At 35.8% G+C, this 272,196-nt stretch overlaps 4 protein-coding genes and 2 long non-coding RNA genes across 13 annotated transcripts; 4 read left to right on the top strand and 2 right to left on the bottom strand.

Annotated features, from left to right (window-relative positions):
• The first annotated feature begins 10,004 nt into the window (after positions 1-10,004).
• LOC136990857 (L-fucose kinase-like) lies at positions 10,005-12,386 on the top strand. Its single transcript, XM_067289311.1, has 5 exons — positions 10,005-10,166; positions 11,442-11,593; positions 11,659-11,709; positions 11,877-12,011; positions 12,126-12,386. The coding sequence occupies exons 1-5, from the start codon at positions 10,106-10,108 to the stop codon at positions 12,384-12,386; spliced, it is 660 nt and encodes a 219-aa protein (XP_067145412.1). The 5' UTR covers positions 10,005-10,105.
• Positions 12,135-70,547, top strand: LOC136990826 (L-fucose kinase-like). Of its 8 annotated transcripts, none has more exons than XM_067289260.1 (22): positions 13,561-13,795; positions 14,509-14,589; positions 14,960-15,079; positions 15,148-15,331; positions 18,036-18,148; positions 21,960-22,127; positions 22,195-22,311; positions 23,781-23,882; positions 24,001-24,116; positions 26,077-26,154; positions 31,059-31,195; positions 33,774-33,925; positions 43,050-43,196; positions 50,132-50,293; positions 50,404-50,438; positions 56,011-56,111; positions 56,241-56,378; positions 63,184-63,278; positions 63,356-63,574; positions 65,729-65,828; positions 67,626-67,849; positions 70,081-70,547. In XM_067289260.1, the coding sequence occupies exons 1-22, from the start codon at positions 13,784-13,786 to the stop codon at positions 70,159-70,161; spliced, it is 2,682 nt and encodes an 893-aa protein (XP_067145361.1). In that variant the 5' UTR covers positions 13,561-13,783; the 3' UTR covers positions 70,162-70,547. The 8 variants fall into 8 exon arrangements, with proteins under 8 accessions (XP_067145364.1, XP_067145367.1, XP_067145361.1 ...); XM_067289259.1 differs by having other exon boundaries at positions 21,957-22,127; XM_067289263.1 differs by lacking the exons at positions 13,561-13,795; positions 14,509-14,589 and adding an exon at positions 12,135-12,249 and having other exon boundaries at positions 21,957-22,127.
• LOC136990828 (uncharacterized) lies at positions 50,772-51,748 on the bottom strand. The gene is made up of 2 exons (XR_010883119.1): positions 51,474-51,748; positions 50,772-51,079 (listed from the first exon to the last, which is right to left on the bottom strand). It is a non-coding gene; the product is annotated as an uncharacterized lncRNA (long non-coding RNA).
• Positions 70,548-80,118: 9,571 nt separating the features above from the next.
• Positions 80,119-89,189, top strand: LOC136990825 (low-density lipoprotein receptor-related protein 12-like). The gene is given in 8 exon segments (XM_067289258.1): positions 80,119-80,608; positions 83,658-83,883; positions 83,886-83,887; positions 84,415-84,542; positions 85,247-85,439; positions 88,066-88,217; positions 88,291-88,410; positions 88,630-89,189. Coding segments are annotated over 8 exon segments (1,593 nt in total). The 5' UTR covers positions 80,119-80,330; the 3' UTR covers positions 89,124-89,189.
• Positions 89,190-100,158: 10,969 nt separating this feature from the next.
• Glg1 (golgi glycoprotein 1) lies at positions 100,159-271,567 on the top strand. Its single transcript, XM_067289283.1, has 23 exons — positions 100,159-100,475; positions 102,859-102,897; positions 114,128-114,214; positions 114,856-115,068; positions 123,423-123,668; positions 139,484-139,664; positions 160,832-161,061; positions 165,352-165,473; positions 178,252-178,353; positions 181,574-181,736; positions 182,993-183,130; positions 189,762-189,911; positions 194,571-194,690; positions 194,760-194,848; positions 199,913-200,027; positions 210,555-210,647; positions 220,997-221,164; positions 228,677-228,883; positions 232,286-232,423; positions 234,771-234,863; positions 242,818-242,938; positions 256,312-256,424; positions 271,086-271,567. Exons 1-23 carry the CDS (start codon positions 100,185-100,187, stop codon positions 271,251-271,253), a joined length of 3,387 nt encoding a protein of 1,128 aa, XP_067145384.1. The 5' UTR covers positions 100,159-100,184; the 3' UTR covers positions 271,254-271,567.
• Positions 263,643-263,995, bottom strand: LOC136990848 (uncharacterized). The gene is made up of 2 exons (XR_010883120.1): positions 263,856-263,995; positions 263,643-263,806 (listed from the first exon to the last, which is right to left on the bottom strand). It is a non-coding gene; the product is annotated as an uncharacterized lncRNA (long non-coding RNA).
• Positions 271,568-272,196: the final 629 nt, after the last annotated feature.

The following is a 272,196-nucleotide window of genomic DNA, read 5'->3' as shown; positions in this document are numbered from 1 at the left end:
GATTTGTCGGTCCCGTCGACTCTTTTGCAAATCTAAACGTTTCCACCCCTCCCCCACCCAAAACGACAAAAAAAAAAAATCGGCCAAAAACTCGCCTCGTTTGATATCCGGGGACGGGGTAAAGATTAAGAAAGGAATATTGGCGGGTAGTTCGGGTGTCGGGACAACGGTGCCATTAAGTTTTGACGGTGGAAGGTCGGATAGGGGCGGTGGCGCCGACTTAATAACCAGTTTACGGTTTATTATAAAACGCGCCTCTTGCCCAAAACTAACCGTTTTGCCATTTTGTAGTAGTTAAAAATATAAAACCGTTTTTACCGCAGAATATCGTAACGGATGCGCCGGACTCCGGGTTATTTATTTATTATCGTTAATAGCGTAAAAGTTATTTTTCCGATAAAACCCGGTAACGCCGTCGGTTGTTAGATTTTTAAAACCCTTTCGTTGTCCAACGTAGTGGGAAGATCCGGCTTTCGTGTAAATCCGCGATAATTGTGGGACTTCTACCGAAATTAGTAGGACGCGTGGCCGTTCTCCTAGCCCGTCCGGTCTAACTGGAGCCGGGGCTCGAACCGCTCCCTCGTCGGGGAAGAAAGTTTTTCTATCGAACTGGACTTTGGAAAAGAGAAGGTAAAGAATAACACGAAAACCGTAAAGAAAACGATGGATTAGGTTTGTTTATCGTAGGCATTTCCTTTAAAATGTTTCGTCCGTATATCCGTCGCTTCTGGTAAAACTTTCCTCTGGTTTTTCTCCATTTCTACTCGGCCGGTCTTCGCGAAATTTTTTTTATTTCGGGCGGAACGCGATTATAATAAAAATATATTTGTCCTGTATTCTAGTCGGGCCTCTACTATTAGTAGTTTTTCACGCTCTGTTCGACTTTCTCGCCCGAAAGTTTCCGCCGTGCCGTGTCGAGTTACGCCTTATTAAAAATATCGAAATCGTTTGATCCCGCGTGGTTCGGTCCGATTATATCGTTTTGAAATTATTCTTTCCCTCCCGATATTTGTAGTCTACGTAACGGGAAATAGCGGAATCCTGTCAAATTCTAACTCTCAGTTTTTGCAAATCTGGCGCGCGTGTCTATTGGCTTCTGTTTCGTTTAATAACGATTAACCCGTTCATTGCCGCCGTTGTCAGAATAAAAATCACGTGTCTACTTTGACGTCACAAAAAAGACTTCTCTTTTTTCATAACTGAAAAAAGAGTAGACACGCCCTACTCTTTTTTCAGTTATGTTTCGGCCAAAATTTCAGAAAAATTTTTACGCTTTCTCTTTTATGCTAGATTTTACGCGTGTGTTCCTGGCCTAAGGGGGATGGGTGTTATTAAATTTTGATGGTTAAAGGCGAGAGAAATCGACGGGAAGTCCGTAAATTACCTCCGCATTTTTCTCGAAATTTTTACCCCCCCCCCTTCCCCTTCGGTCCCAGTTCGTCCGAGTTCCCATCTCCCCTCTTCGGACGTTTAACAAAATCCGATCCCCTTAAAACCTTTCACTTTATGAATATACCGGGGGTCGGCAACCTATGTTAGTATTATTCCGGGTGCCGATATGATTGTACCAGTTTTGTTACATATATTATCAAAATTGGTCCGGTTATAAAGGAATTCAAAAATTAATAATTAAAATTTAATTTTTACTACGTTTCTGTTCGATCAGAGTGGCACTGAAAATCGTCCCGCGTTGTACAGTGCGTATTTACCTTCTAATAAAAAAAATATATATATATTTTCTACTCAATAAAAAAACCTATTTTTTTATTTCTGAGTATAACATTCTAATTTTAAAATGTCCGGGTCAGTAATTTTGAAAAGGTGGCAACATGCTTCCCTTTCGTCGATTTGCGAAGCAATAAGCCATGCCCGTTTATGTAACCTATGTCAATAATTAATTTAATAATTAATCACACTAAGTTTACCACAAACAATCTAGACGAGCACTGATCTGAGAACCATGTTTTAATGTTGTAATTTAAACAGGGTTTTTTTTTTCTAACTCTTTCCGCCCTGTGGGCACTAAGAGGGCCTCTTGTAGCAAGCCCATTATGGGTTCGGCCAGGCCCACAATGGGGCGGCCGGGTGGTGAGGGGCGGGGACCGACATATCCGGACGGACCACCCCCCGAAAAATTCGTGGGGATTTTTCGACCCGTCCGGATTCGATCCCGGGTCCCCCAGGGCGGCAGGCTGCTAACCTTGACCGCTCGGCCATCCGGCCGCTTAAACAGGGTTAATCGAAACCTGTAAGTTTGTTTTGTTAATTATGGCAACGCAACGCTTGGGCCATCTGCCTAGGAGGGTGCCTTCCGGGAGGTCTTTTCAGGAAAACTGGCCCCTATTTAGGCGTTACAGACGTGGATAAAACCCGGAAAACTCCACGTGGCCAGCCCGTCCGAGCCAGGCGCCAACCCACGGCCGAACTCCCGGTGTTCGGGGCACGAAGACCGCTTGGCCACTGGTGGGCAAAACCTCTAAGGATGACAGTTCGGGATAAGTGTTAAATATTAAAGCAGTTTATATACTGGATTTTTGTTTTCATCTAACAGCACAGATTTTTTAAAATGATATTTCATTAGTAGAGTTGTGCGGCCCGGCATTCGTAGCCACGACATACTCTATTTCTCCACGTGTTGTTTTAGAAAATGCGACACGTTCACATTAAAAGACAGTATATGCAGTAAACGGCATTATTAGTATCGAAATACGAAGTTATAAAAGCAAACAAGTAAAACGGCAAGGCGGTATTTGGGGCAAGACTATGTCTCGGAGACTAACTACTAAGCGGGATCACTTCGACGCTCACGGCGGGTCTCGTTCACATTCTCCGATCGTCTTCGGTTTCGCTAGAGTACCTAGATATCGGAGTAGCGACACTCGAGTCATCGCCGCCATGTTCTGTCGACTGTCATCACGTGGTCTATGGGTTTACGTTAAGAAATGACGATTTTTTTAGTTTAATAAAGCATTTTTAAGAATAAAATTTTTTATTAAACTAAAAAAATCGTCATTTCTTAACGTAAACCCATAGACCACGTGATGACAGTCGACAGAACATGGCGGCGATGACTCGTGTGTCGCTACTCCGATATCTAGGTATCGCTGGTTCTGAGCGCGATCGTTCAAACTTCGCCGGCCGCGACCACGAGGTCTTCCACCACGCATTTTCATTGAAATTAACCTATCAAAGGTTGAAATTTCTCTCCGTTGCGTGACGACACAGATTGAATTTTTGTCAATTTAAAAATTTCCCGTTTTTGAAAAAAATAATGGTGACTATTGTATCGTTCGCAATTACTTTTTTATTTTGCACATACGAAATATATATATATATATATATATATATATATTAATAAATGTAAAAAGAAAAAATAATTCTATTTCGGAAGTTAGTTTTCATATAAAATTATAACGACGCGCCATCTAGTTTCAAAAAGTTCCGATGACGAAACGAGATATCTCCGGTCAATCGGTCCGGGTTAGCGCGTGGCGACCAGAAATATGTGGGGAATAACACGGGACAGATAAATGGGTTTTTCTCAAAGATTCGTTTGTCAAAATTCGATTAGCGACATTCGCTTTTCGAACTTTCCAATGCACGTGTTGGTCAAAATTTGATTTCACAATATTCGTATTCCCAACTTACCAACCAGCAACGCGTGCGCAAATCTCGCGCTACTGCCTGTTCGTAGAGAGTGTCGCCATTCTGTATTGTGTTTCGGTTCTCTGTCCCCCGACTACCTACGAGTCTGGTTTTTTTTATGCGCGCATGATTTCGGCATCTAATACGCTGTGCCAAATTTCAACTTCTGGCACGTACTCCTTCGTACCTCTAAGCCGATAAGACAGCAGGACGTACGATTTTATAAACAAGACATAGTCTTGTCAATAAGAATTATAAACTTGTAAAGTAATTTAGCCTGGGCGAGCAGTAATACGTCAGAAATCAAAGACTATAAGTGATTTATTGTTCAGAAAAGAAAATATATATATATATATGTATATATGACGAAAAGTACACATACAAAAGAGTAACACAAAAAATTAAACTAAAGTAAATAAATAAAAAATAACGGAGATACTATAGATTACCACCTATGGAATTTCGGGTCTTTGAGTATATATCTGAACTCGGGAGATCGAGACGAGTTCAACGATACCCTACCTCTGGACCGGAGACGAAAAATAATAAAGTTATACTTTATTCCAGCGATCGCGCGACGATCGGAAGTCGCGTCGCTCTCTCCGCTCTCGTGTCGCGTGTTTAACCCTACTGGAGACGACCGTAGTCCGACGTCACGGTTTGCAGACTTTACCGCAAGATGGCGGTACTAGCGACTACGGTGCCGTCTTCGCGAGAGCATTAAAAAAGTATGGTAACTTTTTTTATTTTTCGTCTCCGGTCCAAAAATAGGATACTCTCGAACTCGTCTCGGTTCCCCGAGTTCAAATATATAATCAAAGTCCCGAAATTCCATCTATAGTATACCCAAAATGACAAAATAAAATAAAATTATTTCGCATTTAATTGAAGTCGCCGGTTAAAAACAGTCGCGTTTAAGATTTTGTCCAGTCTGGACCGAGGGAACTGCGACTCCATCGATCTTCCGCGATCCTGGACAGGCGCAATCTTTCGTTCCACTTCCAGAATGACGTCATTACCAGAAACTGCTAGCGAGGTATTCCAGAAAGTTTCAGAAAATTTTCATTGGAGAAAACTGGAAAATTCCCCAACCCCCTTATTAGAGTTGGCGAAAGATGCCATCTAGCGGGGACGAGACCGGTACTAAAGCCGCCGTAACAGCGAGAACGAGTGCCGGAGGTGGGGGCCTCCACCTAAGACGTAAACCCGGTTTCTTTTTTCTTCGAACTCGGAAAACTTTTTCATAGTTAGACCTCGATTCACGGCAAAAATACGTCTCGGCTTTATACTCCAAAAATGTCGAAATACTTTTTTGTTATTAAGCGCGAAAGTCGACATTTTCGTTTTCTGATTATATCTTATCTCGGAGTAAATTATATTTTCCAGAAATTATTTTGCGCACGTGCCAGGATTCCACCGAGCATTTCGACGCCAAAATCATCAAAATCTAACGCGGGAATTTTTTCGGAACTCCGAAACAAAACCGCAAAAGTCATCCGGGAAGTGCGGGCCGGCTTATCGCCCGACCGGGCAAATACGCACGAAATTTCGGTCGAATTTTTCTGGAATAAATTCGAGCGGTCTCGTTCCCGATAAAGGAAAACGGCGACTAGAAGAGGAAAATCATTTTCTGTACCCCGACCAATTAATCGTTATTTATTATTATATTGCAAATCTCGTACGGCAGAAATCTTCGCAACAGTTAACGAAATTATTATTAGTAAGATGCAGTGGCGTAGCGCGGTGGGGGCGGCCCGCCCCGGGCGGCACTTTAAGGATGCGGCAAAATTTCGCAATAAATAATAATAATACCTAAATAAGGGGCGGCGAAATTTTTCTCCGCCCCGGGCGGCCGACACCCACGCTACGCCACCGGTAAGATGTTTTCGAAAAATAATTGATAGTGAATATTTCTTACGATAATATAATGCGGATTGTGTGTCGAATGTTCTTTTAAATCCGAAAAAGCAACGTTTAACGTCTTTAAAACGCGTGTTAAAAAAGCTGGTAAAATGTGAACGGAACGAGTTTTTCCTTAATGTACAGTACCTGTACATTCGGAAAGTCGAGTATGTTATCGAAGAATAAAATAAACGTCGCCCGGAAAGAAAATCTTTAAGGCAACGTTATTCTTGGATAATTTACCACGTAAATTTATTATCGTAAGATTCTAACAAATCTGGTTCCTCCGTACGTAATCATTATTAAACCACTATATATATATATTAACTGTAAAATCATCACTCCCGGACCGGTGGGCGGAAAAAACGGAACAATCCTATTACGCCTTTGGTCGACGGTGCAAAACGATTAACGAGAAATCGAATAACGAAGGTGGTAACGAATAACCGAATTGGCCGTAGAAACGCCGTACGCACCGATACGGCCGTCGCCGCAACGCGCCACGGTATGGCGTCGGAGTGCCGACGTAAATACGTCACGCGATTAAAAATGATTTCTAGCCGAGTCCGAGAAGATAAGCGCGGTGCTACCCGGTACTTGGAATTCGGTTCCCGTAAGAAATAAGGGAAAGCCGATTAACCGATTAATCGAATAACACGTCGGACACGACGTCGTTTCCGGCGAATCGCTTCGAAATTCGGAACCGTCCAACTTTTTGGCTAGCGAATAAATTTCGCCACCGATCGGATTCTTTCTAGTTGTCACGCGGTTCTCGTTGTTTTCGAGATGGCGACACGAGCTTCTTCTCGGTGTAAATATAAAACAACTTTTAGAAGAAACGGAGACCGCTCCATTTTTACGAATAAAAATAGATCGGAGATACAAAGACGTCGATTCGAAAGAAAATCGGTGCGAGTCGATTGCGGAGCGCCTTAATTTGACGGGTGAGTAAAGTTTGTTGGTACTCGTAGTTAAGCCTACCGTAAACTATTCGGTATACAACGAACAGTCAAATTTGAAGCACGTGCTTCTGTATATTATTTCTTATATAAATAAATAATTTAGGTTTAAATACCAAAACATTCTAAAAATATTTAACAAATGATATTTACTAATAACAATTATTGCGAAACATCGAGAGGTGGATTTTTGTAATAATTAAATGTAAATTAAATTAATCGGTTCCGGTTCCCCGAGAATAACTTATAACGACCTTTTAAGTAGAATTTAAGACAAATTTAACGAGAAGTTTACAAACCTAGCGTGCATAAACCCTTAAAAACAAAAAGATGCGCATACAAAGTATAGAATGGCGACGGCAAGTACGCTCGCCGGCTCGTCGATATAAAATCACAAATTCTGTTTTATTTCGATCGATAAATAGTAAAGATCGCTTATCGAACTCGAACCTCCTTATTTTAATGCGACTTCTAAACGTTCTCTCCGAGATAAGGCTTTACGAAAATTCGTATCCTTTTTGCGTATTAACGGCCCTACTCTACGGAGCGATTCGTGGAATAATTCTGTTTACTAAAGAGAATAAAAATTAGTATAAACGGTCCTCCCTAAAACGGCTCTCTTCGTCATTCGGTCTCGTTTCTCGCACCAAATTAGCGCGGTAACCGTGTAATTCGCGGTTTTTTAAAATATCTTTCACCCGACGTCGCTTTCTTTTTTTAGTGTGTTTTTCTCTCGATGAGTAAACAAACGCGGTTAACGACAGAATATCGGAAGCGGCCATTTTTGTTTTTCGAGACGACGTTTTCGCTCGCTCGCCAACGATTGGCTCCTTAAAATTCGCAATCGCTTTTGGTGGTACGGTCAATTTCTCTAGGCGAATAAAAATCGCTCTTCGCTCGGTGTGAAGTACGCTTTTACGTCTGGCCCACGGTAAAGAAGAAATACAGAAAAGAATGGCAGTTCCTTTGAAAAATTTTCGAGTAAAGCCGTTCCGTTTCCCCGCCGGCAATTGGGTGGATTTTTCCGGCGTCCCGACTCTCGGCCGGTGATTTCGTACGGTCGAGCAAAAGGCTTCGGAGGACGAGCGATAACCTCCGTATTAACCTCGATACGACGGAGATATTTCCCAGTAAAGAAGGCGAAAAAAATTGGAGACGAAACTGTTAAAAATCGACGCCGGCGCTCCTTAAATAAAGTCAAATCGGCCGACGGATGGTCTTTCTTCCGGGCGAGTTTGGGGCGGCGGCCGAACGACGTATTCCGATTCGTACGGAATTAACCGGACGAAATCCCGGGCCAACCGTTATTTGCGGGAAAGCGACGGCCGAGTCTTTATCGCCGGGGTTTTCGTCCCGACTGTTGGCCGCCCGTTATATACGATGCCGGAAGACTTTTTTCTTCGCCCGGCGGTCGAACGATTAACCGCGCGGGACGAAACGCCGTAACCCAAAAAATATTTAAAAGTAAGTTTTAAAAATGCATTCGTTTTCCGGGCCGATAGATTATCCTCGGAGAAGAGTGGATTTGTATTTATTTCCGTGCCGCCAAATTGACTCGTTTACGGAGAATTCCCTGCCCTTTAGTAAAGATTTCGCCACTCCGACCACCGGCTTACGTACGCTTTCTACCGTAGGGCCGCCTCTTTATTTTCACTCGCCCCGCACCTAACCGAGAAATATCGGACGGTGTCGAATTTCACCCTCTTTTGTCAATTTACGCGTTTTCGGAGCCGGAGCCCAAAAAAGTAAAAGGAAAGATCGAAAAATTCCGCGGATGTCTTCTCTCGGCGTCCGTTTCCTTTATATCTCCGGAAGGGGTGAAAATTAAATTACATTTCCACGCGCCTGCGGAAAGATGGCGTTTCCGTTAAACGGTACGAACTCGTGTCGAAATTAAATCGAATCTTATAATCGAGACGAGTCGACGATGATGACAATAATAAGCGCAGACCCCAAACGGTTAGGGATTGAAAGTTGAAATTTAGTACGCGGGGTACGTCGCGAGAACGTACACCGAGAAGGGATTTTCGAAATCTCCCCGCGGGAGAGAGGAAGAGGGTTTTAAGGATTTTACTGTACAATTTTAGACGAAAGTTTTTGCGAGAAATCGAACATATTTTTAGACCGTGTAAAAATTTTCTAGTCTGGGAAGAGGGACGAAATTCTCGCTGCTGGTGAAAACGGGCAAGATAGGCTATAATCTAATCGTCTTAATCTCGACCGTCGTTACTTCTTGCCCGAGCAACGCCGGCTCGTCCGCTACTTGATTAATAACAACGGCGTTTTTTTTTTTTTTTAAACTCTTTCCGCCCAGTGGGCACTAAGAGGGCCTCTTTTTTAGTAGGCCCATTATGGGTTCGGCCAGGCCCACAATGGGGCGGCCGGGTGGTGAGGGACGGGGACCGACATATCCGAACGGACCACCCCCCGAAAAATTCCTGGGGATTATTCGACCCGTTCGGACTCGATCCCGGGTCCCCCAGAGCGGTAGGCTGCCACCTTGACCGCTCGGCCATCCGGCCGTCATAACAACGGCGTTAAGCGACGTTGGCAGAATATAAGCAATATTGGAGAATTCGTGTTTAAATATACCTAAGGTAAATTAAATGACAAATATTTATTAATATAATATTAATACTTATTAATACTAGGTAGCCATACACTGAAATTGAAATCGAACGAATAGAAAGAGAATATTTCGGAAAGTGTGGATAAGAACTCGTCCGTCTCCGTAAATTTGTTTATATTTTGTGAATACAGTCTCTATAATAGCGTTTCGGTTTCGGCTGGCGGTGACTGAACATTTTGCTTTTAATGTATATATAGAACAAATATCGGTATATATATATATATAGATAAAGAAGCATCGTATCGTCTTTATCGGCATTTTGTGCACGAAATACGGCTAGAAAGATTTTTAAAAGGCCGAGCTTTGACTATTAAAACACGAGAAAAGTAAAGGTTTTCGGAAATACTATATAAGAGGGTCGGGACACGCGCACTGGAGCCGCCATTTTGGGACTTTTCGAGTCGCGTGTTTAAAACAAACTCGTACCAGCAGTCAGTTTTATACGACATTAATTTAACTAAATTGAATAAATTAGTTTAATTAATGTCGTATAAAGGTGACTGCTCGTACGAGTTTGTTTTAAACACGCGACTCGAAAAGTCCCAAAATGGCGGCTCTAGTACGCGCGTCCCGACCTTATATAGACTCTGCGGAAATAGGCTTACCGGTAGCGCCATCCGGCGACGAAAATAAATGCTAATTGCTCGGCGCTCCGACAGACTAAAAATAATCGGAATTAGTTTCGTCGGAAATATTCTCGGTCCGGGCGCCGACTGGCGCGGTTAAGACAGTTTGGCCGGCCGGTGTCCGGAAGACGTTCGAGTGTAGCGTTTTCCGCGAACCGCGGAAAATCGCTCGTGGGATTCGTCGGACAAGGTTTTAACTCGGCGACGAAATTTTTTCCGGTTAATTTTTTAAAACGATCTTTCTTCCTTTCCGACTTCCCGTTCGTCGTTTTCTCTCCCGCCCGTTGGCCGATGGTGGCCGACAGGAGGCGCGCGTTAGCCGACGAATAACGTAGCGGGGGAAGATGTGGGACTGTCTGGTGGTCACGTGTCCTCCCGACGGAAGGGCCCTGGCCCTGCAGAAAGGTTGGTTCCGGACCGTTCTTTCTTCTCCGCCTCTCCGGTCCGGGTGGAAAGTGGGGCGCGGTCGACCGGGTTCCCCTAAGGGTACAGTTGTTTTTCGTCGGCGGTCGACGACGGAAGAAGGAATACCCGTGGAATATCTCGGCCTGGCGCCAAGATATTATACGAGTTTGACACGACTGTTTTAGACGATATCCAAACGGTCAACCGACGACGCGATATACTTTCGAAAGGCGGGCTTTCGACTCGTTCTCCTTTCCATCCGCGTGTCGATGCGCGCAGCGCGCCGCTGCTCAGCGTGCGCATCCACGTGTGCGAACGGGAGTTTCCTTTCGTCCCCGTAGGAATATGCCAGACTTACGATATCGTGGTATCCAAAGTTTGCCGGTGAAGACGACTCGATTACGATTATTATTATTATCATTGGACTGTTATTGTATAATGGGGATGGTGGCTGCCAGGCGTCGACGAGCGACGCGCGCGCTTGGGTGGGTAATGGCGGCCGCCCGCGGTGGAATTCGGCGGGCCGTTTCTCCGGTCGTAACGTCGACCGCCGAGGGAAAACGACGGATCCGTGCCGGGCTGGACTAGACAAATCTATCGGTAGGCATTAGAAGAAAATCCCAGTGGGTGGGGAAGTATTAAACAATTACCGAGTACCGTAGCCCACTCGACTGTGGGCGGAGTACTAGCGGACTAGAGGGCTAAAGAAACGCCGGGCTGTCGGAGAGACGGCGAGTTAGGGGTTTAACTTTGTTAATTGATAATGGCAGACGGCAACAAAGTCCACGTTGTTTCGAGACGACAATAAAAGAATAAGGGAGACCGCGTACATTTCGAGTCTACTGCCGACAGTTAAGGTGGGAGGAGGGCGAATAATAAAGCCGGGTCCGGCAGCGAAACCCGTCGACTAACCGAGTGGGCGGCGAAGTAACCATTTGCCTAACACCGAAATATTAGCGTTTCGGTCGGCCCGAGCGGTCTACTTCTAACCCGCATACGCCGACGGTGGCGCGTAAATTAATTTGGGCCGACGGAAACTTTACTGGCCTCACCGCGGGAAAGGAATAGGGCCTCCTCCTGCCTCTCGCGCTTAAATTAATAATTATTTATTCCACGGGTTTTCCTTACGTAACCCCCGGCCCCGGCGAATATTCCGTCCTCCTCGTGCCTAAGGATTCTCTCGTTATCCGACCGGAAGACCCCGGCGAAAGCCGAATTGCGGAAATTTACCGACCGCCGTTTCTTAAAATACAGAGAAGGGGTGTTTCTTTTCAGAGACGGAACTGCTTCGCTCTCGAGGATGGCTGGACCCGGACCTTCCCGTTCTGACGGCCGAGGATCCCGCTCCCGCCGCCGGCAGCGGCACCGCCACCCTCAACGCCCTGCTGGTGGCCGCCGAATTTCTCAGTCTGCGCCGGGGATATTCGGTGAGTCTCCCGTCGCTCCGCTCTCCGGGCGCCGGTGGCTAATCCGCTTTCCTTTCCTCCCTCAGGTGGTGACCGCCGACGTCTTCGGCCGAAGCCGCGTCCTGGTTCTGCATCACGTGGGTGGCTCTCTTTCTCTCTGGTCCCTCCCCTCCCCGGGCCTCTCCTTCCTTCCGCTCTTCTTTCCCTCCTCCCGTTGGGGAAGGGGGGAAGAGTCCGGCAGCCGGAAGAGGGGCGGAGGCGGAGAAGGTGGTGCGACCCGTAACTCGTCCGTTTGCCTCCGCAGGGAAGGACGTATCTGTGGGAGTGTCGAGGAAAGGCCTTCGTCGATCTGTCCCGCACGCCTCCGGAAGAGGAGGAGTCTGGGCGGGTGCACGCCCCGGACAACTGTTTGCGACGCCTGTTGCGGCTGGTGGAAAAGGCGAGTGGTCTTTATCTTCGGTCGGAGTCCCCGGAAGTCTTCTTTTCCGCCCGTTTTTTAAACGTATCGTTTGAGAAACGGACGCGGTAACGCTTTTACCTTTCCCATTTTCAGGTGTCGAGAGACGAAGAATCCGGCGTCTGGGTGTGCAGCACGGACGCGTTGCTGCTGTCTTCTTCTCCGGGCCCGTCTCCTTCCGGTTCCTCTTCCGCCTCCCCCGACGCCGAGTTTTTAACAGGTCTTTTGAATTTTTGTAGGGGATTCTTTCTTTCGGTTCTTTCGATAAAGGATTTCTGGGTTTTATTATTTGACGGCTCCGGAAGCGGGCAGCCAACGGAGACAAATTCTTCTTTCGCCGTACGACGCCGAGTTTAATTTAACGCCGTGGCATACGGAAAGGCTTTCTCCGTCGCCCCCGGCGGACCGGGCGGAGCCACGACGCCAATCGTCTACTGTGGCCGAGTGGGAAATGGGCCCCCACTCGGCCACCCCACGCCCCGCTCTAAGCCTAGTACTCGCGTGGGGAAACGCGGACGGAATACCGAGTGGAAAATGAGCTTAGTTCACACCGAGCGCGATTCGCTCCTTCTTATCTTCTACCCGGAACCTGACGATTGGAGTTTATCGCTTTTGGCTTTTACTCCGAGAGACGGCGGTCGATCGCTAAGCGACCGAAGACGGCCGAACGGAGCGCGGGGAAAGATAGAATGCCTTCCGGCTGGTTTTTTACGGGGAGCCGGCCCCTATTTAGGCGTCATCCGCAAGGAGAAAACCCGGAAAACTCCGAGCTGTCGGCCCGTCCGACCGGGGCGCGTACCCACGACTTCCCAGTGTTTAGGGTCCGGTTACCGCCACTACGAGCGGCAACGGAGTCCACTCGGCCACCGGTGGGCGCGCGACTTTAGACTTTTGTCGCGGCGGGCAAAAATTAGACGGATAGGAAGGCGATTAGCCACGCGGGACGATGGCGGTGGGCCAGGCTAGAAAGCTCCATTACACACTAACACGCTAATATATTTGGTTCGTACCCCACGTTATTATCCGATGGAAATATTAACGTCACGTAGACGTATTGGGAATGGCGTGGCGGTAATTCGGATATTCCTCGCTTCCCACCGTTTCCTATCCAAATTCTTGCGCTTTTTGTATCTGCCATTAGCAAACTTACAAAGTTTAATCGATAACCCGGCCGTTTTCCACTGCCGGCACGTGGCCTACCTACTGCGCTAGCTATTTATATCTACCGGCCGCGAGTACGCCAAAGGCGGAAAGAAGACGACCGACTAGGAAACGGTTTCGACTCGCGGCAAATCCCATTGAATACCCGCCGCGGTGGACCAACGTGCCCAACGCGGTGTTTTCTGTAGGTAGAGTCTTTTGTCCGCTTCTACAACTCTGTTTGAACTGCCAGAGGAAACGGCAATTTTTAGCTCGCCGTCTCCGCCCGCGAGTATCGGGCTTTATACTTCCGTATCCTGTATCGGCCGCGGACCCGCCGACCGTCTCCCGCGCTGCCGATTATTCCCGGTCGACTGGATTTATTTCTTACCCCTTCCTTTCGAGTTTCGCTCGAAATCCATCTTTTCGTCTGTTCGCGGCCGGGCGTCTTTTCCGTAAGAGGTTGTCCGGGCCCGTCCGAGACGAAAGCGTGGCCGCTGAACTGCCCGGGCCTTTTTTCAGAGTGGGAGGAGGAAGAGACGAAGAAGGCCGACATCAAACTGTTCTACGTCTCGGCCGGGGCGGAGTACGCCGCCGGACACGGAGTGGTCCGAATGGATTCCCGGGTGAGTACCGCTTCTCTTTTATCTTTCCCGGTCTCGCCCTTCCCTCCGATTCCCGGAATCGGTGGCGGGTCCCCGCTCCGGAAACCGGACCCGTTGGGATCTTACTTCCGCCGACGACCGGCCGGTCGTTTCTTCCCCACCCGGCGCCCGCGTGAAAATTTTCGGGCGTTTCCTCCCTCCGGCCCGAACGGTTTCGTAAACATTTTCCGCAGCCGCGAGAATTTAACCTCTTTAACCGGACCGGAGGGAAGATGCTCTCCGAGCAATTCCGCCCGTGCCCGGGCATGATTTTCCTATTATAATTTACGGTAACGGCCGTCGAGCCTTCTTCCGGTGTCCGGGTGTCTAACGAAGGACGGATATTAAGGTTAGCGCCACCGTCAGAGGGAAGAGGCAAATCGTCCGCGCGAGGGCGGAAGACTAGAGAACCCCACGCCTCTCTACGTCCGCGGCTTCGGCTATCCACGGTCGGGGTTTTCCTATCCACGGCCGATCCCCCGCCTTTCGGAGCTACCGTAAATATCTGCGTGGATCCGTCGGTTTCTCCTAAGAATTTATTCCCGTCTCCGTTTTTTCTTTCGTCCCCGCGACGATATTCCCGCGCCTCTATTTGTTTGCCGCTTCCCTTTGCTTCCGCGCCCCGACCGTACGAAAGGGGCTTTTTCCATCCCGGGCCGGGCCAGTCGCAATAACCGACTGTTTTCTCTTTCCAGGGAACGGTGCGGGACGTGCTGTACCGCGGAAGACCGGAAGACGTGGATCGTTGCCATCTGGACGACGGTACCGTCCCACTGGTGGGAGCCTTTCTCCTTCCTCTTTGCCCGTAAAATCGCTCTCCCTCGCTCCCCGCACCGGAAACGGAATCGACTTCTCCCGTTCCGCGGCCTAAAGTCGACGGGTTCGACCCACCCCAATCCGGACTCGAGCCCCTTTCCGTTCGCCTTTCCCGTCCGCCGGCTCCGGCCGGGGAATCGGCTCGGGCGGCGGAGGGTGCGGACCGGCCTTTTTCCATCCCGGGCCAATTCCTCGGAGACCGTCGGACCCGTCGACCGGTGGCACGGTACGTTCGTTTACCGTTAAACCCACACCGCGGGCGGAAGGGGCCGGATGCGAGGGACGGCGAGCGGTCAATTTCCCTTTTCGAGACGACGTCTTTTTCGGCAGGTATCGGGACTGGTGTATCTGTCGTCGTCGGCGGCCGAGAGTCTGTCGGCCCTCCATTCCGTCTCCCCCCTGGACTCCTGCAACTACATGGGACTGGACAGCGGAGCCCGACCCCTGCAGGTGCGCCTTTCGCCTCGTTCTCGGCTAGGGTTACGGTTAACTTAACTTAAAGACGACGACCCTTTCAGGTTTCCCTCTTCTTCGACATTTTGGTGGCCGCCGCCGCCGACGTGGGCAGAGACGACTTTCTGTCGGGAAGATGCGGCAGGACCTACGACGACCGGTTCGGCCTGGAGCGGCAGAACCGGCGGGTGGTGGCCGGAGCCAGGAGCCTGGTGTGGGACGGCCTCTCCCCCTACCGAATGGCGGCAGGTACCGTACCGTTCCTCTTAATTCGTTTAAACGGCGCGGGACACCGCGGACCGGGCCGCGACCGAAGAACGAACCAACAACGGCGGGATGCAAAATTTTTCATCGTTTTCTTTATTAAAATCGCCGCTCTTTTCTACCGATCCACTTTCCGGTGAATCGAAATAGCATTTTTTAAGAGACGCGTGAAAGGACGATTTTGTAATAAACAAACGTATTTACCGGAATTTATTTTTAGCGGTAAATAGAAAAGTGCGGAAGGTCGATACCTACCCCAAAATTAACAAATGTACCGGTACGTAAAAAGGTAGAAAGGTTACGTAAAATTAAAAATACCTTACGACCAGAAAGTACAAACTCGGTGGGAAAGAATGTCGTTCCTGCGCCCGGTTAATTAGTTTGAATGGGGGATCCATTCTAATTCGAGTCTCGAGAGTCGAGGAAAACACCAGGTCTTTTCTTTCAGTTTCTTTTCTCGTTAAACACAGCTATATCGTCATATTGCGATTGCAATTACTTCATTTTCGTCTCGTTATATTTTAACCCTACGCGTTTCTCGCGAGCAGTTCGAATAAAAGAAAACAAAAACAACATCAGATGCGAAGAAAACATTTATTTTCGTGCACTTTTTGTGTATTAAATTTTATTTTTGGATTTTGTAATAGTGTTCTTCGCTGTTCCGTACGATCTCACGGTAACAAAACGCCGTATTATTTTTTTCCTCACCTCGCAACACGAAGGAAATGTCGTCTCGCGGTATTTCGGGACAATATTTAGATTCGTCGTCTGGACGATATTTTTCCTCGGAGTAATTCAATTTGAATTTCTGCAAAGGCAGCGTTTGCCTCCTTCGCAATATGTACTTTCGTGCCGGGATATATTAACCCCCCATACGACGTATATTCCAAGAGAAAACTATCTTGTCCCGCTTTAGTTAGATCATTTCCGTTCGGCAGTCGCTACAAACAGATTTTGTCAAAGAATGGACGCAACTACCTGCGATATAAAAAAGTGAATTCTCGCGAAGTACATTTGTGTTACCATTCGTTTCGACGACACTTTTTAGCTCTTTGTCACATTGTCGTCAAAATGTGTGTGTCGCGGTTGGGCTCGTCTTTCTCTCGGATCCAAAACGTTCGATAAACTGCGATCGTTATCTCGCGCATATCGCGACTTCGAGTTTGGTTCTTTTTCGAGAAACTGTGCGACAGACACCGTACTCGATTTTGATTGCTATTTCCGAATAGCGTCGGGCCGGCATCGGGTCTTCGCATCCACTCTATTATTTTCAAATCGCTCCCGGTAAAATGGATCTACATTAAATTGATAATAAAATAAGGAATTAAAATGTCTTAACTAAAATATCGTTCTTCTCGAAACATTAAAATATCGAAGTTTTCGTAGATAAAAATTCTCCGGCTTTACGGAACGTCTTTAGAGTAAACGCGGACTGACAAATCTTTGGTTACAAATTAATACTGCGGATACTAGTAAGTGTGTATTAACAAATAAACGGCTTATTTTCGCAAGTCGAGAAAAATATTCTTAACTTGGAATTTCATCTATATCCGTTTTAATATCGTCCGCAAAACTGGGGTCCGATTAGAAAGACCAAATCTCTTAAAAAGTTACATTTAAGCGCTTACCTCACACGAACGAGAAGACGACGTCGGTTGCCACTTATCCGCCTCGTTTTAACGACCCAAACCTTTCTTCTGTTTTGATCGGCAGGGAATCGACACATTCGGTAACCTTTTCCGTCACTGTTCGCACAATTTGGAGCCGAACAATGCGGCATTTTCTTAATTTTTTATGCTGTGCCGAGCACGTGATGCTACGCTAGCGAGCTGCCGTCTCGGATTACGACGTCGAAAGGACCGATATGGCTGCACACGTGGCGGAAGCGTACGAACATTCCTGGGTAATCTAGCGCCTTACCTCTGCCCTCTTCCCTCCCGTTACTCCCACAACGTCGATAGTGTGTGTATTAAGTCTTTTGTACGGGTAAAGGCCTTTGCGCCGCGTGGTACGGTGGCGGCGGAAAGTGAAAGTACCCACCGGTACGGCAATAGAATCCGGGTGGATCGAGCTTATTCGGGTCCACCGATGCTCGCGGAGTTTTAATTCTTCGTTCTATCGAACGGAAGAGAAAAGAGCGCGGGCCTGGCGCCATATAAGCCGTCGATTGCCAGTATTGTATTTGTATTTTTGCGTATAAAATGACGATTGTTTTTAGTTTAGAAACGACAATAATATTTTAAATATAACTGAAGAATTAAGTAGAAAGTAGCGCCGTTGGCATTAAAGATAAAAATATAGTGGTTTATTATAAGGTCGCGGCTGCCGGACCATCGAACGACGCGGCCGAAAACCTTTAGCTCTGACCGGCGGTTGGAGGAAACCGGCGTCTAGACCCCGACCGGCGTTATTTCTAAAACGTCCTTTATGCTCTGGCTCGGCCTTTTAAACTTCGTCTACGGTTATATTTTAATCCACCCCGGCTACATTCCGTTTTATTTAACGTATAACCGGTTTTTCCACGTCGCTAGTTTTACTCTTAGGATGGAGCGAAAACGCCGTCGTAGCCTATGCCCCGCGGTGCGAGAAATTGACGTTAATGCCGGCTCGGGATCGAGACGTGGGCGCTTCCGGCGCCAAAAACTTACCTTCGACGCTTCCCCGTTAACGCCTTTGGTTTCTTTGGCAGTGGCTCTGAAGAATTACGCTCATTTCTATTGGTCGGACGAGGAGACCGGAACGCGTCACCTGGAGCTGCTGAGAGGCGTGGCCACCGAAAAGGTGGTCCATTCCCATCTGGAGGTAAGAAGCCAAACCGCATTCGCGTTATTACTTTCGGATATCGTCGGTGTAATCGAAGGCCCCTTCCGCTGTTAGGCGTGGGATGGCATCGCCGCGTAGATTAGCGGGCCGTCCACTTTTGTGCCAACTTTTCTTTTGAATATTTCTTTTATTCCTTCCGTTTTTGATAGAATTTTTAATTAAAATGGTTAGCTTAATTTATGGTTTAAACGGTAAATTATTAATTTTATTTTATTTGCGATATAAAAATTATGATATTTCGTTTAATACATTTAGTCGAGCCTTACTGAATTATTGTTCGCATATTTCGGCAAGTTATAACGAAGTTTCGTATAATAAAACGTGTTAAATTTAACAATATACGCTTTAAAAATGACATTGCAATAACTTATAACAGAATTAAACAACGTTACGGTTTATAATCTAGATACGGTCGAGTCCGCGTAAGTCGTCACCCGGATAACTCGACACCGTAGATTACGTAGTCAGTTTTGTGTGGTCCCGGCCGACTTACGTAGGCATTAATGTTTAACGCTCCGGGAGATGACCGTAGTCCGACGTCACGGTTTGCAGACTTTACCGCGAGATGGCAATACTAGCAACTACGGTGCCGTCTGCACGAGAGCATTAAAAAAGTATGGTAACTTAAAAAGTGTGATAACTTTTTTATTTTTCGTCTCCGGTCCAAAAATAGGGTACCGTTGAACTCGTCTCGGTCCCCCGAGTTCAAATATATAATCAAAGTCCCGAAATTCCATAGGGAGTAATCTATAGCACACCCCAAAATTTGCATTTTCTGAACTAATTCTCATTCTTGTGTCAATATCTAAACACCAGTGTAATGTCCTAGTAATGAGTAATGTCCGTGTAGGCAGTTAAAAATAACTTTAGAAATAAGGACTGTAAGGCAATTATAAGTAATTCGTGTTAGGTTGTGTTAGGCACGTTATCGAAGTTGCTAACTTAACGTCCGAGACCGGATATAAAACTTGTTTAAATAAAAATGTGTCGTAAAAATGCGAGAATAATTGCTTTTATTTCATCCCGTGAAATCGGGTTGAAAAAGTATAGCTCGGCGAAAACACGCAAGTAAAGGAAACTTTTGAAAGTTGTGGCTTAAGAATAACGGAAGCAGATTTGGCAGTAAGACTCAACGTGCGAGTAAAGTGCGCATTACACAGACTATAACTACGGGAAATTTTGGCCGAAGCAACGTCGCCGTGGTAATAAACAGGAAAAATAAACACGGGCAGAGAAACCGTATAAAGTAGAATGCATAAAAATTTAATAAAATATAGTTAATTTCTAACAACGGCCATCTATTAAAGGCGGCTATTTTTAAGGTACTTTTTTAAAAATGATTACAAAGTATTCTTCAAACAGCGATTTCCTGCATAAAACGGCCATATTTTCTGTTCTCGTCACTGTCCGTCGCGACCGTATTTTAAAATTTATGTTAATTATTAGCCAGGTCGAGGCCGAAGTTTTAAACGCGAAAACGCGTACGTCGGACGTCGAGCGCCGCTTTCCCGTAAGCCTAGAAGTTTGACAATGGCGTTTGGAGCGTCGAGCGTGATTCCACCGACTTTCCAAAGGCCATTGTCAAACGTCTAGGCTTACGGGAAAGCGGCGTTCGACGTACACGTTTTCGCGTTGAAAACTTCGGCCTCAAACTGGCTATTCTGTAAATAGAATCTACATTAAGTACCGTACATATACGCGTCGCTTCCAAGGTTTAGTTGTTACACGAAATTCTATAACTTTTAATGACGAAAAGTTATAGAATTTTATTATTACTTTCACGCGCGAAAGTAATAATAGTAGGTAGAAATTTCTATTTTTCGGACAATTATTCTCATAATACGTAAATTAGAGGATAGTCGAATGACCTAACTTTTGTATTTGTTTTTGTGAAATAATTTCCTCGACGTTTCTCGACTGGCATAATCGGCTGTAAGAAAGCGAGACCGAAATGACCGGAAAACGGAATACCGAGACTATTATTATAACAATCGACATCGAATAAGTCGAATTGGTACTTGTAAATTTTCATTATTATTAACTGTATTTTTGAATCTATTTTTGCAGGGTAAGAAAATTAAGGAATTTTCTTTAGTAGCTGTATTTTATGTTTATCGAGCGGTAGTCTCTTTAATCCGATTAACGGTAGACTGTCTCACAGCTAAACAGGTTTAATAACTCCTTTATTGGCTTTTTTACATACGCATTTCGGATCGGCGTTATCACTCCCGATCCCTCCTCGGTGCTTTAAGTTCTTCGTATACTCCCCAACACCCATACAGCACTCTCCGAGTTCCGTTTACATATCCGTTTGACAATATTGCTTATTTCCCTTTCACCGGGACCAAAAATAAAAAAATTAAGGAAATCGAATGTAGATAGAAATTGATCGATTTACAGAAATTCAACCGATATTTTTGGTGGGATGTCAAAAGTATCTAAGCCTAATTGCCGAGTTTCGTGGCCGTCGGTCGAACGGCCCGAGTGTGGAGCGGACAAACAAACATCCTCATTTATATATATAGATAAATAATAGAAGGATTAGAAGTACGAAGTAATCTCGATGTTTTTTGTCATTTTTTCCCGGATAACGCCGTTTTATATCCGCACCAGTTAAAACGAATCGTAAAGATTTTTAAACTTATTCCCGGAGATTCTCTGCTATCGGAGGCAGACGATAAATACGACCAGCAATTGGGAACAATCTAGTCACCCGGCCCGGGCCACTTCGACCACGCCGTTAACGTTTTCCCCGTTTTTCGATCGGAAAGTACGGTACTTCCGATGTCGAAAAGTCGAGTTGGCCGACCCGCGAGCCGTTAAAAAAATAAAATATTCGAAAAGAAATACTGGTCAGAATAATAACATTTTCGAGTAACGAGAAAATAATTATATTTAAAAACGTTCGTTCCAAATTTGCAATTCATTGTTTAAATAAGAAATTTGTACGGTACGTTGCTACATACAGTATATGGAAAAATCGTAGTAAGGCAGTCCGCGTTTCCGCGGCCACGTAAATCTCTACTAATTACAGTTTATTACCAGAATTTCGTAGTAGTTATTACCAAATACTTGGACGATTTTTCCTACGTGTGTAGTTATTAACGGGAATTAAGTGCCCGTTAATAATCGCTCGCCGACGTTGGTGGAAGTGGCCCAGTTTTGACTTAATTCTGTAATACGTGCAGTTTTAGTAGTTAAAACTGTATCGTATTTAAAATAACAGTTAAAATACTTATATTTTCCCGTTCGAAGTGTGCGACAGTTCAATTTTAGTCACTCGTAAGTTTCGATTATATCGAACCTAACATTAATTATTTTATTTTATACGACTCTCGTAATTCTTAATTATCTCAAACATCAAACGTAAAGAACTAGTCTTAACACGGTAGACCTACTGTAGAAATTGTAGGTTAGGCTTAACATTATAAAAAATACAAAATCTCCACCCGCCGAGCGGTCCGTTATCGCGGTTTTCTATCGCCGACGTAGAGCGGTGGTATTTTGTTAGGTATTCGAAGGTAGAGAAACGGTTTAGAAATTTAAATTTAAACTACGTACTGTACTGTACCTGGACGCAAAGGTTCCGGGGTAATAGCGACGCGAAACGTTTTATTTTGCCGGCCGCGGTGGCCCCCCACGCTTTCGAGCCCGTCCGACGGGCTCGGTCTTTAAAGGTTCCCAGTGGATATTTAGTGCGTTATTTTTTACGGTTTTCGTCCCGCTACGGACGCAAAATCTTAGGCGGCGGCGAGGGTCGGGTAAAGCCCGCTGGTCTTTTTTTCAGGAGGAGGGGACGGCGGCCGAAGACTGCCTGGTACTTAACTCGTGGCTGAGCGCCGGACCGGAGGCCCGAATCGGAGCCGGATCGGCCGTGTACAACTGTCGAATTCGGGTCCGGGACCTGAAGGTGGGATGCGGTTGCTTCCTCAACGGATCGACGCTGGACCGGCCCCGGGTGAGCCCGCCCTTCCGGTCGCGGGTCTAGCCCCGCGGTCTTGACCACACCTTTCTTTCTATTTCAGGCGCGGATCGTCGTTCCGGACGGAATGTCCGTCCTGGGTTTGGCCGTCCGCCCGCCGGACCGGCCCGCTTCCTCCGTCCGCCTCCACGTGCTCTTGGGATGCGACGACGTCCTCACGGTCAGTTCCCGCCAATTTTTACCTTCCACGTGATTATCCGATTTGAATTTAGCTTTCGTCTTTCGGTCGATTTTAGTTATTTTAACGGTCGGGTAACGGCAATTTCTCCACCCGGCTTTAAAAGGACCGGAGACGGAAGTGATCGTGGTCGTTCCTCGCCGATTTTTGCGCTTTTATATATTACTCCGGCCTCGGGGGCGTCGGTAGTTGGTTTTATTTCCGACGCGGATCGGGTAGATTGCCACGCAGAAATACTACATTTAAAAACGAGAGAGGACGTAGGCCAACTTTTCCGCGGTAACCGGCCTTTCTCTCATTTCCGTCGTCGTTAGGCCAGGAACACACATGCGTAAAATTGTGTGGCAGAAAACTGAATCAGAAATCAGCTTTCGGTTCAGTTTCTGTTTTACGCTTTTATGCCAGAACACACGTACGTAAAAATTCTGGCCGAATAGGAAACACTACTGCCATCAACAGTGCTAATTTTATTAACTTTTTCCTCTCGTATAGGCTATCTATCCCTTTGTACCTTCCATTTTTTCTCCACTTCCTCTGCTATAATATAGAAAATTTAAATTAATAGACTTATATTCCGAATTCAAATAAAGAACGTGAGATCTAAATACTAGGCCTATATATCGATTTTACAAGACCTACCCGTTGTTTGAAATTTTGCACTTACAGCCATCCATAAACGTTGTTTAAATACAGTGTCTTCATGCATGACACTGATGTGGTCGAACGGATTCGATAAACCCCTGTATTTCATTTATTTTTTGTTTTTTCGAGACCATCACAATTGTACGGTTAACCCTCGTTGCCGCCATTGTTAGAATAAGAAGCATGTGTCTGCTTTGACGTCACAGAAAAGACTTCTCTTTATTGGAGGAATTTTAGCGTAAAAATTTTACGGCGTAAAAAGTAGAGACACGCTCTACTCTATTTTCAGTTCTGTTTCAGCCAAAATTTCAGAAAAATTTTTACGTTTTCTGTTTTATACTAGATTTTACGCTGAATTTTACGCATGTGTGTTCCTGGCCTTACTCTCCCTCGCGGCCTCCGACTAATTTGTACGCTGGCTTTACTCGTATCCGTGCGTATTTCTTTAAAATACGCGGGTGCCGTACGTAGGCTCGCGGCTTATCTCTCCGTCTCCGTCTCCGTCGTGTGATTTTGCCGTCCGGCCAGGCCCGACGTCGGCCTCCGAGACCGGGCCGCGAGTGAGAAACCGACGTCTTCCGCCCGAAGTAGTCGAAATAAAAACCCGAGAGAATTTTCGTCGGCGGCTTCTATTAATTGCCTTATCTTAATTATTTTCCCCCGTTTTTAAGGTCCGGAAGGCCCGGACCCGGTACCGACGGAATCCGGCGCAAAATTTATCCGCCGATCCGGTAACCGGAAATTTTAATTAAACGCCGACGGAAAACCGGGAGGGAAATAAAAATGTCTACCTTATTATCTGCCGACAGGTTCCCTTCTCGGACGGGCGCGGTACCTTTTGTAATCGGCCGTGGAATCGATTTTTCCAAAGGACCGGAATTGGCCCCGACGACCTGTGGGACCCGCATCTGGTAACCGACTTTTATTTTGTGTTATAAAATTCCTTTCGGCTATTTTCCTTACGCGAAATATGTTGTCGGGTTATTGCGTGCTATTTATAAGTTACCTTCTTCCGGCGTGTTATTCCAGGGAGACGACCGGAAGACCCTGCTCCGGGCAAAACTGTATTGGACGGCCGACGATTTTTCGGAACATTTACTACTTTTTACGGGAGAAGAAACTTGGAACCGGGATCGTTACCTGGGGTGACTCTTTACCCGTTCTTTGTCGATTTCTAGATTAATAATAAAGTTATTTCCGTTTAGTTTTTTCGCCGGGTGGAATTCGGACCGGGAAAAATAATTTTAAAACTTTCCAAACCGTTTCTTTTTTCCTTCCCGGTTAATTTCCTCCCGTCCAAAACTTGCCCCCAAAAGCCGCCTTTTGGCCAGCCTCCTAGGTTTAATCGAAATTAAATGTTCTTCGATTTGTGATCGGGAAACGCGTCGGAGACGAGTAGTTACGCGACCGAATAGCGCCCACAAATGTCACGTGACACGCTCGGTACGCGTTCGCCGTCCGATGTGCCGCTCCGCGACGAAAACGAGCTTAAGCGACGGCGTCTTCGAACGAGACGCACTCGATAAGTATTCGGACAATTTTTGTTTATAGCGTATTTTATATCGATCGTTTCCGACAAATTATACGTGTTTTTGGAAATATTCGAGCGAAATTAATCTAGAATCGATTAATTTTATGGAAGAAAACCTCTCAAACAGTGCCGAAGAAAAAAATGTCGACAATATTCATTGGATTATTTAAAGTTTGGATTTATTCCTTCTCCAACAAACGAAACGATACCCGCGTATCCTCTTTGCGCGAAAACTTTTATAAATGATGCGACGAAACCGGCTAAAAGGAAAGACCGTCTCGAGGGAGTTTATTCCGATCGAGTGGATAAAGATTTTGGTTTTTTAAAACATTTAAAAGAAAATTTGCCACGCGTCTAAATATAAAAAGTTTTACGAAGTCGTCCGCTTCTTCTATAAACGATATCGCTTCCTACCAGATGTCGCTCGATATAGCAAAAAAGGAAAAACTGCGGAAGATACGGTCGTACCCGCAATTAAAGATGTCGTCGACGACGTAACAAAAAAGACTCGGTCGATGTTTTAAAGCGCTTACCGTTAAGTGCGAATTTAGTAAAACGATAGTAGTTTCGGAAGTGAAAAATTGCATATTTTCTATTCGACTCGACGAGTCTGTTTTTTCTCTTACGGCTTACGCCGGGAAGACGAAATGTCAAAACACGGAGGAATTTTTATTTGCTAAATATCTCGAATGTGATGGAAAAGGTCCGACGACATTTTCGGAATTCGGAAGAATATTTGAATAAATACGACATTCCGATTAACAATATAATAGCGGTAGCCACGGTAGGCCATTACCCGGGTTTCGAAACTTTTCTTAAAGAAAAAGTCCTAGTTCGCCGGGTGTTGCGTACAAATTACCCGGTAGCAAAACGTGCCGGTACGGATTTGCGTAAGGCTTTGCAGTTTTGTATTAAATCTGTTAATCGAATTAGAGCCCGGATTGTTCGTTTTACTTTTTGTGTCTTATATTGCTATTTCTATCGTCGTTCTTTTTGGAAGACGTTACGTACTGCGAAGCGTTGCCCGATTACGAATTAAATAAACACCAAATTAAGCCCAAACCGGAGAATTTGTCCAAAGTCGACGGTCGCCGTCTTATAACATTACTAATAATTAAAACGCGAATTTTAATTAAATACTCGAGAAGATTGCGGGAAACTATTCTAAATACGTCGATATTTTTGAACGGTGCTTGTGCGGTAGAGAGTTACGGAGAAATGTAATAAGAATTTTTGTCGAACCGTATTTTTCACTCGTCACGTTTGACACCGAAGTTTTATTCCGTAATTCTGTACCGAAACTATTTGTTGCCGAGGTACAATTTTTGTACTCCTAGTTTTAAATTTAAAATTACTAAACATTTGATATCGTTAATAGCGTTACGATTTTAATTATTAAATGAGTGGGAAGGCCGTAGTAACTAAAGTAAATATAAAAGAAACATTATTTTTCGACGAGTGAAAAGATAGGTAGATATTTCGATATTTACGTATCGAAATAAAGATTGTTTCAGCGCGTTTTCTTTTAATATTACTTATTGAATTTTAACGAAATTTTCGTTTTTATTAAACAGGTGGAAAAACAGAACGAGATTTTCCATAAACGATATATTAAAATTTAACGACTACGAAGAAGCATTTCGGACTCGAAGGTAGGAATTTTACTAGTTACTTGCCAAATAAATGTCATCGGCAGCTGTATGGAAATAATATTTTAGTCTATAGTCAGATATTAATTAACTAATATATTGTAGAATTGCCGTAACGATGGATAATTTTCAGTTTTCCGAATACCGCCGGGCGATTTTCTAAATTTTTTTCCGAAATGAGAGTATCGCTTATTACCGAATTGACTTTGTATCGTCTCGTGATTTTTAATACTTTACGGCAAAACCCGCGAAAGCTCGAATTACGCCAGAGTCTAGAAACTTTTCGTCGTAGGCGGGCCGGAACCGGGTAATGGTCGCCGTCGATATACTTTTAGTACCGAGTTTCCAGCTAGACGTTACGCTATATTTATTGGAAACGGCAAGAAATAAAAATGTACGTTTATATATAGTCTATACCTCTATAGAGCCTATATATACGGGGTGCATCTTTTTCGTTCGAAATGTACTAAAAGTACCGTATATTAACTTTGTTAATGTAGTTACGTAGGAAGTCGTGTATGGAGATCGTTTTTGGTCCCGTCCACTTCCCGTTCTCGACTTCCTACGCACTGTACCTATATTAACAAAATTAATATAGCTTCGGTAATTGTGGAATGAAAAAGGTGCGCGGGGCTCTCGACTCGTCCCGTGTACATATGCGCATTTATATTTTCTCGAGGGGAATGAGAGAACGTATGCTAAGCGCGCGTGTTTTAAATGAAACTTTTGCGCTTTCTCGCTGGAAACGTAGACTTTTGTGTGTCGTTTTGAGTGCTCGACCGAATTAAATCGGAGCTCGATACTTTTAAGCTCTTTCTCCACTTGTCTTAATCGTAATTAACGGCAAATTATCGAACGTTTTTGGTTTTGCGTTCTTTTAACGATGTGTCGATGCGTTGGAAAAATGCAGTTTCCCGCCGTTTTAAAATAGAGATGGACTCGGGTCGAGAAGGTGCGGCTAAAATATGGCAAAAATGTGGATGGAAACAGAAATTAATTTTAAAATATTTTTCTGAAGTTGCCGTCCGAGTCACACACAAAAGTTGAAGAGTGAATTTTTTCTATCGAAGCTTAAGGGAACATTCTAAACCACATACCTCGATTGGAGGGGGATAGGCAAAAAGTCGGTGGCTACGGTGAATCGCTACAGTCGGGGACGGGATCCTTCTACGGTCGCGTAGCGCTCTTCTCTTAAAAAATTGTTTCGAGTTTCGATATAGTCTATTATCTTTTATAAGTGTGTTCTATATAGACACCGCATTGTGTTTGGAGGATCGCGGTATCGAGGAAACTGTTAGCGGAAGTAACAATGAGCGCGAGGGACTTTTAAAAGTTAAAAAAGCCGACGGCATTTAAACGGAAAAGGCCATTTGGGAAGAAAGTTAGCCACCAAACTTTGAACCGTTACGATTGTTATTTGTAATCGATTTATGTGTCTGTTTTATCGTGTTTCTGTTTGTTCGAGAGGAGTTGCAGAAAATTTTTCATTATTCTCCCATCTAAAGTTTAAATTTAAAAATAAAATAAATTTGATCGGCTTTCTTAGATTATACCCTATTCGCACCGTACAATTTAAGCGGATTAAGATTTAAAGCAGAATTAAGTTAAGTCGCATTGTCGAAAACAAGATTAACTACTCGTTCGCACTAGGTAATTAAAGCGAATTATTCGCTTAACCCTCGAGTGGAGACGGCCGGATGGCCGAGCGGTCAAGGTGGCAGCCTACCGCTCTGGGGGACCCGGGATCGAGTCCGAACGGGTCGAATAATCCCCAGGAATTTTTCGGGGGGTGGTCCGTTCGGATATGTCGGGCCCCGTCCCTCACCACCCGGTCACCCCATTGTGGGCCTGGCCGAACCCATAATGGGCCTACTGAAAGAGGCCCTCTTAGTGCCCACAGGGCGGAAAGAGTTATAAAAAAAAAAAAAACCCTCGAGTGGGTGTACAAACTTTTGCTTGTTTTTCGTAAATCGTCGTAAATTAATTTATATTTAGTAATTTAAATTATAAATAACTTATTTAAAGAGCGTAAGACGTTAGTTAGGAATTATTAACATTTATTATCGGCGATGTCGTCGTCGTTGGCAGCACGGTTCGCTCGATGTTTATATCACTTTAGCGATAGAACTGCGATAAGAATGGATTTTTGACAGAAATTTATATTATCATTTAAACTTCTTGTACCGAAGCGGCATATACGTGCGAACAGAGAAGAGTATCCAATAAAAAGTAAAAAACATTACAGATGGATACTAGTCCAATCTTCACTGCTTGCCATGTCCAATCACCAGGAACAACTATTTCCACAAAAGTAAAAAAACTAGAACAGTTGTTCTAGTGTTTTTACTTTTTTTTACTTTTTATTAAATTGTAATTCTGCCAGCCCTTTTTACAAAGAGAAGAGTATCGTTTGTTCGAACATCTGTACCTGTACATCTGCTTCCGCCATTATTTTTGAACTTGTGGAGGACCTCGTGGGAAGTCGAAGCGAATTAAGCTTCTTTGAGAAAGCGACTTGAGCCGAGCCGGTCGTTGGTAGTTAAACCGGTTCCTTTCGTATTTCGTACCTTAAGCTGGCTTAAAATGTACAGTGTGAATAGGGTATTACACGGTTTTAAGGATAAGAGTGGCTCGTCTGACTACAAAAAGTCATCGGGACGGAGAGGGGTCAAAATTTGCAAAACATTATTCGAAGGCTTTGGATATTTAGTAACTAATAGAAGTCTCCCGCAAAGACATTTACACCAGTCGCGTGGTCCTATTTGTACTTGGAAAATTTCCCCGAAGGAACCGAAAGATATTTCATTCTAAATTTGTAAAATTTAATGTACGGTACGTATTGTAGATTATTTATTGGACTTTGCCAATTTTTAACATATTTCACTTGGCCTCAAAATTAACTCGACACTTATTAATTATGTAATGAAGTCTCATCTAATCCGAATAAATCAGAAACCACGACAGATAAAACTGCCGTTTATTGAAAACTATGCTTTTTAAAATGGGAATCCTAATAGGCTATTAGAAAAATGGAATAGAGATTATATTATTCATGATTTTTTACATTAAATCTATTAAGATAGTGTATATGTTCTATTCCCAATGTTTTCGAAAAATATACCGTAGTAAACTTTGTAAGGAATTTTCAAACGAGCTAATTTTAAAAGTAAATTAAAAAATAACCTTATTAAAAAGAAAAAATCATTTAATGTTTTAAAATGTAAAGGAGTCGTGTGGACTAAATTGTACTGGCGATAATGTAAAAAAGATTTATACGGGAGAAAGAAAACGGATGTCGAACGACAAATTGAAAGAATACCAAGTGGCAGTTTGATTTCGACACGTGCACTTTCCACGGATCGAACGTTTCTATAAAATACTACGAGCAGTGCAATAAAATAACAACACCGACTTAAAATCGGGGTGGAGAGTTTTCGTCGACGGGGCAATAAAACAATTAACGACTAATCGACAGTAGCAGTAGTACGGTAGAGAGTCGATAATCCGAACGCCGGTAATCGGCACGATTTTCGGTCGGACTGTGTCGTGCCGAATCGAACGTTTTTGATACTAGATTTACTTCTAAAGTATAATTTTTACGTTTTTATATTCTTCAATATATTTATTTTGTTTGTACAAAATGAAGAAATGATTTTTAACGATACGATAGCCTCGATTATTATTATAAAAATTTTCGTTAGGCTTAAAATCGACGAAAATTCGACACGAAGCGACACGCGACGGAGAAAAATTTCAACATCGCGCAGGTTAATATATTTTTTCGTACATAATCCGTAATCGGAACCACCCCAGTCCCCAATTGATTCCGGTTAACGACTCTCTACTGTAGTTAGACAGTTAGACACCGACCATCTACCCCGTCTTAAAAATAACGCCTTCCTTTCAAATTTCGCGTAGAGCCTACGTTAATCGAGACGCGATAATTTACAGCGCGTTTCTTAAATTTAATATGTTTATTTTTGCGTTTTTGAATCAAATAACAATAAAATACACATAAAAATGCACCTTCGGAATTCCACGAGTATTTTACGTGGTTAGATAAAAGACGAAACGAAGACATCAAAAACGTGTAATCGTAGTTTTTGATGTAACGCTGACAGTCTCGGTTTTAGAATAAAAACTCGTTCGTTTTTTTAATGCTCCCTCCAGAGAGGGATGTATACGTATTTGTTTGTTTAGTTATGGCGAGGCAACGCCTGGGCGATCTGCCTAGAAGAGATGCCTTGCGGGAGGACTCTTTAAGGGAAACTGGCTGACGGCCGGATGGCCGAGCGGTAAAGGTGGCAGCCTACCGCTCTGGGGGACCCGGGATCGAATCCGAACGGGTCGAATAATCCCCAGGAATTTTTCGGGGGGTGGTCCGTTCGGATATGTCGGGCCCCGTCCCTCACCACCCGGTCGCACCATTGTGGGCCTGGCCGAACCCATAATGGGCCTACTAAAAGAGGCCCTCTTAGTGCCCACAGGGCGGAAAGAGTTAAAAAAAAAAAAAAAAAAAAAAAGGGAAACTGGCTTCTGTTCGGGCGTTACGGACGTGGAGAAAATCCGGAAAACTCCACCCTGCTAGCCCGTCCGAGCCAGGCGCGAACCCACGACCCAACTCCCGGTGTCCGGGGAAGGAACCGCCCGGCCACCGGTGGACGAGGGACGTATAGCCTCGCTTAAACCGGCATGCCAGTCATTCCGCGAAAATACGCTATTTTATGGAATTTATCTAGTTTACACGTATGATCTAAATCCCAAATCGAGCTTACGTAATATATTATTTTAGTAGTTGAGTGCTAAAGCTAAAGTGTAAAGGTTACGCGATGTATATTATTAGAATTTAGTTATTAAGCGATATTAATAAAATATGATTATTGTTATATTTGTAATTCATTTTTCAGAGAATTATATGCATCGATAGCTTTGAAAGAAATTAGTAAAATCCTTTCGAACAACGGCGATAGTCCGGTTCTTCCGTATTTTCGAACGGCGCACCTGGAGGGATGGGATAAAAGAGTCGTCGACGTTCTGGACGAAGGTAAATAATTTTTTAGTTTATAAAACTAAATAAATTAATATTCTAAATGATTTTCGAATGAAAGAAAACGAGAAGAAGGTATTCGTCGTTTAAGTATGGCGCGGTATATCGGAAAGGCTAAACAAAAAAGTTAAGAGAAATCGGTGATTTTTTCTGTCGAAGATTGTTTGAAAAAGCAAAAATACTTTTTGGTGCCGAAAGAGTAAAAAAGTAGCCAAACTTGGCACTCCCCAACACGCAAACTAGCTCGTTTTGGCGCGGGACCGCATCCGTTTAAACAGGTGGACGTCCTTAAACTTTAACCTGTATTTTCTGAGTGCGGTAGAATATTCCGCTAAAACCAACGCTTAAATTGCTCTACAATCGGAGGTCAAAGCTGCCTTTGCTTAACGAGAGAAGAAAATTTGTTCTACCCAAAATGACAGTACCACTTTGAAAAGTGTCGAAAAGTGAAAAAGCAACCGTTGTTGGAAATGGATTATTTCTCGGGGGTTGTGAAGGTAATTTACACGTCGATCTAACAAGAACCGAAAAATATTTATTTGCTTTATCGCCCGAAAATTAATGTTGTCGATTGGGCAATGGCAAAATTTTTTAACACCAGAATTTGCATTATCGATGTTCGTTTTAAGGCAAGTTGACTGTATATTTATTCGAAGATTTATACTTTAAAAGAATTGAATTTCACTCTTTAGATAAACTAATCCGAACTATTTGAATCAAATAATTAAATAAATTGCCGAAGCTTAGAAATTTGTTTTAGATATATGTATATAATACGACAAGCAATTTATTGTGACGTGGTCACGATGCCGGGCTGAAATTTTTAATCGTATTTTTAATTTATTTAATTTTAAAATATACGCTTTCAATTTTAGTAGTGTTCGGCCCCCGTAAATCGTACTTTTCCTGTTTAGAATAGTCGCGCCGGTCGTCTAAATTCCATTCTGGAGAAAATTTTTCGATCGAAATAAAGTGGAGCGGGAGGCCCCAATTATGTATATATACGAACTTCCAGTTTAAACTGGAAGTTCATATATAGTTAATCGCAGCTTCCTGCTCCTAAGCTTTCCACATCTAATATTGACTTTTATCTACGTAACTTTGTTCTCGAGAATTAAGGAAGGACCGACTGTTAGGTGTGCAGTTTGAAAATTGCAGCTCGATAATTTGTTCTAAAGATAGGCAATTAGACGTATCTTGTACTAATATTAAATTTTATTAATATATTATATTTTTATAATATAATATGATTAATAATTTATTTAATAACGATTAATTTGAACAGCTTTTTCTACGACTAAAGTCGACGATTTTAAACGAAGAAAAAGATATTTGACGAGCTCGTCGCGTTACCCGTAACCGCTTTCGAGTCGACTTTCGAACGGATAATCCGCGGGCCGTCTGCACGAAACTACGGCGAGTGTTATATTCTTAACGAGACTGCTTTAGGATTGGGATCTAAAAGACCGCTTTAGTTTTAGTAAAAGTCGTTAATAAAAGTTTTAAAAAATTTTACGATACACCGTCGGCAGTTTGAGATTCACAAAAATTGAGGGTTCGCATTTTAAGTTACGTAATTAAAAATATAATCAGATTTTTAAATTAGTAAAGAAATTTTGTGTAAATAAATAAAATAGAATAAAATTTCGTAAGTATTTTCTTTATTTAAATTTTTAGTAAAAATAAATATAATGCTGCTAATAAGCAAATTTTTAGTGCGCCACATTTTTGAATTATTTCATTTTGAGAAAAAATATTTATAAAAATAAAGTCTAATAAAAAAACTTATAGAGGAATTAAACATTGTTATATCTACAAAAACTTTTGAAATTTTCTATTTGTAGATTTTATTTTGTTTCTTTAATAATATTTGGTGTTGCCACCTCTCCAAAATTGCCGACCCGGACAATTTTAAAGTTGGGATGTTATACTTAGAAATAAAAAATTACGTTTTTTTTTTATTGCGAGTAGAATTTGTTTTGTGTCGGCCCATCTTTATTAAATTTAGAAGTTCGCTTTTTCTTTTTTGGGTTTTCGACTTCTTGAGTTGTCATATTAAATAATTAAAATAGAAATTATAAACCGAAACTGTCGCGTTTGCTTTACGATAGGTTTGTTCCGACACGAGTCCCCGACTGGTTTGAACGTAAAACTGCACGAGTGTGCGCAATGTCGTTTTACGGCCGAGAACCCGACGATGCGCGGGCCAATTTTAACCGGTTAGGGACTTGTGTTGGAACAAATCTAATATTTGCCAGAGATATTTTCGAGTTAGAATTTTAAAAGTACATTTTCTGTCACTCTTAGCCTAGGGATAAGTTTGAGTGGGGTGTGAAGTTAGGCTTTAACCGTTAAAATAAAATACTCGCAAATATTTTTATAAATGTATTTTGTTTTGCAATTTCGCAATTTATGTGAAAACCGGACGGATTAATAATCGGTCCGAATCGTGAATTTAAAAACCGGTTTGCCCCGGTGAAGACTGGGCCGGTGGCAACACTAATGGTATTGGTTGTTTTTATATTATTTGTTTGTTTAAAAACGAGTAAATTACTACTTGTCTAAAATTTTTCAGTGTGTCTGAAATCGGCATCCGAAACCGAAATACTCTCCAGAACTCTGTCCTGTATTGCCGATCTTCTTGGCGTGATGGCGGGGAAGTCGGGCGGAGTGAGAAGCGGTCCGGGGAATAACAGACTCTGGATTTCGGCATTTAATTTTTTACAGGTAAACGAAGTACGGGTGTCCCTCCCGCGACGCCGCGGTTACGTTCCGAAAAAGTGCCGCGTCGTGCGAATCCGTGCCGTACGAAACGAAGGACTAATGCGAAGCGTAGGGTTACGTTCCAGAAGTTGACGAAAGTATACTATTTTTTCTTTTTTTGTTACTAAGAGAAATACGTTTATTAAAGCAATCGATACTTCGTTTCCAACCAATAATTAATTAACAGTCACGATCAAAAGTGCCATATTACGTGTTAATATTTATAATTTTAGTTAAACCGGAGCAATTTCTTTTTACAAAGTATCGTCTTCGTCTCAAAAAAAATATGAAAATAATTTTTATTTTTATGAAAAATAGAAGAAAAGCAGAACACTAATTCTATGTCATGTAACTACTTCAAATAATTTAAGCAAATTAAGCCAGAAATCATAATCTTTTGAAGATGTGATGGTACAAGTAAGTTAATCTGTAGTGTTCTGCTTTTCTTCTATTTCTATCCATAAATATTTTTATCGTAAAAAATTTTTTATGGATGACGAAATAAAAATACGTTACGAATCGAAAATTACTCTAGTGGGTCGCGTTTGTTTGGTCAAATATTGAACGACTTTTTCCGGAATTTGAACACAAATTTTGGAAAAAGTCTGAATACGGAATCGTTTGAGTATTGAGAAACCACTGTATTTTGTTCGTCGTATTACAAATTATTGCTTACCTACAGTTTAAATAAAGTTAAATAACACGTATTTAAAAATACAATGATTAATCTCTAAACGCGGCGACGATGTTAAGGGCTAAAGTCCGAAAGTTGTGACAATGACGTCTGGTCTATAGGAAAGCTAGGACAAGTAAGAAACAAATTGCACTATCAGTTTTCATTAAAGTAAACCTGACAAAAGGCACTGTGAGATTAAGATTCTTGATTAAAAACCACAAAGAGTACTCAAACAAAGAAAACATTTTATTTTTTCTAATGCGATGATTTACAGATTCTTGAATTAGATGCCAGGCAGTCTCGACGGGGCCGGATTTACGTAAGGGCATTTGGGGCCTGTGCCCGGGGCCCCCACAAAACTAAAAAAATTATGTTTAAACATAATTTTTTTTCTATTACCGCGACAGCCTAGTGTGGCCTAATCGTGAGGGCAACGGGCAGAGAAAACCAAACCCGGGAAAAAAACCTATGAAACGTCGGAAAATTTTGGCAAAAAATTTCACGTAGGTATTTTTCGGTTAAATTAAAATAATTAGTTTTACACAATAAAACATATGTATGTTTACAATAATCTTATTTTTAAATGAAATTTACAACTTCCTAGTTCAAATCTAATTGAAAGTACAGTATTTTGTGTAAATTTTTTAAATCGTCAAATTTATCAACTCTTAAAGGGGGGACCCCCACCGAATTTGTGCCCAGGGCCCCTGGATTGATAAATCCGGCCCCGAGTCTCAATTCCACCACTCAACACTAGAGACACTTTTCTGTTATCTTTACGGTCCACAAATTCGTAACCGGATTACGAAACGTGACAAAGTATGTGTCTGATGGTGAAACGAACAACCTAATCTCGAAGTACACCACTTACAGCTAAAAATTGAACTAAAACTAATTTCTAAAGCTAAATCTACAACTAAGAGGAAAGATAGAAAATAGGACAGGTAACAAGAATAGGAGAATGGGTACCCAAAGTTTTCTGTGTCCAAAAAAAATGGGATGGTCGCAAGCACGTGTATCGATCCCGTTAATTCGACGTATCCGGGCCTCTCGCCTCGTTTCTTCTCAAAGTAAATCACTGCGTTCAAACTGTTACATTTTAACTGTCTCTGTTCAACTTATCGTTTCATAAATCATCAACACTTCCTTCTTCGGTCGTATACCTCTAGTCCAATCTGCACGGGGCTAAGGCATGCTGGAATAGCTAAATTCACATCTTCTTTCTCCGAGGTTCAAACCAAAAAGTGACCTCTCTCCCTCACAATTGCCCTCGGGCTATTGATCCCTATTGTTTCACTTTGACCATATAAGGAAAGATATTCCGAGTAAGAAAATTCTAGGAAAGACAAACAATAGAACAAAGAGGAGAAGATATGCAGGAGATATAGAAATAGAAGGAAAAATAAGAATATAAAAATACACATATGTAATTACAAAATTTATATGGCATACAGCCACAGCACAAAACAAATTATCTGGAAAATGAATGCCAATTATTTTACTTCAGAAAGAGTTAAATCATGGTCCAGGATTATGCAGATTAGTGGGATTTTAGTTTATGTGACCTTCACATAATTCATGGTGCTTTCCAAAGAGATCACAAAAAAGTAAAATGGTGTGGCCGTACGCCATATTTTGTATATTGTAGTATATATTATTCTTAGTATTTATTCCATTTTCTTCCTCTTCGTTAGTTCTTTTGTCTATTTTTTCCTAGAAACTTCTGTCTTCCCTAACCCTTCCCTGTTCAAATGGTGGTGACCTAATTAAAAGACAAAGAAAAGGTGGTAGCCTGAGGGCTAAGTGTAGGACAAGAGGTCACTTTTCGACTGGGACGTTGAAGAGATAGGACGTGTTGTGAAGACCTCCAGGTCGTTCTGGCATCGACTGGAGGACAAAGGAGACGATAAGCCTAAGCTAGCGTTCGAGATAAATCCGAAATATATCCCGATATAGGAACCTCGAGAAGCTTATTGAGAGGATCGGAGAGACGTCCACAATCAAAAACACAGAAAGTTAATAATCTAGCATTTGCCACCGTCATCCCAAGATCGTCGACACTTTGGGTACCCATTCTTTTCTATCATCATATATCCAACTATTCTATTGTCTATCTTTTCTTCTCTCTTTTTTTTTTATTTGCATAAGTAGTTTTAAGTATTTAGTCATAGTTCCTTATGTTTGTAATGTGGTGAATATTCCTTTGTCGCGAGGTTGCTTGACAATTCTACCCGAGTATCTGCAGGAATTATATGTAGAAAAGGTTAATAGCGAAAGAACGAGGAGTGTCGGAATTGTAAAAGAATTCTGTAAAGTGAATAAACACGGGTGACGAGAACATTTATGTGTTATATTCTCTTGTTGAATCACTCACCACGTGCATATCCTACAATGGAAAGTAAACAATTTTTTCTATGGGCATTGGTTTAAATTGGTTTAATGGTAGTCTTGCTAGATGAATAGGTTATCAATGAATTACAAGTAACACAGATATTCCAATATAGTTCTATTTTGTTAGATGGGTTGAGTTCAAAGTTGCACAGAAAGCTTTAGATATGCTTCCTAAATTAAAACTGCATATTAAAGATGCAAAAGCCGAATAATTTAACTTTACAAGCAATTACTCTATGCCTAAGTCAGTGCTGGAAAATAAAAGTGAAATGATAAAATATAAAGGATTTTTTGTCTGTAACCTCTGACATTGAGTCACTCTTGTTGAAGTTCCAAAAACAAATCATTGACACCATTTCCACTTTTATTATTTAGATTGGTCACCAGGGCCGGATTATCGAATAGACAAATGAGACAAATGTCTAGGGCCCAGTTTGTAGAAGGGCCCGGTCAAACTGTCTATTTTGAAAAGATTTGTAAATAAGATAGTTTACTTTTCTGTTGGATAACTGTATATAATAAACAAATAAACAAAAATATATTGCTTTTTATATGGATATTGTGAATTGTAAAATCTAAAGAAAATGAGTTCTTATGTTTATTCTTATTGAGAGTAATTCTTCCGATAATTTAGAATTTTTTTTTATAGCGATAAGAATAATATTTTTTATTAATAAAAATTTAAGATTTGTTTTAGTTTTTCACATTATTTAATTTCGTTTTATTTATTGTTAAATATATATATTGTGCTCTATTTCTTGTGGGAGACGGAGGGGGCCCAGTAAGAAGAAAATGTCTAGGGCCCCAAAGTGTGTTAATCTGGCCCTGTTGGTCACTATAAATCAGTAAAACTTCTTACACATTTAGGTAGTAAACTTAACTTTGGTTCGGTTTAACATTCGAGATAGAGATAATTAACTTTAAATGTTTAGTTAGATTATAATTATAATGTAATCTTTAAGTTAAATAATAGCAAAGGTAATACTACTAATTAATTTATATTAATATATTCATAATAATGTAAGGACGGATAATCAGTGGCTAAGTGGCTATCAGTCTTATTAGTTTTCTTATATAGGCTCTACATATCAGTCTGTAGTTATTTATAAGTAATTTAATTATTAGTGTTAGTGAAGTAGTGAGTAAGTAATTAGTAGTAGTCTAGTAGTTAGTTATTATTATCACAATCATGAATCGCATACATTCATATCATAATATATCTAAGATACTGATAATCATTAATTAAATTAACTATTTAACTAACTAGGTAGCCTTGGTTTCTCATTAATTTTCACAATAAAATTGTCTGTCGTAGCTCACTAACCCCTTATAGAATAAAAGTTAAAAACTCATACTTAATAGAATTAGAGTAGAAGTTATAAAATATTAGTCTTGTCTTGAATAAAGTATTTTAAAGGATTAAATAAAATTAAATCAATCACTTCTGTTATTTTTTTGACATTTCTGGAAGTAGGATTTCAAGAAACAAATGGTACTGATGGTGTTGTCTCTAAACCTACTTCTTAATGAATTGCATATATATCCCGCTGCGGAGAAGGCCCTTTCTGCCTCTATGCTAGTTGGTTTCTTTCTTTCTTTCTTGTTTATATGGAGACCCTAGCCTGCCAGAAAGGTTTCAGTGTCATCAAATAATCATAAATTATTCCGTCACATGATTCATTGACGTCACAACCGACCATAAATTAGAATTATGCACCGTGACTAGGAGAGGAGTTACTTATTTCATTTAGCACAAAGACACTTTATTTAGCAAGAGCGGAAAGTCAACTAGCAATTAGATCGGCAGAGGTAAAAGGGTGGGCGGTGCGGTATAGAGAGGGGGTGTAGCACGTCCCGCACTGAACGGCAATGTCACTTTCGCCACCAAGCGATAGCGCACGTAGCAAAGCGGAAACTTCGACAACGTAGACTTTTGTGCCATTATTTAGAAAGTTAATTGAGTATTTGCGGATCCAGCAGGCCGAAGAATGTGCTGGATCCAGCTGGATTGCTGGATGAAGGATCCAGCAATTGCAATCCCTATTCATCACATGTCAAAAATGCAATAAAAGTCATTTAAGTCAGAAGATAGACGTGATGTACTGTATTGCAGTTTATTGAACAAGTAGTTGTCAATCTGTTCACTTTCATAAAGAATATTTTTACTATTATGTTTCTAGACTCAGATGGGATATTTTTTCTTCCTTTCTCCCTCTAAACGTCCGTCTACAGAAAACTGACGGCAACACCAATATACATACCAAAGGGATCCTGCGACCCGTTCTCGTATAAAGCGGCCGCTTTCAAAACCTTAGTAAGAAGAGCAACCTCTTACTCCTCCACTAAGAAAGCGCTAGACAAAGAACTGGCATATCTTAAAAAGGTCGCAACGGACCACGGATACCCTTCCCTAATACAGCGTATAACCAGGCAACATCACCAAGGAAACGCATCCGCTGGACAAGCAAACGGTAGCGCTAACAAAAAAGATTTAGCAAGGCTTCCTATCACATACAACCCATACGTTTATAAAGTATATGGAGAAATAGCCAAAAAACAGCAGATGCAGATAGCATATCGAAGAGGCCCCACAATAGCCGAAATCCTAAAAAATTGCAAAGACCCTCCGGATCCCAACAGAATGTACGGAGTGTACTCTATCCCCCTAAGGGACAACAGATGGCAAAGGGAGCTTGTTTACATCGGTTCCACTAAGCGCTCGTTAAAGACCAGATTAAAAGAACACCAAGCTGACCTACAACACCGGAAACTCAACACGGCGCTAAGTATATACGCATCCGATCAAGATATCAACGCAGAACTAGATAAGGCTAAAATCATCGTAACGACGCCCCACCCGGAACATATAAAATGGTTAGAAGCGGTCGCTATATATAAAACAAGCTGTAATAATATCTGCATCAACCAAAAAAGAAGAGATCGACATTTCGTCGGCCTGGCAAATCCTTTTAGACACGCATAGACGATAACCAACACCCGGACACTACAGCGCATGTCAGCCATGATGGAATTAGACGAAGCGGTTCGATTTGAAACATTCTATTCTATCTTTCAAATTCTTCCGTCTTCACCTGAAGAAGAACTGTTTTAAGTTCGAAAACGTTAGTGAGAAGCTCGTAAGACGATTTTCACAAGATTTACACTGGTAACAGGTTCGTTTTGAAGTTATACTGATATATATTGACTAATAAAAAGTTTTGTTATTACATGATGAAATTATTGGTGAGATTTGTAAGTTTAGGTTGTGGATTCAGATTTCATCCGGATACCAAGGCAACAGATATTTGTGTATTATCTGTTTTAATGAGTAATGTTGTCAAGCTCCTGCCAATTGCCAGGTTACAATACATCATTATAAATGAAAGTCATAAAAAGAAATACATTTTTGTATACAACAGGAAACATTAAAAAAAGAAGGAAATTAAATCTTCTCCCATAAGCTGGAATTTTTATAAATTATATATAAAAAAAAAAACACCTTTTTGTACATTTCCAACACTTATAGTTCTAATGAACATTTTTGGCTTGATTTATAGGCCTTCTTCAGGTTAGAAGTTGTTCCATTTTGAAACACAGCATAACTCCTAATTGGAACAGCTTCTAACCCGAAGGAGGTTGTTACGGAGCTGGCACCGCCAGAGGGCGTGCAGGAACAGATGTCCATGATTCGTGTGTAAGAGCGGAGATCGCATGGGCCAAGAAAATCCGAAATAAAATACTTAAAGTAAGTGTGCCTATGCTTCTGTGTCTCTCAAGATTTTAAGTACTTCATAAATAATTTATAAACATAAACAAACCACTTAAAACATGGTGGCAATGGATAATTAAGCCAGTGAAGGAAACGAGGCTTAACGAACATGCGCTGGGTCTGTAAATCAAGCCAAAAATATTTGTTAGAACTATAAAAAAGTGCTGGAAACATATGATAAGTCATGTTTTTTATTTAAAAGAAAGAAATAAATAAAGGCACAAGACAATAATAATATAATTTAATAATACATCATAGGTTGTTATTGACGACACACTGTCTTGTCTAAAAAATCGCACTGCTGTCAATGGCTGGACACCTTAGAGGTATGAAGGAGTACATGTCAGGAATTGCAAGTTGGCACAGAGTATTTGGTGCCCAAGTCACGTGCACATAAAAATAACCAGACTTGTAGTTAGTCAGGGGACCGAGAACCGAGTCAAAATAAAATACAAAATGGCAACGCTGTTTCTACAAACAGGTGCTAGTGAGAGATTTGTGCATGCATTGCTCATTGGAAATTTTGAAATGGAATTTTGAAATGGAATGTTGCAAAATGGAATTTTGACAAACATGTGACACACGTTACGCATGTATTGTCTTGCTCTCGTCGTTTTGCCATCCTGCGAAACGACAAGAGCAACATCGGGACAATTTGGGTACAGATATCTTCCCACTTACCGTAGCCAAGAACTGGCCCACGACGTGACCCGTCGTAACCACGGTGGCAACGAAGCCCGTCATAATCTACGCCAGGACCCCGAGTACCGGTGTCGGCTTTTCCTCGTCGGTTAGTGTGTATTTTTCTCTTTCCGTAGAAAAAGGTGCGCAGTCGAGCCCCGAGTCTCCGAGACATAGTCTCGTCCCGAAAATGGCAAGGCCATTTTACTCATTTTTATCTATAAGCAAAAGAATTAATTTAATATTAGTTTAAATACATTAAGCCACATTACTATAGAATACAGTAATAAGTATGCTATGCAAATAATTAACAGATTTTTAATATTATTAATGGCTGTCAGAGGGCATCTGCAATAAGAAAAAATTAAAATATTTTATTTATGTGAATGAGTTTTAATGAAAATGGCCAAAAATTGTATGAGATATATCCTTTATAAAATTCTGCTGGACTTGCCAAATGTATGAAAATATTCCAATCTTTAAATACTAATACATACTATACATATAAAAATAGATATAAAATATATTTCAGTAAGAAAATGTGTTTTTATTATATTATTTATTTTAAATTTTTGTTTAATGACATTAAACTAGAATTCAATGACATAATCATAGAATTTGTAATTGTAATTGTGGCATTTATTTTAATTATGTTTTATCTTTTCATTACAAAACTTTGTTGTAGGTAATTTTGGTTTTATACTTTAACGCTGCTCTTGATGTGTAGATTTTAAAAAGAAATCTTTCAAGAAGTATTTGTGCCAGTGCCCCGTATACTCTGATCCAGCATTGATCGTTTTTGATAAGTTTCACAGTTAATAAAAATATTATTAATTTAGGGATTTGTAAGATTCATTGATAGAAAGAAGGGATCAGCTTATAGAAAAAGGTGGAAACATTTTTGGTAAGAAAACTGCAAAATCTATACATAAAAAGGTTTTATTTCCATTCGGCCATTATTACTCTCAGCCAAATTTGGAGATTCTCTCGGATACAAGAGAGTCTCATTTCACTTGTCAGTGTCATTTGAGATAACGAATCAAACAAATATTAGAATGGAAGAATCGGTTTGGATTTACAAGAGAGCTTTTAAATGTATAATAATGAATTTTGGACTCTTGTGCAAACCACTTCCAGCTTTAAAGGTGATTCTGTGCAAAAGAATGTTTTGCTAATTGAATTTGGACTGTAGAAACATTAATGTTTCTATAATCCTTTAAACATAAGAAACACAGAAAATTTAGTTTCTGCATGGGAATGGGTTGCACAGAAAATAAGTTAATTTTCTAAAATTAACTTCTTAAAATTTTTGAAAGTATTAAAAAATTTAGTTGAATATTTGATGATACACAAAAAAAACCCACTTGAATTATGTTGTAGTAGCAACTGTTGTTTGTTGGTTTAAATTAATGTATTCCATCTAAAAATTTCTCTAGAAGACAAACTGCATTTCTTTAATGGAGTTTCAGTAAAAAAGCAATTTCTGTTACTATTTTTATCTTGAGAATCTAATTACTAATATATTTTCTTTTGAATAATAAATTAAATTTTTTAATATCTATATTTTAAAGGAGGGAAAGATCGAAGCCGGTTTGCAAGCTCTGAAAGACATCCGCGACCGATGGTTGGACCATCCTCATCGCATCATTAGAGCCGCTCGTCACTACGAATCTGCGCTACAGATATTAATACGTAAAGCCGTAACCACGGCCAATCAGGTAGAACATTTTTGAGTGAGAAATACTTTGAACGCAATATTTACGATTTATTCTGTACAAATTTATAAGTTTTAAAATTGTAAGCTAAATTTTATAATTAATTATAGGAAATTTGAGATAGAAAAATTTAATTATAGATCTCTTCTATCAAACAATACTATTATATTAATAAATTTTAACTAAGTTAATTTTTACTTCAATTTTCAAATAATAATACTAATTAGAGTTTCTCATTTCCAAGTCTTTTGCTTGTCCCGGGATTTCCAGAAAAAAGTCATCCGTTTGCTGGGATATAATTAGTTATTTTTAAGATATAAAATAAATCTTAAAATTGAACGATATAATTATTTTTCATTTCTAAGTAACTTAATACGTCCTGCCACCTCCAAAATAATATTAGTAATGCCAGTAGTGTGCCGTCATTGGAAGTGATGGAAGCGCCGATTTCACCTTCCAATGACCTTCCCTTGTATTTTATAAAATATAAATTTTCATATTTTAACGTACAGCATTAATTAAAATTAATTTTTTATTATAACTGCATTATGTATCTTTTACAAATTTCTATACTACGTGTGAAAAAAACGATAAGATTGCTATTGTATATTCGAATAATTCGATGGCGGAAGGAATGTCGAAACCGGGTCAGTTTCCAATCAGCCAGATTATATAGGCATTGGCACGTGCGGTTTACGGAGCACCAACCTCACCCGGTTTAGCTGGTAGAAGCGACACACGCATAAAGCGTCTAATTTTATATCCCGGACCGGTTCTGAGCTGTTAGCCGCCTGCCTGTCAACTTCCAAGCAGCCACATTATAGGCATTGGCGCATCTGCTTTACAGAGCACCAACGTCACGGTTTAGCTGGTAGAAGCAACACACGCGTAAAGCGTCCAATTTTATATCCCAGACCAGTTGTGGGCTGTTAGCCGCCTGCCTGCTAGATATTCGGCCGCCCTCATCCGATTATGTGAATCACGAGGAGACTAGATCAACGGCGGGAAACCCCCGGCCCGCAGGCTAGCTGCGGCTGGCGAAAAGTTTCTATCCGGCCCGCGAGATCTTTAATAGATTATTAAATTGGAAAAATAACTAATTAATAGTTATTTTTCCAATTCTTTGTAATTTTCGAAAACGATAAGAGAAATAAATGTAGTAATTAACTTTTTATTTATTTATTTCGTATTTGCAGACTAAAAAAATTACGAGTCACAAGAAGGCGTCAATTAACTACTACGGCCCGCGGAAATAACGTAAAATTTATTCTGGCCCACGTTATGAAAAAGGTTGCCCACCCTAGACTAGATTTATAACTCAACCCAACCGATAGGAATTTACTGGCATGTTTTTATGATAGTTCTGTATAGTTGACAGAAGTTTTAAAAAAATCCATTAAAATATTTAATATATTTATTCCGCATTTATTCCGCTCTCCCATCTTATATTACTTACGGATTTCGATGTTAAAGCGGTGATATTACGATTTAGTATGTCCCATCTGTAAGGGGATGCAGAAAAAACATGTACAATTCTAGTACAGTGTTAAAAAATTAACTGTTACTTTGGCAGCATCGTTTACAACCAAATTTAATGAACGAGACATACAATGGTACAAAAAAAGCTCTAGAATTTATTTTCCTTAAATTTACGATTTATATATCCGTTGTCATAAAAATTTGTCTTTCCAATGGTTTCCCAAGACTACAGATATTCAAGTACAAAGTAACCGGTTTCGACTTATTTCTACTAAGTAGTAGTTAAATAATTAAGAGATTAGGGAATGGAGAAATAAATATAACCCTGCTGAAAGAGCCAGAATTTTACTTAAACAAAAGCTTAACCGAACCAATCACTAACTCAGTACAGTGGGGTCTGATCTCATCATAATATTAGATGTAATAAAGACAGAAATTTTTCCAGTTCAATGAAAGTGACCGAAAAGTTGTCAATTTTGGAAATTTCCGCGGACACTCGGTCCTAAAACGAATTAGTTAGAAAACGAACGACGGACAATCTGTTAAGTTTAACGTATTTAGATTTTTACAGCTATGGTGAGAAACGTTTAAAATCTACAACAACCCCGTCGCGTCCTTTGAGATATACTAGTGACGCGACAAAAGAGGCATTTGACATCGACCGGTATCGGCACCCTCGGGATTTGGCATGTACACACCTACCTGGACCGTCTCCAATTCCATTCATTAGCCACTCGTAGGGAGCTATTTTACTAAGTGGGTTGTTTTAAGATTTAAAAAGTAAAGACTATTTTGTTATTTTTATGTACGTTTCTTCACAAAGTTATATTTAATTATAAGTTTCTTTAAAAGTATATTCGTACAATTGAAGAATTTTTTGTACTAGGCATGTATATTCATTACACATTTTGTTTTACTAAGTAAGTTTTTTTTATAATTTTAATTTTAGCCCTTATATCGTGGCTAGTGATTCAAAAATTTATTTTAAAAAAGTTTTGGTTCGAGACCGTATAATGAAAAAGAAAAGATTATTAAAAGAGAAAGACCAATGCCTAAATTAAATATAAATACGTGAACAAAAAAAAATTTCGACATTCTGACCATAAAATTTATGACGAATGACGATTCTTTCGTAAAATGGAAGCAATTTGGAAATCAAAGCGGAATAGAATTTAACATTGGTAGACAATATAAAATAAATATTGAAAATTATAACGAGATAATTACGACTAATAGATATAACATCTATTAATTTAGATATATGTTTTTTCTCAAAGCAAGAATTTGCATTTAGGGGCCATAGGGAATTTATTGAATCTAATAACGGAGGTAATTATATTGAACTTTCTTATTTATTAAGTACGTCGGATAATCTATTAAAAATACATTTAAAGAAGTATACGGTTTTTACTGGCTTATCAAACAAACTAATACAAACGGGCCCTGATGCACAATGTGGCTAGATGCCATTTGTGTAATGTATAGTTATATTTTATTTTATCTTAGAATATATTTTTCCTTCTCTTTCCTATTCCTATTATCTTTACTTCCTGGAACCCTTCCCTGACTGGTGCTTAATGGCTTAACAATAGGCGACCCCATTACGGACAATAGGACTGTACGCAGCCCTCGGGGGTAGAACTAAGACAAAGGAGTCACTTTTGAGTAAGAGCTGAAGGAGGAAAGACGAGAAAAGGAGAGCTCCCATATGCGTCTTTGAGACCACGTGGGTGAAGACAAAGAGGACTTTATGTTTAGTGAATATATTGACTGTTTTTTTGTCATTAAGAAGAGATCCGCCATATACACCGTTATATGTACCGTTATATGCACCTCATCGTATTAGCGCCAAAATAGTTGGGTACCCATTTCTTTTTTTTCTTCTCCTATCCGTTATTTTATTGTCCTAAATTCTTCTATCGTTCTGCATTAGTTATAATTAATTATAAGTTTAGATGTAAGGTCTATATATATTTGTAATCACCCTTTGTAAGATAGTTATTTATGTATCGGAATAGTCGTCACGAGACCTGAAGCTTATGTTATTAATTTTTTTGTCGGGTTCCGTACTAATATATACCTGTGTCGGGGATAGAGATATTATAGCTGGCATCCCACAATCCTTCCTGTATCTATATACGCGAATAAAAGATCCTGTTGTAGAAAATTATTCCAGTTTCTTTGTGTACTACATTCGCGAAATTTACAGCAATTAATTGATTGCCCCTGTAAGTCGAACACAGGGGCAATCAATTAACACAGCTTTCCTATCATCAAATGTCACGGCACGCCACTGAGTAATGCTGTGTAAAATATGTATAAAAAATTACTTTTGAATTACATAGAAATTTTTCACAAGTAAAAAACATTTATTAAAGTTTGTTGGAAACTGCTTAAAACAAACATGCCTTTGAATTCAGTCAAAAACTTAAAGAAAAAAATGAGCTCGGATCAAGCTTCTAACTTAGAAGGTAATTTTCGGTTTTTAAATAAAACATAATACAAAATATTATTGTAAATTTTTATAAGAAGATTTTAAAAAGCAAAAGTTGGTCGAATCAATACACAGGCACTCAATCCCGTTCTTATTTTGGTAACGAAAAGTCCCGCTATCCAGAATGCCTTTTCCGATTCCACTACGTCGATAGAATCGGAAAAGGCATTTAAGATAAGACAGATGTTATGCGTTTTCTCACTCGTAGCCCAGAAGACTTCTAGTTCGTTTTCGAGATGCGTGGCAGTACTTCTTTTGCCGTCTGGTATTCTCGATTAGTCTACTTTGGCCGCTTTAATAGCGGCTTTGAGCTTATTGCCCGATAATTTGGCCATTTATTTGGCTTTAATAATCGGGTTTACGAAGAGAAACTTCTTACTTGCAGACTTCGTACTCATTTGTATCCTCGCCCAATTTGCACAACCTGGCATAATGCAGTTATCGAAGCTACTGGGCAGGGTTAAAAAGTAAGACAGCCTAAGCACAATTATTGCAGATACTACAGGTTTCAACAAGTAAAGGATTTTCAGAGTTTTTGCCACAAATAGACTACATACTGATTATTAACAATCTGTGACTTGCCATAATAAGCAACAATTTAAAAAAATGATAAGCAGGCTTAAAATTAATAAAAACAAATATATTCTGACAGTTTATGGGTTAATTATACTTTATGTTTGCAAAATTTTTTCAACTTTAACACGAAATAAGAAAAAAGTGAATTTTTAAGGAGTTTGCGGGATTTCCCGGAACGAGAAGAATTTCCCAGTTTTTTTCATAGATTTTCCGGGATCCCATCGGAGTAATCCTACTACTAATAAAGGATTTGATTATGAAAAAAGACGAATTTTGGATAGTGTAAAATGAATAAGTAGAATCACTATATGAAAGAATTCGTAGGAAAGGAGATTTTCGAATGAAGTGATGCATATTAATTTTTATAAATAAGTTACCTAAAAGAAAACATGTAGCATGTACATTTTACATGATGATATGGATAAAATATCGAAGATTTTATTTTATAATTTCTTTCAAGTTCAAATTGTCAGATTAAAATTTGATGTAAGAAAGTAAACTGTAGAAATAACTACATGAATTTAAAAAAAAAATGTTTAAAGTATATTTGTCTTGTAAATAAATTAGTTTAAAATCAGAATTTAGAAGTATAAAAATATGAATAATACATTTTTATGACTAATTAAATAAAAGCATACATGATATCATGAACAACCCAGGATATTTTCATTTAAAATTGAATTATAACTATTTACAAAAATATAAAATTTTCAAGTCTATCTTACATCCTTTTTTACTCCACCACAGAAGTAACAGTGTATTGGCTTGAATAAACTTCATTAGAACAAATGGTAAATTATAAAAAATCTTCAAAGTTAAAATTGATCGAAACGCCGACTTTTTATTTGAGGATTCGGCGTCCTTTAAAACTAAAAACAATGGTTACAATTTTTGATCACAACTACCTTGTCCTTAAGGCACAATATATTACTGGTTCAGCTCCTCTGGTGGCTTGTTTGTTAGTCTTTAGTTGTTTAATTGTTTTTAGTTTTAAAGGACGTCGAATCCTCAAATAAAAGGTCGGCGTTTCGATCAATTTTAACTTTGTGTGAAGATTTTTTATAATTTACCATTTGTTCTAATGAAGTTTATTCAAGCCAATACACTGTTACTTCTGTGGTGGAGTAAAAAAGGATGTAAGATAGACTCGAAAATTTTATATTTTTGTAAATAGTTATAATTCAATTTTAACTAATTAAATAATAATGTAAATTTATAAGAACTTATACAAGAAAGTTCTTAGATTATAGGAACTGATTTTTTAAAACAAGACTGATTTGTGTGACTGTTAAAAGAGAAGATGGTAGAAAAAGCAAAAAGAAACTAAAATGTACCCAATGCAATTTAAATGTATTAATTTTACTTTAATGATGTATATATTTTATTTTTTTAAAACATTTATTAGCACAACAATATTACTAACCGAACAGGGAACTTGAATCTCAAAATGCATTTTAGTTAATATTGTAGTGAGTAATGTACCGGTAAAGATCGGTCTCACAATTGGTGAGGAAAAGTAAGGGCCGTACAAGAAATGACACGTAAATACTAAGAAGGAAATACTAAATTTTATAAATATAAACAAAAAAACGTATAACATTCAAAACCACTAGTATATTAATTACAAAATAAACAAAAACCCGCTTATTCTAACAGTATATATACAATATGTAACAATGATGCTTACATGCTGGACTGACTAAATACGTTGAATATCATTCGTACAGAACAAAGATCTCACAACAGATCGGCGTAATACACACACTAATAGGTTGTCCTCCTTATCGTAATTCTCACAGTCACCTTGATTACGCTATTGGTAGGCTCGCCTTGTGGATGCACACAGATTATCTCACGACCTCAGTCCAGCCACTATCCGTCCTTCCCCGCTTACCTTCTATGTCCGAGCTTCTCCCTCCTATATTTGTCTGCTGGCGTGTTTCCTCTTACCTTGGCCAAGTCCCAGGAAGCAAAAAGGTGCTCCTGCACGTTAGACACACCTTTTTATAACACTTCGCCATCCGGGGCTTTTGGTCAGTCACGTGAGGTTGCCATAAACGGGGATACGCAACAATGGAAAATTTTACAAAAATAACGCGACAGTGTATTTTACAAAAAAAAAAAAAAAAACCGCGACAATGTATGGCTCCCAAGCAGGGCCGATCCCGATACGTGAGAAAAACAAGGAAAAAAATGTACATATAAAAAATAGTGACGGAGCACTACAATATTTATGATAATAATGGAAATTTTCAATGATAGAATTTTATTGGAATCAAATTTAAATAAATGGTTTAAATGTTTGGTTGCTTAATATATTGTTTATAACTGTTTTGTTTATGTAAAAATGAATGTGATAAATAATAATCTCATTTCTTGTCGGTTCTAGTTTGTTCAATTGTCAAACGTTCCACTTTTACCGTTCGATCGATACGTGGTGGTAGAATGTCCGGCCAGAGTGGATCTCCAGGGCGGTTGGTCCGACACTCCTCCTATTTGTTACGAATTGGGCGGATCTGTGGTCAACGTGGCGGTGCTGATTGACGGAAAAGTACGTTTTTAGAGTCGAAAGAAAAATTCGAGACATTTTGTAAAAATTATCATTTGAAGAGTAACTTCTTAATTTAAATACAATTTATTATTTAACAAATTCATTTTCAGAAACCAATTGGTGCTAAAGCTTGCAGAATACCAGAGTAAGTTAATTTCTTATACAGTAAATATTTTAGCATTTTAATTCATTTAACATTAAGCATTAAGTCATTTTAACTTTTAAACTGAATTATTTAAATATAGTTTTTCTGTACGGTAAGAAATTAATCTATTGCTAACGTAAATTACATATGATAATTACACACCACAAATATAGTACACCCATACCTCGCTTTACGGCCTAGATACGTTCCACGAAACTTGGCCGCAAAGCGAAAAGCCGTATAAGGAATCAATTATTCTAATACAAATTCATACAAATTCAATGGGATCGGTTCCAAATTTGTTAAATATATAACATGGTTTATCATTCAAAATGCATTTTATCTTTTTATTTCATTTAAATCAAAAATACATACATAACAAGTACATACATTTGTACATAAAATAATAACAGACTCCAAAAACCAACAATAATCTATAAACAAAAATGAAACAACTTCATGTTACATAAAATATGTGTATGTTTACATACATATTTTTTTTAAAAATGGCTTTAATCTGAAGACGATGAAGAAATGGTAACCTGCAGATCACTGTCGTCATCATTTTTCGCTGGTAAGGATGGGCCTGGCTTACAAAAATTGTCCAACGTTGTTTGTCTTGCCTTCTTGTCTATTTCGTTCTTCAGTGATTTATAACAGCTAATGGCTGAATTAATTCCTCGAGAAACTTTAGCGCTACGTTCGACGTCAGGATCGTTTTCAAGGAGGATGTTTATTCCTTGTTCGAAACTGGAAAAAGCTTTCGACAAATTTTTTGATGTTAGCTGTTTGGATACAACAGGCTCTGTCTCTTCATCAAATGCCGGTTCTGCTTGCAACTGAATGAGTTCCTCATATGAAAGGGGTTCCCTATCAGCTTCAAGTAGATCAAGCACATCACGTTCGTTCAAACCTTCAAAGCCGAGATCATGTGCTAGATTAAAAATTTTTAATTTGTACTTACATACATATGTACAGTACTTACGTACCAAAAATGTCCCTAATTGTTTCCAATTTTTCCAGTTAATGTGTAACAATCAGTAATAAATATGTATATAAAACACTCACAGACAAGTCTAAACCAGCCGCTTTATGAGCACACACTGAATAAGGCTCGTAAACAAGAGGAAATAGCAAAGAGTGTGCATCGAGATTGCGCTTGCGCAAGATTGGCAACATGTAGATATATCGACATCGAAAAAAAGTTTTTTTGCCGTTATAGCGAAACATTTTAGGCCGTAAATCGAAAACGTGCCTTAATTGAAGAGGGCCGTTATAGCGAAATGCCGTATAAAGAGCGGCCGTATAGCGAGGTATGGGTGTATTTGACAAAAACTGTCTTACGAGCAGTGCCGGCTCTACAGATTTTGAGAGTGCATGAAACTTTTATGTTGGCGCCTTTTTTGAAAATTCAATGATAATGTATAAGGATATATTTTTAAAATTAATTTTTGTTAAGTTAATTTTTAATTCAAATTTAGTACAAAAAAACCAGGAAATAATTATATTGAAAATGTAACTTTTCAAGCTTTCACTGTTGCAAATTTCAATTGCAAATCTTCAATGTTTAAATTGGTAGCAATGGCACTTTCAATCGAAATCGTCACCAAGTTGTTAAGTCTTTCTTCACTCACCGTCGATCTTAAATAGTTTTTAATTTCAATAATGTTGAAAAATAGTACGCTTTGGAGTGAACTGTGCACTGAATCAACCACCACTAAATTTAAAAGTGTGATTGAGGCATGGAATGTACATTGCTCGTGGATTTTTTTTTCAGAATGTGGACCTAAATGCCATTTCAAATACCTTTCATGTTGGCATCATTGTCATAACTTTAACCCCTGATGTTTTCTACTGATAAATTATATTTTTCCAGTGAATCAATGATGGCGTGTGTCAGTTCAATTCCTGTTGAACCTTCGATCAAATGAAATCCAAGAAAACTTTCATTGATTTGAATATTATTATTGGGACCACTTCGACATATCGAACCATTCGTGGCGAGGTAATATGTTCCGCGAACGGACCGATACAAAATAAACAAATCAGATTATACTTTTAACAAGATATGATTTTTTATTTTCACCAGAAAAGAACAAAACAGGTTCTTTGTGGATCCCAACTTCTCAAAGTAAAATGTCGTATAGGCGTTCTGTCCCTCGGTATACAACAAAGGACGCGTTCGAAACGGAACCCGACAAAGTCTGACGCGTGAAGACCTTAAAACTAAGCTTATCCTACTTATAACTAGAAGAGAAGAAAAGTGAAATTAGGTGGAGGTAGAAATAGAAGAAGAAAGAAATACCCGGGATTTTCTTTTCTTAGTGTCTCTACTTTGGTGGGACACCGCTCTTGAGTCCTGCTTGATAATTGTGAACTTTCTGTTCTCTCGGTGAACTTCTCATTCTTCCGTAGTTCGCTTTAGCTCTCTCTACGATAGCCTTGGAAATTCCCTTCCCTTCTCGGGCTTGACCTTTTCGGCTCGTAGCTTTCGTTACTTTTTCTTCTGCTGCTAACCTATGCACAGCGTTTGAGCTCAATCCTTTTCTCTGCCCTCTCTCTCTGCCGTCCAGTCCAAAAGTTACTCCCTTGCTCTCTCCGAAGCCCTTGAGGTCTTGCTTTTCTATTGTTTCCGTTGTTTACTTCTTCGAAACGGTAATCCCACCCAGAGGATACAAGAAGTGGAAAGGAAAGTTTTAGAGCAGTGGTTCCCAACCACTGGTCCTTGGACCACCAGTGGTCCGCAAGAGCTAAAATATGGTCCACGAAAGATTTAAAACTTTTATTAATTTTGAGTTATTATTCCCACATTGATACAAATTGAATTTAATTTTTACTAAAAATGATATGTTTTCTATTATAATAGTACTGTTAAAGCATGTTACTCTTGAGTTTAACAATTACTTATGTTAAGTTTTGATTAAAGTTTATTTTTAGATTGACACAGTTTATTTTTCTTAAACCTTGTGGTTCCTGCTAGCAACAATGAAATCAAAGTGGTCCCTGGTCCAAAAAAGGTTGGGAACTGCTGTTTTAGAGGATAGACAAGACAAAGAGACAAAAGAATTACTAAAACTAACTTATATTACATATAAAAATATAAATACGCGAATAATATGGCCGACGGCCACACCATAACCGACATTTGTTCCCGATGGCTTGTGTCTGTTGTACAGTCAACGATCAATGCATAATAATTAGAATCCTTCACTTTTTTCAAAATTTTACTTATGATGCTTTGTCCGATCAGTTCCAAAATTTCATTTGAATGGTTTTTTTGTAAATAGTGAACAGAATTCGGTTTTTCCTTAGCTCTCATTAAATGTTTTTCCATAACTGTATCAAATTCAGCTACGAATTCCAAAATTTTCAAAAAATTTTCATTATTTTCTTTATAAACTTTATCTGATGAACCTCTAAATGGGATATTTTGTTGCCGTTGTCGTCAATGCAATCAATCTTCTTAAAACCTTATCCCAATGTTCCACTTTCTCTTGCAAACTTTTATTCATCAAACTGTCCACTGATATTCCTTTTTGAAATTGATTTTTCAGTTTCATTCACTTACTAAAGCTATCAAAATGTTTAACACTTTGCTCATTTCTTTTTAAAATTTGAGAAATGTGTTGCCAATTAATGATACCATTTTGAGCCAATATGATTGTAATCGAACTGAATATTTTACAGCAACAACAAAAGACTGTATCAGCCATTTTAGAATAAACCAACTACGATTTTTGCATTCACCGTTTTCCATGATTTGGTAAAAATAGTGATTAGAAAAACATAAATTTTCAGAGTTTTTAGGATATTGATTTAAATTATTAGTGAAACTGACTGGTTTCTTTATGACGGTTAGTTGAATAAAACTTTGGTCGTAAGTTTCTGACCAGGTTACTATTTGTAACCGTAGTGTTTGTCTCTGTGCCAAATGCTCCCACTCACGCTTTGGAGTGACTTGGACATTCTGATGTCACACACGGTTCGGCAACCTCACAAATACTGGTTAATATTAATCAAAGATCTACTGCTTCACGAAACCAATGAACCAGCGATAAAAAAAAGAACTACTTACTCTGAGAAGTGAACATTTTCATCCATTTATCAAAGGACGTCCTTGGGCTGGTGTTCTAAAGTTCGAATCGCACTTTTTGGAATGTATCGTAAACTTTATGTAGTCGATGATTAGAGGATAGTTGATAGATGCTGATTGGTGGAATGTTTGTACACAGTAAACTTCATGGAATGTGTTTCTGTTGAATTTATATATATTTTCCACCTGTTCAGGATTTCATTATCCTCTATATCAGGGGTGGCCAACAAGTCGATCGCGATCGACCGGTCAATCGCCAAGCCAATTTTGGTCGATCGCTAGCGATGTCTTGACTTAATGTATTATATTTGTAACCGAACGCAACTGTATGCATGCAGTTATGACTCGACTCATAAGCAATGAGTGCACTTCGTACTGAAACAGTGTATAAACATAATATGTATTTCACACTTCCCCCTCCCCACTTAGACTATGCCTATGACAACAAGTCGATCGCGACACATTTTTACGATAAAAAGTAGATCTTATGTGCCCAAAAGTTGGCCACCCCTGCTCTATATAGTTGATGGCTTTTGACTTTTGGGCTACTCTGTAGATCTTTATTAACTCCAGATATCTGATACCTGATCTATCCAACGTTCTTTGTATGATTTTGGCCCGGTTGAAATGGACCATCACATCAGGGTTCCTGGCATATGTGGACAGGGCGGTGTTAATAGGTCTTTTGATATGTCGGGTTGGTGCTCCTTCAAACGGGTGGTAATTGCTGTGTTCGTCTTTTGAAAGAACTTACAACTTGGTCAGTAAGAAAGGCAGCTTTAATCCACCATTATTATGATACATTTTTTATAGCCCCCTCTAATGGTCAGAATACAATTATATTATTATACATTAAAATTATTATTCTTTTTTCATACCTGTAGGGTACATAACAATACTCCCCCCTTTTTGGCTGAAATGTAAATGTACAATGAGTTTTTTAAGAGTTATTGTAATTTAATCAGATCCCAGTCTTGTGGGTGCTTTTACTATTCTACGACTTCTTGTGATATACGGGTATCCTTTGAGGTGGACTGTGCTATTTTTTCACCTAGTGGTAAGAATTCAAACTAAATATTTTTTTGCATTTTCCTTTTCCCCATGGTCCATATAACATATATACCAAGTTTCATCAAAATACGTCCACGAGAAGGGGCTCTAGACAGGTCTGAATAGGGCAACTTTAATTATAACCACCCTGTATATTGAAGAAAAACGATGGGGAAGACGAAAGTCAGTATGTAAATGAAAAGATAAATATGTACACAAATAATGATATGTTAACTAGAAAAAATGTATAGTGTGGCATTAATATGTCTAAACCTTAAGACTGGAAAGTTGAAGAAGAATATATATTTAAATTTCTGTGTTAATAACTATTTTGGGGCACCCAGACAGTCTGATTCTAAATAAGACTTGTTTCATTTATTTTAAATTAATATTGGACACAGCTTTATTTACAGAGAGAATTTTTTATAGTTTAGAAATAATAATGAATTTGGGAGAAAATGAATCTGCACCCACCCTCACCATCAACCATGTAGATCAGCTATTAGATTATAACCAACCAAATGCCGAAGGTAAATATATACTATTTGTTTATATTAAGCTTATAGTGCAAAATCGAATGACGTAGCTGTTATTAATTGCCTATTTTTGATCTGTTTAATTATAGAACAGTAAAATAATTGTCGATAATTTGATTTTAGCGGCATTATTGAAAGCTGCCGTCGTGTATGTCGGATTGGTGGAAGTGGAAAGTGAAGTCCCTCTGTCCCAACAACTGAGAAGCAAATATGAAGGAGGATTTCGAATTGCAGCTTGGTCTTTGCTTCCTCGAGGATCAGGTAAATGATACCTTTCTACAAAATTATTCTCTCTCTCTCTCTCGCTCTCTTATTTGGGTTATTGTGTGACTTTCTTATTTTACAAAATTGTTTTTTTAAAGAATCATATTTTTGCTCCTTACTTAAGAGCTCTTTGCTATTTTTGAGATATTAAAATAATTGTGTAATATTTCCAAACTTCTTTTAAGAAAAAGGTATTGTGTAATTTTCTGTAGTTAAAATTAAACCTCAAATTACCTGTTTTTAAAAGTCGGTTTGAAAGTCATTATTAAGAATTATGCAATTATGTGAATTATCTACCAATTTCTGACAATAACAAATTCAGCAAATAACTTTTCATTTGTCTGAACTTATTGGGAACATTTAAACAAAACATAAAAAATTCTTCTGTACACCACAAATAGATTTATCTGTCCTGATTTTTCTGGAAACCACAAATGCTTGGCCTTTACTTCTTCTTTTCATGTATATATATAAAAACGAATGTATGTCTGTCTGTCTGTTTGTCCTTCATGCATTACCACACCATTTATCCAATTGCCATGAAACTTTGGGAAGTTGTTTAATACACTCCTGCGAAGGTTTGTGGCATATGTGAAGACCACCATTTCCCCTTCCAAAAATATCTTTTTATATGGATTAAGGCTTTTATATCCAACAGATGGTGCTAACTCTGACGACATAAGTTTGCTTTTCTGTGAGGCACTATGCTTTTCTGTGAGAATGGACTAAAGCAGATCATTTTCTATCTATCTATATAAATAAAATATAACGTTCGTTTGTTCCTACCGATTCCTTTGAAATTTTGACACAACGTTGCATTCGAATACGCACGTGTTTTTATATAATATACATGTCGAAATTCTACCCACTGGGGGAGATGGACAGGATTAAGGCTTACCGTGAAGAACTTGGCTTCTATTATGGTATTTTAGATGCGGTTTTTTGCGTTTTAATAGGTTACATCAACAGAATATACACTAAAAAGGGATTTTTCGATATTCCCCAGCGGAGAAAGGGACAGGATTAAGGCTTACTGTGAAGAACTCAGTTTTTATTATACTATTTTAGATGCGATTTTGGTTGCGTTTATAAGGTACGTCAAGAGAATGTACATTTTTTCATTCATTCATTCATTAAGTTTATTTAGCGTAACATTTGTTTGTTACATGCCCCGATATCGCATGGCATAATCAGGGTTACATACAGAAAACAATGGATACAATATACATGAAATTCTACATAAGATTGAAATGTATTTAAATATAAAATATAACAATATAATATTAAATAGAGTATTAACAATAATACATTCAAAGATGATGCATAGTACGTAGTGTAGCATATAATTATCATGAGATTAAGATAATATAATATTTACAAAAGATACTAACTATATACAATTATATACATATCTTGGTAAGTTGCATACATCAACTAAGAGAAAGTAAGTGTTAACATATTGATGAAACATGCACTCAGTAAACAGATTCTTAAGACTCATTAGTATGCAGAGTAATTAACAGCTTACCAATAAGAGGATAACATTACAAAATAATGTATCCAAAATATTATAGTCCTGTAAACAAGGCAGATTTCCTCTCTATTGCAATGGCATAGTCAGTCTTTAGTTGTAATTTGGTTTTTTCCTTAAGAAATACTGGGCAAGTTTGGTCCATTGTATTGTGACAAGTATCAGTGTTATTTTCACATGAACAATTGGTACACTTTGGTGGACAAAGTATGTTGGGACAGTTTTTGTATAGATGAAGCTCACCACAGTGACTACACACATTATCTGTAGAAGTACAGTTTTTTGCAAAGTGTCCAAAAGGTAAACAGCGATAACACTGAATAATGGGGAAAAAGTCAAAAACTTGGCAGGTAGTCCAAAGGAGGTGGATCTTTCCCGCTTTTACCATTTTTTCTCTAGCCATAGGAGTTACCTCAAGAATCCAGGAGATGTGATTTTGATTCTTTTCATTAAGTGAAAACCTGATATGAGCATTTTCAGGGAAAGTGCATTCTGTGAAATTGGATCCTAAAAGGTGCCCATTTTGTTCAAAAATATCTTCAATGAGGTCCTCTTTATTGATATCTTTGGGGACTGAAGCAATTTTGATTAGTGGGAGTCTCTTTTTCGGTAGTTTTGAAATTAAGCCCGGTATCTGTTCAACATTATCCTTAAAATAGTTAGCATCACTCTTATGATTCAAATCAATTGCAAGTCCTCCATTTCTTATTTTTCTTATACGGCATATACCTATTCCCAATTTATCTGGTTCCACATTATTAGTTAAATGAGATTTAGTTTCCTCACTTGTAGCTCCTTGTTTGTCACCAAATACCAATACTGTATACTCTGGTGCAGGTGGGTCATTTGTAACTGAGGTTGATTTTATTCCCTTTAAAAGGGTATCTCTATAGCTTGGAGTGCAAGAAACTTTTACGCTAGCTGGATCATTGGAAGAGGTTTCCTTATGATTATGTACTGTGTGTTGTATATCCAATAAGATTTCTTTAGATTCGTTAATTTGAGTAACTTTAAATTCATTTAAATTCTCTTTAGTAACAAATTTTGAAAGTGCTCGTTCAATTAAATTATTTTTCTTTAGTGTAGTTTCGGCTAATTCAATAACTCTTGTAAACTGTGTCAATATGTACGTGAGATGACAATCAACTCCAAATTTAGCATTTCGATTATGCTGGAAATATTTCTTAATTTCATCAACAATGCCTTAGGCAGTATCATGAAAAATTTGTATTTCTGCATCCATATTAAACTATAAAAATTAATTTTGTCTAAAATATTAAATTTACTATCTTAAAATTATCAGCAATGTCTTCTTCTACTTGAGACAAATCTAAAAATATATGATATGCCCAGGAAATTATTAATACAAACGGAAAAAAAAATGAAACTTCCGGTAAAAGTTCTAGAAGTTTCCAGAAGAGGTCAATGACCGTTACTGTGGAGACTGTGAATGTTGAAGAATGTTAATTTAGTAGAATGTGAATAATTTAAAAACTATTGAAGATAATTGGATGAAATTTTCAGAAAAAATCATATTTATTATCTTCTAAGAACCGCCCGAATATTTTTTAAAAATATCCCACCGGAAGAGAGTTATGTCTTGTCAAAAATTAACCGGAAGTGATTCATATCTTGTAAACTACTGGGCCAATAACCCCAAAATTTCTGAAGTTGTACTCACTTATTATGTGCGAGTCAGATTCCGTTATCACTTCCGGTTGACCCGTTCCACGAATCCGGATAATCGAATTAGAATATCCCAAATTTTTAAACTTGCACAGATTCTCACAAAATGATCTGATTTTTATAAATTGACATTTTCATGATCCGGAAATGAAACGGAATCCAAAAATGTATAACACTATAGGCAAACAATCAAAAAATCCGCAAAAAAACATTGTAAAATGAAGAGCACAAAATTCCACCACTAAATCACATTAGTACAGTGCCGCCTCCCAAGAGAATGTACACTAAGAAAGGATTTTTTTAATTTAATATTTGAATAAGTAAAATAAAAATGAAGTGAAACAATAACAGATGTCATTCAGTGGTCAATTTGTATTTTTGACACTTAATGGAATTTTAGTGGTTCCTGCTTAAAAGAATGTCCTCTAAACTGCATACTATACTCATTGCCGTGAAAATTAGCACCACCAAGAACGATTTGTCGGAATTAAATGAAATTGTACATGTGTGAGTGTAACAGTGATAAAGTAAGCGATTACAAAATGAAGGCAAAAGGATAATTTATTGCAGAAAAAAACTACAAATGAAAAGAGGTTCTGATACCATGTTGGGCCACCTACGGCATGAATACACAATGTGATACAGGAGGGCATGGAGGCATAAGGGTTTGCTATGATGTCCTGTGGCATCTCTGTCCAGAGTTGCTGCAAGCAGTCCTCTAGTTTGGCCAAACTCCTAGGCTGTCCAGCTTGGCATCCAGCTAGGTGTTCCCAGGCATGTTTGATTGCTGACAAATCAGGGAACCAGGCAGGCTGTGGCAATGTGCTGGAGAAAGTTTTGTGACACACTTGCTGTGTGTGCATTGTCCTATTGGAAATGGTTCTTGGGAGTTCTGTCATGAGAGGCAACACACATGGCTGCAAGATGTCATTAACATACTGCTGGGCTATCATGGTCCCTTGGATCTCTACTAGAGGTGACTGGCAGTTATATGTGATGGCACCCCAGACCATCACACCAGATGTGGGGCAGTGTGACACTCCAAAATGTAGGCAGGATTGAGATGTTTACCACGGAGCCTCCAGACACAAACACAGCTGTCATCGGTACCCAAACCAAATCTGGATTTGTCATTGTAGATGACCTGGTTCTATTCTATTGTGGTCCAATCCCACTGGGAACGACATCACTCCAAACAAGAGGTGACTGTGGGTGGTGTCTATGACAACGCACGTGATGGCTGCTGTTATACGAAATGTTTCTCACCCAGGAACCTTTGAAATTGTCCGGACAGACACGGGGCCGTAATGATGGCACCACCTGTATCTAGATGGCGGACAACAATATGGTTGGCTGTGTGTGTGTGCTTGTTGGAGGACCAAGCAATCCTCTCGGCTAGTGGTCTACCAAGGGTGTCCCTTAGCCTGGGCATCATGTGTGCATACTGTCTCTCATCCACTGGTCCCAACACCACCTCACAGTGTTGTCAGAATGGCCTAGATTACAATCTGATTTGGCTGATGACCATCCAGCTTCTCTTAATTTGATGAACTTTCCCCTTTCAAACTCAGTTAGTTGTTCATATAATTTTTAATTGTGATGTAAAGGCATCTTTAGTGATACAGCATCCTCTGTATCAGGTAAACTACAGACAGGATGCCTTTGTAAGCATTTTTTATCAGGAAACTGACTTTGATGACTTCTGCTGTCATAAATAAACAACAACTAACCCATTATACGTAAAGTAAGACACCAACCAATGCCAAATTATCGGGCTAGAAAACGGCTATAGCAATATTAATAATTTAAGATAATTTGATACTAGAGTTAGGCGTTAGGCACCATCTCTTGCTAAATTTAATAATTAGAATATTAATTAAATAATTTAAATAAATTTAGGCCTAACTGGAAGAAAAGAATTGGCCCAAAGTGGGACTCGAACCCGCAACTTCTGCTCGCCGTGCAGATGCATTGCCAATTACACTCCTTGGACCTCCAGTCCGATCTCCCCTTACAGTATACATAAGCTTACATTACAACCACCGACAGCCATTACAATGCCGGCTGGGGACGCATTAAGTGCCCACGTCCTCCCAAGACACTCAACCAGCCATCGCAACCCTGGCAAGGCATGTGTATATAATATATATATAATAATAATTATAATGATCCATGATGGTCGTAACTAAGCTTATGTATACCAGAATGGGAGATCGGACTGGAGGTCCGGGTAGCGTAATTGGCAACGCATCTGCACGGCGAGCAGAAGTTGCGGGTTCGAGTCCCACTTTGGGCCAATTCTTTTTTTCCAGTTAGGCCTAAATTTATTTAAATTATTTAATTAATATTCTAATTATTAAATTTAGCAAGAGATGGTGCCTAACGCCTAACTCTAGTATCAAATTATCTTAAATTATTAATATTGCTATAGCCGTTTTCTAGCCCGATAATTTGGCATTGGTTGGTGTTCTGCTGGCATTACACAATGAGCCATCACACTATAACTCTAATCGTTTCTGTATCTGCTTGAGACTTATTCAATTCCTACTATTAGTTCACACTCTCCCTATATATATGTATATATCTTGTTCAAATTTTCAATCGTTAATAAAATAAAATACTTTTTATTCATCCACTCAAGTTCAAATACATTTTTTTAAACTTGTAGTGGATGACACTTGATGTTAATACAGTTTTTTCAAATATTAATTCATTAATTAATTTTAATTAATTTTAGTTTTATATGGGAGAAAAAAATTTCTCTTATATAAGATATTTAGCGGAGTGTGAATTATATTTAGTGTGTGTGAACTAAAATAAAATTTTTCTTTGTTGACCTAAGTAGGAATTGACTTAAAAAAGTGTTTTTTTATATTACTTGTTTACTTGTTAAGTTTCACAGTGATAAGATAACTCCTTCTCGGTGCACTAATTTTTATCATAATGAGTGTAGTTAAGTAACATGTTTTCAAAAACCAATACAAATGTGTGGAGTACACTTGAGAAATTACAATATAAATATTGCTAAATGAGTTGCAAAGAACACTGGCTTTTATTATTTTTCAGTTTAAAAATTTTACAAAAGATTTTTTTTGGTAGTTGAAGAATCACTTTCTACAGATTTTCCATCTGAAGATTTTATGAAATATTCTATTATGAGAAATTCTTTCCTGTATTTTTATTACTGATCATTGTCAAGATATTTATAAAATTTTTTAAAATGATTTTTGAAAATTCACATTACAAACATTGAATATGAGAGAAACATGAGCTGGTACTCAATGTCTAGTAATATTCTGAGATCCTTTTGACTAATATTTACATTGGTTTGCCATTGAAAAATGAACATAAGTAACTTACAAATATTTTTACTTCTTGTCTGTGATTAATATATCTTGATGTGGCCTAAGTATTTTTTGGATCTGATCTCTGACTCAGTTTTCAACACTTAACATACAAGGTGTGATAAATCTGGAGAAATTAGCCAAATTTAGGCCACATCAAGATAAGTAACTTATTTGTGATGAAGAAAGCAAGAAATATCTAAAAGATTCAAAAGTATTTACAAATAATAATTGTATTTAGGTATGGGAACCAGCAGTATCATGGCTTCGGCCGTCCTGGCCGCTCTGTGGACCGTCGTCGGACGCTCTTACTGCCGCGAGTCTCTGATACATGCGGTATCTTCCTTTATTTAAGTTGCCTTTTTAATGTGGCATTACCCTTTGTTACCGAAATGCATTTATCTCCTTTTCAGGTGCTTCAGTTGGAGCAGTTGCTGACTACGGGTGGAGGATGGCAGGACCAGGTGGGTGGAATAGTAGGAGGAATCAAGAGGGGACTATCCAAACCGGGTCTCCCTCTGCGAGTTCTGGTGGAAGAGGCCCAGATTAGTGAAGAATTTCTAAAGAGATTTGAGGACCACTTCCTTCTAATCTACACGGGAAAAGTTCGACTGGCCAAAAATCTCTTGCAGGTGAATGGTGTATTTAGTCATTTATTTTTTTTATTTGAATGGAAAGATAGCCAGTGGCCTCCCACAATTCTATGTTTTTCTTACTTTTGAAAGATGACAGCAATCTTGTGTGTGAAAAGTTTTAAAATGTCTAAAATCTGGTATGTCCTATTTATAATAAAATTGGGCAGATCAAGTTCCAACTCCCCATATTAATACTTCTGAGTAAGGAAAAGAATATTCCAAGAGGTTCTGTGTTTCCTAACCAAGAAGAAATTTGCACAATAAATATAATCTGAGCAATAAATGTATTTTTATTTAAGTATATTTTTAAAATTTAATTTAATAATTTTCAAAACAGTTTAAAACTTTCTAATAAAGTCCTATGAAAAACTATGTTAAAATAACATCCAGGGTTGTCATCTTTAAATTAACCCTTTCCATGCTGGCGATCTACAGCAAATAATTGAATGGAATTTGTCGTGTGGCGCATTTTTTGCAGTTTTTGGATAATTTTTAAATCGCGATATTTCGCTTCAAAATCGCGCTATGTTTAATCTGTTTTTTGTGTTTGATTAAGAACATATCACAGTTTACGATTGTTTAATTTTTAGTTTAATAGAAATTTAAAATAATATTAAAATTTGAAGCTTACGAACAAAAGAAAAAATAATTAATTTACAGAAAATCGCTAAACTTTGTACATTTGTTAGTTAGATACATCTGTCTTCTTTTAAATAAAAGAAACCGCAGCTCTCTGGCTAGAGCGGGGGAGAAGTTATTGCCATTATTTACACTATGTCTCTAATTACTTACACTAAAATAAGCGATTAGTTAATTTTTTCCTGCAATTATGCAATATCTGGAAGTAATGAGTTTTTCGGTAAATTTTTCAGATAGAAGCTTTTGATAAGAAATCTTCTTGTCTAAATAAAGTCAAATAACATGAAAACTAGTAGAATTACGGCTCTAAAATGATGAATATAGCTATCTTTTAACTTTTGTTTACATTCTGACTTTAATCACGTGGATTGGTTCTTCGCGGGAAAATCCCAACCAAATGGTTTTAAAAAAACTCTCATTTGTTGAAGTTGATTCAGTCATAATATAAATTACCAATTAGAGCGTAATAGGCGTAGAAACAAAATTTTTAAAGTCAGTTAACAGCAAGAAGATCTTCCATAGATTTACTACAGGGAGGTCGAGTTTCCCGGAAATATTTATTGCTAGATAGTTTTAAAAACATATTTACTAGCCGAAATATTGTAGAATTAGCTAGTTTAATGTCTAAGTACATTAAATTAGTTAATTAATGCTAAAAAATGATTTAAAAAGTGGATTTATTGCGATTGTTTACATTTTACTTGGAAGGTTGAAGACGGGACTTTTCGCGGCAAATTTTCCTTTCACAAGTCTGTGATTAGTTAAAGTAATGTCAACAAAGACAGAAGATACCCAATAAAACTGTAGGAGTTTCCCTTTGATTGTTTTCAGTCAACTGTGTAGTTAACTGGGAAGATTTGCTGTAGAATGGTAGGGGGTCTATTTTAACGAAATATTTATGGCCCAGGGGTGGTCACAAAACACTTTTTGGCTTAAACAAAGTCAATCGACCTACAGAAGAGCGAATCAAAGCTAAGATCGCTGGAAAATCGAATATAACGCAAATTAATCAACTTTTTTGATTAATTACGCCTAAAGGCGTATGCCGCATCACAAATTAACGGCAAGTCACGTGACATACGCCTAAAGGCGTATAACCGCATGGAAAGGGTTAAGGAACAGTCCCTATTTTATTCTTCAGGCATTTATATAAGAGACAGAGGAAATTCGTATTCCACTATCGTTCCACTTATATAATTTTAGGCCATCATGATCATTGGTGACAGAGGGTCCATTTACCTATGATGAAATCATCATAGGTAAATGGACCCTCTGTCACCAATTTTATCAGAGAGGAAGGAAAAGTGTTTAGTTTTCTTAATTATCCAAATGCATTTTCAAATGTTGACAGTTTTATTAATTTTAAAGTCAACAAAGCTCTAGTTGACTAAGGCATTGTCAAATGCTCTAGTCAATTAGCAGTTGGCACAATTTGAGGGTGATCAAAATATTTTAATTATGGAAATATATTTATAATTATTTTGTGGAGAATTTCCTTTTTTTTTCTTTAAGAATGTGATAAGGAACTGGTATGCCCGAGAACAGAAGGTGGTCCAGTGTTTCCGTTCTCTTCTTCAAAACTCTTCTCTCATGTTCGAAGCCTTTCATTCTGGTAAGTTTTACTTTTGCCTTTTTTTTCGACCTCAATAAATTAACAAAGGTAGATGTGTGATCCTCTTCCATTTCTTCACTTTAACAGAAGTTGCAATGGTTGGAGGACCCAAAAATATACAAAACAAACAATTCAATCAGTTTTTAAATCTAAGATGTTATCTTGGGCAAATTTAATTTAGACCATGGGAGTTTTTTGTATAAAATTATGCTGAAGAAATGATGCTTTCTATGTTAAGATGCAGATAATTTCTTTTTGTTTTAATATTTTTAGAGAATATAAATGAACAAAAGTGAAAACAAAAAGATTAAGAATATAATTGAGAGAAAACACAGTTATGCCTGTAGTTCCAGATTTGTCAGTCCCTTATGAAATTACAGAATTATAGTCACTGGAATATGGAATTTGTACATAAGAGATCACCAGAAGTATTTTCTGTCCATAGTCAATTATCATGGTGATGGTGATTCAAAAGTCTCCAGACACTGACAACACTGCTGTGAATTCAAACGAGTTGGTATCTGCATCATCATCAAAGCACATACTATCATTTTACAGAGCTGTTGAGTTCATTCATTTGGAAAACGTTGTTTTCTATAAGAAAGAATGACTGACAAAAAGTCATCATTTCACGCATCTTGCATCATTATTGGAAACAAAGGTTCAGTGCTAGGATGACAACAGAGAAAATTTGCAAAATTGAAGGCCCAGGCCTAATTTGCAAGACAGCTGCAGCTGAATGGTTCCACTACTTCAACTCTGGGAACACCAGCCTTATAGACTAGCCTTGGTCTGGATGATCATTGATGACCAAGTACTGTTTGAAACTGTTCAGTAGCAGCCAGGCAGCAGCACTCACCGTCTGCCAAACTTAGTTTTACAATCAACCATTGTTCAGCATTTGAAACACTTTGGCTTTAGTAGCAGATGACCTCAAGAGCTACCCTATGAACTGACAGAGCAGTAGGTACATAAGGATACAAGTTTGCAATCATATGTTGCAAAACTCAAAAAATGACAGTATCACAACAGGAGATAAAAAATGAATTTTTTTTTAGAAATCCTAACAAAGGAAACCAGTGGCTCTGACCAGATGAAGTGCCAGCATAAGTGATTCAACAATGATAGTTCAAACAAAAAGTCATGCTGGCATTTGGTGGATTTTGGATGGTCTAGTGCATTGGGAGCTGGTTCCTAGTGGCCAGACTGTAGACAGCAACGTCTATGCTGAGCAACTGGATTGGATGTTTGAAGTCCTGCTTCATAGCTATCTAGCATTGCTTAATTAAAAGTGTACACTGTTGCAGCATGATAATGCTCTGGCACAGAGTTCCAGAGTGGTCCAAGAAAAGTTCGATCCCTTCCAGCTTATCTAAGATTTGCCTCACTCCATCAAATTTTCACTCTTCTCGTTGTTGGCACATTTTCTGCAAGGATGTACCTTCAATACAGTGCATGATGTTAAAAACGGGTTCCGTGAGTTTTTGGCATCAAAATCAGTTGAGCGGAATTACCGAGGAATTCGCCAACTTGCAGAAATATATGTCAGGACCATAGCTAACAATGGCCTTTATTTCAGGGAACGATCATGTTTTTGAATTTTAGTAGGAATAGTTTTGTATCTTGTGTCTGTATTTTTTTGAAATTTTTGAGTCAACCTGATATTTCCAGGATGCTACTAGTCCGTTTTCTCAGAATAGATGACACAGTTGAAAAAATCTATTTTGGTTTAAAATTTATTAAAGGCTACATACAAGGCAAAAGAGATTATTTCATTTGTTGAATGTTTCTTTCCAGGGGACTTGGAGAAGATTGGTCATCTGATGAATGCCTACTGGGAGCAAAAGCAGTGGCTGGCCCCGGGCAGTCGACCCGACTTGGTGGGAGACATGACGGATAAACTGCAATCTCTGACTTACGGCCAATGTCTGGTGGGAGCGGGAGGAGGAGGCTTCTTGTGTCTGCTGACCAAACGGCCCCATCAGGCCGATGCCATCAAAGAAATCATCTCGCAAATAAAGGTAATTGTCATTTGGGCTCTTTCTAATAACAGAAACATTTAGGACACTGTATTTACTTTTAACCAAACATGGATGGTTGTAGCAATTAGTATCTCATGTAGAGACTTTTTCATTATTATTTATCTACAGAATTTCGGCATTTGTTGGTGTTTAGCTTTATCTACAGAATAATCCTTGGACATTTTTGCCTCAATCATTCCATTTCTTTAATATTTAGTTATAATCCCAATAAAAGCACAATGTTATATTCTTGATGCTTCTTATAGAAGTGATCTTTTATCATCTTTTTTTTAATCTCTTTTTTATCATCTTTTGTGATTTAATGTGAATGAACTGCATACACTAATACTTAGTGAGCAAGGCAGTAAAATTAACATGACAGCCAATCATTTCTTGGTCTAGATCAGTTTATTTCAAAATTTCTGTGTATTCACAAATTATTTTTTTTTCATTTCAATTCTTCACAGACCTTTTGTCACTCATGTATCTGCCTCAAATGATAAAAGACAAAAAATAATTTGTATTTACGACAGAAAACATCATCATTTTTTATATGAAAAGGAAGGAGAAATGGTCTAGAAAAAGAAATTAGATTGAAGGTCTCTTTTTTATCTCTCTAAACTGTTTCTTTAATCATTGTTTTAATAAATTTTCAGAAAAATACAAAATTAGTTTTAATTGGCTTGCTGCTATTTTTCATTTATTTTGTTGGTTAGAAAGGCAGTTCCTTCTGTTCTAAGAAGCTAATGGCATTCCCCTGTCTGTTGACTATCCAACTGTACTTTTTAGATAAAGGGCAAGGTTCTCTCCTTATCTTTCATCCATGGTGGAGGAACCAGGAAGTGGAACCACCTACAGGAAATCAAATAAAGTCAAACCTGTCTATAACGGAATCCCAAGGGACCGAACAACTCTTTTGTCGTAGACAGGTTTCCGCTATATGCGGGTTACCTACTATAGGTATCCCCGGATTAATGCGATTAATAAATTTCTCGACGTTACTCGTATATGAAAATCACATTAATCAAATACGGTGGTACCCGGGTACTCGATCAAACAATTACCACCCACTACAACAAATTTTTGGTTTATGAAAAGTATTTTTATTTTAACTTCAATTTTGTTCATTCGTCTGTAAAAAAGTTCATTAAGGTAAAAAATAAGTAATCAATTTAAAAATGAAATAACACCTTACAGCTGCCTACCTTCGTCCCACAAAATTATACTCAATTTGGTTCATTTTTTTCACTTATAAAAAACGAACCGAATTGAAGTGTTTGTCTGTGACACACCAAGATTTGTTGCAAATTCACGAGCTGTTATTTGTCCATCTTTAACAATTTCTTCCTGCAATTTCTCTTCGACGGTTTTTGGGGACCAATACATTTTGTGTCCTTTAGTTCATAATTTCCCAAACGAAACTTTCAAAAGCACATTTGACACATTTGGAGTTTAGAAACACCTTCTCCATATGCGGTACAAGTATTCTTTTACTGTCTATGTAAGATGATATTTGTTTCCAAACTTTAAAAGCAAGCATAATATGCCCGATGTGCATTTTATCTGCAGACATTTCGACTCGATTTTATTCAAACAAAATGTGATGTGATAAAGTTCAAAATAAGCTTGGAAACAAAGAATGCAGTTGCACATGGGGAATAATGTGTCAAATTTCACAACTTATAATTACGTCAAGTATTTATGTTAAGTAAAAACAGCTGTTAATAAAAGTATGCAAAAACTTTCCATTCAAATCCCAATAAAATTACTTTAATACAGTAGTTGTATTTTGCTCTTCTGTATTGGGTGTGTGTATAGTTTTTTTTACTTTTTTATGATTTATACATGGTAGGCTCATAAACTTATTGTTAAATTTGTTTTAAATTGGATAAAGATGCCAATTTTTCCATTATATGGCCTGCTTTCCTATCTGTTTCCACCTTGGACGGGTTCTATTATATACGGGTTAATTTACATTAATTTTTGCAAAACATTCAAGGGACAGAAGAAATTTTTTGTTAATGACAGGTTTTTGCTATATACAGGTTCTGTTATAGACAAGTTTGACTGTATGTACTATGTGTGTGTATTTAAATAGGAGGCTTGACTCTTAACAATCAGGTGGAGTTAATTATCATCCTACTCTCTATACTGTGCTTTTTTCTTTTTCTTATGTGGGCAGGAAAGATTGCCAGTGTGGTCAAAAGTACAAGACAGATCTTTTTTTGCAGGGCACCGAGAAAGTCGAAATCTGGAGAGCCTCGGTCTGTCGATCGGGGATGGACGCTCGGCTCGAACCTGCCCGGGTCTAAACTCCTCGTTAATCGTATTTCCATTTCTGGGTGACGGGTACTAAATTGAGTGGACGACACCAAAGAAGATACAACCGAAAAGGACAGTGCAGAAGGAGATGGGAAAACAGTTTACTCTTTATGCGGGCTTTGGACGAAAAGACTGGGAGAATGTCGGCATCAGAAAATAACTAAGCAGCAGAGACCGAGTAGTCAGACTTCGTTAGGCCACCCAGATGCCAGTATCCAGATGGCTGGAAGAAGATACTGCACGATGTTCTATTTCCTCTTTCTCTCCAATACCTTTTATCGCATGCCTGTTGAAAATAACAATCCACCATCTACAGGGACCTTTTTGTATTAAAAGGAAAAAGTTTTTTAAATAAAAGAGGATATTTTTTAATTAACGAGAGGTAGTATTTACCAAAAATCAAGTGTATTTGGTTGTTCTGGTATGTCGAGAGACAAAAAGCTTGCCAAAACTAGATGGGAAACAAGGCTAAAAGGGCCGGCATCCAGTCGACCGTTTGAGATCAACTGGCTCTTTGAAAGTCACGGGTAAAGGTAAAAGTGATAATTTTGGTGTGAAGTCATGTAGTATTTGTAGGTTTGGAAGAATTAAAAACAAAATATAATATACTCCATAGTTCTTCACTCCACGAGAAAGCCTTTAAAATCCAGTGACGCGTGTTTCTACAACAGCTAACGTTTTCAACCCCTTCGGGGTCTTCCTCAGGCACAGTTCATAAGAGATTTCAACTATCAGTGGAACGGAACAAATAACCAAAGCGAATTCTATTCAATTTTTGAAATCATAGAATTGGAATATAAGATGGAACATTATGCTCGTGCTGAGATGTTGTTTACGCATCGGTTATTTGTTTACGCTCGTGTCGAAATGTCACTTCGGTTATTTGTTCCGTTCCATCGATAGTTGAAATCTCTTACGAACTGTGCCCGAGGAAGACCCCGAAAGGGTTGAAAACGTTAGCTGTTGTAGAAACACGCGTCACTGGATTTTAAAGGTTTTCTCACGGAGTGGAGAATTATAATTCATCCAGTATATATTAAGAAGTATATTTGTTATACTCCATAGCCCATCAATGCTCGACGGAACTCTGGTTTGGAAAATACGATCCATCCAAACCATTTCCTAGCCACCATAAGGTGGCCCAACCACTCGTGAGCATGTCATTTCCATTCTTAGAAAAGTGGCTTTCTTTTCCAGTGATATAGACTCAGCATGACAGAATAACAACTTTAGACAGAATTAAATGGTCAGTAGTGACGATTCCTATATTTAGTTCTTTCCAGATAACACTGTATTCATTAACCATCCTTGTGACTTAAGAAGAAAAATTTGATTTTTTGGTGATAATACCATGCCTTAAGTAGACAAGGAACCGTTTCTTGGATCATTAGTATAGACAGTTTAATGGAAAACGTTCGAACCAATTCTTACAAATTCATTATCTGAGACAAAGATTCTCACCTGTTTTGCAAATACCTATTAAATATGCCTCCTTTAAAAAAACAAAAAATAAAACAAAACGCGTGTTTTCTTAAACATAAATATTTACCAAATACTCATTAGTAAAATATTTCACAAAACTTGTTTATTCAAAATACTTATCATCTACCTACGTCACAGAAAGAAGCTTCATACATTGAATTTAAATCGTTAATTTTACCTTCCAAACAAAACTTTACATCGCAAAACTGAATTACTTTTAAAATGTTTCGAATTAAATAATTTGCAAAACATTCAAACAGCTGCACCCAGATCCGCTATGTTGGTCTTGCATTGTCGCTTCGCACGCATTAAATACATTTGGCAACTATTGCAGCGCCAAATTTAACAACAAGCCATTTGTTAGCACTCGTCCTCATTCCGGTGGGTACTTTCACTTTCCGCCGCCACCGTACCACGCGGCGCAAAGGCCTTTACCCGTACAAAAGACTTAATACACACACTATCGACGTTGTGGGAGTAACGGGAGGGAAGAGGGCAGAGGTAAGGCGCTAGATTACCCAGGAATGTTCGTACGCTTCCGCCACGTGTGCAGCCATATCGGTCCTTTCGACGTCGTAATCCGAGACGGCAGCTCGCTAGCGTAGCATCACGTGCTCGGCACAGCATAAAAAATTAAGAAAATGCCGCATTGTTCGGCTCCAAATTGTGCGAACAGTGACGGAAAAGGTTACCGAATGTGTCGATTCCCTGCCGATCAAAACAGAAGAAAGGTTTGGGTCGTTAAAACGAGGCGGATAAGTGGCAACCGACGTCGTCTTCTCGTTCGTGTGAGGTAAGCGCTTAAATGTAACTTTTTAAGAGATTTGGTCTTTCTAATCGGACCCCAGTTTTGCGGACGATATTAAAACGGATATAGATGAAATTCCAAGTTAAGAATATTTTTCTCGACTTGCGAAAATAAGCCGTTTATTTGTTAATACACACTTACTAGTATCCGCAGTATTAATTTGTAACCAAAGATTTGTCAGTCCGCGTTTACTCTAAAGACGTTCCGTAAAGCCGGAGAATTTTTATCTACGAAAACTTCGATATTTTAATGTTTCGAGAAGAACGATATTTTAGTTAAGACATTTTAATTCCTTATTTTATTATCAATTTAATGTAGATCCATTTTACCGGGAGCGATTTGAAAATAATAGAGTGGATGCGAAGACCCGATGCCGGCCCGACGCTATTCGGAAATAGCAATCAAAATCGAGTACGGTGTCTGTCGCACAGTTTCTCGAAAAAGAACCAAACTCGAAGTCGCGATATGCGCGAGATAACGATCGCAGTTTATCGAACGTTTTGGATCCGAGAGAAAGACGAGCCCAACCGCGACACACACATTTTGACGACAATGTGACAAAGAGCTAAAAAGTGTCGTCGAAACGAATGGTAACACAAATGTACTTCGCGAGAATTCACTTTTTTATATCGCAGGTAGTTGCGTCCATTCTTTGACAAAATCTGTTTGTAGCGACTGCCGAACGGAAATGATCTAACTAAAGCGGGACAAGATAGTTTTCTCTTGGAATATACGTCGTATGGGGGGTTAATATATCCCGGCACGAAAGTACATATTGCGAAGGAGGCAAACGCTGCCTTTGCAGAAATTCAAATTGAATTACTCCGAGGAAAAATATCGTCCAGACGACGAATCTAAATATTGTCCCGAAATACCGCGAGACGACATTTCCTTCGTGTTGCGAGGTGAGGAAAAAAATAATACGGCGTTTTGTTACCGTGAGATCGTACGGAACAGCGAAGAACACTATTACAAAATCCAAAAATAAAATTTAATACACAAAAAGTGCACGAAAATAAATGTTTTCTTCGCATCTGATGTTGTTTTTGTTTTCTTTTATTCGAACTGCTCGCGAGAAACGCGTAGGGTTAAAATATAACGAGACGAAAATGAAGTAATTGCAATCGCAATATGACGATATAGCTGTGTTTAACGAGAAAAGAAACTGAAAGAAAAGACCTGGTGTTTTCCTCGACTCTCGAGACTCGAATTAGAATGGATCCCCCATTCAAATAATTAATTTATATTTATTATTATTATTAATAAAATTATTTGTCACAAATTAATACATTTTACATACGCCAGATTTGCCAAGTTACTGTTGCTCTTGGTTTTTCCAATTGATCTGGCATTATTTTTTTCCGCCTGTAAATTTTTTCGATCTAAATTATACTTGTTTTTAAATTTAGCTGTATTTTATAACTGTAATTGCATTAATTTTTGGCAGAGTTTATCATTTCGACCTTGCAAAATCTTAAAATACAGTTGAATTTATGATTATTTTCTTCTCCCTTCTATTGAACTTCTACGAGTCTTCTGCTTTCTAAGGACCAACACGGATGAGCGTGCCTGGGTAATCTACGCCTTAGTTACGTGTGTCGTTAAGCGCAATGGGGTTATTTACAATGCATCTGGGTTTGGCGACTGTAATGATTCGCCCAATCAACTTAACTGTAACGAGTTGTAAATAGGGATTGCAATTGCTGGATCCCTCATCCAGCAATCCAGCTGGATCCAGCGCTGCGGTCCGCAAATACTCAATTAACTTGTTAAATAATTGCGAAAAAGTCTACGTCGTCGCGTTGCCGCTTTGCTAACTACTAGACTGCTACTAATTACTTACTCACTACTTTACTAACACTAATAATTAAATTACTCATAAATAAACTATACCTTAATCAATCCAGCAAAATTTAATAAAATAATAACGTATTCAATCGCTTTTAACGATCTTCCTCCGTTACAAAAAAATATATTAACTATAGAACATAAAATGTGTTTCGAATAAATATAAAAAGAATAGTGCTTAATTACATCCCATTTTTTTTAAACAAGATACATAGATGTACTGCAAGGTCTGATAATTTTCGTATTGTATACCGACGTAATCCCACTGTTTTCAAACTTTTAAGAAACGATAAAAAGAAAGAGGATCGGAATTCGACAACGGGTATATACTCGGTGCCTTTACACGACCAACGTTTCAATTCCAAGTTCGTTTATGTGGGTGCAACGATGCGCAGTTTAAAACAAAGGCTCGAGAGCACAAATATACAATCGGTAAGAACCTTGACAACACCGCGCTGGCATCATACGCAAGACAGAAGGATGTTAACGTCTAATGGGATCGAGCGGCAATTATAAAAACGACGACGAATAGGCAAACCGTCAAACATCTCGAGAGATTGGAAATCTGCAAGGCGCACGTGACAACTGGTTGTATAAACCATAGAGATGCGGACTCGTTGTCTACCGTGTGGAGTTCCTTTTACATTAATTAATGTTATTAACGGACAATGCTGGTTTCATTGGATCTTATATAGGTTACAGAGTGTTTTTTTTTAAACTGACGGTACTCAGAGACATCTGTAGAGCAATCTAACAGCCGAACTGTCGCCAAATTTGGGAGAGTGACTAAGGACGACATGGGAAAGAGATTCCGCGAAGAAAAAAGTAGTACCCAAATTTGCCGGTAGGGGTGGATTTGGCGCTGTTGTAGCGAAACAGCTAAGAATCTGCATAAAATTCAGCTGCAATTAACAAACACACGAATGAATAATCAGACAGAGGTTTCAGTGTAATAACGAAAGTTTAATTACTCAGCAAATAACCTTCTCTCTTCTTCAATGTGATCACCGTCCTGCTGGAAAAGGTATTGCATCCCGAACACCGTGTTCTCTATGGCCGAACGAAACATGTCCGCAGGAATGTTCATCACGGTTCGAGAAACGTTGTCCTTCAAAGTCATCAAGTTTGGGACACTACCAAGATAGACCTTGGACTTTAAGTAACCCCACAGGAAAAAGTAACACGGGGTTAGATCCGGGGAGCGAGGCGGCCATGCAAGTGGAAAAAAGCGACCGATGACCCTTTCTTCGGTGAAGTGCTGGTAGCTTTTTCGCTACAACAGCGCCAAATCCTCCTCTACCGGCGAATTTATGTATTACTTTTTTCTTCGCGGAATCTCTTTTCCATGTCGTCCTTAGTCACTCTCCCAAATTTGGCGACAGTCCGGCTGCTAGATTGCTCTACAGGTGTTTCCGAGTACCGTCAGTTTAAAAAAAACACCCTGTATATACTTTTCCCGCTATTTATTTTGTTTATTTATCTATATTTTGTCCGTTTGGGCGTTTTCCGTTAATTTTCATATTTATTCCGAACACATTTTATGTTCTATATTTAATGTTCTATTTTTTTGTAACCGAGGAAGATCGTTAAAAACGATCGAAAACGTTATTATTTTATTAAATTTTGCTGGATTGATAAAGGTGTAGTTTATTTAACTTATTCTACTTCCAGTACATAGTTTTACATACCTATAAATAACTACAGACTAATATGTAGAGTCTATATATATGTTATAATCTAACTAAACATTTAAAGTTAATTATCTCTATCTCAAATGTTAAACCGAACCAAAGTTAAGTTTACTACCTAAATGTGTAAGAAGTTTTACTGATTTATAGCGACCAGTCTAAATAATAAAAGCTTTTAAAGTATTTTTTAAAAATGTTTTATTTCATTAAAAAAACATAAATTGCAGGATAGATAGATAGACAGATAACACTTTATTGCGCCAAAAATACATCCACGGTGGATCCGCGCTGGATCCAGCTGGAATGATTTCAATCCAGCAAAAATCCAGCTGGATTCAAAACACTGCTGAATTGCAATCCCTAATTGTAAACAAATCAACGTGAATTAGTTTACACGTGTTACAGTTAAAAGTTTTGTCTTATAGCAGTAAAGTAGGCAGAAACAAAATGGAAACTGCAATGTTTTGTTTCAAAAAATAAGCGAAGAACAAAAGAAATATACAGAAAGTAATAAGAGAACGAACAGTGGAAAATTCGACAACGAATTTACTAGAAAAAACATTTCGATACGTGGAGAGAATTAGTCGAAAAGTTAATTGCGTGTGTTGGAGCTAAAAAATCCCTTGCGTAATAGAAAACGTATTTTAATTTAATCCTTCCTTCGTATCGTTTTTTCCCCTCGATCTATTTCTTAAATTGTTTTGTCCATTAAGATTATTTATTAATCAGAACTTAACACTTCCGATTAATAAATGATCTTAATATAGTGTCTACGCTCTTAGTAAATTATATGTATAAATTATTATCGTTTTAATTACTTTTTTCGACGAATTAGATACTTTTTATTTTTGGAAAAGTTTGCTGTATATTTTTTTCAATTACGAATTAATATATTTTTATTAGTGTTGACTCGACACGAAAAGAAATGGCATCTACTCGTGGTCGAAAAATTCGTTGCCCTCTTAAACGAGTCTTTCGGCTCTTTCTAATGCTTCGATTGCCATCAAATAGCACATCCGTCGGCCATTTTCACTTTCGTGTAGAGATCTCTCACGCTCGACTCAAAGCGAAGTAGGAACTCGCGCGGTGAGATGGGAAAGCGCGTGAGTTATAACTCGAGACTATCGATTTGACGTCGGAGTGCGAGACGGTACTAGGTGACACCTTCGACACGACGGGAGTCGTAACACGAAAAACCGAGGGTACTGTTCTTAGGCGAAGTCACGAAGAATGCGGAATGGAACACATTTTCTCGCACCGCGGTTTACACGATACAACTATCGCCAACGTTTTATCTCTCGAAATGGCAATACGCGTGGATTTGTCTGCTTCGAATAAACCGACGATTTCGATTACGCGAGTCGCGGTGGCCTGGCAAAAAATCTAATCCGTCGGATTTTTCGCTCGTGGAATCGACGACGAAATCGGAACCACGCGTTATATCGTGTTCTTACCACTCGAGAGGAAAGTATGCTCCGGCGTACGCTCGCGAGTCGGGACGATTCGAAACTATCCAACGCATCCGAATGGCGGACAAACCTCGTTTCGGATGTGGCAGAATGTCGACGGTAGTGGCACGGTGGAAAGAGGCCTTAAAAATCGGTCGACGTCACGTTTCTTTAGCCACCGTCCTCGATTCTCGAACCGGGTCCAAAAATCTTTAATCCGCCACTGCGAGAACTACTAACGCTTCCGCCATTTCTTGGCTTCGATTCTTACCCCTTAGAACAGTGATTTTCAACTCGTGTGCCGCGAAAATATTTAGGGATATTAAATAAATTATTTTCGGAACAAGTCCAAAAAACGAGTGTACGTGTTAAAATCGAAACCTCTATAAATTGACTACGCGAGTTTTTCGTTCTTACAATAAATAAACGTATACGTAACGCAGTAAAAGTATACATTCGAAATCAAAATTATATGTATATAACACCGGGTTAATTCGTTTAAAATGAAATTTTCTTTAAATCAAAAACGTATCTGTAATTGTCAACATTTAGTTCAAATTATTGTAACTTAGAAATTGCGGGACATTGGACAGGTTTCTAAAAGCAATTATAATGCCACTTTTAAGTGCAAATCGAGACTCGCGTTTTTTAACTTTCGGCCCTGCGGGCACTAAGAAGGCCTCTTTTAGCGAGCCCGTTACGGGTTCGGCCGGGCGCACAGTGGCGTGGCGGAGTGGCGAGGGACGGAGTCCGACATATCCGGACGGACCACCCCGAAAAATTTCTGGGGATTTTCGACCCGTCCGGATTCTATCCCGGATCCCCGGAGCGGTAGGCTGCCACCGAAACCGCCGGGTCACGCGACTACGTTAAGTAACGACGGCCGTTAAAATCTTTCCGTTCGACCGTAGATAACTTTTACTTATTAATAATTATGGAATCCGAAGAGGGTGTGGAAGCAAAGTCTAAAAGGAAGGTGGTATTATCGACTATCGAAATGAAACAGGAACTCGTGGCGAAACGCGAAAGCCGAAGTCGACGGTAAATGCAATTTTCATTTAAATATACGTTGTTCGCGCGTTTTGTTTGTTTTCTAGTTTTAATTTATCATCGGAGCGCTTCATTTGTCTTATTTTTCCGTTAAAGAACGCGTGTTCGCAGTTTTAAGTTTTTCGAAACGGGTATTGTTCGGGGTCGGGGAACGAATTAAGATCGAAGTACGAGGACCACCGTACTTAAAGCGGCATCTATTTCGGGGTTACAATTTTAGGGCCGTCCGTATTAGTTTTACCGATTTTATAATGCCGAAAACATTATTACGAGTGTAAAAAAATCATACTTTTTACCTTTAAGTATATTAAAAGTACCGCAATATTTGGTACGTTGAAAAGTCTTTTTTACCGACACCGGCAAGATTATTTGCTTATAAAAGAAATGCAACTTTTTACTTCGGTCAAATATATCGATATTTGTAATTGGCGACTTAGTGTAAAAGCTGGATGTTTTTAACCATAGAGAATAGTTCAAGGCGTACGGAAGAAATAGATGGGGCGTGTGGAATTATTTCCAAAAATGTATCGATCGTCCGCCGACTGTAATATTTGTAAAAAAACAAATAATTTTTCAACAGTTAAAAATCGTCGATTTAAAAAAATACCGACTCGCCATGGCGTATTTCCCCCCGACTTTAATAACATCTCATTTAGCGGAAGGTTTTTCCGTTTTACTAAAGTCGTCCTAATCTCTTTACTGCTTAGCGGCGGGCTTTAGCCGTACGGAACGTTAATCGAAGACGGTAAAATTGCATTCCGCACAGCGCCGGATTAAGCCTCTAGCGGGCCCTAGACAAAATTTAAATTGGGGCCCCGTTTAAATAAGTTGCATCTAAACAAATCTTATATAATGCGACATTAGCGTAGCTAGCGTGGGTGACACCCGGTGCGGATATCGTGATGTCACCCATAACTTTTTAACTCTTTTATAAAACACTATTGAATTGTAATATCTTTTCACTCGAGCAACTCGAACGCTATATCGAAGATGCGATGTCGCGACGTATAAGTGTAGATTTAGAAAATAAATCATAACCATCCATACATCGGTACTACCACGAGACGCGGCCCTAGGAATATTTCTAGATGGCGCGAGATTCCGTGGCGTACATTACTTCTGACGCGCGGGTGGCCGTTGACCTTTTTTTTTTATTTTAGGTAATGGCTAGTCGAGCGGAGCTTAGTAAGAATTGTTAAATACAGCCTTTTCTGTCCTATCGAATTTCGATTCGAGTTTCGAAATCGAAACAGAGAAATCTTCTGCGCCGAAGCCGGGCCCCTCCGAATTACGGGCCCTAGACAAATGTCTACTTTGCCTATTCGATAATCCGGCCCCGATTCCGCATACGGCGAAATCCATTCCCGGGGTTACTTTGAAATTCTACTCGGACATTTATTTTATCGCAAATTTCCACGGGCGAGATTAATTTTAAGCCGAAATTAAGGGGAAAATAAAATTATTCGAAACGTTTTCGCCGAATTTTCCATTTTCGCTAATCCGACGGGAGAAGGAAAAATTATCTTCCTTCGACAGATGGCGCCAGAGTGAGCGCCGAGGCGCCGATAGCTTTTCCCGTCTCTTTCTTCCGAATTCCAGAACCCGGGACGACGAGGTTTTATTATTTCTTCCGGCGGCCGGTGGCGCATTAGTACGGCGTTTACCTTCGGGAAAAAGGAACGTTTAAAACGGCGGCGAGGTAACGCCGAGAGGTGGCGCCGCGGACTGTGGGAGAGACGTGGCGGCCGAGCGAGAGAGGGAGAATTTCGTCGTCGGTCGGTACGAAGTTATCGGGGACCCGAGGCAGAAAAGAGGCGAAGGAAGGCGGGTCCCGCATGCATATTTCCGTCGACGTCCGGCCGGGCGGTCGGACGGCCCGCGTCTTGCTGCTGTTGTCGTGGTGCGTGGCGGGGACGGCACCCGGTTCCGGAAACGCCACCGCGGATCCAGGTACGAACAACGGACGGTCTTTTTTGGCAGAAAAATGCAAGACTCGCTTTCTGTACGGACCCGAGGGAACGATTTCCAGTCCCGGATATCCCGACTCCTACTCCAACCACACCTCCTGCGACTGGTACATTTTCGGCAAGCCCGGACAAGTCGTCACCATCAGGTGATCGCCTTTCTCTTTTGTCTTTTATTTTATCTTAAGCCTTTAACCCCGGGCAAAAACGCCGACTTTTACTTTCGCCTGGCGAGGGAAAGTGTCCCATTTCACCCTCCGACTTTTCGAGACCCGTCGAATCCGAAAAATCCCGTGCCCGCGTACATCTGTTGGGCTCGATATCTCGGGATGGGGGTGAAGATTAAGAAATGAAATGTAGCGCGGTTTGTCGTAAAACTCACCCCTACTTTCAAAATTAGGCTTTTTACCATTTATAGTAATTAAAAGTATAAGTTTTTTTGTAACAAAATCTGATAACGGATGGCGCTAAACACAATTTTACATTTCGCTTAACGTAGAAATTTTTTGAAGTAAAAACTCGCAACAGTCGGGAAAGTTACGCAACTCTCGTCGCCAGATTTTACCGCTCGGTAATTGGAAGTTTCTTCCGACGGAGTTAAACCGCCGCCGTTTACTTTCGATTCGGTTTCTTCCCCCGTCGACCGGCGCTCCGGGAGGCCATTTTGTGGAAATAATCGCTTTTCTCGGAAAAGTTTAATATTTCCTCGAGAAAAATGCGGTTTCGAGTGGTTTTTTAAGGGCTTCCGCATCTCGATTTGGCCTCTCGTTTCGGGAAACCTTCCGGATCCGGTCCGGGTGCGGGTGACGCATTAATTATTAACCCGTTAAAATAAGTGTTAAATGTGACGGGAAAGGGAATTTCCGGCACCGGTTAGAAGTAATTCTGGCTCGGGTGCTACCGAGCGGGCGTTACTTCTAAATTATGCCTCCGCGAAGAACGGCGCCGATGGCGGGACTCGATTTGTGGTATTTTCTAGTCGTAGTTACAAATTACCGATGCTTTATTCGTAATTCGTACCGCATTAGTTAAAAACGAACGTAAGTTAAACTTTTTGATTACTCGGAATGACTTTTCCGTACGCCACGTCGGTCTTTTCGCCCGATTCGAAGAGCAAAACGGCACCGCCGACGTCGTCGAATTCGTCATACGTTAAAACGGGATGTAGCGAGGGTGATTTAAAATATAGTCGTAGACAAAGTTTAAACGGTACAAAACTCGTGTTTTCTGTTTATAATTGTAAAGTGTAAATGCTTTGTTCGAATTCGTTAGTTAAAAGTGAAGTAGTTCCGTGACCGGAAGACTTAACGTGTTGTAATTTGTTTGGAAAATAAACGTTTAGAAATTGCGTATACTACATAAAACGACCGAAATTTCTTTACTGTACTTGTACGCGCATGTAACTTTCTAGCTCGTACAGGTACGTTAGGCTTTTCTCCGGGCTTAAAGTTGTTATAAAATAGCTAAAGTGACCAGACAGACCGATTTCGCAGATATCGAATATATATCGAATTTTAAAGCCGCGCCGATTAAGGAAAAAATACCCGTAGCAAACATTACGTTTACTCCGCCCGTAATTGGCTGCGAGTGAGAGGACCCCGTCTTTTCTCTATATCTATCCCGAGTCGTCTTTCCGAAATACCGGGTAATGTCATCCACACAATATTACGGTCGCGTGCGTCGCGCCAGTAACGAACTTATAATTAACCGAACAATAATGTTTTTTAGGCTATATATTCGCGCATATTACGGAACGTTCGATTACTACTAATAATGGCGCTTCTCTCTGTGGGAAAATATTAAATTTTAAGTCCTCCTATGTTTTATTTTATTCGTAATTCCAACTGTTACAGTAATCTCACAGTATTAATCGGTTTACAGAAAAATTTATTTTCGAGCCGGGTGTCTATCCGTAAATAGAATTTATTTTCGCTTTTAACTAATAATTTCAAACAAAGCATTTATTATTTACTAGCGGACGAGCTCGGCGTTGCTCGGGCAGAAAAAACGACGGCGAAGATTAAGATTATTAGATTATTTCGTACTTCTAACCCTTCTACTATATTATAGTGTTCGACGTCTCGCCTAAGAGTTCGTCACACCGAGTTACTAATCTAATGCATTTTAAAAATTATTTAAATCGTGTACGGTAGACGAATAAAGAATTCTTAAAATTGCTAGATCGGTCACTCGATGCCATAAACCCTTACTTAAGATAAGCTTCCTCGTTATATAAATCTACGATATAAAGAACCTTAAAACGAAAACTGGATACGACTACGGTTATTTCGGCCTTTCGTCGTCGCGTTTATCGCCGTACTCGGATGGTACGAAATGGTACGATCTCGTCGGTCCAGTGGACGGCCATCGAAAACGTATCTTAAACACAAATTTTTCGGATATCGTACTTTTGACGCGAATACGTCTTTAAATTTGCTTCCGTAGTGGGAGGCAATTCGGAAAACCGACGATGACAAAATCGGGGGATACGGTTTGGCATCGTCTACATCCGACATTTAATTACACCACTCGATAGTTAAAGGACCAAAGAATTCGTTACGTCGAGTGGGGAAGCGCCGCCATTTTGAGGTCACGTACTTTTTAGTATACGTTTTGACTCGGACGAGCTACGACGCCGGTTTGAGTTTCGATTTGCGGCTCTCGTCGATATTTATCGATTGCCTACGCAAAACATTAGTGTGGATTAGTTACGGTGAATACGTACGGTGTTAAAGTTAAGAGTTAAGAAAACTTAATACGATGCCGGCCTATACTCGTCGAAAAGCCGAATCGAAATATAATAATCGCATACGGACGGAAAGGGTATCTCGAGAGCAATCCGTCGATACCCGTAAAACACCATTACGATAGCGAAGCGGGGCCGGGAACGTAAAATACTCTGCCGCGTGTACGTCCGTCCGGGAACGGCGTTAGCAGAAATTAAGCTCTATGTTACGATCGTTGCTAAAGTATTCTAAAAACATCGTTAACCTTTTCCCGCCGAACGTTAACGGTACGAAAGGTGGCGGGGCGGAAAAAAGCGCCTCTCCCGCCGTTCTGTCGGAAATCGGCCCCCCGGAACGTGGGTGGGAAATTTTGGTTCCGGTATAGAAAAGTCGGTAACGTAACGGAGGTAAATTTTAAAGGAGGGAAGGAAAATTTCTTTTCTTTTAAAAATAGTAAATTTGTGGATTACAGTTTCGACCAGGTGGACATAGAGGAGGACCGGGCCTGTCGTAATCCGCCCTGTTGCAACTACAACTGGTTAAAAATCGGATCCAAGTTAAACGCTAAAGGAAGAAGGTACTGCGGACAGAAGGGTACCACGCCGCCACCTTTCTTCTCCGTCGGCAGTCGAGTCTGGATCAAATTTCACGTGTCCAACGAGGCCAGAGGCGGCAGGGGATTTCGGCTTTCCTACATCATAAGTAAGTGGGTAGAACGTTTCTTTAACCGAGGCCGCGAGAAACGGGGTGGCCGGGCGGCGCCGATAAAGCAAATTTTACCGGCGCAAATAGGCCGGAAATTACGGTTTTGCGGCTGGGAAAATTCTGCATTTTCCTTATAAAAAGAATTCGCCGGGCTTTTGCCGAAAACGAGTGGTTTTCGAAACGGACGGATGGGTGGGTGGAAAGGGGTAACGGATTCCGGCGCGTTTCCCTTTTCGAATTTCGGCCTTCGACCCCGTCGGGCCACCCGATTACCGGTCTCGGACCGAAAATTGTTAACGTCGGTCTTAACGATCCGAGTAGAGAAATGGCTCGGGTTCGCGGCGGTGCCGCCAAACCGGCCTTTCTCCGCCTTAGTTTCTCGTTTTCTTTACCGACATCGAATCTTTTCGACCGTTCGGGACGTTTCCTTAATTAACGCGTAAACGGAATAAGCGAACGGAAGGCACCGTTTATTAGCGGCGGGAGCGGAAGATAAAAGTATCTGAAAAGGGCCTTTTTTTCAGGTTCCAAGCGGGCGGAGTCTTGCGGGGAAGCGAATTTCACTGCTCCGATTCCGGCTGCATCCCGAGTCGGTGGCGGTGTAACCGCTTCAACGAGTGCAGGGACGGCTCCGACGAGAGGTTCTGTCCGGGTAAGCCTTTTTCCTACGCTCGAGCTAGAGTTCGGCCGTCCGAGTACCCGGTATTCGCGCCTCCCGTACGTTTCGAAAGCGTGCGCGCTACTCGGGGACGGAAGACGATATTTCCTCGGCGAAAATTCCCATCCGTGGGCGGAATTATATTTTTTTAATGTAATATTTGCTATTTTCTGCATCTTTTTCGAAACTCGCACGCCCGGTCGTACCCGGCGCTAAGGGCGACGGTAAAAATACCGAGCGGCCTAGGCCGGGAATTAAGGATGCCGCCGAACCGCTAGGCGAAAATATACGTCGTCGCGGACCGAGTAGTCGGAAGGCCTACGACCCGACGGATTATCATTTATCGGCTTCGACGGCGGGAGAAGCGCGGATGCGGCATTTCCACCGCGTGGGCGGAGGCGGAGAAGGTTTTCCCGCCGTAATTACGAAATTAATAAACGGTGGCGCTCGATTGCCGGCATTTGGTAAAGTAGGGGTCGAAGGCAGCCGGGAAACTGGCTTCGGACGAGACGGGAGGTCTTGTCCTTTATTACCGGACGCGTCCGAATAATCGCGGGTAATAAGCCGGTTCCGGGAATAGGGTTTTACGGTGGCGTAGTACGGAAATTTCCGGAGAATTCGGATAACCGGGCGACGACGGGCGGGTCGATCGGCCCTTAATTCCGGATCAATTTGCCAATTATCACGTTTTTTTGCAGATAAATGTCCGGACGACTTTCTCCGCTGCCGCTCGGGCGCCGGCTGTTACTCGGCCGAGGGACACTGCGACGGAAAGGCCGACTGCCCGGACCTGAGCGACGAGCTGGACTGCGCCTTCTGCGGCCGGAACCGGGTCCGCTGCGGATCGGGATCTTCGCGGTGTTACCGTTCCTCCGCCCAGAGATGCGACAGGTAAACTCTCTTCCGCGGCGGTCGAAAATCCCGAAGAATAATAATAATAAAACGGGTGGAAACCGCGTTAATTTTGGGGAGCGGCATTAACGGACGAATATATTTTGCCCCGGGGTACCCCTCCCTCTAAATACCGCCGCGGCGGAATTAAGACCGTAAAACGGAACGGCGCGCGGTGGGCGGTGGGACGATTCTAGCGGGCCTTTAGTACGCGGGCGAGCGAAATTAATTTTTATAATAATAATTTTTTACTTACGTATATCCGAGTCACATTCGGAGTTGGACTCGGAGACGGCGGTTAACGGCGTTTTTTCCCTCGTACCGAGTGACGGGATGGGAAGAAATTAAAAGATTACGTAAAATACCCGTTAGTATTTATTGCGGACGTTCTCCCGGAGTAACTCGAGAAATTTATTAAATTCCCGGCGTCTAGTCTCTGGCGCTTCGGACGATCGCGCTGTTGGAACGAGAAACGAAGATACAATTTTTGAGCCGCGTATTAAAACTTTCGATCGGATTTTCGAAAAATCCTTTTTGCAACGCCCCGTTATTTGTTTTTGCGGCGTCGCGCGGCTTACGCTAGTTTCGTCCTGCCGTAAACGAATTTTTGTGGAAAAATGTTTGATATTTCGATTAGCCTACGTCTTTTCCGTCTTCGACTCGGACCGACGGAAAAGAAACGATTTTCCCTAACTCGATCGGATTTGCTAGATCGAACTTTTCTTCGACGTGGTCTACCATAATGTTTCGTAACTATAAAACAGGATGCGGAACTTTTAAAGTTCTACTTACTTGGAATATAAAGTGGGTTCGCGATAATTTTCTACGAAATCTCGCCGTCGACTATTAAGAAAATATACGTATTAAAATACCTACCTCGGCGATTACCGTCCGTTTTAATGTTCGATAAAAGCGCTCGAAACGACGCTAAAACGATTTACTTTCCGTCGCTCGGTTTCGAGGAATTTTCCCCGAAGGCGGGGGTATTTCTTAGATTAATTTCGATTTAGAAATACGTTACGTTACCGTTAACCGGTGGTAACGTCGCGTTGCCGAGCGTTATCCGTAACGATAAATGTCGTAACTTTGTCCGCCGCGGAGGCCGAACTCCGGACGTTTTCCACTTCCCGCGCCCTGCCGTTTCCCGGGTCGGTCTGCCGGACTAGGATTCGTCCTTCCCGCTCCTCGGCTCGTCCCGAGATTTCCGTAAAAAAGGCGTCCGTTGGCCGGGATATAATTAATTATTTTCGAGATATAAAAAAATCTCCAAATCGAACGATGTACGGGAATTATTTTTCTTTTCTTAAGTAATTTAATACGTCCCGCCGGCTCCGAAATAATAATAATAATAATGTCGCGTAAAATACGTATTAAGATTACATCGGATTCACGTAGAAATTTTCACAAATGGGACAAATTTGTTAAAGTTTGTCGGAAACGTGCCTTTGAATTCGGTCGAAAATTTAAAGAAAAAAACGAACTTAGATCGAGCTTCTAACTTAAAAGGCGATCTTCGGTTTTTAAATAGAACGCGATACAAAATATTGTAAACTTTTATAAGATTTTAAAAAGCTCGAGTTCTTATTTTGGCAACGAGAAGTCCCGCTACCGAGAATGCCCTTTCCCGTTCCGTCGACGCGCCGGAATCGTCCGTAGTGCATTTAAGAGAAGACGGACGTTGCGTTTTTTGTCATTCGTAGCCCGGAGATTTCTAGTTCGTTTTGCACGTGCCTGGCGGTACGATACTTCTTTCGCCGTCGAGTATTCTCCGTTTGTCCACCTCGGCCGCTTTAATAGCCGCGTCCGGCCGTAACCCGATAATTCGGCTTTAATAATCGGGTTTACGAAGAAAACTTCGTACTCGTTTGTATCCCGGCCCGATCCGCACGACCCGGGGTAATGCGGTTATCCCGGCTACCGGGCGGGGTTAAAAATTAAGACCTTTTCCGCGCAATTATTCCAGATATTACGGTTTCCGACCGGTAAAGAATTTTCGGAGAATTTTCTGCCACAAATAGGCTACGTATACTCGATACGTAGCCTATTTGTGACGGAACGTCGAAAATTCTCGACCATCTGTGACGTAATCCAAAAATTTTAAAAACTAATAAGCGGGTTGAATTAATAAATACGAATGTATTCCGACGGTTTACCGGTCGATTATACTTTGTATTTGCAAAATTTCCTCGACCTTAACCCCGAATAAGGAAAAAGCGAACTTTTAAGAAATTGCGGGATTTTCCGGCTTAAAAAATGGCCGCGTCCCGATAGAGAAACCCCGGCCGGTACCGACCTCTGGCCGAACTCGCCGGGTTAGACTAACCTTAAGCGTGGCCGGGAAAGTCGAATTCGAACCCGCGGGTTTTCCCCGTTCTTTGCCCGACGCAAAAAAGTAAACGAAAGGAAAGAATTTCGCCATTTCTATTCGGTTTATCGGTTTCTCGTACCGGAAGTGGACGGACCCGAGCCCGGACCGTTCGAAAGACACTTCCCGGTAATTTTAGGTTCGTAACCCGAGACGGAGAACCCGGATCCTTCCGTCACTCCCCCTATCGCGTAGATTTAAGGAGGGCGCTTTAAAAAGACCGCGGTCCAATTTGACGTTATTGGTATCGACCTCCGGCAGGGTGACGGACTGCGAGAACGGAGAGGACGAGAAGGGTTGCTTCGGCTGCGGAGAGAAGATGGCCTGTTCTTCCGGACGAGGCTGCTACTCCGGGGAGCAGCGGTGCAACGGGGTGGCCGAGTGCGGCGACGACTCCGACGAGATCAACTGCGGTGAGCTTCTTTTCTTCTTTTCCTTCGACCCGCCTCTTTCCCGCCGGACCCAGGCCGCGCCTTTCTTTTCCAGGACCCGAGCGCTGCAAGTCGGACGGGGGAGGTTTCCTGTGCGCCAACGGACGCTGCATCCGAGAGATTTGGAAGTGCGACCGGACGGACGACTGCGGCGACGGCTCCGACGAACGAAACTGTAAGCCACTTCGTCCCCCGCCCGGCGGTAGGCGGCCCCCGGACTTCCTTTCCAAATACGCGGATATTCCCTCCCGGGGACCGCCCCCGCTACTTTTCTTAACCGAATTCTTGTCGGTGGCCGACACCTTCTTCCGGCGGAGGAAAGTCGTCGGCCGTTTTTGTTCGGCGCCCGAAAAAGTCGTTCGGTCCGCGGACTACTTGTGCCTTTTCTTTGCAGGTCTGAAGAACAGCGTGGTGTCGGCGGCGGTGATGGGCTCTCTGGTGTGCGGCCTGTTGCTGGTGGTGGCCGTGGGCTGCACCTGTCGCCTCTACTCCCTCAGACTGGTGGAGCGTCGCGCCCTGGACCGGGAGACCCAGATGTCGCGCTTCCTGCCGGAGGCGGTCCATCCCGAACCGCCCCCTTCCTACGCCTCTTCGGTGGGCCGGTACGGCGCCCGCCCTCCCGGCCGCCGGGTTCCGCCTCCGCCTCCTTCGGGAAGAAGGGCCGGGTCCGGGCGGCGTCGGCCCCGTCCCGCCTCTCCGCCCGGCCACCCCGGCAGGGAAGAGGAAGGGGCTTCGGTTCCGGCCGGCCACCCCGCCTGCCGGGAGGAGGCCAAGGGCTGTCCCCGCCGCCCGGCTCGGGCGGCGGAGGAAGAGGAGGAAGAGGGCGAAGCGGCCGACTGGGACTACGCGTCCGAAGACGGACGGCCTCTGATGGCCGAGAGGTTCTGAGGTTATTTATAGAAGAGAAGCCATTTTATATTTGTACATATTTTAATAAAGAAGAGTTTATATTTATTTTCTTATTCCCGGAAGATTTATCGGCCGGTCTCCCACCGCCTCTTAAATTTCTTACCACGGACGATTGTCGGACCCGACGGTTTATGGTATTTACGGAACGATACGGAACGCCCCGGGCGTCCGAAGGTACGTCGTACCGTACGTTGGGCCGGAGTGAGAGAAAACGGCCGTGCCGGCGTATTCCGTCCCCGCTTTTTGCCGGAAGGTCGGTAAACTTATCACCCGCCGCCGACTATTCTGTAGAAATCGGTCTCCTTTTCTATTATTTCCGCTTCCGGGCAAGATAAATACGGCCGTCCGCGCCCGTTATCTCTCCGAAATGTCGACGGAGGGATTCCCGGCCGATCGGTCGGAGGTCGTCTCCGACGACGACGGAAGGCGGATATAATTAGAGGATTATCGCCTCCGAGACTTGGAAGAAGTCGCTTTGTCCGTTTCGCCGTGGCCGGAAAACGAAAGCGGGTAAGTGTTTTGTGACGGGTGTAAGTCCGGCTTCCGTAAATCGGGTGAGGCCGCTTTCCGACGAGTTGGGTGATGCAAACGTGTAATTCCTCCCAGAGATTTCCGACTGGCGGGAAAATCGCCAATTGATTTTTTCCGTGCGTTTTGACGAAGATTTGCGATTAAGAACCGCGTGTAATTGGGGGTAGGAGTAGAGATCGTCGGTGGACAACTGCACCTACGCGGAATGCTTATCTTCGAATTTTCCCCGTTGTCGGTTAAAGTCGGGTAATAATAGTCGACCTTATCGACTATTATTACCCACCGCTTTTCGGATGTGGATAACTAAAATTAAAAATACAATTTCTTAATGTAATATCGCAATAATTTTTAATATCCGAATTTAAAACTGCTCTGTTTGTGTACCTACGTATTGTGTACGTAATTTCCTCTTTCCGTATACGGTGTACCCGTAATAAATAGGTGCATTTGCGTTTCGCTATATTGTATTTCGTCGCGTATCTGTGACAATATAATTGGAAAAACCGTGGCTTATCCTCCGATGCATTTAAGCAGCCGCAGAAATTTAACTCGGATAAACGCCAGCATTATTTCGAATCAAATAGATTCGATAATGACAAAATTCTTAGGATGTACAGTACAGTACACTTTTGTATTTTCGACACACACGCGCACATCTATACTACTATATAAAGAGACGAGGTATTTTTCGTTTGTTCCGACTAACTGCCAAAACTACCGAATCGATCGTTAGCAAATTTTAACTGTAGCATCTTTATGATCCCCCGAATGTTCACCACCAGAGCCGTAACTAGGGTTTTGGACGCCTATGGCCAAGAATAAAAATGGTGTTTTTTTTAATTTTAATAATAAAAATTAGCTTTTTTTAGAATAAAATAATTATTTGTAAAAAAATTATCTAATGACATTCAAAATACTATATAAATATAAATATAAAAAATTTTTGTGTTATTAATTTCGAATACATATTATTCCGAAACCTTCTCGTTGGCGCCTTTATTAAATCGGCACCTACGGCGGGGGCCACATTGGCCATACCCTAGTTACGGCTCTGTTCGCCGCTAATCAAACCTACAGAGTTTATTAATTAAATAAAACTGCGACTGATTTCTGTCTGTCTCGTCTCGCTTCGCTACGTGGCCACGCGTGAACCGGTACTTCCTGTCGAGGCATTATCTCTAAGAAAAGTGTATTATCGAAGTTTACTTAATATATTTGAAGAACCGATATTAAATTATAATTAGTTAATTATCAAAATTTTCGAGGCATTTTTAATGCCTCGAAAATTTTGCGAAGTTAACTAATTATAATTTCACGACGACTTCACAAAATTTTCGAGGCATTTTTAATGCCTCGAAAATTTTGTGAAGTCGTCGTGCTAGATGGCAGTATGTGTACATATGGCGGGTTTTTGGATCGTTACGTGTCGTGTTCGTGATTCGTTAGGCCTAGCTGTATTTGCCCGAGTTTTATTTACTTGTATGAGCAGAGATTATGCCTACTCAAAAACGACAAATCCTTGGCGCAAAAATTGTGCTACGACACTCGGACTTCGTCATCGGCTCGTATTAGGTCTGTGTGGGTATTGCGGCGCTCCGAAGGGGAAGAATGGATCGCGAGAGATTTGCCGCTCTTCTGGCGAAGTTAAACTGGAGGTTGTACTTGCCCCCGAACTTTTTCTATCGCTATTAAATGGGACTATCCCGACACTAACATTTTTAAAAGTACAATAGGGTCTTCCGAATGACCAGTTTTGATAGCACCGAAATACTCGAAAGAAATTTCGTGCCAATATTTTTGCCTACCATTAATCCCGACAAACTACCATTCGAAAGTAAACGCCTACAATTTCCAGTCGGTCTACGCTTTGCAACGACCATTAACGAGTGTCGAGGCCGAAGCCCGAGAGTTGTGGGACTCGACCCGGGACGCGGTTGCTTTTCACACGGCCAACTCTATGTCGCGTGCTCACGTGTTAGTAGCTGCAAATCTGTTTATTTGCGCTCCTAATGATGAAACGCGAAATATTGTATATCGGGGGAGATTATTCGATAAGTTTATCTAGAAAATGTTCCACACCTTTAATAGAAATATAATGAATCGGTAACACGATTCCGTACAGATATACTCTTTGGGTAAGTAGCCTATTTATTTGGTGAAATTATATTTATCTCCCTTCAACGAGGGGTGACACAGCTAGTGTATATATGTGTATATACGATTAAAATATCGAGTGTCTCTTAGTATGTGTCGTTGCTATCACTGTTAACATCGTCTAATAATACTGTTTTGGTTCGGTTCTTGCCATCTTACATTTATTCTATTTGTCAATCTCTGACTCCTTATGTGTCTGTAGATATGAAAATTTAAATTTCCATTCATTAAACTTATCCCGAGGTCTAATTCCTTCTCTTTACTCTAACAGGTTCGTCTGATTTCAAGAACTGTCGTATCTGATTTTTGAGTCTGATCTCTATTTACGTCCTCTCTCTTATCTGTTCCTAACCTTTTTGGCTCATCTTCGATTGTCGTTTATAAAGACAATGTCGATTGTAAGTAACATTTACCGTAGTTCCTTTGTCACTGCATCCTGCAATAATTCATCTAACAGTGGGTGATCGGTTAACGAACAAATTGGATAACGGATACTTCCGCGGAAGATTTTTATGATCGCGCGACGAACACCTCACAGAACAAACGCAAGAAGAAGCGACGTAAAATAATGAATACCGATCGATCTTCCCTCGTCTTCGGGCAAAAATTCGAAACTTTTCGGAGCGCGGGAGACGTCGACATCGTCGCTCAACCCGGTATATACCGATCATTTTTTTTTTCCTAACTCTTCCCGCCCAGTGGGCACTAAGAGGGCCTCTTATAGCAAGCCCATTATGGGTTCGGCCAGGCCCACAATGGGGCGGCCGGGTGGTGAGGGACGGGGACCAGACATATCCGGACGGACCACCCCCCGAAAAATTCCTGGAGATTTTTCGACCCGTCCGGATTCGATCCCGGGTCCCCCAGGGCGGCAGGCTGCTAACCTCGACCGCTCGGCAATCCGGCCGCCGGTATATACCGATCGGATAATATTCCTCCGAACTTTGAAACTCTCCCCCGTAATTCTAGCGTTTTATTTTTCTGACAGAAACAATTCTTTTATAGTATTCGCGAGACTGTCGGGCGGGCACTCGTTAAGTTTTGCGTCTGTTTTTATTTTCGAAACGTGAGAGTATAATAGCAAAGGTAGAGTGGGGCCCACTCTCTACCTTCGCTATTATACTCTCATCAAACATCTGCCCGCTCGGTGGGCAGATGTTTGATGTTCCCGGGCGGTATGGCTCGAACGGGTCTACGGTAGGCCGCAGTTCAATCTTATTTAAGAAAGATACAGTGTAATCAAGAAGAGTCAATCAGCTAAACGAGTAACAAAAATCATATCTAAGAATTAAAGAACATCGAAGAGCACATAACGGACCCGAAACTGATCCGACGACAGAAGAACACCAAGAAACTCGGCGAGACACGTTTTCTTCCGAAAAAGTGGATTAATGTCGATATCCGCTCTTAAACATCCTTTGAAGAAGTGGGAAGATGTCGGAACAACGATCTTAGAATGGCATCCGAGCCAGGTTGAGGTTAATAGGCCGAGGAATCTCTACAATTACAATGCTATTAATTACTTCCGAAAAATCCCGAAGAAGAAAAAAAAGCAATCGACATTAGACAGATTCTTTAACCCCTACAAACGGAAAAATCATGATTACATATATACACAGTCTTGCATTTTTATTATTTTTAAATTTTACACATAAATCAACGTAGTAAGAAAGTATATATTTTTTTATTTCTTGAGGTCTCCGGAACAAATTAATCAAATTCTCAAAAAAACCTATGGTAAATCGATAATCGGTTAACGAACAAAGTCTTGGAACGGATTATGTTCGTTAACCGATCACCCACTGTATTAATAAAAAAGACGGGCATAAAGTTAAACCTCCAAAATTTACCGTAAATCCTCTGGTAACACTAACCAATCTCAACGCTCGTATTAACATTTCTATACATGTCCAAAATTAAATTTATGTAATTCTCATCAACCTCTTTTCTTCCCTATTCAGAAAAAATTTCACCCGGGGCACCCCATATTAATAATGTATAGATAGTATAAAAATGACTGTTAGGCTTATCTTCTTGCCTGTTACGAAAACTACTAAAAATATTTCAAAATAAATTCAAGTGGTAGCCTAAAACAAACCGTCGAATCGATTTAACGTCTAATACCATCAAAGTGACAGTTAATGGAGTTCGGCGATATCGACATTTACGAATAAATAATGTTTAAAACCGAATTAAAACAGCATTCGCCGCAGACAGTCCTTAAAAAGGACAAAAGCGAGGGGATACTATAGATTACCACCTATGGAATTTCGGGTCTCTGAGTATATATCTGAACTCGGGAGACCGAGACGAGTTCGACGATACCCTACCTCTGGACCGGAGACGAAAAATAAAGTTATCCTACTTTTTTCCAGCGATCGCGCGATGATAGGGAGTCGCGTCGCTTGTCGTTAAAATTGCCTTTAGTAGACGTTCCTCCCCTTTTTTACTTTGTTCAAGAACTACCGTGAATCGATAACTAGTGACGTTTAGCGCGTGGCGGCCTGCCGGCGCCTCCCCTCCGGGAGGTCGGTCGGGAGCGCGAACAGTGGGAACGGCCGCCACGTTCGCTGCCGTAAGTAACAATAACCGAAATGGCGATCGCGCGACGATCGGAAGTCGCGTCGCTCTCTCCGCTCTCGTATCGCGTGTTTAACCCTCCCGGAGACGACCGTTCCGACGTCACGGTTTGCAGACTTTACCGCAAGATGGCAGTACTAGCGACTACGGTGCCGTCTTCGCGAGAGCATTAAAAAAGTATGATAACTTTTTTATTTTTCGTCTCCGGTCCAAAAATAGGGTACCGTCGAACTCGTCTCGGTCCCGCGAGTTGAAATATATAATCGACGTCCCGAAATTCCATAGGTGGTAATCTATAGTACACCCAAAAGCAATACCTCTTTAAACAGAATTTCGGATGTTTTCGGCCGACTGTTCGCCACGCGCAAAGCGATTACCGCGCTCCTGCGGCAGAAATATTTATTCGCTTTCGTAGCATTAGAGGTATTGGTAGCCGAGAGACCGATACGTCTAGCGAATCGATAGCTACGGGTGTATTGGTCCGCGAGTTTTGCTTCGAAATAAATGTTCGGGTCACCGATGTAGGCCGTGGTCGTCGGGCACTATAGTCCTCGACAGATCGAAGCGGTCGGTTCTCGTTAGGCGCCAAAGGAAAAAAGCGGGAATTTTCGATGTCGCCGATGTCACCACCGCGCGAGACCCTCTGGCGGCGTCCGCGGGCGTTCGCGGCCTTAGTAGCCTTAAGCTTAATTCGCACCGAGAGCGATTCGCTGGCGAAAACGAAAAACAAAGCGAATAACACGTCGGACACGACGTCGTTTCCGGCGAATCGCTTGGAACTTCGGAACCGTCGAGCTTTTTCGCTAGCGAAAAAATTTCGCCACCGATCGTATTCCCGCTAGTTGTCACGTGGTTATTGTTGTTTTCGAGACGGCTACAGAAACTTTCTCACGCGATAGAGTGAATATTGCAATTACCGATTTTTAATATTTCCCTCACCCGGCATCGTTTTCTTTTTGACGTATCTTTCTTTCTGGATAAACGTGGTTACGGACCGAACACCGGAAGCAGCCGTTTTGTTTTTCGAGATGACGTATTCTCTCGCTGGCAAACGATTGGCTCTTTAAAATTCGCAATCGCATTTCGCTTTTCGTTGCAGGGTCAATTTCGCTAAGCGAATAAAACTCGTCTTTCGCTTTTCTCGTTCGCTTTCGCTATTCGCTCGGTGTGAACTAAGCCTTAGATTAAATGGAATATGGCAGAGTGAAGAAATAACTAGATGGAGGGGAAAAAAAGAATATATAATGCTATTGTTAAAAGCATTCTGTTATACGGGGCGGAGGCACGGAGAACGACTGGGGAAGAGAAAAGTAACGACGGTTTAAATGGATTCGTTGAGATGGTGCAGAATCTGGAAAAGAGAAAGAATAACTAATGAGAGAATCGAAGGAGACTGTTTTGGAAGAAATAAAGAGGAAACAACTTATTTGGTTTGGACACGTGAAAAGAATGAGTGACCGGAGACTCGCGAAAATGTCAATGGAATAGATTCCACGAAAAAAGAAAAAAGAGAGGAAGACCCAGACAAACTTGCTACGACCGAGTAAAGTTAGCGTCTAGTGAAAAGGGGATTAAAGAGGAATGGTGTATGGGTAGAGAGATGGAGAGGGTTCCTGGAGATCGGAGGCGACGTCAGACGCCACGAACCGAATATAAATACAGTAGAGCATCGATTATCCGACTTAATTGGGGACTGGGGTCGGTCGGATAACCGAAAAGTATGAAAAAATACATTATTAGTATAGTGTATTAGGCCCGGTTTAAATACTAGCCTCCCTTTCGTGGTCGAGCCAGTGCCGCCGGCTAAAACGTGCAAAAATTTAACAAAAATAATATTAAAGTAGCCGAGACGTAACCAAATATTGTAGCGCCGCGTCACTAGCGGACATTTGAATTTGCCGACTAGAACGCGGTCGGTTAATCGGGAGTCGGATAATCGATGCTCTACTGTAGATATAAATATGTACTGTAAATATTTGATGCGTTTTTGAAGTTTACAAAATAAAATCAAATTTTTAATTTGTTCAAATCTTTATTATTTATATTACTACCCAAATAAAAAGTAACGAATTAAAGGAAAACAATAATTTCTTTTAAAATTTTAAACGTAAATGGCGGTGAATAGGCGGGACGACGGGATAGATACTTTTGTTCTCCGAGACGTTTCGTGTTATTTTATCACGTTTATTTAATCTAGTTTTAGACGTAACGTAAAATAACTTTAATAATTATTCGGGTTATTAAAAAACAAGAATTGGCCGCTCGGGTAAATGTTCGTCGTAAACGAATTCCAAAAATTATTAAATATGCAGTATATTAAATAAACAAATAATAATAGTAAAACTTAATTCTAAAATCGAAAACGACATTTATTTTTTTCTGCCAGAATTTCCGTTTAAATAAGTGCTAGATTATTTCCGTTTCCCGAACGAAGTGTAGTATGCGGCTGCGGCTAAATAAGCAGTTTGGAAAAGTCGTGGCGGCAGCCGTTGGCGTAACCACTTTCGTTATAGGCTCTCTAGGCCCGACTTGCTGGCAGTACGCCTTGGTGGCAAAGTTTGTCTCTACGGGCTTTTTCACACACTTCTTACGAGAGTTTTTCGACCTTATATTCTTGTGAAGATCCAAACGGGGGTCGACTGGGAGGTCCGAATGAGGGGTATCGATCGAGAATTTAAAGATCTCCTTTTCAGACGCGAGTAGGAGGAATTGACTGTCTCGATTGAACAGTGAAAGTTTTTTTTTTCGTAAAATATGTAAAACGACAGAAAAGACTAAAGTCGAGGAAACGCGGCCGGAGAGGAGTCGTATTTAGTCGCGACGTCGACCTCTCCCGCGCCCTCCGTCGGGTTTCGAATTATCACCGGGTGACGATGAGAGGTGTCTTTGGATGAAAATCTTATAAAACCGCGCGTTTCGAGGACATTCGGAGTTCTTGGTCTTTGGTTCGGAGCAGCGCCGGATTAAGCCTCTAGCGGGCCCTAGACAAAATTTAAATTGGGGCCCCATTTAAATAAGTTGCTCCTAAACGATGGGCTCTCGTGGCGCACATTACTTCTGACGCACGGGTGGCTGTTGATCTTTTTGTTTTAGATAATGGTTAGTCGAGCGGAGCTTAGTAGGAATTGTTAAATACAGCCTTTTCTGTCCTATCTAATTTCTTAAATAATTTTTAACTCGTTTTGAAACAGAGAAATCTTCTGCACCGAAGCCGGGCCCCTCCGAATTCCGGGCCCTAGACATTTGTCTACTTTGCCTATTCGATAATCCGGCCCTGGTTCGGAGTGATCCGCTAATGGATTCTTGCTAGGGTTTAACAACGAAAACTGGGTCGACGTTTCGGATTTACCTTCGACCTCTGCTCCCGACAAGTTGCGCCCGGGTACACCCCGCCGTCGAAAAGCATCACTTCGAGTTGTGTTGTGCGCCCCGGGACCGACGCTCTCCGCATCACCTTCACCGAAAGTTTAAACGATCGACTGGACTATCGAACTGTTGCACGGACTGGTCCACCCATTGAATTGGCCTTACGCCGAATTAATAGAGTTGTTGTAAGCACCGTTTTTATGTTTATTAAACGGTTTTAAATGGTAAACCTGTCTCAATGAGTTTTTCTGCGCCCATACGACTGTCTTGGCATCTTCCCACCAAATCGGCTAACCTCATATTCTAGTAATCGTGAATTTAAAAGTTGATTTTTCTGACATTTACAATGTTGCCAAACCAAAAACTTTACTAAAAATGGTGATGTAACACAGAATAAAAATAGAATTCAGATATACTCATTGCTTCAAAAAAATTACAGAAAAAAAGAAAGTGGTTCGCAAAGTTTTATTTTGATCAATGGGTCTAATAATTTGGCAACGTACCGTGCATATTTCACAGGGGAAAAACATTGCTTTTTGGTAATGCGACGTCGCCGTTTGAACACTTCACTGGTATGCGAGAGGAGTCTGTAGCTCAAATGTGGCTTTATACTCTAAAAGAAACAGGAGATGATCGCGCAGCGACCGAAGAGACGGCGTTATAGGAGACGGGCACCGCGAGAAGAGGAGATAGAAATGCCTTCCGGGAGGACTTGGGGGAAGCTGGCCCCTATTCGGGCGTCATTGGCAAGGAGGAAAACCCGGAAAAAACTCCCGCTGCCAGCTCGTCCGAGTGAGGCGCGAACCCCCGATCGAACTCCGGTGTTTAGGGTCTGGTCACCGCCGGCCGTTTGAACTACGCCAACGGCAAAGCTTAGTTCACATTAATCGCGATTATCTGGCGAAAGCAAAAAACAGAGCGAATAACACTTCAGACACGACGTCTGACGTGTTATTTGCTCTGTTTTTGATGACAACATTTAATGTCAATGTCTCCTTAGTTGTCAATGGTTCTTGGCTTCTCGCTGTTGTCGAGATGGCTACCGAAACTTTCTTACGCAATAGAGTAAATGTTGTATTGATAATTCACGGTGTTTTTTAAAATAATCTACTCACCCAGCATCGTTTTCTTTTCGACATGTGTTTTTTTTCCTCTCAATAGCGAGGTTAAGGCCGAAGTTTTAAAGCGGAAACGTGTACGTCAGACGTTCGGCGCCGCTTTCCTGTAGCCTAGAAGTTTGGCAATGATGTTTGAAATGTCGAGCGTGATTCCACTGACTATCCCAGTGGTCCCCAACCGGTGTTCCGCGGAACACTGGTGTTCCGTAGGCATCTCCCAAGTGTTCCACAGATTTAGTCGCAAATCGGAAAGTGTACAATCGTATTCGAGCCGCCGAATATCAAAAAATTAAAATCATAAAATTTTCATAAACTTAAATATATATGTACAGTACGACTCGTACTTACGGAGTGTACTATTGTTTCGAATAAGATAAAGGCAACGATAAAAACTGAATGAAATATGTAAGAAACATCAGACACAAGTTTCCCATTAAAGTTATTTAGGTATATTTTTTCCTGTCTTAGAATTGGCGTTAATAATATTAGTAGAGATTTTGAATTATAACTGCTCAATTCTAATAAAATAACTGATGACAAGCTTATGTATTTCATATTAACTTAAGTAAGTGTTCCGCTAAAGAAAATTGCTCGCAAAAGTGTTCCGCATCCTAGAAAAGGTTGGGAACCACTGGACTATCCAAACGCCATTGTCAAACTTCTAGGCTTACAGGAAAGCGGCGCCGAATGTCCGACGTACACGTTTTCGCGTTTAATTTAATTAAAACTTCGGCCTCAACCTCGCTAATAAATAAACAAACGTGGTTAACAACGGAATATCGGAAGCGGCCATTTTGTTTTTCGAGATGACATTTTCTTTCGCTTGCAAATAATTGGTTGCATAAAATTCTCAATGGCTTTTCGTTTTTGGTTGTATGGGTCAATTTCGCTAAGCGAATAGAAATTGCTTTCGCTTTTTTCATTGGCTTTTGCTATTCGTTCGGTTTGAACCAACCTTAACAATAGTTCTGACGGCTTCTAACCTAACCGAACGCCCGAAACGCGTTCCGATTTCTCTCCCGCTCGGTGGACGATTTTCCCATTTTTCTCGGAAACGGACGAAACATCATTTAAATTTCATTAAATAATGACATATATTAATAATTTATATTCGATGTTACTATTTTATTTTAGCAATTTTCACCTCAGATTTTATTCGTGGAACGACCGCAGAAAATTACTTAAAATTATTATTTTTTTATTTTTGTTTCCCTGACCTTTCCTCAAACGATTTTTGGTAGCGGGCGCAAAATTTTTTTGCTTCTGGCTGGCAACACGTTGCAAATTGGAAATGGCGTCGATGGGAGAGTGTTTTCGTCGGATGTTTTCCTTCTGGGGGACGGCGATTTCCACGCGGACCTTCTTCGCCGTGTGTCTGTGGCTAACGGCGGCCGGCCTGGACCGGGCTTCTGTTCCTTCGCACGGAAGGGAAACGGTCAAGGCCTCGCCCGAATCTTCCAGCTCCGGAGGACGGATCAAGTTGGCGGAAGCGCCGGAGTGCAAGAGCGACGTTCGCCGTCTCTGCGACTCTTCGTTGCTCGGCAACAACTTCGCCGTCCTCGACTGTCTGCAGAACGACAAGGTGGGCCCTCGCCTTCCACCGGAACCCGCGACTCTTCTCTTTTATGCTCTTCCTTCGGACCTTCGCCTCCCCATCGCTCCCTGTCCGCTGGAGAGGATCTCCGACGCGGGATTCCGCCCCTCCACTTCTCCCGGAAAAAACGCGAAAACGGTCCCCGTCTTTCTCCTGCTTGGAGCCGTCTGCGCCTCCCCGCTCGGAAAAGGAGGTCCGTTTCCGGACGGCCGTCGGAGAACGGACTCGCTCTTTCCCGGTGCTTCGTTTTGGACGTTTCCGGACGGCCGTCCCTCTCCGTCGCCTCCCGGGGCGACTCCGGCGGAGGGGGAGGTGCCGGACCGGGCGACGCGTTAGGACGCTCTGCCGGACGTGCCGGAGAGCGTGGAGTTCTTTTGCCTTTTGCCGGAAAGTTTTCCTTTCGGACGTTCGTCGGAGTCGTCGGACTCCTTTCTCCGAATTATTCGAGCGGTCGCGAGACCCGTCCGGCGGCGGACCGCTTTGCTCGTTTTCGCGTTTGCGGTCGACGAGACGTATCTGTAAGTAAATTGCAGAAATTGCTCGACCTGCGACCCGCGGTGCTTCGACCGTGCTCCGAAAACGATCGTTTTAAACGGTCCGCACGTAAGATGCACTAAATCCCACGTAATGCGTACTTAGGTTCTGTTTTGTTTTTGGCAGTTTTTGATAGAAAAAGCATATTTGTTAACGTTCGAATTTTTTGTTTCTTTACTTTTTAAAATGTTTTGCTTTGCGGAAGTACGTACGTTCCGGCAACGTCGACGTTAAAAATGGAGAAAACCGTGCAGATTCCATTATTTAAAAGTTAGTTTTGCCTAATTATTTTAGTAATGCCGGGAAAAAGATACGGGTACAAATTTACGTACGAATTGCGTCGGGAAGATCTTTGTGGAAATCTTTACGACGCGATCTTGCCAAAGTTAAGACTTAGTGTTTTCGGTTCGACAAAGTTATAATTTACAGTAGTTACGAAAGGCTCGTTTTGTCGGTATAGAACGACGTCGTTTTTTAATTAAATGTTCTCGGACTTATCCAAACGTCGTCGCCTATTACTACTACTATTTTTCGCTTTCCGAAATTTTCGAAGTAATACAAAAGTACGTAATAATCGTTCGTCACGAAAGGTATTATAAATGTTGCATATTTCTCGATTCTTCGTCTAACACGGCTTAGACTTAGGTTTGAACCTTCGACTAACGTTAAAGTCGAAATTTGTAAATCTTTGACGTAGATTAAAAATATACGGAACAAAACTCTTGCTGCACTAGTTCTCAATTATTAAGTTGTCCAGGGATTCCTTAGTTTTTTAGTACTTTTGTATTTAGTAATGGGTTCAGTTTTTGTTTTTTTTATTATTATTAATTGTTAGGTTTGAATTTAATTTAATGCAATTCATAGTTATTTGTAATTAATTAAAAAGATTTACAGTTGTTTGTTTGGTTCATAATGATGTAAAATATAGCTATTTGAATTCAGAAACATTTGTAGTTTGTGTTTTTTTTATGTCAAAGATGAACAGAAGTATTTCAAAACATTTGGATTGTGTTATTTTAAAGTTTTGCTTCAGTAAAGCAATAAAGTTCTGCAAATCTTTCAATTGCTTTATTAAAATTTAAAAAATTTTCATCATTGAAGTGAAATTTGTGGCAAAAACTGATGTATCTCCCTCTAATTAGTTAAACTTCAATTTAAAAAGATTAAAGATTGATTACGATAAATAAGAAAATATTTAAATCTATGAATGAATCTTGTGGGAGTTATAGTTTGTTTGTTAAGATAAGTTTATAAATTTTGTATTACGTTATATATTATTAGAAAAAAATATACATTACTATGACATTTTTGAAACATAATAATGTTATTAATAGTTTAGATTATAAAAATATGAATAAATTAATGATCATTTAAAATTGTACAAGTTTGTAAATTTGGCAACCGATAATTCCAAATGTCTGGTAATCCGGTATTTTTAGTGTTTTGCGAATTTTAATTTGTTTAGTTGTTTGTTGCGCCGAAGATCCTCGGTAGAAATCGAGGCGGGGGCGGAGAGAGTGGCTCGGCACGTTGCCGTGCGTGGGGAGATCGAATGCGGAATCGAGAAAACGAAACGTTTTATTACGGTTAACTCGTTTGTGTCCGGTCGGTAGCTACTGTTCTTTTGTATAGAAGATAACATAAAATTTTGCAAAAGTACAAAAGTGTCTGGTAATCTGGTACTGCTCTAGTTAAGCTGCCAGATTAAGTTATACTGTGTAATATTTTGCACGTTGAGAGTTTCAAATTTGATCTGTTTTTTTTTCTAATGAATTGTTATTTTCAATTATGTTTTTTCACATCTTAATTCTTATGAAAACTTTTTGATTTTCTTTAGAAAATAGAAGATGCCGATCTCGGTTCGGCCTGCCATCACGTAAGTTGACAACTTATGATTTTATTTTATTTCTCTAACAAATATTTAAAAATATCTAAACAAAAAAGATTGATTTTTAGTTTTCAATAAATTTAAGTTAAATATAGAGTTGACTCTCTGTACTCCACCCCACCTAAAATATTGAGTGAACCTTCGTTCACTCAAAATTTTATGTGGCTGTGGGGTGGGGATTAGAGCAGCGTCAACAAAAAGATTTTTATTTTGTAACTAATTTTTATTACAATAAGTCTCATTAACGTGTACACTGGATATAGTATTAACTTTGATATTATCTTTGATATTATGTTCATTATTGATACATTTTGCAAGGATATGGCTTTACACAAAGACTGTTTAACTGACTTGTTTAAAAAACATTCTTAATTTTTGTTTGCTGTCTTTTTGTGTTTTGTATTCTCTTTGCAGGCCGTTGCGGGCCATTGCGTACGTTAGTTACGGCCGTGCGAGCAATGGCCATAACTGACGTGCTCAAGTTTTGCCGTCGTTTTTGTTTTGCAAAAATCTTTCAAATTTCGTTCAGATACTCCAACAATTTTCCAACAGAATGAATATCAGAATCATTGTCATTTATTCTAGCATATCCTCAGTTTCTTTCTGCCCAAATTCAACTATGTCATTGAGAGTCATCTTGCAAAAAAAAAAATTGATACATCATCATCAACTTGAAGGATAGTTTGCTTGAACTAAATGACAACAGTAGCCAGAGAATTGGAAAGATCCTAGCTTTCTGGTGAGAGTGTTGTCTGATCTTCAGTGGCATCAGGATGTGTGAGACCAGTATACTTCTAACAATTTAAAATTGTCACTGAAGTTACTTTCTGCCAAGCTTCTGCTATCAATCAAATGGCATCAGTAAGAAGCAAATTCCAGTTGACAGACTTCCAGCATTGATCTTAGGTATGCTTGAACTTTCTGCACAAGTCCTTTGCCTGTAGTTTAATTAGCTCATCTGTAACAATTGCACCAAAATGCATTCATAGCTCAATGTGCAAATTGAGAGCTTTTCTGAGTTACCATGTTTGACCTTCCTTTCTTGCTTAACATAACTATGAAGTTTTTTGACTTGCTGTTATGTATGAATGTTATAGAGTACCTGTATAATAAGAAACACAGAGGACATAATTTTTTTTTTTTACACTACCAATGAGATCATAGGTGACTAGTTTTTTCCTGAGACAGGTTAATTGACAGGGCTAAATGACTCTCTTGTGCTATTCAATGTCTGTTCCTGAAGGCCATCTCAAAGCAGACTGGAGGACAAGCTAGAGGATCTGTTGAGGATAAGCTGGTGTGGGTTTTATTTGAAATTTCAACCACCTGTATCCCTCACTTGGTGTTAGGAAGTGTGTCATTGCCATAGGACATTTCATAATAGTAGTTGTGCAGATCAGAACAATTCTTGGAAAAGGAGCAAAGTGTTTTTGTACTGTCTTGTGGACATTTCTTGGAAAGTGGAGTGAATTTATATTAAAGCATGACGTGAACAAATTAACTCACACTTCCAATAGGATTGAACACCTGTGCATATGGGTCACTTGGTCTGGGTCTGCTTTTTAAACAAAATACATTAAGCTTGCCAATAAAACCATATTTCAGCAGATTTCCTTCCAATAAAGAATCATCACACACCAGAGTAAGATGCAATTAATCTCTTGAAAAACCTTTAACCGGTGTGAAGTACAAATAACTGTCCGAGCAAACGTTTTCGGATCCTTCCCGGGTCCTTCTTCGAGCTTTGAATCGTTTGTAACGATTAATCACAATTTTTTCTGTTTTCGAATTTCGCAATTTGAAATAGCATTCCAAACGGCTGGTCTTTGTTCTGATTAATCGTTACAAACGATTCGTAGCTTGAAGAAGGACCCGGGAGGGATGGGGAAACATTTGCTTGGACAGTTATTTGTACTTTGTGTTGGTTAAAGGTTTATGAGAGATTAATTGCAATTCCTTCCAATAGTTGGTGGATGACAAATTCAGGGAGAAATACATTCATTAAATTCAAATTTCCATTCTTGGGAATTTTTGTGGCAGATAAGGGGATGATAAATACATACTCAATAAAACTTGATTAATTAAGTATTAAGTCCAATGCATGTAAATATACCAGAAATATCCAGCACAAATTATACTTGAAAAAACAAATGTTTTCAACATTTTTTAAATTGTCATCTTCAGGTTAAAGGATGCAAGTATTGTTAACATTGTTTGGAATGTGATGGGAAGACCCTTTTGGATAGAATAATGGTGCTCCTTGATACCATTGTAAAGAGATCAAACCATTGCTTCTATGTAGACCCATTTCTTGTTGAATCTGTTGTCTATAATAGAAGTAGAATATTCCCCAAATGAATTCTGTGTGTTGATAGGGTTCTTGACATTTTGTAATAAAGAAAATACAGTTGGATTTCTCATGTAGGAGATACTAAATTGGTTTGTTCTTGCAATTTGATGGTATATGCAACTTTGTCCAAAATTTCATTTGTAAATATGAATCTGAGTACACATCCAAGAAGGACAAATCTAAAACCGACATTTTTCTAAGGTACTAACAAATTGTGAGAACAAACCAACTTACTATTTCCTACACGAGAAACCTAACTGTATTCTCTTTATTACAGAATGCCAAGGACCCTATGAACACACAGAATTCATCTGGGGTATATTCTATTCCCATTATAGATAACAGATTCAACAAGAAAGAGGTCTGTATATGAGCAATGGCTCAATGTCTTTACAAGTGTATCAAGGAGCACCATTATTCTATCCAAAAGGCTTTCCACTGCAATATTAGCAACATTTGCATCCTTTAACTTGAAGATGATGATTTAGAAATTATTGAAAATGTTTTTTCAAATATAATTTGTGCTGGATATTTCTGGTGTATTTAGGTGCTTTGGATAATGGAGATGGCAGATTAGGGAGGATTGATTATATTATTAAAACATAATGATTAAATTTTATAGTCATTTAAATATTGTTTCTGTATTCTAAAATAAATATAAGTTTTGCATTCCATTTTTATACTTAACAAGGTTTCTTGTAAAATTCTCCTTAAATTTATTTCCTTTAAATAACACTTTTGTCTTAACAATGAAGCATTTTGTGTTATAATTAAAATTTCGACATTTCACTAGTCTATTCAACATAATTTAAACATTATTTTAAATAGATAATAGATAAATGAAATTGAATGCAGAGTAAACTAGAACTTATTATACAAAGTTTCACAACACTCTTCTTTTTTCTAACACTTTCTTTAATTTAACTAACCATTTGACCATTTTAATGTAAGTTAAATTAAAGAAAGTGCTAGAGAAAAGAAAGAAAGGTATTGTGAAACTTTGTTAAATAAAATTGAAACAAATGTCAAGAGTTTCAGAAACCGTAGCAAAATAGTTTCAATATTTACATCTTGTTACTTATTCTTTACTTTAAAAACTGTTATATATAATTTTTGTAATGAATGAATTAGAAGCAACTTTATAAAACACGTGGCCTGATAGAAATGTTTAATGGTCAATGAACTGATGTTGTAGCATTACAGTACAGATGGACAGAAAATAAAACATGCTGCAGGAATACTACATTTTTCTGTATATTGTATTGTTGCATTTATAAGTTTCATATCATTGATGTGTTGATAGACTGAAAGTTATTGAAGTATTTTAGTGCACTTAAAATAACATTATTTACAAATATAATAAATATAAATTACAGCTCTATAGTTTGAAAATACATATTTATGGATGTTTTACAACATTCAAAAATACCAACTTTCTTCAGGTAGGTTTTATATTCAATTTTGTTCTACCTGAATTAAAACATCAGGTAAAACATAAAATCAGGTATATGTTCTACCTGAGGAAAGTTGGTAAAAAATGGCTGAAAACATTAGTTATTAATAATTAAAGTTTTTGCTGCAATTAATGGTTTTTTTTTGAGTATTTTGGTATCTGTCATTGCAGTTTCCACTTGTTACAGAAATTTCTCAATAAAAATATTTTATGAGAATTTTTTATACAATATTGTCTGCTCATATTGAACCTATAAAGACTGTTGGAAATAGTTTGTTATAGCTAACATTTGTTTCGTTCGCTAACAAATAAAAAATATTGTTTATCTTGAAACTGTGTCGTCTTTTATTTCTTTTTCTATCACAACTAGGTGCATAGACAGACACTGGGAATTTTTGACATCAATCTTTATTCAGGAAAAATTTTTAACCACTAATATAAGTAATTTTTAAGCAAGATGTTTATAAGTTAACACCTCTTTATAAGATATCTCTAAAAGAAAAGAAATGTCGGCGGAAGAGGGGCACGTGCCCGAAACACGTCTCGGCCCGCAAGATATTCCCGAATAAAGATCGATGTCAAAAATTCCCACTGTCTGTCTACGAATCTAGTTGTGACAGAAAAAACAAATAAAAAATAATTTAATTTTGAAGAGTACCATATTTGTGTGCAAATAAGGGCATGCTATTATACTCAGATATATTCATAGATGAGGAAAAATTGGCACTATATTCCAAAGTATCTAAAATTACTAAACAAATTTTTTAATGGTATTGGAAACATTTTTTTATTTTGGTATTTTTTTTTTGGGCTGCAGTTTGGAAAAATTGTAGACCTGTAAATTCTCATTGTTGTCCATCTGGCATATGTCCATTGTCTTTCCTTAATTTCGAGAACAAAGTTAGATAGACGAAAGACGAGACCAGATTTGGAAACCTTAGGCAGGTGGCCCTGATTAACTTATACAAACTTCTGAAGCAGGCTGGAAGTCATGCAAGTTATTTCAATTCAAAACTTCCCCTGAAAGCAGTTAATAGATGTTATAGACTGCGTATCACTTTTATTAGGATCTATTACCAATGGACGAATACCTGACCGGGCACTTAGTACATCACCTCTCCTAACCATAATATCTTCACTTAAATATCCCTTAATAGATGACTGGCACAACTTCGTTGCTAACAGAACAGATGATGTGCAGGAGCAAGCCACTACAGTACTAATTGAAAGTGGAGAGCATATATTTTAAATGAAATAAATTAAAAATATGATTAAAAATTTCATCCTGGCATTGTGATGATGTCACAATAAATAATTGCTCATTTATTTTTAATGTTTACCACAGAGATTTCATTTATTTGTTACTGTATTAGTACATTTACATTGACACAGCAATGCAGTGCTCTTTTCAGCCAAAATGAGAGAGACAAGTCTTACAAGATATACTGTTATAAGTGAATCAGGACATTACTTCAAAAAAGCAAAAACGAGCAATTTTCACACACATGATTATGCTCTTATTTGCATGGAAATATGGTAAAGTTTAATGTTACTCAAACATAAAATACAGTAGAGCGTCGTTTATTCGAAAGCCGATCGACCGAAAGCTTTCTGGTCGGACTGTGTCGTGCCGAATCGAACGTTTTTGATACTAGATTAACTTCTAAAGTATAATTTTTTTGTTTTTATATTTTTCAATACATTTATTTTGTTTGTACAAAATAAAGAAATAATTTTTAACGATACGATAGCCTCGATTATTATTATAAAAATTTTTGTTAGGCTTAAAATCGACGAAAATTCAAAGCAACGCAACGGAGAAAAATTTCAACATGGGACAGGTTAATGTATTTTTTTTGTACATAATCGGTTATCCGAACAACCCCAGTCCCCAATTGATTCGGATAAATGACGCTCTACTGTATAAACGACTGTATAACTTAGGAACTATCGAAATATATGCACATTGTTACGTAAAGAAGTCTGTTATTTTTGTTTGTTGATATTTGTTAGTTACATGACATTCAAGAACATAAATGTTCACCTTAATGCTCTAATAAATCAATTCTGCTGAACTTGAAGTCAATTTTCAGTGTATTGTGGTGCAGTCCATCAGATTGTAATTCTGTATTTAATTCAATGCATGTATGATATAAATGTTATAACAGCTGAAAAAGTTGCTATGCAACTCGTTGCCAGATTATTTTGTTATTGAGAACAGTTCTGTGAGGCTCCTGGACCTCTTTCTGCTATGAAAGCATTAAGAGGCCCAGGATGTAGTTTGTGTATGTTGTGACAGGGCAGCTGGCACTTGTTCCAGCTGCCACAAGGGATAGTAGGAATATGTTTCCTGTTGTCTGTGTATATTGTGAATGTGCATTGAGTACCCAGAGTTATGCTTAGATTAAGAATTTGTAGTGTGTAGTTATATGCAATAATTGCCTAGTGTTGTGTATTGTTGTTGTATAGTATAAGTGTGTGCTAGGTACTTGGAGTGTTGTTTAGTAAACCTAATGTTATATGAAATAAACTAAGGTGAAAGAGAATTTTTAATTTGATAATCATCTCAATAACCAGTTAGTAGAGATATGAGGCTTATCAAACTGCAATGAAGCCAAGTAATCAAGATCACATTGAAAAAAGACTTTTATTAATGGAATGCATTTTTTTTCTCAGTGGACCCTCCTCAGCTACAACTACATGAATATAGATACCTACAATAGTTGTGAAAACCCATATTTAAAATTTAGCATAATTTTCACATAAAAGTTTTTTACAAATGGAAAAATACAAACCCTGCAATATTTAACATAATAGTAACAAGTTACATGGTTACACTGTAACTGTTTATACTTCCATCTGATTATATTTCTACTCATAGTTCAAACAGACAAACCTCAAGAATTTTTAATGCCTATTCTAACCAAAACCATACTGAATATCACGATCACAAGCTTCTGGTTTGTCCAAAGCCACAGAAGAATACTGTGGAAAAACCACAAAGACTATCTCCAGCAATTTGGAATAAAAAAATTTTGAAAAAGATAGCTGGCTACAACTTAGTATTCTTAGATAAATACAACACTTACTTGAGCCTGTGACCGGTGTGAAAATAAACAAAATCAAATCAACAAACGTTTTCCGAACACCTTCCGCGTCCTTCCTCGGGTTAAAATGGCTGGATTCTTTTTTTATAATCTCGTTCCGAACTTTTAAAAAACGAAATTTGAACGATGACAGTTTGATTGCGTAATGTCCATTGCGCAAGCGCTGTATCCGTCGTGTTCCCTACTGATCTGAATCGTCTTTCTCCTGTGTGTTTAGATATTCCTGCGTTGCATTCTTTTTTTAATCTTAGGGTCACATGACCTCACGAGTCATCTGACCTCAATCAAATCTCCATGCAACCTCTTGTAATAAAGCTTGCCAAGCAAGCGAAAGAGCCATCTCCTCACGTGAATTAATGCATGTCATTGTAGTTTGCGCTTTATAAATCTCTATCGCTTCTAGCTATTTGAGGTGGTCCATTCGGGGTGTTTTGATTATTAGTGTGGCTCCCGCGAAGTCCACATTAATGCCCGGTTCCGAAGCATACACCGCGAGTGATGCGGTAGCTCTGTTATACCGTATATCTGCCTTGTGCTCTTTAACTGATGTCTGTCGAGCGTTTCGTTGATCCTATATAGATCAGATCCCTATTAAACCTCTCATCCCTCATCGGAATTTGGTAGACGCCCGTCATTCTCCTCGGCTCAGATGGGTCCTTTTCATTACGTAACAAACTATAGATAGTTGGGTCTCTCCTGTAAGCAATGGTGATTTTAGTATTCTCTATTCATATCATATGTCACCATCTACATATCAAATGGTTTTTCTGTGTTTATTCATTTTGTTTTTCAGCTTTGAATTAGGTTATTCTGTATCTGCAACATACTTGCTGCTACACACCAAATATAATTTCTTCTTGCTTCTTTTATTTATCTATTAAATCTATCTTTTAAAAGTTCAAAAGATTATTATGACACTGAATCTGAGTTAGAAGATACGGAGATTATAGAAAATGATCGGGACAGTGAGTCCAAACAATTGGCTAATTAGACAGATGATTTTTTGTAGAAGACAAGAAAAGTGAAACAAAGACTGTCATCTGTCAAGACTGTCTTAAAAATGTTTACAAAAAAAGTCATGTAATTACTAAATGTATCAAATGTAAAGGGAAGCAACAGACTCAAATGGAGTGATTTATTTTTTAATTATCTAAAAATCTTTATAATTGCATTTGTTCAACAAAAAGTTCTAAGAATAATTCCTTCTTTTATTTTATCAATATTTTTTAAAAAACTAACCATTAAAGGATATGAGTATTAATCACGTTGGTAACCTTTGCTTAATTTCATTATTACTTCAGTAACAAAGAACATTTTCAAACAGCTTGACTGTCCTACTTCAGGTCAGTTATACATGTTCCATTTATGATGCTCGTTCTATAGCATTATACATTCGAACTCAATTCGAAATTTCAATTATTTTTGAAATTTACGAAATTTAAATGTATCGAATGAAATTTTACAACTCGTGTATTCTATATAATTTTATATTAACACACTATAGTTTAATTGAATTATTATAATAACCTTTTATCGGGGTTATCGTAAAAACTTCCCAAGCACGTGATAATGAATCTGCATCTAGTATATTAATGCACTCTCTCTTCGAGGCTGTTTTAGATCTCTAAAAATTTTGTTTCTTCTCTAATAAAACACTTATTAATCAATAATGCTTGCTTGCTTCAATTTAGCTTCAATTCCTGGTTCTACTGTTCGTGGATAAATGTGTTGTTTGTTTCTCTCTTTCAATATCATATTTGTGTTCTTTAATCCTGTGCTTCTAAGAATGTATTTGTGGCTTCTATGTAAATTAAATCCTTGTCAAATCTGTCACCCTTTAATGGTATGCTATAAATTCCAGGAGCTCTGGTCCTATCTATAATATCTTTATCATTTTGCAGCATTTCGTATATAGTATTGCCCCTTTTGTATGCCAGCGCTGTTCTTCCAATACGTGTAATTTCTTTTTATATTGGTTTCAGCTTTTTTTCATGTTCCACCACTATGTTTCTAGACTCTGCTGGGATATGTTTTCTGCACTGGGGTTGTATCTTGTCATGTATGGCATATATGTATTTTTCTGCTAAATGTTCTCCAAATTTTATCGAGTACCCGTGTGCTATTGCTTTTCTCCTTACGTGCTTAAGGTTTATGACTGTGTCCTCAATACACCGATGGAATGGGTAAATGCCTTCTTGACTAACAACTTAAATGCAGCTCCTTTATATCTAAATGTATTATTTGATTGAGCTGAATGGATAAAGAAATGTATTCTGGTTTATAATAAACATTTGTATGTATGCTGTTTCTTTAAATTTGATTTTAATATCCAAAAATTGGACGAATGTGATGCTATCTTGTTCCAGTTTTAGGGTAAGGCCGAGACTCCACTAACGTAAAAACGGGTGTAAAACCCTTTACCATAAAAGCCTTTAATCGTGTGACCTTGATAATTTATGCCCGAGCAGGTCGTAAAACCAGCATAAAAGAGAGTCGAGCAGTGTTTAACTTTTCATGCTAATATGGTCGTAAAACGGTACCATCCGCCAATCAGAAGTCAGCAAAATATAGGTCATTGTGACATAGTGTGGAAATGGTGGAAAACGAGCTTTTGTGTACGTTTTCTCGTGGCTACTCTAGAATAGGTCTGGAAAGATTTGTCGAAAACATCCGAAAGTATTCACGTATCTACGACGAGAGGTATCCCGATTATAATAATGGATGCCCAAAGCGTGCGATATGGATGGCCAAAGGAAAATCCTTCAATTTTGAGGAGTATATAATAAAAATGCTAAGGTTATAAAAGCTGTATATTATCTTAATACGATAATAAAAGTTAATATATGAAAGTAAAGATATTGTTTTTACTACATTTCTAATTATAGTACAGAAAAAACTCGTAGAATATAATTATTGTCTTTATATCAATATATCACGTTTGTAACTGTACGGGTGTAACTTCGACAGCACCGTCACCGTAAAAAGTTTGCTAGTCGGACCTCCACCACAATCAGAGTGCAAACACAAATAGCGATTAAAAGTTTTTACGGCGAGGGGTTTTACACCCATTTTTACGCTAGCGGTATCTCGGCCTAAGACCATACCGATTCGTGTTAATTCAGTATGTGTTCTTTAATCCATTCTTATAAGCACAGGATTAAGAACACAAATATGATATTGAAAGAGAGAAACAAACAACACGTTTATCCACGAACAGTAGAACCAGGAATTGAAGCTAAATTGAAGCAAGCAAGCATTATTGATTAATAAGTGTTTTATTAGAGAAGAAACAAAATTTTTAGAGATCTAAAACAGCCTCGAAGAGAGAGTGCATTAATATACTAGATGCAGATTCATTATCACGTGCTTGGGAAGTTTTTACGATAACCCCGATAAAAGGTTATTATAATAATTCAATTAAACTATAGTGTGTTAATATAAAATTATATAGAATACACGAATTGTAAAATTTCATTCGATACATTTAAATTTCGTAAATTTCAAAAATAATTGAAATTTCGAATTGAGTTCGAATGTATAATGCTATAGAACGAGCATCATAAATGGAACATGTATAACTGACCTGAAGTAGGACAGTCAAGCTGTTTGAAAATGTTCTTTGTTACTGAAGTAATAATGGAATTAAGCAAAGGTTACCAATGTGATTAATATTCATTTTCAAATTGTTCTTTGCACAGCAATAACTCACTGGTAGTTTGCTTGAAGTTATAAGTTTTTTATGTAACCAATTGAATAGTTTAGATAATTTATCATTATAGTGCCCTGGTTTTGAAATATTTGAAAAAGGAAAATGTCACAACTAGATATTCTTATGTAAGGTATTAAACTCACAAAACAACCTTCGGCAAAAATGTAATGTTGTTCAATTTATTTATGATACCTGAAGGATGTCATTGCAAATGACTGAAAATGTTGGTGATTAAAATTTTTTGCTGCTTATGAAGGCTATTTTGTGAGTTTAAAAGATGTAATTTTTATTGTTCAAATGCTTGAAAATATTTGAATAATTTTTTTATAATCTTGATGACAACTAATTCAGTTTGAAAGAGTTTAGATGTATTTTATATTGTACTTTCCTGAAACGTTTTTAATAGATTAATCAGAAACATCTAAAAATGCTAAAATTTATGAATTTACATTTAAAAATTTACTATTTTATGCATTACTTTTAAGATTTTATCAATAAAGAATTGATGTTTAGTTATATAAATTATAATTATTAAGTAATTTTATCTGATACTTTTTAATAAATGAAATTCTCATTAGTTGTAATCGTTTACTTTATAGTTAATATGGACCTACAAGAGAAATTTGACGTTAGACGAACGTTTTGTTAATGCGGCGAATAGTATGTGTCGAAAATTTCTGCAGCAGGTAAAGTTTGTCCGGCGTATATGGAAAAAATGAAGGATTTAATTCTAAAGTGAACTAAGTCCACACAAATTATTTAAGAGATAGTGAGTTATTTAGGAATTATTTTATTTTGAAAAGATATCAAATTATTTCCGTAGGTACTACGTACGGTACACTTAATGCAGTGTATCGTCTTTCCGAACATAAAATGCAGAAAAATTACGAACGAGTTAATTACAATTTATAGATAATAAAAGAAATTTAATTTAAATTCGGTTCAATTTAGAAGTGAATCCTGAAAATATTACTTTCTTGCTTTTTATTCATTCCCATAAATTTAAGTAGAATTTGAAAAAAATGCTGTTACTTGTTGTGTTGAATTTCATATTGTTTTCATAATACTAACTTTAAAGTGGATTAATAATGTATGAAACACAATTTTGGAATTTTATTGCAATTTTCTACTTTATTTCTTCATTCGTATAATTTACTGTTTTTACATTTGAAGAAAATTTAATATTATGTTATTTTTTGTAATGACTATAATATATTGAATTTAAATAAGATATGTGCATAAAACAAGATTTAATAAAACTGCATAAAAATTTCAGAAATGTTTGTGTAACAATAACTTTAAAGTAATTTTTTTAATTGATTTTTAGCATGAAGAATGCAAACCGATTGGAGCCAGGAGTCAAATGTTATCCTGTTTGATAGATTACATGGAAAATAATACGGATGCCGAATGCCGGTCGTTTTTAAAAAAGATGGAAACAATTATATTTAGTGATTATAGATTAATATATAAATTTACGGATGCCTGTAACGACGATATTAATAAACTTCAGTGTGGTCGCATAGATATAAATTCTGAGGTAAGAATTGGGTAAAGAAAAAGTTGATAATTTTTTAAAAATAAACTTAGATATCATAATTTCTTGTGTGTAATCTGCAGTGACTTGTAACTTTCACTGGTATATATCTTGCAGAAAATTGTTAGAACAGAAATGAAATTTTCTGCATAAATTGCACCAGCATAAATCTTGCACTTCCAAGCTTGGTTTTGAAAAATGATACACAATTGATATGCAGTTTGGGAGGTCTTATCTCAAATATTTTGTTTTATTTCTGTTTATTTCATTTTATTTATATTGAAAATTTATTTTGAAAGCGATTAGAAGATAAGTGGAACGAAAAACTTTCGAGTATTTGAGATACAAAGCGTAATGTGGATTGTGTTGAAATGACAAAATGTTTTTTAGTTTTGTTTTATTTTTGATTTATTTCTCTAAAGATGATGATCATAATAAAGACTAGAAATAAAACAAATAACATTAGACGACTAGGTAGGCTGACCTGCTATACTAAAAACAACGTAACACCAAACTTAACAAAAGGAAAATATTCAAGACAGTTAAAACATACTTATACAGCACTAATAAAATATGCACTTAGAGGAATACAACTGATACTCAAACAAACTAGCAGCCAAGTTGCAAAGATTCAAATGATAAAAAACTTGTATGCTACAAAAAACATATAACATCATTTAGTCTGTAGTAAAACTGTTTATGTTGATAAGAGTTAAGTTCTTAGGGCATATTTCTGGTCATAAAATCATTGCCAAATTTTCAAATAAAGATCCAAAATATTTCTAATCTCAAACATTGAAATAAATATGATGAACATCAGGGTTACAGAATGTATCCAATTGTGTGAATAAGGTTCCTGGAGAATTAATACAGTTCAATGGAAATTTGCAGAAGAAAAATAATATGGCAATAACCACAACAGTGCTGATAAAATGGAGTAGCATCATGGCTAAGCCTATAGGTACTGAATCATACATTAATTGAAAAAATTCACCAAAATGTGTGGGAACTTGTATTTTAAAAGTGAAATTGGAATGTTGTTGACCAATCTCTACACCTTACTTTTCCATTACTAGTTTAATCAAAACATGTTTTCAACAGTTCAGAGGTCTGCCTCAGGTAGAAAATGTGTTAAAATACAAATTAAAGAAAACCGTTATTTATAAACAGTGGTTATAGTTCTACACTTGAATAAATGCTCAGAGTTTTAAAATATTACTACTCAGACACCTTATACCTCTGAGAAATTATTAATTTAATATTGCAAACGTTTTCCACCTGTTCCACGGGTCATCTTCAAGCAATTTTTACTTTTGGAATGTTATCTCGTGCAGGTTCAAATGTATATGCGCAAGATATTTCAAATTTTAAAAACTGTTGGAACATTCCACGTAAAATATAAAATATAAACAATAATAAAAGTAATTAAATAAATGTATCGATCCGCTAAATAATAACTTAAGGGACGTAAGCTGACATAAAATGCATTAACAAGTAATATATATCTATATTTTATACGGGATGAGGATATGCTGTATGCTTGATTAAATGGGGTGTTTGTCAATCGTGAATCTCCACGCAGTTGGCAAATTTGTTGCGTCTTTATAGTTCAAACATCTACCTGTTATCCCTGATCTGTATATTTCAGATTTTTCCATGGTTTTTAAAATTTGAAATATCTTGCGCATATACATTCGAACCTGCACGAGATAACATTCCAAAAGTAAAAATTGCTTGAAGATGACCTGTGGAACAGGTGGAAAACGTTTGCAATATTAAATTAATAATTTCTCAGAGGTATAAGGAGTCTGAGTAGTAATATAGTTCTACCATTAGAACTTGGTTCTTTTCTTTAATTTGTATTTTAATGCATTTTTAACTTGAGGCAGACTTTTGAATGGGGCCACCCCTTTGAATAGGACCACCTCTACAAATACCTAGGATTTTTGACCTGTCTGGATTTTATTTTGTGCTCAATTCTGTGGAGCAATATGTTGTCATCTTAACCACTCAGCCATCTGGCTGTCTGCTGCCTACTTACATGGTTATATGCTTATAGTAGGGATGAGTTAGTCTTGTTTACCAGACCATGATTTTGATTTTTAGAATAAGCCATAACCGAAACAGAGATTCAGAAAGAACCAAAAAATGAAAATCTGTTTTTATTTCAAAAGTCTTATGGACGCTATGTAATGGGTAAAATTTTGTGTGTACTCACATTAAATAAAATATTCACTCTTTTCCCATATGAAAAATTTGCAAATTTATAAACTTTGTTTAAAAAATTTTCTGAATTGTCTTGATTAAATAGATATCGCCAATAGAGACAGTATTAGTTTTTTTATTATTTTTTACTTGAAACATTATTACAAGTACTTTTGTCAAATTGTCTTTTTCAGGCATAGAAAAATGAAATTTTACAATTTAAAAAATATGTTAATGTGTTTCAAACAGTAAATCAATTAATCAAACATTTATTTGTTATGGCTTTTGCCTTTACAAAGGGGTTGCAGAATTTGTAGCAACAATAATAATTCGAAACATTGTTATAAATAATTGCAAAAAATAATAATATAACTTAAATTAATGAATCTATGTTAGCATGTTTAATGAATGACAGAAAAATGTATAAATTTTATATAACATTACAGGACTTAAATTATCGTCATATAAACAAAACATATTAAAATCAATTGTCAAAAAGTATCCTTTAAGTGTTCAGTAAGTTCACAAGATACAAATAGATAATTCTTAACGGTTTTAAAAAATCTGTTACATAGTGGACAATTGGAGTAAGCAGATATATTCATACTATGTCCATTTAATAAAATAGTATAGTCATTGAGTCATAGTTGTATTATTAAAGATTTAATCTTGTAATATAAATTTGATAATAAATAATGTTGAGGTATCCATGGGGATGATAAAGAAGTTTCAAAAAAGCTACACTTTTGCTCAATATAAAGAATATCTTGGGCCCAATATTTATTTTCTAATGACTGGAAAAGTTCAGCTAGAAAAAGTTTTTTTTATCAGGGAATTGAGTATAATAAGCAATTGAATAACCTAAATCAGATGATAAACGTTTGACTAAAAAGGGCCAAGTTACAACCAAAGAATTACTACCTATTAATTTCAATTTATTATAGACCATCTTTCTGAGATCAAATTCTGGTAGCTGTAACATTTTAAACCAGTATCTAAAAATGGCCAATGCTAAACGTATAGCCATTGGCAGTCGACCCGGTTTGAATCCTAAAATGGTCCAGGCACTGAATGATTAATATGAAATATCGATCTGATAAATTTCAGTTGAGTCTTCTCTAATTTATCAACATAAAATAGACTCCAAATAGGAAACATAAATCCCAAACTTGAGCATATCAAGGAATCACACGATCGAAAGTATGACTTAATAGAAAACTGTTTCATTTTAACCATGATCCTTATTAGATTAGTGAGTTGTTGTTTATATTTCAAAAACAATTTGTCTAAATGAAAAGAAAACAAGCCCTGTGGAGTAAAATGAATACTCAAATATTTGTAAGACAAGACAACCTCTAACACTCCGGATCAAGGAGGAGAACAAAAACTTGCACAACATACCAACTATGCCCTGTGCTGAAATAAACATACACGACATCCTCTACGCTGTTAACAGAACACACAACTGGAAAACAACTGATGTAGACAACATTCAGAATTTCTGGTACAAAAAGTTTACATCACTGCACCAGAAACTAGCTAAACACCTAACACACATCATCCTCAATCCACAAGACATGCCAAAAGTTCTTACTCAGGGCATCACCTACATGAAACCTAAAAACACCACCACCACAGACCCTACACAATACAGACCAATTACATGTCTTCCAACACTCTACAAATTATTGTCATCCTGTATCGCAAACAAAATATACAAACATATTGAAGAACACGACATTCTAACGGAACAGCAAAAAGGTTGCCGTAGAAATCACAGGGGATGCAAAGAACAGTTACTCATAGATTCAGTCATTCTACGGCAAGCACACAAACAACACAGAAACATACACATGGCATATATAGACTACAGAAAAGCATTCGACAGTGTTCCGCACACTTGGCTGCTACATATCCTACACATGTACAAAATACATCCATCACTCATTGCATTCTTTTAAAACACTATGCAGCACTGGAGAACAAAACTACATCTCAGGGTTAGTAACACTTCCATACAAACAAACCAAATTTTTATTAGGCGAGGAATTTTTCAAGGAGATTCCTTGAGTCCTCTCTGGTTCTGCTTAGCCCTGAACCCATTATTCAACATGTTAAACAACACGCAATATGGTTACAATATCAGACACGAAAAAACAACACAGTTTACACTGTCACATCTCATGTACATGGATGACATAAAACTTTATGCATCCACACAAAAACAACTTCATCAACTCCTACAAATCACACATTCATACACCAAGGACATACAAATGGAATTTGGCCTAGATAAATGCAAAACACTACGCATAGAAAAAGGAATCCTGAAGAAAGAAGATTTTGCACTTAGAAATGGAGACGTTATTGAATCCATGGAAGAGGGCGAGTTCTACAAGTATTTAGGATTCCAACAGGACAAACTAACAGAACATACACAAATAAAGCAAAGATTAATTAAAGAATACCAAAGTAAGTTAAATGCTATTCTCAGAACACAGTTACATACAGTCAAAGCAATAAACACATATGTCATCCCAGTACTCACATATTCTTTTGGAGTTATACATTGGACTCACACAGATCTCGAGCAACTCCAAAAGAAAACAAGAACAACACTTACTAAGCATAAACAACATCATCCTGAATCCTCCACAGAAAGATTAACCCTTCCACGTGGCGTAACCTTTCCAGATGGCGGACGTGGCCTGATTGACATAATTAACCTTCACTACAAACAAATACAGTCACTGCGAGAGTTTTTCTACAAAAAACAAGAAACATCACAATTACATAAGGCAGTAACTCTAGCAGACTCAAATAACACACCATTAAACTTACACTCACATCATATGGACACAACGCAACATATAAAAAGCATAGACACCATTAAGCAATCGTGGGCTGGAAAGGCACTCCATGGCAGGCATCCTTATGATCTGGCCCAGGATTTTGTTGACAAAACTGCGTCAAACAGCTGGTTAGCTCGGGGATTCCTCTTTGGGGAGACGGAAGGATTCATGATTGCCATACAGGATCAGGTCATAAATACTAAAAACTACAGAAAACACATACTCAAAGATGCAACACTCACAAATGACACATGCAGAAAATGTCACATAATGCCAGAAACTATACAACACATCACCTCTGGTTGCAAGCTCTTGGCACAGACAGATTATTTACACAGACATAATCAAGTAGCAAATATAATACACCAAGAGCTTGCAAAGAAACACAAATTAGTAGACATCCACAAACCATACTACAAATACATTCCGCAGACAGTATTGGAAAACAACACGCACAAAATGTACTACGACAGAGCCATAATCACAGATAAAACAATTTATCACAACAGACCAGACATCACACTCATTGACAAACACAATAAAATCACATACATTATAGACATATCCATTCCAAACACTCACAATTTACAAAACGCATGCACTGAAAAAATTAGCAAGTACACAGAACTCGCCCAGGAAATAAGGCATCTGTGGAGGATGGATAGGGTGCTTATTGTACCTGTTGTTCTCTCCTCTACAGGTGTCATACCACACACACTACACAAAAGCCTGGGCACATTACAATTGAATAGAAACACATACATCACACTACAGAAGGCCACTATATTGAATACATGTCATATTGTGAGAAAATTCCTGAATACAGACACACACACACTGATACACTTCTTTAATTTCTGTTTTGGTTACTATGCTTTGACTTTGGTCCAGCATAGTACACAGCCACCAGTGTTAACCGAGTATATCTCACTTAACCCAACACATAATAATAAAGAACTTTAACTGACTTATTCAAGTCAGTTAAAAACTCCAAAAACATTGAATTTTTGCAAAAAATGTCTGCATTTCTTAAACAGTTTTTCAAAAAAATTGCGTGATTATGTTGTAAATAAATTTTGTGTTTTTGGAAGTCAGAAAGTCTATTAATTATAATCTAGAGCTAAAAATAGTCATTTGTGGTATCGATTACTACAATTTTATTTTTTAATCAACACATTGCACGAAATTAATAATTGTATGTGCTAACCTATGATGGTGATATATGCTTAAATCAAAGCATTCTTAATAAAAAAAAACAGTGTGTCCCAAATTAATTAATGTTGAAAGTGAAGGCTATAACCACTATTTGTGAGTTGGCTAACCTGGACCAATCAGATGTGGACAAGGTTTATTTGCTGTTTTTGAAGCGCTTTATTGTTGGTATTTCATCAAAGATGCTTTTCGAACAATACCCCTTGTCGGTTTGACCTATTGGCATATTACAATACATGTACGTGTATTATAATTATAATATAATATCAATAACAACGTTACTATTTAAAAAATTGCATACTTAGACAGTATTTCAAAACATCATATCAAATCTCAGAGAACTATTTACTGTAAATATCATAATTGTTAAACCTTTCAAAATAGGTAATCAATTTTTATAATTGTGTCATTGAGATTTGATGTGATACTTTAGAATACACTGTCTTAAGTATGTTTTTGAAGTAGTAATGTTCTTATTGATGATGTGTGATAATTGTAATACATATATTGTAATGTGCCAATAGGTCAAACTGATGAGATGCATTGCTCAAAATGGGTCTTTGATTTAATATTGGCAATAAAGCACTTCAAAATGACAAATAAACCTTGTTCTCATCTGATTAGTCTGTATTAGCTAAATTATGAATAGCAGATAAAGCTTTTAAAGTATTTTTTCAGTTTAAAAAAATTTTTACATTAATTTATTGGTTTAGTGTTGCATGGCTAATTATACTGTAAGCTAATTTAATTGTATGTATGATTTAATTTGAATTTTCCAAAACTACATAGTAATAATTATTAACAGGTTCATAAATTGTTTTATTTTGTATGGGTATAGGTTCATAATTTTTAGGAAAATTTTGTGTGTGTTCGAGGGATATTTTAGTCCTGAAAATATTCTGCACTCCTGGGTGCAGCATAATACTAGGCACTGATATCAAATGAGCAGAACATAATTCACCAAAATAGTAGTGATAATGTAGGCTGAAATCTTGAAAAAACTAAATAGAAAGATTGTAATGTTGATGTCTCTAATAGGGTTGATATTTGAAGAGCTTTCTGGAGTTGACATGCTTGGAGAGGCAATGTGGCTAGTGTGGCTATTGGTGGGAATAATTGTCTTAACAGATGTAGAGTAAATAAGCAGTTGTATCATAAACCATTACACCATCACATTTACATTTTTACATTTATCTTCATTTGTTTTAGTTTTTAAGCTTATATAACAAAAAACCTATTGTGGTGTTATATTTAGTCTCTGTATTTGTTACCATATTTGTTGTTTATTTTCTAATATTTTTCTATATTTTTTATACTAATTCTAATAATAACTGTCTTATAAGTATAGTTTCTTTTACTGCAGGAATCCATTCTCTACTAAATTTTGAAACCGCATGCATAGTTTACCAATGTTTACATGGATGTGTCACGATATGAGGCATTCGGGCAAACTGGAGAACTCGCAACATAACTTATTTTTAGTTTGGGATGTTATAATCTTGTGTCAGTGAATATGGAAAGTAAAGTAAATCTTAATATAGATTTACAAGCTTCAGTTCACGGATTACAAAATTCTCAATTTGAATTGTTGGTGAATATGGTTGTAAATCATTACATAGAAATGAAAATTGCCAGAAATTTATGAACTTTCAAGATAAGTAGGAATGTCTAATGTCAATTAAAATGTGGATTCACATATACAAAATGGAAGAGATCTAAGGACGAGACATATTTATATACATATTATTTCAGTTTCCAAGAAAATTGTGATGGCAGATGAATGCATATGGTTTGAAAAGGATTTTTTCACATTTTGTAAAGATGTTCTTGATGAATTCAAAGCTATTGTTAAAGCCCCATAAATAAAAATTTAATTTTTATTTGTGGGGCTCTGACAATAGCTCTGAGGTTCCACCACAGAATTGTTGATTCAGAACAGTGCATATTTGGAAAAAAATTATAATTTGAATCTAATCAGTTGTTAGTATTTTATTTATAGAAAAAAGATGATGATATAAAATGTGTTTATAAGAACTTTTAGTGTTTTAAAAATTTACTTTATTATGAACTTTATTTTTAAATAAACAGGAGCTACATTCGCAAGGTGGAACTATAGAATGCTTATCAAAAGAAACAGAAAAGTTATCGCCAGTGTGTCAGCACGAAATACTTCGTATTGCCGAACTGCAGGGTGACGATTTTCATCTCGATCGACCGTTATTTTTTGCGTGTCGAGAAGATCGTGAAAGATTCTGTTCAAAAGTGAATTCGGGAGAAGGTCGTGTTTATCGCTGCCTAATGAGGCACAAGGACGAGAGGGATATGAGTGATGATGTAAGTATAATTTCAAAAATAAACACATCTACCAAAAAGGCTTAATTGATTCCAGCGAGGTTTAATGCAAAATGAAAACCTTTTACACTAATGTTTTCAATATGCAAATGGAGATTATCTTCAGCTCTGTATATTCTATGAAGGAATGCATAAATCAAACAATGATGTTTTTTGAAAAATTAAACAAAACTTTTGAATACATAAAATATAAAATGAATAAAATGAGGTACAAAAGTAGTTAAAAAGAAAAATTTTAAATGTATCAAATTATATAAATATATTTGTTGCAAATTATACTTTTAAATTACTTAAATGTTCTACTCTTCCACAAATCAGACAAGTAAATAAAATAAAGAACATGCTAACCTTATGTTTTTCCCAGCAGGATGGTGAAAAAATTAACACAAAACAAAAATGGAATAAATATTTTCTTCAGGTCATTCCATGTACATTTATCAAAGCAATTTCATCAACCTGAAGCAGGACTGAAAGTTTGTTTTGTGTTAATTTTTTCACCATCCTGCTGGGATAAATATAAGGTGTTTGTTATATTACTCCAAAAATTTTTTTATTTTGCATTAAACATCACTGGAATCAATTACGGATGTTTTGGTAGATGTGTTTCTTGCTGTTTTGAATTATTTCAATCAACCAATTAGTGTTGGCATTCTAGTATAATTTCATTTTAAAAACCTTTTTAACTGATGGGTTTAGTTGAAAAATGGAATATTCCAAGAAACTACAGAAAATGAATTATTAACAAATTTGGATTTGTGAATCATCAGTTTGTCTTTTAAGAAACTTTCACGGTTTGGTTACGTGTCCACGAAGCTGTACACCTACATTAATTAAGTTGTGTATATTAAAATGCTAGTGAATTGAAAAACAAGCCCTCCTTTTTCTTGAAAACTTCATAATATTGGATATGCTGTTTTTCCACACTATTACTTTAATGATTTGTTACTTAACCTTTAACTAGACTCAGAATGCAGTGTTTCTTCATTTTTTTTTTCTGTAACGTAATTGAATTTTATTTTTCATAAAATATATATATTATTATTTATTAATCAATTAATATACAAAAGTAAACTTTTATTCTTTATTTTTTTAAAAAATACATTATACAGATTTTATTAGTTCATACTAAACAAATTGCAGTGTCATACTGTAAACAAATGTATTTTATAAAAACTGCTGCTGGTATTCATGGTGTACATTAACAACTAGAACACAGATCATACAACCAATTTACAGTCACTTAAAAAGAAACTAATGAAAGTACAGCTATGAAAATGCATTTAGTTGACAAGGGTAACTCAATGGAAATTTTAAAGAAATTGGAAATCATTGGGTTTGTGAGACTGCATGGGAAAAGTAAACTACTCTTATTCGTTGTAGAAAGCAGGCGTTGACATTCTTTTCTTGTGTATGCTGTTTACTTATCAACGTGAAGGTAGACAATAGGGCTTATTTTAGTTTTAAAGGTATCTCAGTCTGAGAAGAAAATGAATTGCAGGAGTTTGGCAAACCAATGATACCAGTTTAGGGTTAAACTATAAATTTTATATCATTAATTTTTGTTGAACTTATTTACTTATTTCAGAATATACTTTTGGCAGTATTCTAAGAAAACAAAACATTGTAAATAGAAATTTGCTTTTGTAATTTGTGGTTACAAAAGATAAATCTTTTACAGAACCAAGAAATAAACATCTTCCACAATTAGTCCAGCACTGGTGTAAGATTCACTTCAAAAATGTTTCCAATCTTCTAAAATCTGCCTCAGGTTTTAAACTTCTGGAATGGACTGTTTCAGAAACAGATGTTCTAAAACAGACTGTTCTTAAGAACATCAGTGTAATTTCAATTTAAATTCTACAGTTGACCAATTTGTTGGGTCCACTTTTGATTGACCCAATTGAAGTCATAAAGATAGTCTAATCCTCAGATTTTCTTACATCAGGGGGTGAGGAACTCTTTTAGCCATTACCCCAAAATATATTTGTGTAAGTCGATATTACCCCCCTCATTTTGAAAAAGAGAAAATCGATACAAATTTAAATTAAACACTATTTATCGAATCATTTTACACTGAAAATGAAAAAGTTTCATGAAAATAATAAATAATAGACAAACCAAATAGAATTATCATTTTGAAACACAATAATTTCATTAAAAACTTTTACTCTTGGTTTTGGAGAAATTCCTTATTACCCCCAATAATTTCATTTTTACCCCATTTGGGGTAGTTTACCCCGGTTCCCTGACCACTGTCTTACATGATGATCCTACCATCAGTAGACAATTAAAAATACAGGGGAGAGAAGACACTAGTATATGAGAAGTTCCTCAAGTATTTGTGTCGCATAATTGCCATCTTCTCTTGATTGTCTCATTGATTAGAGCAGAGTCTATTAACTTTCGTAATTCTTCTTTTGCACAGTCCTATCATTGCTGGTTGCCTTCGTGTTTTCCTGTAATGACACCAAAAATAAGAGAGTTGCTCTCTCAACCCCAAGTCAATATATACCTGCTCCTGGTTTCCTGTTGGGTTTATTGTGCCTCCAGGCCATAACAAGTGATGGAACATTCTAGAAGCTTATAAACAAAGGCTTTGTAACTGACAATTTAATTTTATATACAGAAATGACAAATGATTGTCACAAAGATCTGTCAGAAATGTTTTGCCATGCATGTGAATTACATTCAAAATTCTATAATTCAAAATGTTTGTCTTATTGATCAAATGATATGGCTGGAGTTAATCAAGCTATAATATGGTAAATTAATTAAAAGATATTACATAATTTGGACTAAAAGTAGTAGTTGGGCCCCCATTTTTATGAAATTTAATAATTAGAAATTAAGTAACTTTAATTTCTTCTTCCAGAATATTTTATCTGATGTGGAACTCAAACTTGCTTATCATGCAAATGCATTGCCAATTGTTTGGGTGGACCTTCATCCAATTTTTCCTTCCAAACCAATTAAAATTTAGAAAATATAACCACGCTGGTTATCGACTGCATCAGCTGAGGATGACTACCACAAAATGAGATGACAAAACTTCAAGAAAATTTTGTATATGTCTGATAAAGAAACTAAACAACAAATTAGATGTTTCTCTTTGCTGTCTCTTTGGACATTATTTTTAAAAGTATGGAAACTGTTTTATTAACTGGCAACATTGTTATAGATGCCAGGCCTGTTTGCATGTTACAATGATTGGATACATATATTTGATGTTTGACAATCTTTGTTTGCCAACAGAGTGTCATATTATAAGACTCCTTTTACTAAAAAAATTGTTTAAAGGTAGCATCCTATTTTTATTAAATTTTCACAGAAATTACTCATATGTTGAATACTATTTTTGTAATCATTGATTTCTTTTTGGAATGCAATGATTTTGAATTCATGAGTGAGTAGAAACATAACAAAAATGGCTGTTCGTGAAACTTATTCAAATACTGGAAAATATATCTAGAAGACAATCATAATAAATTCCAGCAAATATTTAATAAAAATTGACAAACATTTTTAGCCATGTCAATTTTCATTAAATATTTGCTGGAATTTATTATGACCCAAAGCAGACCAATTGCTTTGGGTCGTAAATCTTAAATCTGCTGAATTTGATGTTTAATTGTTAGAATTTTGTTCTATAAATATTTAAAGCAACTAATGAAGAATGGGTTAATTTGAATGGGAAAAGCAAACTAGAGAAGAATGGCTTAATTTTGAAGATTGTCAAACTATCAGCAGCATGACAAAGCTGCTTCGACAACCAAAAGATGTATTTAGCATGCTACAGAAGCATGGAACATAAAATAATTTATGTCCCATGCCTCTGTAACATGCTAAAATTGTATTTATGTAACCTGCTAAAATTTTTTGTAACATATTACATATTCCAAAATTTAAAAAATTTTGAACTGTAATGTTAATTTATGGAATGCCTATACATCCTTACAATCAAATGTTGAATTTGGTAGGTTTAAGATTTGTGATCCATAGCAAGCCTGTTAGTGAAATTGAAAATTATTGTCAATTTTCATTAAATGTTTGTTATAATTTATTATGGTTGTGTTTGTGTTTTCTGGCTATTTCTATTCAACCCATGCAGTGTTTTTGATACCAATGGTTTAAAATTTGAAGAAATCTAAGATCTAGCTTTGGAATAGCTGAATAAGTCTCTTTCTTGTTTCCATATTAGTTTTTATTTATTTTAGTGAGGATGCTTCTCTTAAACTTATGACTTCTATGTAGTGATGAAGGTATATGGAAAGAAAAAGGATTCCAAAAAACTGCATGTTTCAAAAGTCAGTCAAAATTGAATAATAGATTCCTATATTCACATTATTCAGTTGAGAAGTTCTTTGTACAGGGAACACCACAGATCTTTGGAGACTGTGAGGAATTTAAAAAATACATCAAGCAATTACCAGTTAATATTAATAATAATAATTTTTATTATGTCACTAAACCAATAAACCAGCAAAAGAACCACTTACTTTGAAAAGTGAATGTTTTTGTTTATTTTTAAAGGACATCTTCAGGCTAATGTTCTAATTTCACATTACCACCCATCTAAAGGAACACTGAGCTGACATATCAAAAGACCTATTAACCCTGCCCTGTCAATGGATTCTAGGGACCTAGACATAAAAGTTTATTTTGTTTCGGCTTTTATGAGAGTAGAAATGGCAGAATTTACAAAGGATGTGTTGGAAGGCAGTGGTAGGGACAATACATAGATCTTTCTTAGTTCCATCTCTCCAAGCATATCTAAACAGCGTTGCAGATTATTTCTGTTGCAGTGCACATGGCAAAGTATCCCCAGCCAAGTTTAGATATTCCTTTAACTGCATCAGGAAGTCAATATATCTACAGACATTTCTTTGTAATAAATGTGATCACTGTATTGCTCATCCCCAATTCCTTTTGTGAGCTCTCTATCTTTACACACAGCTCATGTCTTTTGATCTCATGGCTTTATTTTACTAATTGTTTCCCAGCCTGCTTTATTTAGGTTGTTGTGTAATGATGGACAATGTTTCCTTACATGAAAAATTGAGGGTTTATGCAATTCCATTGTGGCATTTGTTATCAAGAGCTAAGACAATGTACAGGTACAGTACATTGGGACCACTGCTAGAATGTTGCAAGTCCGTGTTGCAGTGCATCAAGATGACATTGCAAATAATTGATCTACAATTGAACTTGCAAAAACAAAAAAAGTACTAGAGCAGGGCTATGTGCCACTTTGGTTCCAGGCTAAGTTACTGAGGCAGTGCTATGACAAAAGAACTTTGTTCATATGGAGAAGTCATACCTACCATTGGAAATTTCGCAACTGAATGGCATTATTTAAACCAAGGATGAGCAACACGCAGCCCTCGGGTCGCTTGCGGCCTGTTAAACATGTTTATGCGGCCCGCCAAGCATTTCTAAAATTGAATTTATTTTATCGACTTTCTCCCATCAATATAATGTTATAAAATTAATTATAATAAAATGGTAGTACATACTAAACCGAAACAATTTTTTGTGACGAGTTACTCACTTGTCGGCGACTTGTTTAAACATGCAATACGAACGCGCCGCGTCTGTGCTTGTTTGTGTTTGCTTCTGCCATTCAATCAGTCAGACTGATAAGCTGTTAACTAGCAATTTTAGCAATTCTTGTGTTTCTTGAAAGGCGCGAGTGCAATATTATTGTCAAAAAGGTAATATTAGAGTTTTTTTATTCAAAATTAAGTTTTCCTACAAATTTTTTTAACTTTCAAATTTTTAATCCATAATAGCATGTCGGAAAAGCAAACAAAATAACGGAAGGTTGCGGATGAGCACAGGCATTTCCAAGAAAAGTGGAAATTTGATTATTTTTTCACTTTCGTCAAAGGTAAAGCTGTATGCTTAATACGCTCAGAGAATGTGTCGACATTAAAAGAATATAACATAAAAAGGCATTACAATACAAAACATGAACAACAATATAAAAACTTAACAGGACAACTCCGGATAGATAAGTTTAATCAAATGGAGAAAAACTTGGGAAACCAACAGGCTATTTTTAAAAATCAAGCTATTTATCAAATACGGCAGTAAAGGCTAGTTTTGTTGTCAGTCAAATACTGGCAAAAAAATGAAACCCTTTGTGGATGGAGAGATGATAAAAGAATGTCTGACTGCTGTTGCAGAAATAGCATTTCCTGATAAAATAAATATTATTTCAAACATTAGTTTATCAAGATTCACCATTGCAAGGAGAATTGAAGACTTGTCCGAGAACGTAGCAACACCACTTCGTGAACGCATTGAAAAATTTGAATACTGTTCTTTGGCACTTGATGAGAGTTGCAATTTCTTTTTTTTTTTTTAACTCTTTCCGCCCTGTGGGCACTAAGAGGGCCTCTTTTAGTAGGCCCATTATGGGTTCGGCCAGGCCCACAATGGGGCGACTGGGTGGTGAGGGACGGGGCCCGACATATCCGAACGGACCACCCCCCGAAAAATTCCTGGGGATTTTTTCGACCCGTTCAGATTCGATCCCGGGTTCCCCAGAGCGGTAGGCTACCACTTTGACCGCTCGCCCATCCGGCCGCTTAAGAGTTGCGATATTAGCGATACAGCACAACTGGCTATATTTTTACATGGTATTGACACCAAATTTAATATTACCGAAGAATTGTGTTCACTGATTCCAATGCAAGGGACTACAACCGGCAAAGACCTGTACGACGAACTAAAGTCTGTGTTGGAAAATTTTTCAATTTCATTAGAAAAGATTATTGGTATATCGACAGATGGAGCACGGGCAATGTCAAGCATGGAGGTAGGAGTATCGGGAAGGCTATTTCAAGACATTAAGAAGGTCGCAGGAAGGGAAATATTCGTTAACCACTGCATCATTCACCAGGAAAATTTGTGTGCGAAAAGATTGAGTTTGCCAAATGTCACAGTACCAATAATTAAACTGATCAGTTTTATAAAGTCGCGCGCGTTAAATCACCGTGAATTTAAAGAATTCCCGAAAGATTTAGAAACTGAATATGGCGACGTGGTTTTTAATACCGAAGTACGTTGGCTTAGTAGAGGTGCAATGCTAAAAAGAGTATACAACTTAAAAAGCGAAATACAATTGTTCTTGGATATGAAGGGCTATGCCTTTCCTCATTTTGGTAATAAAGAATGGATGTGCGATTTTCGGTTTCTGATCGACATGACTCAGCATCTGAGTGATCTTAATGTGGAACTTCGAGGCAAAGGACAGTTTATTCACAATTTGTATGATAAAATTCAGGGCTTTGAGCGCAAATTAAAATTGTGGAAACAGCAACTTTTGCAGAATAATGTGTCTCACTTTCCACATTTAGAAAAAGAAAACGTTACTACTTCTCAAAAATACGCACAATATATAGACATTTTAATCAACGAATTTCAATTATGATTCCAAATGTTCAAAGCTGAGAAGACAGCGGTTTCCACGAAAATGTTTTCCTCGCCATTTAATATCGATGTGGATACAGTTCCCGAAGACTTTCAAATGGAAGTGATTGACATGCAGAATAATACCGATTTAAAAAATGTATTTTTCTCAGTAAACATCGAAAATTTTTATAAATCTTATGTGAGCCTTGAGAAATTTCCGCTTTTGACGAAAAATGCAAAGCAAATGATGTCTCTGTTCGGAAGTACGTATGTTTGCGAACAATTATTTTCAACCACGAAATTAATCAAAAATGACCACCGATTAAGACTGAGTGATGCACGATTAGAAAGCTGCGTACGTGTAGCTACCTCATCAATTCCGGCTGATATTGATCAGCTTGTATCGAAAAAACAGTGCCAAATTTCTCATTAAAAATTTCAAGTAAATTCGTTTTTCTGTTTTTTTCTTGTTTGTTTTTATTTTGCGTTAAAATTTGTATATGAAATCTTTACTTTTTTTTAAATTTTATAGTTTTTCATTCTAATGTTTATTATAAATAAAGTTTTGTAAATTATTAATAAGTGTTACTTTATGTGTGGCTTGCCAAAAAGTTTTAAAATTTAAATTGGCTCGTTGATTAAAAAGGTTGCTCACCCCTGATTTAAACAATTCGGCCTGTAGAGGCTTGCATAAAAGTTTACACTTGGGAATTTCCAGTTTTGTTGACAATTTTGTGTAAACCTTATTTTTAGTATTATTTTAGTCTGTTTTTTGAGTATTTGAAAAATCAGCCATGTACTAAAAGGCATAGAGAACTAGACTTAAATTTGCAGAGAAGTATAAAAACTGGACTGTGGATGATTGGAAATATGTAATTTTTCTCAGATGGAACAATAATTAATTGTTTAGGAAGTGTGGATGCAAATGATAGTAGGAAAATAAAAAAATCACATTTACAGTTTCATTTTGTGATACCAACTATAAAACCTGGTAGGGGTTTATTAAATTAATGATATATGGGATTGTATAATAGCATATGTGCTTGAAAATCTTGTATTCTAACAAGATTGATGACAGAATGGATTCTCAGTTACATTATGATATTTTAAAGGATGACTTGGTAGGTACTGTACATTACAGTTATATAAATTAAAACCAAAAATATTACTTTTTAACAGGATAGCAATCCTAAACGTTCTAAATGCACTAAAAAACCTTGCTTCAATGTTTACATATTGAATTTTTGGATTCGCTCCCTCAGTCCTCAGATTAAATCCAACTGAAAATTTGTGGGACAAATTCAGACATGTCTTAAATGATTTTCCTAATTCAATTAATAGTATTCATAAATTATGGAAAGAATTGAGGTAGTTTGGGAAAAAATAAATAAAGATTGCTGTCTAAAATTAATTGACAACATGCTTCAAAGAATTGGTGAGGTACTGAAGGCTAAAAATGACTACACACACTATTGAAGATTTGAACATTTTTTTTGTATTAGTATAGTAGAGATTGATACTCATGCCAAATATTGTATAGTATTGGACAGAGTTCACTGAGTTTGGCGTTACAAGTGCTTTTTATCGTAAGTATCAGATCAGTTCATAAGTTCATGCGTATTTTTATCTACAAAAAAGCAGCAAAAATTTTTAATTAAATTTTATTTCAATCTATAATGTAGTCACCATTATTTTGTACAATTTCTTGCCATCTTGATGGTAGCCTTTTAATCCCGTTTTTGTAAAATGATTTCGGTTTTGAATCAAAATATTCAGAAATAGCCTTTCTTACATTGTTCTCATCCTCAAAAGTTTTCCCTTTTAAAAAATTCTGCAAACTGCGAAAAAGATGATAATCACTGGGAGCAATATCTGGCGAATATGGTGGATGAAGTAAAATTTCCCAGTTGTAGCTTTCAAGTTTCTGTACAGTTATTTTTGCAGCGTGTGGTCTGGCATTGTTATGCTGCAAGAGAACCCGCTTTCTGTTCACTAACAATGGTCGATTTTTTTTCAATTTTTCATTTAAACGCTCTAATTGCTCACAATACATTTGAGCTGTAATTGTCTGATTAGGTTGTAACAGCTCAAAGTGAATTACACCTGACATATCCCACCAAACAGACAAAAGAATTTTTTTTTGGATGCAACCCACCTTTTGCAGTCGGTTTTGGCTGCTTGTCACGATCCATCCATTGTCTTTTTCTCATCACATTATTATAGAGGATCCATTTTTCGTCTCCGGTAACCAGCCTACCAAGAAAAGATTCTAAAGCAATACGGGATAAAAGAGACGCGCAAATGTTTACACGTTGTTGTCGGTTAGCTATCGACAGTTCGTGTGGTATCCGTTTTCCTAGCTTTGAAACTTTTCCGATTTGTTGTAGGTGTCTATGAACAGTTCCGTGGGATGAATTTAAACGTTCCACAATTTCGTCAACAGTTAAAGATGGTTCCGCTTCGACTAGTGCAGAGAGATCATCGTTATCAAAGTCGACGGGTCTTCCGGTACGAGCCTTATCCTCCACACTAAAATCATTGTTTCTAAATCTTTCAAACCACTTCTGCGCAGTCCTTGCACTAATTACAATTTGATTATGTACAGTATTTATTTTTTTGGCTGCATTTGTAGCATTCTCACCACTTAAAAATAAAAAGTATAAAACATGTCTTTTGTATTCGTCGGTTACTTCCATTTTAACGAAAATAAACAACTGAAATGTTCATAATTCTGAACAGTATTATATGAATGAGATCCAATTTAACACTTCGGTGTAAAAATTATCACATTAGACTGACATTTTTAACGGCAAAACAAGATTTTTCTCAAGGTCATAAAAATGTGCATGGACTTATGGACTGACCTGATACTTTTGACAAATTTATAATTGTCAAGTGAAAAAATATCAGGCGAAAAAATATTTTGAAGAATGAACAGTTGGAGAATTTATTATGATCATTGCAGATGAGTCTGTGTAGACTTGGTAATGGGGATAGGGGCATGAGTAGGTTATGCTGCTTAAAAATGTGGCAAATACATGTGGAAGGGGGTCCGAGGTATCGCAACCATGGTTGAACTACAGAAAATTCCCTCTTATTATATAGCGTGGTACTTGGAAATAGAGATATTCTTACCATGTTGAGCACATGCGTGAACTTAGCACGCAAGAAACCAGCAGTATGTACTGCCAAACTAATGTTGTTTAATTCAATATTAACCAGCACTTGCATTGATGATAGTAAGAAGGCCCTTCTAATGAGGGCAATGATGGTGGCATTGACATTGTGAAGACTGGAAAGCATCTGCTGGGATAATATGTGGCATCGTATTAGATTTGTGGTGAACTGAGAACTGTGGTCCTTCAGAAGATTTACGTATGCACAAATCTAAGAACGTTATTGCTGCATCATTCTCTTTCTCTCAAGTGAAGTTGATGGAAGGATATATGCTTGAGAGTTCTTGCATGAAGGAAAAAACGTCTCATCTGTATCCTCCCCGCTATGAGGATATCGTTATCATAACGCACGATATCCTAATAGCATGCATCCCACAGATGCACGCAACACTCCCACTCTCAACCTGCTCAATGTATGGGTCATTCTGTATAATTGGTTAAAATATTTATTTGCCTGATGACGATGATTATAAATTTGACAAAAATACTTGCGATAAAAAGCACTTATAACATTGAACTCAGTGAACTCGCTGTCCTACTATAAGGAAAATATTATTGTTCACATGCTAAACAATAGCTTTTCTGCGATGATTTTAGCATTTGTTAATATTTTAAAAATATTCTGGGGTTTTTGAGAATGTGTAAAGTGTTGTAACTAAATTTCTTATAAATTTTTATGCTTAATCTAATAGAAATGTTTGAGTCAATAAACTGATTATTGTAAGATTATGTGAACATTTTTTTGAGTCATTATATATGAAGTCTAATCAAAAAGTATCTGACCTGAGGTCAAAAAAAACACCTATGTATCTACTAGATATTAATCCCTTCTGAATCTAATACTCTTCTTCAAAATAGATATTTTCTAAGTTCACACAATTTTCCCAGCAATGGTTTCACTTGTTGGAAGCAGTTTTTCAGTCATTTATTGAGATCTCCATCAGGTGCTTCATTGTGTTAGTCTTGATCCTTTCTGTGTCCTGAAATCTCTTGCCTTTGAATGGCATCTTAAGTTTGGAAAAAAGCCAAAGTGGATTGGGCTATGTCTGGGAGTAAGGAAGCTACTGAAGGCATTTCTTACCATGTTTTGCAAGGGAATATCTGGATGAGATACAATCTGTGGGCTGGAGCATTGTCATGATGAATGAACTAGTCACGAGACTGCCAGAGCTTTAGTCTCTTGCACCTAACAGAATCTCATAGGTGACATAAAACAATCAAATAGTATTCTTTTTTTACAATTTTGTCCTGGAGAGGTGTATTCATGATGAACTACATCCTGATGATAGAAAAAAACACTCAATGTGACCTTCACATTGCACTATGATTGCTATGCCTTCTTTGCCCATAGATTTTTCACTGGGATGATTGTGCCTTTGTTTCAGCGTCATACCTGTAAAGCCAGGTCTCATCTGTAGTTATAATTGTGAAACTGGGATCTGTCACATTCTGCCATTTTCACTTTATCACTAATGTGATGATAATGACATAAACATGCAGTTATCACAGCTGCCTGATAGTATCTATGGGTTAAAATGGGCTTGTCAAAATTCAGGCACCTGCAATAGGGTCCAAGGTCACATGATGACATAATCTCCTCCTTAGCTTGTAAATACTTGCAAGGAAAAAAATAAGGTTGGATAACTTTTGATCAGATCTTGTACATTTGTGCTAAAAAAAAAAAAAGCATAATTGTTTGATTTGTAGATGAGAGTTCAGTTTGTTAGGTAAATTAAATACTTTGAGCGGACGTCATGCCAACTATTTTACTAACATAGAGAAATATTCACATGAAGAGATGTTAAAGAACATTAAAATAAACATTTTATTTTCCTGCGAGCGCTTTCAACATATTTAAAAATGTCGTCTTCAGGCAGAAATAGAATTCGAACAAACTTTTTTGAAAATTTTTAGAACAAAACAGCATTAGCCACATGGAACATAACAAGTTTAAAATAAGAGAACACAAAACATTATATTTAAAAGCGTATGTGTAACGTCGCCGCGCATGCGTCCTGCCGTGCAAAAACCACGAACGGCATTAGCCGTTTAGAACATAATGCAAAACTTGAACTTAAATTTGCGTAACATCAACGCTCGTGTTTAGAGCTCAGAGAACAGGAACGGCAATTAGTCATTTTTAACAAAAAAAGGTTAAAGATGATAAAGCTTACAGAAATGATTTAAATACATGTAACATCTTCGCACATGCACCTTACTGCACAAGGAAGGCATGGATATTGAAATGGATTTAATGCAGGTGTTTTATCCGTTTGTTTTAACTGGGGGAAAAATTGCATTTTTAGACTTTGATATCTCCAAGTCCCAGGGAGGCTTGATTTTCTCGGTACACCACAAATTTGGTAACATTCCCCCAATTATCTCCGCCACGTCCTTTCAGCCACGACAGTATGTTGATGCGGCCATAGCCCCTTTGGTCAGAAGGGCCTTTTTGGTGCCTTCCACGCAACTTTTTACCAACTTTGAGTTGGGTATCGTCCGCACAGTGGTACATGTAGCAGGTTATAGCACCACCAAATACAACTACATCCTTAACAAAGTTAAAAGATCTCTCTTCCCATCCACTACCTTATGTAATCCAAGAGACTGGAATATAGTCCGCCCCTCTCTGCCGTTCTGTGGCCGTGTTACAGCCTGGATTTGTCGTAGTTTTAGACAAAGTAATTTACTTTTAGCTATTACCTCTCACCCTAATCTGAGGATGTTTTTATGTAATGACCGGGATGTAATTTTGATTCTAGAAAAGTCTGGTGTATATTCCATTCCATTGGAAAACCCACTGTCGGGGGCACACACCCACTATATAGGGGCGACCACCAGGATGCTGTCCAGTCGTATAGCAGAACACCAACGTTCTGTCGCAGGGGGCAGTTGCGACACCGAGTTGTCCAAGTTGGTTGTACAGCATCACCACACCCCACTTTGGGACCGTGCGGTGATGCTCAAGTGCTGTGATGAAAGGAGATTGGTGTACATTTGGGAGGCCCTCTTCACCCCACTGCTGTCTCCTTGTAATTCTCCCACCCTTGAGTTGCCCGGCACTTGGATCAATCTGTACAAACGGATAAAACACCTGCATTAAATCCGTTTCAATATCCATGCCTTCCTTGTGCAGTAAGGCGCATGTGCAAAGATGTTATGTGTATTTAAATCATTTCTGTAGGCTTTATTATTTTTAATATTTTTTTGTTAAAAACGGCCAATTGCCATTCCTGTTCTCTGAGCTCTAAACGCATGCACGTCGATGTTATGCAAATTTAAGTTCAAGTTTTGCATTATGTTCTAAACGGCTAATGCCATTCGTGGTTTTTGCACGGCAGGCACATGCACGATGACGTTACGCATATGCTTTTAAATATAATGTTTTGTGTTCTCTTATTTTAAACTTGTTATGTTCCATGTGGCTAAGGCTGTTTTGTTCTAAAAATTTTCAAAAAAGTTTGTTCGAATTCTATTTCTGCCTGAAGACGACGTTTTTAAATATGTTGAAAGCGCTCGCAGGAAAATAAAACGTTTATTTTAATGTTCTTTAATGCCTCTTTATGTGAATATTTCTCTATGTTAGTAGAGTTCAGTTTTGTCCTCTTGTCAGAAGGTTTCTTGTCAGATAAGAATCTGGAGAGGGTAGGGAACCAGATATAATCTCACAAACATTGTAGAAAGAGAGAGATCAATTTCAGTGTTATATCACAGTCTGGAGTGGCATTATGCAAAATGGCCATACCAAGCTTTGTTTTTGCGCAAGGGGATGACATTACTGCAAAAAGATAGAGACCAGGTTTTGGAATTTTACATGAGAATTTTCAGGGATGCCATGGGTGTAAATTTTATTTTTGTGGACAATAACACTGGCGCACACAAAACTACACTTATCGAGGACTTGCTTGATAGTGAACATACTTGTTGTACAGAATGGCCAGCAATATCTCTTGATCTAAATATCATAGAATAGCATTTCTCAAATTGTGGGTTGTGACCCAATATTGAGTTGCGTGAAAATTTTAATGGTTTGCGAAACGATACTGCCTTCCTCAGTAATACTTGTAATACTGAATTATTCTCTAAAATCCAAGAGCAATAGATGCATCTGTTAAGTACTGAAAATTTTTAACTTTTTTCTTTACTGTTGTCATTGTCATTTAGTAATGAAATTAAGATTATAGAATGTGGGTATACGAAATTGATTTTTTCTTTCTATTTTGAATAACATGAAAATAGATATTTTATGCAAGGTTGTAGTCACAAAGCCTTTAAAGTTGCAGTGGTTTGGAAAATATTTCCATGTTTATTCAAATGTTTAGGTCTGTCATACATAATAAATTGTAAAAAAATAAATAACAGATGAATTTTGGCACAAGTGGATCAATAAATATTGTAAAAATTTATTCTTTTTGTGTATATACAAAATGAAATGGACAAAATCATCTTACAATCTGAAAAGTATATTTTAAAAAAGGGTTTATTAAGTTTATAAAAAAAATTGTAATATTTTTCAAAGTAAAGTACATTCCTGAATGATTTTGAAACAGTGTGTTTTATTTACAATCATCAGTCTTACATTTTTTAATAGTTACATTTCAATAGTAAAAACTGAAATTAAAGTAAGTTATTTGTTACAAGTCTTCCAAATTTGGCCCAAATCGCTCTTAATAGAAATGTATTCAATGTTACATTTTACACACACAAGTTTTATAAAAAATTCATAAGTTTATTTCATTATATAATATACAGTGATTCCAATTTACCAGGATTCAAAAAATTTTTATAATAAACATTTGGGTAGTGAAACTATAACGAACAAATATATTAGGTCACGTGACCAAAAAGTTTGAGAAACGTTGTCATAGAACATATGTGGAATTCCATAGGAAACAAGTTGCATCCCTTTATCCTCCGCCAAGAACATTCGATAAGTTCTGAGATGCTCTTGTTCGAGAATGGACTTTCTCGCAAAAGAATTGATAAATGACATTATAACTGGCAAGAGCAATCGCCTTGCTGTGTGCATGCATGCAAAAGGCGATCCACATGCCATTTAAAGATAACATTGCTTTGAGTTAATAAAAAGCGTTAATTTTTGTGTTAAAAAGAAACAATGATTATTATTAATATAATTAATAAATATGAATAAAATAACAATTTAAAAATAAATTGAAATATATACTGTTAATTATTGTCTTTTAGTGCAAGAAGAAACTTTTTCAGCGAGAGAAATTAACGGTACATAATTATAAAGTGAACAGGGGACTTGCCAAAGCGTGTCGAAACGACATCAAGATGTATCGATGTCGTGAGCAGACGTCAGAAAAGAGAGACATTCGACTAGCACAAATTCTACTTTGTTTAGAAAATGCTGTAAAAAAAGGTTTGCATTAATTTTTATATGTATTTTTTTATGACATAAACTAGAATGTAATTAATTCTGCATGTCTAAATATAATTAATGGAATAATTTTATTTATTGCATCAAAAATAATTTTATACTATTTACATTCAGTTAAAGAAGAATATATAAAAGGCTAGATGCTTTCTGTATAAGAGTATATAGAGAACAAATGTTATTGTTAGGGCCCAGATTTATATATAACATGCTTTTCTTGCCAATATGTAGAAAAGTCAAACTTTGATATTTGACTTTCCCATTAATTTTTGAAGTGAATTCTGCTAATTTTTTGTTACATATTTATTCATATTTTTTATTATTTCTGGCATGTCAACTGCATTAGGGTGTCTGATTGGCAATTATTAACTGCACTTAAATAAAACTCATACCTTGAAACAAGAAACCTTTAAAATGCAGCCTTTTTATTCACTTTTCCAAACGTTTTCAGCCATTTTGAATGGCCTTCCTCGGGAACAGAAAAATCGAATGATTCTCTGAATGAATCTTTCGATTTTTCTGTCAGACAGACCTAGTTTGCCTTGTAAAAAGTTTGCCTAATCTGAAACACTAATTGATAATTTAAGTGTTCCTTCACATTTGAGTTTTTTAAGCTTAACAAACATTTATTCAAAATGTTTTATATTTAATAAATTTAAATATAGCAATTGTCATACTTCTCATATAATATACAATGCGAACAGTTTTATTTGGTGCCCTGCCTATTGGAACGTAATGCTAAAAAGTTCCTTTTTGTGTAAGTTGTGATTATGGATAAAAAAATTTTCAAATGAAACTTATTACAGGTGGAAAAATAAATTTCTGCCAGCCATGCCAAAAAATGTATGTAACTTATTATAATAGAAACGATAAACATTTATTAATGTTACAATTTGCTTCGTTACAATGTAAATACCATGTTAATAAGAAAAACACACCTTTAAAAATCCAGCAAATAACTTTACTAATAAAAACATTTTTGAACGGTTTTACCGATCTTCCTCAGTTAAGATGAAATAGATTGTTTTTCTTATTGACTATTTTTATCCAGTTGAAAGAAAATATATTGCTATACCATGGTAATGTTGTAATACCTAATCTGATGGCTGCTTGGTGCTCTTTTCAATTTTTTCGAGTATTTGTTTTGTTTCTTCTGTATAAAACAGTAATACCTTGGTTTTTATCGATGCCAGTTATTGTCGATTTTGGTTTTCGTCGAATTTTTTTTGATAAATTGTCTCGGTTTTCGTCGGTTCCCTTGGATTTTGTTGGCCATACCTTGTTGCTAATTTTGTGAAATCATACTTTTTCCTGCCCAGTGTGGCATTGTTTCTTGTTGTGTGAGCATTAATTCATGTGTCTATTCAAACAATGGGCATATTCAAAATCTTAGCGTGCAGCCAGCACCTCTAGAATGGAGGTCAGCAACCTTTTCTGGATGGCGGGCCATTTTCAAAAAAAAATATTTTTAAGTGGGCCACACGGTCAGATGTTTTGTAACGTAGTATGTAGCTTAAGTAGGTTTTTTAAAATCAAATATAAATATTATTTAAAAAAATAAAAAATAAAATAAAAATTAGTAACAATTTTATTTACATGCTGTAATAACATCGGAGAACAAAAAAGTGACAATTCCTAAAAAAGAAAATTTATTTTATTCAAATAAAAATAACATTAAAATTTAATGCAATTTTTGTTCTTGAATGTTTTTCGATAATTCATTTATGTCGGGTTGGGTTTGAGAAACTGAAATCCTCAAAATGTTTTGCAAATTTTCATTGGTCAATCTCATTCTATATTTCAATTTTATGGAATTCATTCTTGAAAAAGTTTGTTTGCATAAATAAGTGCTCGAAAAAATGCAAATCATTGATTTTGCAAAATTTAAATTAAGAAACTTATTTTCTGGTAGATCTGAATAGAAAGAAATTAAATTATTTTTATATACTGTGTTTGATTGTAAATCAATTAACTTTAGTTGTAAATTGGTGCTTTTAAAATATCAAATTTAATAGGATTTTCAAATATTAATATATCAATTTCTTTTGCATAAAAATCTTGAAAGTAATAAAGAAAACTTTCGTCCAATAATTTTAATGAATCAATATAAATATTATTTGAAGGACACTGTTTGTCATTGTTTATTAAAAAACATTTGCAAAGTAGGAAAATGACAATAATTATTCTTTTCAAGTTGAGAAATAAACAATCTTATTTTAAGTTAAAAACTTTTAATTTTTGTAAATAACTCATTGATTAACTTTCTTTTGCCTTGCAATATTACAGGGTGCAGCAGAAAGAACGTTCTGATTTGGCAGAAGCGTTGCTTTGCTCATAATAGGGGTACAACAGTTGGCATGGTCTCTCTTTATCTGTTTGTGCATGCCATTTGTAGTTACCGTCATGGTGCGGAGCGGAGAGCATCGTACTTTTGTTGTTGAAGAGTTTGTTACAAACGTTGAATCTGTGATAACGATGCAACGGGCCTTCTGAATACTCTTTTGGCTCGGGCGTCATGATCCGGTTCCGGCTGCACCAACAGTTTGTCGTTGGGTTTCAAATTTTAGACGAACAGGTTCCGCTTTAAAAAGAAAGAGTCCTGGCTGCCCTAGAAGCGTAACAAGACCAGAAGATGTGGAAATTGCTAGAGCTTCCATACAGCAGTCTCCCAAGTGATCTGCATGCAAACACGCTGTAAAGTACTATTTTTACTGGCCGCAGTTAGTGTCGGGAAACCGACACTAACTGCGGCCGGTAAAACTTCCGTTAACTTAACGGGTACTTTACGCGGATTCGAGATTAGTTTGCCAGGCCTGGGCTTTTACGTGTGCACCGAAAAAATTAGTAAGAATAACGACAAATATCAAGTCAAAGCAAAAGTTTCAAATATATTTAATTAGTAAATCGAATTAACTATGTACAATTGTCTATAATCCAAAACAAAATTTATTAACAAAAATCAACAAGTCAACCCGACAATAAAACTCAGCCACTTAGCTTAACTTAATCTTAATTCCCCTTTGAAAATTTGACAAATCAAATACTTAAGAACTATGAACAAAATCTCTTACGAACTAAACGTCTATCCGTCACCTCACTATACTAGGAACCTGTTTTCTCAATCCTTTCGCTATCGTCAAATCGAATTCTTTGTGAAACACCTTGGATTGTCTAATTCTCAATCTGGACTTCGCCTCGAATCTTTCACTCAGTAGTACACCTTGACCAGGAATCACCTCGATCGTCTTCGGTTAGCGTGCTGGTTTTATGCTGTGAGGTGACGTCACAATTCAGCTAGGTTACTCCCCTTATTTACATACTTAATTTTCTAACATCAAATTTCTTTCTGGCAGCTTCAATTCTCCGACAAAATCTTATAAACCGTTTACAAAGCATTTAGCACAATTTTCTGGGATGTTTTATGATGGTTTAGTAAGTATTTCTTTTCTAGTGAGTGTGGGGATTCCCCCTCCATTTTTTTTTCTGCGGACTGTTCATTTCCACTGGGCAGCGCAAGTGCGCGTGATTTTTCCTACGGCGCTCGTTCTTTCGTGAGTTGGTTTATTATCTTCTTTTTTGGTTACTAAGAGAGTGGTGGGGAACCTTCGTCCTAACTAAACATAAGCCCCAAACAAAAATATAATAAAACGAAAAATAATAATAAAATAAAAATAACGCTCGAACTCAGTTCCTTACACCGTAGCTGCATTAAACATGTCTGATCGAAGTCTCTGCAGACTTTTACACAGCTCGCTCCACATGCATCCCTACAAAATAATGGTCGTTCGGGAGTTGAATGATAGGGACTATGCAATCTGTAAAATTTTGTGTCAGGATATTCTGCAGAGCATTCCCCTAACAGCGGTACTGATCTTTAGTGACGAAGCCCATTTTCATTTATTGGGGAATGTCAACAAACAGAACTTTAGGTACTGGTCTGACAGTAATCTTCGAGAACTCCACCAGCGACCACTCCATAGTCTGAAAGTTACGGTTTGGTGTGCCTTAGGTGATTTCGGTGTGTGGGGTCCTTATTTCTTTGAAGAGGGCGGTGTTACAGTGACAGTAACGTCAGAGCACTATTGTCAATTGCTTGAAAATTTTCTTTGTCCATTAGTTAATGGTTTACTCAACGATCATGATTCGGAAGATGTATGGTTTTGGCAAGATGGCGCCATGTCGCATACCTCTAGAAGGTCACTTGGAATTCTCAGAAACTTGTTTCTTGGCCATCTTCTCTCTTTATGAGGTGATATTGGTTGGCCACTGCATTTGCCAGATTTGACCCCATGTGATTTTTTTCTGTGGGGCTATCTCAAATCAAAAGTGTACCAACACTGACCAACAAATTTGCAAGAACTCAAGGCAGCAATTACACAAGAAATCAAGGTGATTCCGCTGGACATGGTCCACAGATCAATGCAAAATTTCCGAAAAAGACTTCAAAACTGCATCGACATTGACGGTCGCCATTTAACTGATGTACTCTTCAAAACCTAATGGATGACAATGGCATACTGTGTACTTATCATGTATAAAAGATTTTTTTCTCTATCTTGCTTTGTATTTTTTTTTATTTTGTCATTCCAAATCAGAACGTTCTTTCTGCCGCACCCTGTATATTTAATTTATTGAAGTAAGTTGTAATGTCAACAAGAAAAGCTAACTCGCTTATCCATTTAAAATTTGATAATTCTGGTATATTGTTTTCTTTTTCTGTCAAAAACATTTCAATCTCGTCTCTCAACTTGAAAAATCTTTTTAAAACTTTCCCACGACTAAGCCATTTTACTTCAGAAAAGTATGCAATATCTTCATATTCTGTATCTATTTCGTTTAAGAATTCTTGAAATGTTCGACGGTTCCTCCCATTCTTGCGAATATAATTGACGGATGTTACTACAATATTGATAACATTTTCCAAATTTACAACTTTTGCACAAAGAGTATGTTGATGGATAATACAATGAATTTGTAGAGGAGGCTGTTTAATATTCAATTCTTTAAATATTTTATTAATCGATCCTATTAAACCAGTATTGTGACCTGTTATGTTTTTTGCACCATCACATTTCTTAAATTTTTCCACTTGAGATCGTACATACTGAAAACATCTAATAGTTGCAAAAATACATCTTCACCTTTTGTCTTACCACGAAGACTTTTTAATGTAGCAAGTTCTTCTGTTACACAAAATACTGTAGTTTATCAATTCCATGGATAAAAGTCAGCGGTTGAACGGTGCTAGTTATATCGTTGCTTTCATCAAGTGCTATGAAAAATACTCAAATTGTGAAGATTTTTCTTTTAATTTATTAAACATATTAGATGATATATTTTCAATTTGTCGAACTACTGTATGTGCAGACAAACTAATATCTTCAAAATTTTTAATTTTATCCAGACAAATTTTGTTAACAGCAGCTAAAATACGTTTTTTAATGAACTCTCCATCCGTAAATGGTTCGCTATGCTCGACAATTAATTTCGAAATACGTAAACTTGTTCTGAACAATGCCGAATTTTGTTCGTTACATTTTTTAAAAATATTTTGTTGTGCTTCTAATGATTTTAGCAATGAATCAATTTTATTTCGTCTGAATTGAGATTTAAATTTATCATATTCAATTTTATGTTTCGTGTCATAGTGACGATGCAAATTAAATTCTTTAAATACACTTAGATTCTTTGCAAATTAAGCATAGTGCTTTATTGTAAATATTAGTAAAAAATAATCAAAAGTCCACTTTTTATTAAATTTGCAGTTTTCCTCATTAATTTTTTTTCTTTTTGGCATTTTACTATGATAAAATATAAATAATTTTATTAATAAAATGAAAATAACTTACATATTTTTAATTACAAATTTGCCTATATAAAATAATGAAATTGCATAAACCAGCTACCTATTACAAAGAAACATCACTTGCTTGTGAACGTGAATATGTTACACCAGGCCTGTGTTACACTGATGATAATTTCCTGATTTATTTAGTAAAAATTTTTTCCCATGCTTTTTTTGGTCCCCCGTATTTTACTAGCATGAAAATCGAAAATTTTGTGTTATATTTGAACAGATGAGGTAAGTTAGCTCTCCTACGGCTTCATACCGATATTCCCCTGAATTGTACACGAGAACGTCCTGGGAAAGCTGATAGCAGCTGTTCTCAAAGGCAAGGCAGCATGAGTGTATCTCAGTATGTATGGTACACACTTGACCTTGCTTACCACATCTTGGGAATTTAAAAAAATATTATCAATAAAAACTTTTATTACTTTTTGTTACTTTTTATTATTAAAAAAAAATAATAATACAATCAATATATTTCATAATATAACAAATAATAATAATATAATAAAAAATAAAAAAGCCTTCCTAATTTTTACTTTACCATATAAAAGTTATATTGCTTGGTGGGCCGCACAAAAACTTGCAATGGGCCGCACGTTGCCGACCCCTTGCTCTAGAAAATGCCAGCAGTTGGATCACTTCCGGCAGCATCTCACTGGATTGATGTTGAGATTTTGAATATGCCCGATTTCATTGCTTTTCTTTCCTTATAGTGCCACTATGGGGAATGCCATGTTAAATGTTCATTTATTCTTTACATTAATATTTTATATTCATTTTATATTAATTCCTTATTGTTTTCAGTATTAAATACTATTTTTATTCTTTATAAAATGTGTTTTTGGTATGTATTTTGGAGTATCTAAAATGAATTAATTGGATCTATATTGATTCATATGGAAATAATTGCCTCGGTTTTCGTCGGTTTTTGATTTCACCGATTGTTTTCGGATGGATTAATTATGAAAACCGAGGTATCACTGTACTTAATTTTATTTTCACAAGTACCGTTAGGAGTTGAGTCTGAATTTTACTTTTATTTTTGGGGTTTTTATTTAATTTTCATTATTTATTTATTTATTTTTAGGTCGTTTTATTTTATTAAAGGATAAAAGCTTCACATTTAACCAAAAATTAAAAATTTAAATTTGAAAGTAATAGTCTTACCATGACTGACACTTATCTCCTATGTCATCAATCTACTAAGGCATCTTGGATTGAGTGATTTCTGAATAGGAATTAAAGAATTATCTCTTAATCTCAATTGTGACTGATTTTTAAAAATTATAAGTAAATTCTTTGAGAAGATTGGTAAAGCTGCATATTTGAAAGATTGCAAAGAAAAAATAAATAACATTTGTTAGTATAAATATGTAAATGAGTTGGAGTGGCACGGCTGTTTGTTATGTCACACCAGGGAACATGAGACCCAACAAGACTGAAGAAAGACGAGGTGAAAGTCCCGAGTGTGTGATTTGGCAAGCATGTTTTTGAGACAACTTTTTTCCTTTTGGTGTGACGGTTGGGTGGGTTAGTTGTAGGACTTTTTTATAAATTTGGTAAATATTCATATTTGGTGGATTTTTGTGGAAATAGATCTAATATCTAAGTTAAATTTAAGTTCCCAAGTGTTGAGAAAGTTTTTGTATATACAGGTATATCTCGCCTTACGTCTGTAATTGGTTCCAGGAGAGGCGACGTAAGTCGAGTTTTCTTGTGTAGTTACGACGTAAGTCGAAACTATGGTGGAAAACGCCAATAACGAGCACTTAAAGACCGCTAAATAAGAAGACAATACAGAAACACAATGTTTTCGTGTTTCGTTCTCTAGGATTTATGATGATTATATTAACATTTACTGTAAATGTACATATTTTAATATGATTTTATGTGCTTTTAATGCTTTTCTAGTCATATTACGACTTCGATATTTGTGGCGGACGGATGTAAAGTCGAATAAAATGACTTAAATTTGATTATTTTTCCATATACTTTTTTGACAAATGACGTATAATCGAGAACGATGTAACTCGAAACAATGTAACTCGAGGTATACCTGTACTTGTTTTTGGTTTTGATTAGATAAAGTATTGTTGAATTTTTTAACTTGTACAGTTCATTGTGTTCTAACTTATTTTATATTTATTACTATTAACTATTGTACAGTACATAGTCAGTCATAGAATAATAATAAATTTAATTCTTTTGATGTATAGCAAAGTCTTTATTTTGAAAAATATTTTGCTAACATTTCTAGTGTTATGTTTGAACAAATTCATTCATGTTTTTGTCTGTTTAAAAGTCCAGGCCTAGTACCAACAGCCCCTCGTTTTCGTTTTGCTTATGTAATGTCATAAGTTAGAATTTCCGGGCTTCGAAAAAATTAGATGTTACAGTATGAAATATCTTGTAAACTACTCCAGCTGCAGCACATGACTAACAAAAAACATTAGATTTGTTTTAGCCGTTTTGTTCTATATCGTTTGTACCTGATGATGTCTATTTCATATAGACGAAAACATTAGTAAATTTTTCTTTTCATACTGCTGGTTTTGGTTTTGTGCATGGTGGATTTATACAAACCTAGTTTTGGAGATGTACTACTCCAGCTGTTTTAAGTTTCTTTTTTTTTTTCATATAATCTTGATACTTTAATGGTCGAGAGAGAGAGAGTTTACAAGAAACCACGAATTGATATATATATATATATATATACCTTGGATGCACTAAATTGTGCAGACTTTCGGATCGACAATTTGAGTTTGTTCTCTTGGTTGTTCAGTGGAGACGGAATCCAGGAGCTGTTGAAATTTTCCAATTCTTGGATGGCGGTCGAGGAAGCGAGGGAGAATGGGACGATCTAATTATCCGAGGAGTTCGACGGTGTTCTCTAAAGAAACACAGGGAATGAAGTTCCTGGTAGCCTGGACGATGATAAACCTTTTTGGGGCACTTTTGTTGATGCATTTGCAAACTCTCGACGACCGCTTGTCCTCGAGTCACTTCTTTTTATACTCCAAATCACGTTACCCTTTTTCACCAATCGTGAATTTTAGTGATTAGTTTCCAGTGACACGTTCAATGAGTTCCCTGGGAAAGGAAACGACTCCAGAGAGAGAGATTTGATCATCCTGCAGTAATAAAATTGGAAAAACTTTCGAAAGGTGGAAAAATGGAATTTTCTTCAAATTTTCGTCAGGTCTGACCCTCACATTACCTCGGCCTTTTTAAAATCGCACTTGTTCTTAAAAGTGCAAGTTTGATTTTCACTTTGTTTTCTTGTGGGAGGTCTTCAATTACAATGAAATTCTCTCTCTCTCTCTCTCTCTCTCTCTCTCTCTGTCTCTCTTTTTTTAATGTGTTCTGTTAATGTATTAGTTACTAGTGATCTAAGTTAGATCACTAGTAACTAATACGCATAACAGTGCATGCCTGTCACAGCAGAATTCAATTTTTTTGGTTTGAAAGCTCCTGTTCTATTTTTGAGTGTTCCATTTCCACCCAAAGAAGAACTTCATACAGTTCGAAAACATTTGTGAAACAATTTTTGCAAGATACACACCGGTAATAGGTTCGTCTTTTGTTGTGTCACCATTTGTTGTGGCGCAGCTTGGCCTAGTGGCTCTTGTGCCAAAAAACACAACCAACCAACCAACCAACCAAATTTCTCTTGAATGGCTTGTTATCTTCCAACTTTCAAATATAATTTAATCTCTCTTCATCCAACCTGACAGTTGTTTCCCCTGTTTTTTGATTATTATTAATTTATTTCTTTTTTTGTTTCTTTTCCTGTTTAAATGAATATATTTTAATAGTTGATTACTAACAACTAAACTTTTTCATAGATATTATGTATGCAATTATTTCAATTAAAGCAGTACAATAGAACAGTAGTTTATTAGTACAACCTGATTCACCATCAAAACTATCAAAAATTCTTTTGACAAAATGTCAGTCAAGTTAGTCAGTTAGGTTAGACTTTTTCATATCTAAATATCAGATAAAGAAAATGAAAAGATTTATTTGTAGGAAAGGGTAATAGTTGAGTGTGTTTTTGAGAATATTAGAAATAAGGGTTAATGTTACCTATGGTAGCCAAGATGGCGACGGGGAAATTCTGGAGGCCGACGGGGAAATTCTAGACCGCTGTGGGGAAATTTTTTCAATCTCCGTTCGAGATTGCGACCGGGATTACGTCATGATTTCGTCATCAACTGAAGATGTCCGAAGAGGGCGCTTTGATTCTTCGAATTGCGTGTTATCGGAATTATGCAAATTTTTCCTCCGAGTATGAGTGGGCGTCTTGTCGTGCCGAGAGATTTCGTTGGTTTTTTCTTACTTCTGGAATTTTTCTATTACGAGGTAATTTGTAATGTTCTTAATTTTATTTGCGAATTTAGGCTGTTGGAAAAGTTGTTTATATTGAAAAGTAGGCTAAGCGTTTTCTGTGATTTTTGGAATAGATATTTCGCAACCGAGTCATGGCGGATTGTGATTTAGAATCGGACGGATTTTGGAAACAGTGTACTGGACGACGTTTTTATCAGTTAATCGAAGCGGAGTATTCCGAGTTGGGATTAGACGAAAGAATTGATGGCGGACTGAAATTCGCCGTGAAATTAGGCCTCCAACACGCCGAGGAAGTTTGCGAGGAATGCGGGCAAACATGCAAATTGATTTATCGCAGCGACCGGAATTCTTGCGCGATGCGTTGCCGAAAATGCAGGCGGAATAGTTCGGCTTTCGATGGAACGTTCAAAGGGAAATGCGGCAATGTTTCGTGGGCCAATCTGTTGGCATTCATATGGCACTATATTGGTTTAGAGTGCACGGCGAGTAATTCGGCAATTTCCTCGGGCGTTTCTAAAAAGGCAGGAATAGACTGGGCTAACCACGTACGTTTCGTTATGTTAGTGTCCTTACACAATCTGACATCGTTTAAAATAGGAGGCGTCGGCAAAACAGTGGAAATAGACGAAACAGTGATATGTAAACGAAAATACGAGAAAGGAAGAAAGATGAAAAGCACTAAATGGGTCGTCGGAGGTTTGTGCCGGGAGGACAAGACTTGTTTTATATGCCAGGTTAATGACAGATCTGAAATAACTCTCAATTGGATCATTTCGAAATACGTTAACTCCGGCAGCTCAGTGTTCACAGACGAATGGAAGGGATATAACCACATCGACGATTTAGAAGGTATAGAAATTTCTCATAAAACAGTAAACCACTCTGAAAATTTTGTCAACCCGATTACAGGCGTTCATACTCAGAATATCGAAAGATTGTGGGGTCACTTAAAAAACAAGAAGAATTTGCCGAAACATTACACAGAAGATTTGTCGGATTCGTACATGTACGCATTCATGTATAAGAAGTATCACAATTGGACGGCAAAAAATCCCGGCGAAAAATTCCACACCTTTATCAAACACGTCAGAATGATATTTCCCGGTCGCGGAAAAGTACCTAGTTGGAAAGAACCGGAGACCATTCCGGCCGCTCCCGCACCTATTGCCAAGAAGAAAAAGGTGGAAAAAAACGAGAACATTGTTAAAAGAAAAGCGCAAAAGAGATCCTCTTCTCATGCCGGAGAATCAAATTCAGTCGACGGGAAACGAAGAAAAAGAGGAAAGGCTCAGTAACAAAGTAAGTGCTCTTGTTTTTTCGTTCGTGTTTTTTAGTATTCTTAATATAGACCGTCGGGTAGAAATAACCTTCACGTCGCCGTTTAAATGTACGGTAGAAAGAAAAAATTTCGCGGTCGCCGCGTGCAATATACGGGCGGGGGAAAAATCCCTGCCGCCGTCTAGATTGTAGGGTAGAAAAATTTCCCCGTCGCCATCTTGGATACCATAGGTAACATTAACCGAAATAAGGAACAAAATAAACAGGTTTTGTAGTTTTTAGATGTAATGAGTTGTGCTATGAAACATTAGAAAGACAAGTGGAATATGATATCTTTAGCAACTCTACTTTAAATATATAAATCACTGCCAACTACAAATTCAGAATAATAATGTTTTTCTGAAATATACATTTTGCTTCTTTCTGCAAATTTAGGAGTTTCATAAAATATTTACATACATATTTTGTGGATTTTGTAACATAAATCCAGACACCCTAATTATTATTAATACAATTTCAATGTAGCGCTCTATATTCAATGACATGTCTTGAGATTTTTATGCCTTCATATGTGAAATGAAATTTAAAATTGCAAAACTTCTATTCAACTATACCAATGTAAAAATACATTTTGGGCTTCAAACTTCCATTCATTATGCCTTTGCCTTCTCTTATGTCATCTCAATTGAGTTTGGCAACCAACGAACATTTACTGTATTGCATGCCTGATAAAATAAGTTTCAATTCATTTTCCAGTCCATTTCTTGAAGATGATTGATCACCTAAGTGTTCTCATTTTTGTTTTTCATTTATAACTAGTTATGAAATTTAGTATGTTAAATATTTTTGGACATAATCCAAAACATGTTACCTTATTTTTATATATAACTATTGGTAATTTGTTTTATTTTCTTCAGTACCTTTTCATGTGTAATTATTTTAATTATTTACATCCAGCTTATTTGTAACGTAGCATCTTTTTGTATGTATACATTTAAAATGCTTTCAATCATTTCATTACATCTGTTTTTAATGTTAAACTTTTATGAACAAAGTCATGTATTTACAATATGTAGATGACATATTGCTTGCATGGCACTGCAGATGAATTAGATGATTTTGTCCAAATGTTAGCTTCTGTATATCCTTCAATCAACTTTATGGTGGAGGAAGAACAAAATACTAGAATCTCCTTTTTTTATATCTAGAAATACATAGATCTCCCAAACTACTATTTTCAGTACACCATAGAAACAACAGGGTACCACATATTATCTCCGCAACTGCTTTCCAACTCTCACACTTTGTAAATTCCACGATAACATCTCTCATTCGGAGGGCGTGCCTTCTCCCATCCACCCAGACATTAATAGACAAGGAATTACAACTTATTAATAGGGCAGTGTACAATGCTGGTTATTCTCCTTCCAGGTTTTGTTATCTCCATAACAGTGTCAAAAACAAATTGTTTTCACAGTCTTTCCTCTGCAACAAAGAAAAAGTAAAGATAGTAAACCTCCGATACAGTTTTTGGGCCCTATATCGCTAAAAACGGCACATCTTTTTAGAAAGCATGGCTTTACTTTGCCTATAGCCCCACAACCACACTAAGAAGAGTGTTATGCAATGATAGAGATACTCTCATGTTAAATAAAAAATCTGGGGTCTACAAAACTTTGTTAAACATGCACTGTCAGGGGAGGAAATTATCCACATAGGGGCTACTACCAGAATGCTACAGTCCCACATCCTGGAACATCAAGAGGATATTAGAAACAATAGACCAACAAAGGAATTAACTAAAAAGGTACTAGACCAGGATTATCTACTGCTTTGAGCACACACTAAATTACTTAAGCGGTGCAACGATCGAAGAGAATTATTCATATGGGAAAACCTCTATATATCTGCTGTAACACCGTGCAGCACAACAACCTTAAAAATCTTGTAACTGTGAATAACATTATTCAAACAATTTAAATTATGATTTTGCATTCTCATTTGCACCACAACCAAATACGGCTCACTTTATTGCTTTTTAAGTATTTTTGGGGATATTACGTCATTTGCAGTGTATTTCTAAAAATTTTGAATATTTTTTATTTTTAAAATTAATTTATTCTGAATTCCATCCACTTGCATTAGATAACTTCAAAAGTCCATTCAAAAGCCGAACATTCGAAAATAATTGTATTCGATTTTTTGCCTGAGAATGGAGGCTATAAGCTATTGAAAATGCTAGCGAATACATGTAAAATCTAAAAACTTGCAATTTGTAACATCACAACACTGAAGTGTTAATTATTTTATTTACTTGAACGTTGGTGTGAATTGTATTTACGATTATTTATAAAATAAAAACTTGCTCGGCTATATAAATAGATAGCTTCCGAATGCAATATTCAATTGACACGCAAAAAAGAAATTTGTCCATTTATTTGTTCTTTAGAAATAAAAAAAGTCACCTAGACAAAATAGCAACAAAGAAAATGCATACTGTATTACATTTCTATGCACAACAGTCATTTTAACAACAACTGCCATCACATTGATTATACCTGAAATCATTGTTGTTGTACATCAACAAACATATGTATGGTAGAGGAGAAAAAGAATTTTCTACCATGTTGCTGTTCCTGCATTTGTCCAATAGAACAGCACATTTAAAATGATTTCTAGATTATTAATCATGTTAAGAATTGTAATTTGGCTAAGGTCGAGGAAATTCTGGAGATTTATAAGTGTAGAAGGGATCATGTTAATTACAGGGATATGAATGTATTTTCCAATGCCAACAGATTTGCTGCCAAATAGTTATGGACTTTTAATTTTTGACATTTAATTTTTTTAACTTTTACATTTTCATTAATGGTTACCTCATAAGGTAGTGGAGGTAACCATTAATGGAAATGTTAAGTTATTGTGATTTCATTTTCGGTTGCAATGTTTTTACATTCAGAAGGATTTCAGAGGGATTATGAGGGATTTCAGAAAGGCCTATATATTCTGTTGTTGTATTACTGGTGCCAGACACCAAAAGGCTTTATTGTCCAGCTAGGGGTCTTTTAGTTTGATTGTAAATTTTATACCAGCTTCTCTATGGACAGTTGAGGCAAAAAGTGTTTTCTATATTAAAAATTCGAAAGTTTTTTGAATATTTTTTTGGGGAATTTAACTAAAATTAAGGCCGTTCTATGAGCCGTGACATCACTTTGCCTTCTATATTTTTGTCTAACATATTGTGTTGCCAAGTTTAGGCCCCTAATATTGTGAGGCCTGGGGCAGCTGCCCCTCCTGTCCCCCCTTTGATTGGCCCTGTCAACAACCATAGCCTGTTATATAGTAAACATGCCAAACAATATGCAAAATTCTTGGGCTATGTAAAGGCTATAATTAAATTCTTTCTTCTTTCTTTCTTTGTCCTTGCCTTTTCCTGTGTTTATATGGGGTCGGCATTTCCTTCTCTAATATGTTTCTTCCATTTCTCCCTATCAAAGGCTTTTCTCTTAAGTCCCCTCTGGTTTAAGTCTTCTTCCACCTTATCTTTCCAACACATCGTTGGTCTTCCTCTTTTCCTCTTTTCTTAACTACCAGTTTTCCAATCTTCTTTCCAACATAATTGTCGCTTCTTCACTCTGTGACCAAACCACCTCAGCCTACATTCTTGCATCTTTTTGCTCAAGGGGCCCACCTTAACGGAACCTCTAATAAAATCATTCCTTATTCCAGTGATTCTCAACCACTGTGCCGCGGCACACTAAAGTGCTGCGAAATTTTTGAAGTGTGCCGCCACTGCGAATACATAAGCGATGTCAGACAAGTAGTTCAGTCGGTCCTACCTTCCTAGGGCACGTTTAGAAATTGTAACCGGTGTTACCGGTAGCTACCTGTAGCTACCAAGGCATTTAGAAAATGTGACCTAAATAATCAACCAGTTGTCCTGTGGTATTTACCGAAGTAGCTGTGTGTGCCGCCAAATTTTTAAATTATTAAAAGTGTACCATGATGAAAAAACAGTTGAGAATCACTGCCTTATTCTATCCTTCCTTGACACTCCACACATCCATCTCAACATTCTCATCTCTGCCACCTCCATCTTTCTTTCTTGGGCTCTTGTTATTGTCTCCCCTCCATAAAAAATTGCAGGTCTAACAACTGATTTATACAATTTTCCTTTCAGATTGCAGCTAACTTTCTTGTCACATAACACACCGCTGAGCTTCCTTCAGTTCATCCATCCACATTGAATTCTATGCTGCACCTCCGAGTTCAATCCTCCTCCCATGTTGACAAATGTCCCAAGATATTTAGAACTTGGAACCAAAGGCAGCGGCACATTTTGGATTGTAATATTACACTCACCTCTATCATTCAGAATAATATAAACTGTTTTAGTTCTGCTAATTTTCATGCCTCTTTCTTCCAAAACTTTTCTCTAATCTTCCAGTTACTGGTTTGGGAAAGTTCTCACAGCACAATATCATCCACAAACAGCATACTCCACAGAGCCTCACACTTCGTGTCACACACCAACACATCCATTATCGGGTGAAACAAATAAGGGCTAAGGGTCGATCCCTGATGTAAACCAACATTAGTGAAGAACCCTTCTGTAGTGCCCACACGAATCTTAACTTCGGTCTCTGCTCCCTCATACATTTCCTTGACGAGCCTAACATATTTTTCTGGAACATTATTTTCCCTCAAACATCTCCATACCTCTTGCCTTGGTAAGCTATCATATGCCTTTTCTAGATCTATGAACACCATGTGCAAATCTTCCTGCATTTCTCTGTGCCTTTTCATCAGCTGTTTTAGAGAAAATATAGCATTAGTCGTACTTTTTCCCAGCAAGAAGCCAAACTGTTCCTCTCCAATCTCCAATTTCTGCCTAATCTTTCTTTCTACAATTTTCTGCCGAATCTTCATAGTATGGAACAATAAATAAATATATACTTGCTTACTGAAGAATCAATAATATAAAATAAATAACCATTCAAACTTCAGCACAAATTCTTTAAAATCAGGAATGTTTTCAAACACATTAAGCATCCATCATCAGTTACTTTCTTTAAATTGAATGTGAAATTCAAACAAATATTACGTAAATTAAATTTTAAATAATCCGTTATACAATAAATGTGAAAAAATACAAAAATTAACAATAGGGTTAAAGTAAACAAATAAAATAATCTAGGATTATCGTAATTTTACTATTACGCCAATACTTCAGAAAAGGACTTCCAAGCAGTGGAAAGCCCATCGGCGTCCCTATAATTGATGCAATGTGTGCTCTTCTGCACCCTGTGGATTTCCAGTTTTTCCAAAAACTTTATCGCATGTTTCGATCTAGTAGACTTGATGATAGAGGCTTGGTCCCAAAAGACCGTGATGCCCTGTTGCTTGGCATAATTGGCAAGAATTGTACTATCAACCACTTTGCTCACCGACTGCTCATGTTCATTAATTCTCTTTTTTAAATTCCTCAACGTTGCCCCTATATATAGTAATTTAGAGTCGAACCAATGGTCCCTTAGCGGTATTGAGTATATTCCTGTTAAGGAGTTACGATCATAATTTATCTTGTCATTTCTTAACAGCTTGTATATATATAGTGGGATTGCGTCGATAAACGATTTGCAAGTTGTTACTTTTGGAAATCCTCTTAACAAACGGCTTAAGAAAAGGTATGTAATCGAAGATCACTTTTTTTTTTGTTTGTTTCTATTCCTCCCACGCACCAGGTTACGATCTTTCTTGATGAGAGCATCTATTTTTTCTCCTCTGTAGCCATGCTGCAAAACTGTTCTTTGGATATATTGTAGTTCTTTAACTGTATCAGAAATGTCCATGCAATGCATGTGTACCCTCTTTATCCAAGAGCGAAATATCCATTTTGATATGCTCAGGATCCGCCGAGTTCTCCCAATCATTATCCCTAAGAACTCGGCAGATCCTGAGCATATCAAAATGGCAATATTTCGCTCTTGGATAAAGAGGGTACACATGCATTGCATGGACATTTCTGATACAGTTAAAGAACTACAATATATCCGAAGAACAGTTTTGCAGCATGGCTACAGAGGAGAAAAAATAGATGCTCTCATCAAGAAAGATCGTAACCTGGTGCGTGGGAGGAATAGAAACAAACAAAAAAAAAAAGTGGTCTTCGATTACATACCTTTTCTTAAACCGTTTGTTAAGAGGATTTCCAAAAGTAACAACTTGCAAATCGTTTATCGACGCAATCCCACTATATATATATATACAAGCTGTTAAGAAATGACAAGATAAATTATGATCGTAACTCCTTAACAGGAATATACTCAATACCGCTAAGGGACCATGGGTTCGACTCTAAATTACTATATATAGGGGCAACGTTGAGGAATTTAAAAAAGAGGATTAATGAACATGAGCAGTCGGTGAACAAAGTGGTTGATAGTACAGTTCTTGCCAATTATGCCAAGCAACAGGGCATCACGGTCTTTTGGGACCAAGCCTCTATCATCAAGTCTACTAGATCGAAACATGCGATAAAGTTTTTGGAAAAACTGGAAATCCACAAGGTGCAGAAGAGCACACATTGCATCAATTATAGGGACGCCGATGGGCTTTCCACTGCTTGGAAGTCCTTTTCTAAAGTATTGGCGTAATAGTAAAATTACGATAATCCTAGATTATTTTATTTGTTTACTTTAACCCTATTGTTAATTTTTGTATTTTTTCACATTTATTGTATAACGGATTATTTAAAATTTAATTTACGTAATATTTGTTTGAATTTCACATTCAATTTAAAGAAAGTAACTGATGATGGATGCTTAATGTGTTTGAAAACATTCCTAATTTTAAAGAATTTGTGCTGAAGTTTGAATGGTTATTTATTTTATGTATGGGACAATAACTTTATACCTCTGTAATTTTCACAATTCTGTACATCCACTTTATCTTTAAAGATCGGCACCAGAATGTTTTCCTCCATTCATCCGGGATGTTTTCCTACTGCCAGAGTTTCTTCATGATGTCTCAGAGGATATCAATTCCCTCCTTATCCTTATCCAAACCTCTCCAAGCCTCAAACGGAATTCGATCAGTGCTTACTGCTTTCCCCATCTTCCTCTTCCTAAACACACTTTCCACTTCTTCTCTACTAATATTTTGCATCACTCCTTCATTTGCCTTTCCATTCTTGTATAAAGTTCTGGGGTTTTCTTCATTCAATAAATTCCTAAAATATTCTTTCCATCTTTCCTTGACCCTTTCATAATCTTGTAATACCACTACTTTATCATCTTTATCAGTTTAATAGAGGTAAAATCTTTTGATGCCTTATCTCTTGCTTTGGCAATTCTCATCAGCTGCCTTTCACCACCTTTCTTTTTGAAAACTTTATAAGCCTCTTCTAAAGCCTTTGCTTTTGCAAAAGCCACCACCCTTTTAGTCATTTTATTTGCCAAATGGTAAGTTTCTTTATTTTCAGGCCTTTCCATCAAATCCCATCTTTTCTTTGCCTCTTTCTTTTGTTTAACTGTGGCTTGTACCACAGCATTCCACTACCAAAGTTCCTTTCCTTCTGGCAATCTCTTCCCTGAAGTTTTTCCCAAAACCGCTTCTCCAACTTTCAAAATGCAATTATTATTCAGCAACCACCATGTTTGCACATCATCTGGGAACTGGATTTCTTTTACCTTAAACTCTTTCCTTAATTCCTCCTCTTTCAATCTCCACCATTTAATCCTTTGTTCAATCTGGCTAATTCAATTCTTATAATGGCACATAAGAAAGTCACAATCCTCCAGGAGGACTATGTTGTGCAACACTTTCTCCATTTAACACCTTACTGTTTCTCATTTCTCTCAGATGTCTTCTATGGCATGTAAAGGCTATAATTAAATATTAGCAATTAATTAATTTGATTAGAGGTAGGTAGTTATGCTTCCATTGCATATTAAATTTAATAATTATAAATAATTAATGAGAGATGGAAGCATAACTGCCTACCTCTAGTCAAATTAATTAATTGCTAATATTTAATTATAGCCTTTATATAGCCCAAGAGTTCGGCATATCATTTGGTGTGTTTATCCAACACCACCTAGGTGGTGACATATCTGTTCATGTGACATAGCTGTGATTTTTTTTTTTTTTTTGCTTTCTGCAAATCGAATTTGCATTTCAGGTTGGTTCATTCTGCACTAGAAGAAAAGATGATGATGATTCATGCTACTTAACAATGTATATTGTATACTACAACCCCAAAAACGAACCTGTTACCGGTGTTCCTTGCGAAAATCGTCTCACGATCGTCTCACTAACGTTTTCGAACTTATAAAAGTTCTTCTTCAGGTGAAGATGGAAGATTTGAAAAAATAGAACAGAAGGTTTCAAACCGAACCGCTTCGTCTAATTCCGTCGTGGCTGACATGTGTTGTAGTGTCCGGGTGTTGGTTATCGTCTATGCGCGTCTAAAAGGACTTGCCAGGCCGATAACTAACACCCGGACGCTACAGCGCATGTCAGCCACGACGGAATTAGACGAAGCGGTTCGGTTTGAAACCTTCTGTTCTATTTTTTTAAATCTTCCATCTTCACCTGAAGAAGAACTTTTATAAGTTCGAAAACGTTAGTGAGACGATCGTGAGACGATTTTTGCAAGGAACACCGGTAACAGGTTTGTTTTTGGGGTTGTAGTTTATAAATCCCGGTGTCAGTAGAGAGTAGAACAGTATATTGTATAAATGTTATACATAAAATATTTGAGTATTTTTTTGGCATGGACGCATTATTGTATTTTACGTTAATTTATAGGGAAAAAATTGTTTCGCCGAACGAGTGTTTTACATTACGAATAAGATTCTGGAACTAATTATGTTCATTAAGCAAGGTTCCACTGTACCTTTATTCTTAATGTATGTTATGATTTGGTTGATTAATATTGATTTTGTTGGTATCCAATAACTAAAACCCCTTGTATTTGAGTGATATTACAGTAGAGCGTCGAAAATTGGCGTCAATTGGGGACTGGGGTTGTTCCAATTAGTCATTTGTTCCAATTTCCGACTTTGTACGAAAAAATATATTAACCTGTCCGATGTTCAAATTTTTCTCCGTTGCGTATCGCTTCCTGTTGAATTTTTCTCCGTTGCGTGTCGCTTCGTGTTGAATTTTCGTCGATTTTAAGCCTAACGAAAATTTTTATAATAATAATCGAGGCTATCGTATCGTTAAAAATTATTTCTGCATTTTGTACAAACAAAATAAATATATTGAAGAATATAAAAATCATGAAAATTATACTTTAGAAGTAAATTTCGTATCAAAAACGTTCGATCAGCACGACACAGTCCGACTGAAAATCGTTCCAATTTCTGGCCATTTCAATTACCAACGTTCCAATTATCGACGCTCTACTGTATATTTAAACATAGACAAGCCACATCACATGAGATAACTAATATCTTTGACAACACATTGGAGAAATCTATGCTCATTGTTGCAATAATGCAGAGAAGTGCAATCATTACATCTTTAGAATTATTTGATTAATTTATTAGCATCAACATATTATGTTATTAGATATATTCTGTTATACTTTCAGATGGGAATATACAATAATAAATAAAGGTGATGATAAATAACAATATGTATGTATGCATCATTTAAATTACAGGTTATCCAGTAAATGGAGAATGCCATTCTGAGATGACAATGCACAGAAGAACTTTAATGGAAAACTATCAATTAACGCCAGAATTGGCAGCAGCGTGCGAAAATGACGTTAAGCAGTTCTGCGAAACTAAACACTTAGAACTCGGAGGTAAAACGCTTCACTGTTTAATGGAGCGTGCAAAACCTTCTCGTCACGACAACGGTAGATTAACTGCTGTATGTAGAAGAGAGGTTGGTAATAGTGTTCATATTATTTTTGAAATTTATTTTATATATTTCTTATTTTGGGGAGATATTTCTGTTTTTAAACTGCAGTTTTTCTGTTACCTTTATTCTGACATGCACTGCAAATTTGAAATAAAATTTTAGAATATTTTCATAAAGAAATATTTTTAAATAATCAATTTTATTAAGTTTGTTAAGTAACAGCAAGTTATAAAACAATATTAATGTCACAAAATGGATATTGTTTGATGGCTCCATTTTTGTGCTTTTCTGCTCGTACAATAACTTCTATTGTAATGTTGCTTCAAAATGTTATCTAAAATGCATTTTAAATGTTAGAGGAGTTTAAAATAAAAGCTTCTTATTAGCAGAGTTTGATTGAACTAATATGATCTTTGAGTAATATAGCCAAAAACTTCTATTATTAATACATAGTGCATCACATGGTCTACTCATGATGTCTGCTGATTGTTGTTTTGAACTGCAAATGCAAGATGCTGTCAATTGTAAGTCATGCTTTCGAACAAGTAAATATGGATAAAAGAAATTTCTTAAGGGCGAGGAAATATCTTATGTAGATAACTTATATTATTCGAAATATTGAAGAACAACTTAAGTATTTTTTCCAGCAATACTATGCTTTATTCAAAGAAATGTTTTCAACTGTTTTCACAGGCCTGCATCAGGTTTAACATATAAACTTGAAGATTCAAACTGAAAGCTCTAATTGACATTCTTACAGCATTTTTAAAAAATTTGAAATATGATTTAAAATGAAAACAACTACATATTTTAGTTGAATATTAAACATAATATGTATGTAAAAAATATTACAAAATTCTAAGATACGAGGGCTATTTTTTAAATAAGGTCCGTTTGTGAATAAAAGTGAGAATAATGCGCAATCACGGCAGTATGCATATGCTTCTGCTCCGAGCAAGCTTGGCGCGCGTTTTGACGCCATTTGCAGCCATATCGTCTGTCTGTATGCCGAGCTGTAAAATTTTAAAATGTTTAAGAAAATTGAGTCTCCTGCCGACTGTGAGATACGATCTGTTATTTGATTCTTGAATGCAAGAAACTTGGCAGCAGCGGAAATTCATTGTCAGATTTGTGAAGTTTACGGTGATAATGCTACGAGTGACAGTAAAGTTCGAAAATGGGTAAGAATGTTCAAGGATGGGCGAGTTAATGTGCACGACGAGCCACGCTCTGGCCGACCTTCTCTGATTTCTGAAGATCTGATTCGTGATGTGGATAACAAAATTTGAGAGGACCGACGATTCACAATTTCGACGTTATCAATTGAATTTCCACAGATTTCAAGATCAGTTTTGTATACCATTGTTTCGGAGAAACTGAATTATCGAAAATTGTTTTCTCGGTGCGTTCCAAGATTGCTTTCTGACGATCACAAAACAAAAAGATTAAATGGTGCTTTATTGTTTTGACTCGATACGATCGTCCACACAGTCCAGACCTTGCACCCGGTGATTTTCACTTGTTTCGATACTTAAAGGAGTTCCTTGGTGGTCAACATTTCGACGACGAAGAAGAAGCGAAAACTGCAGTCGTGGATTGGGCTTCTTGACAGGCGGCAGATTTCTTTGAAGTCGGAATTCAAAAAATTGTTGAGCGGCATGAAAAATGTTTAAACAAAATGGAAATTATGTAGAAAAGTAGATGAAAGTATGTAGAATATAGAAAAAAATATATTTTAACGATATTTACAGTATTTTTCTTCTTATTAAAAAACGGACCTTATTTAAAAAATAGCCCTCATAAATATGTTGTAAAATGAATCCAGTGTAACAAAATAAACTACAGTATAACTATGCATATAATAAGAATAAAACAAAAAAAGAACTAAAAAGTATAAATATAAAATATAATATATAATATATAAAGAGGTAACTAAGTTTGGTTGTAACAGGTAATCTCCAAATCTACTCATCCGATTTCAAAAATTCTTTCACCAATATTTAGAATGGACCTTTAGGGTGGACATAGGCTATATATTATTCCATTAACATTCATATAAATTAAAAGATATCATCTAGGATTAAGGCTTTTATGTCCAACAGATGGCGCTAACTCCGACGACCTAAGTTTGCTTTTCTGTGAGGCATTATGCCTTTCTGTGAGAATGGACTAAAGCAGATCATTTTCTATCTATCTACATAAATAAAATATAACGTTCGTTTGTTCCTACCAATTCCTTTGAAATTTTGACGCAACATTGCATTCAAATACGCACGTGTTTTTATATAATATACATGTCGAAATTCCCCCCACTGGGGGGAGATGGACAGGATTAAGGCTTACCGTGAAGAACTCGGCTTCTATTATACTATTTTAGATGCGGTTTTTTGCGTTTTAATAAGGTATGTCAAGAGAGTGTGCACTAAGAAAGGATATTTTGAAATTCCCCCATGAAGGAAGTGTTATACATTTATAATAGATACATTTTGAGCCACAACAACACGTGGCCTGGTCTGCTAGTATAAAATAAAGTAAAAAGAAGGATTGTCAGCTTGAGACAACTTGTTACTTGTTGTAAGTCATAAATACTAGATGTCTGTTACGTAGAGTATATGCCATCCGATCGCCCCGTCGGGTTATCCACCGGTAATTGTTAACTTTACTGTAGTTTATTTTGTTATATTGGATTCATTTTACAATGTATTTATCTTAGAATTTTGTAATATTTTATACATACATATTATGTTTAATATTCAACTAAAATATGTAGTTGTTTTCACTTTAAATCATATTTCAAATGTAAGAATGTCAATTAGAACTTTTAGTTTGAATCTTCTAGTTTATACATTAAACCTCATGCAGGCCTGCGAGAACAGTTTAAAACGTTTGTTTGAATAAAATGTAAGTACTTTTTCCAACAATACTAAGTTGTTCAATTTAAATTAGTTTCAGTTCTGATAAAGTTTTTTTATTTTAAATATTTTTTATTATATTAAATTCATCTATTTTTAGTGTAAGTCTGTAAGAATTGTTAAATTTTATTGAATTTATAGGGTCTATAAAGAAAATAAAGTTGACATTTCATTCCTTATTAATGCATTACATAGATGGACTTGTTCAGAACTTTCAATATAGCCACTTAATGGTCTGTTAAAAGCTATCTGTTATATTAATGATATCTAGTAGCAGACCTTTTCATTTTTGAAATTTTTGTTTTTAATAAAAAAAAGTCTTACTTTGTGGACAAATATGAATGGTATTGATAATTTTAGTGCTACAGAAAAGAACTTCTATTATTTTCTTTAAAACTAATTATTCCAAAACATTGCCCAATTTCAGTTGCCTGTGAAAAGTTATCAATTTAAGATATAACAAAACAAGTTTTGTTTGAAAGAACTCACCAAGTTTCATTTAAATGAATCACTGAGTCTCTGTATGCACCCTGGAGGTTGCACAGATTGCATCAAGATGACAGATGATCTCCAGCCACGTACGTTGCAACATATTGTTGATTGCACCGGTGATGACTGTAACGAGGCATCGTGAAAGGTCTTTTTTTTTTATGATGTAAATCTCATCCTTTTCCAGGATTACATAAAAGACCATACTTAAATGAAATTTGATGAGTTTTCCTTTTGGATAAAAATGGTTTTGTTATCTCTTGAATTGATATCTTTTCACAGGTAACTGAAAATTTTTGATTTATGTATAAAGCTTCGAAGTGTAATTGTTATGTAGAACTTCAGACCTTTTTAATTTGAATAGTACATATTTCTCTTTTAACAGGAATTAGGATCTCATTATTGTTGTTTATTAGATGCTTTGTTGTTTCCTCAGAAAAGTATTGTGTATTTTTAAGAATAATTTTGACATAGCAGGAAGGGAAATTTACTGAGTATGGCATTATTAATAGTTTTTTATTGCTAGCACTTTCAACAAACCTATGTTAGAACATTTGTGTTTGATTTTAAAATTGTTGTTTATTTGATGACGACAAACATAGGTTCGTCAAAAGCGCTAGCAATAAAAAACATTAATAACACTGTACTTGGTGAATTTTCTTTCCTGCTATCAAATATTTGGCATAAAGATCAAGTTGTATTATATTAATCTTGACATATCATTTAGAATTGGCACCAGTAGAAATTCTTAATTTTTTTCCCTATTAATTCCAATAAATAACCATTTGTGTTAGCTTGAACATGTTTATTCTTCTTTTTTCTACAAGATCACAATTTATTGGCCGATAACATTAAATAAATTTTTAACATTTATTCTTGAAAAATGCTTATTCTATAAACTTTTATTATTTAGTTAGAAAATCTGTTAAAAGAAGTCGATATAGGAGAAGATTGGAGAGTAGATCCTGCTTTACAAGAATCTTGTCAATTGGTTGTAAATTCGTTATGTTCAAATATAAAACCTGGGGAAGGCAGGTTAGTATTAATATTTTCTATTAAATGAAGAAACAAACCAAATTTAAATTAAATAACTTTTCTATTTCTTTAAGCTGTACATAAAATCTCTATGTATAAGTTGCTTGTTCATAATTAAATCTATTTCCTCGAAATGCAGATAATTATATTATTATTACTTCTGAATTTTGAGTCATTCATATATATATATATTTGACTTCTTAAATTAAAGTTTAGTTAGTTTATTATTTAAAAATTAAAGTTTTAGTTCATTTATTAAATCACATTTAAATTGTTTCAAAACTCAAAATAATACAAACATTAATTCATCTCTAAAATAATAATATACAAATAATCAAGCTGAATATGAGTGCTAATTTTTTGGCTCTTACTAGGACTTATCACACACTATTGAGGCCAGTGCATATTTTAATATGCAACTGGACACAAAATGTGTAATGAGAATTCTGAATTGTGCAGTGGGAATCCCATATTTGTGCATTAATTAATTGTCTGATTCTGGGTTTTATAAGTATTTCTTTCTTCTGGTTATGTTAAAATTAAAATATTTACCTAAATTACATGGTATATGATAAAAGCAGCTCAAAATGGAATCCAAATAAAAAGAAAACTGATCTATGAGTAAATGGAAAAATTCTTTGGAATGGAGTCATTTTCTGTGTTAAAAAAATAACCCATTCAAAACAGAAACTTGCCAAACCAGAAAAATATTTTGTACCATACAATTCTGGTTTATACAAGTTTCACTGTCTATTATATTTGGTTGACAAAAAAAAAGCTATGAAAGGAATGTTGATAGGATTTACCACATGTACTGAATGTATACAATAGATATTTTTTTATGCAATCACAATATCAATATTATCATTTTAACTATAATCTACAACCACCACAAACTTACTGTGTAGTAAATTATATCAAATGCAGGCACCAGTGCACACTGTATATGTATAACAATTAAGATTGTAAAGTAATTGAAATTAATAAATAATTATAATTATAGGTTCAAAAATAACATAATTTCAAATATCATTCCAAACTGAATCTCTGTTCAAAAACCTGATGAATTAATGAAGCCAAAAACATTAATTTGATTAAAGATTAAATTACTAGAAAAGTATGTAAGGTAATTTGTGTATCTGTAGTTACTGTCAAGTTCCAGCTTATACCAGTATTGAAGTAATTATACAGATACAAGATTTGTATTATTGTCCAATAAGGACATTTATGTCTTTTACACTTGTCTCAAACTGCACTTGCGAGAACTAACTAAACTTTCCAAACCTTTAATATGCAGTCTATTTTATTAAAATATCAAATGTTTTTGGTCATATTAATTGGCCTTTGTTAGGATTGAACAATTTTTTGATTTATGACGAATGAAACTGACCTTGGAACGTTTTTAACTTCAAAATATGTGCATGTCCGAGAATTAATAAATAAAATCTACACACTGTTAATGTATAAATATATACTTACACTGACTATATACATAAAATAAAAGTAAAAATAAAAATTAATAATAACAAATAAATTAATAACTAGATAGATGAATAAACGGGCAATGATATAATGGGCACTGACTAATGCTTATTTTTTATCTGTCTGTTCTTTTAGAAGCTGCTCCTATTTCTTTGTAAATGTTGCTTAGGGTGTCATGTATTCCATTACTGTGTACTCTTCTACTCTTCCCTGTTTATTGCCTTCATTATTGTATTTTCTTGTTTTATTGATTAAGACTTTTATTTTACTCTGATTGACTTCGACCTGTTATGCTAGCTTTTTGATGTGTTCTAATTCTTTACATCTGTCCTGCACTTTGCTGAAATGTGTGTATGGTCTTTTTATAAGTGCCCTAAACGCTGCCAATTTATAACTTGCTGAGTCATGGGAGGTCCATGGTATTATCAGCAGATTATAAGTTGGCCTTCTGTAAACTTTAGTGTTGATTTTCCCTCCTTTTTCTACTTCTATTGATATATCTAGGAAGTGTATCTTTTGCTTGTTCTGTTGTTCTAGCTTGAGCTTTAGGCCATACTTGTTATCGTTGACATCTCTGAGAAATTGTTGTATGTCTGATTTTTTTTTCCATATAGTCAAGTCGTCGTCGACATATCATGCGTATAATAGCATATGAACTTCGTATTTCTTTAAGATGGAATTCTCTAAAGTCCTTAGCACCATATTACATAGTGCTTCGGATACGGGACTTCCCATTTCCACTCCTCTATGTTGAGTGTATGTTAAATCGTTCAAATTGAAGACAGACGAATATTTAGCTAGATGTGCCAGTTCCAGTGTCTGCTTTCTTAGCTTTGTTGCGTTTCCGATTTTGTTCAATAAGAAGTCTCTCAGATGGCAGAAACATGGCTCTAGTTTAATTGAGAGGTATAAAGCCTTGAAGTCTAGTATGGTCATATAACTTTTTTCTTTTAATTTCAAATTTTTCATTTTCTGGAGCAATTGTAGTGGCTATTTTATGCTGTAATCATGTGGAGGCATGTGTGCGTTAATAGTATATCATCAAACTCTACAAATTCCTGTAAATACCCAAATATTAACTAAATGTTGAAAAAAATGGGAAGATTACAATAGAGTTAGAAAAAAATCCATTATTTCCAGTTATGGATTTGCTAAAAAGAGGTAAAATTACATTGATTTGGTAGAACCTGGGAAAAAAATCTATTGTTCCATGATCTGTTAAAATGAGATTTGGCTATATTTTTAATTTTATTTATTTATTAGTGATAATGGTCATAATATGATTTATATATATTTTAGATACATGTAATTTACATCTTGTAACAAGAAGAGCTGAAGAGGGGCAGCCTGATTGCCAAAAATGTGTACAGTTGCTACAGTAAATATTAACTGTTCATTAGTCTCTTTGGGATACAATACTTATTCAATACTATTCCACCTACTGCCTCAACAGTGTGTGATAAGTCCTCCCGAGAGCCAAAAATTTAGCACTCGTATTTAGTTAATTAATAGAATGACATAAAGCATATCACCAATAAAAATAATAAAATTACTACTAAAGTTGTGATTACTAAAAGTATTTAATTAGAAATGTCTAACCTCTATTTATGTCAACTTTAGCTAAACAGAATACTTATTGTAAATAAAAGCTTTGATGAAGAATTAAGTACTCTAGTGCTTTTGAACTTATTCTGGCTTTGTATTTGGAAATATACATTTTTTTAACATATCAGAATTTTCAAAGGTGTTTTAGATGTTATGTTAAATTTAAATTTCTTTCACATTTGATGCAAACAAACTTCATACCTAACTTGGTTCTCTAATATCATGTATGATAGCAGAACTCATATTAAGTAATAGAAAAAAATTATAAAAGAACGTTATAAACATATTAAATCTATGTTAGATAACTAGATGATTATTTAATTATGTAGAAAAGTGATAAGGTATGTTAAAGATTTAAATTGAGTTTTCAGACACATCTGTAAAACTAGAACCACAGTGAGAACAATAGCTATTGGTAGTAAATAACACCAATAAAACCTTCAAAATTAAACCAGCAAATATATTTTAATATAAATGTGCTATGACAAGCACTTTCAATCCTAATTGGGATCTGCTTCAGGTCAAAACGTTTGATAGAAAATTAGAATGCTACTAGAACAATTTTAAATTTTAAAATCCCTGGAATGATTATATATTCAAACAAGTATAAAATTCATGTCTGTGTTAATGATTGACTATTCGAACAATTATAAAAAAATCACATCTATGTGTTAACATTAATACTAAAAATTAAAATTATTAATAACATTAAAATAACAAAAATTTTTAGCAAATATTAACATAACATTATTAACATATAAAATTTTTAGTGAACACCTTTGTTACTAATAAAACTCCTCTAAAAACACCGGACTATAAGCATATCTTCCATTCCAAACCTAATAACCGGTGCAAAACAATTATATTCTGGCTAACGTTTTCGGTCCCGCCACTGAGAATTTCCTCAAGCCTATATTTCTTCTTAAACGATCTTTTTCAAAACGATTTTCGAACCATCGAACCTTAAAAATTTTCCGTTATGCAAGTGATTAAATCGAAAAGAAAAAAAAAAAAAAATCGAACAATTCTGATTCAAAGCGTTGAAAAACTTCCGTAAATCTTCCAAATCCTAACGCTTTAAACGTATGACCTCGAATATCTGAGTGAAGTGGCAAAAAGGCACGGCTACGGCAGGTTGGTACCACAGCTAGAAAAAGATTACGTAAATGCCAGCAATCGGAATCCACCTGAGAATAGGAATAAGGAAAAGAATATCGTACCAATTTCGTACAACCCGTGCTTGGAACAGTTATATAGAAGGATTGCGAAAAGGCAAGGGTTAGGCATAGCATACAGGAGATGCCCCTCTATGATGCAAATACTAAGGAATGACAAGGATAGACCGGATAAGGACAAACTTCCGGGGGTATACGCTATTCCATTAGCCGATAATCAATGTAATAGAGAATTGGTATACGTCGGATCCACCAAAAGGGCTATGGAAGTTCGAATAAGAGAACACTAGAAGGACGTTGAGAATGGGAGAAATACCACCTCCTTGACGGTTTATGCATCGGATCCGGAAATTATCCCGGACTTTAAAGCTGCAAAATTGCTGGCCACCACCATTCATACGGAGCATATTAGATGGTTGGAACAGATAGAAATTTGTAAAGCGTTCCAGTCGTCACTGCCAATAAACGCAAAAGATGAAATGAGGTTATCGATGGCTTGGCAGGCCCTGTTGCAAAAAGACGAGACGGAATAAATGAATGAATGGGAAGTTTAACGAAGTAAGGGAGGGGCAGTTTGGTGAAAGTGATAAAATGTTAGAAAAAGAATTATATGGCATTGTAATAAAAGGGATGGCAAGATACTTTTAGAAGAATGATGGAGCGGTCTTAATTAGCATAGGATTGGTCATACGTTTAAAGCGTTAGGATTTGGAAGATTTACGGAAGTTTTTCAACGCTTTGAATCAGAATTGTTCGATTTTTTTCTTTTTTTTTTTCTTTCTTTTCGATTTGATCGGGTGGCACGTGCATAACGGAAAATTTTTAAGGTTCGATGGTTCGAAAATCGTTTTGAAAAAGATCGTTTAAGAAGAAATATAGGCTTGAGGAAGGTCTCAGTGGAGGGACCGAAAACGTTAGCCAGAATATAATTGTTTTGCACCGGTTATTAGGTTTGGAATGGAAGATATGCACCTTTGTTACAAATCCTAACAGAAATAACTGATTTTTTTTTCTTATTAATGCTGTTGGGATTGTCAAAAAAGGACCTCCAAGCATGTGAGATGTTTGACTCCTGCTCAAAATTGATACATTCCCCCTTTAGCTTGGCTTCACAAATTTTGAGAGTTTCCAAAACTTTTATCTGCTTGGTGTGAAATGTGCATCTAATGAGATTGGCCTGCTGCAGTTTAGCTTCTCTGTCAATGTCAGAAGCATATATTGCTAGGGTGGTGGTCTGCTTTTTGTTACATGTATTGTATTTATGCTCCACCAGCTGTTTTTTTTTAAAAGACCATTTGGTTGAACCGATGTACTGTATATCAGATCTCTGTGAAATCTGTCGTCTCTCATTGGTATACTGTATACTCCTGGTGCGTTGTAGGTGTTAATGGCGTTCTTTGCCATTTCTTAATAACTTACAAACTAATGGGTTACACCTGTATGTTATTGAACACTTTCTATGAGTAGCAATTTCTTTATATATAGTCTTTAACCTTCAGTCATAATCAATTAGTATGTGCTGGTCTGAATCCTTACTTGCCTTTGTTAAGATTGGAACTGGTGTGATTATTCATTCTCTTAATATAATCTGCTAATCTTTGTACCACTGTTCTAGGGTAACCATGTGCCACTACTATTTCTTCAATATGTTTCAATTCTTGCAATGTATCAATAATGTTTGTGCAATGTGTGAATGCTCTTTTTGTGAGGGCTGTAAATGCTGCTATTTTGTATGTGTATGGATCATTTGAAGCTGCCGGTATGAATAATAATAGGTACCCTGGTTTATAATAAATGTCCATTTCAATTTGGCCCACTTTAAAGTAGATATTAAAAGCAGATCACCGCCCTAGCAATATGTGTCTGAACTGGTGTGGAAGCTAAATTACAGCAGGCCAATTTCATCAGATGCACCTTTCACACCAATCAGATCAAAATTTTGGTAGCTCACAAAATTTGTGAAGCCTAGCTAAAGGAATGTATCAATTTTGAGGAGGAGGCAAACATCTCTCATGCTTGGAGGCCCTTTTTTGATGATCCTGACAACATTAATAAGAAATAAAAATTAGTTACTTCTGTTAGGATTTGTAACAAAGATATTTGTTAAAAATTTTTTATGCTATTTTAATGTTCTAAATATCCAGTATGGTGACTTTTTTTTTTTTTTTTACTGTGTATGTATATCTCTTTAATCCGAATAAATATTACGTTCGGTAGACTATCACAACAGCTTTCAGGTTAGGTACTTCTTTTATTGTTTTTCCAAATGTATTTCGGGCTTATTTAATTTTTAAGCCCCTCTTCAGTGTAATACTAAAAAATTTAATAAAAACAATTAGTAATAATACGAATGTCACGCGTGTAGATCATATTTACAGACATAAAAACTATCATACCAATAAAAGGGGGGTGACACTTACTTTCCAATTTCTTTGTTACACTCATACAATACTTTTTGGTTCTGTTTGTTATAAAACTGTGGGTGTTTATCGTTAAAATGATTTCCATACAATACAACAACAACATTTACAAAGGTAAGTTTTCCTTTTATAAAAACAGTCGTAAAGTTACTGAAATGATAGTAATATTATTACAAATTATTTAACCACATTAAAGGTTATAATATATAAAAAATACATACCGACATTATTGTATTCCAACACGAACGAAAAGAAAAATTTCGGAAGTACAATTTTTTTTTTTATAATTTTTATAAAAAGGTTGTGTTTTCTTAAACGCTTTACTATTACTGTAATTGTAGTAATAGTTTATTACAAGTTACTTATATACAGTGAAATCAATTATTTAAAATACAAAGAGCATTTACTCACATTTAACGTTGTACAGTAGAGCATCGATTATCCAACCCCCGATCAACTGTCACGTCGGTTAACCGACTGCATTCTAGTTGGAAAATTCAGATGTCTGCTAGTGATGTGGCGCTACAATATTTGACTATGTCTTGGCTACTTTAATATTATTTTTGTTAAATCTTTGCGTGTTTTAGCTGGAAACACTGGCTTGACCATGAAAGGGAGGCCAGTATTTAAACCAGGCCTAATACACTATACTAATAATGTATTTTTTCATACTTTTTGGTTATCTGTTTTTTCAGTTATCCGACCAACCTCGATCCCCAATTGAGTCGGATAATTGATGCTCTACTGTATTACTTATCATTACATTACATTACGGTGTATGACATTTACATTACTTTTTACTTCCCTGTCATGCCCTCTATCATACTGTACCACTCAATTATTATGCCTTTGTGTCCTTTATCATAGCTTAAATTTATCTGTGTATACTAGTACATTTATCAATTAACAGGACTTATTATACTGGAAAATTATGGATGCAGATATTTAGTCTTGCAGATCAGAAATAATATTTTTTATTTAGTTCACCTGTAAAAAAAAAAAATTATTATTTCTGATCTGTAAGACTAAATATCTGCATCCATAATTTTCCAGTATAATAAGTCCTGTTAATTGATAAATGTACTAGTATACAAAGATAAATTTAATACTGTACCACTGTTGATCAATTTGCATACCATTTGAAATGTTTATTAAATTTTTACTATTAGATTTTATGATTTCAATATGTTCTTTTGTAAAATTACTTGTTACAAAAGAAAAAACAAAACCAAAAGTAAAATACATAAGCTTTCCATACATAAAAAATATGTACGAAAAAATTGATACAGAAATCCAAAAAATAACATAAAGCTTGCCCAAAACTATCAAAACTTAGAATCCAGATTAACTGCTAAACAAAGTACACAGAAACAACAGGTAAACAAAGATGAAATGAGAAATATTGTTTATAAAATACCCTGTACCTTGTAAAAATAATAGTTTTTATATAGGTGAAACTAAACATAAACTAAAAACACGTCTTAAAGAACATGTATCGGATCTAAAATATAACCGTCTAAATTCAGTTTTTCACGATCACTGTGTAATCAACAAATGTAATATTGATCAATCGAATACACAGATTTTGCATAACGAAAAGAAAACTTATGATTGAAAATTTAAAGGAAGTGTCGAAATAATAAAAAATAAATATCAAAATTGTATAAATAAAAACCTAAGTGTTAAAATTAATAAAAATTGGATGCGGATACTGTGATTGGTTGAATATTAGAAAAATTAAATGTTAATAAAAATCAGTTTGTATACTTTAAAGTTAGTTATTGTGTACACAAATCAAGGTGTATTTAATAATATATTATTGTTAACTCTTTTCAATAACTTATGTCAAAATTTCAAATGTAATATCAATGCCGATAATATATATGTAAATTAGTCAATCGGATGGCCGTGTCGGGATGGCAGTTTACAGAATGTGTCTAGAAGAATTGTAACGCTCAATGAAATTTTTATACTGTGTTTTACCTTGTTTTATTTAATTTTATAACTTGTTACTTTACCGCTGTTATTAAGCATAACTTTGTAAAACCAATCCTTGTTTCATCCACCCTGCAAAAGATATTTTACCTATATGCTAGTGCTTGGGATTTTGAGGTATGTTCCTTTAGTTTGTGATGTGTTAATTCTAGTATTAAGAGCATACGTTGATGTATCTTAAATGATGTTTTAATGTATATATAAAGTCGTTCAATAATTTTTAAAATTAAAGGAAAACAACCGTTCTGCTATGGCTGTCGTACGAGGACCGTATTTATAGATACCGTAATAATTGTCATGCACTTTTTTGTCTCATGCCAATCTGTTAAACGTTGTTCGCAGGTGTGTGTTTTAAACAGGTATGTTTTACCAGTCGCGAAATAATTTTATGTTCAGTTTATAGTTAAAATTGTAATTTCTTACGTTGCTTTATGCCTTCCTTTTTATGTTTAGTTAGCCAAAGACGGGCGAAGGCTCGAAACGCACATGTAAAATAGCGTACTAACTAAATAAAAATGGAAAACTCGCCCAGTGTTCATTAAGAAAATGCCACTTCATTGTGTCAGTATACCAAATATAAATAACAACACGGTTTTGATTGTACCAAAAAATGTTCTTTAAATTTACACTTGTTGAAGACTACCTATTCATTTATAATAATAAAATAAACGATAAAATAATATTAAATATAATAAATAATATAAATGAGGATATTAAATTTGATATAGAATTAGAAAAACATAATCAAATAATTTTTTTAGATATTACAATAACTAATGAAATTGATAAATTCTCATTTAAAACATAAAAAAAAAAGTAACATAAATAAAACCATCAATTATCACTCTTGCATTGCAGGAACTATTAAAAAAAATACCTACATGATCAGCGCCGGATTAAGCCTCTAGCGGGCCCTAGACAAAATTTAAATTGGGGCCCTATTTAAATAAGTTGCTTCTAAACAAATCTTATATAATGTGACATTAGCGTAGCTAGCATGGGTGACACCTGGTGCAGATATCGTGGTGTCACCCCAAGTCACACCGTAGTGTCACTCTTTTTAACTGTTTTATAAAACACTATTGAATTGTAATAACTTTGCACTCGAGCAATTGCCTACTTTGCCTATTCGATAATCCGGCCCTGTACGTGATGGCTTTAAAGAATATATACATAAGAACCACTAATATTACAGAATGTAAAACTGAATTAATGGAATTAGAGAATAAGTTTATTTTAAATAATTACTTTATGAATATTTTAAAAATTTTGCAAGAAACAGTATTATAAAAACAGATTTAATACTAAATATAAAAAAGACAAAAATTATAAAACCTTTCCCTACTATTACTCCAACTGCACTTAATATAAAACACAAAAAATACTTCGAAAATTTTTAATATGCAGTTAAAATTATCCCAAACAATCTAACATTTTTGGTCAACTTTATTGACCTTCCTCAAGATCGAACAAGAACTTGAAAAAACTCTATTGCCAAACATAAAATTTAGAATGTTTTAAAAATCCAAAGCCGTGCAGTCTCGGTTCGCTCTTTCATAGATGCATGTCGGCCCCTTTCCAAGCCGACGGCACCCTATAGGATTCTCTAAAATTAATACTTTGCTTTTTTTCACTGTATTTGCAAATATGCCAAGGCTCCGTATGCTTAAGCTGTCTTCTATTTGCCACTTTTTGTATAATTTCTGCACCGCCCCTTGCAGATCCGTCGGAGGTATCAATCAATTGGGACAGTGCAGAAATTACACAAAAAGTGGCAAATAGAAGACAGCTTAAGCATATGGAGGCTTGGCATATTTGCAAATACAGTGAAAGAGAGCAAAGTATTAATTTTAGAGAATCCTATAGGGTCCCGTCGGCTTGGAAAGTGGCCGACATGCATCTATAAAAAAGCGAACCGAGATTGCACGACTTTGGTTTTTTAAAACGTTCTAAATTTTATGTTTGGCAATAGAATTTTTTTGAAATAACAGTTCCTTTCCCTACTTTAATAGTAATTATAATAATTGTAGTAATATATTAAAAAAAGAAAATATTGTTTTGGCCCCATCTTTGACCAATAAAATTTCACATAACATTCATAAGGATAATAAAAATACAAAACTAATGTAGAAAAATTGAAAAAATCAGGAGTGGTATATAAAATTAATTGTAATTGCCAAAACCCAAGAGATTATAGGTGAAACTGGTAGGACTTTAGAGTTAAGAATCAAAGAACATGAAGCAGCAATACAATTAAAATATAATAATTTGCTGTGGTTTGATCATATAAAAAATAATAATTGCCAGATTGATAGAAATAACATAAAAATACTCCATTTCGAAAAAGACATTTACAAGCGTAAATTTAAAGAACATATTGAAATAATAAAATCTAATAGTACAAATTTCATAAACATTTCAAATGGTATGCAAATTGATCAACAATGGTACAGTATGATAGAGGGTGTGACAGGGAAGTAAAAAGTAATGTAAATGTCATACACCGTAATGTAATGTAACGATAAGTAATATAGAAACCAACTTTTAATTATACTGGAAATTATAATTAATATGAAAATTAGCACCTTTAATCATCCAGCACAAAATTTTTTGCTGGATGATTAAAGGTGCTAATTTTCATATTGATAAGTAATATAATGTTAAATGTGAAGTAAATGCTCTTTGTATTTTAAATAATTGATTTCACTGTATATAAGTAACTTGTAATAAACTATTACTACAATTACAGTAATAGTAAAGCGTTTAAGAAAACACAACCTTTTTATAAAAATTATAAAAAAAAAAATTGTACTTCCGAAATTTTTCTTTTCGTTCGTGTTGGAATACAATAATGTCGGTATGTATTTTTTATATATTATAACCTTTAATGTGGTTAAATAATTTGTAATAATATTACTATCATTTCAGTAACTTTACGACTGTTTTTATAAAAGGAAAACTTACCTTTGTAAATGTTGTTGTTGTATTGTATGGAAATCATTTTAACGATAAACACCCACAGTTTTATAACAAACAGAACCAAAAAGTATTGTATGAGTGTAACAAAGAAATTGGAAAGTAAGTGTCACCCCCCTTTTATTGGTATGATAGTTTTTATGTCTGTAAATATGATCTACACGCGTGACATTCGTATTATTACTAATTGTTTTTATTAAATTTTTTAGTATTACACTGAAGAGGGGCTTAAAAATTAAATAAGCCCGAAATACATTTGGAAAAACAATAAAAGAAGTACCTAACCTGAAAGCTGTTGTGATAGTCTACCGAACGTAATATTTATTCGGATTAAAGAGACATGCATATACACTATTTTAATTTTGTTATTAATTTAAATTTTTAGTGTTAATGTTAACATATAGATGTGATTTTTTTTTTTTAATAATTGTTTGAATATTTAATCATTCCAGTGATTTTAAAATTTAAAATTTTTCTAGTAGCATTCTAATTTTCTATCGAACATTTTGACCATTTTAATTAGGATTGGTTATATATATTATAAAATAACATTAACAAGCTAAATCTTCCCACAGTTGGTTATATATTAGAAAATAACATCAACAAAACCTTCAAAATTAAACCAGTAAATATATTTTAATATAAATGTGCTATGACATTTGCTGGTTTAATTTTGAAGGTTTCGTTGATGTTATTTTCTAATATATAACCAGCTGTGGGAAGATTTAGAGCTATTGGTAGATTACAATTGCCAGATTTATGAATTTGTAAAATTTGAGTTATGTTACTGTATATAAGAAAGAAACATTTGAAACAATATAAATTGCAACAGATTGTGTAAACCCAAAAATTCTATAAAGTAGCAGTTTCCTGTTTGCTAAGTGGAAGAACAGCTACATTTTTTTCAGTGAAAGAAATTATGGAATGAATTAGACTACTTTAGAGACCAGCAAAGATGATTGAACTTGCAAATGACTAGCAAGAATTATTAAAATTCTTAATATTTAGTATTTTATACAATAAGATAAATGTTCTTATGAAAACTGAAACTGTTTGATGAAGAGTTCATTGCTAATTTTTAAATTATTTTAGTATTATTGCTGAAATTATAACATTCACTTACAGGGTTTTATCTTGTTTGATGGATCATATTGATTTTGCTCAAATGAACGAAGAATGCAAAGAAAGACTGTTTGAGATACAATACTTTATGGCAAGAGATTTTAAGTAAGTCTTTTGATTTTTATTATATAATTTAAATTTAAAAAAATATTTTTATCTGGCTTCTAAGGAATGCAATTACAGGTATCTCTCATATAACACAGTAGTTACATTCCAAAAAAGTGCCATGTTATGTGAATCCATGCTATATGAAACAAAGGACTAATGCAAAGCATAGGATTATGTTCCAGAAGTTAACAAAAGTATACTATTTTTTTTGTTTCTAAGAGAGATACATTTATTAAAAGCAATCAATAATTAATCACAATTAAAATACTGTATTATGTGTTAGTATTAATTTTAGTTAAACGAGAGCATTTTTTTTTTACAAAGTATCATTGTCATCTCGGCTTTTTTGTTGATCTCGATCGGAAGTATTGGCAACATTTTCGTATTTTTTAATTTTTATCGTAAAGGATGTTTATGGATAACAAAATAAAAACATGTTGTTAATCAGGTCGCATTTGTTTACTCAAGTATCAAGTGACTTTTTTCCAGGGTTTGTGTTCGAATATCAAATTGTTCAAGTATCAAGATATCACCATACTTTATTTGTCATATTTACAAATAAAGTTTTCATTTGTAGGTTAAATATTACTTATGGTAAAAAAATTTAATAATACAGTCAAACCTGTTTTTATGCGCTCTTTTTATGTGCGATTTTTTTAATGCGAATTTTTATTTGTGCGGTATAGTTGGCGACTAGTCTCGTGCGATTCGTCATGTCTTACGTTGACTTATTATAGCTAAATAAACTTATTATAGCATAAATGCACTTATTATAGTAATATTATTGCATGAATATGCGAAAAATGAAATAATTTACTTTTTAAGTCAACAAAACACCACCTGGACAAAAATATGTAAAACAGACGATAGACCAGACGATGCAGTCAAGTGCTGACATCTGTTGTCAATAAATTCTATTTCGTACGGTTTTGAGTTATTTTCTATGTGAGACTTTTTTTTATGCGGTCCCCGTTGACCGCATAAAAAAAATATTTTTTAATTGTGTCGCGAAAACTATTATTTACAGCCATTCGTGAAGTTTCGTGAGATTTTTTTTTTATGCGTTTTTTTTAATGCGGTCCCTATCCCCCGCATAAAATCAGGTTTGACTGTACTTATCTAAAAATGTTTAAATGAAGTTTACTAAATACGAAGATTAATCTATAAAAAGAAAACACGGCGACAGTCTTAAGGGCTAAAGTCTGAAAGCAACGACGACAACACCTGGTATGCAATTTTTGTCTTTCTTGTTCTATTGATTTTCATTAAAGTAAACCTGACAAAAAGCACAAAATATTTTGAAAATTTCGATATTCTAAAACCCGTGGGTGAATTTGAGGTGACACGCAAGCTTACTTGAATAAAAAAAAATAGCGAATATTGAAGTTTATACTTAAAAATTGTGAAGTTTTGGAGGAGGATTTCCAAAACCATGTTAAAGCGAAACCATGTTGTAGAAGTACCATGTTGTACAAGGGATACCTGTATATTTTATAGTATTAAATATCTAACTTAAATGTTATGTATAACTTACACAAACAAATGTATTATTGTACTGTACATTTCAACAAATCAAAGTTATTTTATTTTAAAAACATTTAATTTAAATAAGTTTGATGTCTTGAAATGTATGGAATTGATACAAGGTGATTATTATTTGTATTACTTCCTTTTTTCATTTTTATTAATTCTTTGGTTTATAATGATTGTAAATTGTAAACTCCTTGAAAATACTTAAGTGAAATTTTTAGGATCTCAGGAAAAGGCTGATTTTTGTTTTTTTTTTTTTGCATTTTAGTCTGTTATATTTTATAACGGAGAGTGAAAATTGTATGTGAATGGTAGGTGCACATAAATTTACTGCCTGCAATTTTTTGGAGGAGTAATGATTTCAGGCATGTATGGAGACATTGTTACAGTGATTAAGGCAGTTTTTTTGTAAACCATAGCTCAAGTAGCATACTTTATTTATTAATGAATTTCATTTCAAATGCAAACAAAATCAGTTTTCTTACCATTCGTAACAACCACAAATGGGGTGTGCATATATTTATTGCCACAGGGAAGGTAATTTGATTAGTTACTTTTTAGTTTTACCTTTGTATGTTGCTCTGTTTACTTTTATTTTTATTTTTTACATATTCAAGAATTATTTAATTTAAGTTTTTAAAAATATCATTGTTCTATTCAAGCAATCCAAACACCATTGTATGGACTCTGACTCATTTGCAGATTGAAAATGTTAGTCCAAAAGTCTTTATTTCAAATTAAATCTTGATGGAATTCAGTTAAGGTGTTTTGATAGTTGCATTTGTAACATTGTCTCTTGTATGACTAATTAGATCAAAAGGTATAGTTTAATACTATTATGTTTATTCAAATCTGACTTAAGTTTTTGACAGTAATGAGTTCTGTTATTCTGAGAGAGATGTTTTGAATTATACACATCATCTCTCTCTTTCCATGTGGAAACTGCTTTCTTATTCAGAATCAACTGTTCTGTCAAAATGTAGTCATTTCATTTAAAAGCTTTCGTACGCTCTTTCAGTCTATTTCTAGATGTCTTTACATATTTTCAGTTTATTAGCTGTTTTTATCTATCTGTAGTAACATATTTTATATACCTGATTTTTTTAGTTTTAAAAATGTTTTTCATTTTAATCAAGTTGCAAATAGTTTGGGAGTCACATTAGCATTCATTAGGATTCTCTCTAATTCTCAGCTGTATACAATTCAGAACAGCATTGTTCATTGACACAAAGATTATCATCATTTAAGTCTTAGAAGAAGACCGAAAACGTTCGTTTTTTTGAATTTGCACCATTTTGCTGTGTGAATACCATGATAAGAGTTTTCACAGAGAAAAGCAGTCTTTCAAGGTAACTTTTATGACATTCCCATGGCTGAGAAAAGTTCTTCAAACTGTTTTCTGTATCACAGTGTAGTTTAAGAAGTGAGAAATGCTTTTGAGACAAGGCTTAGAACATTTTTACCAAACATATGCATTTACCAGAAGTTTCATTATAAGCCCTGTGTACAGTTAATTGGTCTCTGCATTTTATTGTTTCAGAAATGCAACAAAAAATGTGGGTCACAAAATTGCCAAATTTATTATATTTAATGGGTTAATATTTATTAAATTTATTATGTTTATTGCAGATTAATTAATATAAATGAGTTCATGATGATTTAAATTACTATTTTTTTTACTTTTTAGACTAGATCCTATTCTTTATAAAAAGTGTCATAAAGAAGCAATTCAGTATTGTCATGCAAAAAGGAATTGGCATGACGATCCTTCTAATATGGATCCAGAAAGAGGGCCCATTGTTTTACCATGTTTATATCGCTATGCATATCATCCGGATAAAAATGTTAGGGTAAGACTCAAATTGATATTTTTTCAAAGTTGCATTATTGTTTTTAAAAAACAATTTAAAATGTGTGATATGTGATATATAAAATTTATATATAACTCTGCATAAGTAATCCAACTAGAATATATATATATATATATATATATATATTTTTGTGTGAGTAGTAATAAACAATATGAACCTAAAGAATATCCTTTAAAGGAGGATGCACGCATGCGGCGCGGCTGTGAAAAGCGGTGTCACGAACATATCTTCGCCATGCGGCAGCACAACCACACAAGTGACAATCCACTTACATTTCTGCACGTGCTTTCAGTATTCAAGATGGCGAACGATACCGACATTGCCGCTATCCACGTGTTTACAAATTTTTTTTTGTATGGCACTTGTTTTATTTAGCTAGAAGATTTTGTCGAAGATTTTGGATTAGAGATATTTTCTTGGATCGAGAAAGAACTGGTGTACAAAATAGGCTTATTCCTCGATTAAGATCTCTCGATAAAGAATACTATTTCGAGTAAGATTCGGTTGTTTGTTCTTTGAATTAAATTATATGTGATTGTTTGTGTAGAATTGGTGTTAAATTTATTATCCTTTCCTCTTTATTCTGTTATTTTGTTATCTCGGTTAATCGCGTCAAACTTTCTGCCATTAAAACACCACGTGGTTGTATTTTCTTACGAGACTACCAGACAAACTGCTATTGGCTGATAGAAATGCGTCTTGGCGGTGACCGCCACCAAAGATAGAATTCAACCACTTTTGCGGCACAAAATCGACTTCTGCGGCGAGAAAAAGTGACGTCATTCTGCTGCTTTTCCTTGCCGTGCCGCACGTGTGCATTCGGCTTAAGAGTTCTTTTTTGGTTAAGATAAGCTTGATGTTTTGAAACAGCACCCACAAGATTTTTATTATTGTTTTCTACATTTTGGTTTAAAGCACCAAGCTCACCTTTACCAAAGAAAAACTCCTAAAAAAATTTGGCTGTGTAAATTGTCATAATTTTTTACTTGGTGAAATTTTTTACATCTCAGATGTTTGTCTTTGGGTAGACAAATATCTACATTCATAACGAATTATTTTATTTTTTAAATCTGAATTTTGACAGTTATCTGATATTGTTGTAATTGAGTTTTGATAGGAAAAGATATAATAATAATTATAATTTGTAAAAGTGTGTTGATGATTTTACATCATCTATGTAAATAATTTTTATTTTAAATATTGGTGTTAATGCTTGTATTAAATATTAACTGTAGTTATCTCCGGAATGCTTGTACGAAGTGAGACGAGTCATGAGACAACGAGCAATAAGTGTGGATTTGCACCCAGAAATTGAAGAACCTTGTATTCGAGATCTTCCCAAATTCTGCAACAATAATGTTGAGAAAGGACAGGTATGCCGAATTCCTTTAATTTAATAAACTCTAATGTTTTTAAACTTCAGATTCCTAGCATAAATTGAAGATTAAGAAAGATTAAAATTTAACATTAAATTAAACATTAGGATATTAAAATATAATACAACAATACAAACTTATCAATAAAAAGTTATTCACCAAGAAGGAGGGTGTTGGAATCAAATGAAACTTTATTATTGCAAGTATAATGGTAATAACTAATGCCAATTTTATAGCAAAGAGATAATTTCTGATGAAACAACAATACAATTTAAATGAACTTTTAATAACTGTTTTTGTCTGTAAATATTCAGCCATCAGTGTTGTGCATTAGTTGATTAAATTTTCAATCACGATTGAAACTGACCAAATAAACTAGGCACCACTAATTTAGTCATTAGTCATCAATCATTTTTAATATTAATCTCTGAATTGAATTTTGATTAGTAGAATAATTTTTCATTTATGACTAATAATGAATGACTAAACTGATGTCTAATAGCCTCATGGCAAACTTTTCCATGCACCTCATAAAGAGGGATGTATAACCTCATTTAAACTGGCATACCAGCATTTCCTGGGATAAACCAGCAAGCCAGTTTACCATATGTAAATATCTGATTTCCTGGTCTCCCCCAGATAGACTGACATACTGGACAACATGAAAATATGGCATTATAAGTTTTGTTTTTCCAACAATTGTGTGAACAACTACTGTGCTGCGATCTGGAAGCTTTTCATTTTTGAATTTCTTCAATGGTTTGAATTTATAATTTCTGTTCTGCATTCTATGTTCTTTGTGAGGATGTTCATTTTAAACAGATGAAAACATTTGTATTAGTAAACCTTATAATATTGCTTTATATATGTCTAATGAAGTCAAATGTCCAAATGAATGTCGGTTCTGCAGTCTGATGTAACAGTTTGGCTTATATGTACAAGTCAACTTTGATCAAGTTGACTTGTACAGTACATTCTTCTTCCTTGCATGTGTGGCCAGTGCAGTGTTGTTTATTTTTTTCAAATGTTCTATTGAAGTTCCTTACTTTTTGTGGCTAAATTCCTTGTTGTTGCACTGACATAAATTTATGAGTTGTTTACCTTGTAGTCATAAGGCTGGAGTACAATTCTGGCCCAAAAGTGTCCTTGATCTTGCCCTTATCGTTTCTGATCAATGAAAAAACAGTAGGAGGTCTCTTGTAAATAATTCTGATAAGTCATTTTGGCAACTTCTTTATATATTTGAACTAGGGATTTGTTGTACTGTACTTTACCCAATTTTCCCTCTGGCCTGTTATGCAATATTTTTCCAAACTTGTGTTCACACATATTACTTATAAATATCAATAACCAAAGCTTGTTATATAATAAACACCCCAAATGATATGCCAAATTCTCGGGCTATGTAAAGGCTATAATTAAACTAGCTGACCCGGCCACGCGTTATTGTGGCTCAAAATGTATCTATTATAAATGTATAACATTTCCCCCGTGGGGTGAATTTCAAAAAATCCCTTCTTAGTGTACAATACCCTAAAACTAAGGGTATTATTTTCACCAGTCCTCGCAAGCCCAATCTCTACAAAAGGACTCCAACCATCAAAATGGACGGGCACTCAATTAAAATTGAGAAAACCCTAAAATATCTGGGAGTCACACTAGATTACCATCTCTCCTGGGAGCAGCACATCAAGTATATCTGCGACAGGGTCAGCCTCATTTTCCACTCCTTTACCAGGGTGGCCAAAAATAGCTGGGGCCTAAACTCAGAAGCTATGAGTATAATTTACGACTCAATTTTCGTCCCTATCATCACTTATGGGTGCGGCACCTGGGGAGAGGCTGCTGCCAAATCCCACCCACGTCGAAGGCTCATCTCCGCCCAGCGGACAGCCCTGCTTCACATCGCAAAGGCATACCGTACCACCCCTAATGCCAGCCTTCAAGTAATATGTAAAAAGCCTTCGATTGACAAAGTCATCAAGCTATTCAGCGACACATGGAACATCAAGTGGGGCAACGACATCGTCACCAGTACAGGTATAATTCGGGCCAACATGCTCGAGCGTCCTATTGACTTTTGTAAATCACCTTACCCGAACGAGTTAACTAACCTCTCCCACAACTCTCATTCTGAGCCTTCAATAAACATCTATACTGATGGGTCAAAAAGTGATAATAATGTGGGCTGCAGCTTTGTCGCCTATCAGAACAAGATGGAGATCTTTCATCACAGAGCCTGCTTGTATGGTAGCTGCTCTGTCTTCCAGTCAGAGCTGCTTGCCATCAAGTTGGCCATCAAGTGGTGCACCACGAACTACCATAACCTGAACGTCACACTCCATTCGGACAGTAACTCTGCTGTTTCCCTCCTTTGTCGCAAGAATCTCCACCCCATCACACAAGAAATCCACGAGGCCGTCAAATACACTGATAACTCTATTAGTATTACCTGGGTACAAGCCCACCAGGGCAACATCAGGAACGAGCGGGCAGATGCCCTGGCCAAAGCTGCAGCCACTGACGATACCTTACCAATTGACTACAGTAAATTTAACTTACATACCATCAAAAAGCTACTATGGACCGATCTTCACACCAACTGGCAAAACGACTGGGACTTAAATCAAAATATTACATATAAATTTTTTCCGGATATTTCTGCAATATACTCTTATAGATGGATCACACCCAACTTTCAGCTCACGCAATTTCTGACCAACCACGGCCACTTTCACTCGTACCTTAAGCGTTTCGTCAACCCACAAAACAGTGGCCTCTGCCCTATTTGTAATAAGCAGGATGGCAGCCTCCATTACATTCTAGACTGTGTCATGCTGGAGCCTGAGAGATCACAGCTTCGCATCCTCATCAACCACAAGCATGGCCACTGGCCAAATAATAATCACGAGTTTTTGAGTGATCTGATAAACGATATGGACACCTTCAATCAATTTGTACAACTCATCTACCAATACAACAGGAGGACTAACGTCCCCACTAGTAACTCAACTTCTAGGTAATATGTAATTCAGTTTGTATATACTGTACAGCCTCCCTTCCTGCTAATGCTGCTACATTTATTGTCGTATTTACCAGTACTGTGTTTTTTATTCTTTGTACTCTGCTTCCATCATTTATTCATTGTATTTTATATGCTCTCCATTGTACATATACTGTTGCTCAAATATCAACAATTAATTGTTACTCCATATATGCTTAATCATTCTACAACTGTATTTGCCTATTCTATGGCTATACTGACATGTTTTGTTCTTTTGTAAATGCCATGTATCATAAGTACTATTGCATTGTATTCACTAATTGCCCATTGCTTACTGTATCCACTTCAAAGTCCATATATTGCCCGTGTTTACTTAATTATGGGAAATTGTCTATTTGCAATCTGTTTTCTGTAACCCATGTCCAGTTATGCCTAGCGGTGCTGGACATGCATTTTTTATGCATTAATAAAATAATTGAATTGAATTGTACAGTACCCTATTAAAACGCAATCAAAAACACGTCTAAAATAGTATAATAAAAGCAGAGTTCTTCACAGTAAGCCTTAATCCTGTCCCTCTCCCCCCAGTAGGGGGAATTTTGACATGTATATTATATAAAAACACGTGCATATTCAAATGCAACGTTGTGTCAAAATTTCAAAGGAATCGGTACGAACAAACGAACGTTATATTTTATTTATATAGATAGATAGAAAATGATCTGCTTTAGTCCATTCTCACAGAAAAGCATAATGCCTCATAGAAAAGCAAATTTAAGTTGTCGGAAGTTAGCACCATCTGTTGGACATGAAAGCCTTAATCCACATATAAAGATATTTTTGAAATGGGGGGTTAATGATGGTCTTCACATATGCCACAAACCTTCGCAGGAGTGTATTAAACAACTTCCCAGAGTTTCATGGCAATCGGATAAATGGTGTGGTAATGCATGAAGGACAAACAGACACACAGACATACATTCGTTTTTATATATATAGATAATAGAAATTAATTAATTTGACTACAGGTAGGCAGTTATGCTTCCATCTTGTATTAAATTTAATAATCATAAATAGTTAATTTTTAATTCAGACGTTTCTAAAATTTAATACGAGATGGCAGCATAACTGCCTACCTCTAGTCAAATTAATTAATTTCTATTATTTAATTATAGTCTTTACATAGCCCAAGAATTCGGCATATCGTTTGGAGTGTTTATCAAACATTGTCTGTGATTTTTTTTTTGTTTTTTTTTTTTTTTGTGTCTTCTGCAAATTGAATTCTCATTCCACGTTGGTTCATTTCATGCTAGAAGAAAAGATGATGATGATTCACGCTCCTTAACAACGTATATTGTACAATTTTTTTTGAATAACCATTATACATTAAACATTTGAGCATTTCTTCGGCGTGGAACACATTATCGTATTTTACATCAATTTCTATGGGAAAAATTGTTTCGCTTAATGAGTGTTTTGCATTACGAGTAAGACTCTGGAACAAATTATGCTCGTTAAGTGAGGTTCCACTGTACTTCGTTAAAAAGTTTTTTAAAAACTCCTAACTTATGCCTTAATTTTACATTTTTGGTATTCTGTTTATTTATATTATTACATGATATATAATATTATATCTGATTTATACAGATATTTTTGTTTTGTTATATTCTTAATCTTCTGTTATTTTTTGTATTTAAATTTATATATTCTATTTTAGAACACTATTGTTCTAATTTTCTCCTTTAATCCGAGGCTGGTCTATCGAATAGGTTGAAAACATTAGTTTACATTTAAATAAATTATCTCAGCAACTTTATGGTCTTTTAATTATTTGCTGAGTGAGTTTTGTTAATTGCTGGATTTATTAAAGTTTAGTTTATAAAAAACAGTACTCGCATCAAAAACCAATAACCGGTGCGAAAACTTCCAAAAATCAAACGTTTTCGACTCCCCTTCTGGGATCTTTGTCAGGCTTATTTATGTTTTCCATTGAAACCGGATTCGAAAGTTTTTTCTTCCTTTTTTTGCTTCCTTTTTATGCTTCCTTTTTACAAATTATTTGGACGGAAAGCACGCTGTAGTTTAAAAAACCTTCAAATCCGGTTTCAATGGAAAACATAAATAAGCCTGACAAAGATCCAAGAAGGGGAGTCGAAAACGTTTGATTTTTGGAAGTTTTCGCATCGGTTATTGGTTTTTGATGTGAGTACTGTTTTTTAAACAACCCGGTGTGCTGAGAGAATATATTAGGGTTTAGTTTATTTGTTTAATTAAGGTAATCATTTTGTAAAAATTTATTAATGCATTTCTCTATTCTCTATCATTTATTCTCATTATTCTAATTATACTTTTTGTTATGTCCATCTTAAAGATACTCTCTTTAACATGTAGTAGCACTTGCGATCTAAGGTTTACAATTTTTTAGGAGTCGACCATTTTTCACATATTTGCTAATGGCTAGATTCATAGATTTTATGAATAATTGCTGATGAAAAGTTTTTCCTTCTGTAATCTGCACATTTATTTAAAATAGTATGGAATGCTAAACTGTCAGTTGCAACAACACAAAACAAGTGCAATACTAGATTTTGTATTGGCTATCATGAATCAGGCATAATGCTTATCACAGACATATTACAATTTACAGTATTATTATTCTTCACTGGATGTTGCTCACATCAGTTTTTATTGATAGCAAACAAAGTTTGCATATGCAAAGAAATAATCTATATTTAAAATTTTATGGGCTGACAAATAATTGCAAAAATTTTATGGGCTGACAAATTAAAGTTTATGATGAGTTGTGAGATTAATGAGTTGTAGTGAACTCAAGCCAATACGATCACCACTGATGATAATACTTAGCAAACATTGTAAATAATATTGAAAAATCAATAAAAGTAAGGACATGGAGGCAAAAAGAAATATTGAAAAATTATTCACATTTTTTCAATAGAGAATTGCTAATTATAGAATTTACATTGAAAAACTATGATTCTACATATAGCTTAAAGGTTTTGATTTGTCAAATGACAGAATGAGAAAAATTTTGTTTCTTAATGTGAAAATTGTTTCTCATTGAAAGTATTGTAATTGTTAGTAAGTAAAGTAACACAAAATAATTTGTGTAAATTTTAAAATAATTTTAAATAATTCAAAATAAAAATTCCACAAAGCTGATGAATTACCAATGATTGCCTAAAAATCAGGCTATAAATTGGCTAATTAAATGATAGATATAAAGTAAATTTGTTACTAGAGGTAGACGTTAGGTACCATCTCTTATCTAAGTTAATAATTATAATTTTAAATAAATTTAGAACCTTTAGGCGATCGTTGGTAATTCATTATATACTCATTGGGCTTAGAGATGTTTACTTATATCCATAAATCTGTTTACATCATATTCTTTCATAAGATATTCTAAAATTTTAGTTTTATGTAAACACTTTTATTTATACAACTATTTGTTTATACAGTATTTATTTGATTAATTAATTTATGTTATATTTAAACTAATTTCATTGTTAGCAAATTGTTAATTATATATTATGTAGGAAATTAAGTATATATACAATTAATTATTGAGTTTTTACATAATTTATAATAATTTTATAATTTTAGGAAATGAATTGTCTTCAAAAGAATTTGGATAAACTTAGTGCCAATTGTCAGAAAGCAGTATCAAATTATACAGCAGAAGAATCAGAACACTTAGAACTAAATTATCCTTTATATCACGCTTGTAGTACGGTTTTATCCATTTTTTGTAATGTAAGTTTTAACTTTAATTTTCTTAACTTATAGAACTAAAAGAATATTAATAACATAACCAATCTGATAATTAACTTAAATATAGAGAGTTAATTAGGTAAAAGAGGTTAATTTTGGTAGCTTAACTGCTTATTTATAGCCAAATTATTTAATAATTAACTAGTCTTAAGTATTTCCTTAAAGAATCCAGATGTTTGTTTAATATCAGAGTATTTTATACAACTGATTTCATATACAATAATTTTCTTACATTTTCAGAATTGTCTTTTGTAATGCTCACCATATATAAATCTTACGTTAGTAATAAAAGGATGTTTGATTTATGTAGTTAAGAACTCAAAAAGTTATTTGAATATTTAGATAGAGACTACAATACAGTATAACCACCAAATAGCAGACGCTATTTAGACTGGAAAATTTGTCTTCTATTTAGAGGTGTTTGCTGTTATGAGTACATGCAATATTTTAACACAATCGTCTTATAGTGAAAAATATGATGGATTATGAAAACATCAAATCTGAGTTAGGAATGTGAATATACTGTCAAGTATAAGTAGGATATATAATTAAAATATATATACAGTGTATTATTCATCTTTTCAGATGTAAAAATCTTGTTTTAATTGAATATCAAACAGATTGAACAGGATATCCTAAATGGAATGTAAAATTGCAACAAAATAAAATGTTGATTAATTATTAATTGATCAAAAAGATGGGGGCAGGAGTAATGAAAAAGAAAAATGAAACTGTTATGAGAAGAAGGGTACAAAGATCAGTTTAGGCTGTGAGAGTTTGACTGTCGAGTTATAAAGGTAATTGGCTATCCACTTCGAGATGTGGGAAATGCATTCTGTTTTCTTTCATTTATAACATTATTTTTGATCTAAGTGACTAATAAAAATCAATACAGCAATTTGTCCATTTTTTAGTTATTGCACAGGTGTAATTTTTCAAACCGTTTTGCGTTTTTCAGTAAATGATTTATTAACACTCCCACTCAAATAAATCTTTATCTCCTGTAATGCTTAAATTTTGGGAACAAATGTTTCTGGCCTCCCCTGAAGTCTGATTCATCTATGCCACCGACCCAGAGGTTCAACCAGACCTATCCAACGCCAGACTGATGAAAAGAGCTTTCCATGTTGGCCACATTAGGCCACCATTGAGGCCCTCAAAATATACAGGGCCGGCCTGAAGGGGAGATGTATAAACTCTAAAGATGGCAATGCACTATCGTACGCCTGGTGCTACGTATGCAAAGAGCAAGAAGTTGCTGATACTCCGTAGCACGCGCTTATGTTCCAATTTATTTTGAAACTCAACGTTTGAAGTTGTTTCAAGGAAAGTCGTTCCAAGTTTGGAATCCTGTTTTCAATTAACTTGAAGCAAATCTCAGGTGAGGCCAAAAACATTTGTTCTTGAAATTTAAGCATTACCGGAGATAAAGGTTCATTGAGTGGGAATCACTCAATGAACCTTTGTAATCAGATTAGAAGATATTGGTTAAATGATTTATTAAAAATTACAATTAAGCTGCCACAAAACTGTTAAGATCATAAATGACGTTATAAATGTGAGAATAGCAAATATCTTCCCACACTTCAAAGTTACTGAAAAATCACCTTTATTATATGACCTTTGAACTTTTGCCATATAAATGCTGTTTTATTAATGGTTTTAAGTTTCTTTTTCATTGCTACTGTACTACTGTTCTTGTCAAATGAATGAATAACTTGGGAAAAGTTTATGGCTTCTTGATACCATAAGCTTAATTCCAACAATAACAGAAAGTTTAATAGCAATATGTATTATAAGAAGTGGTTATTGACAACTTAACCAGATTAGTCTTCTTTAACAGGTAGAGTATTGTTCAGCTTTTTACAACCTGCCCTCCTTTCCTGTTTCTGTTTTCAGCCAGTCTTTATTCAACATCTATTGTTAAAATTTATCATGTAAAGGAATATTTGAACCAATTCTTTGTTTTCATTTTAAAATGTTTTGTACATAATTAATTATTTCAGAATATTGAAGGAGGGATTTGTGTTTTTGTAAAGTTGGTTATGGATGACAACATTTGCTATTTAGAGGTAAATGGAATAGATGTCCTATTTGAAGGTTACAGGGATTGTAAGAAATGTCTGTTAAGTAGAAGTGTTCACTATTCAAGAGTGTTCATTAATGGTGGTTTTACTGTATATGTATATTGTAAAAAATGTTTTACATGTCTTGAGAAAAAAGTTGTGCCAAGATGATGATGATGATGATGGAAGCAAATGAACTTCTACATAATTGTGATGATAAGAAATGATTACAAAGGGATGATTTTGTGTAGAACAAGAGTAAAATATAACTTGTAATGTTCAGTATCTTGTAGGATCTCCTCTTGCCTGGATGCATGTGACAGTAGTCAGGCACAGACGTTTACAGACACAATATGCTATTCTGCAACAGATTTGTTTACAGATGTTGCATTTGTCACTCCAGCTCTCATATTTGTTGATGACTAAAGTTGGTGTATCATCTGGTTCCACAAATACTCAGTGGTGACAAATCTGTAGACAGGGCAGTACAAAGTGTGACAACATGACAGACAGTTCTGAAAAACCCTAACTGTGTATCAGTGAGCATTATCTTGCTGGAAAATTAACATTTTGAGTTGAAAATGGGCTGTAAAATTGGCTTGTCATGAAATGTAATGCATAAAGCTGAATGATTTTTTGAACTGTTGTGCCATTGGTATCACTGTTTTTCATACCACCACTAGGGGTGACCAACTTTTATATGAAATGACTCTCCAGCTAAACACAATCAAAACTACAGTACTAGAAATGAAATATGTAATGAGTTATTGTATTTGCTCAGGGTCTGGGTAACATAACTGGCAATGCATCCACATGGTAAGCGGGAGTTGCAGGTTTGAGTACCGCTGCAGGCCGATTATTTTTTTTCAGAATATTCTAAGTTGCTTAATAAAAATATTAATTTTATTATAATTATTATATTAATAAGAGATGGCACCTAATGCCTACCTCTAATACCAAACTATAACTTAATTATTAATAGTAGCAGAAAAATAGCCTGATACATTATGGTGATTTTTTGGCTCTTATTAATAACATCAGAATTAAGATGATTATACAGTAAGATCCCACTTAACACAGGAGATGTGTTCCTAGATGACAAAGTGCTAAGTGAAACAGTGTTAAATGAGATAATTTTAACATAGAGTAAATAGGAAAAGGGGAATATATGACCAAAAATAAACAGATTTTACTTTAATTTTAAGTTATTTTATATTAATTTGCATAATTATGCTAAATAATGCACAAACATATGCACACAGAAATGTAAAGTTCATTTTTTGTGATGAAGGTCCTGGCTCTTTTGAAATTCTTGTTTTTTGCAATAAAATCGTAGAGTTTCATTTGTCGCTTTTTTTCCTTAAGCAAATGTCAGTAGGGAGAGATCACATCTAAAATGCCTCGTCTTGCTTTTGCACTCCTTTCAAAATCTGGATCATTCGCTACAATTTGATCAACGATTTTGGTTTTTGTTACCAAACTTTTACTAAGGAAATCTGTAGAGAAATTCTTTGTTTTCAGAATCACTATCTCCCAGTTCTACATGAATTCCTTGTTCAGCCAGTTCTCGAAGGTCATCATTGGTAAGGCTCTCACCAGAAACCTGCGGTAACTTCTCAATGACTTGCTCGTCTGCATCTCCTAGTCCTGCTGTATCAATTAGGTTAAATTGTCAACCTAATGAAACAATACAGCAATAGGCTCTTCTCATTGAGAATCCTTGGGAACCTTCATCCATAACTTTTTCCACACTTTATTCATGCATTTATCAGTTAGTTCTTGCCAAGTGAAGTCGATATTGCCTAAGCATCTATGATATATTTTTTCCAAAATTGCACCAAACATACATAATTTAAGGAAAGTACAGTGCTATGACGAATTGCCATTTTTTGCTGTTTGGTTTGTGTTTGGGAATAATCGTGTATTATATACGAATCAATGAAATGCTGCGATAATTTGAATCGGCGTAAATTTTGAGCTTTTTTTTAGACTTTGAGCAGACCACGTTTTATTGAATCAGTGTTAATCAAGGCAGCTTTAAGTAGGGTTTTACTGTATTCTTGTGTTCTTTTTGTAAACAATGCATTGCTTATTATTTGTTCTTTGTTACATGGAAAAATGAGGAAAGTGATTTTATATTGTGCTAGAAAATAAAAGGTTTCTGTGAAGGTTTTTTTTTATCATCAAAAATGTTTTTGTTGTTAAATTTCATTTGAATGGTTTAAAAAAAAAATTGCTAATTTTACTATTATTATTTGAAATAAAGTATTGATAACCTATAAATTCAAAGCTTATATATTCTTTGAAATCAATAAATTTATAAACAACCATTCTTATTATGGTTCAATAAATTTCATTTGTTTATGAAATTTATTGAATCATCTCCAAGTCAAATCAGTTGCATACTTATTTAAAGATATTGTCTCTCAGTACATGCCCAAAGATATTAATACTACTACATATCTCTGATATAGTTTTTTAACAGGGTTTAACTTAATTTTTCAATACACTGTAGTTTTTCACTGAATTATCTTAAAGATTAATTAATGATTTTAATCTTAATCTTTTTTAATAGGATCTTCAAGGACAAGATGTAGATCAGGGAGATTTAATACAGTGCCTTATCAAACATAAGAACGAACCAGAAATGAAAAAATACCAGAAGTGTCGTGTAGCGGTAGAACATTTTCAATTGGTAATAGCATTAAGTTGTCGAATGTAAAATTGTCATTCAGAAATGATTAATGTTGATTCTTTCTTCCAGTTATCTCTTAAAGATTATCATTTTAATTTTAAATTTAAAGAAGCTTGCAAACAAGATGTTTTACAATTATGTGGAAATATTAAAACTAAGTAAGTTAAATAAATGCAGATTTATTTCTAACTATAATAATTATTTTACTCTGAATTAATTATTTGACCTATTGAGAACTGAAAAATTTCAATAATAATAATAATAATAGTAATAATCATGCCAGAAACTATACAACACATCACCTCTGGTTGCAAGCTCTTGGCACAGACAGATTATTTACACAGACATAATCAAGTAGCAAATATAATACACCAAGAGCTTGCAAAGAAACACAAATTAGCAGACATTCACGAACCGTACTACAAATACATTCCACAGACAGTATTGGAAAACAACACGCACAAAATGTACTACGACAGAGCCATAATCACAGATAAAACAATTTACCACAACAGACCAGACATCACACTCATTGACAAACACAATAAAATCACATACATTATAGACATATCCATTCCAAACACTCACAATTTACAAAACGCATGCACTGAAAAAATTAGCAAGTACACAGAACTCACTCAGGAAGTAAGGCATCTGTGGAGGATGGATAGGGTGCTTATTGTACCTGTTGTTCTCTCCTCTACAGGTGTCATACCACACACACTGCACAAAAGCCTGGGCACATTACAATTGAATAGAAACACGTACATCGCACTACAGAAGGCCACTATATTGAGCACATGTCATATTGTGAGAAAATTCCTGAATACAGACACACACACACACTGATACACTTCTTTAATTTCTGTTTTGGTTACTATGCCTTGACTTTGGTCTGGCATAGTACACAGCCACTGGTGTTAACCGAGTATATCTCACTTAACCCAACATAATAATAATAATAACTCTCCCATGGTCACCACCTTGTCATGGTGGGAGAGCCCAGTAATTTTACTGATCCATAGGGCAATGCAGGCTGGAGCATAAGCTCCTGGTAGGGACACCCATGCCAGTAAGGTCTATGGGGAGAGATGAAGCTAAGAGTGACCACGCCCACATTCTGTGGAGATATTCATCATGGTAATAACTAGATCAAAGTGTGATACCGGCTTGGACGTCGCCCGGGTTAACAAGGTCTGTGTTTGTGAGTTAGGCAGAGGCTCACGTTCGAAAAATAGGTCACAGTCTCCCTTGGTTACCGGTGGTGAAAGCAGCACCGGCCCAAGCATGGCTACTGCAATGTCCTCAACAGATGTGAGGAACCAACCCAGTCTTGGTGTTTCTGTGGCAATGCATTCACAGACCACAAATGCCGGAAAACCACGCCAACAGATGAAATGGACAGTAGAAATGAACGAGTTTATCATCCGTAATTATTACACGATCACAAAACTTGAAACAAACATGACAGCGTACAGACAACAACTACATCATAGATTCACACAACAGTATCCTCATCTCACTGTCACCGAACAAAGGGTTGTTGATCAAAAAAGAACAATTATACACAACAACCTTATTCCACAAACAACACTTGAACTTATCAAACAACAGGTTGCTGATCAAATACATCAACAGACAGAAACATCTAACATTAATGAAGATCATGTAACCTGTCAGGATAATCCAGCAACAAGCATTGATAATAACACACATACAACAATTACCACTAATGATACTACAGACACTTCCTCGTCCATCACTGATAACATAGACATGGATTTAGTTAATACGCTCTCACTTATATTTCAGGAAACACTCACTAAATATACAGGCGCAGATCCCACACAACGACCACGAATACCAAAAATCAACACGTCAAAGGAAGTAGGAAAAACACTAAATTATGTAAACACTCACTTACTACCACACCACATTCATTCAATTTCTACACTCGCAGACATTCATACATTAGTTTATGCTGGGGCAGTCACAGTTGTGACACACCATGGACTGAAAGTACAATCACAGACAAACACACAGAAAACACAATTCTATCACAAGCCTGCCTGGCAGAGAAGAATAGAAACACAAATAAATGACATTAGACAGCAATTAGGCAGGCTGACACAATACACTAAAAACAACATAACACCCAAATTAAGGAAACAGCTCAAAAACATTTTCAAGAAAATAAAAACACACACAAAACATGAACATCACAACACACGCATTACAGAATACATTGATACACTAAAACAAAAACTTGCAGCCAAAGCACGTAGACTCAAACGATACAAAACATGTACACTATAAAAACAACAAAATAAATTATTCACAAACAATGAAAAACTCTTCTACAGACAAACCAGTACCAAAACAAACACTGATACACAGCAAAGTGGCACACCAACAGAAGAAGAACTCACAACTTATTGGTCTTCTCTTTGGTCCAGTGCTGTTACGCAGAATGCTGATGCAGGCTGGATCGAGGAGGAGAACAAAAACTTGCATAACATACCAACTATGCCCTGTACTGAAATAAACGTACACGATATCTGCTACGCTGTTAACAGAGCACACAACTGGAAGACACCTGGTGTAGACAACATTCACAATTTCTGGTAAAAAAATTTACATCACTGCACCAGGAACTAGCTAAACACCTAACACACATCATCATCAATCCACAAGACATGCCAAAATTTCTTACTCAGGGCATCACTTACATGAAACCTAAAAACAACAATACCACAGACCCCACACAATACAGACCAATTACATGTCTTCCAACACTCTACAAATTATTGACATTTCGTATCGCAAACAAAATATACAAACATGTTGAAGAACATGACATTCTTACGGAACAACAAAAAGGTTGCCATAGAAACCATGGGATGCAAAGAACAGTTACTCATAGATTCAGTCATTCTACGGCAAGCACACACACAACACAGAAACATACACATGGCATATATAGACTACAGAAAAGCATTCGACAGTGTTCCACACAGTTGGCTGCTACATATCCTACACATGTACAAAATACATCCATCACTCATTACATTCTTCCAAAACACTATGTGGCACTGGAGAACAACACTACATCTCAGGGTTCATAACACTTCCATACAATCAAACCAAATTTTTATTAGGCGAGGAATTTTTCAAGGAGATTCCTTGAGTCCTCTCTGGTTCTGCCTAGCCTTGAACCCATTATCCAACATGTTAAACAACATGCAATATGGTTACAATATCAGACATGAAAAAACAACACAGTTTACACTGTCACATCTCATGTACATGGATGACATAAAACTTTATGCATCCACACAAAAACAACTTTGTCAACTCCTACAAATCACACATTCATACACCAAGGACATACAAATGAAATTTGGCCTAGATAAATGCAAAACACTTCACATAGAAAAAGGAATCCTGAAGAAAGAAGATTTTGCACTTGGAAATGGAGACATTATTGAATCCATGGAAGAGGGCGAGTGCTACAAATATTTAGGATTCCAACAGGCCAAACTAACAGAACATACACAGATAAAGCAAAGATTAATTAAAGAATACCAAAGTAGGTTAAATGCTATTCTCAGAACACAATTAAATGCAAAACACACAGTTAAAGCAATAAACACATATGTCATCCCAGTACTCACATATTCTTTTGGAGTTATACATTGGACTCACACAGATCTCGAGCAACTCTAAAGGAAAACAAGAACAACACTTACTAAGCATAAACAACATCATCTATATTTTTTGTGATATAGAATGTATGTGCTACTAAATTTAATTACGCTAATTTAGCAGTGGCCATACATTGTAATGGAGAATGTTGCAAGATCTCACTTGATAATGTTAAAATACTCAAAAAAATAAAAAAAATATTATTAAAAGGAAATTATTTGAACATTTATAAATTATTAAAATAAATGATTAGATCATCATTTAAGCTCATTTTATAACTATTAGTGAGATCTGGCAACTACTTCTTTATGACAGATAGAGTCTACTAGAGATCCCATCCAAACCCCCATTCCCCATCTTGTTATAATACACTGTGCTTGTTTTTGTCAATTTAACTTGATCTCACACAATGAAACTTGTACACTTTTATAATGATTTTAAGAGCTTTTAATTTCAACTTTTTTGAAGAAAAGGTTTTTAACCTAATTTTACTTCTATTTATCAGTTTTATTTTTTAAAATTTGTTTTATATTTTTTAAAAATTTTTGTTTTAAACATTATTTACTTTGTAATTTTTAAACCATTTATAGATAATAACAATCTATATTATTTTATAGGAAAAATTTTTAAATTTTATTTACTTAATGTTTCTTTTTCTTATCTACCTTAATTTTATCTTATACAGCTCCCTTTTTTAAACAAATTTTATCCAGTCAATTTTCTAATTTTTAATTTAAATTTGTAATTAATAATCAGCTATGTAAATAAAAAAGATTTAAAAAAAATATTATCTATTATTGTGTGATGTAATTTATATCTATTATTTCTTTTGTAAAGAATAAAGACCGAAGAGGAGTTAAGACCCAAAATGCATTTCCTCCATTAATAAAGCCTATATCAATAAGTGTTCCTTGTGTGATAAATTACTGAAAAAAAATCACAAAATCACAAATATACTAAATTCTCACAAGAGGTAAAACGTCTATGAAAAATGAATAAAGTCCATACCGTATCAATAGTTCTTTCTGCCACGGGAGTTATCTCACGTTTGTTACTTAAAAGTCTGAAGACGATCGACATTCGCTCAAATTTATACGGATCTTTACGAAAAGCTACCGTTCTGACAACTCGTCGTATAGTTCAAACAGTTTGGAGAAATTTTCTAAGTTTTGTACTGGTCTCGCAGGGTTTGCACTTGGGCCCACCTGTGAGATACAAAACAGGACACTATATGAGAATGATACACAGTAAAAGTAAAAATAATAATGTAAAAGAAATATTGGATAGTAAGAAAGGAAATATCTAGAAAGGAATAAATTAGAAGAATTTAAACTTTAGCATGCAATGTCAATATTCATTAGTTACACAATATAGACACTTTATTAGCCAGAGTAATTAATTAAGGTTAAATTTATTGGAAATTTTTACTCATAAGGCTTTAACAATTTAATATCTATTATTGAATGTCTTGTTATTAATATATTTACATGTATATAAATAAATAATTTTATCTGTAGATGGGAAGTAGTGGCATGTTTGAGTGAAATTGTCACCAATGACACACTATCAAATAAAAAGCAGAAAGTGTCAAAAGAATGCAGGAATCAACTAAGAGTAGAACTTATACAACGAGTAAGTTTAAATTCTCTTTGATACAATAGGTTTTTTCTGTGAAATCGTTATCATTTTATTACTTAAACATTTTCAGTTTGTAATTTTTATTGTTGACATTTAAAATTTAAAATGTTTAAATTAGACAGATTCGGCCCTCCAAATCAAAAAAGTTATAAATCAAGGAACAGACTCTATACATCAATGTTAATAAATTTATGTTAAAAAAATTTTTAAAAATTTACAAATACTTTTGACAGCCTTTCATAACTGTCATCTTTGGGCAAAGAAATTTAAAAATTGAATGGCACATTACAAATACTGAATGGTTGGAATAAAATATCATTTGAACTTTTAGATTTAAATACAATATTAATTAATAGAATAATAAGTAAATGTAAGTCTATCAATACTGCAAAATTAACAAATGAAATTAATGTAATGCAATGCAACACACAAAACTGAATGAGATAGAAACAGATACAAATGAAAATTACTAGCATAACTATGACTACTAGCATGAATCTACTAGAACTAGAGAGGACTAGAAACTTTTCAACCCAGCATATACAAAATTGCTATAATTTCTGCTTTGTTCCATAGGGTCTAGCTCCACACCACTTTCCAACACCTTCCAACAACAATAATTGGTGGAATTACAATGTGTTAACTCAACAGTTTTTGACTTCAGCCAAATTTAGGGATCTCAAGCATGGGGTTCTACATTTCTTTTACCTTATTTCTACTATGATTGTTAAGAAGAATAGAGAATTTTTGGGTAATTCTATTTCTTACTTGGGATAAAGTTACTCACAAATAGAGCACATTCATATATATTGCATAATTATACCTAACTTATAATGCCACAGCCAAGTTTGAGTAGGTTACTGTGCTAAGATAGGAACTCTTAGTGTCTGCTGGAAAAATCACAGATTTATATTATTCCACTCTAAGACAGTGCCTCAAATGTTAGCATGTATTGCATATCAGAGCCATATTGAGGTTATGTTGCAATAAGTGCACCAGAAAGATGTAATATCTGACTAACTACCACTGTTGCTATATATAAACATTTCACCAATCGGCATCTATCGACTATCCTTCAATAATCAATTACTATGTAAAGTTTATGATTCATTTCAAAAATGTGCGATTCAAACTTTAGAACACCAGCCTGAGGATGACCTTTTATAAATGGACGAAAATGTTTACTTCTCAAAGTAAGTAGTTCTTTTATGCTGGTTCTTTGGTTTTGTTACGTAATGGATCTTGGACTTTGCAATCATCCAACTTTGGTGCTTCCACAGCTTTGGTTATCTCTCTGTAGGCTGTTTGATTTTCACAGTATTAAATTGTTGTTTTGTGCCTTTTAATATTGTGGATAACACATATCATAGTTATATACATTCATTATAATTCTCCTTTTTGTTTAGTTCTGGTACATTCTTGCTAGTGATTATAGTAACATTTGTAATATTCTTTTATTTCCATTTCTGTCTCATTCGGTTTTTTGTGTTGCATTATGTTAACTTCATTTGTCAATTTTGCAGTATTGATCAATGTACATTTACTTATTAATCTATTAATTAATTGTTGTTATATTTTAATCTAAGAATTCAAACTGTGAGGCCCAAGTGCTACTTGAGCTCACTTGTTAAAAATATCATAAAAGTGTCAAATCAAGGGATTGGGCTTTGATTCTAACACTCGTAAAAATTGGAAGAGAAACCTAAATAAAATCGGGAAATAATAAAATTATTAATCAACAGAAAAAAATAAGTTTTTAAATAACCTTAAAAGGAGATAATGCTGAGATTGTGTCAGATTTACGAAAATTTGAAACAATTAGATACGAGCAGGAGTTTCAAGGTGTGATTAATTTCCCTTGATTGATTTAAAACACAGTGTCGAATTAAACCTTTGGTAGCTCAAAATAGTCTGTTATCTGCCTGGAAAATGACCAATCAAAAGCTAGAGATCTGGGAAGAGAATCTTTTAAAAACCTGGATCTCAAAGACAAAGGCAGAGTTTTCTTTGCCTCCTCTTGTGAAGTTAACTGTGCAAACTTTTCTCAGCTTCCAACTGAAGTCATCTGACCAGAATTTCCTTTGCCTTCTGTTGTGAAGTTATCTGCCTTGTCTTCATCCCTAATGCCCTCCTGCCTTGGACTTCTAGTTTTCACCATTCGTCACCGGACCTCACGACACCATCTCAACCGATTGTTGCAGGGCCATCGACTCTACAGTCCGGCGCCTACAATTGACGAGACACACCAGATTATAAGACTTAGTATAAATAAACGAGTTTATTTGTCACTGCAGCTATTTGCCTCACTTTTCTTCACCTCACTTACGCTAATCCCGACATTTGGATATCACCAATTCAGCAGCCTCGCAAACTGTATTCTATTCCAACCATTCTGTATTTGTAATGTGCCATTCAACTTTTCAGTTTCTTTGCCTAAAGACAACAGATATGACAGGCTATCAAAAGTACTTGTAAAGTTTTACGTCATTTTATTATAAATATGTTAACATTGATAGACACAGTAGTATGTTCCTTGTTTTAAAAAAGTTTTTCCCAGTGAAAAGTCCATGTGTGTGATCTGGATATAGATTAGAAAGAATTTCATTTAGGAGTAATTTTTTTGTCAGTTATATAATTTTTGAATTATAGATTATATTATGCTAATACTTCTACATAACTGAGTTTGGTGATTATAATATAAAAATTATTGTTTTATTTAATGGAGCGACTTAATTCTGGACTACTTGTTGTAGACCAACACTAAGTTTCAAAAAAGTTTTTTGCATGAAATGTGCAATGCATGCTGTCTGTTCTCACAGATTTTTGATAATTTTATTATAGATATTACTTTTTCCTATCTGTTCACAAATCCTTTTCTTTGTAACTATATAGCTATCTTATATATGCTGCATGCTAATATGATGATGGTGATAGTACAGTTTCAATATTATACCAATGTTGGAAGAAACATTATTGATTAGTTATCTCAAATAGTTTGAGAAGCATTAATTTAACTGATGCAAATGAGCAAAGATGTTTTGTAATTATATGTATTAAATATGCAATCTTTTTATCTGATTTGTATCAAGTGGACTTTGTATCAAATAATAATTTTACATAATTGTCTACCAGCAATCTAGTATTGTACTGACCAGTGTTAAGCAATAATATGTAAACCATTGTAAACATAGACAAAATAAAATAGAAAATGCAAAATGATGAGAACAGAAAAAATGCCAACAAATTTTTTCCTGGTTATAGTAATAATAAACCAAATTTGATGGGAGATGGTGAGAAACTATAAGCACACCTTACTGATATCCAGCAATAAGTTTAATACATTAAAAACATTTTCAACCAATCACAGGTTCTTCTCACTTAGGAAACCTACAGAATTCAAATAACTTAATGGATAGAATGCATAATCAATGTTCTAAATTTAAAAGAACAAAGTACAAAATTTTAAAGTTATAACATAAACCAATAAGAATACATTCAGAACGATACCAAACGGAATAAACCCTCTGTAAAACAATGAATGTTAAAGTTCAAACTTCATAAATACATCTCCACACTGTGGATAAACTGTCCGCATCTCTAAAATTAATGCACGTTTGCTCCTTTTGAGCCTTATACATTTCTAGCATTTCCAAGTTATGGAGGTCGTCGGCATTTCTAGCAAGTTGGATTATTGCTACGTCTTTCCATGCAATTTGTACATCCTACTGTCAGGTATATGCCACTGGGACTGTGTTGTAAAGTACTATTTTTAGTATCTTAGGAAACCGACTATAATTACGGTCGGTAAAACTTCCGTTAACCTAACGGGTACTTTACGCGGACTCGAGATTAGTTTGCCAGGCCTGGGCTTTTAAGCGTGCACCGAAAAATTAGTAGTAATAACGATAAATATCAAGTCAGATCAAAAGTTCAAATATATTTAATTAGCAACTAGAATGTACTACGTACAAATGTCAATAATCCAAACAAAATTTATTAACGAAAATCAACAAGTCAACCCGACAATAAACTCAGCTACTTAGCTTAACTTAATATTAATTTCCCCTTTGAAAATTCGACAATCAAATACTTAGAAACTATGAACAAAATCTCTTACTAATTAAACGTCTATCCGTCATTTCACTATACGAAGAAACTATTTCCTCAATACTTTCGATATCGTCAAATCGTCAATCGAACTCCTCTTTAACACCTTGGATCGTCCAATTATCAATCTGGACTTCTATCAGAAAATACTTCGCTTTCGAATTAACCTCGCTCTCACAGTCGCCTCGATTTGGAAATCACCTCTCCTTCTTCGGTTAACGTACGGGTTTTATACTGTGAGGTGACGTCACACTTGAGCTGGGTTACTCCTCTTATTTACATACTTAGTTGCTAACATTAACTTTGTTCTGGCAGCTTTAAGTTTCCGACAAAGCTTATAAACCGTTTACAAAATATTTATCATAATTTTCTGGGATGTTTAAGACAGTTTATCAAGTATTTCTCTACTAGTGATTGTGGGGACTCCCCCCTCCATTTTTTTTTCTGCGGAGTGTTACTTCCGTCGGGCAGTGCAAGTGCGCAAGATGTTTCCTACGGCGCTTATTTCTCCGTGAGTTGTTTTATCTTCATTTTTCATTACTAACAAGAGAGTGGTGGGGAACCTTCGTCTTAAATAAACATAAACCCCAAACAAAAGATAATAAAACAGAAATAATAATAAAATAAAAATAACGTTCGGACTCAGTTCCTTACAGTGTTATTTGTCTTCTTATTAAATACATACTGATCAGTGGCGTGCAGTGACAATTTTCCAAAGGGACAGATGTGAGAGAACCTATTTTTCATACATTATTCTATAACAGTTATTATTTAAATACCCAGGGGGAAAAATAATTTTATTGACACATTAATTTTTCTATTTATTGTGTCGAAAAAGCATAGTAAGTTTCCACAATAACAAATCTTGTACGAAGCTTACTAGCAGATAAACTTTTATTTATTTGTATAATGAAATCTTCTTATCTTCTTTAAGAACAAATTTTTCTATAACAAGATTATAAAAATTTTTTTGTTCTTGGAGGTCTTTAATCAAAGCCTTTTCAATTGACAACAAAGAGAAAGCTGGGAAATTCTGTTGCCACCTTGAATGTTTCAAACATAGCTTTTAATTCATTTCAATGTAGAAAACATGTGTTCCACTGTGGAAGTGCTCAATGGAATGGTGCACACAAGACAACAGAATTTGTATGTATCTACATATGCTTCTTCAGCTAAGTTGGTACATTTCAGAAAACTCATAATTTCAGTCACTGTTTTGTTTGAGAAATTGACAACCTGTACACTGCCATTAACTCACTTCTCAAATTTTTAAAAAATGAGCACATTTCTGTAACTATATGTCAAAGAAGCAAATAAGTTTTCTGGAAATGTGGTTTTAAATTACCAAAATTTCTTCGAGTCAGTTAATTTCAGAAACTGAAGTTCTTTCAGATCATTAAATCTTACTTGCATCTGACTAACGATTGTATCGAAAATCTCATTGTAGAAACACAAATGTCTCATTCTAGTGTTTTTTAATTCATTTTCTCTATGGCACTTTCTTGTTGGTTCAATGATGTCATATTTTTCTTTCACATTTGCATAAACTTCTTGGAAGTTATTACGAGCTACTTGGAGGACAGAAATTTTTTTTTCACTTTTTCAATACAGTGTTTAATATCGTAAGTTTTAGTTTGAAGAATATTGAATAATTATCAGTAACGGAAAAAAATATGGCTAAAAATTTCCAGTTAGAAAGAGAAATTAAAATCCTTCAAAGATGTTAAATACTCTTTGGTAGTTATGAATGAGTCAGCATCCCAGTTGTCTGGATTAGTAACAATATCTTCAAAAAACTTGATCAACTCTGTTTTATTTTCATAGGCCACATTTAAAATTCTTGAGTTGTAGTTCCATTGTGTATTTTTCACTGTAGGAAATCATTTATTCACTTCTGACTCATTGAATGCATTTACATGCTTTGTAGAATGTGAGAAAAATGATGGAAGGCCACTCAATGTCTTAAAAAATATCTGGCACTCTTTTATGGAATTCACTGATTGTGACAAGGTTAAGTCAAGTCTGTGTGCATAACAGTGCATTAAAAGTGCATTGGGACATTTCTTCTATACAAGAGTCTGACCATTCAAATGGCCAGAAAATGTTGAAGCTCCATCATAACCCTATGCCACAAGTTTTATCTTTACATCCAAAATCTGAAAGCACCTTAAACACATGGTCACTTAAAGCAACTGCTGAGTGATCCTTGCTCACATTTGTAAATCCAAGAAATCTCTCCTTGATTTCTGCTTCTTTTACATATCAAATAACAGTGAAAAGTTCAGATAGTTTTGAAATATCTATTGTTTCATTGAGCATGATTGCAACAAAGCTGGCATCCTTTATTTCTCCCTTTATTATATCTTGAACTATGTCTCCAATATATTCAATAATGTCATTTTGAATTCTATTTGAAGTTTAATATCTTTTGATTATTTGACATGAGCATTCAATTTGCTATCATATTTTGCTAACATGTGCAGCAACTCAACATAGTTTCCCCTATTTACAGATTCCTTGCCTAAATTATTTATTAAATTACTAAAATTATAATTATTAATTTAGAAAAGAGATGGCACCTAATGTCTACCTCTAATAGCAAATTTATTTATATTAATTATTTGATTATAGCCATATTGTTGGTTGATTATTTTGTTATGCTTCAAAACATTTATTCTGGGTTGATTAATTAATAGAATGTCTATTATTCTTATATTAAATTTTTTCAATCTTGTAATTGCAGCCAAATGTGATTGTGTCTTTTGTGGCAAATCTTTACTTTGTGGAAGTTACTAATGTCACAAAAGCCAGCCCTATTCCACATTCTTTTATCATCTTCAAAAAGAACACAAGGCCAACAAAACAATTTGTTTTTTGATTTACAAGCAGTCAGCCATTTTGATGAATTTTAACATTCAAACTTAAAATGTCCTATATAGGTCTTCATTTTTGTGGTAAGATTTATATCGGGTGTAGGCCTATCTTCTCGTATTATATCCTGTTTTTCTTGGAAACTTAGAGCTCCAAACAATGTTTCAAGTAGGAAATCCAGAATATAACATGGAAATCATTGATTGTCTTTACTCTGATGTGATGATTCACCTAGATCAGCTGCATCATTCACAGATTCAAACTGTGTTATGCTTTTGTTGCTTCTCCTGCTGCTTCTCCTAATGAGTCCCCTTCCACATTGAATTCAAAGCTTTCTAATTATGGATACTGTCTTTTAAGTAGATTTACCCTTTAGATGAAAAACTTTTAAGTGTTTTATAATAATAGAAATACAAAACTTACTAATGAAATGCTGTCTTCAATAAGCACAGGAGAATAAAAATCTCTTAATACAGAACTGTCTGGACACATACAAAACACAACAGTATAACAGGAACACGTGTCTACAAGCTACTGTGGGGCAGAGGGCGCTGCCGCAATTTTGTCATGCTGACTCGACTTCACTTTCGGACACTGTCGAGGAGAGATGTTTTTCTTTGTGTTTCATGCCAACCTAACCTACTGTAAATACTTCTTAATAGTGAATAATACTACTGTATATATCTAACAAATGCAATGAATAAAGTAAGATATTTCGCTAGGATCAGTGTCTTCGTTAATCTTCGCAGATGAACAAAGGACACGGGACACGCGACCAAGATTGAAGCGATCTTCATCTAAGGTAGGGCCAAACTCGAACCAGTTCTACTGAAACGGGCCGATGGATTTTAGCCACACCGCTAAACTAGTCCTGTGGATGAGTCAACTACTAAAAGACTTGGGGGTGTTTAGGTTTGGATTGTGGAAGAGTCGAACTTGGCGTAAGAGAGGGGAGGTCAGATGGGAAAAATAAATGAAAAAATACATATTCTTCAAGTAAAAGGTTTTGAATCAAATACAAATGCATTAAAAATAATAATCAGACAGTATTTCAAGGAATTTAGGGGACTATCCTAAATTCCCTCGTCCATTTTTTGCATGCCACTGATACCGATGTTCCTTGAACCTTGCTTTTAGATTCTGTGCAGTGGCTTTTGAAGTATATTAGTCTTCATTGGAAATGCTGGTTCTCCAGTGGAATGGAGTAGAGCACTGATTGTGATAGAATGTTTTTCTTTGGGTTTGTCATTTCTTAGGACCATGGTTCTCAATCTTTTTGAAGTCGGAGAACACCAAACTTTGACATCGGAACACTTTGAAGTAGGAGTGGCAAAAACTTTTTGAAGTCAAGAGTGCACTTGGTCTAGTATATGACATCACTGTCATTTGCTGATTACATTCCCATACAAAAATGATTTTACTTTGTATTAATTTTTCTTTTGCAATAACTTTTAATTGTACAGTAATACCTCGACTTACGCTACCCCAACTTACACGAACCCGGAGTTACGCGATTTTCAAATCTCGACGATTCGTCTTTCGTTTGAGTGCCACGCAACTCTCGATTACTCATTCCCCCCACACTATTGTTTGGCTTACATGTTCGGATGTGCCATGCGGAATCAACACATAGCTACAATTTATTTTGTGTTATTCATTTCTGTGTTTGTTATATCTATGGAGACTCGAGAGACTTTACTATGTCATCCAAATGAAGTAGAACTGATTCTTCTGCATCAAACAAGAAAAGAAAAACTTTATCTTTGGAATGTAAAGTTAACATTATTAGAGACTTCGATACAAAAATGAAAATTTGTGAATTGGCAAAACTTGATCCTTTAGACTAGTTCAATCAGAGGATTGAATGACGGTTGGAAACTTGACAGAAGGCCTCAGTTTAATTGAAAAGGGGTTACAAATTTTAGAAAATATAGACTCCAATGAAGAGTGCATTTCTTCTACAAAATGAGAAATAAAAAAATTATTAGCATGCTATGAGGAAATTTTGTGGGAGAAAAAAAATCTTTGAGCCGTCAGACGAATTTGTTAGATTTTATGAAGCCTTCTACATCAAAATAACTTCGGTTTACGATTTTAATAATATAATTTGTTATACATGCGTATTATCTAAGATTTTATTAAATATTTTTTTCTAAATTATTGATTTCTTTAGTCTCCGGCTTCAATTAAAAATAATTTGTATGTATTTATATGCGAAGTTATATCCCGACTTACGCGAATTTGACTTATGCAGTTATTGCTCGGTTCCACCTATCACGTAAATTCGGGGTATTACTGTATATTTCATTTTGTTGCATAACACTTGAAGTGGCTTCATGGAACACTCGTGTTCTGTGGACCACAAATTGAAAACCATTGTAGGGTTGCATTTATAGCTATTCTCACATTGCTAGTCCTGGCAACCTTCTTATGGCCTTTTTTGAGAGTTGAAAAATAATTTATCATGCATCTACTTACTTGATTTAGTTGTAAGGATGTATGTGTTGTTTGATTACATGTGAAGATTAGATTCATTAGATTACATGTTAATGTTATCCAATAAAGTTAACATTGCCAAATAGCATGGTTATCCAACAACATTAATATGTAATCCAATTTTGACATGTAATCAAACAACACGTACACCCTTACAACCAAACCATTTAAGTAGATGCATGATAAATTATTTTTCAACTCTCAAAGAAGTCCATAAGAAGGTTGCCAGGTCCAACGTGAGAATAACTATAAATGCAACCCTACAATTTTTGGTATCCTAAGAAACGACAAACCCAAAGAAAAACATTCTAACGCATTGGTACTTTACTCCATCCCACTGGAGGACCAGCATTTTCAATGAAAACTAATATACTTCAAGAGCCATTGCACAAAATCTAAAAGCAAGATCAAGCAAGTAACATCAGTATGTATTTAATAGGAACACAAATAACAGAGTCCCAGTGGCATATACCTGACAGCAGGATGTACAAATTGCATGAAAAGACGTAGCAATAATCCAACCTGCTAGAAATGCCGACGACCTCCATAACTTGGAAATGCTAGAAATGTATAAGGCTCAAAAGGAGCAAACGTGCATTAATTTTAGAGATGCGGACAGTTTATCCACAGTGTGGAGATGTATTTATGAAGTTTGAACTTTAGCATTCATTGTTTTACAGAGGGTTTATTCCGTTTGGTATCGTTCTGAATGTATTTTTATTGGTTTATGTTATAACTTTAGAATTTTGTATTTTGTTCTTTTAAATTTAGAACATTGATTATGCATTCTATCCATTAACTTATTTGAATTCTGTATGTTTCCTGTAATTGGTTGAAAATGTTTTTAATGTATTAAACTCATTGCTGGATATCAGTAAGGTGTGCTTTTAGTATCTCACTTTTTCTGGTTAACATTAACATCATTCAGTTATATGTTAATAATGTAAATATGATGTAATAGTTATACTTTAAGTTTAAATTACTTATATAAATCTTAATAACTAAAAAGAAACTTAATATTAAAAATATTTATTAATATTTTAATAGGATGAGAATATCCATTTAGATCCTGCATTGGAAAATGCTTGTAAAAATGATCAGCTTAAGTTTTGCAATAATAAAAGTCCTGGAGAATCTCAGGTAAAATGTTATTGAAAACTGATTTTAGGAATATCAGATTTTTTAAATAATAAATGATGTATTAACAGTAAAAAATAAAATTATAAATTTTATGTATTTTAACAAGAAATTAAGAAGTTTAAAATCCTTGAATATTTCTAGAAAATCATTACATTACCTATTTAATTTATTTTTCAAAAATTTATTATATATTTCATTTTTACTATCAATATTAATTTAAACATTTTCATACTCTTTACAATATGGCAAAGTTTTCGTACAGATATTTGTTTCTTTTGACAATATATTTGTCTTAATGTATGCTATTGTTATGCAGCAAATTTAAAATGCCTTTTAATTTATCATTTAAGGAATGAAACTGGAATATTTTGTAATGACAAATCTCTGAGAGTAACCAAATTGAGTAGTGTTGTGCACTAGAAATGGACAACTACCAATTTTATTTCATCAATCATTTATGGAAAGTGTTTTATTAGAATGGAATGAATGTCAATAATTAAAAAAGGAAGCCATATTATCTTGCTGGGTAGCAGTGCTATTGGGATAATGTGTAAATATTGTCTAAAAAGTCTCTCTGGGCAGTATAATTTAAAAAGTACAGTTAACTTGTTATTATTCTGTCTACCTCTAACCAAATTGATTTGTGTGTGATTATTTGTTAGCTTTATAATAGCCTGTTCATTTGGAAACAAAGAATAAAATAGATTGCGTACCAATATGCCACTGTATACAAACCAGCACTATTGAGCATTCGATAAAAGCATACAAACTAGATTATAAGTGTGAGGACCAAATTAAGCAAGTCCGATTGTAAAATTTTATTGTGTCACCTCAAGAGTCAAAGGATGTACATTCTTCCGCCGTCAGAGGATGTACTGTCTTCTGCCGTCAACCCCGCTTCCCTTCTCGCCGGATTCAACATCTGAGTCAAGGAACTCGACTCACCCCCCCTCGCGATTGGTGATCGCAGCAGATGAGACCTGGAGTATAAAAGGGGGGAGATATCGGAGAACGGGGCTTCCGTTCGAAGAAGACGTACGTCCCGGTGAAACCGAGTCTGAAAGCCAATTCGAGACCGCAGACACTCCCGCCTGCGAGTCCAATCCTGCAGTTCGAAAGAAGACGAGGGAAAACTCCAGAGCCGAAGTACATTCATCGTAGTCGATAACCGAGAGGTATGACTTCCCCAACCAATGTGAACTCTCTCTCTCCCGCGATTAGGGACGGTTTGCGAAGCTTCGATATATTAAATTCTATAGTCCAATAAATCTTATCTGTGTTGTCCTGTTACTACGGATATTACCTTTTCTTGTCGACGACCCCACACACTTCCTCCACTCGACCGGACAATTAATTACCCGATCCCGACAAGTCGGGATATCGCGCAAAATTAGCCATCCTTGACAGTGGGGCGGGTCTTGCCGACCTATTCGCCAAGAAAAAGGAGGTACGACTCTGTCCTACCTCCCGGCGTTTCCCACATAAGCAATAATATTAGTGATCGATTGATTGATATAGGAATTATCTGATCTGATACTGATATTTTTTTTGTCCAATTAAGATATCATATTTTGAAACTCAGATTTTTAATACATGACAAACAATGTGAATTTTAATAACTTTATTTTTATATTTGCTTAAAATCACAGAAATCAGACTGTCGTTATAGACTTTAAAGAATTAAAAGCTAGTGGCTTTCTTTCTTTGGTAACACATCACACAAGGAACAGTTGATTTATTTATTTTTTATTAAAGGAAATGCATTCTGGGTTTTAATGACCCCTCTTCAGTCCTGAGACTTTACAAATAAAAAAAAAAGAGGTATGGGTTACATTATACAGAATAATACATATAATATTTTAACAAAATTTTTAAAAAAATAACTTACATGGTTGATTGTTGGTTACAATTGACATTAGAGAGTATGTTGGGTAATTGACTTGGTAATCAGTTTACTACGGTTGCTGCAGAGATTGGATCATCTTTGAGTATGCAGTTGCATTTGTAGAATGAAGGGAGGACAGAGTAGGTTCACTAGATGGGGGCCATCTGGAGGAGGTGGGGCGGGATGGAATCACATGTAGATACTACGTGTTAGGGAGGAGGGGTTTCCAGATGTCACTAATGGTTAGACCGTCATTTAAATTCGTTTTATAAGTTTTTATTTTTGTGATTTTGAGATGTTCATAAAATTTTCTTTTTATACTATTTTTTTTCTATTCTGAGTATTTTTAGATTATTAAGTGAGATCTCACAACCTTCACTATTACAATGTATGGCTACGGTAGAATTAGTGTAATTAAATTTAATAGCACACGAATGTTCTTTCAGTCTGATTTTTAGGGTTCTTCCAGTTTCACCTATATATTGGTAATTCGGTTGGCAGCTGCAGGATATTCTATGTATGACGTTATTTTGTTGCATTATATCAATATTTTGAATAATATTTTTTTTTATCGTATACAGGCACAATGAAGTGACATTTTTCTCAACACTAGGCTAGTTGAATCTTTTATTTAGTTAGTAACTAAATAAAAGATTCAACTAGCCTAGTGTTGAGAAAAATGTCACTTCATTGTGCCTGTATACAATAAGCAAATACAACACGGTTTCAACAACATCAAATATTTTTTTTAGTTATTAGTAAATACAGGGACTAGAGTTATGTGGTTTTACTATTTTTTAATTTTTCCAAAAATTGTGGGGATAAATACTAAGAATAGAAAAATAGTATAAAAATGAAATTATATGAACATCTTGAAATCATGAAAATAAAAACTTATAAAATGAACTTCAACGACGGTGACATCTGGAAACCCCTCCTTCCTAACACGTAGTATCCACATGTGATTCCATCCCGCCCCACCTCCTCCAGATGGCCCCTATCTAGTGAACCTACTCTGCCCTCCCATGTAGATACAGCTTCATTCTACAAATGCAACTGCATAGTCCAAAGATGATCCGATCTCTGTAGCAACCGTAGTAAACTGATTACCACGTCAATTACCCAACATACTGTCTAATGTCAATTGTAACCAACAATCAACCATGTAAGTTATTTTTTAAAAAATTTTCTTAAAATATTATATGTATTATTCTGTAAATGTAACCCATATATCTCTCTCTTTTTTTTTTATTTGTAAAGTTTCAGGACTGAAGAGGGGTCATTAAGACTTGAAACGCATTTCATTTAATAAAAAATACATAAATCAACTGTTCCTTGTGATGAATTACTGAATAAAGAAAGCCACTAGCTTTTAATTGAAAGTCTACAAAAAAACCAGTAATGGAAACCTAATTAGAATTTCCTTAGTTACAATGTAATACTGAGATTAATTAAAAATAAAAAAATAATTGAAGTCGAATGTAATGGGAGTTCTTGCCAATGTCAATGGATCAGCTGTTTTTAGCACAGCATGCTTTGTTATGACAGCAATGATCACACAGATTTTTTCAGAAAAACTTTTAGAAAACATGTGAATATTTTAGTGTGTACCAAGGAACTCAAATTTTTAAAGGTTGAAATTTTTGCAAATTTTTTTACTACTTTTTTAGATGTATTTTCTTTTAAAAAATGCCACCATATTTGATTTTTTAAAATTTTTTAAAAAGTAACAAACACTAACAGGTTAAAATATAGGGGAAAATATGGAAAATCAAAAATGTTTATAAAATGATCATAGAACTTCTATTTACCTATTTTATCAAAACAATTCAGATCAGAGTTTAACCTTTTCCATGCGGTTAGGTACCGATCAGTCTGTATCACGTGACTTCTTCGTTTATCGGTGATGCGAAACGTACCGATTGGTCCAAATTAAAAAATTAGATTAATTTGTGCTATATTCGAGTTTTCCAGAGACCCCTACTATTCTACATCCCCTACAGAAATACATCCCCTACTATTCTACAGTAAATCTTCGCAGTTAACTACACAGTTGGCTGAAAACAATCAAAGGGAAACTCCTTCTACAGTTTTATTGAGTCTTTTCTGTCTTTGTTGACGTTACTTTAACTAATCACAGACTTACGAAACGAAAAAATTGCCGCGAAAAGCCCCGCCTCCAACCTTTGAATTAAAATGTAAACAATCACTGTAAATTTGCTTTTTAAATCGATTTTTAATTCTAATTAACTAATTTAATGCACTTAGACATTAAATTAAGTAATTCGACAATATTTAGGCGAGTAAATATGTTTTTAAAACTATGTAGCGATAAATATTCCCGGGAAACTCCACCTTCCTATAGTAAGTCTATGGAAGGTGTTTGCGCTGTTAATTTGGCTTTAAAATTTTTGTCAAATGAATTCATATATATTTTGAATACATTTAATTATTTTACAAAAGTAAGAGCAAAGCTCTACGACTGACACAGTCGTACAGCTGACTAATCGGTGTCGCTTCACGATAACAATCGACTACTCTCCCAGCTAAGTAATTAGAGACATAGTGTGAATAATGGCAATAACTTCTACCCCACTCTAGGTAGAAAGCTGCGGTTTGTTTTGTTTAATAGAGGACAGATGTTTCTATCTAACAGATGTACAAAGTTCAGCGATTCTCTGTAAATTAATTTTTTTTTTTGTTCGTAACCTTCAAATTTGTTCGTAAACTTCATATTATTTTAAATATGTATAAAACTAAAAATTATACAATCGTAAACTGTAATATGTTTTTAATCAAACACAAAAAACAGATTGAATATAGCGCAATATTGAAGCGAAATATCGCGATTCAAAAAATTACCCCAAAAACGCAAAAATGCACCGCATAACGAATTCCACCTATTTACTTAATGCTAAAGGTTTTCCGCATGGAAAGGGTTAAGCGAACAATTCATTAACATGGAAATTTTCTGAGTGGGAGGAACAAGTGAAAATTTTGTTTTATTTCAACCTGACAAGAAATTCTGACAATTAAATATTGTTGAAAACAGTTTGAATTAAAAACAGATTTTTTCTTAAAGCTGTTTTGCTTTTATATAAATTTTCAGATTGACAATAATCAAAACTGACTAATCATTAAATAGTATCCCACATTGTGAGTACTGGCCAGATGATTTGCACTTACCGTATATCTTGGCAGATAAGATGATGTTCGGATAAGACGAGGTATAAATTTTTGTCAAAGTTTTATAGTTTTAGCTTATATCTGTCCTATAAGATGACCCCAAACTATCAACGGCCTATGAATTTAGTTCAGATCGGTGATCGTCATCTGAATAATAATGCTGTATAGTGTATATGGAATTATGTCCTATTTGTAATTTTTTGAATGAACAAATTTATTTTCTTGCATCGGCCAGCACTGTCTTGAGATTGTTGCAAACATTCGCACTGATTCGGAATTCGGGTAATGACCTTGACTATTCACAAAAATGTCATATGGACTATTCTATTTTGTGGACATACTCTACTCTCTAGTAGTAAATAGTTACGGTTTGTTCGTTTTACTATAATGGTTTTAATTCATATAAATTTCAATCTAATTTTCTTTTGTATCTGTCCTATAAGATGACCCCAGATTTTGGGGGCTTTTTTTTATGATTCAACTACCTTCTTATCTGCCAAGATATACAATACTTATTTTACACTTCTTAGATTTGAAATTTGCTTCAAAGACTGCAGTTATATACAAAAGTTTACAGGAAGTCCATACATGTTCTCATCTACATTGATTACATCTCCAGCTATCCCTTCAGGTATGAGATAACAGCCTTTTAAAGCTGGATTTGCCAGGCCCTCCAATTTTCAACCACAGAAGAAAGCTTAGAGCTTGACAACATCACGAAGATGACGACTTTTGCTTACTGACGTGTAATTCCATTAATAACTATTCTGATTTGCTTCTAATACAAAGCACCCAAAGAGGGCAAATATAAATCACATGAAGAGAAACTTAAGATTTTTGTAATGAGATTTTGGACAATGAAAACTATGGGAGAATATAACAGAAGCAAACCTATGAATAGCCATACTTTGCCACCTTACCATCTTCAATTATATCAAAAACTAAAAAGAGACTTTTCCCAGACCTATAGAGCAGGAGTCGATCAAATGCCACATGTGCAGAAGAGAACGTGAGGACTCTCAAATACATTCAATTCTGTTTTTACACAATTTTGGGTTAATGTTACCTATGGTAGCAAGATATGGCAATGGGGAAATTTTTCTACCCTACATTCTAGACGGCAATGGGGAATTTTTTTTCTACCTTACGTTCTAGATGGCGACGGGGAAATTATTTCTACCCTACGTTCAACGTGGCCGCGTTTCCGGTTGCCATCACAAAAAAAAAAAAAAAAAAATAATAATAAATACAAATAAAAAATAGGATAACTTACTTTGTTACTGAGCTTTTTCCCTTCTACTTTCTAAGTCATCTATGCGGTTATATCCCTTCCATTTGTCTGTGAATACTATGCTGCCGGAATTCATGTATTTTGATATTATCCAATTCAGAGTTATTTCAGATCTGTCATTAACCTGGCATATAAAACAAGTCTTGTCCTCCTGGCATATACCTCCAACGATCCATTTAGTACTTTTCATTTTTCGTCCTTTTTCATATTTACGTTTACATATCACTGTTTTGTCTATTTCCACCATTTTGCCAACACCTCCTATTTTAAACGATGTTAGATTATGTAAAGACATTAACATAACGAAATGTATGTGGTTCGACCAGTCTATGCCTGCCTTTTTAGAAATACCCGAGGAAATTGCCGAATTACTCGTCGTGCACTCTAAACCAATATAGTGCCATATGAATGTCAAAATATTCACCTGTGACATATTGCTACATTTCCCTTTGAACGTTCCTTCGAAAGCCGAACTATTCCGCCAGCATTTTCGGCAACGCATTGTGCATGATTTCCGGTTGCTGCGATAACTCAATTTGCATGTTTGGCCACATTTCTGGCAAACTTCCTCGATGTGTTGGAGGCCCAGTTTTACGACAAATTTCGGTCTGCCATCAATTCTTTCGTCTAATCCTAGTTCAGAAGACTCTGCTTCGATTAACTGGTAAAATCATTGCCCAGTACACTCTTTCCAAAATTCGTCTGATTCAATATCACAATTCGACACGACTAACTTGTGGAATATCTTTCCAAAAAATGCAAAAATCGCTTAGTCAATTTTTCAATAAATAAATTCCAATCGCTTAAATTCAAAAGGAAAATTATTATTATTATTTATAATAGAAAAATTCCAAAAGTATCCAAACGTCAAAATAATCTTTTCGCACAACAACATGCCTACTCCACTTTCGGGGGAAAAAAATTTGCATAATTGCCGATCATTTACGTCAAAGCACCCTCTACGGAATTCATTACTTGATAAAATCCTCGTTCGAGATTCTCCTTCGATAATCTCGCGTCTCCATTTCGAGGTTACAGGAAACACGGCCACGTCGGACGTAGGGTAGAAAACAAAAATTCCCCATCTCTGTCTAGAATGTAGGGAAAAAGAATTTCCCCGTCGCCATCTGGAATATAGGGTGGAAAGAATTTCCCCTTAGCCGTCTTCACTACCATAGGTAACATTAACCCAATTTTGATTTAACATGGTCTAGAAAATGTTTCAAATCTCTTTTTACATGATTTGATAAATTTTTGATAAATTTGCCTTCTCAAAAATCTCTTATTACCTTAATTGACAGCAACCTTCCATACTTTTCCAGCACATGTTTTACTGCTGGAAAAGTGGATGGTTGTCATCACTTTAAGTAATTGACTGAAGAAGAGCCCAGGAGGGGTGTCAAAAACGTTTTCACTTTAGAAATTTTGCTCCGGTTAATTGTTTCAAGTAAGAAGATTTATATTTCAACCCGGTGTATTAGGAAGCATAATAATCAAGTAATTGAAGTAATATTTCTAGTTTTCATAACAATTTAATTTGACTTTCAAAAATCTCTATTTGATTTTAATTCTAAGAAAGATTTTTATATTGCCTTTTCTAGAAAATTGCTCTTTTAAAAATTCCTAGAATTTGCATTTTTTTAAAAATTCTTCTTGTCCTATGTACTGTACACTAAGATGGCTTTTTACAAATTCATTGTGAGTTTGTCTAGAATCATAATGAGGGCAACCAGACAGTAAGAGACAGGGCCACAATATATCTGGGACAGACTGCCCATGAAAAATGCATGAAGTTTGCTTAATTTAATCCTATATTCCCAGGATTGGATTGAATTGAAATGATGGAATAAGGCAATGCAACACTTAAGCAATCTTCCACAACAGACTTCTTGGGATGACTTTTATGGGAAACTGCTTGTTTAGGTGTTAGACATGTGAAGAAAACCCAGAAAACTCCACATTGTCAGTCCATTGGTGAAATGCAAACCCACAGTGTACAGCAAACCAGTGCATCCATTTGGTTACTATTGAATTGGTCTCCAAGAATGATGGGCTGATGCCTTAACCATCTTGGCCATCTGGCTGTCAGGATTTGCATTTAAGGTTGCTTACACATGCTCAAGTAAATTTTAAGATTTGGCTGTTTTTTGACTTATTTGACTTTGTTTAGCAACAATTAGTCATTCATTTTGACTTTATTTGAAGTTTAACTAATTGTTTGTATGATTGCTATTTGGTATTAAAAGTTAGTGGTATTCCATTGAAAAAGTCAAATAAAAAATAAAAATAATTAAAATTAGTGCAAATAATATAAATTTATTAAATTTTCCTGAGAAGTAAGTTACAGTTGTTTCTCTTCCAATTTATTAGAGAAAATTGAAATATTTTCTTTAACCACTTTCTATTATATTAATTGGTTTGTTGTATTATTTTTGTATTTGGATTGTGTCTTTTATTACATGAATTTTTCAGGCATGTATTTTCTGTGTAAAAACAAAATTGGGTTTACTACATTGTAGCACTTCTTGACAATTAAACACCAAACTAGGTAAACATAGAAGATGGCCTTGCTACAACAGCCTTAGTCTTACCAGCTAGAGAAAGAGAGATGAAAATATATTGGCCTCAAGCATGAATATTCATTCTAAATTAAAACTTTTTAACATGTAGAACAGCAGATGAATTAACAGTTGCTATTTTTAATTAATCTGCTGTTCTAAGTTGTCTCATTTGCTGTTGATTGCTTCATCTCCTTTGATAGCTGCTATTAAAGGAAATGAAGCAATCAATAGCATGAAAGGATGATTTCAACCCTGGAATGTGAGAATTATCAACACACAGAATAAAATTGTGCAATGAAAAACAGCCCTTCGGGGGTCTGCTTCAATACTCTAAATCACAATTGTTACTAACTGGCTGAAGCAGTCACGTACTTGCAATGAAACAACATACATTCTAAAGTATTTTAAAGTTAAACATTTATTTTTGAATGTGTAATATTGAACTGTGTTCAGATGGATCTAAAGATGGAACTTAGTTCCCAAAATATTTATCATCATTTTTATTATCATTTTTAATATATTTCTTGACTCTTATTTTACAAGCATAAGCTTAAATCTTTAATGTCTTTCATGAAGTCAGTTTAAGCGTAGTCAAATTGAAATACTCATTTGTAAAGAAAAATGATGGCATTACGTCATCATAATTTATCATTTGGCAATGAACGCAAATCACTTTAACTGCTTGACTGATAGTAACTTAAAAAGAATTTAGTTGTCATTGTGAACTCTTGTGACATAATGTATAAACAAAAATTATTTTATCCTACAGAAGATTTCAAAGGACTATTTCTGCTGCAAAGTCATTCCCACTACACTACCAATATGTAAAAACAGAAGCAATTTTTATATATAGTTTTACAATGGAAATAATAACTAATTGTTCTTTATGAAAATCAGAATTCGAACATTGTGATTTGACACATTTGTAAATGGAGAGAGAGAGAAGGAACTTGGATAGCTGACTTCCCTAGTAAAAAGCAATAAAATCCACATTTGAACTGTAAAGAAGAGAACAAATGTCATGTCTTTGCCTTCACTCTTGTTACTCATAGCTCAGATGCAATAAAAAGGATGAAGGAAATTAGTCATTACATTTAAATTACCAGAGAAAAGTGAATAAAAGTTATTTCCATTTTTAAGGTCAATAATGATCTAATTACACTCAAATTTTATCTGAAAAATTTTGTTCTCTTGATCCATAACGTAATAGTGAAATTGTACATCACAAAGCTTGATGTATTAATAATAAACCAAACGATTGCCATAATTAATCAATTTTTTGCTACTTTTTTGAAAAATAGTCCAATTAATTATGGTGATTGTTTGGTTCACGATGATATTCAATTTTTTGTTCTTAAACTAAACTATAATAATTTTTTCTTTTACTATTTTTCAGTTTTTAATTTTTCTAATTATTTAAATTTAGGTACTGGAATGTTTGAAAGAGCACAAGAAACTGTTATCGTCTGCCTGTCACAGAGTCATATTTAATCGAGAAAAAGATGAAATGTTTGATAATTCCATAGACTATAATCTTATGACGACGTGCAAGCGCATGATAAAAAAGTATTGCGAATCAGCTCAAATGTCTCAGGTAATTTTATTTAAATATTAAAAAATTATAATTTTAACTTACATTAAATATTATATAAAGGATTTTGAGAATACTGTAATTTTCTGCTTACAATTTTATCATCATATATTTTGCACATTTAAAGTGGATGTAATGCAGATGGCATTTGTCTCATATATCCTGTTTTTCCCTATTTTTTTATTTATTTACTAAATAATAATAATTAAGATCTGAATAATTATGCTCTTAAAAATTGAAAATATTTGATTATAATAAAAAATATTCTCAAAAAAAATTGATAAGCTCAGACATGTTTTGATTAATTTTTTCTCTTATATTAGTTTACTAGCTGTTACCCACAACTTCGCCCGTGCAGATTTTGCAAGCAAACACCATTTAAATTCAGTATTTCAACAACTATATAATACCTACTGCTGAGAATGATGAAATTGCTGAAAATCAAATGAACTGTTTTCAATTTGATAAATTTTCTGGAATGTTTACAATTGTTCTATAATCAAACCAATATGCAATAACAAATTCAAATTTAAAATGGTTTCAACATTTGGTTAAAAAATTAAAATACATAAAACTATTTATAACAATGTTTGAAATGTTATCAATTTAATACACCTAAGTATTCAATGAAGACTAAATGTAGTTGAAAACAAAAAATTGCATCAAAGATAGTACAGTAGAAACCGTTCTTCCGGTTAAGCCTTAATGCGCTCCCTCTCCCCACTGTGGGGGAATTTTGAAAAATCCCTTCTTAGTGTGCATTTCCATGACGTACCCTAACTGTGTACTAAATTTCACCTCTAGGTTCGGCGGTTTTCTCTGGGCGATGACGAATCAATCGGTCGGAACAATTTATATATTTAGATTTATCAAATCAGTTTTATATCAATAGATTATATATTCTCTGGTTGCACTGCCTAACAAAACATTGCTTTAAGTTCTCAGTTGTAAAGTTTGTTCTGTTTCTGTATAGTAGTATTACATATTTCAAAAACTTCTTTTGATGTCACATGACTTAACAGGAGCAAAAACAAATGAAGCTACTTTCCACGGATAAAATCTTTTTTTCCACTTCTTAAGATCTTGGCTAGTTACATGATATTTTTTTAGCCTTTATTTTTATTTAAAACAAATTCAAATTTTTCATGTATCTTTTTAGTTACTGTTCCTAAAATTTCACTAAGTCTTTCTTCAATACTTTCAATCAAACTGACAGCAGTACACAATATCATCCTTTCTTTTAATGTTACTATAGCATTTTCAAGAAATTCAAATTTTTCTTTGATGAAAGCTAATTTATGTTCAATAGCTATTTTTCAAAAACGACTATTGGCATTGTCCAAGCTCACTGCATCATCCAGGTCAAAGCTTGAAATGATTCTCTTTATGCCTTTGTAATTATCAGCATAATAACAGTCAGCATTTATCCAGGTACTTTATCTGGTGATTACAGGTTCAAGAGGCAATGGGGTACTAGGCAGTTGCCTCACAAACTCCCATCTTCTTGAATGCACCTTCACAAAAACTTTTTTACTCTTTAGATTAATTCATTAATGTTTGGAAAATTTCTGTGTACTTTCCATAGACAGGATTTAATGCATGATTTATGCATGTAATATGAAATTTTTTTTAAAAAAAAACATTCAACGTCTATCTCACTCTAACCATGTTGTATGCTGCATTTGTTACAAAAAGAAGCACTCTCTTGTATTGGATTCCTACTGGCCATAAAATATGCATTGTGTAATCAACTGTTTTGGCAATTGTTTAACGACTTTAGTTTCCAAAGCCTAATTAATTTGTGCTCAGCAAATTTTTAATCTATTGATTTTTTATATTAAATAGTTATTTCCACTTAAAAGTAAATCTGACAGCCAAAAAAATTGCCGGGAAATAAATACCCCCAAAAACGTGTTTTTATAGAAAAACTATATAAAAAATTTAAAATAACAAAAAAAAAATGCTTCTATTTGATAAATATAGCTGCAGGGATTGTTATTCTTTCATTTGACATCATTCAAAAATGTTCATGTGCAGTCTAATTGTTTACAAACCGGTTGACCTTGAGAACAGCTGGTGACTGCTTTCCCAGGATGTTTACATGTATGCCTCAGGGTAAGAATGGTTTAAGGCAGGAGGGGAACTAGTTTACCACATCTATTCAAATATAACACAAAATTTCTGATTTTTATGTAATTAAATACGGGAGACCAAAAAAAGGTATGTATAAAATATTCTACTGAATAAAAAACAAAAATAACCTGCTGATGTCATAAAAAAAATCCAATAGTATTTTTTAAAATTTTACCAAAGTCAAATCGGTCCAATAGAAGTTTAGAACGATTTAATTAATTTGATAAAAAAAACTCTCATATAAAAACAATGGGGGGCAATTAATATGCTAATTAATAAAACATTATAAAACACCTTTTGTGGCAAAAATAATTCATAAAATTTGCATAGGTCATAGATAACGATGTATATGTACTAGCCTATACATTTTTGGAAAAGTTATACCTTAAGGACCCTTTTTATCATAATGCTATGTACCAAGCCTGAGTATACTTGGGCGAAGAACTACACAAGAGTTCACCTTGCCCATGATATCTTGGGTGAAGAACTTAAGGAGTGTTTTCTTTGTAAAATAGGGCTGGCAGAAATACAGTAATAACAACATAAAACACATAAACAGATAATAAAAATATCTTCTTTACTTGCCATGTCCGATCACCAGGAACAAACTATTCTCCTAATCTAATCTAATCTAAAGAAAGGTTGTCTCTGCTGTGGAGAATAGTTTATTCCTGGTTATTGGACATGGCGAGTAAAGAAGATATTTTTATTATTTGTTTGTGTTTTACATTGTTATAACTTAAGGAGTGATTCGTTTGCTCAACAAATACTGTATGAATTTAAAATGTTTTTTATCTGTCTCCTCCTTAGTATTAAATACTGAATCTAATGCTCCAACAATGATATTGTGAGAACCCGGGGGAGGTAAGAAGAAGTTGTATTTTCCTTTCCAGTGATGGTCGTGGACCCGCTCACTTGTCAAGGATGGTGGTTACGTTGGATGCGCATTATGTGTTACGCGAGTGGAGCAGGTCAGTGGGACCGACAGTAAGGTGTGGCCGACAGTCAAGTAAAGACACCATTTTCAACAACAAAACAATATTTATTGGAATACATCTAAGGAATGAGTACAACATGAAATTGCAAGAGAGAAGGGGGGAGAGAGAGAGAGAGAGTTTACAATACCGAGTGCATATCTCTTTGTAGGTTCCGTAGAAGACGGAATATCCAGAACATCCAATTTACTATAGGGCACAATATCCAAGTAAAAATAAGTCACACTTATACTCTGATTCTGAAAGTAAATTATCCAACGTAGGCACAAAAACTTCTTGACTCTGACGACCAGTGCTAAGTACACTGCTTGAAAGATGACTAGCAAATCTCCTGAGGGGGGAAAGAAGCGGCTTTTATAGTTTTGCGGTGAGAAATTATGTCACTAGACTGATTGTTTAGACGGTAAAAGTGTCATCGGGATTAGAACAATCGATAGTATTGGTCGGTAATGGTAAACTTTACGTTTTGACTGCGTGAGAATGTTTACTTTTTATAGAAAGGGTTATTAACCCTTTCTATAAAAAGAAAAAACTATTCTCCACAGCTGAGACGACCAATAAAAGGGAGAGTGTAATAAAAAAAAATAAAAGAAAAAATATATAGTCTTGTACAAAATAAATAAATAAAAAACTGTTAAAGAAAAAAATGAAATTGAGTTTCTAAAATTAAAAATTCCCTTTTAGAAAATTAAAACAGCCAACAATCTAATGTATTTTTAGAAATTGTCTCAGATAAAACCAATAAAAGGGAGAGTATAAAAAAAAATAAAAGAAAAGAAAAAAATATACAGGTATACCTCGACTTACGTCCCTCTCGAGTTACGTCGTTCCCGATTTTACGTCGTTTGTCAAAAAAGTATATGGAAAAATAAAAATCGAGTTTAAGTCATTTTATTCGACTTTAAATCCGTCCGCCACAAATATCGAAGTCGTAATATGACTAGAAAAGCGTTAAAAGCACATAAAATCATATTAAAATATGTACATTTACAGTAAATGTTAATACAATCATCATAAATCCTAGAGAATGAAACATGAAAACATCTGTGTTACTGTGCTGTTGTCTTGTTTATCGGTCTTTAAGTGCTCATTATTGGCGTTTCCTTCATTATTGGCGTTTAGTTATGACATAAGTCGAAACTACGACTTACGTCGTAACTACACAAGTAAATTCAACGTAAGTCGAGGTATGCCTGTATATTTAACATATAGTCTTCAGTGAACTTGTGAAAGAACTTGTAACATGAAAAGCATCTGCTTTAAACTGAAGCGGAACATAAGTGACCGAAATGCATATTTAATAAAATAGAAAAGCCAAAAAACAGCTCTTGGTGCCCAAGTGAAAACATATCACACCTTTTAAAAAGTTCTCAGACTAGAAGCTGATATAAAAGCTTAATCACCATAAGTTTCAAAACAATTATGAGCAATTATTTATTGTGATGTCATCACAATGCCAGGCTGCAATTTTTAATCATATTATTAATTTATTTAATTTAAAATATATGCTCTCCACCTCAAATTAGTACTGTAATGTCTTGTCCCTGTACTTCATGTTTTTCCTTTAACAATAGATTCATGCTGGTCATCAATCTAACACCTTTTGGGGAATATGTTTGAATTGAAATAACATGATTGTGATTTGCATCAGAAGTTTCTGTATAGTTAATTGGAGCATCCTGCCCATAAGGTTTCCATATCTGATCTTGTCTTTCATCTATCTAACTTCATACTCAAGGATAATTCCTGTCATTTTTTCAGTTCTTGTGTTGGTTCCTATTTTGTTTTTGTTTTTAATGTTGTGTTTGTCATTGTAAAATTTGTCGGTGTAATTCCTCTATTGTCTCTAATAAATCTAATCTATGTTTTTGTAAATGCGTGCTTAATTTGTGAATGAAAATAATATTTTTTGTCATTTAGCTGCCTTATCATATCCCAAAGTGGCCGAGTAGTTAGGTCTCTCACCTCACACCACTAAGGTCTCGGGTTGGAGGAGAGGGATTGCCAATGATCCTGGTCTGGGGGCCTTACTGTAGGATGTGGGGGGCCATGATGCTTGCTATTACACTTTTACTACAGAAATTTTACACAATTCAACAGGTGCATGACATTCAGGAAACCCTCCTCCTAATAACTGAGCTTAATTATTTCCAGTTCAATAGGCAATATTTTTTGAAAAAGTAGGGTGTCCCCATGGGCTTCGCCAAGTTTGTTATGAGAACATCAAATTTATAATGAATCTGTTTGGAATTAAAATGAATGAAAATATGATAAAAATATATTTGTTGACAAGACTGTCTCATCTCTAAAATTGCTCTGCTGTCAATAGCTGCACACCTTAGAGGTATGAAGGAATACATGTCAGGAGTTGCAATTTGGCACAGAGTATTTAGTGCCAAAATCATTTGCACATAAAATAAACCAGACTTGTAGGTAGTCAGGGGACCAAGAACTGGGTCAAAAGAAAATATGAAATGCTGAGACTGTTTCTATAAACAGGCACAAGTGTGAGATTTGCGCATGCGTTGGTTGCACTCTCTGAGACATAGTCTTATCCCAAAAATGGCTTCGCTGTTTTACTTGTTAAATATAAAATTTATAACACAATACAGCTTAAACCTCCATGCTAAATATCACATAATAAAAAGTAAAAACACACTGAGTGCAGTGTTAACAGTAGTTCATTTTTGCTAGTGCTTTCAATGAACTTATGTTCATCATCTTCACACGAACAAAATTTAGAAATAGAACACAATGTTTTACTCCATATGGAACACACATGTTCTGAGCTGAAACAATGCTACTCAGATGCTGCAGAAATTGGAAACTCATTTTTATATAGAAATCTCTCCTTACAGCAACCTTGAAGCCATGTAACGTTCCTATGCTTGATGTGCCCAGTGTGTGAGTTGCCTTATATAAACAGTTAAATAGTGATATACTGCTGCCATCACAACTTTAATGTGGATGTATATGTTACAACATCTAGCATAATTGAATTTCGAGCACACTTGTAAGGAACCAAGTCTGAGCTGTATTTTTATTTCTATTTTCATTTTCTTTAATTCTATTTTATTTTGGGATTATGTTTAGTTAGGGCGAAGGTTCTCTTACTCACCCAAAGTATATAACGAAAAAAGGAAGAACGAACTCACCGACCTGATGATGCGCCGTAGGAAAAAACTCTAACGCGTAATTGCACTTTCCTGACTCAGAAGTTCAAAGGAAGTTCCGAAGTGTGGGGGAGACCCCCACACACTAATGTTCAGGACTTGCTAAACCTTAAGTAAAGACATTTCAAACATGTAAGAAATCTTAATAGAAAGTTTTGTAAAAGGATTTAGCGAAATAGTCAGAAAAAAATGCTGGCCAGGGGAAAGAAAGAAGATTGTTAGACATTAAGTATGTAAATGAGGGAGTGGTTTCAGAGAATCATTGTGACGTCACCTCACAGCATAAAACAAGCTATGTTCAAGACGGAGGACAAGGTGAGCTTCCAGAGTGTTCAAAGAGAGGTTCCAAGGCGATAATCGAGGTGAATTGAAGTAGTTCCTGAGCAATAGATTGAAAGAGAATTCTTGGAGATTGAAAGAGTTGGATTTGAAGGAGTTTTTGCTAGAAAAGGTTCCTAGTATAAGAGGTGACGGATAAGGTTTTAGTTGGTTAAGATTCTTTGTACATAGTTATAAGTTGATTGACCTTGTCGGATTTCAAAGGGGAATAGCTTTAAGATAGTAGAATTTAGGAGATAAGTTATCTCAAATTTTGTCGGTCTTTGAGAATTGTTTGTCTTTATTGAATAAATATTTGTTGTTTTGAATTTTACTACTTGTATATAGTGCTATTTAATAGTTTATATTAAAACTTGTTTTGTTCTTTATTGATCTCGACTTATAATTTAATTTTTTTTGGAGCCCGCATGTCCAGGCCTGGCTTTCTAACCACAAACCCGCGTAAAGTACCCATTAGGTTAACAGTCGTAAGTTTCAACTGATAGTTTCACCAACGGTAACAGTCCATTTTTATTTACTTGTTTCAAAAGAAATAGATAAGTACTTTACACACTCATAATGGTTTTTAATTTCAGTTTAAATAAAATATGTTCCATTTGCATTAGAACATTGTGTTCTATTTCTAAATTTCATTTGTGTGAAGATGATGAACATAAGTTCATTGAAAGCACTGGCAAAAATAAAATACTGTTAACATCGCATTCAGTGTGTTTTTAATTTCTTTTTATAAAATTTATGAATCGTGAATAGAAAATATTAGGTGTTTTTCATTTAAAAATTTGCTTTGTTTTTGTTTTGGTTAATTATTCTTATTTATTTATTCTTTCATTAAAGAATCATTAAGTTATATTTATAAAATTATTATTTATCATTAGGTTCTGGACTGTTTGAAAGAATATCGGAATGAATATATGGATCCACAGTGTAGTAAGCTAATTCTGAAACGTATGATAGAACAGAATACAGATTATAGGTTAAATTATCGACTGAAGCACGCATGTAGTGCGGACATCGGAAAATTCTGTTCCAAAGTATTGGACGAGCATATTAAACACAAAGAGACTGAAGAATTTGAGGGTAAAGTAAGTATGGTATTTTTGATTAATAAGACATTAAATAATTTAATGATTGTTAGAAAGAAAAATGTAGAAAAATTAAATTTGAAATATTTTTATTATAAATTTGAATATAGATTAAAGAATTGAACTTAAATTTAACACTTAACATAAGAAAAAAATACAACATTTGCTGTGTAGCAGCATATGATTCATGCTAGTATATACACTAGCACAAATGTTTGAGATAGTATAAAATACTATTTAAAACATTAAAAACTTTCTTCCATTTCATTGTGCTACAATTTGAAAAAAATTGTAGACTTATAAATTTTCACTGTCATCTGTCCTTAATCTTGAGATTGGAGTTAGATACATGAAAGTCAAGACCAGATATAGAAAGCATAGGGGCAGGAGGACCCAATTAAGTATATATAAACTTCTGATGCAAACTGGAAGTCACATTATTTCAATTCAAAAATTTCCCTCGAAAGGACTTTGATAGATGACCAGCACGACTCCGTAGCTAACGGAAAAGTATGATGTACTGTACAGGGGCAAGACACTACAGTACTATAGTCTATTTATCCTAACTTGGCAGCTACTGTCAACAAACTAAGACACACCTCCCCTTGTTTATTGGCTTAAACCCACGTCCATCAATTAGAAACCGCGTTGCATCTCATTTGTCCGCAGAAAATAGTTCTTCGTTATTTATAAAATCATCAATGAAATACTAGTTGCTTAGCAATGATTATAAATGTAATTATTTCATATTTGTTAAATTGTTATTTTAATGAATATTTTCACATTCTGAATCACTAAAAATAAACTTTTTCTGGTCATGCGCACTATAATATCTTGGTTTCGTTTTCCATTCATTACGATAACCTTCATTATTTCAAACTGTGTGTTGTCGAATTACAAAAATGGAAAACTTGAATGTAAATACGAGTATGATTTTTAAGGATTGCTGGAGAATTTTTTGTTTTATATCTATTTAATAAAATTGTTGTGTAGATAAAAATTCTGAAGTATGTTCAACTACACATTTATAAATATGTTTTGTGTAAGTCTTAATAATTTTTGACAAACTATATTTAAATGATGGAAATAATTTAAATGGCTACATAAAAATATTAAAGTAGGCTATAATAAGTTTTCTAAGTATTATCTCTGTAATTTTTAAATTGTGACTACTCTGACTTACTTTAACACGTGCAGAGAAAAGGGGCTTAACTAGTCAACACGTGTCTAGCCACTTCCGATTGTGATTTGTCCAACGAAAATCTCCGGTGGATTAATATGACAAAATCTTTGTTTACAGTAGCTGCCAAGTTAGGATAAATAGACTATAATTTGAGTTGAAGAGCATATATTTTAAATTAAATAAATTAAAAATATGATTAAAAATTACATCCTGGCATTGTGACAATGTCACATTAAACAATTGCTTGTTTTCATTAGTTTGTTGTAGTTGTAATTATAAAGGCAATAAAATAAACAAAGAATATTTGAGGAAATATCCTAAACTGTAAAGTACTGAAAAAACAAATGTTATTTGAATGCCAAAATTTTTTATTGTTTTTCTCTGTTTTTATTATATTTATCAACTAATGTTAATAAAATGTATTATAATGGCTATAAAAAGTTCTAAAATAAGCTTGAAAAACTTAAGTAAAAAATTTAATGTTGATAAAATGTAATGATTCTCATCTGTTTGCTCTACAGAACTAACAATAAAATTGGCAGTTTTCTAAATAGTTTCCGAGTGTTATTGTAGGAGTGAATTATTAGAATTTCTCAGCATATAGTCAACATAAGTTTGACTTCTGTACTTTAGCTAATAACAACTCTACTCCCCAAACTTTTCAGTGAGAACAACCCAGGTTCTTTATTTTATTCTGTCTGCCATCTTTGATACTTCTAGAGCTCTATCATCTGTTTTCCTTTTTCTTTTGGTGTAAGTTAGTTTTAAGGATTAGTTATAAGAAGAATTTCGGGTAATATATAGTCATGAGTTCTTTGAACACATTGCAATATTTTGTAGTTATCTAGTTGATGATTGTGTTTTGGGTTACTGTTGGAATATCCATCCTAGAGTTGGCATCCGTAATCAATCCTGTACATGTTATGTACGCAATTAATCTACCGCATAAAATGAATTGCATTTTTAATGTCTACTGTGCATGCTTTTTTTCTGGGTATTTACCTTGGTGGGCTAGCAAAAACCCTTATGTATATCACAAAGTTATAAATAAACAACAACTAACCCGTTATACATAAAGACCAACAACTGCCGAATTATCGGGCTAGCAAATGGCTATAGTAATATTAATAATTTAAGTTAATTTGGTTCTAGAGTTAGGCGTTGGCGCCATCTCTTGCTAAATTTAATAATTAGAATTTTAATTAAATAATTTAAATAAATTTAGGCTTAACTGGAAGAAAAGAATCGGCCCGAAGCGGGACTCGAACCCGCAACTTCTGCTATCCGTGCAGACACGTTACCAGTTACGCTACCCGGACCTTCGGTCCGATCTCCCCTTCTAGTTGATATAAGATTACCGTACGAGCATTGAAGGTCATTACTGTCGATGTATGTATTGTCATTACCGTAATGACCGTCGATGGTCGTGCGGTAATCTTATATCAACTGGAAGGGGAGATCGGACCGAAGGTCCGGGTAGCGTAACTGGTAACGTGTCTGCACGGATAGCAGAAGTTGCGGGTTCGAGTCCCGCTTCGGGCCGATTCTTTTCTTCCAGTTAAGCCTAAATTTATTTAAATTATTTAATTAAAATTTTAATTATTAAATTTAGCAAGAGATGGCGCCTAACCTAACTCTAGAACCAAATTAACTTAAATTATTAATATTACTATAGCCATTTGCTAGCCCGATAATTCGGCAGTTGGTCACAAAGTTATATTTAAAATGGTGGTATGTAGCTAGGAAAAGTTTAAAGTCAGTCAAACTGATTGAAAACATTCTTAATTTTAATAAATATGTGGCTAGGATTACAGAAGTGATTTTTATTTTTGTTGACTTTCAAGTTAGTTTAGACAAAGTAGAAGCTATTCGACAAGTTTGTAATTGCAAGTTAGAATTGACAGATAACCTGCATCTGTTTTCAAATTGATTTCTTTTAAACATAGGAAATCTGTGGCACAAAATTACAATAATACAGATGCAGGAAAATCGGGGATTTTTATTAGTGTTTGGAAAAAGTTATAGGAAGTCAGAGAATTTGCCTCCTTGGCTGCCTTGTGATTTGTTTGCTGACAGTATTAGTGTAGCTGTCTGTATTTTGTTTTTGCTCATTGATTATTAATTTCCTTTTATAGGAAATATATGCTAAGGATTTAAATAAAATATGAAATTATTTTGTCTAAAAATATATAACAAGATTTTATTTTTTCAATTGATAGATAATAGCCTGTTTGAAACAAGTATATAAAAAAGATCGTCTTTCTGACTCCTGTAAGTCTGAAGTTATGTTTATAATTCGAGAAGAAGCTGAAGATTATCATTTAAATGTAGTGTTAATGAAGGCCTGTGCTAATGAGGTGAACTACACTTTTCTATTTATTAATTTGTGTAAATTGATATTTATAGAGTAAAGATGTTTAGATGATAGAGATGTTTATAGAGTATAGTGTTTATAGTAACAAACTATTATAAAATAAATGACTGCTTAGTAATAATTTTACAACATTTTACAAATTATAATTTTAATAATTTACAATGATTTCTAAATTTTTGCTACCAAAATTAAATCATGATTATGAAATTTTAATTAAACAGTAGATGCCACTTACTGTAATTGCTTTGGGATTAGCCTATAGTGATAACAATAATTGAGTGTTAACATTCTGTTGAAAATAATTAGACCACAATTAGCTTGAACAACACCTTAAATACCCATTTCAGCAAGACTAATATATTTAAATGAACGTGACTGCTGTATCTGGTTGTCTACCAGCAATTGCCATCCTTTCTATAATGTTTCTTTTTTTATAATTTTTACATTGACCTGCCCTCAAAGCAAGGAATAGTTCATATGTCTCTATTGTTCTTAGTTTATGAGTTCGAAAAACTTTTTTTAAGAATGCTAGAGGCATATGAAATATAGCTTGCTTTGAGGGCAGGTAGAATTCCTAAATAAAGAGCTTTTTAGGGAGTTCTACCTAATGAAGGTCCTAGGTGTGGACGTAACAGTTTTCACATCAAAGTGCAAAGCACAATAAGGTTAACGAGTTTTATTTACAGTAGTTAATGCTTTGTTGTTAGAAGATTATTTATCATAAAAATTTTAATATTAATTTGCTACATTGTATTAAAATATAAACAATATATATTTGATTTAGTAGAACATATAAATGTTTAATAAACAATAAACATTTAAAATAAATTTTTATTATATTTTGAATATATTAGTAGATCTGTTGTTAAATAACATTACATTAAAGTCTGCATACATCATGTTTTATTTGGGAGATAGTAATGGAGTTAGGGAGTGTTTCGTATAATGTTTGTTCTTGTTAATGAAGCATGAATTGTAAAATGAGATACAAAATCAGTCCATTCTAAGGTAGCCAAGTTCTTCAGTCCATTCATTGTTCTGAAAACTGTTTTGTCATACTGTAAAGTACTATTTTTAGTAACTTGGGAAACCGACACTAACTGCGGCCGATAAAACTTCTGTTAACCTAACGGGTATTTTACGCGGATTCGAGATTAGTTTGCCAAGCATGGGCTTTTACGCGTGCACCGAAAAAATTAGTAAGAATAACGACAAATATCAAGTCAAAGCAAAAGTTTCAAATATATTTAATTAGTAAATCGAATTTAACTATGTACAATTGTCTATAATCCAAAACAAAATTTATTAACGAAAATCAACAAGTCAACCCGACAATAAAACTCAGCCACTTAGCTTAACTTAATCTTAATTCCCCTTTGAAAATTTGACAAATCAAATACTTAAGAACTATGAACAAAATCTCTTACGAACTAAACGTCTATCCGTCACCTCACTATACTAGGAACCTGTTTCCTCAATCCTTTCGCTATCGTCAAATCGAATTCTTTGTGAAACACCTTGGATTGTCTAATTCTCAATCTGGACTTCGCCTCGAATCTTTCACTCAGTAGTACACCTTGACCAGGAATCACCTCGATCGTCTTCGGTTAGCGTGCTGGTTTTATGCTGTGAGGTGACGTCACAATTCAGCTAGGTTACTCCCCTTATTTACATACTTAATTTTCTAACATCAAATTTCTTTCTGGCAGCTTCAATTCTCCGACAAAATCTTATAAACCGTTTACAAAGCATTTAGCACAATTTTCTGGGATGTTTTATGATGGTTTAGTAAGTATTTCTTTTCTAGTGAGTGTGGGGATTCCCCTTCCATTTTTTTTCTGCGGACTGTTCATTTCCACTGGGCAGCGCAAGTGCGCGTGATTTTTCCTACGGCGCTCGTTCTTTCTGTGAGTTGGTTTATTATCTTTTTTGGTTACTACGAGAGTGGTGGGGAACCTTCGTCCTAACTAAACATAAGCCCCAAACAAAAATATAATAAAACGAAAAATAATAATGAAATAAAAATAACGCTCGGACTCAGTTCCTTACAATACTATGGTGATCTCATTTTATTAACAGGTTTTATATTCTTCACTACTTATCATAATTGTTAATTCTTTTTAATGATAAAGTTAATAGTATCATTATTTAACTAAATTGAATGATTTTTTATTTTAATGAACACGAGAAGTCAAGAAAAGTTTTAATTAAAATTCTTGGTGCATTTTTTATTTTGTATATACATTGGTAATCAATAACAACAAAAACTGTAAATATTTGATTGGTGAACTGGTAGCAAGAAATACTTACTATTTTGTTTTATTTTATAGATTCGGACGAAATGTGCAGAAGAAAATCACGTAGAAGAATGTCTGAAATTGAAATTTCAGAATAAACAAATCAGTAATCAAGAATGCAAATTGGTATGAATAATTTTTTAATAATTATTGTAAATCCTCATAAAACCCATTGAAAATTATGTGGAACTGCTCTTACAAGAATACTCAGAAAATGTAGATTTGACATTTTTTTTACTTTTAATTGTATTTTATTGTTTACTTTAGTTTGGAGTAACTTTTGTTACTAAAGTTAATAGTTAACTTTTGTTCCAAATTTTTTATTTTGGCAATTGAAAGAAATAGTTTCAATTTTTCTTGTTGTTGACACTTAATGATAAATTACAATTTTTTCTTAGATTGTTTTTACAGTTTATCTATTTTCCTTTAAATCTTACTTTTACTCCTGTTATGTTAAGTTATAATTCAGTGTTCCTGATGGAATTTTCTTAATTTTCACCAATCCTTCCACCAAACTGAATTTATTTTCACCAGATGACAATTTCATTTGTCATTGCATACAGCCTGTATATATTTGTAATAATTTCTTTGTTAATGATTTTATATTATATGTGATTGCAGTCAGGTGTAATACATTTACTTTATACTTTGCTACATGTTCCAGATTAGTAAGTTTTTTGTGTGGTGTAAAAAAAATTATTTTTTTCTCTGTATAATAAATTAGGACAACTTACTTTGTACTAATGGAAAGTGCTTCCATTAGAGGCAGCTTGAGTGTCATGGAGACCAGTTTCTTCTTAACGCAGATGAAAGTGTGTTATAATGTTAATTTATCAGGTCAGTCCATAAGTCCATGCGCATTTTTATGACCTTGAGAAAAATCTTGTTCTGCCATTAAAAATGTCAGTCTAATGTGATAATTTTTACACCGAAGTGTTAAATTGGATCTCATTCATATAATACTGTTCAGAATTATGAACATTTCAGTTGTTTATTTTCGTTAAAATGGAAGTAACCGACGAATACAAAAGACATGTTTTATACTTTTTATTTTTAAGTGGTGAGAATGCTACAAATGCAGCCAAAAAAATAAATACTGTACATAATCAAATTGTAATTAGTGCAAGGACTGCGCAGAAGTGGTTTGAAAGATTTAGAAACAATGATTTTAGTGTAGAGGATAAGGCTCGTACCGGAAGACCCGTCGACTTTGATGACGATGATCTCTCTGCACTAGTCGAAGCGGAACCATCTTTAACTGTTGACGAAATTGTGGAACGTTTAAATTCATCCCACGGAACTGTTCATAAACATCTACAGCAAATCGGAAAAGTTTCAAAGCTAGGAAAACGGATACCACACGAACTGTCAATAGCTAACCGACGACAACGTGTAAACATTTGCACGTCTCTTTTATCCCGTATTGCTTTAGAACCTTTTCTTGGTAGGCTGGTTACCAGAGACGAAAAATGGATCCTCTATAATAATGTGACGAGAAAAAGACAACGGATGGATCGCGACAAGCAGCCAAAACCGACTGCAAAAGGTGGGTTGCATCCAAAAAAATTTCTTTTGTATGTTTGGTGGGATATGTCAAGTGTAATTCACTTTGAGCTGTTACAACCTAATCAGACAATTACAGTTCAAATGTATTGTGAGCAATTAGAGCGTTTAAATGAAAAATTGAAAAAAAAATCAGCCATTGTTAGTGAACAGAAAGCAGGTTCTCTTGCAGCATAACAATGCCAGACCACAAGCTGCAAAAATAACTGTACAGAAACTTGAAAGCTACAACTGGGAAATTTTACTTCATCCACCATATTCGCCAGATATTGCTCCCAGTGATTATCATCTTTTTCGCAGTTTGCAGAATTTTTTAAAAGGGAAAACTTTTGAGGATGAGAACAATGTAAAAAAGGCTATTTCTGAATATTTTGATTCAAAACCGAAATCATTTTACGAAGACGGGATTAAAAAGCTACCATCAAGATGGCAAGAAATTGTACAAAATAATGGTGAATACATTATAGATTGAAATAAAATTTAATTAAAATTTTTTGCTGCTTTTTTTTGTAGATAAAAATATGCATGAACTTATGGACTGACCTGATAGTAATGTTGGAAAAAAGAAAAAAGAAAGTGACGGGAATAGGGTTTGTCACATCTGGTGCAAGTGGCAGTCAATATACTCATGATTAGTGCAAAGACAAGTGCCCATTGCTCTAATGCATGTACTAGCGCACTGTAGAAATTTTTGTATTCAATACTTGTGTTTTGTTATGTAGGTACACACACAATTCTGATAATGCTGTGTTTCTCAACTTTTGGTTCATGGGCCTCTGGAAGTTCATGAATGTGAAATGAGGATCAGAGTACACAAAAGAAAAAGCAAAATTTTCTGCAGTAAAATCTCAATATAATGGACTAATTTGAGTGAGAAGATGTCTATTAAAGCTGAAAGTCCATTATATAATAAAATAGATTTTCTGAATATGTGTTAAAAATTTGATAAGTAAAAACAGATAAACTAATTAATTTATGTGGATACATTTATGTAATTAAAATATTAAAATTTGTTGAAAAATAGGAAAAATATTTTTTCTAAACATTTTCATGATCTGTTGTTTGGTGGCAACACTGGTCGGTTTTGCTTTTGAGCTCTCTCTTTACTTGTTTTTTCTGTTCTTCAGATGATTGTTATCACACAAAGCTACAAGTGTTATAATGCTAATATATGCCCCTTTTGTGAATTAAAAGTGTTATTAGTTATCACAAGTAGTTCAGTTTCAACAAAATTAAGTATGAACACAAAGTTTAATTTCTCAGAAAAATTTTCTTTATGTATTATTACTTAATTACTCACCATAGTTCTGATACTGTAAGAAACAAGTATATGATCTATAACAAATTGAAATAAGTAAATAAATATACAATATTTTTTGGAAAATATACTTTAATTGTACTTAACTAAACAAATAAATAATTATTTGTATTAAATGCTTAATTTCAAGTAGCCAATTGTTTAAATTTACCATGAAAGAATGTTTTTGTCTTGTTTTTAGGACAGCTTCAGCTTCTTAAAGTTTGTCACTGTACCAACTGAATTTGAACATTTACATTGTTTTTGATGGATTGAAGAATATTAATAAGATTCACAACACCTTTCTTTCTTTTTTCTAGCAATTTATTTAACATAACTAATGCTTTTGGCTATTTTGAATGGCCTTTTTCAGGTCATATAGGAATAGAATGTCAGTTATGGAATAAATCAGAATGTTAATTTAAAACATTGAGATCTTGTGACTTCATGGTTTTGAATAAAATAAATTAATTAATTCAGGTTTAAAATAATAAATACATTTGAATGCTAAATCAGCCTTGATTTAGCATACAAACATATTTATTTGCATAATGCCAAGTTATTTTTCACTATGGGGAGCATGTGATGGGAACAAAGACCTCCTTGGGATTGCCATATCACGATGCAAGCAATCGTGGCTTCAATCAGGCCTTCGGCCTGAGTGTATGTTACAGTACTATCGGGTAGTATGCAATAGCCTTGCAGGAGATCCTTTAGGCAACTCCAGGCTGCAGACTTAGTGTTGAAGGAGTAAGCCACATGCCCTTGATCCTCATTCTGCAGTCCAATCTGACATGCATCATATCATATGTTGAAGGTAATGAGTTCATGATCTGACTATGCTAGCCACAAACTCCTCAAGTGCATCACCGTGTTTGTCCTTATAATCATCTTGCTATGTTGGCAAGTATGCATTGAGGTCACCAGCAATTAGAAAATGTGCATTCTGGAAACACTCTGTGGCATTACACATTTCCTTCAAAGTGTCCACAATGTCGCTCCTACTACTGAGCAGTAAACATTGAAGACAACAATCCTAAAATGGGAAAAGTTTATCTTGATACAGATCTGGTTAGAAGAGGTCTGATTAGGGTGTTTGATCACTGAAAAATGCTGCCCTGTAATGATGTTTGCCACCCAAGGGCCCAATGTCCATCCCTCATTATGTTGGACAATTGTAGCAGCAGACCCTTGCCTTGGCTGAAAGGCTCCTGGACCAATGTCAAGTCAAAGCTTTGAAGATACTGGCAGAGCTGAGAGTTGGCAGTGATGCCAACTGCTCGGCTCTGATTGACTCCAAATTGGCCTGTTAACCTGTGCAACCTTTATTTTGAGGATTGATGATTCCAGAATTGAGGATTGAGGATTCCAGAATTGATGATATCTGCTCAATTACAGGTCATAGTTGATTCTAGATATTGCTCGTGCTTTCACTTGTAGATAGATGGGACACACATTGTCTAGGATGTTGTGATTGTGGTTGATGATTTTTTTTGCATTTACAGTTTGTGCTGGTTAGGGTCCTACCTTCTTGTCAGATTTTCTGAAGTTGTGATTACCACCACACTGACTGCGCACACCTTTACCTCTGAGTCAGATTTTTGTGAAGTAATCATGTTTAAGGCACTTATGCATGGTCACTTCACTGGGTAGATGGCATAAAAGTCTACTAAACCACACCTTGTCCACCCAATATTAATTTTTCTCTCTTTAATCAGAATTGTATGAATGTCGGGTGCAGTTTCAAGCACCCAGAAGACAGAAAGAGCATTTTTTTGGCTGACTGGAAACCTGACCCGAACTTTCTTTTCAAATTTTTTATGTGAGATGTTCCCAGATCTACTGTCAAATTATCAAGTTTTGATAATTTGATAGTAGATCACTCTCAGCAGTTCATCACACTCCAAAGGTTTTGGGACAGAGAACACCTTCACAAGTGGCAGGCACTTCTTGCAAATGGTCGTCTACAGGCCAGAGACCTGAGATTGCTTTTTGTAGAATTTAAACATCTCTGCAGCTGAGGTCCATGGCAAGATCTCCTTTTTGAATTCTTCTGACCTGCTAGACATCAACAGGAGGGCATATTGATACTATCTGTCAGTGCCTTCCATGTATGCTCAGTCTGAACACTCAGAAGAACCCTAAACCAAAACTGTTTGGCAAGGCTTGGGAGATGCGAGGTAGGTTTGGAAGGCCCAGCAGTGCATCTGGTAATGTCATGAAACAAAAGAGCTGTCGAACCATGACGAGGGGCATGGGTCAATGTGGGCACTGTAAACCACATATAGGGTCATTAATTTCAAAAAAGAATATTTGTTTTCTCAGTGTGAGAGGCCAAGGAAGTGGCCAGATCTTCTTTTGTAGCCAGAATGGCCAGGCAGTTGTCAAGGGTCTCAGAAACCAAGTGTTAGCAAAGTCAATAACTTTCATATTTGTCCAGTGATATAATTCAAGGGCTCATGAGTACTGAGTCTACCCAATTGATTAGAAGCAATATAGCCCTTGACTTCATCAAGGATTTTATATGCCTCATTCAAAAAGTCTGCAGAACCACGATCCATCATGATGAAAAAGGAAAATGTAGGTGACTCACCCAGGTCAATAGAACCAGGACACTTCTACCTGACTCTGAGTGAGTCAGGTAGAAGTGTCCTGGAAGAAAAATCTGAGAATTATCGTAGATTGTTGATGCTGTGAAACACCCACACAGGCATTTTCAGAAATTTGATAGGGTGGGATGTCAGGAAGCAGACGAATACCAAATATTGTGGGTGTATCCAAATCCAGGGCAGAAAGTATCCTCGGATGTGTGCAGTCCAGAAATTGATGCTAGACCACACTCTAAAGCACATTGCAGTTGCAGTGAAGCAAACTCGAAGGGGCCTCTATAAAATCAGAAAGGATTTTGTTGTAGCAAAGATTCCATTAAGAAATACAGTTGCCCTCAGGACAAGAGACCAAAAGCATAGGGACACTCACACAGGAGCTGACAACTGCCAACAAGGGAGGTCTAGATTTTTAGTTACAGCCATAGTATAAGCGACAAGTAGTTTTTACTTAGAGGCCAAAATTTTAAATAAAGCTGTGCTAAATGTTTGTATTTTTACAATTTATCTGATTAAATTATTGTTTGTAAAATCGAAATTGCCATTTTTTTAAAAAGTGGTATTCTTATCTTTTTTAATTTTGCGGTTTTGTTCAGGGACAAAACCACAAAATTAAAACAGGCCGACTGTGCGACGGTCATTTGGACAATAAACCGATAGCTCAATAATATACAAAAACTAAAATAAACAAAATGATAAAAAATTTTTATTAAAATCATTTTTTTCTGTTGATTTACTTCCCAGTAAATTGAAATAATTCTTTTTTGAAAAATGAATTAAAAGAATGATCTAAACATAAAATTTGAAAAGTCTGACTTACAATTAAGTTTATTTATATTGTGTAGAATTACAAAAGTGTATAGAATTTTTATTAAATTTTTCATGCAAACTGCTGTCGGGTAGTTTATTATATTTTTTTATATCATATATCAAAATTTGTAGAATCGATATTTCTTCTTAAATCTACTTCTTCTTATACCCCGTTTGCACCGAGCATTTCAATCTAGATTGTGACCAAGGTCAGCGACTATGCCTTGGTGCGAACACCCTCGACCGTTTCAATCTCGACTGAAACGACGTTCAATCGCGATTGACTGGAGAGAGTTCTTGAAACTAGATCCAGTCATAAGAGAGATCCCACAATCCCACGCGCGTGAGAAAATACAACATGGCTACAGAACACGTGTCGGGCTATCGGCAAAGAAATAAAAAAGATGTTTGGAGAGACGATGACATCTGTCTATTATTAGATATATGGCAAGATAAAGTATTTATTTCTAATCAAAACTTCCATTTTGTGTGTTGGTGTTTGTGACTTACCGAGTAGTTATGCCAGTTTTATCATCGCTTACAATAGCCGGGTTATTCTCAAGCGAATTACCTGTGCGAACGGCACGACGTTTGAATAGCGACAGTCACAATCCAAATTGTAGGTAAATCGAGATCGAAGTTAGTCGAGGATTGTGTGCGAACGTAGTATTAGGATCTACTTCTTAAACGATTTATTATTTTCCAACCGATATTATTTTGTAATTAATATATTTACACACATTACATACTGTATATTCATTAAAACTATAATATTTTGAATTTATTACCGTAATTTGAAGAATTTGTTTTGGAGGAACTGGTTTTATTTGGTGTGCTTTCTTAAATGTTTTTGAGATATAATAACTAACCTCTTTCCCCCTTTTCCACTATAATAAAAACTTTTTCTTCAACTCATCCCTTATCTTTACTGAAAAATATTATTCATTTGAATGAAAAAGTGGTTTTTTTCGATTTTTTTCAATTTTGCAAAGTTGGTTCCTAAATGGCACCTTTCTCTCTAGATAGCCAACTTTACAGGGCTCTATAGGGGCAACGGGTAGCTTCTCTGCATGAGTCGCTATCCTGCTGGAAAGATGCCATTCGTAGGTTAGCTTTAAACATAATTTAAGAACGAAAAAACATGACAAAACATAAAATGAATTTATTTTCATTTTATGTTTTGTCATGTTTTTTCGTTTGAAATGTGTCTTTATATCAATAAATAAATCCATTGATATAAAGACATATTTTAAATTATTACAAGTAATAAGAAAAATGTAAAATAATTATAAAATACAATGTTATAAAATAAAACATGAATGTACTGTGTAAATGTACTGAATATAAAAAACAATAATAAAATACAAATTACAAGGTTTAAAGTTATAAAATTTAAACAAACACAATATAAGATTTAAATGTGAAAAATAATAAATGTTAAAGTTCAAGTTTCAAAAATACATTTTCACACTGTGGATAGACTATCTGCATTCCTAAAATAAATGCATATTGGTTTTCTATGAACTTTAAATATTTCTATCATTTCCAAGGGATGGAGGTTGTTAGGATTTCTATTAGGTTGGATTATTACCATGTCCTTCCATGTACCCCTGTAGGCACAAACTGGGAAGAGAAATACATTCAATCATTAAGTGTTCCTCCTTGACATTCTTATTAGAAAAGAAAATTTTTCATATGGAAATTTTAGCTTTTTAAGTAAACATGGTGGTAGAAAACAGCATAAAATTATGGACATGCCAAAAGACTGTCCAGATTTCTTTAATTATTTTTGTTTTATGTGCAGGAAGTAATTCGACTGATTGAAGAAGGAAAGGCGGACATCCAGTCGGATCCTCTTCTGTACAATGCATGTCTTCAGGACGTCCGACGTCACTGTGTGGATCTGCGACCTGGACAAGGAAGGCGTATGTCTTTTTCTTTTTATTATCAAGCAGAACTAGTCCTGTTTCAAATCCTTAACTCAGTTTAACTTAACTATCTCTAGTTAATCTAAATTCATCTGTATTTTGCTATAAATGTATGCTGCTTACTATAAAAAACATTTATAGTCAGCAGTAATTTTTCTTCTATCTTTCCCCTATTAAAGTGTCTAGATAAATGAAACAATTGACAAATCCTTTACTAAGATTTGTTTTATTAGTTAGTCAGAAAATGCCTTTTGGCTAAATACCTCTCTTCAGTGCCATAAAATCAATCAAAAATTATTTAACCAAAATAAATACTTTAAATCAATTTTACATTTACTGTTTTCCATATGTTGATATTATGATGCCTGCTCCAAGATCAACAACTTGATATGGGAGCAAATTTGTGTACTCTCTAGACCTTATGAGCTATGTCATCGGCATCTTTGCTACTGATTGCCATTCAGTCTGTCCATGCATGCAGAAGAAAAAGGCTGCATACATGAGCAGACTGAATGGCAGTATGAGTGAGGATGAGTCAGAGTAAAGAAATGAGAAGAGCACGAATGATTAAGGAAAATAAGATCAGAATGAATAAAGAATGGATTGAGCATTTGCAAGGAACATTTGAGAAAAGTAGAAAACTGTTCTGAAAGAAAATGAAGAGTATATATTGCAACAGAAAAAAAAAGCATAAAGTGCAAATGGTGAGCTGCTGTGGGATGAATGTGAGATATGTAATAGGTGGTGTGAATATTTTGAGACTCTGTTGAGGGGCAGTGGAAGTAGCAGTTGTGAAGATAAATGAAGATAGTGATGGTTATGGCTCTATTCAACTGAGTGTGGTTAGGAATACAATAAAATGAATGCGAAGTAACAAATCTTGGTCTGGATGGTGTGATTGCAGAATTGTTAAAATGTAAATGCATGGATGCTCTGATTCTGCTGCTTATGTTGGGAAAAGGCATGATGTTGACTGATTAGAGAAATGCTGTGATTGTTCTGATTTGCAAGGAAAAGGGTGAAGAGACAGATTGCAAGAACTTCTGTGGCCTAAGCTTGCTGAGCATACCTGGAAAAGTGTTTGCACGAATGTTGGTTGACAGAGTTGAGAAGCTGACTACAAAGCAAATGTGAGATAAGCCGTGAGTTAGGGGTCAATTTCCTCTGACCACTTACCGGCACAGGCTGATAAAGCCCGATTTCCTTGTCATTTTGGATGGCTAATAGTGCGTGGGGAGGTCAATGGGTAAATTGATGAGGTTTCTGAATAATAGACAGGTCTAACAGGTTAAGATTTATAAAAAAAATGTATATGTTAATTTTTATTTTAAATTTAACATTAATGTTAACACCTAGGTGTGAATTTTGTTGTATACTTGTTCTAATGGTTACAGTTCCAACGATTTTAAAGACCAACCGCTGCCGAATTATCGAGCTAGCAAATTGCTATAGTAATATTAATAATTTAAGATAATTTGGTACTAGAGTTAGGTGTTAGGCACCATCTCTTGCTAAATTTAATAATTAGAATTTTAATTAAATAATTTAAATAAAATTAGGCCTAACTGGAAGAAAAGAATCGGCCCGAAGCGGGACTCGAATCCGCAACTCTTGCTATCCGTGCAGACACGTTACCAGTTACGCTACCCGGACCTTCGGTCCAATCTCCCCTTCTAGTTGATATAAGATTACCGTACGACCATTGAAGGTCATTACTGTCAATGTATGTATTGTCATTACCGTAATGACCGTCGATGGTCGTGCGGTAATCTTATATCAACTGGAAGGGGAGATTGGACCGAAGGTCCGGGTAGCGTAACTGGTAACGTGTCTGCACGGATAGCAGAAGTTGCGGGTTCGAGTCCCGCTTCGGGCCAATTCTTTTCTTCCAGTTAGGCCTAATTCTATTTAAATTATTTAATTAAAATTTTAATTATTAAATTTAGCAAGAGATGGTGCCTAACGCCTAACTCTAGAACCAAATTAACTTAAATTATTAATATTACTATAGCCATTTGCTAGCCCGATAATTCGGCAGCGGTTGGTCTTTATGTATAACGGGTTAGTTGTTGTTTATTTAATGGTTTTAAAATATTTAAATTTGAACATTTAGCGTTCTAATTACATCAAACGTTTTTTGACCTAATGCAGATCCTCAGAAAACATTTATCATAATGTATTTAAATTAAATTGTATTTGCTGGTATAGTTTGAAGGTTTTAGTGGTGTTATTTAATAGTCTATCACCGGCATTGGAAGATTTGGAGGTGAGTGTCTAAGTAAATCTGATTGTGCCATTGTGTCAGGTTTCAATGGAAGTCAATTTAGTGGTCCGAATGTTGACAATCAAACAAGAAATTTAAGATCTCCTTTTTCAGAAATGAACAAAGGAAGAATTAAAGGTCTCATTTGAACAAAAACAGCTTTTTATATAAAATTTAAAATGAAAATTGTGTGGAAAAGACCAAAGTTGAGGGAAATGGAGTTAGAGAGGAATTGCGTTTAGTTGCGAGTTTAACCTCTCCTGTGCCCTTCGAAAGGTTTTGAATTGTCACCAGGTGATGAAAGGAGGCCAATAAAAACACAGAATTGGGGGTAAAACATAAAATTGCGTGATTTGAGGATGCAACATTCTTGGATCTTTGTTTACTGTTTGTATGATTTGGTGTTTCTGTAAACCACTGCTGTTGGATTTTCATCTCCTTTGGAGTGATGTTTGCTCCCCTGGAATAGTTCTGTGCTGCCAGGTAACACAGCATGACAACACATGCCATCCACATCTCATAATGTAGTAATCGCTTCTCTACTTCCAGGATCATCCTTATGAAGCTGGCAGTGCACCCCAGGGACTGACGATCTCAAAAAACATTAACAAGAGACTGAGAGAAAACAGCCTAAGGAACTTTCGGACTTTCCCCGCAAGAATTATAACAATGGAGAATTAACTTTTTTGTAAGAAAACGTTTAGTAATTTATTAAATGGTAAAAACGATGGAAAACCTGTCTCAGAGAGTTTTTTCCACTCCCACATGATAGTCGTGGCCGTGTGACTGTCCTGACAAACACACCCTGCCAGAAAACCACACAATTGTCCAGAATGTTGCCTGATTGGTAGAAAAGTAAAGATGACGATTACAGGGATATAAGAATGAGGAACATCATGGTAGCAGTCTTTTTTTTTCTTGGGTTATTTTTTCTTCTATTCAGACCTTACCATTGTAATGTTATGAATGAAAATACTGTTAGCTGATGAGGGCAAATACAGCAAACCATAAGGAACCATGCATAGCAGATGGTAGGAAAAAAGTATTTATTTATATGTAAAAGATACAGATTCTGATGGATTCAAACTCTAAAACAGTACAACAGGAGGTCACCCAGAATCTGAAATGTAGGCAGGACAATTACACAATATCACGAAGTATACATGGTGTCATGGCAGAATCATGGCTCGTCGAGATTGGTCAAAATCTGGACCAATGGGCAAGGTTCCACATTCTGTTAGATTTGAATGGACGGTGGACCTGGCAGAAAGCTACAAAACAGTGAGGAAGCTGATTGGTCGATTGCTGGCCTGCCATAACATGTATATAGATCATTTTAGGCGGGAAAGTTTGAGTTTGCTGTGGTCTCACTAGGAAGTCGTTTTGTTTGTCAAGGAGAAGGAATTATCGTCTGGTTTTTAAGACATCGTCTGGCAAATGAGTAGATTCATCTAGTGATTGATAAGTGTTTCCTGGAAGTGTCATCTGATCGTAAGAGACTTTCCTGAATGGACTTTACAGGATTAAGAACATTTGTCAAGCATCGGCGCTTTGCTTACAGATGCCATATTGTGAACTTTTTACTTAACTGTAATTTGACTCATGGTGAATGAAGCACATTTTGCATGTGTTAAACTTGTTTATGCCCACCATTTGCACTATTTACGTGAAGAGAAAGAATCTTGAAAGCTAATGAAGTTTTTATTGGTTCTGCTTAGTATCAAAGTTGTTTCTTTTAGTTGACAATCAGTAATGAATAAAACAGAAAGTCTATTGCTTGAGTGGTTTGAAGGGTGTACAAACAGTGGTGTTCCATTAAGTTATCTTTAGTTAAAAAGAAATCAGCCAGTCTATTCAGTAAGCTGAAACAGAAAGAATGGTCAGTGGTAAAAAATTATTGCAAAAGTAGAATTTTAAAGATAGTCATGGATGCTTGACAGGTTTATGGGACCAGGGTAGTTTCATAGCTTAAAGCAGCAATGGGCATCCTGTGGCCCATATTAGTATTTTGTGCAGCCAACGTCACATAAAATATTTGAAAATATTTATATATATATAAACTAAAATTAAAAAGTTTAAAATAATAACATTGAGCAGTCTGTAGTAGTACTAAATACCAAGAGCCTGTTTTGTGTATTTCTGGCAGTTTAGCCTGACTTCACTTCACATTTTGTATAGAATTGTAAAGTTTTATAAATGTTGTCTATCATTGCATTTAATATAAATGTTGCTGTACAGTAGATAATATTACGAATTTAGTCTCTGTAATCCAAAAAACTTTTGGTAGACTAATCTCACAGCAATATGGTTGGCAAATTGATTTTATTTAGAACTACATCATATGCATTTCGGGTTGGTCTAATTTGTTCCAACCATTCTTCAGTGCTAGAACAAATAAACAAAAATTTTTTAAAACACAACAATGTATGACAATAACTAGTTTGAAAAAGGGGGACTTACAATATACGTTGGTGTAAATTACAACATTATATTTATATGAGTGGAAGGGCAAACCTTCCTCACCTTGATTGGTATCCTAAAATTACAATTTTTGTATATATCATAATGTATGGCTAATTTTAAATAAATATTGCAAACAACACTTATACTCACAAAGTAAAAAATGTTTTCTCCACAGATGTATAATAAACACTCTAAAAACAGCAAATGGTTAAAGCTGACAAATGTATAGGTATAATGCATTCACGATGCATAAAATATTTCAACAAACTTCACAAAATTGTTAAAAAATAACGACACTATTAATTCACTTATACCGGGTTGAATTTTATTACAATAATAATCACGTGATGATTACCTATTATTTATTAACTTATTTCAGTGCCATCTATTAAATTGTACCGGCGGTAATCAATTTTCATACCTTTCGAGTTATTAATTAAATTATTAATTTTTTGATTTCTTATTTCTATATGTTCTTTGAATTTTTTTTTATACATATCTTTTTCAACATGCAAAATTTTTATATTATTTCGGTTAATGTTACAATTATTATTATTAGTGTGGTTAAACCACGGGGAATTATCAGGTCAGTCCATAAGTTCATGCATATTTTTATCTACAAAAAAAGCAGCAAAAAATTTTAATTAAATTTTATTTCAATCTATAATGTATTCACCATTATTTTGTACAATTTCTTGCCATCTTGATGGTAGCTTTTTAATCCCGTCTTCGTAAAATGATTTCGGTTTTGAATCAAAATATTCAGAAATAGCCTTTCTTACATTGTTCTCATCCTCAAAAGTTTTCTCTTTTAAAAAATTTTGCAAACTGTGAAAAAGATGATAATCACTGGGAGCAATATCTGGCGAATATGGTGGATGAAGTAAAATTTCCCAGTTGTAGCTTTCAAGTTTCTGTACAGTTATTTTTGCAGCGTGTGGTCTGGCATTGTTATGCTGCAAGAGAACCTGCTTTCTGTTCACTAACAATGGCCGATTTTTTTTTCAATTTTTCATTTAAACGCTCTAATTGCTCACAATACATTTGAGCTGTAATTGTCTGATTAGGTTGTAACAGCTCAAAGTGAATTACACTTGACATATCCCACCAAACAGACAAAAGAACTTTTTTTGGATGCAACCCACCTTTTGCAGTCGGTTTTGGCTGCTTGTCGCGATCCATCCGTTGTCTTTTTCTCGTCACATTATTATAGAGGATCCATTTTTCGTCTCCGGTAACCAGCCTACCAAGAAAAGGTTCTAAAGCAATACGGGATAAAAGAGACGTGCAAATGTTTACACGTTGTCGTCGGTTAGCTATTGACAGTTCGTGTGGTATCCGTTTTCCTAGCTTTGAAACTTTTCCGATTTGTTGTAGATGTCTATGAACAGTTCCGTGGGATGAATTTAAACGTTCCACAATTTCGTCAACAGTTAAAGATGGTTCCGCTTCGACTAGTGCAGAGAGATCATCGTCATCAAAGTCGACGGGTCTTCCGGTACGAGCCTTATCCTCCACACTAAAATCATTGTTTCTAAATCTTTCAAACCACTTCTGCGCAGTCCTTGCACTAATTACAATTTGATTATGTACAGTATTTATTTTTTTGGCTGCATTTGTAGCATTCTCACCACTTAAAAATAAAAAGTATAAAACATGTCTTTTGTATTCGTCGGTTACTTCCATTTTAACGAAAATAAACAACTGAAATGTTCATAATTCTGAACAGTATTATATGAATGAGATCCAATTTAACACTTCGGTGTAAAAATTATCACATTAGACTGACATTTTTAATGGCAAAACAAGATTTTTCTCAAGGTCATAAAAATGTGCATGGACTTATGGACTGACCTGATACTATAGTTGAGTCACTGCATATGATGTAGTTCTAAATAAAATCAATTTGCCAACCATATTGCTGTGAGATTAGCCTACCAAAAGTTTTTTGGATTACAGAGACTAAATTCGTAATATTATCTACTTCTAATCCATTAATCTACATCTACAGTGTGTCCCAAAAGTTTCCATATATGAATAGGTGAAATGTAACTTTATTCACATAACATTAAAATGTCAGCATTAAGATTTGTGTCAGTGGATTGACGGAGTAAGGCAAGGGAACGCATGGGTGATCTGCCAACAGGGTGACTTCTAGCAGGACTTTTTATGCAGAAACTGGATTCTGTTTAGGTGTTAGCCACATGAAGAAAACCCAAAACATTGCATAGTGGCCAGCCCATTGGTCAGGCATGAACCAATGACCAACTACCAGTGTTCAATGCAGGGCTGTGGAGTTGGTAAAAAAACACTTGACTCCGACTCCCGATAATTTTAGTAGACCGACTCCGACTCCAGCAAAATTACCGTATATCTCGGCAGATAAGACGATAGTTGAATCATAAAAAAAGGCCTCCAAAATCCAGGGTTGTCTTATAGGTCAGATACAAAAAATTAGGTTGTCATTGTTGATAGTGATGTCCTCGTATTGTCTTGATTTTTGATTGTGAAAATAATCCTGGGCTTGTGTGATTATATAAAGTATACTGTACTTATGTTAATGTATAATCAAATATGAATAGATAATCATGATTTACCCATATTTTGTGTATTTGCTAGGCTCAAAGACCGAAATTCCTCATTGAGCGAAAAAACAACCACAACATATTGTGACTAATTCAAAACGGCTACAACATGAAATTCAGCCATGTAATGTATATTAATTACATAGAAATGTATCATCAAATTAGTAAAGAGAAGACTGAAAAGAAAATCTTCCTTACTTTATTCTATGTTGATAAGTCCTTGAAGCTTGATTCTACTTGCAAATTTCCAGCAACAGCAGCTGGTGATGGTGATGGTTACTATGAAACAGTGGTCTTATTGCTATGGAAAATTCTGAGGCATCAAATATTTGCTTATACTGCTAGGAGTTTAATTACATCAAGAAAGTGTTGCACCAATATGTATAGCATAGCAAGTTGATAAATAAGTTGATTTATTTATTTGAAGCAAGTGTGATGAAGTACTACATAGGCTTTAAATAAGAATGATATTAAAGAATATCTCTTCCTTCTATAGAATATATTAGGAAATTGCAAGCATTAACGACGTGAACTTTGCCTATAAACATAACAATGGTATTCAGGCTATTAAGCAACAATAAATATCCTCGTAATATTTCCAATATTTTTGGTGTTTATTTTTATTCAGGACAACCAATTGATCACTACATTGAAATACATTGGCACAACTACAAGAGAGTTAAGGAATGTAAATGGTCTGTGAGTAAAGATCTCAACTGCACTGCTCTATTGGCATACATTAATGAACCTGATATTGAAGTCCTTTGGGATACTGCTAAAAATTATAAGAGCAGTGACAGATGTTTATAACTTAAAATTTTTAAAGGAATACATTAATTTTTGAGATGAAGTAACTTTATCTACAGTCTGGAAATCTTTTTACACAATGTAGCATTATATCTAGTGAAATGTATTTAACAAACAGGTCATATAATTTGTCTTTGTATGTATTTTTATATGTATAAATAATAACAACTCAAAGCCCGATGCATATAATGAAATAACCAAGGATTGCCTTAAATATCGGGCTAAAAACTGGTAAATTAAATGATTAATATAAAGTAATTTGACATTAGAGGTAGACATTAGGCACCATCTCTTAACTAAATTAATAATTATAATTTAAATAAATTATTAAATAAATTTAGAACCTTCTGGAATAAAAGAACTGACTAGGGGCTTGCCATGTGGCGTGCTTGCCAGTTATGCCATCTGGACCCCGAGCAAGTCTCCACTTCCAGAGGTATATTAATTTAGATATAACCTTACTTGGTTAAATACAGCACTGGCTGGAGACGTCTCCAATGTCCAAGGCCTAAGAACGTGTCTACTGTCAAATTACTTTATATCAGTCACTTAATTAGCCAGTTTTTAGCCTGATATTTAAGGTGATTGTTGGTTATTTCATTATATTTATATATTTCCTTCTTAAGTACAGTATGTTAATTTATTGTTAACCCTTCAATATTACTTATAAGTTATAATGAGTTTCATTTTGCATGTATGCAATTGATGTTTGAAATGTTATATTTTGTCAAATAATTAAAATTGTTTGTATGTATTGTTGTAATAAGCACGTGGTGATAGTCGATTTTCTTCACAAAGAGACAGGTATATAAAACAAATAAGCCGTGCTTTATTTATATTTCTGTGAACATATACAGGAAAGGTTCTTGTTGATTCCGACCTCCTGATTCCTTACTTTCAACAAAAGAACAAAACAACACCTATTTCGATTCACAGTCGAGCAAGACTTTTGCGATACAAAGAGACACTTAATTTCTAACTTAAACCTACTTATATCTAAAAGGGAAAGGAAGGGAAAAGATAGATTAGAATGGAAAAAACAGAAATATAATTTTAGGAAGGAATGGGTACCCGAATTGGAAATTGAGGTGGCGGCTGCTGGATGACTTCGTCTTGGGAATTTTCCTCTCTTTTGGGGACAGATCGCATGCGAGACTCGATACAAAACAAATGTCTTTTATCTTTGGCCTACCAATGTCTTTATTTACGCTATTTCTTTTGTACGTGCTCTTCGTAACTCTTTCAGTCGAAGCAACACCGACTTGGAGACTTCTCTCTGACTGTCCTCCTTCTTCTAGGTCCAAAACCAAAAGTGGCTCACTCCTCTCTCACTTGCCCTCTGGGCTTTTTCTTAATCTTTGTCCCTAATTAGGTCACCGACCACCCACACTTGGAGGAAAGTACCAGAAAGTATAGACAAAGGAACACAGAACAAAGAAAGAGGGAAGGATAGAAAAACATACATATATATATATCTAAAAAAAATAACAAAAATATATTGGTGTATCACCACAGTATTCTAATATATTCTGTTCTTTTATTTGGTTTGAACATAGCCATATTTTAGCTCAATAATTTGGCTTTTGTGTGACTTTGAGTACAAATGTAATTCTTCACAAGGGATAATTTCCATTGAAACAGGTAAATTTACTTTCTCTATGAAATGTAAAGGTTTATCTTCGCCTACAAAATCACCCAGGAGTTATGTGATGATAATTGTTAGTTTTCATGGCAGATTGTTCCCTATATGTCATAAATCATGATACTAATCAATGAACCACTATAAACTATGAATACTATCTTTTCCCATTAATAATTGTTTCCACCGGGAAGTTGTTTTGTTCCTATGGAACAAAACAATGTTATGGCTTTAGAAAATTCACTAGTAATCTGCTGCTAAAGATTTCGTTGTTCTTGGAATAGACCTATATATTTTGGAAAAATGGCAAAGTTTCCACACTTGTTACAAAGTTTATCTTTCTTTTTTGTTAAGCAGCTTTTGGAGACACAATTTTCACCACAACAATCACACTATACAGAGCCCATCATCATAGTTTCTTTGTTTTCTTACTTGACTGATTTCTTGTCTTTTTGTAGTTAACTACTCTGATAATGTTTTTAGAGATTCTGTACGTTATGTATTTATTTGCACATTCCTCACTTTGTGCAAGAGTAAAACCTTGTGTCTAAGTTTATTTTGAATTCCTTAGTAGTTTTCTGTGAAGTGAGTTGCTTTGACAGTGTTTAATAATTTGGTTGACAGTATAGTTGGTGCAACTAGAGTTGGCCGTTGGTTGTTTCATTTTTTGCATCTTTAAGGAGTGAAAGAATTGTTTATGAATACACATATACTCCCTTGGGCTTTATTTTGTCTTTAAAAGGGATCTACTGTGTATGGTTAATTTAGTTGATTACATTGGGCATTATCATCTTCCATTAGATATTTATATTTATTAAAAATTAAGGAAAAAAAGACATATCATCATATCAATCTTCCCTACAGCACACTAAAATGAACCAACCCAATGGCCAACTATAACTATTTTTGTCCATTCTCCTGAATAAATTTTAAAAAACTGGGTACTTATTTATAGACCACTCACCAAATAAACCATTACTAGTTCATAACCAAACAGAAAAAATTTTTGCTACGAACGTTTTCATCTATATGTAATAGACATCCTTGGGTATTGACAATATCGAACTAACGGCTAGTAGAATAGAATGTTTTTTAAAAGTTCCAATTAACTACGTAATTCGAATATGTTGCATTAAAATTTAAAATACGTAAAATATTTGAAACATATCCGAATAAATCAATTAATTTCACGTAGATTATGACATAAGTATCTTACGTAATTTAAACCATCTTTGATGTGCGTTTCAATGATTGGGATATAGTTCAAAAATGGTGCACCATACAGTGGAAAGTTCTTCGTTTCTTTGAAGTTAATACCGACCCCTCGTTAAATTGCCCGATAGATCTCCAGCGATTCGAGGTACTTGAGTTGTGTCTTATCTGATACTCTGTGTAGTAATTTAGCATTCTGTAGTTCAACGTGAACATCCTGAATATTCGCATATGTCGCTAATGCCGTCGTGGTCAGCTTTTTTCTTATGGAGTATTCATGTTCTTTCATCCTCATGGTGAGACTTCTTGCCATTGCTTCCAATGTATGTTAATGGGTAGTTAACCTGGTCATCTTGAAGAGGAACTGCACAAACCCCTGGAGAATTAGAGTCATCTATATGGTCTTTATCATTTCTGATCAGAGAGAAGACTGTTGGAGATTCTTGATATGCTATGTGTATTTTAGTGATCCTTGCAATTTCTCTATATATATTAGAAAGTGTTTCGATTGTATGTGATAACTCTCATCTGTTCATCTTGTGGAATATTCCTCTCTCTCTCTTATTTATATATTGTTTTATGAGGCTTGACCAAAGAGGATGCGTATCCATGTTGTGTTGCAAGGCCCTTGATCCTTGACAATTCGTCTTCCTTTTCATTTTGCTCCGAGCAACATGTGTGCGCCCTTTTTACCAAAGCTCAAAAAGCAGAGACTTTGTAACAGTAAGGGTCATGCGAAAGGTTAGGAATAAGTAGAGGTGTATACGACTCTTTACGGAACACACTGGTGGAAAGATGACCATGCTCCATTTTGATGGCAATATCCAAAAAATGCACCGTCGTCTGACACTCCTGTTTAAGTTTCAATGACAAGCCATAGGGGTTATCGTTAAAATACTTAAGTACCAAGTCAAGATTAGGTATCTTCTTTCATACGATGAGGATGTCATTGATGTAGTACCTGACATACAATGTTATGTCCTCTTGAAATTTACGTAATATGGTATTCTTGTGTTTTCTGATGACCAATTCACAGAGTGTTCCTGATATTGGGCTATATATTCTCTTGAATTGCAAAATAGTGCCTGGTGTCAGAATTGAATAACAGTGATCTGTGCTTTTATTTTCCTTTTGCCTTATAGTTCAAAACATAGGCTGCTTGTATGTGAAATTTCATTTTTCATCCAAATTTATCTTCAAATTTTTGTAGTAGTTCTTGATGATTGTGTTTAAATTCAGTATTTTAAACATTTTAAATGTTCTTTTTAACTCTCTTTTACCAAGTACAGTTAAAAGTTAATTCTTTGCTCTGTCATCTAAGGCAGCAGCTCTATAACAGGCAATTTTTTTTTCTCACTTCTGAACAAACTGCTTCATTTTTACTAGATCTGGAAAACTTATGGATTAACAGTATTATTAGTCAAACTGCCATAATAACTGAGTGATTGAAGATCATATGTTAAGTTTATTATTGGTAGGAAGTAAGCAAGTCCTTTATTTTAGTTGTTTATCCTTATCACCAGTGTGTTGTGGGAAATAATCTGAATGCAACTTGAAAATAACATTGACATATTAACAACAACGCATCTTTATAATTGCTGTACACTGATCTAGGTCCACACTGCACTCTGTTATTTACTCCCAAAATCAGTTATGATTTCTTGGATATCATATCCTCAAACTTCAGTCATTTCTGTCTATTACAAATCAAATTGACATGAGTGACAAAGCTAAGGTAATACTCATTGATGACTAATTGGTTGGCTTAATGATTTCTGACAATTGTTGAAGTCAAAAGAGAAGATTGTTCAAACAAGTCATTGATGTAGATCATTATTGTCATTTTGCCACCCATAAGATTTAGTCTTTAGTTACAATAATGGTATCAACCAATTGACAAAAGCTTTTCCCAGTTTCTTAAGATACTTAACAAGGTTGACAAAGCTTAATAATGGGCATCAAAGAAAGAAAGGAAGACTGCAGCTTTATCAAAAAAAATTATGGTGATTTAGATGAAAAAGAAAAATAGAATGAAATTTTGCTTCTATCAAGTTTATACAAGATTTAATTTTTTTCATTATAATAATTGTTCTAATCCATTTAACATCAAACAGTCAATATTTTTGTCTCAAATTTGTATTGTAAGAACATGTTATACAGAGTATGGAAATTTATAAAATAAAGATTAGGCATAATGTGAATTGTGCATATTCTAAAAGGAAAATTAACTAGCAACACAAACTTGGTTTTATAAGGAAGCATAGAAGCCAGTTTGTTCCAATAGAAAGAAATTGTTAGGTGGTGTAATTTCCTTCATGAAAGAAACCAAAAACAAAAATATTGGAGCATTTGTTATATACTGTTCTGATGAAACAGACTAACCCGGACATTTGTATTTCAGAACTTTCGTGTTTACTAGCCGTTCTGGAAGGAGAGACTCCATCTTCTGAACTGACTCCCGAGTGCAAGTCCATTCTGTCCAAACGAGTGGAGATGTTCGAATATGCTGCTCAGGTAAGTCCTTTTTTCTTTTTGTAAGAAGGCAAGAAACTTCACCACCTGAACTCTTATGAGTAGGTTTAAAGATGATGCCAAGTTGCGTATGCTAGGTGAATTGGGTTGAGTCATATGTAATGCTGTTTTATTCCAAGCATTGTTTTCATGCTATAGCATAACTTGTATGATACACTAATCAGCTCAAGTGCTAATTTTTTAATTACGTAATGGTTTTAATAATGATTTTTGATTATTTTTAAAAAAGTTAAATTATTACTGACAATTAAAATGAGCTGCTCAACGGAAGGTTAAAGACATATAGTGTTATATGAATTAAAAATATAACATTGTAGTTACAACAATAAACAACTATAAGTTAATATGGAGTATGTATGACAATGCCAGTTTAAAAATCAGAAAATGTTGGTATTGGTTCAAAAAATTTAAGGATGAGAAATTTCAGTCTTGAAGATGAACCTCACTCTGGATGTCTTAGAAAATGCTGAAATTTCTGCAGTAGTGGAAGCTAATTCAAAACTGTCTAGATAAGAAATTGCAGAAAATCTTGAAGTGTCGCAATCAACAGCAATTAGGCAATTGCACCAACTAGGAAAGATAAACAAGTGTGGAATATGGATTTCACATGACCTTACTGAACAGAATTATCCAAATTGATTATTTATATGAATTTCATTTTTTGATAGGTAATACCAAAACCCATTTATGGACAGAAGAGTTACTGGGAATGAGAAGTTAGTATTATATGCTAGCATAGTTTTAGTTCATTAAAACTTAACATTTGATTTTAGTCACCAAAATAGTTTTTAGTATTAAAACCAAAACTACATATACGTAATGACTAAAACTAAAATTTAGGATTGTGGCTGAAACTATGTTATAAGCTAATGTTATTTCTAAAGGAGTGTGTTAGGTGCAAAGACTATGACAGCTCCAGAACCAAACATGGTCAAAATCTTGAAAAGGTATCGTTATATAAACATCTTAACTAACCGATACAGTGCAATAACACACCTCCAATTTCTGTATATCGTCGGGCTATAATTTGATGATTATAATTATAAATTACTAATGAATTTGACCCTAGAGGAAAGTGTAAGGCACCATCTCGTATTAAACAGGATGAGGGTGCCGAATGCATCTCCAGTTGGCACCGTAGTAACCAACAATTGTTATAGCATAATGTTAAATACTGGAAGAAAAGATCGGGACTGGAGGTCCAAGTAGTGTAACTGGAAATGCATTTGCGGGTTTGAGTCCCGTTCCAGGCTGATTTTTTTTTTTTTTTTTTCATCCCGTTTAATCTAAAATTATTTAATTATTATATTATTAAATTTAATAATTATAATCTAAATTATAATTATTAAATTTAATATGAGTTGACACCTAACTCCTTCCTCTAGGGTCAAATTCATTAGTAATTTATTATAATTATTATTATTAAATTATAGCCCAATGATATACAGCAGTTGGAGGTGTGTTATAGTTATTGCTATGAGTTGAATACTGCATTTTGAGTTGTTGAATCCAAATGAAACAGTTGTGGTATTGTTTGTATTGAAATGAGAAATACACAAGGTATAATTTTCAAAAAACGCAAAGAAAAAACCTTATTTCGTATTTTGAACAATAATTTAGCAGGTTCCAACTCCAAGACAATTCCCTCACAATTCCCATTGTTCATGATACAATTATATACAGAACCTCATGGTATAAAATTGGTTCCATCACAATCCTTGTGTCCCAGAAATAACAAATGTAACAGTTTGGGACTTTACAAGCACAGGTCGCATCCTAAGCTAATCTTAACCTACTTACGACTAAAATAATATGACATATATATACAAATAGAGGAAGGAAGAAGAGATCTAGGACAGGGATACCCAATTGTCTTGAATGTCTCCTTTGCACATGGATCGGATCTAACTTTTTTTGTCTCAGTTAATGTTCTCTCTCTCTGAACTTCTCTGCGATTTTGGGATGTTCTTTCTGAAAACACCTCAAAGACACGAAAATTGTCTCTCTGTGTGTTCCTAACTCAAACACCACTTCCTCATGCTCTTGTCGTCTGCCAAAAACAACCAAAAGTCCCTTCTCAACATGTTTGGCCTCCTTGGTGTTTACCCAGAAAGTGCTTAACTCACCCCTGCTTTCCCCTCAGGGCCTTTTCACTTCCTATTGTTCTTACTCAGGGCCGCCGCTAGCTGTTTAAACGCCCGCGTGCAATACTGATTATGCCGCCCCCTGGTTAACTACGACTACCTACACTAAGCTAGCCAGAAAGGCTCTTTAGTGTTGTCTCATAAGGGTGTGAAAAAAAAGAAATACTTGACAAAGAAAAACTATTTATTTTTATTACTAAATTATTTTTGTATACTTAAGTGTAAAACTATATAAATATTTATCTACAGAAATTGAACTCTTCTTGTCTTTATGTTTGCGAAATCTGCTATCAATTTTCTTGTATCCAAGCTGTCTAATATTTCATGTTCAATTGAAACTATAGCTAAATTGCTTAGTCTTTGCTGGTGCATTGTTGATCTTAAATAGTTTTTTATAATTTTTAACTTTGAAAAGGACCTTTCACCAAATGCAACTGAAACTGGCAATGTAAGTAATATTCTTAGAGCTATTGCTGTGTTTGGAAATGTGGAAATTAGGTCATTGGTAAAAAGATATTGTAATAGGGTTTGTGGATTATTAGACTGGTTTTCTGGAAAATGCAACTTCAAAGCATTGATTTCATTAAATAAATCCATACCGTCAATGTCTGTTTCACCACTCGAATCGTCTTTAAGCTTCAGATTTAAATCTTTACAATGTTTCATTAATTCATCATTGGAGTAATTAAATAAGTTATTGCTAAAAAAGCCAAATACGTCGGTAAATGTTTTTAACTCTTCGAATCTATCCTTTAAAGAAGTTAATGTCTGATCTAGGATTCTAAAAAAAACTCTACTTTGTATTTGATTTTGGGGTCTAGTAAAACTTCATCACTATGTTCATATTGAATTTGTGTTGGTTTTCCTTGGACAAATTGTGTTTATTGGTGGGAAATCTGTTTCTACGTTGAGTTCGTGAGCCACATTGCTAGCTTCTTCTAACACCCTTTCAAAGTGTTCATCCGTGCGATATTCTGTGAACTTATCAACCAACTTATTTAACAAATTTATGCAAATTTGAGTATTTATTATGGGACTTTGCATCATTTTGCTCAGAGCATTAATTTCGTTTAAAATATCGAACCAAATTACAACCGAGCAAATAAATCTATAATTTTGGATGTTCAAAGCAAGCGAATGAGCTTTGTGAGATGTAGTACAATCCCATTCCGACGAATTATCAGATATTTCCAGCAAAGCATCAAATATTTTTTCGAGGTGATACCGTAATGGTTTGACTGCATCGATTCTGCTTGACCACCGCGTGGCACTTAAAGCTTTTAATTTGAAATCTGGTAAATGTTTGACAATTATCGACCACCTTTTTGTAGACGATGAAAAGAAAACGTAAATTTCTTGAATTATATTAAAAAAATTCACAGTTTCGTGCGTAATATTTGCTGCATCATTGACTACTAAATTGAGACTATGAGCCGAGCATGGAACGTAAAATGCGCGATTATTCATTTCCAAAATTTTTTTTTGCAATCCATTGCGTTTTCCACGCATATTAGAACCATTATCGTAACATTGACCGCGTAAGTTTTGAATGTCGAGATTTAAATGTGAAAATAAATCCAAAACAAAATTTAATAGACCTTCACCTGTGGAGCTGGTGATCGGACAGAATCCAACGAAATTTTCGCATATCGCAACATTTTTAGTTTCATTGTTTAAAAGAACATGCCTGAGTACAACTGTAATTTGTTCTGTGTGACTTGCATCTGGTGTGCAATCTAATATGATGGAGAAATATTTTGCTTTTCTGACTTTGTCCAGTCTATAATTTTTTATGGTTGTGCCGAGTAAATCAATGACTTCATTCTGAATTTGATCTCCTAAATAATGAGTCATATGACTCGAATCAGATTTCGAGGATTGAATTCTGTGAATATGTTCCTGCATGACTGAATCAAAGGATGCTATCATTTCGATTGCTTTTAGAAAATTACCATTATCATGCTCATATAATGTTTTTGACGCGCCCCGAAAAGCCAGATACTGATGAGATAAAAACTTAATAACGGATATGATTCTTTCTAATACATCACACCATTGTTTTTTTTAAATTCTAATAGTCTCAGTTGCATTTGATTTACAGTAGTTTTATTTTTTAACATATTATTCAATTGTACCCACGATTTCACATTTTCACTGTGGGAAACGCTTGTTTCGTGTCTTTTCAATGTTAATGATAAATGCTGCCAATCAGAAAAACCGTTCAAAGCAGACAAACTACTTACAGTTTTACCAAATATTTCACAACAAAAACAATAGACTGAATCTTTTGAAATAGAGTAAACAAGCCATTCTCTGTTAATTTTTTCTCCATTGGGAAGATTTCTAGAATAATAATTGTTTGCAAATTTTCTTCCAGCGTCATTAGCTGGAAAATTGTAGTTAAACACCTATATGGGACCACGACTAACCAAAATATTAATAAGATCATTAGTCATGCCAGCAGGCCACAAACCGGGATCATTACCACAATCTAAACTGCTACATATCAATGGCGACGCTAAATTGCTTACAGGTTCTTCAGTAGTACCTTCTCTTGTTTTAGTTTTTCTGGAGTCTCCTTCTGAAGAAGGACTACAACATACAAATTTTTCTTCAGATACCTCCATAGCTTCTGGATTTAAAGCTGTGCTTGTTGAAGCTACGTAAATATTTTCTTGACATTCCATTTCCTTATTTTCTGGCTTGCTTAAAAATTTCATTATAGAACTAGCCAGTTTTTCTTTCTGTACCTCCTTTTCTCGTTTTTGTTGTCGAAATTGTGCTCCTGAAAGTTCTTTCCTTTTCTGCGGTTCCTGAAAATTTTTGTAAACTAAATATTTTTTAAAGTTTTTAATACAATAATATGCAAACATAACTAATTTAAAAGGAGAACTATCAGGAATAAGTAGGCTTTTCTAGTTTACGAGTAATAATTGTGATATTCTGGTCACTCCTTTTCTTTTTTGTTGTATCGATCTCTTCCTAGCCCTAACAAAAAAAAAAAAAAAAAAGGAATAGTCTACAATCAACAATCAAAACTCTCTCTTCGGGTTAAATGTGACAGCCTAGGCCCTAGACCTATAAAAAACCATAATGCGATCAACGATAAAGTCAACAAGGCGAACACTGACGTTTAAAGGAAAGTTTAAAACAAGCGGCGCTTCTCACCTCTCCTTTAGCTGCACGTGGCATGTGTCTGCGAAAACCTGTACAATAGCCAAAACAACCTAGTAATAAATTGCCTCGCTCGTCGACCAACACGATATTTAATATAAACAATCTAGAGACTGTTGTTAAATCTGGGAAAATATTGTCAACTATACAATAATTAATGGGAGAGAACTGTCGAATTCGTCAGAATTTATATCGCAAAAGGTCATCTTCAAGAAACTAACGTCAACAATCCGGCCCAAACAATACATCGGCAACATTCCGTACTGGCTGGATTTAGATCCGGCACCGCTAACAGGTGTCCATATAAATCGTCAACTATATGAGAGTTATCGTCCTCCTAAAAAAATTGTATAAAAAGGGCTAGCACCCGATTGTCGGGGGGGCGTCTAAACAACAGACAGCGGCTGGTCAACATCATTAACTCCGTCTACTCTACGCAACACAGACGACAACGAATAGCGAGGTAAATCTATCCTCTTTGCGTAAACCTCCCTCTCCCGCCCTCAATTGACCGAGAGTTAGTTAGATTAATTTGGAAGATAAAAAGGGATTAGATCCCTTAGATGTCGCGAATGCCGACATCACCCTTCTAACGGCCTATCTTTGTATTTCTCTTTTGAGCTATAATATGTAACCATTTAGTCAATGTTCTTATTAAACTATTTGATAATTTAAGTGAGAGTGATTACTCGTACATCGCCGACACCCTATCGACTTATCCGCGATCTCCCCACTCGATTAACCCTTCCATCTATTGACCACCTGAATAGGCCTCACCGTCCTGCCATCGGAAACGGTTTGGGCGGCGGCGCATAAACCCCGATCCTCACATAATCGACCAACTTAACCATGTAGTTGAGTCTGTAAAAAGTTCATAGAAATTCCGTATAAATGAACTGCAAAATTAACTTTGTATTTTTAAAATACATCGAGTTTTGGCTCAGATGTCTTCTAAGAATTTTGTATAGTCTGTACTGACTACAGTGTTATGATAGGTAAATGTGCACAGAACCCAAAAAGGACCAATGACAAAGAAATATGAGGAAAACAGGATTTATTCCTAAACTAACAGCAATTACATGGGTTCACCCTATACTCGGGTAATAACATAAAAAACAAAGTAACCTAATCCCTTCTCATCCTCACACGTATATAGCGGGAATAAAGCCTTATGCACGTGGTGGTGCACGACAGAGGTAGGTTCACGACAATGGAACACTAAAAACTTAAGTACTACGGTTATAATCTAACTTACAAACTAAGGTTAACCTAGGGAAGAAGGATAGGATAGTGTAGATAATGAAAGATATATAAATGTTCAATAAAAGGGTACTCGGGATACCATTATCTGATTGCCCTGTTAGAGGGGGGATGTATTCCAGTTCTATGATATATATACTTCTAGGTCGGGACCTTCTCTCCTCTTCCGTTGTTGGCTATGTCTCTTGTCGCCCTTCTATTCTCTGCAAGTCTCTCTCTAGTCCGTCTCCGTCCCTTCGCTGGCACGTCTATCTCGAGAATGAAATCCTTTCTTTTCTCCCTCTCTGTCTCAGAGCAAACACTCCCTGCCTTGCCTCATTCTTGTAATGATGTAGCCTCCCCCCCCGAACGAACAGGAAGTGAAGAATGGAAAGATCAAGAAACGAGAAGACAAAGAACACAAGAAAGAGTCATTATTACTAAGCTTACAACTATCGCGTATATACAATAATATGGCATCTTGCCACAACAGAACCCTAACCATGTGCATGGTCAGACTAATAGTGGGGTGTTAAAATTCGAAATATGTTAAACTTAATAGTCATTTGTTTTCTAACTAATTCGTTTTAGGACCAGGTGTTGTCCATGGAAATTTCCAAAATTTACAACTTTTCGGTCACTCTCGTCGAACTGGAAAAATTTCTGTTTTTATTACATCTAATACAGTATTTCGAAGAAATCAGTCCCCACTGTACTCGGCTATAGATTGGTTCTGTTAAGCTTTTGTTTAAGTACTATTTCGGCTCTTTCATCAGGGTTTTGTTTATGTCCCCAATTCCCTAATTGCTTAATTATTTAACTACTACTTAAGAAATAATTCTACTTCTAATTCTACTTAAATTTAACTACTACTTAAGTAGAAATAAGTCGAAACCGGTTACTTTGTACTCGAATATTTGTAGTCTCGGGAAAAAAATGGAAAGACAAATTTTTATGACAAACGGATACATAAATCGTAAATTTATGGAAAATAAATAATAATATAGTAATTGCGCGCCGGTCGGATTTTACTCCATGCGAAGACATTTCTAATGCTAGAGGTAGGATAAGTATTATGACAATAACTTTGAATATTATGTGACCGATCGCTCGATTTGCCGCCCCCTTGGACGTGCTGCCCACGTGCGGTGCACGCCTTGCAAGCCCGGTTACGGCGGCCCTGTTCTTACTGGTCCCACCCTATCGGGGAAGGGTTCCATCTGAATTTCTTGGAAAATGAAACAAAAGAAAAGGAAGAATAAAGGGAAGTGAAAGAATGAAAAGAAAATATCATAAAATTCTATATACTATACAAATGATATGGCAAACAGCCACAGTAAATACTACTGTCAGTAATCAGAACTATGTAAAAAAAATCTCCAAGAAAAATATCCACATCTGACAAATGGGAAAGGCAGAATAAGTACTGCTCTGATGACTTATTTCCGTGGAGAATGCCTTATTTGACAATGATCTGGATATGTTAGAGCATTGTTTCTCGACCTTTTTTGACCCTTGACTCCTTTTAAGCTTAATACAGTGGAACCTCGCTTAACGAGTATAATTCGTTTCAGAGTTGTACTCTGTGAAACACTCATTAAGCGAAACAATTTTTCCCATAAAAATGAATGTAAAATACGATAATGTGTTCCACACCGAAGAAATGCTCAAATGTTTTATGTATAACGGTTATTCAAAAAAAATGTACAGTACAATATACATTGTTAAGAAGCGTGAATCATCATCATCTTTTCTTCTAGCACAAAATGAACCAACCTGGAATGAGAATTCAATTTGCAGAAGACAAAAAAAATCACAAACAGTATGTTTGATAAACACTCCAAACGATATGCCAAATTCTTGGGCTACGTAAAGACTATAATTAAATAATAGAAATTAATTAATTTGACTAGAGGTAGGCAGTTATGCTTCCATCTCGTATTAAATTTAATAATTATAAATAGTTAATTTTTAATTCAGACATTTCTAAAATTTAATACAAGATGTCAGCATAACTGCCTACCTCTATTCAAATTAATCAATTTCTATTATTTAATTATAGTCCTTACATAGCCTGAGAATTTGGCATATTGTTTGGGGTGTTTATTATATAACGGGCTTTGGTTATTGATATTTATAAGTAATATGTGTGAACACAAGTTTGGAAAAGTATGTGATCACAAGTGACACTAAGATGCTCGCAGAACAAGTGCTAAACACAGATTGATGGAGCATGCACACAATTGGGGACTTCCCCTCTCCTTGTCACTCGGTATACGAAACCTCGCTCGTTAAGCAAGGCAAATTTTTACAATTTTGTTTTGCTTTTTATGCAAAATACTCATTGTGCGAGGTGCTCATTAAGCGAGGTTTCACTGTACTTTTCTGTAACTTCCCATAATAGCAGCTGGGGGGAAAAATTTAAAACTAAACATTAAAAATTCCACATTTTATTAAATATTACAAAATGTATTTTTAATTAAAATAATTATAGCTTATTTCTAATTGACTATATATACTGCACATTCATTTTTAAAAATAAAGTGAATGTCAATTTATTACTTTTTATTTGCCTTAGTCTCTGTCCACATTAGTGTTGCCAGACATGTGACAACTAAAATTACTAGATGTAATCATAAATTTTTGGTAAATTGAATTGATTGAAATGCAAACCCTTAAATATCTCCACACAAAGTAAAATGGACTTGCACCACTTCCATAATAAACAAATCCATATATGAGTTATCAAATATACAATTTTGCATTGTAAAGACCATTGTTAACATTAAATTATGAAATTTTCAAATTTTAAATTCAAAACTGTTTGTAAGGCTGTCCCATAAAATTAGAGCTACTTTAAAAGTTCCTATTTAAAAAAAAGTGTGTGTGTAAGGTTTAGCCGATTGGAGTGAAAGAATGTTATGGCGGTCGAGCAGTCAGACTGTCTTGTGGGAATGGACTGACTCACCGAGACAGGTTACCATCGAAAACCGTTTAATAAAAATATAATGATCCTTACAAAAATTCCTGGTGTAAAGAGATTCACGATCCGAATCGTGGAAAATAAAGTTCTTTAAAGTTTGAGAATTCCGTGTCTTCGTTGCTGGCAGTTCGATGTGTCGGTGAACAATCCGTATGCCCCGGGGCGTAGAACACGGCTCGACGGCGATCCCTGGATGAACTGACGAATCTGGAGATTGCTAGGAAACACCACTGTTGATAATGTCTTCACAAAGTCCGAAAGGTCCGTATCCTCAAATATTTCATGGACGCACACAACAAGAGAGGAAACTCACGTATCCAAACAAGACCAACCAAGAACCCATGTCCTTGAGAAACGATGAGTTTTATATCGTTTTCCCCCCATGGCGCCTCTCCATTGGTCTCTCATTGTCAGCTGGTGCCAATTCGAAACCCGATGGAGGGCACGGGAGAGGTCATCATCGCGACAGAACTTGATTCCTCCCTCGTCGCGTATTTCTCGAATTCGTTCTTTTCCATTTATTCTCATGACATGTCTATTCTCATGACATTCCATTAACGAACCTGAAGAAGATCTCGATGGAGATTCGAAAACGTTAGTTTATTCTGTTAATTTTCGTCGCTTGTACCGGAAATTTAAAGGTTGAAGTTGCTGGATTAGACTTTATATGTACCGGTAGTCACGGGTGAAGTTTCTTTTCCATTGTTTAAATATTTCAAAAAACTTCTATTGAACAATGTAGACCTCCAATTTCGTCCCTTTGTGTTGTAAAGGGAGATTTTTAAGCTCCCGTTAACATCTCCTATTCGGACCTCCTAGTCAACCCCTGTTCGGGTCCTCACATGTGTTCTACATAAAACTTTTATTTGGATGCTTTCACTTAAACATAAAGCAAATGTAATCTTATAATATAATTGAGACAGGTTGATAATAATACTGATGATCAGTGGCGTGCCGTGATATTTGATGATAGGGAAGCTGTGTTTCTGAAAGAAGCCGACTTCCAGGGGCAGTCAGTTAATTGCGCGTCAGTGATGGTCTAGGGTCCATTCGTACGTGCGTGGTGGCGGAAAAGACAAAGACGACAAGTATCTGACAAAAGCTGTTTATTTTAACATAAAATAAACATACACTATGTACAAAATAGTGTGCTTTAGGACAATCACCCGTTCGGAGTCCTGGGCGTCGAGGTGGTTCTTCGATGGTCAATCGAAGGTGGTCGGGACAGTGGCGTCGACGAGTCTGTAAGGCACGGGGCGACTTCATTCGTTGGCATTGGGGACACGGTCTAAGTCCGAAGTGGCACGGGTTACAGGTTGGCACAATAGACGAGAAATTGTTCTTTTTGTGCGTTGACACTTGGCGTTTTGGTTATTCGGAACGTTAACAGAGTGCTAGGTGTCCTCGATTGTCGGGGATTATACCAAACTCTGCTTTTTCTTTCGTTCATTTTGATTGGTCGTTCTCCCACAATCACGCTTCCCGAGTGGTTGGTCCCTCGTTACTAAACGTAATGAGATAATTACCCGGAGCGCAAGAAAAGTCAAAAGGGAAGATGAATTCGATCTTCCGTCGATCATATGACGACTTCCTCTGCGATTTATGGTTTCCGCCTGGCAGTTTGATATAAACAATGGGTGTCCGACTACAAAAGACTTTTACCTGTTTTTTTTAAACTGATAAATTTTTTCTAAATTAACCGTTTTTTCGCGTCTTTCATGACGGTTTGGACCCGTCCAGAACCTTGCATTTCCATAAAAATTTTAAATAAATACTGGAAATGACAAAAATAAACAATTTATGTATTTTAGTTCTAAAATACAAATAATACTGTACTGTACATACATAATACAATTGATATGATACAAACTATGATAGAAAAACTTCTATTTTTAATTTTTTATAAACTAACTCTATTTGGCGATTTTTTCGCGAAGTCGTTAATTACTTTATCATAAAAGTTGCTGGTCGTCGATTCTATCAACGTATTTGAAAGCTCTTTTTCTATCGAAAGCAACGCTAGCGACGACAATTTTTCCTCTGAGCCTTACTCTTTCCTCTAGGGTCAAATTCATTAGTAATTTATAATTATCATCATCAAATTATAGCCCGACGATATACAGCAATTGGAGGTGTGTTATTGCACTGTATCGGTTAGTTAAGATGTTTATATAACGATACCTTTTCAGGATTTTGACCATGTTTGGTTCTGGAGCTGTCATAGTCTTTGCACCTAACACACTCTTTTAGAAATAACATTAGCTTATAACATAGTTTCAGCCACAATCCTAAATTTTAGTTTTAGTCATTACGTATATGTAGTTTTGGTTTTAATACTAAAAACTATTTTGGTGACTAAAATCAAATGTTAAGTTTTAATGAACTAAAACTATGCTAGCATATAATACTAACTTCTCATTCCCAGTAACTCTTCTGTCCATAAATGGGTTTTGGTATTACCTATCAAAAAATGAAATTCATATAAATAATCAATTTGGATAATTCTGTTCAGTAAGGTCATGTGAAATCCATATTCCACACTTGTTTATCTTTCCTAGTTGGTGCAATTGCCTAATTGCTGTTGATTGCGACACTTCAAGATTTTCTGCAATTTCTTATCTAGACAGTTTTGAATTAGCTTCCACTACTGCAGAAATTTCAGCATTTTCTAAGACATCCAGAGTGAGGTTCATCTTCAAGACTGAAATTACCTCTCTGGGGGACCTGGGATCGAATCCAGACAGGTCGAAATATCCCCAAGAATTTTTTGGGGTGGATTGTCCGAAAATGTCAGGCCCCGGCCGAATCCATAATGGACTTGCTAAAAGAGGCTCTCTTAGTGCCCACAGAGCAGAGAATTAAAAAATAAATAATTTTGATACTGAATGAAATAGAAAAAAAAAATACAATACACTAACACGAAATACGAACAACTGACGCTTTGTTTCGAGATATGACGAGATATTCCAATAATAATAATAATAGCGTGTGCGCATTCATATGCGATAAATGATTTCATTGATTGACTTTTTTTATTTTAATTCCAGTCATTTAATTATAAAAAATAAATGTGCGGAGTGATACTTTTTAAATTGTTTTTAATGTACTTTAAATAATATAATCTTAAAGAATAGCTTTTAAGTTTTGGAGAAATTTTTTTATGTTGGCACAAAATTGTATTGCGCAATTGACATCTTTCTGCCAGTGTTGGGAAAATTTGATGTAACGTCTATCTTAGACTGGCCCCCTAAATATCGTAAAATGTGTCTACTGTATATACAGGGTGTATCAGAATGACATTTTAAAAATTTGGGGGATTGCAGAGGATGAAATTTTGAACGTTTTGAGCCGGAAATGTGATATAAAGTTTCTACTGGGGTAGGAAGTGCTTGACCGCCCTTTGCTTTGGTAGCTATTCTTCTGTCCATTGAAGTCATGTTACTGTTCTTGACTTCTTCCTCTGGGGTTATGTAAAGTCTCTTGTGTACGCAACACCTGTAGGAACTGTTCATGAGCTTACGGAGTGCATCTTTACAGAATTTAATATCATCAGAGGGGAACGTGTCATCTTACAGAGAGTCAGACAAAACATGGTTTGTCGTTGCACGTGATGTAACGAAGTTCTTCTTCTTCTTCTTTTATCCCTAGCTGGCATTTGGTTGCGGGTGTCTGCGCAACAAGTATGCTGCTGTGTGTGCCGCAGGAAATCGAGCTTTCTCCACAATGCCCCCCCCCAATACCCCGATCCATGGCCGCCGCTTTTGCCTGGTTCAAATCTAGCCGTTGGTTCTTGAGGTCCTTCTCAACGTGTTTGGTCCACGTTTTCTTAGGTGTGGAGTGTTGGATTTTCCACAGAGTAGGTCGCTGACGGAAGAGCAGTTGGTGGGGAATTCGGTTAATATCCATTCGGCACACATGGCCGAACCATCTCAGCTGTCGCTGTTAAATTTGTGTCTTAACAGATGGCTGTTGTTGCCATCTGGCCCAGACGGCATTGTTGGTGATATGATCCCAAAGGGAGATACCAAGAATCTGTCTCAAGCATTTCAATTGAAAGGTCTCAAGTTTGTCCAAGTCTGTCTTAAGCAGGGTCCAAGTTTCTGACCCATAGAGAAGGATCGGTATGACTAGTGTACAGAACAGGCGGATCTTGGTCATCAAAGAGATGTTATTCTTTTTCCATACACACCATTTAAGTGAGGCAAATGCATGGGCTGCCTGTCCAATACGGGCATGAGTTTCTTTTGACGATGCCACTTTCTTCTCCTGGATCAGTGACCCAAGGTATTTGAACTCTTGTACCTGCTCGATTTGGACTCCATAAAGGTAAACAGTTGCCCGCGATCCATGGTGGTCGTCACATTGAACATTTACTCTAAAGTAGTGCAGCCACTACTTTATGTACAGTGTGATTGTGCTCTACTGTTTTGTCAATAAAACTTGTTATAAATACTGTATTCTGCTGTTTCATTCGGCATATCGACTACAAAGTGCAAAGTGCTGTAGAAACTTTATATCACATTTCCGAATAAAGGTTCCTTATATCAAAACATTCAAAATTTTATCCTTCACAATCCCCCAAATTTTTAAAACGTTATTCTGATACACCCTATATATATATATATATATATATATATATATATATATACATACAGGGTGTATAGTAGTCATACAACACAGAAAACGCGTAAGTCCTTGTTATCTGCGATTTGATTTAGTGATGTAAAACAAACAGAAACTCTGCTGCATTATGTGAAAATAAAATGTTTATACGAACGTACAGTGACAAGAAAATTGCCTGAGTGTAGTAAAACACGAGAAATTAATTTACATGTTTTACTACACTTCGTAGTTTCCGAATATATTGTTGAGAAAATGTGCGTACTGCCAATAAAATAAAATGGACATTCTGTTGGAAATAAAAATATTTATCTTCTCTGGAATGTGACAGCTACCAGCTTAGTTTCTGTATGTATATCTTCTGTCGAGTGTCTCTCTTATATTTATGTAGGGAGGCAAAAGGGAGTCCGGAGTGTTACCGGTAAACTAATAATCTGGAACTTCTGGTTTGACGTTAGTACTGGAAGAAATTGTATTTTGCAGGTGGCGCCGGCAGAGACCATCGAAGAGTTGGTGCGCCAGGTGGCCAGTTCTCCAGCCAGGAACTACTTTGCCGTGGTGGCCATGGGTCTGCTAGGAATCATCTTCGTCGGAGGTCTGTTCTGCGGTAGAGTCACCAAGAGAGTGCCCTTCGGAGTCAAGAACAAGTAGAGGCCACACCTCCTATTTATTGCGCAATCTCTGAGAATCTCCGCCTTCCTTCCGGTGGCGGAGAACGTCACCCTTTATTTTTTATAAACCGAAGAGAGTGCCGCTCCGCTCTCTTCGCTCTCTCTCTGTATCTGGCTCCTGCTCCCGCTCCTCCTCCTCAGCTCAGCCCTGGCCACCCGGTGGTCAGGACCTGGGCAAGAGGCAGTCGTCTGGGGAGAGCGGAGGCAGCGGACGCGTGACGCGCACGAACCGGGAAGCTTCGGCGACTTCCCGCTCCGAGCTTTTCCGTTATAAAATAAAAAAATGTCGCCGTCTGTCTGTGTGTTTTTCTTCTAGGTTTTAAGAGTGTGGCTGTTATATAGATTACTCCTTATGGAATTTTGGGACTTTGAGTATATATCTGAACTCGGGACTGAGACAAGTTCAATGATACCCTACTTTTGGACCGGAGACCAAAGATAAGAAAGTTATCAGATTACTGTCATCAAATTTTTGCATTTCACAATGTTCCTGAGTAGTTTGCACTAGATGGTGCTACTAGCAACTACTGTGTCTTCTGTGTAGAATGCAGCTTATTTTCTTTTTTCTATTCGGTCAGGTTAGTCTCCGGTCCAAAAGTAGGGTATCTTTGAACTTGTCTCAGTCCCGAGTTCAGATATATACTCAAAGTCCCAAAATTCCATAGAGAGTAATTTATATAATATCTGAGAGCATTGACACCTGCATCCCTCTGTACCCAATTTGCAGTCGCAGTTGTTAAAGAAAGTTTCGGATAACTGGAACTTTGCCATCGATACCGTACGTTTCCTCCAAACTTGTTTGTGTAGGTTTATTACTAAGGATGCACCGATTAATCAGTGAAATGGGCCGATATCGATTAATCGGTTTGTAAGGTAGCCGACTTCCAGGGGAAAACCGTTAATCACACGTCAGGAAAACCTAG

The sequence above is a fragment of the Centruroides vittatus genome, unplaced genomic scaffold (genome assembly GCF_030686945.1).
Source record: "Centruroides vittatus isolate TY-2023 unplaced genomic scaffold, ASM3068694v2 contig_1343, whole genome shotgun sequence".
Lineage (NCBI taxonomy): Eukaryota > Metazoa > Arthropoda > Arachnida > Scorpiones > Buthidae > Centruroides > Centruroides vittatus.
The sequence above is the reverse complement of the archived record's forward strand: the minus strand, read 5'-3'. Positions and strand labels throughout refer to the sequence as shown.

Excerpts from the sequence above, each read along its gene's own strand:
- LOC136990857 (XM_067289311.1), top strand. The coding sequence starts at position 10,106 with ATGTGGGACTGTCTGGTGGTCACGTGTCCTCCCGACGGAAGGGCCCTG. Across the intron at positions 10,167-11,441 it reads GGCCCTGGCCCTGCAGAAAG|AGACGGAACTGCTTCGCTCT; the intron begins GTTGGTTCCGGA and ends GTTTCTTTTCAG. Across the intron at positions 11,710-11,876 it reads GCGTCCTGGTTCTGCATCAC|GGAAGGACGTATCTGTGGGA; the intron begins GTGGGTGGCTCT and ends TTGCCTCCGCAG.
- Glg1 (XM_067289283.1), top strand. The coding sequence starts at position 100,185 with ATGGCGTCGATGGGAGAGTGTTTTCGTCGGATGTTTTCCTTCTGGGGG. Across the intron at positions 161,062-165,351 it reads CTGCTGTATGTAGAAGAGAG|TTAGAAAATCTGTTAAAAGA; the intron begins GTTGGTAATAGT and ends TTTATTATTTAG. Across the intron at positions 181,737-182,992 it reads ATCCGGATAAAAATGTTAGG|TTATCTCCGGAATGCTTGTA; the intron begins GTAAGACTCAAA and ends TATTAACTGTAG.
- LOC136990826 (XM_067289259.1), top strand. Across the intron at positions 31,196-33,773 it reads CGTCGACGTTCTGGACGAAG|TGTGTCTGAAATCGGCATCC; the intron begins GTAAATAATTTT and ends AAAATTTTTCAG. Across the intron at positions 43,197-50,131 it reads CCGTAACCACGGCCAATCAG|TTTGTTCAATTGTCAAACGT; the intron begins GTAGAACATTTT and ends TGTCGGTTCTAG.